This window comes from Amblyomma mixtum, chromosome 2 (assembly GCF_055824585.1).
Source record: "Amblyomma mixtum isolate Tamu chromosome 2, ASM5582458v1, whole genome shotgun sequence".
In the NCBI taxonomy this organism is placed as follows: domain Eukaryota; kingdom Metazoa; phylum Arthropoda; class Arachnida; order Ixodida; family Ixodidae; genus Amblyomma; species Amblyomma mixtum.
In genome coordinates, this window is record NC_143013.1 from 104116553 (window position 1) to 104404910 (window position 288358).

Consider the following 288358-nt stretch of genomic DNA (forward strand, 5'->3'; position numbering starts at 1 on the left):
AATTTACCCGCGCTTTATCGTTTACTGCGTTGCACTGGAAGGGACTTTCTCTGGATTTAAACGGCGTCGTACCATGCCGTGGGCATAAATTCTTGCGGTCACTTCCTGGACAAAACGAAATGATTTGGACAGGAAATGTTTTAAAGCGATAGTGTTATACCACCAGCACTGCATAAAATATGGCGTCACCGTGTCTACGGTGTTGTGAGCGCAAATATCCCCGGAGAAGGAACCCAGTTGGGCGGCCTAGGTTTTGTGACATTGTGGCTTCATCACAAGCTGCCCACTGGATTGTGGTGAAACTGGCTATCGCAGGATGCTGTAAAGCTGCCATCGCGTATTGCGTCTGGGGAGGGCGAACTTCCCGCAAGGTTTCAAAATATAAGGTAGTATTTTTTTTGCTTCCAAGTGAATAGAACTGAGGCGAACGTATAGCTAAAACTAGTGGTGTAATATATATAAGTTGCCACCTAGTTTCTTAATCTCTGTTGAGCTGTCATCACTTAAGCCCCTGCCGCACTGCAGGCATAATTGTGCTCACTTGCATTTCGCCTTGTCAGACTGCAGAAATTGCACCATGAAAGGCACCTGAGGTTCCTGCTGGGCCCCATCTTGATGGAACAACTGATTCACTTCTCGGTACAGTTCAGAGGACCAGCGACTAGCTGACGTCTCAGGGCGGGCCAAAATACCTACACCCAAACTGGTGTCTTTAGTGGGCCTGTACTAAGACATCTACTCACCGATTCTTCTGTAGTCTATCTTGCCACAGAATTGTGAGCGACCTGCCCACCGTGGCAGGTGGCAGTTCAATTAATGATTGGTCGCAAGAGGTTGCTCAGTATGAGCAACCTCAGTCACACAGTCCGGACCGGTAGCAGCACCTGTCTTCGCAGGGCGGTGGCACATCGCTTAACCATTGCACCACTGCGCCAGGAGTGGTTTGAGGACTCCGAGGAACCTATGTATGTAAAGGAGAGGGTCACCAATTTCCCATATAAGAGGCTGGAAAGCGAATGTACTTCTAGATGTGCTGAAAAATATGTGCGACATACCACATGTATGCACCGTTATCTAGTATGCACTTGTATGCATCATTACCATTAAAGAAGTTCCCCAGCATGGGTCATCGTGCACGAAGTACATGTGTCCAAGATTATGTGCCTGCCAATACCCTGCCAATACCTGTAGCCGGCAGGCGCCCGACTACAATCGGGCGGGACGTTCCCTGACTCGTTTGTACCGACAACCCGCAGGAAAGAATTCACTAAATTTGAAATCGCAACGACAACACTAGAGTCAATCACAGATGTCTGCGATGACACCTACTGCGTAGTTTGTCAACAAACAAGCAATAATCCACAGCCCCGCGCTCCGCTTGCTGAGAAATGAGCATGAAATTTTTCACTCGGATGTGGGGCTTAAACAACTTCGTTAGAGCACGATTGCTCGGCGCATGCCTTTCGAGGATCCCTCGAAGCTCTCGTTTGCCCTTGTTGCGTTGCAAGAAACTGCTGGCCTGTGGCCCCTCGAGCTCCAGAGGCTTTGTGCCGCGAGCGTTGCGACCTTTACTCGGCGTCGCAGGGTGCCGGCCTCGTCGCGGACGCGGGGCTCATGTTCTGCGTTCGAAAAGGCGAACGTCCAAGGACGCTGCCTTCCGAGAACGCGCGGCTTGGGCGCGTGGACACAGCGTTCGAGAGCGCGACCGTCAGCGTACAGGAACGCTTCCTTCCGAGAACGCGCAGCTTGATCACGTGGGCACGGCGTTCGAGGGTGCGTCTGTGAACACGCACGAGAGTCGTCCTCCAGCAGCGGAAGAGAGCAGCTGCTCGGGGAGCCAGCCTGTACCTTGCAAGGGCCTGGGGCCCTCTTACCTTTTGGGTCACATTTTCTCCTGGGGCCCTCTTACCTTTTGGGTCACACTTTCTTAATAAAGACCCATTTCCCAGCCTTCACCGAGTCCACAGCCCGTACCTCGCAACACCCTCCAGGACACGAAAAAACGTACCGAAAGTAATACGCTCGCATTGTCGTCGCCGATGTGTACCTGCGTGAACGCGATGAGCAGGGTGTTCTACAGTCTGCAGCTGCCATCGATAATTTTACGCAGTTCCTTTCGTATCCATGCAGCCTACTTCTACCGTACGCGCTCGTTGCAACGAGGCGCAGCTCCTCGCCATGTTGCGTAGAGCGCCCTTCTAAATAAAAGTGGAGGGAGGGAGGGAGGTTGGCGAGGTGGCTTGTACTTGCCTCCTGCCGCCGTGCCCACTGATTGCTGACATTAGGTTTTCTGTTTACGGCGGCGTTTCCAATCTTTAGAAATAGCGTGTCTGATTGGTAGGATTGCAGACTTCAGCGAACTGGCGTCGGGCCAGTTCGTTTGTCGCAGGCGCTTTGAAAGTGGAAGCGTTTCGGGACTTTGCGGTTTCTTCAGAAGCGCAGCCTCCTTTCCGCATTGAAAAGCGAAACGTCTGCTGTGTTCCTAAGGAATACTTACTTTTGTTATCAGCTTACACTGCTCTCACGTTCCTCAGCCTTTATTTCGGCATATTGCCTTGTGCAAGGTCATTTTTTATTTTTAGTTGGCGCTTTGTCTAGTTTCTCAAAATTTTTTTATTTTTCCAGAAGATTTTGAACATGCATTCCTGCACGAAAAACGGCCTCCTTCTTCCCTAATTTCTTTTACTTCTTTGTGGCTTTTGGGCATGCACAACCACAATGCCATATCTGCCGAACCGGCCATCGGGTGTCTCTACGCTTAATTCTTGCAGCAAGGCGTGGCTGTCCCTCCTGAGTGCTTCGCGCTTTTCCTCTGGCACCTGGGCGTCAATCTTGAAGAATTTCATGTAGAAACCTGCGAACGGAAACAGACAGCATTCCTCGTAATGCTCCACAAAATAAATCTTCTATTTATCAGCAACATTTATTCCTGTGTCCTTTCGATTATAAGGTGAAATGGGCGCCGGACATAAAATAATAGTAAACGCATCATTAAGAGATATCGCCACATTTCTTCCATTCTTGCACGTCGATATCTAAGATTTTCACTGTTTTGTTAGCGTAGCTACAAAAAACGGTTACCTATATACATTGTTATCAACAACATTCCCCTGATATCAAATCATGCAGCTGTTTTCATGAGTCGACCGACTAAAATGCCACTTATTTTGCCCCAGGTATCTGTGCTCTTTGCACACGCTTAGTTCACGCACCATACAGGTATTTTTTTATAGACTGATCCTTAAACGTGGCTCTTCTGCACGGCTGTGGTGGCTTAGAATATTTAGGGCTGTTAGTATGCGCAGTAATTTAAAGGCAGACTTTTCTTATTCCCCATAATCGCAATCAACTTTGTACTACAGTGTCCGTAATTCCAAGACAAGCAAAAGCGCAACCTCTACTCGAGTGGTAGTGCTGAGTTTCACTAAATTCATTACTGCAATCACGAATTTCACCCCAACAACTATCAATAGTTGATATTGTTCTGGCATAGCTGTAAACCAGAGAGAGTTATTTAGTATCACACAATAATGAATTAATCATCTTGCATGAACCTCCAAATTTCTCCATAAGAAAGCAGCCGCAGTGCAGGATGACCCTATTTCGCGTCTCCTTAGAGAAATAGGCTCGCAGCCAAGCTATAATTTGCCTGTAGCGTATATAACAGAAAGCATTTTGTAGCGAGAGCTACATTACCCGCAGGCTCGGCGTTTCGCTGTGGGCCTTCGGCGCCACTTGTGCGCATGCGCGAGGAGCCCAGTGACGTCACAGCCGCGCAGCTGGTGCGCCGCCCGCCGCGTCGCGCATGCGCGACACGCAGCTGGCGCGCCGTGCTCTACTGCACATGCGCGGTAAGGAGAGGAGGAGGGTCGCGGTGTATAAATGATGATGCGGTGGTGGAAAAACACACTGTCATGGCGGCCAAGGAGAGCGAGGCCGACGCTGTGCGGCGTAGGAGAGGGGAGAAACTCGAGTCGTCGGACCCCGAGGTTGTAGCACGGCACTTAGCCGTCCTGGCAAGGAAGAACGAGCGGCGCAGGGCCCAGGGAGGTGCAGAGACACCGGAGCAGAAAGAAGAGCGCATCGCCAAGCGCAGACGCCAGGACGTGGGGCGGAATCAGCGGCGCGCCCTGGCCCTACTGGAAGACCGGGGCGAGAAGAAGAGGACGTCAGTAGAAGAAGAGGACGTGAATGGACGGCGCTTGACCGACCACGTGATCAGACTGACTGAAAATTTCAATGCCACACGCGCGTTTGAAGCGGACTTCCCTCGCTACGTATATTCTGGCATGGCTGAGTTAAGCCACGGCCAATTTTTCAAATGATAACCTCCGTTAGACCCTTCAATCTTTCCTGTTTTAATGGCCAGGCTGGACGAAACTTAGACTCGAAAGATCTCCGACCGCGATAAGCCGTGAGTTCAGAAAGTTTTAATTGCAAACTTAATGCATTTATTATCGAATGCTAAGCTCAAAAATTCCCATTTGTAATCAAGGATTAGGCCCTAGGAATTCAGCACGTCTGCCGTCAGCACACGGTTACTGCCTTACCGCACTTAATATCAGCTGGCGTCGGATCAGTGGAGCCGTAAAGAGGATGTCGATTGGTAAAATGACACTGCTAATATCATGCCGTTATTTTTCACACGGTCTTTCTTCGCCGGTGCACATCTCAAGCTATGAGGCAGGAAGCAATGTGGGCTTCTTTGAATTCAAACACTTCAGTTAAGTTCATCTGTAATCACTTGACAACGTGTCTAGGTGTTTCACATCGGTGACACGCGCAAACGTGGTGACTGCTCACGGAAAAAGCAAAGAAAAATAGCACTAATATGTCTACATTGCAAACGGAGGAAAATTCAGGCTGCTAATTGGCGAAGTTGTTACTAATTTATTGTTAAACAGCGCGGAAAGACAGTACAGACGACCAGCTAATGAGGTTTTATAAGCCTTCCACATTCAGAGCAGCATAGACGGTTGCATAAGTGATCCATCGATAACTATTAATGATAAAGTGATCACCTATTTATCCGGCAAAGATCTTTGACGCATGCTTGCAGCAGAGCGAGATGAAGTTTTTCACTGTTATGTATGATGAGTAGCATAGTTTTATTCTTTTGTGTTTAGCAATTTTTTCCTGAAAATGAAAGCTACAAGGGCCGTTTCTACGATTAAATAATCAGTTAAGAGTCAGCGCAAAAGTTGCGTGTTTTTTTCTTCGTCTGTCTTGTCTTCCCGCACTGTTTAACAATAAAACGGGGATAAAAACAGGCCGACCACAAGTATCTGTTCCGCATTTCTAGCTTTTTTTTCTGCATGAGCGGCATAGCCCTCTTGCGGCGAAAATTCGTATTCTGCGCGTGTACATGTGCGTCTGTATGAGTGTGCGTGCGTGTGTGCGCGCGTGAACCCCAACCCTTGCTACCCTAGCGGATTCTAGTAGATCGGGGCACCCTCAGGACCCGAAAGCTGGCTTCTCTTGAGCCCCTTGCGGCGATTGCACCTGAGGATACCCACAAATAAAAATGCATTGCCACCTACGAACCTCACCAACCAAACCCCCACCGGATGCTCCGGAAGCAGCGGTGCGAAAAAGTGGCGGCGAATTGAGCTTGAAAGACTCAGTGGGAAGGCGGTGGAGGCAAAAGCGAAATTTAAAACCGATACTACTGACGCCGATTTGTCGCATCCAGTTGTATGATCGCCCCTTGCCATTTTTCACTTATATAGCTTATACTAAAGTAAACTGTTCCTTCTTTCTTACTTTTACATAGATGACACCTCGAAAAGAAGTGATGTGTAGTACTAACAGCCTAAGCCACTTTCTTGGATGATACAGCCGCAGCATCGCATCTCAGGGTCAGCCCTTCGAACACTGAATAAAAAACTTCGACCAGTACTTACTGAGGTAGGCGTCAGCGTTGCTCACGTCGCGCAGATTGTGGCCTACGTAGCAGCCCACAAAGTCCAGACCAGCTGCCGTCACGGCTTTCCTCTCTGCGGCGACCACGTTCTCTGTCGGCGTGGAGTCGTCAAAAGACAGGCGATCCGAATACAGCTTTCTTGGATCCTGGCAAGAAAGCTTCATTCATGGTGGGTTCTAGCAGTTAGTTCCGAAGGTTGCTTGTATGTGCCACCAAACGCGCAACCATAACTAAAGCGTCAAGAGTTTTACAAAAAGCAAAACAGCTTTTGCTGCTTTAATACTGGTTTAATAGCATTTATATGCCTTTTTATCACTTTGTGTCGCGATACCCCTCGTAAACGAAACCCAACCATAAAATGGTTGGGCTTGGTTTATGAGGATTTAACATCCCAAAGTGATTTAGGCTATGAGGAGGCCGTAGTGAAGGGCTCTGGTAATTCTGACCATCTGTGGTTTTTTAACGTGCACTGACATCGCACAGTACGGCCGCCGCGGTGGCTCAGCGGTTATGGTGCTCGGCTGCTGACCCAAAAGACGCGAGTTCGATCCCGGCCGCGGCGGCTAGAATTTCTTTGGAGGAGAAATTCTAGAGGCCTGTGTACTGTGCGATGTCAGTGCACGTTAAAGAACCCCAGGGGGTCGAAATTTCCGGAGCCCTCCACTGCGGCGTCTCTCATAGCCTTAGTCGCTTTGGGACGTTAAACCCCATAAACCAAACCAAACATCGCACAGTACACGGACTTCTAGAATTCCGCCTCGCCTCCACCGAAATTCGACCGCCGCGACCGTTTTACGATAAAATGAGCTTCAGGGCAATAAGTTATGATAATTTTTTTAACACTTTTGTCTTTATTTTTCATCTGCGGAGAACAAAGTGTGCTTTTTTCACTAATTGAAAAGTATTCCAGTTCTCTGAGTATAACTACCTCCTGTAATGTTTCAGTTGCGGGTCTGAGAGCCCGTCAAATGTAAACAATACGTAGGCTTAATCAGGAGGCATTAAAGCTCATTTTCCCCTATTCTATTCTATCACTTATTCCATGCTGAAATAAAGTTACATTTGTAGTTTATTATTATAAACATGTACGAAATTTTTTACAATCTCTGAAAATACTTGGAATACGTAATCATAAAACCGCCGCATGGACGAAATGAACAGCCTAAGGATTGCAGTATTATTTTGTGTTTCGAAAATGCAGATGACACAAGAAATCGAAAAAAAAATAAATTGAACCTAGTACTGGTGTTAAAATTATTTCAGCATGGCAATGTTGGAAGGCATGCTACCAAACTCAATATTTTGTGAAATATTTTTAGAGGCGTTCCCTTGTTTAAAAAGAAAAAGCGTCGTATTGGTAAGGTTAGGGATAATGAATCTGCATGAAACGAACAAATAATCGCTACTCAGAGCACACCCTGAAAAAAGTTGTAAATTTACCGCCCACCAAGCGCTTCCATAATCAAACTCTAATCTATAATGAAAGATATGTTTTTCCCAGTTGCGACTAGTCATTCTGGTTGAATTATTAGCGGAGATTTTAACATTGATTTGTTGAAAGATAAGAAATGTGACTCTCTTGCTGTTACGGCGTTTTAATCTGATAAATGTTATAGCTGAGCAAACTCGAGTAACTAATCAATCCGCCTCTCTGATTGACCACTTGCTCTGCAACAAAGACATAAATGTGCTTGCTGGTGTCTGCAACATTGCCATTTCAGATCACAATCTTACTTTTGTGCTTAATTCCCGTGACTCTTTGCGCTGTCACTCCACCCAGTCTCGAGAACGCGTAACTCGAGCTTATTACACTCACGTGCGATCCTGGCTTCAGGGAACAGATTTCGAAGGCGTGTCCGATAGCGACATAAATATTGAAAGCAGAATCTGGCGGTTAATATCACTGACGTCATAGATAAATTCACTCGCACATATACTAGACGTAATTACGACCGTGGTATGTGCCCTTAGATCACCAAAGCTATATTTGAAGTCTTGAAATGAAGAATTCTTTCTGCCAAAATGGGCAAAACAATCAGGCTAATAATTAATCCCGCGAGGAGTTTCTGTGCTATCAAAATTACTGTCAACTCAAAGCAGCAATACTAAGTCACTGTAATTAAATATCAGCAAGATAATTCCAAAAAGATATGGGGAATCGTAAGAGGTGTTTGATTAAAGAAAAAGAAATCTACTTGTTCTCGAGGTTATCACTGAGGAAGTCGCTAATATTTTCAATAATCATTTCGTTGATTCCATAAACTTGGTGAATGTAGTCCTTTCAATAAAACCTTGGTTAGGACCACCTACAGTAACAAATAATACCTTTGCTTTCTGGAAGATAACGGAACAACTGAGGTCGGTAATGAAAGCTCTGCAAGAAGTCCAAGCTTTCGGTTAGGACGGAATACCAGCGAAGGTATTAAAAGACAGTGTTGACACTCTTTGAGTCCCCTTGTGCAACATATTTAACCACACAATAATTAGTTGCTAGTCTCCCACAGATTTGAAGATCACGTAAGTTGTGCCTGCCTGCAATACTGGTGATCCCAATGACCCCATAGGCAGAGACAAATATGTGCGCTTAGTGTAATACATTCAATTTTCGAAAAATCAGTAGTGCTACAATTTGATAAGTTTGTTCTTGATAATAATGTAAATTGTACTGAGCAGCATAGCTATCTTTTAGCTAAATGACCTACTGCCGAAATAACACTTTCGCCGCGAATTAACTCTGCTCTTCGCATAAATCACTTTGAAATAGTGACATTCTTCGGCGTAAGAACCCGTTTGAATGCGCCTGTACCTCTGACATGTTGAAAAAATGAGAAGCATGCGGCTATATCAGTAGTTCTCTCCAGTTAATCGCCAGTTACGTGTTCCACAGAAAACAGAAAGTGGTACTGAAAAACACGCATTTCCCATTCCTACCCACAACTTTCGGGGTTCCGCAAAGATATGTATTGGGTCTGGTTTTCTGATCTCCCGCAATCGTTCTATTTTCAGAGGTCTTAATATATGCGGAGGACACTCCTCTTTTGTTCTGAGCAGAATTGCTCTCAGTCCTATAAGACATGATAACAACTAAACTGCATAATATTTCCACTTTGTTTTCTGAAAATAAACTAAGAATAAATTCGGTAAAATTAAATATATACTATTTCACTCTAGCAGAAGAAATACTGACAATGATGCGCTCTATATATCATTAAAACAACCATAGGATTCAGGAGGTGTCTTTTTACAAATGCCTTGGCGTCATCTTTGACCAATACCTACATTGATAAGAGCACATCGAAAAGGTATGTAAAAAGATAGCTTTCAGCTGGTATGTGCTTATTAAGGCAAACAAGTATTTTCCCTACAATGCACTCCATTCCTAGCATTTTTCGTTATTTCACTGTCACATTAGCTAATGCTGCGAATCGTGGGCCCAAGGATAAAAAACCCATTTCCTTCCTATAGAAGGACTGCAGAAAAGACATTGCGGGTAATAGGCTATTCTTCTTCAAATAATGCCTACACTAGTCTATATGAGGAGCATCGCGTACTTTCCTTTCAATCAATGTTTAATTACACAGTATTTGCATTGGCAAATAATAATATTACTACCAATACTGCTATAGCACTAAGTTTTTTCTTGTTTCGATATCCTAACATAAGACATGCATTCAAACAACATTTCAATTTGCCTCTCTATCGCAATACATGCGGGAAGCGCTTTGTTGAATTTTACGTCGCAAAAATCTGAATCACAGTGCCTATTAATGTGAAGCTTGCAAATAACTTCAAGCTCTACTCTAAACTTTTCTCTGCTAGCAACCAGGAAGGGCTCTTACCCCTCACATTTTATCGTTTGTTGACCTTTGTGAACTTTCCTTTCCTGTTCGTTATCATTCGGTAGTTCATTTTGTTCTGTTTTTAATCGTTGTGCTATAAATTGTTGCTTCAAGTCCCTGCTGCTTAATGTTCCGAGCCTTTTTTATTCATGTTTGTTTCTTTTTCCTTTCTTATTTTTTTTCTCATTATGGGTGCGTGGTGCATTTTATTTCATTTTGCGCTGGAGCCTTTCACTAGCCACACGGTGTCAGTTCAAATATTTTTTTACGTACTCTCAAGTACGTTCGATAATAAAGAATTCTTTGACTTTGAATGCACACGATTCTATACAAAGTACTTTAAGGGTTTAGGTTTAGGTTTATGGGGTTTAACATCCCAAAGCGACTCAGGCTATGAGAGACGCCGTAGTGAAGGGCTCCGAAAATTCCGACCGCCTGGGGTTCTTTAACCCCAAGTGGTCGAAAGCTTTCCTTAGTTCGCTTACAAAGACAACCAAGGTAGAGGCAGTATCACTGAGTAAATTTTTGCTCGGCGGCTTTCAGGCTTCTAGCCGAAGTGCCGCTTTTCGCCTTTTAACAAGACGTCCGAAAGGCGTCACTCACAGGAACGTACGCCTTCGACTCGTCCATGCAACTGAGTCGGTACCACAGCTTCGAGATGAGCGTGTCGGTATAGCACACAACCGCGCTTTCACCGCCCTCTGTGAGCATCCGGTAGACGTTGTGCTAAGCGCGCTCCAGGTCCCGGACGCAGTGGAAGGCCATGAATGAGTAGACACGGTCGAACGGCCCGTACTTGCCGAGGAGCGCCTGGGGGTCGCCTGTCTCGATGTCGAGAAGCTCGTAGGCAATGCGAGGGTCACTGTGGTGTTTTCGGGCGTAGTCAGTCATGGCCGCCAACCGATCTATGGCCACAAGCCTATGGCAGGGCTGGACGTGTTCCATGAGAGCCTGTTTTGTGAAGCTCCCCACACCACAGCCTACGTCCAAGTACTGACTACGTTCGCTGCCAGACCGCCGGAACTATATGTGGCTGAGGGCAGCCAGGTTCGCCCGGAAACCACGCTCCTTGGTGCGATCCAGCATATCAGGCTGGATGTAGCATTCCGGAATCGTCACTTGGGACTTCTTTACATGGAATGTGTCCTGGTGTGCCATGCCTTTCTCTGAAACTTTCTGCTCCTGTGCCAAAAGCCACAAATTCATGCGTTAGTTTGGCAAAAAATTAGGTATCCTTTCCTCTGTATGTTTTTTTTAACTGTGAGTTTTTTGCGTTCTAACTCCACTCATTTCACTTACCGACACAGTTAAACCTTGCTTCATGGTAGTTGCAGGGTGCCTACAAAAGAAAAAATAAGGAAATCTGATACTTCGTTACAGTCAGGTAAGATGCCTGTGCCAGAAAATATTTGCGCCAAGATAGAAGCCAGCACCACAAATTATCTATCGAGAGTTCCAATTTCTCAACATCGGTGTGAACATCACCGGCAGGGATGCGTTCTAGATTTCAATGACATTAGGAAAGAAGGAATACCGAAAAACATCAACACGAGCGCCACAAAGCCTTAATGCTCTGCTCTTGTTAATTTTCGCGCTCAGTGTTTCAAGTTGCTTAACGTATATGTCAATTTCTATTTTCATTGCCCTTGAAGCATCTGAAAACTAAAGGGCTAGTTTGTTTTTTTCCACCTGCTTTTCAGTAATTAGAGCACACATGAATATCGCATTGTCGTTACTCAGTACATCTTTCTATACCTTGAATAAATGAAATGAACAGCTAATCTTTGATTTCTCTCTTATTTTACTTTCAAACCTATTTTTGGGGACTGCACATAACACAAAATTACTCTAAGGGTGGACGTGTGAATGTCTGGTATCTTGCATATATCGCATTTCGGATCTCTCACAACATTGTGTCTTTCGTAGCATCTTCCGAACTTTTCCTGAGAAAGTTGAATTTTTAAGTTGTCTAGAACAAATTATCTATACGTTTGTGCCAGAGTAAATTGTTTGTTATTTTTAATCCTTAACAGCTAGAAGTGTCCACATTTCTTAAGTTTTCGCTTCCAATGGCTTAGGAAACAGGCAGCAAACTCTTTTTTTAGTAACATGCATAGAAGTCGACTTAGTATGATCCATTTCCATGCCCCATTTTTTGCACCAAAGGTGCAAGGAATACAAGACACTACTTATCTTGATTTTTTCGTCAGCTTGTGTTATTCGATAATAAATTAATCTATCATAAGCAAAAAAGCTTCAGTTCCACACGAAACTCTACCACCGCGGTGTTGTGAGTAGCTTACACTAATTACAGTAACGGAACTAAAATAGAACCTTGCGGAATGCCACAAAACTTTTCTAAGAGGAAAAGCACTTATCTACACGCCCATGTATTAGTGCATAGCCAGTCATGCATAGATTTTGAGCTGCTATGCACTAATTGTTCCCAAGCATGATTTCACCTGAAGGTTGCGTACTTTCAATCTGCCTTCTCTTTCCTCTCCCAGTGTGCAGTACATTAATGAAATTATGATATCCATCGATATACAAGGTGTGTCCAGAAAGTAATCCAATTTTAGCCGCAGAAAAAAATTTATTTCATATCGTTGTTCAAGGTTTAAAATTCTTCGAAGTAGTCCCCTTTGGCATATACAGATTTCTGCCAGTGTCTCTGCCATGCACTGTATCAATTCAGGAAGACGTCGACAATAACCTCTTTTAGAGCCTTTGTCACGGCGGCTTGGATCGCTTTGATGTTGCCAAAACGGACTGCATTCAGGGCGCTCTTGATTCAAGGGAACGAAATCTGCCGTAGCCAGGTCAGGACTATAGGGGGCTGGGGCAGCTTCGCCAAGTTGTGCTTGGCCAGGAACTCCCGTACGCGCAGAGAAGTGCGGTTGGAAGCGTTGTCGTGGTGCAACTGCACGTTATTGGCCATCTCCTTTCGCGCTTGAAGGACACTTCTCGAGCACATACACGCCTTTACGATGTCGTGAACGGTGGTTTTTGCAATACTGAGAGCCTCTGCTACCATCCGCACTCATTCGACGGTCGATGTTCAAAAGACCACGAACACGAGGCACATTTTTGTCCCATTTGTCTCGTTGATGGGCGTCCAGAGCGGGATTCATCATCGACGTCTTCCCGGCCAGCCTAAACGCCTTCAGCCACTTTGAAACTTGGGAATATGACAAAACAGAACTCCAGTAGGTTTTTCAAACCATATGGTAGGTGTCGGCAAGACTGTTGCCGAGTTTAGCACAGAATTTCACCGCGTACCTCTGTTCGCGTGCGGATGCCGTCGCATGTCGTGACACAAGCACTATAAGTAGGCACACAGAAGCAGCGATCCTGACGCTCCCACAGGATGGAGCAGGCTGCGCTAGGCGGTCATGAAAAGCTGAATGTCGCCCCCTCCTAACCCATACATTTCGAGTGCGGTAAGACCGATAGCAGTGGCAGAAAAAAAAAATAATTGCATTACTTTCCGGACACACCTTGTATAGTCAGGAATGAATCAAAAGCAGAACACTTTCCCAAACCACAATTTATCGTAGAAATTAACCCACTTTTTTTCTTAGCAGCACGACAAGAGTATGCTTCAGCACTGCTCTAGAACCTTGCCGCAAAAGTCTCAATATAGGAGAAGCCAAAGCGAAAGTTGGCACTTACCAGCCACAAATTGTTTCATGCATACACTTCGGGACAGTGCTCAGAACTAGGCGAAGGATACCAATACAGTGAGCGGCTTTTACGCAAACACTCTACAAACAGCTGCATTGCCCCGCAGCCCTCGGCGATCAAGCTAAAAAAAAAAAGGCTCCCGGCTGCAGCTTCAAATCAGACATTTATTTGCCTTGAAAGTGGAAGGTTATCGCCCTTCGGGGGAAAAAAAAAACACCAGTGGAAGGCTGGATCAGAAAAAACAAAGAGCTTACCTTCCCATGCGCTTGCGCATGGGAAGGCAAACTAAAACTGCAACAAAGGGGGAAGGCCGGATAAGAGTGCGGAGGGGGGGGGGGGGGATAAAGCTCATTAAACGTCAACATAAAAGCAGGATGCACTTAAATGTTTTCTTTTATGGTTCCTTTTGTTTAAGAAAAAGCCGTCCATCTAAACGACCTGCTGCCTCAGGCGAATTGCAGTTAAAAACAGACGATGTTTTGAGCGAACTGTCCCTGGATTACCAAAAATAACGCCGGCTCTCTATGAGGTGCGAGCAGAACTGTGCTGCACAAAAGAACAAAAGAGTCTGTACGCTAGCTGCCTCCCCCCTCTCTCCCAACTTCCGGTTCCTGCGTAGGAGAGCTGCAAACAACAGCGCCGGCAGCTGAACATGATTGCAGGCTATGCTTTGTTGCGCTGCTCTGTTTCCAGATGTGGAGCGGATATCTGCTGATCCTAATTCCCAGCGTAGCGAAACACACTAGGCGTGTGCAGCCACTTGGGTCCCTACATATCTGTAGGCACACGAGCGGAAAAGCGGCAGTGAACTGTACGTAGTTTTTAATGGAATTAACGCGCTACACTAGGAACCTCGTAGACATAAAACGGGATTCACAGGACAAATTTTTGTGGCGCGTAAGTTTCTAGTGAAGCGCGTTATTTCCATAAAAAACGTACAACCAACAACGCCGCATTGGTGCCTTGGTTATATGTAGTTCAGCGCCTTATTTATGTTTTCCCACCACTTAAAACTTTCCTTAGCTAGCTTAAATTTTAGGATTGCATTTGTGTTCTGATTCACAGTTCGTTTCACCCAGGACTGTTAATAATTTTCAAAAATATGTTTTTTGAATTAGAAGGGCGATTTCATCAGCAGCGTACTGTCACTAAGTTTCGGCACCAAAACACACTTAAGACATGTTAACTAGCAGGCTGGTTGACTAATATTGTAATCTAGTAGAGTGCGGTGAGGGGCTAATTGCTACGACATTATGAGAACAAATAATAACTGCGCAAAAAGGACGGTACAAGAAAAAGCGAACCACACGGGACAAACGCATTCTGCGTTTGTCCCGTGTGGTTCTCTTTCTCTTGTTCCGCGGAACTCGCGCCAGCACCCAGGGAATACTCGGCCATACTACAAAACTATAGAGGCAGAAGAATGCGATATCCCCCACCGCACAAATCTCTCAGCAGAGAGGAAGCTGTCACTTGGAGACAATTACAAACAGGCTCTTTCCGAAACCTACATATACTAAACAAAATGCACCCTACGATATACACGAAAAAATGTCCCTGGTGCGACGAAAAACCTACACTATACCACATCACATGCGCCTGCCAAAACATAGACGTGGTCCCCAAAATACAAAACCCGAGTGCGGAGCAGTGGGAGACTGCTGTCCAGCGACCGCTGCGAAGACCAACAAGGTCTGGTACAGCGAGCTCAACGGGCGGCAGTGGCCAGCGGAGCCCTGGACTGAGGGCAACCGACCACTGATTAGAGGCGGACGACTTCGACAGAGAAGGCTCCTGGGGGTAGAACCAAGACGTCTCTGAAGATGCCCCCAAACCGCAGGAAATACCATTAGTGTAAATAAAGTTTTCCCTTCCTTCCTTCTTGTTCCGTCCTTTTTGCATAGTTATTATTTGTTCTCATAATGACTAATATTGATCAGCAAAATTCTAAGTATTACAGATAGCTTCCTCATTTATTTAGCGACTTGTAGCTCATCATAAGCTTTATCGATATCAGTTTTTATGATTTCGAAACTGCTGCTCTCGTTCCTGCTGAAGCGAGTGAAATTTCAGGATGCGCACTGACAAAATCCAAAATACGCGGTCCCTCGCAGCGGGTGAGCTCCCCATGCCTGGACAAACAGCCTTTCTAGCCCACGTTCACTATCTGTCTAACCTCCCCAGCCCCCGAATTTCGTTATACTGAGCAAGCGTACTTCTTTAACAAAGTTCTGCACGTCAACGGGTCTAACTGTCTTTAGCACCCAACCTACCTGAACAGCAGATTGTCAAGTTCACGTTTTCTAACCCACCGCCCTTTAGTAAACACATCACAACCTTCACCCTCTCACCGTGGATTCCTTCTCGGAGCGAAGGGCTCACTTAACACCCGCCAATTATGACCGCTTTGCCCGAACGAAGACAAGTCGTCTTGTTGGAACACTCCCCGCTCAACCCTTGTTCACGCATTTATGGAAACATGATTTTACGATGCCAGAGATAAAAAAAAATTCACCTTGAATGTAATAGAAACTACGCTTCAATTAATCCAACAGCAAAACACGTTCATGAAATCAATGCTACAATAAAAGATTGCTTCACCCGGCCCCAATACATGCTGTCCGCAAAACACGCGCTTAAATCCATGTTGCCGGTCTGAGCCTGCGTGTTACGGACATCAGGGATCAGAGTATGGCTTAAAGAAGGTGGCTAAATAATCTGCCACGTTGATAAAGGAAAGAGGGTGATGGATCAGCCCTTCAAAAATGAATGTAGCTGTACAGGGGCTCGTTTACATCATACCTTTCCATGTGTTTTTTCGTGTGAACAGCGGTAATTTACAACACTATTAACTCATTTAAAATACACAAAAGACCATTCACAGCACTGCAGTTGCTCGCTACTTCATCCTTGCGCTACACCAGTTCTCATAGAGTACATGGACAAGCTCTGCGGGTAGCGCATTCCTTTTTTCCCACTGCCGCCGGGTTTGGAAGCTGTACGGCGGCCGCAGTAAAAGAGCATTCCAACATTTGGCGGGAATTTACATACAGCGGCGGCCTCCCAAAGGCTCTGGGCTCTCGTTTAAATCCTGCATAGATGCACAAGGTGCCACCAGGTAAAAAAATTGATTTACGCTTTTTATTAGCTTCTTTGAAGATACCTCTCAAGTTAGCAGCGCCCAGAAATTCAGTTTGTCAAGGCCATCATGTGGCCGTCATGCGTCATTATTGATATTATCTTTGTTTTCATTTTCGTTTGCTCCCATAACGCTACACACGTATGCATATAGATTTATGTACAGATCAACTCCGATCCGGCGCTTTAGCAAGATGTTGTTACTGAGATGGGGCAGTGGATGGGATTGTATTTTCCAAACATTTGGGGAACCGTGACATAGGCCATAAGCCACATTTCGTTACTTAGGAATCCTTAACATACATATGTAATCGCATTTGCTTTACGGTTACCTGGTATGATGTTATGACATGCCGAATGTCCTCTACAATGAAGCTTAATGTTGAAAACATTCCCCTTTTCTAAGCAGAGAAAATGGCTCCAAAATGAACTTTGGCAGCGCTCGCAAAGGCACGAAACTCTACACGCCAATTTTTCAATACCTTGATGGTCATTCCACCTGTAGTGTTAGAGTAATGTAGTTGTTTATTTGCACAAATTCTTATCCGCTGTATCTTTCACGATGTGTACGATTGTTTCCGCCGATGCTTCTTAAGATACAGTCATGTTAGCAGCAGGCTTCACATGGGGCAAAACACGACATTCTGGTGTTTTGCAGTAGAGCACTGCACAGGCTGGGACATGATGTTTCGGGCCTGGGCCGGGATCGGGTGCGTAAATAGACGGCCCGTTCTCACCGGCTTTTCATTGATTATTGCAGGAAAAGTACTTAGAGCACTCCACCACAGATCCAGAGGAAACAGAGCCACGCTGTTGGGGGAAAAAAAGAGATTACTAAGCGCTTGTTCCCCCCCCCCCCCCTTTTTTTTTCTTGCGCGTGATATTGTTGCAGTTTCATCACGGAAGAAAAATTACAAAGAGTGCAAGTTTTTTTTTGTTCGTGCTGCCCGCAACGTCTCGGAAATAAAACAGTCCCGACGATAATATCTCGCCCCAGAGTTTGTTCAGTAGCTATGAGAAAATGCTCAACATCATCACTTGTAATTGAGTTTAATCAGCGTCGCTCTGAGCTGTATGCCTCAATATAATCTGATGCGCATGGCTGACGAAAATGCAGGATGAGAAGTTCAATGGTAGATTTCAGTTATTGAAGAGCAGAAGAGCAGGAGCTAACGAACGCTTTCCTGGGTTTTTGAGTGCAAGCTTCAGCAGCGGGCGGCACTACTCCGAAGTGTTTTGTGCAGAGTTGTAACGCTTGACACGCAGTTTTTTTTATTGTGCCAGTTCATTTGCTTAATGAACTGCAGATCACCGCCGGCCTCGGCTGTTTCATATACCAGCGAGCACACGCCGTCGGCTCTACCAGAATTCGGATCGTAACTTCTAGGTTTCGTTTTATCGCTTGCTAGTCGGCATCTAAAGTCTCCATAGACGCCGCTAGGGTAGGACTTTCATGTGAATGCTCGACAAGCAGCCGTTTGTTGTAAGGTCGTTTTACAATGTGTTCCTTCAGGTGCCCAAAACACATCTTTATGCTATGAGAATTGCTACTGTCAAAGAGCATACTTCATTGGTTTAGTACACTTCAGGTCATTTTAACACACACATGCAATAAATAGGCTGTAGTGGACCTATAGTCTGTAGTGAATAACGAAGAAAAAGCAGCGCCGAGTTCAGTTTCTCTACAGTGTCTGTCAAATGTTGTCTTGACGCGCATGAACCCAACTTCGTGTGCATCCATCGGAAGGATGAGTAATGTGTGGAGTTCGGAAGCGCGTATTATGACATATTTCCCCTTTTTTGTGCTTATTTTGCGCCTCCAGAAAGGGCGAAATACTTAGAGATGAGCGGTTAGTATTTCTTTAGCGCCGTATCGAGTACGAATAATGTAGCCTAACAACCAATCAAATGCGAATCGAATGATAAAACAATTGAATCGAAAACAAACAATCGAAAGCAGAACAAACTGCTGATCAAGCTTACGCATGTATACATAATCCAGCAACGAGAGCGCGACCCTGTGGCCTTTGGTGCGTTGTGTGCTGTCGTGAAGGGCACACGAAGACTTCGAGGGATCTTCAAAAGCGTGCGATAAGCAGTGCAACTCTATGCCTTTCTTTTAATACTACATCTGAGTGAAAAACCGCACATGCGTATGTGATCAAAACTACGCCCTGCGCTGCGATTGTCACGTTTTTGTTGACTGACTACGCACTAGCATGATCGCAGACAACCCTTGTGATAGATTCTGCTGTGTTCGTTGTGATTTCTGCTTTCATCAATTGCTTCCTGTTGGTTCCAAGCGGGTGGAAATCAGGGTACGTTCCGCCCAACTGTAGTCGGCCGCCTGCCGGCTATAGCTGTGCGCTGATAACGCACGCAGAAACATGACGAACGCGCATGAGCTGGCTTAACGTTTTTCACTCGGAAAACCCTGCCTTGTTTACCGGCGCCTGACGTACGGCGCGTAGAATGAGCAACACTGGCAAACTTGGTGCTTTAATGAGCCAAATGGGAGAACATGGTGCATTCATGTGGTACTTATAAGATAATTTCCAGGCCGTCTAAAAGCATACTCACCTCAGTACTGAGCAGAAAACATAGAATACCACTTGCTTCACCCGATTTAACGGCCGAAGTGAGAACTAAACTGCTACAACTGCTGCGTAGCAAGCACACACAGCGTACAGTCTTTGTCAAAAGTAACCAGGCTGCAGGGTTTGCTTCTAGCTTGTATAGTGGAGCCCTTGTGGCTTTCCTAGAGATCAAAAAGTGTTGGAAGGTAAGAGGACTGCCAGTCCTTACCTCTAACGACCATTTCAGCTTAAGGGATGCTGTAAGGGCTCCACTGTACGAGCTAGAAGCAAACCATGCAGCCTGGTTACTTTTGACAAAGACTGTACATAGCGTTGAGGCAAGGCGGTTCTGAATTTGCCGCATGCAATGGCTCCATGCAGCCTCAGTGCACAAAATGCAAGGCTAAAGATTCAGGGTTCGTGTTTGCGACTAAAGTTTCTCTCCGACGTCTCTTTTGACCGGTTAAATTAGCATTGTCTGATTTATGCCCGCAACGCTAGCTTTCCTCTTATTTCGACGTTAATTGACTATTGAGACGGCGAAATAGAGTTCGCTCATGAATACGCCACTCATCGCTGCTGCACTAATCTTGAAGGGCTGGCTCCACGTCTACCTCCTTTTAAAGCGTTTTCCTGGCTTATAAAAGCTTGTTCGCAGTAAAAAAGGAACCATTTGTTATCAGGTGATGCTACACTACGTCTAGCCTTACTTACGACTCCCCTTTAGCGTCCCTTTCAGCTCCACCGAAAGGGTATCACGCGGCAGCGTTAAAAAGTAAATGCCCATGTATGCTGGATTATACCTTCTATGAACTCATATATCTCTGGGAGCCGCCATACCACTAGCAGCGCAGTGGTGCAGCGGTTAAGCGATGCACCACTGCAACGGCAGGCGGCTGTTTTCAACGCGCTAACCTGTGGAGCTTGCGAGACGCAGGTTGGTCTTCCCGAGTAGCTTGTTCTCTCGCAACCAGACATTAATTTAACTGCCACCTGTCAAGATAAGCAGTTTGTTCACAGTTCGGCGGGCAGGTTGTGGTGACCTCAGGTGGTCACGTGCCATGGTGGCATCGCCGCCGACAACAACGCCTGGTTTTCGTCTGAATGACGCCCTTAGCGCTACCGCAGCATAATACAGTGCGGAAATGGCAGGGCTGCCATTGCTTTCATCAGACTCCGGCTCGATGCTGGCGTCCGGTGGACATTTGCTTCAGGGCCAGGAAGGACGGTGCTCAGCCAACCGCGGTTAGAGAATGTCTCGGTGGCTGCGACGGGCCGCCGGCACCGCGATTTCCACTGGCAGCGTGACCATGTCGCAAGACGGCTCACACCGAGCACTTCCTGTCGGCTGCTTGTTCCGTGCTTATTAAGCCTAACCGCTGTGATGCACGCGATGCCACTTGGCGATGAAGCGGCCGGTCATGCGCCGTTCTGTCGCACATGAGTGCATTCGATTGCACTCGGAAAGAAACGGATGGGCTGAGCCCTAAGTAGCCGTGAGGCCCACAATCTATAACTGCCAAGAGGCGCAGCTTTGGTCTCCAATAGAGTATACGCAACAGAACGTAACAAAGTTAACCTGTTGTCGTTATTTCTCTATTTATTTATGTACATACTTCAGATCGTGGTTAGATGCCGGCAGAAAGGGCACATAAATAAGAAGCAAGATCTGGGCAACAAAATAGAAACAGTAATATAAAGTTTGGTTTTGTTTATTGGTAATATAAAGGACATATTATAGCAATATAGTAATATAGCAGTTCAATAGCACAGAAAAAAATATAGAAACATGACACATGCCTAAAAGCGTGAGTTAGGTAGTTTGCTCTTATGGAGGTTCGATTATTGAGTTCCAGTAAGCTGTGGAGAGTGGAAAATATAAAAACCCATACAAAGCGCGGCGGGGAAAAGTACGGCGTTAATAAAGTTTGTGATAGTGGAGCTAAGAAAGGAAACTAATGCCACCTCTGAGTAGATGAGTAGGCCCAGAGCTAGCCAATACATTCGAGATCGGGAATTAAAGCATGCTTTGCTAAACCAGCCAGGGTTCTGCAGCGTACCTTAATCTAGGAGGTCATATATGAGCATAACGAATGCCTCCACGTGAAATAGATTGCGTCGCGCGAGGGAATTTCATGTAGTCCGATCGAGGCACCATGCTGTGCGGCCTCGGAGTGGAGCTTGCTTGTGAAATAGCCGTCGAAGAAAACTGCTTTGTCCGTTATTAGAACTTTGTGGCAATATTCGAAAACTTATGCACCTATTCGATTCTTATTCAAATAATTTTGTATGGTCATTATTTGATTCGTTGGGTGAACCGAATAGGAGGATACTAGATTCGGTATTCTAAATTTTCAAATAGCACACAAGTAAATATGCGAAATTTTGAAGTTCTAAATACAGTTAAATTTTACAATGTTGCCTTCAGCCGGCATCTTAACATTTGGTGGACGTAATGGCAGGACGGCAGGAAAATGATTATCAGCATTAGCTTCTGATATCATATAATATTAACAAGAAGAGGGCGGATTGCAAACCTGTTCCGCGCACGCACTAAGTCCGCTCTTAGTTGGCGACTGGGGAGAAGAGAAGATAGGTGCACGCAACTATGTTTCGACAGCTGTTTGCAATTTTTAGACTTAAAAATAACCCTTAAGGACGAAGGCTTTTGCTGGAAGTACCAACCGCGTGCACAGAAGAAATTGTTGCCTTTCGATTCCAAGCAATCGAAAACTGTTAAACGTGCTATCGCTTTGATGTGCCTTGAGTCATCTCTAAGAAAGTCCTGTTGTCACATGGCGCAGGAAATCTTTCACGATCAGATCGCGAAGTTAAAACAGGCAGGCTTTCCCCAGATAGTAGTGAGTTCAGCTGCTGAAGCTCTTCTCAAGAAGATCAAACAAGAAAGGAATAGGAACCAGACAACGGTTGCTGTAAGGGATCGTTAATGTACGCGGGGCCATCGGAACGCGGCTGGTAGCGCTCAAAGCGAAGCATCTCCTTCCTTGGAACGCGGCCGCTCACGAACGCGCCGGGAACTACGGGTGTCCCCCGCCCCGCGGTACCGTTTCGCGCACGTGCTGGCGCGAAAGTGTGTCTTTGTTTTTCACTTTTATCGTGCAATGGAAAGGGCGTTTTGCCCTACGGAAGCTGGAGGGCTGGCCATGCTCTCGGTAAACCAATCATGCGAGGAGTGTAACATGATTGGTTGCTACGAAATGTGGGCCGGGCCTTTAGGTCTTTAAAACCGGACCCCGGAGCCAGAAGCGGGGTTCTGCGCTAAGGTCAGATGCTACGCATCTTCGGCCACGCCGGGTAGGGGCCTCCCCTAGTTCCAAAAACGAAAGTGAAACCTGTGGTCATCCCATATCAGCATAAAGTGGCTCATAACCTCAAGCGCGTGGCTAACAAGTTTAAGGTACCCGTGGTTTTCTCGGCCCCAAGGAAACTCTCTTCACTGTGTCGTCTAGTTTCGCAAGATGGTAGCCGCAATTCAGATTGCAAAATCAAACATGTTAATAAGTTTGTGAAGTGTGAAAAAGGGGTAGTGTACAGAATTCCGTTGAAGTGTGGGAAGGTGTACATTGGGCAGTCGGGCCGATGTGTTAATGAGCGGCTAAGGGAACACAATTTGTCTGTGAAGAACGGTAATGCCGCCGCGGTGGCTAAGCGGTTATGGTGCTCGGCTGCTGACCGAAAAGACGCGGGTTCGATCCCGGCAGCGGCGGCTAGAATTTCTTTGGAGGAGAAATTCTAGAGGCCCGTGTACTGTGCGATGTCATTGCACGTTAAAGAACCCCAGGTGGTCGAAATTTCCGGAGCCCTCCACTAGGGCGTCTCTCATAGCCTTAGTCGCTTTGGGACGTTAAACCCCATAAACTAAACTAAACTAACTAAACGAAGAACGGTACCGGTTCGCACCTGCCGGCGCACATCAGTGAGTGTGGAAAAGATAAGGATAAAAAACAGACAGCACGAAAACTGTGTGATGCAACGCTCCAAGGCACCAGCATCTTGTGCAGGAGCACTGACACGCTTGCGCGAGAATTGGCTGAGGCCTACCATATAAGGAAAAGCGGTAGTTCATGTGTCAGTGCACCATCTGTGACAATATAAGATAAAGATTTTGCCTTTTTAGATAAATTACATAAGAGGTGAGTCACCTGTGCCCTTCCTATGTGTTTTTCCCGGGTTTTGGCTTGCACGTGGCACTGATGACTATCCATTCTTTTTGGTATAAGTGTCATGTACTTTTTCCGGAATAAAACAGTGTAAAGTTTGCGCTCCGTCCTGTCTACCTTGTCTTATTGTGTCGTCTTTCTGTGCGCATAAAAGAAATCTGAGCATGAACCAACTAACCCCACAACGCATATTACTATATTTCGAAATCTGCATATTTCTAAAATAATGCGTTTACATAGTTCTACGAAGAAACCGGTTCCGGGTGGGGTCCATCTTAATGCAATGAAGCAAATGGATTGAATACAAATTTTCCTTTCCACAAGCACATTTAAAAGTTCGCACGTCCATTAACATCGAGCAAAAGGACATCTTTGAAGAGAACTGGAAACTTTGAAACGCCCTTTCCAGGTTGTAATACTTTTAAAAACGGCATAATGAATGTCTTCTGTGCCGCCAGACATAAGCCACACACGACCTGAATTACCTCAGAATCGATAGGTCAAGGAGTCATTCTACTTATGTTTAAATACATTTAAGGCTTTACCAGCCAGTGGCAAACTAAGATCGCAAAGTAAAGGTGATACGCTGAAAATAAAACTCTTAAAGTTCCAGTGACCTCAGTGTGCTAACAAGAAGGTGTGCGTACCTCGGAGGCAACTTCTCATCAGGAAATGCCCGCTTCGATTGTGCTGTATTGGTCACGAAAGGAAAATACAGGCTAAAATGCTGCCGGTGTGACATTCTCCTGCTGATCGATATAAGAGGCATGCGCTACCAGGCTCAAATATCAACTTACGTACTAAAATGATTAGGATTAAGTAACGTCTCAGATCAATGCCTTTCAAAGCGACAAAATTCAGCAGTAGTTCTTGTTGTGTCTTTTTGTGCCAGCTGAAACTTTTTCCTCTGTGAACGCTCCTTATGTTGTAGGCTGAGAACCAAAAGCAATAACAAATTGTGTCGAGGTCTTCACCATGCAGCCGATCCCACTTGCCTGCAGTAGTCGGCCGCCCACTCTAAACTGCGCGTCCGGAACCTGGTAGAAGCAGCTGTGTTCGGACAACGCATGATGAGCCATGAGATGAATGTCATCAGCTCCAAGATGGAATATAGCATGCATTCGCAGGCAGTCATGATACTTACCTGAGGCCGCATTCTGTACGGGTCCATTGTCTATTTTTCATTTCAAATCTATTTGATCCTCTCGCATTGGTCACTGCTTCGACCTGATTTTCGACCGGATCTCACCATACTGCAACGAATCACGACGTTCGGTCGCCAATGAGTTAATGGTTCGGTCGCCCCCACGGTCACTTGAAAGCTGTGGAAGCATCACCGTAAAACAGTGACGAATAGTGGCGGATCAAATGTATTCGAAATGAAAAATGGATAATGGCTTCGTATATATATAGCCGAGTTTTCGGTCTCCAGCTTTGTCTAAATTGTGCGGTGCGTGTCAGTCATCTGAGTAGCTTGCTGCCTTACGTAAGAAAGCATGCGCGGTTTTTAGCGGTGTTATTGCATCGTGCGAGCCTGTTCCGGACAGCAAGCAATTCTGTTTCAACGAGACATCGCCATGACCAGCAAGAGTGCTTATGCAGCGATCCGGTGACTTTGCTTGCGACACTCCAATACACGCATACCTGTAACTCAATGTGACATTGACGCGATTGGCGCTCTTGGCTACCTGAAATCGAATTTAGCGGCCACTGCCTGGCAAAAGCCGCTCAGTTCTGAGCGGCTGGTGAGTAGCTTTACAAAAGTGTGATCCAGTCGTCGGCTGTGTATGTAATAATTAATGGTTGGTGTAAATAAGACAACCATACAGAATAAACCGCTTAAAAACATATGTAATGAAGTACACATTAACAAAACAAATAATTCAACATGGCTCTACCCTTGACTATCATCACCAGCCTTACTACGTCCACTGCAAGGCAAATGCATCTCCCATGTCTATCGACTAAGCAGGTTCTGTGCCAGCTGGGGCCACCGTACCCCCGCAAAGTTCTCAATCTCATTCGCCCACCTAACATTCTGCCGCCACTTGGTATGCTTACCTCCTCTTGGAATCCACTTCGTTATCCTTGCATACGGTACCCTTCATTACAGTAACCATATACTGCACGCTATTTCAGCAGCACTGCGTGCGGATATCATCCAACACATTTCCCATTTCGATCAATCCCTTTACTGCTCGAACACCAGCGCAGAACGGGCACCGGTGGGACTTCGAGTGGACTTCAAGGTATCCGAAGAGGTGGTTCTATTGCTTCGGTGTTGTCAGCTGACCTCAGGGTGGAGGGATTGAACCGGGGCGCGGCGGCGACATTTCGATGCGGTCGAAATGCAAAAACGCCATTGTTGTGTGACGTCCATGTGCGTGAAAGAACCCAACCAGGCTAAAACTAATGCGTAGCCTCTATTACGTAGTCTCTGATAGTCGAAGTGGCTCTTTGGGTTGACAATCGCCACATGCCATGAGACATGCCGCGCCGTTTAAAATAAGGAGCGCAGTAAAAAAGGCTGGTATGGTTCGCTGTCTGCGCAGAATGAAATAAATAAACTGCTTTGTTTGCTTGCGCTATTTTTTTTTCAATTTTTATTTTTGAGAATATGTGGTGTGTTTGCTGAAATCCCTCGAAATGCCCGAAAATGCCTTTAAGATGTATGAAATAAATTGAAGGCGCAATTTCAGCACTGCAGAACAAAAGATCTAACCGAAAATGGAACAGTAAGCGATAGTAGAACCGCAGGGAGGCCGATTGGCTGTAAGAATTAATATGTGTACTGACTTCGGGGTACCTCCAAAGTGTTAGAGCTGTTTGCTTTCTATTATCTCTCACCTGTTGTTGCAGATGATTGAGTGGGACTGATGCGGAGATATGGCCTTGCGTCTAAAACTTCTTCCGGCCAAGGGAACCACCTTGTCAGCTTGTTTCCACTGTGTGTCGAAGAGTTTAGAGCTGATCACTGTGGAGCACGACTGGGGAACTGGGAATCTGAAGAGAACTCACGATTTCTCCTGATTATTACCCCTAGTATAACAGTCGCCTCTTGATCGATTATTATGTCTGCTACTAACAGTGATAACTTCAGGCAAGTATCAAAATTGCGCGCACTTTAGTCTATTCCAGACGTGTCCGAGCTGCTTCGTATATCATGACTTGATTAAAATCACGGAAGGCCTTGTAGAAGTTAGCGTATGAGCAGAAAGCAACATCAATTGCTCAAGAGTAAAAGGCTCTCGAAAAAATGCAGCTTGTGTTAACAGCTATTAACAGCTGTTAACAGCTAATGGCACGTCACCAGGTTACCGTGGAACCTCAGAGTGTACGCAGGATTACAGACGATGAGCTGCGCCTCGGATGAAAGTTCACTACCGTTGCCAGTAAAACAAAATGTATTATAACTTGAGCGCTCAAAAATACCGGCGCACGTTTTCTCGCATGAAGAGGGAGTATGATGTTCCCCATAATGAAGCTTTGTCTAAATGAGGTAATGAACGAGCTTGCTTCAATTTGTTTAGGCCAGAAATAAAAATCCGGGACCGGCGGGTTTTGGGTCCCTAGTTCCAGGACTGGTTAGTTGAGGCCAACAACCACATTTCTTTCCTTTCCTCTGTTTACTAGGGGGCAGGAATCACGTCTTATGAAGGTAACAACGATCAAGGAAGAGTAACTAAATCTGTTTATTGTCATTTTTTTTTCCAGCAGTGTATGCCACATAGTCTTGGAGTAATCAGAAAGAGCTCCGATATAGGCAGAATTACTGTGTTATTTTTTCTCTTTCTTTAATTGGGCTGTGCCCGTGCTGTGCAGCGCTCGTTGTGCAGGTGTGGGGTTTCTGTGTCATCATACGTGCTTAGCTGTGTAACTTGTAAAAAAACATTTACGATCCTTATCACCGTTAGAAACTAATAGACGGCATTCCTAAATTTTTATTTCTTTCCATCTTAAGCAGAATGATTACCACTGAACGATTCCCCGTGTAATTTGCACCATTACAATCATTTTGCATACATATTAATTTCGCGATGCTTGTGTAAACGTCAATGAATTAAATTTCTTCGTTAATACTGCCTCCAATTAATATTAACTGCAGGTATAAAGCCACTAAGGAAGCCTTAAGAACGAGGCCGACGGGCTAGCTTACTGCTTAGGATTTTTCCCTTATGCAAAGCAAATGTAAATAGCCCTCTTGCTTCATGATTAGGTAACAGACAGGAGGCAAGAAAAGGGGAAGATGAAGAAATAACGAGCAGACTTCCTTCTTTTTACAGTCTCAAGTGATACGGCCAGGGAATATGATTCAGATTAGGTAAGTAATAAGACACATTTGGCGGCTCCTCACGTGGAAAGGTCTGCGAGCCCTAAGAATTCGAGACAGCGAATTACACGGATGGCTCCTTTTTCCCACGTGTTGCGTCTCTAAGCGCCCGTGGTGAAACTATGAGCAATCCCCTTGACAGGACCAACGATGCAATGCCAAGATGCATGTCTGAGTAGGAAGAGGAAACAAAAGCCCGCTAAAGTGACACGCTTCGCTTCTCATCGTTGTGGCATATATAAAATCTGACGAGAAGACGCTCCTGTGTGGTGAGAACCGTTTTTGCACTACCTGCCAAGTCACATAAGATTACATAGAAAAGGCTACAGAGCATCCATTTTCAAAAGCTTTCCATTGCATGACCGTGGGCGCGACGTAAAGAACTTCAACCCAGATCCGGATCTAGGGCACCTTTGGAGAACTTCAACGCGGACGAGGCCTCAGGAACGCAGGGGACTATCCGCCTTCAAGACATCTGCGGCTCGTATTTTTCTTCGTAATTCCACACGTCGCAGAGAGAAGCAGAAGCAACGCAGTTCCTGCACCAAATCCTTGGCGTACGACGACTGCCAACAATTTTGTGCAAGTGAGGGAAGGCTGTTGCTCCTAAAGAGGCAGGTGACATGTCTTCGCTAAAATTGGCCTGGGCTTTCTTATGCATCTTCATGCTCGCTGTGGGCCATCTTCGGGCGGCTCCTGTCCCGGATGACAGCAAGGGGCTTGAAAAGGCAATCGTGTCCGCCCCGCGGAACAGGCGCGACCTCGACGTCATGATACCGGAAACCATCCACTTGAAGATTCCCAGGGCAGGAGGTGGCCCTGACCTGAACATCGACGTCCCGGCCATCTTGGACCTCCATTTGGACCGGACGCGCGTTACAAGCAGTGGAATGCTCCTTGACCTTTTCGGCGCTGGCAACAATCGCACCTATGGTTAGCTGTCCAGCGCGACTGAGTTGGACAATATTAAATATAACAAGACAACTGAAGCGGCAAACAGAAGGCGCTATTACTGGCAAAAAAATACAGCATGTGATAATTACTTTTTAGATATTATCAGTGGCTCACAGTAGGACGTCTTTTTTGGCTCGGTGTTCTTGTAGCAACATTTTTGCCAGCTTAAGAGGCTCAACGAATCTACAACTAGAGCAATGGTCGTGTAACTCTCGTGAATATCATGATGCTTTGGAAATTTTCCGCGCACATTCATGCCTAGGACGATAAACGATCAATCGTATATTCCAATATATTATGAAGCGAGGCGAAGATTACTGTTGTGCTTTCTGTCCTCGGTCATTTACTCAATTTTCTGGCAACTGGTTTCGACCGTTTCTATTATTTTATGTGGCGTTATTGGTTCGCTTATTGTATGCTTGTATATTATTCAATCATAGACGACTATACTGTGTGATTTCTGGCTACTAAACTTAGCTTTGAATAAAGTATATTGTGAAACAGTTACATTGTTCAAGGTCTTGCCTTTCTTTGCTGTTGTTTTTGAAAAGGGCTAACAGTGCCGGTTTTTCTGCCGAAAGTATCATTGCTCAATTCTAGAAACATTATGTTAACGCTGATACCAGAATTGAACGATTACTTTCAAATGTTTATTTCCCTCTCCTTAGCATTAATCTCACTGGATGTTATTACTATCCGAGTCTATTGCTTAATAAACCAGGCCGGAGCCTGCGGGATGTTTTGCATGTGGTTTAACTGAACTCACCGATAAAAAGTTCACGTGAATGCATTCATAGCGGAGAAGCGAAGCGTCGATTCATGTTTGATACATTTTCTGCACCTATAGATTGATTTCACGCATAGTTAATGCATTTATTCTAGAATGGAAACCGTATGTTTTCCTGTACTTTAAACGGGTAAGGGTTGAGCTCTCGCATCAAAACCCTGCCCTCACGCACACCTGTGTGCGCTTGAGTAAGGTGTCATGTCTCGCGCATTTTCTACTTGTACAGCATGCGTCAATGCGTGTGCTCAATGGGTGATTCTCGCAGTCTCCAGTACTCGAGAAGCAAATACACCGTCCTGCATCGATCCCCTGCCGCTACGGGCATTTTGAAATAGGCCCGCAGAAAGAGGCGGCGAAAGCGCCTGGTCTGTTCTTTTGCCCGTCCACCCTTCGGTCCAACTGATTTGAAAAAAAAAAAAAGATGCGCATATAGCAGTAGCATGTTTCGCGACAGCGCCACATCAGTGCCCGAAGCTCCAATGGGGCCTTCGGTCCTGACTCCCGAAACTGAATGCTGCAGCGTTATTTTTCGAGATTCCCTCACTGTCTAGAGATTGTGGCCCCTCTGAGGAATCAATATCTATTGCTGAATTTTTTAGACGCTGTATAAATTGTCATTTAGAATTTTCTTGAGTAATTGTATTCTGCACATCCACATTCAAGAATTTGCCTAATGTTCGCGATTTATACTGTTTCTTTTAAAAACAAAGTGGTATGCTTAAATATTTCTTGAAAAAGAAAAATGCACAGGGGAGAATATGATGTGACACGACGAATATGCTTCAGCAGTATTTATTGCGAATTTCACAGTTATGGCTCACCTTCCCGTAGGGTCTTTGATTCCATTGCAAAACCTTTATTTCATCAGAAAACGAAAAATGCAGATGATCTGTGCTAAGTGGCTATCAGTCCACGGCTAAAAGCGACCTGAGTAGCCCCATTCAATGACACTCGACTGAACGCCCGGGTCTGCGCTGACCGACACGGACTCCCATTGAGAGTAGGAACTTGTATTAGAGATTCCAGTGGCGGCTCCCCTGTACAGTTCCGCAATAAGTGATTTTAAGTGGCTGTTTCGCCAACAGTGTACATTATGGGTCATAACCACCCAGATAGAATTTTGATAGCACGTAAGGAGTCAGGAAGGATGGCGTCTCGGGTCGCCTACAGGTATTCTCCTGCTCCTTTGTCTGGAGGGGGAAGAACCTCCTTTTTAGTTTAAAATCTCTTTTTTGTAGTGCCGGAGACTATCAGTCTGCCTTCCTTGTCCACGGCCGCTGGTGCGAATGCTTGTTTCGGTCGGTATTCCGCGGCATCTATATACACCGCTTGTTCATGCTGGCTGCATGCACACTCTGAGTACAGCTTCTCCCCTTGTTAGGTGCAGGATTCATATTTTTAGGTAGCGGTGCGACTAGTTCCAACTTAGCGATGCATTTAGGTATTTTTGTCTTGGTATCTGGTGGTGATAGATCCATGACTAATGCTTGGCCATCAAGTATGGCCCTTCCTGCTTTAAAGCCGGGCTCGACGCATTGTTAAGTGGGCTTCCTTAAGCTCGTCTAGCCTGTTGTGTATTCCTGGCCGAGGAGACTTTCGATGTAGGTACTGTTCGGTAGCCCTAATGCAACCTTTTATGCATGTCTAATTATACCTGTACTTTGTCTTTTTCAGTGCTGTCTAATATTAGCTTGTGGGAGTGCGTAGACAAGGCTGTTCAGTGAAAATGCTAGCACTATTCTGCAGAGTTCCTTCTCTTTCTCTGCCGTCCTTTCGTTGGCAATTCGTCTGATTAGCATTACTGCCTCCTTGAGGGTTGTCTTGAATCTTTCTAATGTCTCCTTGTTCTTATAGTTTGACTGAAGGAAGAGTCCTGTCATTCTTATAGTTTGAACTTCCTTTACAGAGAGGACTTCCACCCAGATGTTATATGGATACGGAGGTTTATAATCTTTGTCTCGACGGCCTCTTGGTAGGTCTCCAATTATGAATAATTCGGACTTGAAGGGCGTGCAGGTTAGCCCTGCTCTACCCGGCAAGTCTTCAATCATTTCCACGCCTTGCTGCAGGTTACCATTTTTCTGAGCACCGCTGGCAGTTGTAGTCTATAAAGTCATATCATGTGCATATAATGTGTGTTGCAGCCCCGGTAGTGCTGCTAATTGAGGAGGAATTTTGATCAGAGAGAGAATAAAAAGGAAAGGCAACAGTACTGAAACCTCAGGCGTTACTTCACCTCCTAGAGGTATAGGATGTGATTACATCTCTCCCGCTGCTAGCTATAGCGCTCAGTTACTCAAAAACGATTTTATACAATTGAAAGTTCCTTCTCCTGGATTAATATCCGAGCGATTCCTTAAGATATCATAGTGCGCTACGTTATCGAAAGCCTTGCGTAAAGCTAAGCCTAATATGACTTTAATTACGCTGCCACATTCAGGGTCTGTTATATCTGCCTCGAGTCACAGCATAACGTTTTGGCTGAAAATATTTACCGTGAATCCTCGCATGTAGTTTGGAAGTAACTTATTGTCCTCGGCGTACTCTTGCAGGAGGCTGAGAAATACATGCTCCATTAATTTTCCTAAGTAGGATGTCAATGAAATTCTGAGTAGATTCTCTATACACAACTCCTTGCGTGGTTTTACAATGAATGAAATATTTGCATGTTTCCATTCTTGTGGAAGGGTTTATTCTTTCCAGTACTTGTTCATGAGAAAATTGAGAGCTGTCACGGACCCCGCATTCAAGTTTCTCAGAGCTTTGTTACTAACACCGTCGGGCTCGGCTGCGGACGTGGTGCCTAGTTGCCCCATGGCAAACCACACATCTGCCGCCGTGATTTCGGCGTCTAATCCCTCGTTTGATGTCCTGCCATATATAGTGTGGGGTTTTGCTTAAGTATCGATCTCACCATATTACTCCGTCAAGTCAATTTGGTCTTTGTGGGGTCGAGAAGGTATCTCAGAAGGCGTCAGGATTTCTTGTACCACTGCTGACCATTCATGCGGTAAAGAGCTTCTACCATTCATTCTGTTGAAGCTCTAGAGCATAAGTTTCAATTTTTCTCTGTAATTTTTTAACGCGTTTAGAGCATTTTTGAAAGCTCATCACCTTGCTGAGCGCACCGCCTATTTTAGCTCATTTGGCCCGTCAGCCCCTACTGAAGTTCTCGCCGACGCCAGTGGACACGGAATCGGTGCTGTATTAGCCCAGTGGCATCAGGGCCATGGACGCGTCATTGCATATGACAGCCGTCTTCTTTCGGCCGCTGAGCGCAACTACCACATCACTGAGCGTGAATGCCTGGCTCTCGTTTGAGCAGTTGCTAAATTCACACCCTTACCTCTTCGGCCATCCTTTCTTCGTCGTGACCGAACACCACACCCTTTGCTGGCTTTCTTCTCTTAAGGAACCCACGACATGTATAGGTCTCTGGACCTCTAGGCTACAAGAGTCCTCGTTCAACGTTGTGTACAAGTCTGGACGTCTGCACCAGGACGCTGACTGCTTATTTCGTAACCCTGTGGATCCACCTGACTTAAATAAAAACGACACGGCACCTTCTCTGTTCGGCATTTCGGAATGCCTTAACGTTGCTACCGAACAGCAACAGGATCCTCGGTTACGCGCGATAATTCAAGGAGTATCTGCTACCCGCCCCGATTGTTTACTGCGGCATTTTATGCTGCAAGGTGGCATTCGGTACCGGCGCAATCTCCACTTTGACGGGCCTAGCCAACTGCTTGCTCAAGACAGATTAATGCTTTGTTGTCTCAAAGGTGGCAGATGTATTGCAATGGCCTCTACCGGGCGTGTGTCCTGCGTTAGCCCACTTTCGATTTGGTATGTTTTTGACCAGGGTGAGGTCTAGTGAGATCTCTATACATACGCTGTTGTGTAGTCTCGAGTCGTCTTGGGGGTTTTTCAGGACAGTTAGGCGCAAGGTTTTGACTGTTCTGCATACTCTTGTTTTTGGGGCTATCTCTAGTGTATTCCGATTCCGGATGTGGTGCGTTAAAGTCCCCTACTATTAATAGCTGAGCTTTACAGTCGCTAGTTTTAAAGTGTTGATAAGCAACTTCGGTTTACCGGTACCCTTATCTCTGGGTGGGCTGTATACATTAAACACAAATTTATATCTTACCGTTCGTTGGGAATAACCTCAAGGAGTATGTAGTCTTCCTTTGAAGTTTCTATGTTGGAGAGCATCTCGGCTGATTCTCCATGTGGCGCGGCGGCGCACCCTCCTCATTCTAAGGTGTTTGTCTTTTCCGGACCACGAGGCAGTGTTTGAAGTTTCGGCTCTCCGCTGTGGTGTGCCCCGGGGCAGACGATGCGGCCGGGTGTGCATGAGAGTGATTCCCCATCAGGAGATGCAGGATGGTCCGTGCCGCATCGGTGGCAAAGGTTAGCCTTGGGTCGGTAGCGTACGTAGGCTTGATGTCCGACCATTTTAGAGTTGTAGCAGGATTCTAATTGTTCACGGTAAGAGTGAACATGAAAGACGGACCATAAGTAGTAAATCTGGCTGGCTGCTGGCAATTTTCCCTTGAATGGGATGTGGATCATTTTTCATGACCCATTTGACGAACGTCAACGATAATGACAGCCGGGTTGCTCTTTTATGAAGCCTTGTCGGACCTTCTTCGGCGAGCTTCCGTCGTATCCTTGGCAAATTACGCCTCCGACCGAGTCGTCTGGGGCCGCTGCGTACGTCGCCACGTCCTACATCAGACCTTCCAGTTGTAAAGTCTTGCCAACGGCATACGCTGCAGTACGCTGGCGTGCCGAGGTGCTCACGATGAACGTGTTATTGCTGACCGGGGTGTTATTGGAACCTTTGTTATCTCGCGCACCACGATTTGAATATGACGTTGTACAAAGACCTTTAAATTCCAGCTTCGTGGACAGCAGATTATATAATCGTTCTTCAAGGGGGGTTGAGGTAACGGTACTCTCCTTATAGTAGCTAACGGCTGCCGTGTCTTTTTAGCTGAAGCGCCAGAATTAGGCTTGCCGCTGGCTTGCCCTAGATCATCCCTCGCGGTGGCGGCTTGGTTGGCGGCGTCTTGCTTCAGGCACCGGGTGCAGTCTTGTAGCCGAAGAGCAGTTTCCAATTGCCCGGATTTAAGCTCTGCATGCGAAATGTCGTCCCTTTTGTCGGTGTAGTCCATCGTTGGGAGTTGTAGGCTAGCTTGGACGAGCGAGCCCACGGCGTCGACGTCCTTGAAAATCAGAAAAAAAGACGTAACTTTACAAAATTGGTGTCCGCAGGTGCGAGGCACCGCTCTGAAGACTTTCCCAACAACCGCAGGCCCGAAGATGCAGTAAAATTTCCTCCTGTGTGTGTGTGCGCGCCCGCCAGCTTTGACAGCGACAGTATTAACGGAGGGAGTCCAATCTAATGCAGCTGTACACATGACACCAACGTGCCTGACAATCTTTCGTCTCGACCACAGAGTGATTTAAAGTACGGAGTGTCTAGCGTTCCGTCCAGACGGAACATTTGCTGCTGCTGCAATTATGTCCAGACGGAATATTTACTGCAACTAGAGTTCCGTCCATACAATAGACAGTTTTAGTTTCACGTACGTAGAAGCTTCATGAAAGTAGAGCGCTTACGGGTCACCACTGCGCATGCGCAGAACGTGAAGTGTCTGCGTGGGTCGCACAGACGTACGTGAGATTCGGTTCTTTGCGTTCCGGTCTTCACGTTGCTTGCGTACGCGGCGTTGGCAAGATGGCGGCGCCCTGCCCGCCCGCTTCACAACGATAACAGCTTCGTCGCTAAACCCTCGACGTGGTATCATGCTGTATACTGCTGTATTTACCTCCAGTTGGCCCATTCTTACTCTCGCATGAAGTTTTAGGTGAGAACTAGCTTTTGTTTTGCAGATAGAAATCCGTTTAAGCAGCTCCTAAGCCTGACGGAGAAGCGTTTGTGGTCGTCATAGCAACGAGTGTGCCGACGGTCTTGCGAGAGCACGCGTGCTGCGTAGCTCAAAACCTCGCGGGATATTGCGAGAACCTCGGCACAGCCAGCGGGAAAAGCAAAACGGTGCACGTTTTAGATCCATACGCACACGTCGTCAACATGTGTGGGACACCAGCGCGCCTTCGCTTCTCGAAAAGCGATAATTTCAGTATGCTGCGGGACGTGAGGGAATGCAGTCCCTTCGAAGATAACATGCAGCATAGAGTTCGGTGGAACGAAATCGCTCAACGTTTGTCAGAAGAAAGGTGGAAAGTATTTACCGCCCGCACTGTGGGTTGGCCTAGCTCCGCTCCAAGCAGCTCGACTAAACAAAATTAGTTTTCTTTACCTGTACTAGATGGCGCGGCATAACATGCTAGCGCATCTTTTAGGCTCCATGGCAGATCTACGCAGTTTGCGTCCCGTACGCGTAGCTAAAACTGCAGAAAGCGCCACGAGCGTACGCTACGTAGACTGCTCACGTTTACGTGCGTGGAGGTTCGACGCACGTAAAACGAAAACTGTGTAATGTCCGTACTTTCCATACTATACAAAATGGGTGATTTCTACCCACATGAAGCATTTGTTTGCCTCTGGAATAACCAGTTGACAAAGCTGTATCCAGATGTTCTCTCTACGGATGTATACGGCACTAAAATATATGTCCGCGTACTGCGTTTAGTTGCATCCTCGAAGGTATAACTTCCGTGCATGCATGCAGGATCGGGAAAATGACACTGTTAGAAGCAGAGTGCAGAAACTCTTCGCGAAGTGATGTGAAACCCTGTCGATGTTTGTGCCGCAAGATAACGTAGCGCGAAAAAGACTAAGACGTACACAAACGGTCAGCACGCATTATGCAAGCGCACCAACAAACCCAAGCCAAAACTCGCTCTATTGCCCTTTCTCACTGACTGCTTGGAAAATAAAATGATGCAGCAGAATATCCTCTCACGCATTAGGCGGAACAGGATTTCCACTTTTTTAAATGGACATGCAAAAGTCTGCACGCAAACTGGTTTGCCAATCCTTAACGCCAGCTTGAATTCCGTCTTGACATAACTCTTGTGGCAGATAATGCTGGACGGAACTCTATGGTGTCAGATACAGTTACGTCTGGATGGAACCCCATCGCTACATGCAGTTCCGTCCGAACCACGGTGTAGCCAGAGCCTTTAAAGTACACAAGCCGCATACCTTGATTTCCTTACTTTTAAACTGCATGTTGCACCATTTTGTTGCGTTCAGCTCTCACACCAAGCACAAAACCTGTCTAAATAGGACGCCAACGCAATGGCATTACTTGTGTTTGTTACTGGAAGCTACATCACACAGTCATCCGTGTAGAGTCTGAGATAGAGCATGATTCGGTGGGCATATCGTTATCGGAAACTTGAAATAAGAAAGGCCAACGCATCGAGCATAGAGGGGCACCCGATATAAAAACCGTTCAGGGGCGCCCAATAAAACAAACGGATTGCGAAGTGGTGACGTGCACTGGTACAGTATTTGCCAAAAATGACCAGGCCGTATGATTAACGTCTCATTAGGTAGTGGGGTCTCGTATCCCACGAGGATACGAGGCAACATCTCGCTCTATTTGCTGGCGACATCCGGTCCGTGACACTCCTGCAACAGTAGCCTTCTTAGACTTGGTGGACTCGGTATTGGTGGACTCGGCAGTATACTTTTCACCGAAGAAGCCGACCTCGTGGTAATAGTGGATGATGCAACCACGTTTGGACATCGGGGCGGTGTGGCTGTGTCCTTGTTGCACCTCTCCGGGTGCAGTCAGGTGGGAAACCGCGATCCACCACCGACGCTTGGGAGAATTGGCAGCAGCCATTTCCTTTTCTTTGGACCGAACACCTGGTAGAACAGAACGAAGGTTTAGCATTGGGGCTGGTTTTGTGCAGTGATCATGGAGACAATTTGCGTTTTTGCCACAAAAGGCTAGTCTTTTGCAATCACAAAATGAACAAGGGAGTGGAAAACCTCAGGTTGCTTGAGCCAACGTTTCGACAAGAGGACTTGTCTTCGTCTGGGGTCTTTTTGCAAGGAGAAAAAGAAAAAAAATATTTTCGTGCCACAATGGTACATCTCTGCTCGAGGCCCAAAGAACGGACCAATGAATCATTGATTTTCATAAAAACGGATTCATCAAACTGCCCCGAAATCTGTGTAAATAAGCAGCTTCATATTTATGACCTCTCGAAATGAAGAAGCTAAAGCAATATCTGAAAACGCGCTCTCAATAGCCGACGGCGCTCGCCTCTGAGCCAGTGCAGCGTCTGTTATACCGCTGCCCCAATGAATTTTCGAACTTCATCGGCAAGATTCCGATCATATTCAATGGATATCCGGTGTTGCGACATAGCCCAAATAAAAGAAACTGAACACTTCGACAGGTATACCAGTCTGGTTGGGTTTGATAACTTGTTATGAGCTCTAAAATGTCTAGAACCTAAACTTGTCATTTGAAAGCCGTTTCGAAGCTGGTGCGGTTGCTTCTCCAGGGGCGATCGGGGGCTGTGGCTAGCGTCTTAAAGTATACGTGTTGGGGCTGCAAGGGGAGGAAAGGAGGAAAAGGGTAATGGAAAGGGCGCGGGAGGGGGAGATGACGTTGACACTGGGAGTTAAGGCTGTGAGTCACGTTGCCAAGTTGTGCAGTGATGGCCCAGAGAAGAAGAAAAGGCGCCGTCGTCCATCAACGCCCAGCCCGGCACCGTGACTCACAGCCCATCATCCCCAGTATTAGTGTCCTCTTCTTACGGTACCGTTGAATCGCCGCATGGCTTGTTTATGCCCCTTGTGATCCCCAGCATGCTTACTTAAAGGTGCACTGAAGAGGAATCTGAACTTGTCTTTTTGCCGCGGGAACTCGACCTACACGTTCCGAGCTTTCTTAGAAACTGCGATTTACTGCCCTGTGTGGCCGATTTCCCCAATTAAATCGAATTAACGTCCGGCTCCCGCCTTTTTTTTTTTTAATTCCGCCTCGTACGGTGGGCGGAGTCGACCAACGCGTGGAGCGCCTTTCACCCAGTCCCGTGGCGGCTTGCCGCTCTGCCATCGGCGGAGTAATACGTAGTAGTCCGTAGTAGCAAATAGTCCGCGCGTATTTTTATTTATTCGGGCTTATTTTTCGGCTAATGTATCTGCGAATGAAATTATTTATTCATGGAAACCTAAAAAACAAAATAAAGCGAAAGCAAAGCCTCCACGGGACTGGGTGAAAGGCGCTCCACGCTTTGGTCGACTCCGCCCACCGTACGAGGCAGAATTAAAAAAAAAAGGCGGGAGCCGGACATTAATTCGTTTTAATTAGGGAAATAGGCCACACAGGGCAATAAGTCACTGTTTCTAAGAATGCTAGGAACGTGTGGATCGAGTTCCCGCGGCAAAAAGACGAGTTCAGAATCCTCTTTAGTGCACCTTTAAAGACACTAGGAAGGCTGTACAGTTTATTAACAGGCCCAAATAATTGGGGCCGACCGTCCTCGATGCAAAGCCAGGTCTAGACGCGCAATCGCGAATTTATATTCGAATTTCAGCCTGCTACCATTCTGCGCACAAAACATTACATTGAGAGGAACTCATAATAACTTCTGTTTTATCAAATGCGGCTTGACTTTAAGACATATTTTCACACAAAACACATTGCCACCCCAACAGTACGCCAACGTCAACGTCGAACACAGAACCTATGGTGGCCGTAGCGGTTGCTCAGTCCCAATGGTGATTGGCTGGTAACCCCAACGAGCGGGTTCGATGCCGGCCTCGGATGTTACATTTAAACTTAGGAGGGTAGATGTGTAGGCCAGTTGGTGAGACATGAAGGAGCTAGACACCGCAGCGGACACGGGACAGAGAAAGAAGACGACACAGGGCGGTACTTGTGTCACAGCACAGTAAAGTTGCAAGTACCGCCCTGTGTCGTCTTCTTTCTCTGTCCCGTGTCCGCTGCGGCGTCTAGCTCCTTCATGCCTTACATTTCAGGAGATGCAAAATGCTGCAGACCCTTGTACTGTGCGATGTCCGTGCTAGTTAAAGAACCCCAGGTGGTGGAAACTGTCCAGAGCCCAAAACTACGGCGTTCTTCATAGCCTCAGACCCTTGAGAACATTTAACCCCGTAAACAAAACGAAACAAAACATGCTTGCTAAGGCGTACGGATTTGTTTTGCTAGGGTTTACTAAGAAAACTGGTACATCTGTGTCACAGCAAAGGAATTTCTGCTCAAATTACACAACGAAAAAATATGGCCGGGCACTTGAAATTCTCTACTCGCTGCAATACACCCTTAGAGAACTCTGATACATTTATTCCAACTTAATCTCACGCAATACATGCTTATTCCGCTCAGTACACCCTAAAGCAACTGATTTCAACGCAATCCAATATTAATCCGCTGGAATCTGCTATAAATCACCTGTAATCCCTCACAATCTGCCGTAATCCAAAGGAATCTTCGTACTGTAACTTAATTTCAATCCAGACTAAATCAAATTAATCCTACAGAATTAACTGGAAATCTACCAGAACCTAGCTGCCATGAACAGAATCGACCGTCATTCAACTTAAAACGACCTACGGCAACTTAATCCGCTTTAATTCAACTTTAGCCTTTAAACTGCGACCTAATACAATCTAATTTAGTATTAATGCAAAGTCAACGGTTGGGTTGCGTCCCACGGACGCTTGAAAGCTGCGGCAGCATCACCGCAAAACAGTGACCAATGCTGGTGGATCAAATATGTTCGAAATGAAAAGCTGATAAAGGCTTCGTATATATACAGCCCATTTTTCGCTCTCCAGCTTTGACTCAATAGTGAAGTGCGTGCCTGTGATCTTAGTGACTTGCTACCTTACGTAAGAAAGCACGAATGATTTTTAGCGGCGGCATTGCATCGTGCTAGCCCGTTGCGGACCGCAAGCAATTCTACTCTAACGAGACATCGTCCATAGCCAGTAGGAGTGTTTACGTAGCGATCCGGAGTCTTTGCTTGCGACTCTGCAATTCACGCAGGCCTGTATCTCGCTCAGCCGAAACTCCATGCCACATTGACGCGATTGGCACTCTTGGCTACCCGAAGGCGAATCTAACGGCCGCTGCCCGGCAACAGACGCTCAATTCTGAGCGGCTGGTGAGTAGCTCCACAAAAGTGTGATCGAGTCGTCGGCTTTGTATGTAGTAATTAATGGTCAGTGTAATGGAGATATCACCCCCAATAAGACAATAGTACCTAATAAACCTCTTAAAAGACATGTAAATAAACTAAGTACACATTAACAAAAAAAATAATTCAACATTGCTCGACCCTTGACTATCAACATCAGCCTTACTACGTCCACTGCAGGGCAAAGCCGGTCCTGTGCCAGCTAACGCCACCGTATCCCCGCAAAGTCCTTAATCTCATTCGCCCACCTAACTTTATGCTGCCTCTTGGTACGCTTGCCTTCTCTTCGAATCCACTCCGTTATTTTTAGAATATAGTACCCTTCATTATAGTACCCATATACTGCACGCTATTTCAGCAGTACTGCGTACGGATATCATCCTGCACACCACCCCAACACCAGCGCAGAACGGGCACCGGTTGGAATACGAGTGTTTATTGCAAGGTACCCGAGAAGGTGGTTCTGTTGCTTCGGTGTTGGCAGCTGACCTCCGGGTGGAGGGATTGAACCGGGGGGCGGCGGCGACGTTTCGATGGGGCCGAAATGCAAAAAGCCCATGGGCTTTGTGACGTCAGTGCGCGTTAAAAAAAACCAAACTTGGTTAAAAGCAATGTGTAGCCTCTATTGCGTAGTCTCTGACAGTCCAAGTGGCTCTTTGGGATGACAATCCCCACATCTCTTGAGACACGCCACATCATTTAAAACAAGGAGCGCAGTAAAAAAAGGCTTGGTATGCATCGCGGTGTGTGCAGAATAAAACGAATACTTTGCTTTGTTTGCTTGTCAAATTTTTTTTTAGAATTTGCATTTTTGAGACTACTTGATGTGTTTGCGGAAATCCCCCCAAAGTCTTGTACGAAACGCCCACAACTGCCTTTAGGATGTATGAAATAAATTGAAGGTGCAATTCTAGCACAGCAGCACAAAATATCTCACCGAAAATAGAACACTAAGAGATAGCAGAACCGCACGGAAGCCGATTGGCTGTGAGAATAAGTGAACTGACTTCGGGGTACCTCTCAAGTGCTAGCGATGTCTGCCTTCTATTGTCTCTCACCTGCTGTTGCATATGATTGAGTGGGACTGGATACGGAGATCTGGGCTTGCGCCTAAAAGTTTTTCTGGCCAAGGGAACGGCCTTGCCAGCCTGTTTCTACCGTGTGTCGAAGGGTTTAGAGCTGATCACTGTGGAGCACGATTGGGGAACTGGGAATATAAAGAGAACTCATGATTTCTCCTGATTATTAGCCCTGGTATGACGGTCGCCTCTTGATCGGCTGTTATCTATGCCACTAACAGTGATCAGTTCACACAAGTATCAAAATTGTGTGCTCTTAGTCTATTCCAGCGTTCTCCGGAGCTGCTTCGTATATTGTGACGTTTAAAATCACGGAAAGCCTTGTGGAAGTGCGCCCTAATAGCCTGAGTCGCTTTTGGGACGTTAAACCTCTATAAGCCAAACCTTGTGGAGGTTAGTGGATGAGCAGAAAACAACATTTATTGCTCAGTAGTAAAAGGCTCTTAAAAAATGCAGTTTGTGCTACAAGCTTTTAATGGCACATCAGCAGGTTACTGTGGGGCTTCAGAGTGTACTCAGCATTACAGACGGTGAGCTGCTCCTCGGATGAAAGTTCACTATCGTTGCCTCCAAAACAAAATGTATTTAAGTTCAGCGTTGAAGAATACCAGCGCACGGTTTCTCGCATAAAGAGAGAGTATGATGTCCACCACAATGAAGCTTTGTCTGAATCAGGTAATGAACGAGCTTGTTTCAGTTTGCTTCGGTCAGAAAAAACGATCCGAGCGGATCCGATCCGATGCTAATAACGATCAAGGAAGAGTTGTGACTGCAGCAGTTACTAAAACTGTTTACTGTTTTTTTTCTAGTGGTGTATGGGGCACGGTCTTCGGTTAATCAAAAAGAGCTCCGATATGTGCAGAATTGCTGCGTTGTTTTTCTCTTTCTTTCATAATTTTGCCAGTCTCGCATTTCTGTGTCTTCATAGGTGTTGAGCTGTTGAACGTCACTTGTCAAAAAGCATTTATGATCATGCGTATCGCCGATAGAAGGTTATAGACGGCGACTCTAAGCAATGTGTTTATTTGCATCGAATTGGTTTGGTTTGGTTTATGGGGGTTTAACGTCCCAAAGCGACTCAGGCTATGAGGGACGCCGTAGTGAAGGGCTCCGAAAATTTCGGCCACCTGGGGTTCTTTAACGTGCACTGACATCGCACAGTACACGGGCCTCTGGAATTTCGCCTTCATAGAAATTCAGCCGCCACGGTCGGGATCGAACGCGTCTTTCGGGTCAGCAGCCGAACGCCGTAACCACTGAGCCACCGCGGCGGGTTATTTGCATCTGAAGCATATCTGTTACGATTGAACGATTCCCCGCATAATTTGCACCATTACAATTAGGTGGCATATGTATTTATTTCACGATGATTGCATAAACTTCCATGAAATTAAATTTTTGCACTAATATTGCCTCCAATGAATAATAACTGCAGGTATAAAACCATTAAGAAAGCATTAAAACTACGCCGTCGGGGTAGCCTTATGCTTAAGATTTTTCCCTTATGCAAAACAAACGTAATTAACACTCTTGCACCAAGATTAGGTTGCAGCTGGAAGAGGCAAGAAAACGGGAAGATGGAGCAATAACTATCAGACTTCCTGCTTTTTTACAGTCTCTAGTCGTACAGTCAGTGAATATGATTCAGATTAGGCAAGTAATGAGACACACATATTGCAGCTCCTCATGTGGAAAGGTCTGTGAGCGCTAAGAATGCCGAGACCGCGACCTACACGGTTGGTTGGTTCTTCCCACGTGTTGCTACTCTAAGCCCGCGTGATGAAACCATGAGCAATCCCGTTCGAGGATGCCCACCGCTTTGAGAGTTCCAACAACGCCGGGATGCGTGTCTTAGTAGGAAGGCGAAACAAACGCCTGAGAAAGTGACACGCTTCGCTTCTCATCGTTGCGGTATATATAAAATGTGACGAGAAGGCGCTGCTGTGTGGTGAGAACCGTATGTGCACTACCTGCCATGTCGCATAAGATAGCATATAAAAGACTGCGGAGCATCCATCTTCCAAACCTCTCCATTACATGACCGTGGGCGCGCGACGTAAAGAACTTCAACCTGATCCGGATCTCGGGCAGCTTTGTAGAACTTCAACGCGAACGAGATCTCAGGAACGCAGGGGGACCATTCGCCTTCAAGTCCTCTGCGGCTCGTATTATTATTCGTAATTCGATACGACCCAGACAGAAGAAGACGCAACGCTGTTCCTGCACTAAATACTTGAGGTACGACGACTGCCAACAATTTCGTGCAAGTGAGGAAAGGCTGTTGCTCCTAAAGAAGCAGGTGTCATGCCTTCGCTAAAATTGACCTGGGCTTCCTTGTGCATCTTCATGCTCGCTGTGGGCCATCTTCAGGCGGCTCCTGTCCCGGATGACAGCAAGGAGCTGGCAAAGGCAACCGGGTCCACCCTGCGAAAGAGGCGCGACCTCGACGTCATGATACCGGAAACCATCCACTTGAAGATTCCCAGGGCAGGAGGTGGCCCGGACCTGAACATCGACGTCCCGGCCATCTTGGACCGGACGCGCGTTGCAAGCAGTGGAATGCTGCTTGACCTTTTCGGCGCTGCCAGTAAGCGCACCTATCGTTAGTTGTCCAGCCCTACTGGAGCGTACGATATTAAATCTAGCAAGACAACTCAAGCGGCAAACGGAAGGCGCTGTTACTGGCTAAAAAAAAGCAGTATGAGGCAGCCAGCTGTATCGAATCTGATTGTTACATTGTTACGTTTTATCGGTAGCTCACAGTCAGACTTCTTTATTGGCTCGATGTTCTTGTAGCAAACATTTTTGCCAGCTTAAGAGGCTGAACGAATTAACAGCAAGAGTAAAGGTCGTGCTACTGTCGTGAATATCATGATGCTTTGGAAGTTTTCTGCGCACATTCATGTCTAGGACGATAAACAATGAAATGTATTTTCCACTGTATTATCAAGTGAAGTGAGGATTAGTCTTGTAGTTTCTGTTCGCGGCCAATAATTTAATTTTATGGCCCCTGGTTTCGACCGTTTTTATTTTATATGTGGCGTTATTGGCTTGCATATTGTATGCTTGTATATTAATCAATGTTTGTGGACTATACTGCATTATTTCGTGCTACTACACTTGGCTTTGAATAAACTATGTTGTGCAACAGTTTCACCGTTCAAGGTTGTGACTTTCTTCACTGTCTTCTTAGAAAAACGGTTAACTAGTGCCGTTTTTTTTTTTGCCGAAAATATAATTGACCAATTCGAGAAGCGTGACATTAACGCTGAAACAAGAATAGAAAGGTTACTTTCAAATGTTTATTTCCCTTTCGTTCGTATTAAATCTTAATAGATATCATTACTGTCTGAGTGCGTGGCTTAACAGAGCCACGCCTCAGCCTGTCGGATGTTCTGAACGTGGTTTAACTGCATTCACTGATAATTATTTCATTTGAATGCATTCATAGTGCAGTAGGGAAGCGTGAATTTACCTTTCATACAATTTTAACACCTATAAATTGATTTCAAGCAGAGTTAATACATTTAATCTATATTGCACACGGTATGTTTATATGTTTATGTCTATATTGCACACGGTGCGTCTCTTCTTTCACTCTTTCCCCTTATCTTCTAACTCTTCTCTACCTGCACGTGGCAACGGTGGTGGCTGGGCTCGAGCCAGTCGGCTGGCCCCGTGCACATTCCTTTTCATAAGTTTGTACGGCTGTGTGTTTGCATCACTCCCCCCATGTGTATGCTTAGAAGCTTGCACAGGCACCCGGCGAACGCGGTAGCCAAATTTCCGTACCGGCGAAAGCCTGCATGACAAATTTTCTATACGGCAGGAAGTCTTGGTAGTGAATACACTAGATCAGTTGAAACCTTGTAGGCTAAACCAAGCTACGACCTGAAAGACTTTTATTAGTAATGCTTCTGGGATTTTTCGCTCACGGCCAACGCCGCCGACGACTACACCGGCTTTTCGGCGCCACGGGGCCTTTAACGATGTCGTGTTAATAGCCATTGTAAGCGGCATTGCCCTCGCAATAAAGAGTGAATTGATTCACCCCTCTATCACGCCAGGAATTTCAGTTGCCTTGTTTAACACCACGTAAATTTTAGGCTGAGACTGTGTGGGTTCATTGCGACGTAAGTATGTGTGTCTGAGGCAATTATTTTGCTGCTCATTTCTACTCTCGCAATTTCCTGTCCTGATCTGTGGGCACGCTGCATTCGAGAACGATTATTGACAGATTACTGAATACGTTACTAGAAATATAACATGTCTTGATAAGGATAGATTATAAAATAGGTTTACTTTGAGCGCGAAGATTATTAAATTTACTTCGTTCTTAAGCGGGTTCCTATTTCATCAAATTATTGGACCCACAACATTTAGTACAAAAGGGCGTATACCACATCTGATTTGGCACAATTCAAGTTACCCTTGAATTTCTTGGAAGTCAGAGATTTTCTGGCGAGTGTTGTGATGCAGTCTTTGGTGCAGGTCTGACAACGAGTGTGCGTAGTCCTCAGTCAATGCAACGATAATTTTTGACGAAGTTAACATATCAAGAATATCACTGTTTCATGTTCATAGATCCCGCGGTGGCTCCGCAAAAACATATCTGAAATAAACACTTTGGATGAGTGTGTTTTAGCGTAGAGCTAGAACGTGCGAAACACTGAAAGACGAAGCGGAATGTGTTAGAACCAGGTTCTAACACAATCCGCAGTACGCAGTGTGAATTGCTTATATAAAGAACCTAAAGCGGGATTAATGTGATACTTTACGGCTCTCTCGAAGGAATCGCTTTACGTCGATCAACTGTTAGGCACAGTTTGTGGCCGTTGATGGTCACTGGGAAAGGGAGCGATAGCTCAGTTGCCCTTATTTTGGTGATGATGGACTACTTGTCGTTCGTGATGTTGTTGTTGGTCGTGTTAGAATGGCGCATGCCCACGGTACGGGTTTGGCGAGTTTTTAGTGAAGACCAAAACAAAAGACAGAATAGCGGGGTTCACTTCCTTCGACAGAACAATAACGTCGCCTGCCGTGCGAGTAACACTGCCCTTCTGAGTCCGCTTCGAAAGAGTCAGCCAAACCTCACACACCCCATCAGGGTCACACGGCGACGGAGGAAATGGACGCAGTCCTCTTGAACAAAGTTAAAATGTAAGAAGATTTGTAAAGTATTCGTTGCTGAATAAAAATTCGGCACTGTATGGAATCGAGTAGCAAGACGAAATTTTCTTGAAGGAAAAAATTGAGGCTTATGTTTACGGCTGCATGACTGACTGGTCTTTCTGTGAGTAAAGAAAAGAAAATGAGAGAAATAGCATTCTTGTTAATCACAGCCAGAACCCGAGCTAGAACCAGAACTAATTGACCAGCTGCGAGCTTGCATGGTTTTGCAGAAGGAATGTAGCTTCCTTGCAAGCGTATTCGAAATGAAATATGTGCAAGCATCTGTGCAAGATGCTTTGACTAGCCGTTCGAAGTGTTTCTCACTAAGCCTTTAGTCACGGACAAGGGCGATGCAGCTGAGGGCATTAGGTTATCATTGAGGCCCAATACGCGCTTGTACTGGCTTGCATATGCAGGCGTGTGAAATTCGAACCACTATGATACGTTGTAGTGATTAGTGTAGGTTATCAAGGTATATGCGCAAAACAAAGCATGATTTACGAATACAGTTCTGGGCAAGTTTTCTTTTCTTTTATTAGCGGCAGAAAGAATCTGATCCTTTCCTTCCAGTAGCAGTGCTCTAAAGGCGTGCAATCCGTGTGGCTCATTATTTTATTCGCAGGCATCAGTGTAGAGCAACACGCCAGCTCCACACTTCTCGTCGAATGCAGCGCTGCATGCTTTAGGAGGAGCGTGCACTTTCCTTGGTGCGACCCACTGCAAGCAGACTGAAAAAGGAATAAATGAGTACGATATAGAGTTGAAGCGCTATGTGCGTACTAAAGAGATAGCAGATCGTGGCTCTCTCTCGCACTGGGTTCTCCTGCAACTCGTAGCTCCGGCAGGACATCTGCCTGGACCACGTTTGCCGGGAAAGCGTGCCCCGGTAACAATACTATTAATGCTAAAGAATTTCTAGGCTATGTCGGCGGTGTCGTGTCACCAAAACGCGTTCGCAAAACGTGCCCGCAACAGTTGTGACTTTCTCAGAAGAAATAGCATCAAACAATGGTTGTGATCCATAGAAGATGGTGTGGGGCTGCTGCGCAAAAAAAAATTAATGTTGATAGGATGACTAGTTAACTAATTAGAGCCAAAGATGTCGAAAAAATGTCGATATAGTGAGGGGTCGGGAAAACAGCCACAGACGGCAAAGCAGTGGAAAAATAGGCAAACGAGTGAAAATAAAGTTTGAAATCAATTGAAATATACTTATTGAGTGATAATTAATCGAACAAAAATTTTTATCTACATAGAATAATCAGTAAATTAATCATCAGAAAAAACCACTGGACGTTTTAATAAGCTGGACGGGGATTCAGCAAGTGGACGGCAAAGCAGCCACGGCGCCAAATTTGAAAAAAAAACAAAACAAAACAAACTGGTTGATTGAGATAAAAGGCGGCATAATAGGAGGAAATAAATATATCTTTTATGCAATCATAAGATAATTATGATAATTCATAAGTTAAATTGCTTGACAAACGAAAAGAAAATGATAAAGAGAGGCGACGAGTGCCGATAAGGCGTCAATGCTTTGGCACTCTCCCAATGCGGGTCGCCGCAGTGATGTCTAATTTTTACGAGATTAAAAGTACTCTCAGAACTTTTTTCTTTCTTGCATGATCACAGCTTGCGCAATAAGAATTTTTTAGACATTAATGGCGGAAACTTGGAAACTAATGAAAATACTTAAAATTGAGATAAGGAAAGTGCGTATTTTCCTCTCAAGGAGATTAAAACACACTTTTTTTTTTCGAAGGAATTCCCAGCGGCTTCCAAAAGTTGCTTTTCAATGTAAGACGGCTTTAAACTCCTAAAATTGTTATGGCAGAAAAACCTGTGCATGGTTTCTCATATACCTTGTGTCTCTTTAAGCACAGAAATTTTTGCGCCCTCTTGGGAAGCCTGATAGAGAATACCTGCAATCTGGCAAGTTCCTTCGCTGCATGAAATATCGACCGAGGACACGTTGCTCATTGTTCTGGTGCGGAAAAAAGACCATCGGAGAAGGGAATACAGCCCCAGATTTGGCTGTTCTTGGTGACTAATGTTGGAAATAGGAACGTTTCACAAGGCACCTGATTTCAACGGTCCTTCTAACTGCTTGGGACATACTCATGTCATGCGCAAGTTCAAATTAATAACCTGTGCTAGCGTAACCATTCGCCATTTACCCATAACGAAGTTGATAGATTTTTCAAAGCTTCGAGTTCGACAGTGCTTAAAGGGGGTCTTAAGAGGAGCGGCTACATTTTGTCAAATCCTTCGTCTGATGGCACGTAGCCTATTTATTTTAGTTCGGAAATTCTCTGGCAAAAGAAAATGGAGCGGAAACACTGCTATGAATCGATAGTGCAACGTACGGTGTTTGGTAGAGGTATGACGTTCTGCTCATAACTGCTATAACAAAGTGCTTTGTAACCGGCACAGCCCTCAGGACGAATAGTTAGGCGGCACCCTCCCGTATAATGGCTGCTATGTTTGTCACTCCGTATAAAGCCTTGTTCGACGCATTTTTGTTCAGGCTGACTCCGTGTAGGTTCTTTCCGAAATAAGTACGCCGATACCTGGCAGTTCTGTCCTTTTTTCTCGCGTTCGACACCAAAAACTACTAATATGAAAAGACAGCGGCGAAAATAGCATCTTGTGGTAGGTATTGAAGCGTTTCATGTCCTCTGATTCCACTGAATTCTAGTGGTCCCTAGTGCAATTTTCTAAACCCACCACCGGTGTCTCAGTGAGACAATTAAAGATTAGTGTGAATGTAACACAGCACAGAAACAAGTTTCAAGGAACGCCTCCTGACGGGTGCGCAGCGCAGCCAACGTACACTCTCAGCACTGAAGCTTACTTTCCAGGTTTTCATTTTCCTGTGCACCATAGCGCTTTGAAATATTCCAAGGTTGGCACGATGTGCTATCCTTAATACGTTCATGGGGTATGCATCTTGAGCTAACAGCTGCAAGAACCCTACATGATCGACATATGTCCGTTGAATTCACTGTGGTAACTGCAACTGCGCTCACTTCCATGAATGTTCTCTTGAGTTCTGATCAGGTCTGACCGGCGGTAATGTTTGAGCCCTTATCGAAACAGTAAAGAAAACTGTTTTTCAAAATAACACCAGGTTTACTCACGTTCTTGCGAGTTCAAAATTATCTTCAAAATAAAGCAGCTCTTGTAATCGCTGTAAAGTGCCCTTGCCGGGATGGGGTTAGAAAAATCTGAAAAAACAAAATTATCAGCAACGAAGTCTCCGCTGAAAGAAATGATTCGAAATCGAAAGCAGAGACAAAAAAAAGGCCGCAACCGTCTAGAAGACGTTGAAGTAACGAGCGTTAGCTGTTTGGTTTACTGGAATTGATATCAGATTATAGGGAGGTACACCAATGGGAATAAGAATTTGTGCGTTTATTTCGCCATGCTGTAGTAGATGGCGCTACAAGTCTCAATGCGAGATGTGTTGTTTTCTAGTTGCTGTCACAGATGGCGCTGTGATCTCAGGGTGGTAGCACACCCCACGAAATCTCGAAATGTGATGAGTAGTTGTTGCCACAGATGGCGCTTTGATGTCAGGGTGGTAGCAGACCGCATAAAATTTGGAAACGTGATGGGTAAGATCTAACGCTCGTAAAATTGTAAGCTTTGCCACTTTGACGAATAGGCCGGCAATTCATGCGGAGAAAGTATCGTGGTACCACGATACTTTCTCCAGAAGAAATCAACAATGCTGGTGTTTTCTGTTACTTCTGATTCATGTCATAAAGGGGGTGTACGTTTTGAACTGCACATTGAAAAAATTATGTGCGAAAATTTCTCAGGTGGTGAGTAAGTCATAAGTTTCGCAGCATATTTTTCATTTTGGAACGAAATATCTATTGTCCATAAATGAGCTTGCGCCCTTCGACTTGCATTTGCATTATCGTGAAAAGACAGCGTTTCTCTTGCATTGAGACTTGCTAAAAATTTAGGCTATGCGTTTGTCATCCAGCCTGCGTAACCAACGAGCGCCACATATACCTTGCAGGAAAGAAATTTACAATAGTCTTGTTATAACAAGGTGTGCCTTATGACATCAGTGTTGGAGTGCTACTTATTTCTCGGTCAGCGAACTTGCTTGGTTTCAGCAAAATAATTTGGGCGCCCGCCTTGTTGACAGAGCTTTGCAAAGAGTCGATACCAGGAGTCATGTTTAAAATTTTAAAACCTGTTTCTAATATAGGGTCTAACATTACAGCTTTTAGCGTGCCAAAACGACACGTAGGCTTGGACACAGGTAAATGATGGATTGTTCTGGAATAAATTTGGACAACGTAGAGTTCTTTAACGTGCGCTGATGTCGCACAGCACAAGCGACTTTTTCGTCTTCTCCTCTATCGAAATACGGCAGCGATAACAGGGATAGAACACCGGACGTTGGGACCAGCGGTAGAGCGCTAAATTCATCGAGTATGATCGGCAAAAACAAGGGTCTACGCGAATGGGGCAGATAGACTTACTCGCTGTGCAAGTCGAAAGAACTGAGCGAAAGTCGAGGAAAATCCACATATTTAAGAAAACGAAAACGAACTACAGATCGATGTTCAGTTTTTGGCGCACTCATTTTAGCTTCAGTCGAAAGCTTAAATCTAAGCTATGGAAAGACCACTAAACATAGCCATCAACAAGCAGATGCCCGAATCTTCCTTGTTCTCGGCTTTAATGGAGTAGACATGTGCGCTTGATGCATTACTTGAGGCTTTGCAAATTACTGAAGAGCGTGTGCCTTATTTCGGGCCGAGGTTTCCTTAGACTTCTCTGACGCAGGTCTTTACACTGTGTTTAGTCCACAAGTATCGGTTTAGGCCCATAAAACCAAAATTTTTTACCGAATTGTCCCTAAGCGGGAATGTGAATCATGTTTTGTACTTCATGTAGTATTTGGCTGCATTGAAGAGGAGGTCACCGTGTATCCTGTAAGAGACTCCGCATTGCTCCAAGGTATAACTTTTCTGCGATTTATTGAGTAATTATATTGTTACGGGATTAGAGAAACTTAAGCTGACGAAAAGAAGAATCGCACTCAGATGTCCAATCATAGGGAGCGTCTTTGTGGAGCAAGCTCGTGAGCGGGTGAGCGATGTCAGCGAAACGGGGAATAAAGCGGCGAAAATACGAACAAAGTCCGAGGAAGCTGCGAAGTTCCTTTGCAGTCTGAGGTGTTGGAAATGATGCTACAGCCGCGGTCTTCTGCGGGTCAGGGCGGACACCCTCACTGTCGACGAGGTGTCCGAGCACCAACGTCTGACGTTCACCGAAACGACATTTCTTCGAATTAAGCACCAGACCAGCGCGTTTCAGGCAATCCAGCACAAGGGCGAGGCGTTCGTTGTTTTGCATAACTTAAGTATTTCTTCTATGTAGGTCGTGCACGTTTCGCCCGGTAACTGAGCCCTGTGTGCCAGCCAGAAACTGCTCGCGAACTATACCGGTCCCTATGTCATCTTGGAGCGACTCAGTGACCTCACTTATAGGATTGCGCGCGTCACCGCAAGCGGCCGACGTTCTGCCCGCACAGAACTCACCCATGTCGCGCGGCTGAAACTTTGTCATCCACGTGCCGGTGCCTGACTCGCCCAGCGGGCTTCGCCTGCGACGGGGGAAGTGTTACGGGATTGGAGAAACGCAGGAAGGGCAAGGCCGGAGAACAAAAGAAGAAGAGGTTTAGAGTGTTGTGCCCCGCTGGACGCTGATTCCCGCTCGCCGATCGAACCTCTCGCCGCTGGCCTGTTGAACCAACTAGAACACCCCGGCTATAAAGATTATAGCCGTAACAATATATTTCTAAAGCAATTACAGATATAGTCAACAAATTTAGCAATTATAGCTAAATTATATTGCCAAATTAATCGTATTTCATTGGTGATAGCTGCATGTCATGTCAACATGACAGCGGACATTTATAGCTTGTATACATTCGCTCTCATTTAGCGCAATATACAGTCGTGTAAAAAGCAAGTGCTTTAACAAAACTGAATTATGGGCCTATTTAATGCTCCTTGAAAATAATAGGAAAGCAAGCGCTCCATTTTGAAGCGCGAGCAGTTTTTTGCCGACAGCGCAGGTAACGGTTCTTCATATTCTTCATCCGTTTTCTAAGAAACAAGAAATGTACGGAAACACAAAAAAAATTCCCTGAGGATAGCCTTAAACGAAAACGAAAGCGGTTTATTATGGCAGCCCTCCCGCGTGATAAATATGCTAACTTTGCGAAAAGTTCTCACCTTAGCTTGTTGCCAGTGTTATGAACTTAACGACGCGCAGGAACGCCCGTACTGTATTGTGTTCGATCCGCCGTGATGGCTAAGGGACTTCAGTGTTCAGGGGCTGAGCCCAGTAAGGGGGGGGGGGGGGGGTTGATTGTAGCCGTAGCGGCTCACATTTCTACAGTGACAAAACGGCAAAACACTTGTGTGCCGTCGGATGTGACAGCAAGGCAAATCACCGCAGGTGGCCAAAATGATTCCGCATTTCTCCCTTAGGCATCTCTGGTAGGCCTACGTAAAGAAATCGAATGTGAGTCGCGACGTACCCTCCACCAGATTACACTTTCTTTTTTTTTCCTATCTGTTGCCTCTTATGTAGACGCATTGCGTGCAACTAGGTAGCTTCTCAACTCCATCAGTCACGCGCTGGCAATCCTATGCCGTTCCCGTCTGCTCAGAGAGGTCTGCAAGGCTTCGGCGCAAACAAATATTCAGCATGTCTGAGGCTTCAGGCCAGTTTGGGTCGCATGACAGTGTGCTTGCCCTTCCCGAGATTTCGTGCTGCTTTTATGAGAATTATCATCATCAGCAGCATCAGCATCAGCAGCAGCAGCCGCAGCAGCAGCGGCCTGTCTACGCCCACTGCAGGATAAAGGCCTCTCCCATATCCCTCCCGTTAATCATGTTCTGTGCCGGCTGCGGCCACTCAATATCATTTATAGTTTTGACTGGCTTCTCTCTGCTTTTCCAAGCCTGATCCTCTATCAGCGATGCAGCTGTATTACAAATGCAGCTTTAAGTTTTGTTGCTCAAAAGCCAAAATAATGTTGAGCCTCTTACAGCTGTTACGTGTCTATTCTACCTGGTCTATACCCCGAGAATATTGCTTACTGGAATTAATGAAGCCAATTCCCGCCTCAGGATGACGTTCGCTAATGAAAAACTTCAGGGCGATGTCCTGCCTGTAAAAGAAAAGTAGTGGTTTAGCAGTATTTCGCACCTTGCAATGAAATGAGTCATCTTATAAACCTTCGCATCTCCCGTCTTGAGACACCTTAACACATCCCCAGCACTTGGCCGCCATATGAAGATGTTTGCACTTATCTCCAATGGATACTTGTTAATACAGTCAGAAATAAAACATGGTGGCAGTATCACTACTCAGAAGATATCACCAGCATGGTTTCTCATTCCCCCAGCGACCGCCAGCGTTTAAATTAGCTGGTGCATGTTGTCTCCGATATATTCGTTCTTTTTTCGCAAAGCAGCTCGTAGACATTGTGTTCATTCTGAAAGCCGCATGAACATGGAAGTCAACACCGAGCAAAACAGTGGTATGTCCCACGAAGTTCTGCATATATACAAAGCATCGTCTAGTTTTTCATTAATATACCACCAGAAGGTTCCATCTACTTCACTGCACACGGCTTCATCAGTACACACGCCATCCGTGTCAATTCAGCGCTGTTTAAGGATCACTGGACCGTCGTATAGAAGCTGCTGATCCGTAGTGCGCGCTACGCGCGGATGGTATTTACGGCGGCAACAAGGGCCAAAAATAACGGCAGTCCTAGTGGCGCCACCCCTTACAAAAATGCTTCTTGAGACAGTGTTGAAGTTCTCATGAGCAGACTCAACACGGTATGTTGAATTTTTGTTGTGACCAGGATGGGCTAGTGTTGGTGAATTGTTGAGGCCGAGTTGAAACTCATTGGAAAAGTGGCCACTGTGCTAGAGTTGAGCATTCTCAATGAAATTTCTGCTTTGAGTTCATGTTGGAATTACGGGAGTGAATCAACACGCCATTCTGAATCTTGGCTGGGGTAAAAAAGCAAAAAAATCCTGGGAATACATTCGTATTGCGCCAGATGGACCGATTACCAATGCAATTTTCGGCGGTATATTGATATTTATTGCTGCAATTTCTCGCTAACGTGAAGCCGTCATCCCCTGTGATGTAGTGCTCCACACATACGCACAAACAGGTATGTATATCAATATATATATATATACATACATACACCTTAGCATGCCTTAGCCCTACACATCCATCAGATAAAGAGCATGGGACAGTACTGCACACGAGGCTATAGAAAGAACTGAGAGAGTTCATCTTACGATCTTAAGTGCAACCTCGGCTTCGCCCTTATATAGTCCTACTCAGGGGTGTCCGGACCTGCGCAAGTTGTAGACTGCCGATCAGCAAAGTTATGTCAGTTACTACTTATCATATTTATTTATTTTATGTGTAGTAGAAGTAATGAAGTTTATATGCAACGGTCTATTATTTGACAACCTTGATTCATTCATAAACAACTTAAATAAAGCATAAATAAGCGCCCTTTTTTATGAGAGCACATACGAATCATCCAAAGTAGGTATGCCTGAATGAGCATATTGCACTTTTTTCTATGCAAGAAAATGACTTTGAGCGGTTTATGAGAGTTTTAACGGGTGCTGCGTGCGTTCTTAATATGTGTAATGTGATCAGGTTCTGTTTACACGATGCATGTCGAAATGATTTCATTTAGTTAGGCTTAGAAGCGCCTGCCTTGAGATGATTCAACTTAAGTTCAACAGAAATTGCTCAACAGTAAATCTCTTGACTGCGCTCAACAAAAATTCCGTGTATCAGGTGTTGAGTAGGCTCAACATACATTGAGTTCATGTGGGCTTCCAGTTGATTCAACAGGAGCTCAACAAGGCGTCAACTGAAGCTCAAGAGTCATTTTTGTTAGTAAGTTGAGTTAATGAAGAAACCTCGCCCGCACCAATAATTAATCGCGGGTACATGTCGCAGACATAAGTTAGATCGGGCAATAAAAAAGAAAAACAGCACAAAGAGCTCTATGTAAACGGTCTATAATTTACTGATCAACAAAGACGTCCACAACACTTCTTCGCAAGTTATCTAAGATCACCGCACGTTTGAGCAAATGATTTCATCAATGTTTGACGCCTCTTTAATACTACAACCGCCTCGCGTGCAAAAGTAGCGTGGTTCGAATATCGGTGCCGCGCAATTCGTCCAGGGAAGAAAAAATAAACATGAGTGTCGGCAGTACTCCTTAACCAGCGTGGTGGTTTGGCCCGATCTCGGTGACCAGAACCGAAAACGCACACTGTCACCCGAACAAAATTTGGCCACCCTATAGTAACACTTGGTAACAACCTCTTGTATGAATACACCAAATAACCTTCGGTCTTCAAACAACGACGGCTTCGGAGAAACTCAGTAAATGTATTAGTACTAGTTCGCAGGGGGAAATGATTCACGGATCGTGAATACCTTCTTGCGCAAATGGGAGAGCAGGACCTGAAGGAGGAATTGGCTAAAAGGGAAAGTAGTGGAATTCAGGATCTAGCTGCAGAACATATATTTGGCTTTAACTGATGACGACGGCCTTGATGATTAAGCAATGAAAGCCAAATCACACAAATATCACCATGGAGGGCGGAACAGAAGTAGGCGTTGAGATGGTTCGACAGTATACTGGCGAGCTCTCTCAGAAGACGCACGATCTCATTAAGAAGCGCCAAAGCTTGAAAGGTTTAAACCTCACAAAGAGAATACAACTGGCAGAGCTATGAAACTTAATCAATAACCGCAAGGTAACCTACAGGAGGAAATATAAAATGGAGTGAACTGATCATGTTGTGCAGATCCGAAGCAGCCTAAAAGCGGTCAAGAGGAAACTAGGCAGAGGGAAAAATCCAATGTACGCACCAAGAAACAATGAGACCAATGTCATCATCAATGTGAACGAGATAGTTAAAATAGCTGAAGAGTTCTACAAAAATGTGTACAGCAGGCAATGTACTGAGGACATTAATGAGGAAAGCAGTGGGGCACAAGAACTGGACGTCCCATCAGTAACGAAAGAAGAAGAAATCACTAGTAGCAACGCACACAGGGAAATCAGCTGATGAGGATCACGTCATTGCAGGTTTGTTGAAGGATGGTAAGAATTGAGCTAGGAATAGTGGCCACCCCGTATACGAAAAGGCGTATGACCTAGAAGTACAGGAATCTTGGAAGAGCGCTAACATCTTAATTCCTAAGAAAATGAACGTCAAGGACTTAAAAAGTTACTCATTGATCCGCTTGCTGTGGGTTGCCTACAAGATATTTTCTAAGGTAATCGCCAATATAGTCAGGAAAACCTTATACTTTAATCAGCCAGTTAGGCAGTCAGCCTTTCGGTACGGCTTCTCGACAATAGACCATATTCGCATTATCGAGCAGGTGAGAGACAAGTGCGCAGAATACAACTGACGCCATTTATATGTGTACAGCCTTCATAGATTATGAGTAAGGATTTGACTCACTGCACACCTCAGCAGTCATGCAGGCATTACGGAACGGGGGTGTAGATGACCAAACGTAAGAAAACTGGAATATATCTATAACGGTTGCAAAGCCACTTTTGTACTCCACAAACACAACAATAAAATTTTAATACAAAAAATGTCTGTCAGTCAAGGAGATAGGTTCTCTCTAATGCTATTCACCGCTCTGATCATAGGAGGTTTTCAGGAGCCAGAATATACAGCAGTTAGGTACAAGATTAATGTGCAATACTTTAACCATCTACAATTCGCTGATGACACTGCCTTACTAGGTGATGAGTAACTGAGCAGCTCAAGGGATGAGTTGCAAAGCATGATCAATGATTTAGTGAAAGCAGAACGGTGGGTCTGAAAATTTAAGAGCCGAAAATGATAGTGGTCAATGTTCTGGGGAATAAACGAAGCTTTACGATTAGTAGCAAGGTTCTGGAAGTGACTAAGTTATATGCCTACTTAGGTAGAGACCGCAAACGCGAATAATAAGAGTTAAATATCTCTCAGAATTAGATTGCGTTGGAACGCATTATTTGGCAGGTACCCTGAGATCATTAATGGCAGTTTAACAATATTCCTCAAGTTAAAAATATTTAACAGCTGTATCTTACCGGTACTCACCTATGGGAAAAAATGTGGAGGCTGCCGAAAATATTAGACTAAATTGAGGACAACGCAGCGAGCTTGTATAGAGAAATGATACAAGCAACATTAAGAGACCGGAAGAGGGTGGAGTGGATCAGGGAGCAAATGCGGGTAATAACATCCCAGTCGAAATCAGGAGGAAGATATGGGCTTGGACACGTCACTTAAGGCGAAGGCAAGGTGCCGGATTGTCATGACTAAGGGACTGGACCCTAAGAGAAGGCAAGCGTAGCAAGGGGCGGCAAAAATATATCTGGCCGGATGGGACTAAGACGTTTGCGTGGATAAAGTGATCGCCGCTGGTATAGGACATGGTTATTTGGCGAGATATGGGGGAGACCTTTGTCCGGCAGTGGGCGTATCTGAATGACAATGCTGGAGGAGGCCTTTGCCCTGCAGTAGCTGGTACGCTTGCTGCTGGTGATGATATGATGATGAGCGCTGTTAGGATGATGATGATGGCGGTAAGGATATGCATCAGTATTTTAGCAAAGATGCTCCTTTATCGCATACATTACCTTGTGAGTTTCTAGAGTGTTTATGTTGGCTGGGTTGCGAAATGGCCCAGCTGTGCGGTTGATTGGTTCTGTCTGTCCAGGTACATAGCTAAATACACCTATCACCAAATATTTGACAGTGTGGCGTCATGTTTTTTGTTACGTTTTGAAACGTTATGTTGGCGTCAGCTGACGGGGGTGTTGCCTCATCGGCCCAGGATGTCGCATCCCTTATTTCTTGCCGCTCTTTATGATGTTGTGTTAGTTCGGCGAGAGTGAGAGAGAATTGCCAGTGTGTTAAGTTCGCTCAAAGCGAGAGAGGCCTTGTGGAGTCTTGAGTGAAATTCAAGTTTTCCAGTTTTTGTTTCTGTTAGCATTAGATACCGAGCGGTGTGCACGAATCTGCTATACACAGACGCATGATGAGCAGCGCTTCTGGTGCTTTTCTAAGCCCACGCTTTTTGCTAAGGGTCCGTCACATTTATACTGAATGAACACAGACTACTAACATCAACATCTGCACCGACTTCAGCAAATCCATTCGTAATATACAACATAGGCTACTGGAAATCCACCCACATTACGTTCTAGTAGAATCCTGTAACAGCAATCCGAACATTACAATCACCTGCTTTGTATACAAAGCCATGCTGGAATCGGAAGAAATGAGTTGGTTCATGAACGTGCCCGCGAAATTAACATACGGGCGCCTGCGACTCGATGTCGAAATCTAACTTGAGTGGAACACGCCGCAACAAACAACGTGGAAATAGTTGAACATTACCACAACAAGAAAAATTACACAGTATTAACCCAACCTCACCTGTCACTCAGCACGAAACCAGCACACGCCCTTTATAGAGTTCAAACTAACACTCTCCTCACACCGCTCATGCTCTACAACTTTGGATGGCTTGACACAGCTCACTGTCCTAACTGCCCAGAGATCAAGGCAGACACGGAACACATTCTCTCCTCATTTAACGCTGCCGTTACCACTCCTTATCTCCTCCCCCCCTCCCCTCCTCTATCTTTGAGGGCTTGGCTTCACTCGAGCTCAGCAGATTATCAGCGGGCCTTGGCGGAGCAAGCGCCCTTCTTCCCTGGGCCTTAGTGATAGACTCAAACAAAGTATTTATCTTCTTCTCCTCCCCTCCTCTTCCTCCTCCATGAGCCTCAATGAACCTTCTCTTTCTCCTCAGTGATTTTTGTTAACAAGCCGGTAATCTTCCCGTGACTATATCATAAGCAAAGTTAGATAACCACCCTGTAACTGGTAACTCTACCCCTATCCGTCAAAAGCCAAACCCAGTGAGGCCAAGCGAGCTGCAGGTGTGTGAGAAAGTCCGGGACATGCTGGAAAAAGGGGACATAGAAGATTCATTAAGCGCTTGGGCTGCGCCTCTCATTTTGGGCAGAAAAAACAACTGGTTAAGGTTTGTTGTGCCTTTTTTTGTGGTAACTTTTTCATTATTGTGCTGACGAGTATCTTACGTCTAATATGTAATTTTGTAGCGAGAGTTACACTATCCACAGTCTCTCCATTCCGCCGTACGTATGGAAGGTCAGTTGTGCGCATGCCCGAGGAGCCGAGTAATGTCACAGCACGCAGGTAGTGTGCGATAGCAAAACGGCCATCTGTAATTTTGGAATGGGTAGGATATCGCCGGAAGCGGCAAGGCTTCTCGCCAGTAGACGGCTAAACTGAAAGATTAGCCTAACTTGGACTACCGCACACGCGTCCGTTCCTGGCAACGACGCGGCCCACGAGTTAGTCCGAGCTCTCTACTTCCGGGTAACTGTAAAGCAGCCCGACTGCTGGAACATGGAAGAGCGTGTGAAGAGTGGGCGCGGCGGCAGTACCAAGGTGAGGGCTACAAACCCTTTTGTGCCGCCGCGGTGGCTCAGTGGTTATGGTGCTCGGCTGCTGACCCAAAAGACGCGGGTTTGATCCCGGCCGCGGCGGCTGGAATTTCTTTGGAGGAGAAATTCTAGAGGCCCGTGTACTGTGCGATGTCAGTGCACGTTAAAGAACCCCAGGTGGTCGAAATTTCCGGAGCCCTCCACTACGGCGTCTCTCATAGCCTTAGTCGCTTTGGGACGTTAAACCCCATAAACCAAACCAAACCTTTTGTCTTCTTCATCCAGGTTTTTCTTGGATTGCTGCCTTTGCTGGTGGGGCAGCCACCGACGCCCTACTACGCATCTTTATCGGACATTGCGGCTGTTTGCATCGATCCCGTCAACACGTCAAGTCATCCGGCCGTATTCCAAGATTTCTACCACAGCCTTCCCAGCGGCGCCAGTGCTTCGTCGACGGAAGCAGCAGGAGCATCGGCATCAGCAACACCGGACTGTATAAAAGAGGCGTGCCACGAAGCACGCGGCAGTGGGCGCGGCGGCAGTACCAAGATAAGGGCTACAAACCCTTTTGTCTTCTTCATCCAGGTTTTTCTTGGATTGCTGCCTTTGCTGGTGGAGCAGCCACCGACGCACTACTACGCATCTTTATCGGACATTGCGGCTGTTTGCATCGATCCCGTCAACACGTCAAGTCATCCGGCCGTATTCCAAGATTTCTACCACAGCCTTCCCAGCGGCGGCACTGTTTCGTCGACGGAAGCAGCAGGAACATCGGCATCAGCAACATCGGACTGTATAAAAGAGGCGTGCCACGAAGCACGCGGCAGTATCTGTTCGTATCTGTTCTCGCTTCGGCGAGCGCGGCTTCGGCCGCTTATCTGTTTTTTGAGCAGCGTCCGCTCCGGCGGACGCAGTTGTTGCTGCGACGCGCGTCTTTCCTTTCCTCTCTCTCCGTCCTCTGATCTTTTAACTCTCCTCTATCTGCACGTGGCAGCGGTGGTGGCTTGGCTCGAGCCAGTAGCAGGCCCGTGCAATTTTTTTCATCCTTCTCTCAGTCACAACAACAACAACAACAACAAGCACGCGGCAGTGGGCGCGGCGGCGGCACCAAGATGAGGGCTACAAATCCTTTTGTCTTCTTCATCCAGGTGAGGAGACACTACGGAAAATGCCTGAGTAGCAACAATGTTTGCCTTCTTTTGCTGCCGTGCTCACGGCCCGTGCTTGATTTGTTGTGTAGTTTATGTGTTTCACTGCGATTCTTGTTGCTCCTGGGGGGCGACATCGAGGCGAACCCCGGACCAGATAGTTCGATTTCGGAGCAATTGAAGTTGATTGCGGCAGACATACAGGAAATAAAGACGGGAAAAAATGTAACAAACCAGAAGCTCAACGTTATTGAGAAGAAGCTGGAAGAGATGGGAAGCCTTCAGGAAAAAGTCATGGAATGTGTAGAAAAAGTAACTGAATTGGAGCAGCAGCTGTCAGTAATGACAAAAAAAATTGATGATTTAGAAAATAGAAGCCGACAATCAAACCTGATTGTTTTTGGCATAAAGGAGCAAGAAGAAGTCTGACGAACAACTTCAGACAATAGTAACAAAAGATGTTCTTGAAGATAAGCTGAACGTGACGGTATCAGGTATTGAAAGAATACATCGACTCGGTAGACGAAAGTCAGACAATGAAGGCAAAGATAGACCGGTGATCTTTAGGTTACTAGACTATCGTGATAAAGTGAACATTTTAAAGCAGTGTTCTAAACTTAAAGGATCTACCTATTCGATTAGTCAAGATTTTTCACAAAGTGCCCGAGAGGTGAGGAAAAAGCTGTGGAATCGAACCAAAGAAAATCGTGACAGGAAAAAAGAAAGTGAGGTTGACGTATGATAAAGTTCTAATTAATGGTTGTCTTTTCGCCTGGGACAACGATAGCAACGACATCGTTGAACTAGAACCACAAAACGAAGAAAGCGAGGTAGAGCACAGCATGGAACCACGGGCCACTCGGTCAAGGGGCCGCAAACGTTGATCAATCTAGACGTGCGCAGTCTTATCAACGAATACGACGGTCCAGTCTTGCAATCAAGTCATGATGAATGAAGTAAAATGTAACGAAATATTAACAAACACGTCTTTCGTTGTCTCCATGTGAATGCGTGGTCTGCCATGAATAAACCTGCTGAACTTGAGTATCTGTTTAACAAACTAGAGAAGTTTGAAGTGTTTATGATTACGGAAACCTGGTACTCTTGTGATGAAGAAGTAGTTAATATGCCCGGGTACAACTCGTTCTTCATGAACAGATCATAAAATCGTGGTGGCGGTGTTTGTGCTTTAGTAAAAAAGTGTATAAATTGTGACCTAGTGCCAAGATTTTGTTGTGTCACTTCTGACTACGAAATGGTTTCCTTAAATTTTGACCGTACTATTATTGCGGTTTGTTACCGGCCTCCTGATGGCCGCACTGCCGAATTCTTTTCTTTCGTTGACGTATTTTTGAATTTTGTGAACTCTAACAACTTGTGTGTCATTCTAGGCGGCGATTTTAATGTAAACCTACTTTCCGATAGCAACACAGCAAAAGATTTTATTTTGCTGCTCTCCGCAAACGGCTGCATTAACACAATTGGTACGCCTACAAGAGTTACTATGCATACAGAATCACTCATTGACCTTTTTATTACTAATTTTGATGAAAAGAGCGTTGTGTCCGCTGTCTTCCATTATGACCTTAGTGACCATTTCCCAATATTGCTAGGGGTGAAACCAGGTATGAAGAACAAACCAGCGCGTGCTTGCTTTCATCAGAAGGAGGGCAGAAAGTTGGGCAAGTTGGTAAACATTCATGATGGGTTTCAAAGCGCGACAAGACGGAGACGAAGCGCTTGTCGTGTGTGTTTCTTCCTTTCGTCTCCGTCTTGTCGCGCTTTGAAACCCATCATGATTGCTTTCATAAAGCGACTACTGAGAAAAACCTTGCTTCTTTCAGACAGGCTGTTTCAGATGTAGCTTGGTCTGACGTGCTGTCTATGACAGACGTGGAAGCAACTTATGAAAGCTTTCTTGATAAATTTAAAGCACTTTACACCGCACATTTTCCGTACAAGGTGCACGTAAGACCTCGGAAAGGGCGCAAGGAGTGGATGACGTCACAATTGCTCTAGGAGATACAATCCAAAGAAAAATGTACCAAAACTTCATTAATACACGCGACCCCGATCTATTAGCAAGATACAAAGTAATCAGAAATAAGCTAAACAAAAAGTTAAGGCATGCTAGGGATTCGTATTACTGCGGCAAATTCGAATCATGCCACGGTGATTCTCGAAAGTTATGGAACGAGATTAACAACGTTGTTTTACGCACACCCCAGACTAGCCCTCCTCAAGAAGTACTTATTCAAGGACGAAGTGTAAATGGGCAGGAGCTAGCAGAGGCGTTTAATCAATATTTCGTCACGCGAGAATACCTAAGTTCGTCAAACATGCCATATGATGCCCACATAAGTCAAAGTAGCGATCCTATGTATCTATGTCCAACTACATCTTCCGAAGTATTCACTGCATTCATGAACATGAAGAACAGCAGATGCCACGATGCGGATGATTTGCAGATACGGCCTGTGAAGCATGTGTTAGATATTCTAGCACCAATTTTAGCACATATATTTAATTTAACTTTGGAATACGGAGTGTTCCCACAGCGCATGCAAATTGCTAAGGTGACAGCTTTGTATAAGAAAGGTGATAAGCTTTGCGTTTCAAATTATAGGCCAGTTTCCGTGCTGCCAATCTTTTCTAAAGGACTGGAAAAAATTATCCACACGCGAATATCATGCTTTTGTGACGAACACCAAATAATAACAGATTCCCAGTTTGGTTTTATCAAACATAAATCTAGCGAGACAGCATTACTAAGCCAAACAGAGTACCTCTTACAGTGTTTCGAGGAAAAGAAACTTACCCTTGGCGTTTTTATAGATTCCCAGTTTATAGATTTTTCGCAGGCTTTCGACTACATCAGCCGCAATATACTTAAAACAAAACTGTTCGACTACGGTTTCAGGGGTCGTGTTCACGCGCTTCTTACGTCATATCTTGCACATCGCTTTCAGTTTGTTGATATTAATAGCTGTCGATCCTCAGTAAAAAAAGTACATGCTGGCGTACCTCACGGAAGTATCCTTGGACCGCTTCTTTTTAACTTGTATATCAATGACATCGGTAATCAATGCCTGCATGTGAAGAGCGTTATGTATGCAGATGACGTCTCACTGTTTTTCTCATTAAGCGCGTGATAAGATGTGATAAACGAGGCCAATAGGACACTAAGTACGCTCCATCAGTGGTCCCTTAATAATCTGCTGAAAATTAATGTAACTAAAGCTAAGGCAATTATGTTCAAACCAAAAAATAAAAACGTTATTCTACCATGCGATCTTAAGCTAGGTTTGGAAACGATAGAGGCTGTAGATAATATCAAGATATTAGGGGTTCATTTCAACAGCCAGCTAAGCTGGGACAATCATGTTAACGCTGTCATCAGTAAGCTTTCTCGTGTCACAGGTATCATTTACCGGTATCGTCACTTACTTTTATGCAAAGTTAAACTTCTCCTATATAATTCGCTCTTTATGTCCCAAGTGAACTATGCGCATTTAGTTTGGGGAACAACTACAGGTACCAATAAAAATAAGATTTATGTTTTACAGAAGAAGGCTCTGCGTGCAGTACTTAATGTCGGTTCTTATATAAACACATCCGATTTACTCCACCACTTCAATGCCATAAAAGTATCTGAAATGTATAATGTTAGGCTAGCTGAAAGATACAAGAAGGACATAAAACAAAATATGAATTACTTGCGTGACACGGCACACCTTTCACTAAATGTACAAGTTTATCCTAGCAGACACAGCGAACTGTGGCATATTCCAACCTGCCGCACAATATAGGGTACACATAGTCTAGCAAACACGTTGCCCCGTCTTCTAAATAAGTTTCAAACTGCAACAGTTGATCGTTCACGGGCATGCCGCCAAGTTATACACGATGTATGTGCCACTTTATAGATTCATTGCTTCTTTATCCCTTCACTGCTTCTTTATCTCTTTCGTTTCCGTGTTGACCTGATTTGAGTAACTGAATTCCTGTTGTTCGATGACGTGTATTTTTCTGTTTCCTTTTTTTGTTACCATTTTTTGTTGTACACTTCATTCCTTGTCATTTTTCTAATAATATGCAAAACCATTTTTGATAACTATTGTTTGCATTTATAGATACTACTTGTTTAAAACATTTATGTTACCTGCTGCCCTGCAATGTAGGGGCCGAGGGGCACGTCAAGCCAAAATTTCCGGCTTTTTTCCCTCGGCCCTCACCATGTGTACATGGGAAATAAATTGAAATTGTAATTAAAATTGAAAAATTATACGGAGATTGTCGAAAAGTGTAGGTTACAGAGGAGTCTGGTGCCACCACCGGATAAAAGTCAAAACAATAGGGAGGCCATCGCATGGCGGCGCCTTCAGGCTGGGAATTTCGTAAACCCGGTCTGGGCATATCATGTTCAGAGAGATGAGAAAGAAAACGATAAGTGCAAGCACTGTGGGGTGAGAGGGACCCTCGACCACATAATCTGGGATAGCGCTAGCTCCCCAGGGGCTAAAGCAAATATAAATTGTAGAGATGCCTTGGAAGCCCTGCTGCGGAGTGACGCCCCTGCTTCACAGCAACAAGCCATCCGCCTGGCGGAAGAAGCCGCGAGGAGTCAAGGCCTCTTCGCATGCTTCTAATCGCGGAGGTCCTGGTCTCCGTTACCAAGGCCTGCGTGCCGGGGACGGGAGGTAGGGGGCCCCTTCTATGGCGGAACGTGAATTTGATTTCGTGATCATCTGGTGTGCCGCGTCGTGCGCCTCGCAGCTGCGTGACCGCGAAGCAGACGCCGCTCGCCTCTCCAGTTGTGCGTATGTGCGAGGAGCCGAGTGACGTCAGAGCTGGTGCGCCTTCCTGCGTATACGCAAGGGGAGGGGACGCGCTGCGGTGTGAGTATAAGATGGATGTGATGCAGTTGCGGAGAGCCATTGCCATGGCGAAGGCAGCCGTTGAGCTGCTTCGCAAACGGGATAAGCTCAACTCATCGGGCCCTGAAGTTGTGGCCTGGGAGCTGGCTGTCGGCAAAAGGGAGAACGATCGGTGCAAGGCCAAGAGAGCAGCGAAAACGCCTGAGGAGCGAGAAGAGCGCCAAGACAAGAGGTAACGTGAGGACGTGGAGCGGTTGCAGCGTCGCGCATTGGCACTGCTTGGTGAGCCGTGTTCCGAGGACGTGAGGGCTCGCCGCATGGCCTACCACGTGATCAGACTGACTGAATGTAACCATGGGCGAACTACAGCTCTCGCTACGTATATCTTGGCATAGCTGAGCTAAGCCACTGCGAATTTTTTTCTGTGGCGTATGCACAATATTGTGCTTTTTTCATTTATTGAAATATTACGTGGGGATGCCAGCTGTGAATATTACTATGCAGAGCAACAATTTCCCCCAAAACTCCAACTGTTGACAAATTCTTCTCATCGCGGAATTTCGTAACAGCCCTTTTCCAGGAGTGCTGGCCATGGATTGGCTAGGCTACGCAGCTTTCTTTGTAAGCGTCTCGGCGCGCTTTGTTAGCAATTTCTCGTGTCTTAAAAGGGCTCTGAGAGCAATAAATTTTGGCCTGTGCAGATAAGAAATTGAGTCCTAATTCAAAAAGTGTATTTTATCAGAACACGGAGCTTTTTATAAGCTAGAAAAAACTAAAAACGGAACACAGGTGTCGTCATCAACGGCGTAGGTCACAAGTACATTCCAACGTCTACCACAAAACCGGCTCATTTAAGTTTAGTACGTCAGGAGTTTAATTGACAGGAGTAATATATTCGAATCAATCCTCTAGACGACAAATGCGCCTTTCTCGTTTGGACAAAAATCAACATAGCAAGACAGAGCAACATAATATTTACCGGGAATAATGTTTAAATGAATTAGTTCTCAGTATCCTCTTAAAACCTACGCCACGTCGATGGATACTCCTGAACCCACTGGATTAGACTAACACTTCTCTGCGCAATTTTTTTTGATAATCCGTTCAAATGAAGAACACGATAGCAAAATCTAATTGGAGTATAAGTTCTCGACGCCGAAGACTTCGTCTTAGACATGCCCAAGACTCTAGCACATCGTCCGCTCGAGCCGCCTGGCAGCGATGACGAGTACTGTCGTTAAACAGGCTGCATCAGCGAACAGAGTAGCATAGCGGCGAAGTTGCATTTTAAAGCAGCAATAATAATCTTGGCTTTGCTTGTAGTACAGCGCAGCCAGCTTGCGGATACAGCGACGTAATCGTTATTTTGTGCACTTTGGCGAAGTTACTCGCCATTCAGGAACGGCAAAACGCCGCCTCGCAACTAGGGCTGTCATAAAAGAGAATTGTTTCGGCAGTGAATTCGTTTATCTTTTGAGTCGTGGATGTGACGGCCTGGAGATAATGGTATCACTAGAGAATGGTGCTTTTTTTCATTTGCTTGTATGGTTTTGGTGCCTTTTATAAGCTTATATCTCGTGGTAACATGTACGTTTCTGAACAAAAAACGGACTCTTTTAAGACCAAGAAAATTAGTGGTGTATATGCTTACTTTGCCTAACTATTCTTCCCTATATGTGTTGTCCTCAAGTGTAACCAGTACAGCGTGGTTTCCTGTCCACCTAAGAGCCAACCCACTCATTATCTTGACTCTTTACGTAGGTCAGGTAGTTAGCTACGATACCTAATATGCGAGTTTCTCCACGCGCTCTTTCTGGCTGAAGAAGACCGGAATATATTGGAGTTTATGTATTAAAGCCTTCTGCGATGGTTGAAAGGCGCTTAAACATGGTTGTTCTCGCGAAGGTTGCCCTCCTACAGTAGTATGTATCAATGTTACAACACCTCGAAATAAATGACGGAAGCCCACGAAAAAAAAGAAGCGTAGGCGATGTGTTTTTTTCTCATTATTATTTTTGGCTGCAGATCCCACCGGCCGCATGTGGTTGTTTTTTCTTCTCCTTTTTTTAATCTCCAATTGATAAAAACTAAAACATTCATTAATAAAAAAAACTGGGTTTGGGTTTATGGGGGCTTAACGTCCCAAAGTGACTCGGTGCAATGAGGGACGCCGTAGTGAAGGGCTCCGGAAATTTTGACCGCCTGGGGTTCTTCAACGTGCACTGATATCACGCAGTACATGAGCCTCTAGAATTTCGCCTCCATCGAAATTCGCCCGCTGCGGCCGCGATCGAGCCGACGTCTTTTGGTACAGCAGCCGAGCATCATAACCACTGAGCCACAGCGGCGGCGACAAAAATGGTTTCGGTGGCTGTTGGCTTTCGTCCTTTATATCATCAGGAGACGGGGGGGGGGGGGGGGGGGGACGCAAAAGACGACAAATTTTGTCGTCATTTCCATTGTTCGTCTCCCCACCTCTCCTCATTTTTGTCGTCACGAGATAATTTTTAGACTCCCTTCTCCGCTCAAGACTTCGAAATGGCATCGCAAGTGGATTTAAAAAGAAGTAAATAATATACTCATTCGACCACCGCTACAAATGCTGCGTAATCGTATTAGGTAACTTTTGAGAGCACGGCGATTGAAACACTACTACTGTGTCCGGAAGGGTGCTTCATCGCACAGCAGTATGTCGTAAACTTGCTCTTTACTCGTCAGGCACACCTGTTCTTTGTTGGAGTATGTCACCTAAAACGAGACCGCAATATGCTTTCTCACTATTCGTTTGTATTGAGCGAATGCAATTCCGTGTTTGGAAGAAAATGATTTGAACAAAGACCGTTCATTGAAATGCCGTTCCGTCCTGAGCAAACGACCGAATTGTGACGCCAAATGCCATTGTTCCAGACTCTAGGCATGAAGCACACATCAGGTGCGGCCAGTACATATATGACGTTGAGTCATAACCAGCAAGTGCCAGTAGCAGAATTGTTGCCTGGTGTCAGCTTATTAACGGTGCTAAATCAAAGCTGACCATGCTCAGGCGCCAATATTCAGTATTAGAAAAGAGAAGTCATGGATAATTTACACGAGCTCGAAAAGGTGTGCAGCAATATGAACTCACGGTGGTTGCCCATCTTGCCCTTTGACATGCCATGTGTAGGTGAATGTCCTTGCAGAGGCATTGAATTCTGTAAGATTAGCCGTCACACACTCCAGCATTGGTACGTCTGTTTGCGCTGCTAGCAGCACTACATGTGGCACGGATTCAGCGGTCTGTAAAAGAAGACGAAATCTTCAAAACGCTGAAGCAAGTGGCACTTCTCGCATATGAAAGCACTCGAAAACAAAAACGGGGAACAGATCAAAAATCGGCGCGCCTACAGCGTGTGTGACGGAAATAAAATTACTGCAAAAGTTTTTGTTTTTGAACAAATTTGCGCAAAGAATTACATGAGAAGGAAAATTACGACAATATTTGCTACCAGCTAAAAAGAAAACATTTCATATCTGTCAGAAATTCAGTGCTCAAAGACCAGCCCCAAGCTTAAGGGACACGAACATAACCGTGTCCATGCCTGTTTATTCTGCTGGCGCGTGTACAACGATTTCTGCTGTGAACACATCCTGTCGTCCTCATTTTGTCATATCGAGTCGTTCTTGGAGAGGCAAAAGCACCCTAAAATAAAAAAAAATGGACAGAAAAAAGTGAGGCGACTTTGCTTTACTTGAAAAACATGTACCCCCTCCCAGGCTGCTGCAGAACAGAATAACATATGCGTGCTTCGTGATGAGCCATGCTTAACTTTTAGGAAAAGAGAAGGAAAGTCAGTAGGTTCCGCCAGTTTTTCATAGCCGGCGCGTATTAACCACGAAAACGGCCAGAAGCCCATGTACTGCGCGATGTCAATGTACGTTAAAGAGCGCCAGGTGGGTGAAATTTCCGGAGCCCTTTACAGCGGCGGCCCTCAGGCTCAGTCATTTCGAAACAATAAACCCCCCAAAACAAATATTGGTCTCTAAGCAAGCATAAAATAAACGTAACATGCCACTACATCTCACTAACCGAGAATGTGAAAACATAATTAATGTTTTTGGCTGGCAAACACAGCTGATCAACTTCTCCATGGTTCTCGTGGCCACTAAGTGCTATATTACATTGCGCGCATTTCAACATACGCGATTCAGAGTGCTGAGGTACGTAACCTGTAAACGGAAATGGCGTATGAATTAGCTTGCGGAGATGAGAGAAATATCTGACACGGAAGATGAAGAGCTTCCTTGATGAAATACTGAACAGGTGTGACACTAGCGTATCTGCCCTTCCAGCCTCCACTCATGCCTCCCGTGAGACAACCCTCACTTCCGTCTGCTGCTCACTCGTTCCGCGTCACCATCAAGCCCACATTGCGCTTTTATATGACTGCTATCCCTACCCGGTATGTTCAAGCCATAATTGACCACGTTCTTGGCTCTTCGAACTATCGCGGATTTGTCGTTCATCGCCCATCGAACACCATCACGGTAAACTTGTCATCCTTGGTGGACGCACAGAAAGTGTGCGCAGTTACACAGATCACCCTGGACGACTGCAAACATGTCCCGGTGCAAATACATTTTGCATCAGGCCCTGACAGCCTCCGCTGCGTCGTTTATCATGTCGACAGCACAAGTCCTCCTGGAGAGGTGCGCGCAAACATTCGCTGTTCAACTCACGTAGTACTGCAAGCACGGCCTATGGGGCGCCAGATCACATACCTGCTCGTTCTGCAAGGCTCGTTACTTTGCCTGAGTACCTTACCTACTACGGTGCGATCATCAAACGACAGCCCTTTCGACCTCGCCGTGTGTTTTGTTATCATTGCCATAAAGCAGGACACATGGGAAATACCCGCGCTAATCCTGCTGCTGTGATCGACATTGAGTGAACCAACAGTTTTTTGTGCCATGACATTCGCTCCTCCGCCTGCCCAAAGAAGAAGCGAGCGATGAAGTTGCACAAGCCATCTGCAAAAGAGGGCATTCCTACAAGTAATCGCTTTGCTGCTCTCACATGTGACAACGACTTTCCTGAACTTCCTTTACCTGACCCTGCTGCTCACTGCCCGTCTTCTCAACAGCGTCCATACGCACAAGCGGCCCATCTCGTGGATCAAATGGTACACCAACACGAGCAGTACACCCATCACATGTGGAAATCACAGATGAAGACACAGCTTTGAAAAATGCCATCGCAGAGGCCCTCCGTCGTCTAGAAGAACTCACCCAGCGCCGGTGAGAGGTTTCTCACTCCTCTCGAAGAATGCTAATCACTCGGAAGCAATATTCACAGGAATCACCTCCAATAAGCACTGGGCCACAATCGGGTGCCGATCACCCGTTAACCGGGACTACCCCGGCAGTGGATAAAATATTAGCGCTCATGAAGCAGTTCACTTCCCTCGTCGTAGAAGCGCTTCGGCCTCGCCATGGATAGCGCATCATCTATGGTGGTGCATTGCAACTTTCGAAGCTTTGCTAAAAATGCCTCTGAAGTGAACATCTGCCTTCGCGACAGAAAGCTGAAGGCACGGGCGTTCCTGTTGCAAGAGCGTAAATGTCTTCCACGCCTTTCAGGATTCTGCGCATACCATTTACCCTCTGTCACTGACCGCTCTTGCATCGCCTCCTCCCTTAGCCCCGGTAAATCTACAATTTATATTCACAGGTAAGTTCCTCATACGCTACCAGACCTTTCACGGTGGTGCAACACACGTCAAGAGGTCGTCGTACTTTCTGATAAACCTGCAAGTACCCCCCTTATTCTAGTTTCTTTTTACGGCCAGCAAACCTATCGCACTAGAACACGTCCGCCCCATCTCTCTCACATCCTCTCTCGGCAAGCTGTTCAAGCACGGCATCCGGGCCCGCCTGCAGACTTATCTGGATGAACACGACATCTTTCCGGACTCCATGTTCGGCTTTCGTCCACAGTTGTCCACCCGGGATGTCATGTTCCAACTTTCCGAGGGTGTCCTACACCCCTCCCAATACAAACGCACTCGAGCTATCCTGGTGCTGGACCTTACCAAAGCATTCGACAATGTACATCACTGTGCCATTCTGGACGCTCTCTCCTGCTTCCACGTCGGACCCCGAGTTCATGCTTACATCACCGCTTTCCTCGCCCACCGCAAAGCCGAAATCTCATACGGCCCACTTTTTTCTCATTCTCTCTCCCTCTGCAACAAGGCTACCAGCCAAGGTTCTGTCTTGTCGCGGTTCTTTTCAAAATAACTCTCTTCCCGCTGGCATGTGCTCTGCGCACTATTCCATCTCTGTCTCATGCTTCTACACCGATGACATCACCCTCTTGTGACCACCGGCAATCTTGGCGATATGGAGACCCCTCTTCAGGCGGGCGTGGACGCGGTGGTGACTCACGCCCGGGCTATGGGGTTGAGCTGCTCCCCGTTCGAATCGGAGCTTTTGCTTGTTCTGCCTCGGGGGGGGGGGGGGGGGGGGCGCCATGTTGTCTTCTCCTCTCACCGTCTACCTGCACGGCACACCCATTCAACTCGTCTCTACCGTCCGCATCCTTGGACTATTTCTTCAGTCTAATGGCAAACACACTACCCTCATCACTAGACTCACAAACGCTGTACACCAGACCATTCGCCTTGTACGCCGCATTGGCAACCGCCACCACGGCATACGCGAACATGACCTCCGCCTCTTGGTCCAGGCCATTGTTCTAAGCCACTTCATCTATTCTCCTCCTTATCTCTTCCTTTCTCGCACCGAGGAAGGCAAAGTCAACAGCCTCATTCGCCAGGCATATAGTTGGCCCTATCCTTTCCCACGTCTACCTCGACAGCTCGGCTATTCTCTACGGGCGTCCATAACTCCTTTACGGAGCTGACGGAGGCTCATCGTACGGCCCAGCTCCTCCGTCTCTCCCGCACCCGCCCGAGTCGCACGCTTCTCTCCACCCTTAAGCTCTCCCCTCTTATCCCCATCCCACCTAACTGCCCATCCCTCCCTAATTCTCCTCCTTCCTAACCGCTCATCCCCTCCCTAAGATTATGCATCCTGGACGCCACTCCTCCCGCAGCGCAGCGCGAGCCTCAGTGCTCAGGCGTGAGTATGGTCGGAAACCTGCAGTTGCTTATGTGGATGCCCCCCCCCCCCCCCCCTCCCCTACAGCCGCTACCCAGCGCACGCCCTTGCAGTCACTGACAATTCTCTCCAACCCACTCTTACTGCCTCAGTCTACACTTCGACCTCTGTAGACGCCGAGTAGGCAGCTATTGCCCTTGCAATCACGCAGACCTCCACGGAATATATTTTCAGTGACTCCAAGCCTGCGGTCTCCAATTACGCGGTTGGACGGCTGGCGCCCCCGGCCATCGACATCTTACGTTCACACAGCGTCCTCCCTTGCCCCATCCAAATCATCTGGGTGCCCGCTCACGCGGCCCATCCTGGCAACGAGGCGGCTAATTATACCGCTCTCGATTTGACTGTCTGAGCAAGCCCGCCCACGCCGGGAATGGATACGCGCGACGCGCTCCTCACGTACCAAGATATTACTTTACACTACCGCCTCTCTCGTCTCACTTGCCGCTCCGCACAAATCCCTTTTCCACCCCCACCAACGCTTGTGGTGCCACATTCAGGCCCTCACCTTTCTCACCTCCGCGCGCCTCTCCCTCCTCCACCCCGGAGCGTACTCGCCGGCGTGCCGCTTACGTGACAGCACAAGAGCCGACTACGCTCATATCTTCTTCTCCTGCCCAGCACACTTGCCCCCTGCCTCTTGGTAACTAAACAGTCCGGAGCAGTGGGAGGCTGCTTTCTCCAGCACCGAGCCGAATCTCCAACTTCGGCTGGTGACCTGGGCAGAGGACGTCGCGACTAGGCACGGCCTGGACGCCACAACCGGTAGCCTGAAGGCCGCCCGCAATGCTGCTGCATAATTTTCGTTTCCTTAGGCCTTCATAAATAAAGTTTTTCACCACCACCACCTCTGTTTGCGTCCGTCCTCCTTTTGTGCGTGCTTGTTACTGCGCTTCCGTCCTCAGTAAGAAAAGGGCAGTAGATTCAGAGTTCAGTTTCTACCCACCTTTTATTGGAAATAGTAGAGTTTTTACGGGCGGTTGTAAGTGGTACCATCAGCTGACTGTAAAAGACTGAAAAACGACAGTCATCATAATGCATACTAATCACAAAAGGTTCATAGCCGAGGCGCATGTAATAATTTCAAGAATATAGTTTTATTTGCTGATGAAGATTTTGTCTTTTCTTCTAAATTTGAATGCCACAGCTTCCATATTTTTTCTGGAATTTTTAACACAGTGCTGATTTCTTCTACCCTCAGCCAGGTTTTTCGTGCGGCCTTCTCTGCACATTCTTTCTTTGGAGAGTGGAATTCCTCGCCTTGACCGACCTAATAATATTACCTAACAATATTTACCTAACAATATTCCCGAAGTCGCCCTTCTTCCATTCGGCGACGCATCGGTGAGCGCTTCCACTAACCCGTGCTCCAAGTTGACTGTGGCTGATGACGTCGTGATCCCGCCGTGCTCTGCTGTGCTCGTCTCTGTTCATTGCGACTCTGCATCCAACGGCCCTGTCATCTTCATCCCGTCCGACTCCTTCGCTTGTCGTCACTGTCTATCCCTGCCATTCGCCGTCCTTACCGTCTCAGCCGGCTGCAGCGCCTTGCCCCTGTCAAATCCATTCCTGTGCCCCTCTAATCTTCTTCGCGGTGAATGCCTGGGACGTGTCCAGCCTTTCGCCTCCATCGTCGCCTGGGACCCTTATGAGGATGACCCCTGCCGCATGCAAGTGTCTTCACTTACTTCTTCCCCATCGTCTCCTGATCCCGCTCCCGAAGCCGTCTTTGAGCGCCCAATCGACGCGAATCTTTCGCCACCACAGAAGACCCAGCTTGAGGCCCTGCTAAATAAGTTTCGGTCATCGTTTGACTTCTCCAACCACCGTTTGGGCCGCACCTCAGCTGTTACCCATAGGATCGACACTGGCGCCCATACGCCGCTGCGCCAACTCCCATATCGCGTCTCGGCCACCGAACGCCAAGTTATCGACGCCCAGGTAAATGACATGCTACAGAGGGGCGTCATACAACCATCGCACAGTCCTTGGGCTTCCCCCGTGGTCCTTGTCACCAAAAAAGATGGCTCGATCCGCTTTTGCGTTGACTACCGGCGCCTGAACAAAATCACCCGCAAAGACGTCTACCCGCTGCCCCGCATTGATGACGCACTTGACTGCTTGCAGGGAGCTAAATTCTTTTCTTCTTGAGATCTACGTTCGGGTTATTGGCAAATCCCTATGGCCGACGCTGACCGCTCCAAGACAGCCTTTGTGACGCCTGACGGGCTCTATGAATTCAACGTCATGCCCTTCGGACTATGCAATGCCCCTGCCACTTTTGAGCGGATGATGGACACGATACTGCGCGGCCTGAAATGGAAAACATGCTTATGTTACTTGGACGATATCGTTGTTTTCTCCCCAGATTTCCAGACGCACTTCGTTCGCCTGGAGCAAGTTTTGGGATGCCTCGCGGCAGCCGGGCTTCAACTCAATTTAAAGAAATGTCGCTTCGCTGCTCGTCAGTTGACGATTTTGGGCCACGTCGTGTCGAAACAGGGTGTCCTTCCTGACCCAGCAAAGCTTCGTGCTGTCTCTGAGTTTCCGAAGCCCTCTACGATGAAGGAACTTCGCAGTTTCATTGGCTTATGTTCTTACTTCGGCGCTTTATCCGAAATTTCGCTTGTATCATCGCACCTCTGACTGCACTTCTTCGTGGCAGTAGCGACCTATCAAGCTGGAGTCCTGCCTGTGACGACGCGTTCATCACGTTGCGCCGTCTACTTACCTCTCCGCCCATACTGCGCCACTTTGACTCTGCTTCTCCAACTGAAATCCACACAGATGCCAGTGGCGTTGGTATCGGTGCTGTTCTTGCTTAACGCACACCGGGGTATGCGGAGTATGTTGTTGCATACGCGAGCCGCACCCTGACGAAGCCAGAGCAAAACTACTCAGTAACTGAAAAAGAGTGCTTGGCGATCGTTTGGGCGGTCGGGAAATTTCGGCCTTACGTGTACGGCCGGCCTTTCGCGGTCGTCACGGACCACCATTCCCTATGTTGGCTGTCCTCCCTAAAAGACCCAAATGGCCGCCTCGCCCTATGGGCCTTACGCCTTCAAGAGTACGATATTCGTGTGATCTATCGCTCTGGCAGGAAGCATAACGACGCCGACGCTCTCTCTCGTTCACCTCTAGCCAATGAATGTGCCTCTTCTCCCGCCATCGACTGCGCCTCCTTGTCATTGGACGATATGCCCAACGAGCAGTCCAAGGACCCTTGGATCACTTCTCTTGTACGTTATCTTTCAGACCGTTCTGTCGTGCCGGTACCGCGCGCAATCCGCCGTCAGGCTGCCCACTTCACTGTTTATGATGGGATTTTTTACCGCCGAAATTACCTCTCTGATGGGCGCAAATGGCTCCTAGTGATCCCCGGACATTTACGCTCAGAAAAATGCGCAGCCTTTCACAGCGACCCGCAAGCTGGTCATGGCGGTGCTTTTAAGACGTACAACCGGCTTCGCCTCCGCTATTACTGGCGCGGCATGTATAACTACGTACGAAAATTCGTCCGTTCCTGCCCCAATTGCCAGCGCCGCAAGCTCGCTCATCACCATTCGACCGGCCCTATGCAACCTTTGTCTTGCCCATCCAGGCCTTTTGACCGAGTTGGCATTGACCTGTATGGACCACTTCCCAACACTGCTGCAGGAAATCGCTGGGTCATCGTCGCTGTAGACCACCTGACAAGGTACGCCGAAACAGCCGCCCTCCCAGCTGCTACGGCGCGGGATGTTGCAGCCTTCCTCTTGCACCATTTCATACTTCGGCACGGAGCCCCGCGTGAACTGTTGAGCGACCGTGGGCGGGTGTTTCTGTCAGACGTAGTTTCATCTCTTCTGCAGCAATGCAACATTACTCGCCGCACCACTACTGCCTATCATCCCCAGACGAACGGCTTGACAGAACGTTTCAATCGAACATTAGGTGACATGTTGTCAATGTACGTCGCGGCAGACCATTCTAACTGGGACTTCGTCCTCCCCTTCGTCACATATGCCTACAACACCGCTACGCAGAGCACTACTGCTTTCTCACGATTCTTCCTTCTGTACGGCCGTGAACCATCCTCGCCGCTCGACACTATTCTTCCGTACCATCCTGATTCGTCGGAATCCACAACCGTATCTGAAGCCTCCAGACACGCTGAAGAGTGCCGCCAGCTCGCCCGGTCATTCACGTCTGACGACCAAGGGCGCCAGAAATACCGTTTCGACCACTCCCATGGCACAGACACTTTTCAGCCGCAATCCCTTGTTTGGCTCCGTGTGCCTTCTGCTGCCCCAGGTCTCTCTACCAAGTTGCTGCCAAAATACCACGGACCCTACCGTGTCCTTGAGCGCACTTCTCCCGTCACTTACATCGTTGAGCCCGTGACGCCATCACCCGATCTCCGACGACGTGGGCGCGAGACCGTTCACGTTTCGCGTTTGAAGCCGTATTTACGACCCCTGCGTCCTGTTGACTCCCTAAATCGCCAGGATGGCTCTTTTTCCCCCGGGGGCCAATGTAAAGAGGAAGACGCTTAGCAGACGGAGCAACAGAACCGATGCGCGGCGCGAGGCGAGAAGCAGACGATCGGCAGCTGAAGCCGCAGAACCGAGCAGACCGGACCTGCCCTTGCCCGCTCTAACCGGCCTTAACAACCAGTCATCTCTTGCCAATAAAGGCCGCTACAACAAGAATATTTACCTAACAATATTATCGGCGTAAACTGCACTCACTTGCTTAGCGTTAAACCGTATTTCACGTTGGCCATACTAAGGCTAGTATGTTAGCTTACCGAGCATCCAAGACTGTTTGCTGCGTGTATTTTACCCACAGAATCTCAAAAAATGAACTTCATTCTAAACAGCATGGCCATAAATTTTTCAAAGAATTTCATAGTAGTGCGAATTATAGCGCCGCTGTTCACAATACGCAGCAGGAATATTGCCGCGAATCTTTGTACTGTTTGTTTCTTCACTCTCAAAGCCGCCGGTGCTCGCCTTTTCTTCTATTCGTGACGTGAGATCCCAACAGACTTATTTCTAATGATCGCAGCCACGCGAAACTGCATCCAAATTGTTCCAGACTGCTGTAGTTGATTTGGCATCTTCTCTGTGGTGGCGTCTTGCCACCTTTAAATTGACCAAAACCCAAAGGGGCTCGCATTCTGGTCGACGACCCCCTAACACGATTGCTGCTATCGCCTCTGTCGAGTTATTCAGTTCTTTATGGGCGCGAGTAAGCCCTATGAAGAGTTTAATTTGGAAGCCTTTTCGCTGTCTTCTTTAATGACGTCACCCGACTCCCCAACAAGCCGTGCCGCCTGCACTTGTTGTATCTCACAAGAAGTGCGGCTACCAGTTCGCATAGCCAGCCGACGACTACAAGGGCTGCAACCTGATCGGGAGCCTGCCGCAGTGCGCCCGGCCGCAGAAAAATTGGTGACAATCATGTTTCTGCGGTCAGCGCCGGTCGCAGTCATCGTTGCGCAGCAACAGGTATCGTCAACCTTCAACAACACTCCTGGTGAAGACCCTGTAGAATGGCTCAACTGATTCGAGCGTGTGGCAACATTCAATAGTTTGGAGGATGACATGAAGCTCCTATATTTTTCTTTACCGTCGATAGCAATGCTAAAACCAGGTACGAAAACCAGAGTTCCACGGCTAGGTGACATGTGTTCAAGAGAGAAGTAGTGAAGACTTTCACGAGTATCGTACAGCAGGAAAGGTTCTAGGTACTGATGGGATAACGCTTTCTAAAGCCCAACAGTGTATGCCGAGGCATTGAAGCGCCTCTTGCGACGCGCGGACCATGAGAGGACGGAGAAAAAGAACGTAAGGTGATTGGTGCCAGGTGTGAACGAGCGCGTGTTTATTGACCCAGTTCGCAACCCTCCCAAATGAATTGAAGGATCCATTATTGAAGCGCCCACCATAGAAAAGACCCTCAACAAACGACCCGGTAAATACGACCGCGCAGCACAAGTCTGTGTGATCTATCCGGAAACGACTCTTGTAAGCAGCGAGAACTTGCGAGAGATTATAGGTGAAGTCGTCAGCGAAGAACTGCGCGTACTCGTGTCATCGCCAACACAGCCTCAGGTAGCGCCGCTCACGGACGTCATCCAAAAAGAAGTTGTCGCTCAAGCGACGACTCTAACCGAAGAACCTCAGGCCATGAGTTACGCCGGATCCTCTATACAGCCACAGACGTCTCTCGAGGGCCTCTGGTCCACGCCGCCCGCTATGCTTCCACTGCGGTGAACCCAGCCAGATTATACGGCGCTGCCCAAATAGAAGGGCCTCCGAGGTTTCGCCCACGACGCACCACGACCACCAACTGACCAGAGACCACGATAGTTAGAAACATACTTTCGTCTGGCCAATTACACGCACAGCCTTCCATCGCCACCACGCAGCGCATTCCTGAGGGCAGTAGCTCAGCTTCCATAGGGGAAACCAAAGACTACGAACTCTGGAGGTGAGGTAGCTCTCAAGCGAAGCGCTGAAGATCCTCCACTGACCACACCGCATGAAGACGCACGCTCCAAATACGCTGACGCCGCATACAACGAAAACATCGAACACGATGTGACCCCCTTTCAGAGTGAGGCCGCCACCCAAAAAAGCCCCAACGACATGCCCTATCTATGATGCACGCACCTGACAAGTCACGACCCGACGAAGACGGCGATGCGCAGTTCGAGCGCCAGGGCAGCCGATTTATAAATGGCTAGTCTAAAATGGAGCTGTTTATTCGGTGGTCTATGTAATGTTCACTACGCAGCTTAGGAAAGTCACAACCGCTTCGAATGGCGAACAAACTCGCACCGCAGGACGTCACCTTATGCGCCAACGGGACGATGCCCAGCGGCAGTGACCTCCGTATTGCTGCAGTGATGTTGCCGCCTGTCCCAAAATTCGGCGCATTTTTGAAACAAACGAAGAAAAACAGCGCCGCGCGGACGCGTCTCGCCGGCGCTAGCCGAAAGTGGGAGAAGGAAACCCCCGCTGTGCGCCTAGCCTGTGTGCGTGTGCTGCCGCTCCCCTCCACCACCGCTCACCGACACGGCGTGCGCGGAGGGCATGAGTCATCCACACCGATTTCTCTAGAACGTGCGAGTGGTTTCTACTGTTAACCGGGGGAAGAGGGCGTAGCCTTGCGTGCACTATGACACGTCCCCCTCGCCCGTCGGCGGCGGCGCCACGCCAGAACTAGCCAGAACCTTCGCGAAACGTCTCCGGACTTTAACCAATGAGGACGCGCGGCCGGCGAGAGAAAGGAAGGGAAACTACACGGGAGATGCTGCGTGTATGTGCGCGCCTACTTTGGCGCGTAGAACAAACAGACGTGGAAGCGAGCCTATAAAAGAAGGCATTGACCGCTATCAGCCAGTCAGTCCGGACCGCCGTTCACCGAAGCGCGCCCGTTCGACTCGCGGGAAAACACCACTCGGCCAGCATCGGACCAACGAGGCAACGGTCGCCAGTCTGCGGGACGGCATCGTCGTGGAACTCTGGTCGTCGGACTGCCGCAGTGCCCGGTGAACAAATTGTGTTTTGTTTGTTTACCTCTCTCTGTTGTGTTTGAGCACTTTAGGTGGAATATTGCGTTTGTATTGCATTCTCTCTCGAGTTTAACTTTGCACGAGTTGCATTGTTCTGTTAATCACTTTGTATGTGTCTGTACTAGTGATTGTGAAATCCTCTGTATCGTCTCATCGCTGTATAAGCCTTGTTTTGTTTTGTAAACCTTTGGCTCCGACCCATTCTCTGGCTTGCGACCAGCGAAAGCTGGGCACCGAACGCCAAAAAACCTCTTGTCACTTGGTAGCTGGTCTCCGCTGAGTTTGCCACGCTGAGTCGAGGGCATCTCCTTTGAGTCCGAGACCGCTACCCCCACACGCTCTAAGGGTGTCTGGGAACTTCACGTTTAAAAGTGCGCGAAGTGTGGGTGACACCGCCACATAATTCTAGGCATGCATTTTCTAAATGCGCATCAGTTGGTCATCTACTCTCGATCCAAGCTCATCACACTTTCGGCATTCCTTCGGTGACCACCATGGAGTATCGCGCTGCCCTGAGTGCCCTGTATGAACAAAGTGCACGTCCCTTCCCGCTCAAGCATCATTGTCATCGCAGGTGCCACGGAAGCCAAGAATACCGAAGCCACCATCGACGCAAACGTGGAGTTGCTTCTTGACCGAGGAATCCGCATCGCAGGAGGCACCACCCATTTCCGCAATGGCAAACATGAAGTGCTGCTGAAGAACTTCAGCGCAAGTAAACTGAGAAATGGCGGATGCTTTTTTAGACAAATTATCCGACGTTCCCGAAACGCCTTTGCATTCTTTGACCGAATCGCAGAATATTTGCCTAAAGAATATCACACGCCTTTCTTCGACATTAACCCAGTCGTGCCCCGGAATAGACAAGACCAGATCCGCAATCAGTCTAGAAGATAAAGCGAGTGCTTCTCGTCATCACTGATACTCTTAGAACCGCCGATTGTAAAACATCGAATTGTAACTTTCCAGCATGCACACCTCTCTGCCGAAGCCTCTTCCGTTCGCCGCAAGAACATCAAGACATCCGGGACCAAGTGGATGATATGCTGGCCTACGATGTTATCCAACGATCGGAGAGCCCCTGGGAAGCCTTGGTTGTCGTCGTGAAGAACACGGGTGGTTATCTCCGATTCAGCTTCGATTACCGCCGACTGAACGGCGCAGTCAAGAAACGCATCGACGATACTTTAACCTGCCTCTGCGACGTCAAATGCTTCTTGTTCATGCCCCTTAAAAGCGGGCATTAACATAACAGCGTCAGCGAAGGAACCGTGAGAAGACCGCCTTCTTTACGCCCGACGGCATGTACGAATTCAACGGAACGCCAATTGGACGTTCTTCTGCCCTAGCAGTGGTCCAGCATGTAATGAACATATAGTGACGATCCTCAAGTTGCAAATTTGTCTCGTATACTTAGATAACGTTGTCCTCTTCTCTTCGACATTTGGTGATCAACTAAGCAGCGTTTTAACGCTGCTACAGGCAACCAAATCATCAGGGTTCACCCTGAATCCAGATAAGAGCCATTTCGCTTACGAGAAGCTGCTGTTTCAAGCCAACATCGTGAGCAGAGATGGTATACAACCAGACCCGAAGAAAACCGCCGAGGTCGCAAAGTTTCCACTGCCGACGAACAAAAAACTATGCGCCTATTGCTGGCCCTCTGAGCGTATCATCACCTGTTTTGTAAGGAACTGTGCGCTTTGTGTTATGCTGTGCTGTATAGCATATTAAATTATGAGCCAACTACCTCTTAAACAAACGCTACTAAATCTATGTAAAGTACATGCGGCCTACCACGTAAAACAAACAGCTACAGCTGAATCGCCGTTCGAAAGAAAAGAACATGCTTGCAAGTAAGGGAAGGTAACATAAAAATTGCAAATAATAATCTTTCAGGAGTTTTTCTGAAGCACTACAGTTCTATCGCACCCCTGATAGACTTTCATGACTAAGAATAATGTGTTAGGCAAAATTTCTTACTCGGAGGGAGTCCACTGGTTCGTTACCGTTCACTTCATTTTCGCAGGAGTGCGGGCAAGCAAAAGCTCCCAAGAGCCATAAGAGTGCGATCAGGTTCATCTCGTCCAGTCGGTCTTTGTGCAAGCTTTGTTGCAGCGCTTTCTAGTATAGCCTCGAGAGCTGCAAACCACGTGTTTGAAAGCAGGAAAAGGGTATAAAATTCACGTACATTTTCAGTCTAGTTTCCGACGCAAGGCCTCGATTATTCTGACAACAGCGGATACTCGGGGGCAAGGACCTTCAGGAGCCATTATTTACGTCCAGGAAGGAAAACTGAGAACACAACGCTTCAAATGGCTGCCTGCTGTTATGAGAACACAGGTGGTCGAACAGCGAGCTATGAAAAATTGTCAACAGGGCAATGGGCTCAATACATCGAAAACACATTCTGCCATTCTGACGCCCGCTGTCCTTTAGGAAATTTGGTAAGGGGATCTAGTTCAGGGCAGCTGCCGGTTCTCAAAGCACTAGCAAGGTTTAATTAGAACTTTGGATAAGTGCCTGTATGTTAACTTTACCTTTCAATCATACAATGTTCCTACTGCTGTTATTCGGCACCAGTACGGCGAATACAATATTTTGTAGGCGCCTCACTCGACTACTACGTCCACACAATGGTACCAAGCAACTTTTTATTTCACTAATATATAAACCGAAAATCCTATTTGTTATTAAAATAAAAAAATGATTATTTTGAGGGGTCAGGATGTATTTGCATTCTTGGTAGTGTTCATTGTATCTGCGGTAAATTGTATTCAAGAGGCGATTCAAACCGCCGTGATCCGTGCACACAGAACGAGCGTTCGTCCTGAGCGCGTCTGTTCTCTGCCGCATAGTGCTGCTCAGTGCCTTCTTCTAATATCTTATACCAAAAAGCCCAAACCACCACTTTTTAAAGATTCTGTTCTTTGTGTAGGGCCTTCACAGATTTGATGCTGTTTCATCACATTTTGCACATATAGTGCTTTACTTCTGCTTGCGCCTTTGTAAAAAGTTATGCGCTGCAGAGAGAATATGCCTGTATTACAAGTTAGTAATAAACGAATGCACGAAAGAAAACAAAGTGACTACAATAAATAACACGCAGACAGGATTGCCCTCAGTGCAAAGATGAACATTCTTTAGGTCGGTGTCTCTCCATAAAACAAGTAAAAAACACATGCTCTGTAAGCTTCAAATAGAAGCGGAATTATGATTCCATAAATAAGAGAAACAATTAATGCACAAACACGAGACTCCAGGTGTGAGGCATGCATTACTGGTGTACAAAAGCGAAGAGAAGAGGCCGCAGAAACGAGACTCGTAACGTTTCGTGCGATATTCGACGGTTTCTTACTGCTGCGTTTCCATTATATGTGACACACAGGTTACGTGCTCCTCAGTAGGAGCACAAGCAAAAACAATTAGCACAGTAAAGCAGCAAATGAACAACAACTGCTGTTTTTTTTTCACATTAAAAAACAACACAAATAGGTTCTGTTAACTGAGAGGTGACTTTTCACGCAGCAAGCAAGCAAAAAAAGTGAGGACAGGCCATTAAATTAAAGAGTTTAAGTAATGTTGTGCCGGTGGTGTTGGTCCGGGGGTTTGAAGCAATTGGATACACCGCTTGAAGGGCTTCTCGATGAAGTGACTTCAAGACGAAGCGATTTAGGGAGAAAGGAAGAACTTTTATAGAGGCTATTTACAGCTGGGTACAAGAATTAGTAGGGCCACACTATCGCGGCCGGCCTAGCCGACCGCCTGCACAGAGGCGAGGGACACCACCTCCCAACAGTCGAACTGGCGCGCCTTGCACCAGCTCTCAACGGTCGCTACCACCGCGCTCGGCCCGACCGAGCGCCTTCCAGCTAGGAGTAGCCAGAGACAAATGCCCTCGGGCGCGGGTCCTATCGAGATTTGACCACGATCTACCCGCGCCCCTTTCCACACGCAAAAATAAACTGTGCTACAGCTTCCCACCTGACATCAGTTTTAACGAATAGGAAAGCTCTGAACTGATGTCAGGGTCTTTTACCTCACCCCGAAATTCTTCCCTACGCGGTTGCACAATCCTCCGCCAAGTGAACCGGATGCACTCTAGACGTCTGGGGCTAACAGACACTTTTGGTTCCTTACCGTGCTGGCCTAGTACACAGCACGTCGCGTAACGCAAAGAAACCCAGACCTCTCTCGCTTGTTTATGGCTGGCGGCTTCCCCCCCGGGAGACAGGATTCCGGGAAGCCGGGGGACAGGGGCCCAAGGTCGATGCCGGCAGAAAGCCCCGCCGTCTAGAGTGGCAAGGGAAAACTCAAGAACGAACGGGGAAACCAACCGAAGAGCATGGGCGTTCGAGCCGCTCCTCCCCTTCTGACGGCACGCACTAAAACAAAACAAAACAAAACGAAACAAAACGGGACGCGCAGCCTAGACCACGGTGTAAGAAATATTTCAGGTGTAGTAACAGCGCCTCCGCGGCCGCGGAAATCTCGTACCAACTTCGACGCTTCACCGTGAGATGGCGCTACTGTACAGGAGGCTTTCCAATGTGCGCCGCGACGCGTGCCACGGTGTAAGAAATATTGACGCGTGCTATCAGCAATTCTAGCGTTGTCGGTGATGCGTCACCTGTGCGAAATAAACTTACTTGATTTTAATAGTACATTTCAGTGAAACTGGTCAGCTAGATTTCCAGGTTATGACCTGATGTTACTTTAAAAATGCGATGGCATCTGAAACCGCGATAATTTTTGGCGTGTGGTCCGCTTTTCCTCAGGCAACGAACGCCTAACATGGCCTGTTATTGTGTAGATAAAAAGCACAATCGAGCTGCAACAATTATATCACAGCTAGCCATGTCTACCAATGTCCGCTATTTTGATCGCCACTTTTGCTTTCCATGTGTGTGTAGAACAGCTAGACACTGGTGTACATAGCTCCGTAAGAGGTCATCATTCCTACGGAATTTAGAACCAGAGCTATTGGAGCTATTGGATGCAATACTGACGCCCACAAAAGTACTGAAAAGTAGTATGTGTGTATATTTTTTTCTCGTGGCACACAAACGGCTTTTCACTACAGGTAGGTGTTTGTAGAGCTCGGGTTAAAAAGAGGGAAGCAGCTGCAAGAATTTAAAAGGCATATAGAACGCACTTCAATTTATTCTCTGAAAACACAAGCAATGAAATGCACCAATTTATTACGCAGTTATGACGACAACAAACAGGCCCCGTGGCGATACTTTACTCTGTGACAATGCAACGAAAAGAGAGTACTTCAAAATTTCAACGAGGATTTCAACAGTTTTAAACTAGCTTCGATAGCTTGCGCAGCTTTTGTGTTTTGTTTTCAGCATTCTATTTCAGCTGCTTACAATACTGACGCATGCGTAGTGCTACGTAATAATGCACGACTTGTGCCATTATGTCGACTTTATGCTCACCGCATGGAAATGACATCTTATGATTGTCTAGAATGTAGTCGACAGTTATGTCGTAGACATTCTCATCAGAAGCATGCTTCTGAAACTGTTTTTCTATTTCGTTTAAGAGAAAATATGGCAACATTTGCATGTGGCAGCCCGCCTCGTGTTTTCTGCAAAACTAGGCTGCTTCAGGCCTGGTCACTTTTGCAGAAGCCGTTAGCCCAGCCTTGCACGCTGAGATATCGGTGCATTTCAGCAGTTTCCTGCATAGAAACCCGGTCACATAATAAATTATACAATCGGTTACACTACCTGAGTCGGGTTCGTTGTGAATAAAGTCCTCACATTCATTCTCTCTCTACAAGACCATCAAGTTTGGCCTTCAGCTCATTTATACGTGACTCGTTAGGTTCTTTGAAGGCTAGCATCATGTCGGACAGGTTTATCAGACGCGAGTCTTCATCGTCATGCACCGTCTTTGTCAAAAGTAACCAGGCTTTATGGTTTGCGTCTAGCTTGTATAGTTGAGCCCTTGTGGCTTTCCTAAAGACCAAAAGTTGTTGAAAGGTAAGAAGACCCCCAGTTCTTCCTTTTAACAGTCATTTGACCTTCAGGGAAGCTTTAAGGGTTCCACTGTACGAGCTAGAAGCAAACCATGCAGCCTGGTTAATTTTGACAAAGACGGTACCTGGCAGTTACCATATCTTGGAGGTTTCAACAAGCTGTACACAGAAAGCATGCTGTACAGCTGCAAGAAAGTTGGTAGACACGGGTGCTCATTTTGCCCACCTGCTTGGCGGATAATACCGAATAATTTTTCGAGCACATATTGGTTAAACTTCGCAGATAAAACATACTTGAAATTGCATTTCTCCAACAGGTACTTCGAAAGTTGCATGCTTGAGAGAATAGTCACTCTTAAGCCCTCGGCAGTTGAATTTGACAGAACATCTCTGCCTTCACGTTTTTTTCCCATTCATTGAGCCAAATCAGAAAAGATTCCAGAACAACAAAATCTTGACTGTGCAGTTTTAACCCTCCCTTTTGATGTTTCCGATTCAATGCATCGAATAAATTGCTCATTTTCACAGTAAAATCAACACTGCCCTCGACATTATCTAGACCTGGCGTACCTCTTTTGTAATAGAACTCTAGCCCATTGGAAACGCTGAGGCTGAACAGCAGTGTTGCTAGTTTCACCCGCATCTTTTCAGTATTTGTTGGGTTTAGATGTGAGTATGAGAGTTTAGGACAAACCCTCAATTTGCCTTCATGCTTAGTGTCGGCAACGTATAGCGTGTCATAGTGTGACCAGAAAACACGGGCTAACACAAAGCACTTTTTCCCCATTTCTCTTGCCTTCAAAGAGACGACTTGACTACACGCATGAAGGAGATAATACTTGGCAACCAAACACCACCACACAAGTGAAATCATCACGAACAAAGCAAGAGACAAACGTGAAAAGCAAGCGCAAAAGCAGCGCGCTACGAACACAGCGTAAGGCGTAAGCCCCCTCGGCCCTAACGCCATCTGGTGGCGTGGGAGGGAAATGGGTACTCAATTTCTTCTCCGGCCGCCGTGTGGACGGCGCGGTGAGCTGGATCACCTGAAATATTTCTTACACCGTGGCCTAGACCACTGCCGTCTCGCGGAATGTTCGCAACACATGTGCAAAAAGAGGCGGCAGCGTGCCGAACCCTACAGTTGATATGAGCGAATACTTCCCTAGAAAAAAGTGCGCATGTTTATGAACGTCACGATTATGGTGATTTAAGAAAGGCGGGCGACCCAGTACACCCTGCGTAAAAAATTCTCCGCTCACAGTTTACTTCTGCTCCATATTGTATGGTGGCTTTGCATCGCCGTCATTCTCAATTTTTCGAACGTGAGAGGAACCCTCATTCTTACAGTTCTGACTCAGATGAACAGAAATGTCTCAAGAGCCCCACTGCACGGCTTAGAAGCACATCTTTTGTTTTGTTTATTTTTGACAAAGGCTGCACAGTAAGTGACAACGCAGTAACCCGAACGCATTTCAACAGTGAGCATATAGATAGAGTGCTAAGACAAACAACTGTCACTGAAGCAATTTTTTATTCTTTGCGCTTGTTACTTCCAGTGTGAATCAGAAACGTTTCGCAAACCCCTTGTGTTTGCCCATGGGTGGTTTCAAGATGTGGAAATCAATGATTAGAGAAAAGTGTATAACAACTACATCATACCGCTACTCGCGTGTTGTGCAGAAACGGGGAGGGTAACAAAAAGGGTTTAACTTATGTTAACGGCAACGAAGCGAGTATGGGAAAAAAATTATACGTGTAACAGATAGCAATAGGGCAGAATGAGCCAAAGATCAAACGCGGCTTAATGATATCCTAGTCTAAATCAACAGAAAGAAATGGACTTGGCGTTGGCTGCGAATTTAATGCGAAGGAAGACAACCGATGGCCCTTATGTCGACAGACTGGATTCCAAGAGACGGAAAGTGTAGCAGGGACGGCAGAAAGTTAGGTGAGTATAAGAAGTTCACGAGGAAAGGGTAGCTGCAGCTGGCGAAGGACGGGGTTAAATAGAGGGATATGGGCGATATATTTGTCCTCCAGTGGGCGTAGCCAGGATGATTATGATGACCTGAAATTAGAACTTTCGTAAGCTTTATTATTCTGTGGATGCAAAATAATATATATAGCTGTCGGGCTGGATAAAAATCAGTGCTCGTAAGGATGTCCGCACATGCAAGCTTGAGTCATTCGGCTTTCTTCCTGACGGTACAAAAGAATGACATTTTTTTTTGAGCTTGTGCTTTTTCACATCAGAACACAAACAACGCAGCACGGTGTTTTGCACAATCCCGAGATGATGCTCAAGGTCTTCTTACTTTAGAAAGCCGTATACTTCTTGCGCATGCACCGAGATAGCCTTCAGTAGTGAAAATAACGACGAAAACTTTGGGAAAAATCTATGAAAAACCGAACTTCTTTTCAAATTCAGTGATAAACTGGCGGTTGAGCGCCAGTGGCGGCAACCTTGTCGGTACCAGTCTTCCATTTCCTGAAAATGTAACGATTTAAAGGAGAGGCGAGTAAGAAATCGCTTTCTGGATTGTGAAAGGTGCCGGCGTCAAAGCGGGTATTAGAATTTAGTAGCGGTGATATTGTAACGTGGCGGCCAGCCGAAGAATGAGGCGTGATGAACCACTGATAAGAGATGATTTTAATATCCGCTGGCCTAGCGCGAGCGCTCCGTCCCGCGCCACTGCTAGCTTCGTCGTCTTCGTCACACTTCCCGAGGCCACCGAGCGATCGTCCCGATCGGTGACAGAGACGCGCAAAATGGGGATGAGCTTCAGAGGATGGTGGGACGGAAAGGAGAAAGTGGTGAGGTGCTGGCCGCCACAGTGGATGAGATGATCGAATGATGAGTCCCGGTCCACGAAGCATCCGGGCCGGAGGGTGCCAGGAGCTGACGGCCGAGGTCCGTGGACGCACCGGACGGCAGGGGCAGGGGGGCGGTGTCTTCACGTGTGGGTCTTGGGTCGGTCGGGTCTCGGGTCGGTCGAGTCTTGGGTCGTCGTGTCTTGTGGTCCGGGCGGGGGACGGGGCTGGGGTGAGCGGCGAGGTCGGTGCAGGTCGGGCGGGCTGGGGCATGGCCGGGCGGCGTGGACCAGGCACTCACGGCCGACGTCCACGGCAGGCGCAGGACACCGAAGCTCCGGGACCAGGATGGCGATGAAGGGACCCCGGCATCTCCACCAAATGTAACATGGCGGCCAGCCGAAGAATGAGGCGTGATGAACCATGGATAAGAGATGATTTTAATAGCCGCTGGCCTAGCGCGAGCGCTCCGTCCCGCGCCACTGCCAGCTTCGCCGTCTTCGTCACAATATAAACGCTGTAGACTCTATTACAAGATTAAAAAGACAATCGTTTCTACTAGTGCATAACGAAGGCAATGACTTTGCCTGCCACTGAGCTTTTTTTTGTTGTCCATATAGTGGGCTCTTTTGTTTATTTCATTAGCCTTGTTCAACTTTAGGTATGTAGATATCTAATCGCATGCACAGGTGCAAAGCGAGAACAATTACATGGCACTTTCCGCATAGTGTTTTATCGGAGCAGTCAGCTCCGCCTTGCGCTCTGTTCTTGTCCGTAAGCAGTGGATGGAAGGCACGCAGTGAATGTAAAACCGCTGTGAAATAATTATTCAATTTAAATTCTGTTCTGCTTTTATTACTGATAGCTTTTAATTACTGACTTCAGGGACAGCAAGGCCATGGTGAAATAACGAGAGGAACAAGAACTCAATAAAACAGAACTCGAATAAAATAATAATCTGCCTCCACCCTCCTATCCATAGAAGGAAAAGAAAACATCATATCCCCACAAACGCGTGTAGTAATAAGGCCTGCTTTTACAGGGACAGTCATGCATATAGCTTCTCTGCTTGAAATGTGCCCGTTAGTCATGTGCACACAAAGATGTAAGTAAAAAATACACATCGTGTTTATACAGGCCGTTACGGTCAAGCGCAACCAACCGTCTTTTCAAGAACATCGTGTCGCTACCTTATATGAACTGCTCTATGATTGTCCTGAAAATGTACAACTGCAGGAGATAACATCATGTTCCCATGCTATCTCCATATTGCTGGTGCCAGAAAATTCACGCAGTGACACACAGAAGCTCTTGCAACTCTGTAAATGGTAAACGACAGTGGAACAGCTCTCGAAAGTATTTTTACACGAAACCTCTGGCAAACACAATTGAATATGCCTAATGAAACAATCGCAATGCAGCAAAGACGCGATTCCCCTCACCCCGACCGTACTTAGCCTGATTCGCGGTGCCACATCGGCGTGGCATCCTTTTGAATAACGCCGCTAATGCATGACGGCACAATAGCTCACCAAACTTAGAGGAACATAAAAAGGGGACATGGTAGAAATTCAAGTACACAAAAGAGTACGAGTGTAAAGAGTGAAAAAAAGAGGCAGAAAAATAACGTTAAGCGCAGCTCTCGACTCAGCCGAAAGCTGCCTTCCAGCGATAAGCTCGTACCAGGCACCCGGCAGTGCTTGCGGAAACGCTTTCGCGTTACGCTCGACAAGCACTTGCCCGATGCAGCAACGCACACCTGCCACCGTGCCATCTGCGCATTTTAGTTCCTTTTTTTTTGTTTGCTTCTACCGTTACGCAATTCAACAGAACGCTCCGCGCCATTTTTTTCAATTAATATACTGGCGTCGTGTCAACCAGTGATTCGCGACGCGGTTTCATATAAAAACAGCGGCATTTGGCAAAATGACCGCTAAACCTATCGTAGTGTGTGATGAAGAGATAAAATGGAAACGTGGGAAAAAATGGAGAAGGAGGAAGAACTAGGCAAACGATAAATAAAGTGATTAGAACACTGTGACGCCAAACAAAACCAAATATTTTGAACGGGCTTGGCGCAGTACAAAGTTTTCGAGGCCGCCATGTTGCCGCATGGTAAATCACTCTGATGTTATTTGTATTTGGCTGATGCAAGCTAAAGTATATATCAAATGTATGTTATGACGTCATGAAAGAAAAATCAGCGGAAGAACAGAAACAATGAGTCCGCAAGTGAAAATTAACGAATGAAAGTTACGTGCCGTAAGGAGGCCGCGTTTTCACCCGGCGGTGCTGCTGCGTGGCCCCGGTGTAGCTAGGTTATATTGGGACTCCAAGCTTGTTTTTAGGAGTGAACATGGATGTCAGCCTTAGGTTGACAAAACCCTCTGTACACATATCCATACAGTAAACAAGAGAAATAGTCAAAATAAATGAAGAATAGGTTTCGACAACGGTCAAAAGCAATGGGTATAGCGGATTGCTAAGGCTAACAAAGAAGCATACCGAAGTAACACTTGTCGGGCATGGTGGTGGATCTGTAGCTAACTCACGAGCTAATCCTTTTAATGAAGTTCAAGGCTTCTGCTATCTCGCCAGTCGCTTGGTCACTCTGACTAAAAAATATCTTGCGGTTCAGCACTGCTAAGCACAAAATATTGCGCTAAAGCACAGTTTTTAGGCAGATAGATACCACAGCCATTTGAGGAAAACGCGACTGAGAGACAGAGTGAAACAAATAGGAAGAGAGAAGGCAGGAATGTTAACCAGTAGGGTGTCCTGGTTCCCTACCTTGCTCAGGAGAAGACAGATGATATGACTGACACGGGGAAGATAGAAGGGGCGAGGGGCACAGTCACAATTGGTGCCTGAAGCCAGTCGCTCTCAGGAAGCTAAAACAGTGCCCTGTAGCCTTTGAGGGCGGTCGACTGCTGCGGCTGCGGTCCCATTATCTTATCGTCTATTACAGGGCGAGGATCGATGTGGTACAGGCCAGAACGCAGCGTACGAAAGCGCGATTGAGATTTCCTCGGACCGAGGGGCCAGTTATGCACGTCTTCAACTTTGTCATCGTCAACGACAGTTTGCGTAATGTACGCCGGTGACCTATGCTCCAGTGGCGCGTTTCTGCAGCAATGTAGTAAACGCCAAGGTGTATTGTTCTATTGCCGTGTTTATTCCGCAGCATGGCCCACGCCAACACTCGCACCATATATATCTCACTATCACCACATAGCTCAAAGCACGAGTGTTATTTTCAGAGCTGTCTTAGTGTATGAAGATTTGGTTTACGTGTGTTTAACGTCCTAAAGTGACTCAGGCTATGAGAGACGCCGTAGAGAAGGGCTCCGGAAATTTCGACCACCAGGGGTTCTTTAACGTGCACTGACATCGCACAGTACAGGGCGCCTTGAATTTCGCCTCCATCAAGGAGCAAACATAGGAGCAAACCTTTGAGAACTTTCTGGGACCGGAAAACATGACATTGACGTCATATCTGCCTGCCACATTCCTCAGCTCATTGGATGCCCTATGAATGTAATGAGCAACAGCTGACCTGCCAAGTTCCACTGTTTTGCTTTGCCCTTATTCCACAGGAAGTTGTACCCAAAGTGAAATTTTCTTGCGTGCTCTAGACGTATCGTACTATGCCATGGATATACCGCCGCACTAAGCTTCTCTGTCTGTTCAGGTACGTTCAACGCTGTAGTGAGAAAGCAGCCTTAGAACACGACACAGAAATACCGCCTAAAATAAGTTCAGAAAGCGGTGACAAAGTTCAGCAGTGGTTCATAGTATGCAAGGGTGGAAGAGCGGGCTAGTTGGTAGTTCATCTTGAGGAAAAACACACCGCACTCCTAAGACACGGACAAAGAAAGGCAAGACGATACAGCGCTGACTTCAACTGATTATTTTATTGTGGAGCAACATATATATACGTTCGAAAAGTGGGCGGGAAGACATGAGTAACATCTGCTGTGTTTGCACGCAACCGAAAGATAACAAAGTGCAATTGAAAATAACAAGAGGGCAAGGGTGACCCTTGGAGACAACAAAAAATGAAAACTAGACAAGATAAAGAGACAGGTGGAGGGGCGATTAAACGGATCACGCTTAAAAGGATGACGCTTAAAAGGATGACGCAAGCAGGCAGTACAAGAGACAAAAAACACTAGGAGATGACAAGTGAACAAAATGCACTAAAAGGCCAAAAAGACCATTAAAAAATTTTTAAAACCAATAAAAGAACCAAAAGGGACATTAAAAGCAGAAGACAGAAAACAACCTTGTCCAAAAGGTAAAAAGGCTAAAAGACGAATTTCGGAATCCTACACATTAAAATTGCTCTATGCCTGGCTCAAATAATCTAACTCACGTTTCGTTAGCGCTATCGAGGGTGTGCTAACACAATCTTCAGTATGTAGGCGAATAACCAAATATTGTTCGTCAGGTTCTATATGCAGATCCAATTCCAGACAACACTGTTATTTGCCCTCGAGGCTCTTAGTAGTGATTATTAGGCACATAATGCTCTTTTTAAACAGCTTCAGAACATTGGCTACACATTTGTTCAAACTTACGCTCTCAGCGACAGAAAGAAAATCATCTACTTACCTGAATTCTTTGGCAAAAAATTTTTCAATGGTATTAACCGCAATGTTACCACCAACAATGCTTAAAAATGTCACTATGGATGCGCGCTGTACGAAACAATACAAACTCAAGCCTGCTAAAAAAATTCAGTACCATTCCGCCAAATGCCTGTCGACCTCAAGTAAAAGGAACACACCGCATCTACAAGCGAACACAAACTCGTCATCATATTCGGCGGCGGAGGCCCTGATAGACTTTCTTAATTCGCGTTGCGATAGCGAGTGCAGACACTGCTCCACAACTGCACTATATGTACTTACACTTTCCGAGGCAGAGGGTTTTAAAGACTGTCAATTGCCAAGGGAGGCAGGTGATTTGTACTAGCCACAAATTGCTGATTGCCCCTTCTCCTTATCAGACATAGTGTAACCGAAGGGGACGTCGATCTTTTTAGTTTTTGCGAAAAAAAATGCCTCCTGCTGCACAGCTGCCGCCTTCTTCACTAAAGAGCCCAAACACCCTAAATTATGCTGTTGCATAAAAATGACCGCTTGTTCCGTCCCATTGAACAGCACCTGCCTGATATTTCTATCAATAGCTGCGCAGGCTTTTTGTTTAAGCAACCCAATGAGAAGAATAAAAAATGCAGAAATCTTTTTTCTAAGCCCGAAACCTGAAAGTCATGGGAAACAAGGTGAGCGACAACGTGGCGCGTACTTATGCAATATCGGTGCCCACCTCGTGGCTTTCCAAAAACGTCCAGACATTTGTAAGTGCACGTCGTCGCAGCTTTTCACGAACTGACGACAAACGGTTAAGAATATGGGAAGAAGAATATAAGAATATCAGAAGAAGAACATGTACGAGCAAAGAGCGAGAAAGAGCGATGCGCTATGAAGTCATTTTCCGCCTGTGGCGAAATATATGCAGTTGGAAAGTGGTCAAGCCCGTTATAATTTATACGATAAGCTGGACGATAGAGGAGGAGCAATGTTTGCAGACGCTTCGCAGGAGTCATAGAGACGGATAAATCCTTGTTTTCCTCCAGCACCTTCACCGATGGTTTGCTAACGCACTTCTGACTTCGCTGGTGATATATATGTGCTTCTAATATCTCCGTTGCCCGCAGGATTTTCTTTTTTATTTTGAGATGCGTATATTATCCGGGAAACCTGGGCAGATGTTTGAAAAGCAAATTTGTTTTTGAAGGCGAAGAACCACTCGTCTCCGAAAACACACCTACATGTGCCGAGAAATCAACGCATAACAACCAACGCCACCACCAAAATACGTCCTTCTGCCTTATGTCGGAGGCGCCAGTGAAACCATCAACCGAATCCTGAACAAGGTCTCCAGGTTGCGCACAAACCTATAAACACTTGTTGCGCATTGCCTACCTGTTCGCAAAGACCGGGGACGGAGAGAAAGTGCGCAAGGCATCACCTATCGCTTTGCGTCGCTTGCGACGGAATCTACGACGTCGAAACCAAAATATAAAAGAAAGAATTCGGGAACCTAAAAACGAAGTCCGCAACTTCGCAAGAGAGGGCAATCCCGTAGCCGAATTTCTCGAAGACTGAGACCACAAGATCAACTTAGACGAAACCAGCATCCTCGGAACCGAAACATATTACCAGAATAGAACGCCTCTCGCAACTTCAATAACGGATTAATTCACAAGTCAGGGTTGTCATTGCTGACTAAGCATCCACCCAACCAAGTCTCAGTCATCTGGTTCCCCGGTCACCTGGAACTACCAGGAGGAAACGAAGCCGCCCACAGGCATGCCCGAGCTCTTCTATACCGGGCGTCTCCCCCTGATGACCATGAAGCGTGCCGCGACCTGATAGGTTTAGCAGTGTATGCTGACAATCTTGCGCCATACAGAACAGCCAGAAAGGAGTACCCAACACCACACAAATCCCTCAACAAGTTAGAAGAGAACACCCTTAGGAGACTACAAACCAACACATACCCAACACCAGCTAAATTACACCAGTGGTACCCTACACTATACTCTCCGCAGTGTCCACATTGTGGAGCGGTAGCTAACCTCTACCATATGGTGTGGGCATGCCAATATAATCCCTTACTTGACCCCATTCCCAGCCCCTCGGAGGAGCAGTGGGAGGCTATTCTGCTCAGCGATGATCCTGACCGTCAGCACTGGCTGGTGGGGAGGGCCAGCGCAGCAGCAGCAGCCAGTGGACTACCGGACTAGGCGGCCCACCCACATGTTCTGAGAATATTGAAGAAATAAATATGTTTGTAATCAATCAATCAATCTGGCAAATTCAAACTACACTGAACAAATGCATCCGCACAAAAAAAAAACCTGCTCGCCAAATATGTATAGGGACTAATTAGCTCTGGAGGTCTAAAAAGAAAAGTCGCGAATGACCACCTCCGGACAGTTCGACAATGTGCCTCCCCCGTGTTTATCGCATCACCGCTTTCCTTCTTTCTACCTCCTGCTCCATGCCATGCATACTTAAAGACGCAAGCTACTGCCTGCAGTTACCCCTGAAGAAAGAGCAGAGCCAGCTCCGAAACGTTAGGTTTTAAATGGCAGGTTTTGGTCGATGTGTCCGACTTTATTATAACCCAACCAGGCAGAGAAAACTGTCCGCAAGTTTAGTTTTCAACTTTTGCAATTTACGGCCAGTTTGCTTCCTGTGCTTGTTTTTAGCGACCTGACGTGTTCGCTCAGTAGTGTTTAGACTGCGACCCATTTGCCTGGCATACGTTTCCCCACACGACTGCGGCACTTGCTGGACCACACCGCACTTCGTTGGCCTAAAGTGCGGTGAGGCGAAAGCCTTAAGCGCAGTGTTGCTGCTTGTGTCACTGGTGTGTGGTTAAGATGTTAAGCTTCGCCTCTAAGAGCGGAACGCGACAGCGTCTTGCAACGCTGCCAGACAGTCCATAGAACGCCATCGCCCGTTCGGTTCTACGCCTTGCTCGTCGGTAAATTGGTTTTTGAGGAAAGGAAATATGTCTCTGATATCTCAGTGGACACCTAAACCTGGCCGTAACGGGAAGGGAGGAAGATGGGAGTGAACGAAGACACCGTATTCACTAGACGCGCCTTTGTTTATTACAAACCATCGAGCTGGCATTGCGGATAACTGAACCGCAATGCCAGCTCGATGGTTTGTAATGAACAAAGGCGCGTCTAGTGAATACGGTGTCTTCGTTCACTCCCATCTTCCTCCATCCGTAAGGGTGTAGCCCTGGCGTATCGCAACTGCACGACGAGACTGATTGTTAACAAGAGTCTGGGGGCCCCCATTAGCGTGCAGCGTTCGGTGCGTCAGGGCTGCCCCCTTAGCCCTCTCTTGTTTTGTATTTACATCGAAACGCTGTGCATGAAAATCTTAGAAAACAATAGTATTAATGGCTTTAGGTTACAAGCAGCTGAAGTTAAGCTGTTGGCCTATGCAGATGACGTTGCAGTATTTACGGTTGATCAGGGGAGCATAAGTGAAGCTGTCGGGTGTGTACGCGCGTTCAGCGAAGTCACAGGTAGCGGGGTTAATTGGTCCAAGTGCCTTGGGCTCTGGCATGGATGGTGGCCATCCCACCCGGACCATTTCGCCAACGTACCATGGGCGACGACCCCGGGCAAGTATTTGGGAGTTCCGCTCGATGCTTATCGCGATAGCGAGGAGTATTGGAAAGAGCAAACTAAAGACGCATGTGACCGAGCTGGGAAATGGAAATTTTAGCCAGAGCTACAGTCTGCAATCTTTTTTTTATTAGCCAACTCTGGTATGTGATGCAGGTTTTGCATTGCTCGCGTGTGAACGTTCAGAAGCTACACAGGATTTTTGCAGTTTTCATATGGGCGTCCGAATGGGAACGCTGTAGCAGAACGAACCTGTTCCGGCGGGTAAAAGACGGGGGGCTAGGGCTAGGGCACCTCTTTTTAAGGCAGCTGGTGAACCGTTTTTTGTTTTTTCGCGACGTCACAGACCCGTTCTTGCGCACCGTGTGCCAAGTGAAGCTGCGGCGATTGCTGCCGGAGTTTGTGGTATCCACAGAAGAGCTCTCTGGTGGAACTTTTGGTTACTACAAAGAGATTGTAGCAAGCTTTCGGTTTCTGTCGGCACGTTTTTCCACCGATTATTTGTGGAAAAGTAAAAGGAAAAAGTTGTACAATGATCTTTGTGATATTGTTTTCCCAGAGCCCATGTACAGGGCCGTGTACAGTGGAGGCCCGGGAGGGGATGTTTTAAAAAGGGTGAAGAAAATGCAGGTGCCACCAGGAGTAAAGACTTTCTTTTTTAAGTTACACACCGGGACGTTACCAGTTAAAAAGTTTCTAGAGGGAAAAGATTTCTTTTTACCGTGGGGATCGAACTGCTTAATTTGTAAACAGCCTGAAACAATAGACCATGTTTTTTTGCATTGCTGGGAAGGGGTTTATTTTTGGGACGTGTTACAAACGACCATAAAGAAAGAGCTACCACTTGACGCGCACGGAATTCGCTATTTAAGCACTGATAATGAGGATGGGGCACCTTTTGATCTCATAATGCTCTTGGGCCTCCACTGCATATGGCGCTCCCGAATGGCAGGCTACCATTGTGACAAAGACGCACGACCGGCCCGAATTTATTTTCGGGAAAGCATGGACTGGTTTCTTGCAATCCAAAAAGCAACTGCGGAGCCTCCCGAGTGGCTCTCAAGACTAGAGCCGTTGTGTATGTTGCGGGAGTTTTAAGCTGACGAAGCCAGTCTCGTGCTGGCTGACCACGACAGTGTCGTAAGTATATAGCGTTATGTGTATTTTTGTTGTGCAATGTCATGAGCCAAAGCCAGGCAATAATAAAAAGAAAGAGCTGGCATTGCGGAATGGTAGCGTGCTCGTCTCGCACTCCGGAGACCGGGGTTCGATTCCCAAGCTCGACCAATTTCCTACTCGGTTTTATTTTTTTATCTGGTCTGACTAGAAAGGTTAATTAGACTAATTGGTTAAGTAAGCAATTTGGTTAAGTAAGCAATTAACTAAACTCAGTCCCACTTACTTGGAGCATCACTATACGATTCCTTTAATTGGTTGCATGGTTAGTAGCCAAAGTACAATTGGCCCCGTTTGAAATTCGCGCACTGTGACATCACAACCGTTTCGACCAATTGAAAAGCGTGACATTTCTGTCGACAACTGCTGCTTACAACGATGAAGCATTAAAGGCTTCCGCCTTAAAATGCGTTTGACGGACCCTGTAACATAGGTAAAGGGAAAGTCGTAAGGTCGTCCGTTTTTAAATACCTGTCTGTTCGGAGCAGAAAAACCAACACGAATGCAGGGGCGCCCTGCACCCCTGAGCGATGTGACAGTTCGTAAATGTAAGGCATGACTGCTGTTTGAGAGAGTGGGGAACATGACGCTTGGCCTCCTTCGCATTGTGCGCCTCCTTCCGGAAGGACTCCATTACATCCTAGGGCACGAATCTGAGAAAACCTGCATCCTAGAGGCGAAGCATTCACAGGCTTGGTTAGCACTGCTCTGCGGTGCTAAGGTTTTTCTTTAAGGGGCAAAGAAATTAGAGGCGCTACGTTGCCACTGTGGCCCAGCAGACACGTGAGCGAAATTTCGTGAGCCTGAGTATAAATAACAGACAGCAACAATGGGTTAAAACAAAGTCAAACAAGACAAAACAAGTACAGCGCTGTGTTATTCTGTTTTATTTGCCAAACAATAATTCTGCGCATTGCTTCTAGTAGTTGTGCTCTCAACGCGTGAGATCTATATGGTTGATCATTTCACTTGCAGACATCATCTTTGTACAGTACCACGCAACTGCCACACTTCTCGTTCATCGCAGCGTTGCATGATTCAGGAACAGCGTTAACTGTTCCTGGTGTTATCCAGTGCAAGCATACTGAAAAAAAAGAAGAAACCAGACTGCTTTGAGTGGCTTGTCTCTTGAGTGGCGTGTCTCAGTCTGAGCTTGTTTTGGTCAATTCCAAAATAAGTATGTGCGTTTCAAGCAACTATTTTGTTACTTTGTTTATCGTGTTGGTTCTGAACAACGAATGGCATGAGCCAGGGCACTGGCGAAAAAAACATATCTTGTGACAACGAATTAGGCGTTTCCGTGTGCCCTAGTTTCATGAATTCTGAGGGTCCACAATGCATTCATCTAGACCCAGTTAGCTCTGTGTCATTCACACGCATAAGGCGTGTTTGACATACTGCGAATTTCTGTGCCCTATTTCGGGCGGTGAAATTTGCAGAATTTGAAACAGGCCTAATGCTTAGCCCAGATAAATCAACAATTTCCAGGAATTCAGCTCACTAGAGCGCAGTGCAGTGACCGTCAAGTATCAAGTAAAACGGTTTTTTGGGCTAGTTGTTTCATGGTGCAAGTACAGAATACTGTGCAACAACTGGGGACAAAGAACACAGATACGATGAAACCAGCGCCACATACAACTGAGTTTCTTTCGCATCGATCCTGCCGTACCATACAACAAGCTACCCGTTTTACAGTGTGGGGACGCCTTCGTCCCCTGCGTTCGCTTTCCCTCAACGCACCCCACTGTTGTTAGCTGCCCCCCCGAAAAGCACTCCTCTCGGTTCGGTTACTGTAACTAACAAGGGAGGGCGCTCGCGTCGCAGCGACACCAGCGCCACGGATGGCGTTTTGCTGCGCGCTCGCGGGGAGCGACGGGGTCTCTTCTCCCTCGGCACCGGGAAGCAAGCGGACGTTTCGCTCGCGGCTTCGCTCTTCGTCGACGGGCGCCGCTCGGTCGGAACTTACTCCCGCCGAGCCCGTCCCGCTCGACCTCGAAGTTCCCTTTGCCCTACCGTGGGCGGACGTTCGCTCGTAGCCGTGCTGGTGAGTCGGACATCCTAGATTCCTCAGTGTATTTTGTTGCTAGCTGGCGTTATTGTTGCTATAGCAATAAATGCCTTGTTTGTGTCAGCCATTGTGTCGTTCCTTTGTTCCCGTAGAGCACGGCCCGCCGTGGTCGGCGTGCGCTCAGTAGCGTACGCGATCACGGGGTGGGGTCAGCGCGGTTTTGAACCATGTCAGCTGCGCGTAAACGGGGAATACGCATTTATCCCCCCCAGTTTTAACCCCACATTTGGCGCCCAACGTGGGGCCTGCTCTTGGAACATTGGACGACAGTCTGTTCGGTCCGAGGAACGCTCTTTGTCCGGACTTGACAAGTGCTAGGCCTAGAGTGAATTTTGATCGCTAGGACCTGCGGCATGCTTTCTTGAGTGCGAGGTGTATTGCGCTGCAGCATGTTTGAACTTTTCGACATGCTCAGCATGTTTTTTTTGTGAAGTTTTCTTCCTGGAGTTTCTTCAAGAACCACTTGGTCCGCATCGAGGGAGCGCGAGGCCTAGCGCCCGCGGAGTTGCCGAGCCCGAAGCGAGTGAGTACGGAAGCCGCGTGGGTGGTCCGAGTTTTCTGTATATATTTTCTCGCTGTCTCTTTTTCGACTCTGGGAGTCGCGGCTCTGGGAGCCGGGTGGCCTGGGGCCACGGGTGCCTTAACGAGCTCGCTGGTATTGCAGCTCGGCACCGGGCGTTCCGACACCGTCCGATACGGTGGGCGCCGATCGCTCAAGCTGCTTTGTGCAGTGAGCGGGGAGGACCACCCCACAACGCTGATGTCTCCTCGCGGCTGCGCGCACGAAACCCGTTCCGGGTCCTCCTTTTGTTGGGGGTCGTCGACCTTCACAGTGGTAGTGAGGCCTAAGGCTATTCATAGCTGCCTGCGCCATGTCAAAAGTGACACGACCACCGGACCGTGGTGTTGAGAGGGGGCGCACTTTGCTGGCCGCCTGTTTTTTTTTAACCTCGCATGAACTGAGCATTCTCGTTCAACTCAAGAAAGGGCTTTGTTCACTCGAACTTTGCATTGCACAGCCGCCCGACACGTTTTGCTAGCGAGTTGAGCATTGAGCCACCAGGCCTTTGTGTACGCCTTTTCCCCTCCCGTGACCTACGTTAAAGGCATGCGGAGTGTGTTTCGGAAATTTTACAGATCTGGAGCCACTGCGGCTTGCTGTCCTGTGCACATCGTCTCGCCGCCGCCTGCTGCGACGGAGCGGCCTGTATCCTGTTCGCCGCATCCATCCGGGGCAGCCGTGGCGAGACCAGACAGCAGCCACCTCCGGCTGCTGCTGCCCTGGCGACTACTGCGGAATCTTGGCCTGCAGTGGTCAACCGGCCCTCCTCTTCGCGGGCCTGCGGGCACATAGCCCGCGGGCCATGCGAGTCGTCCCAGCGGAGACCTTCACGCCGCCTTCGGAATACCGCGGAAGACTGCGTGCACCCTGTCGGCGTGACCTCCGCTGCACGACCTGCCTCAAGTGCATGAAGACCAGGAGACTCCTCCATAGCATGTAACTTGCAGGCGCGTGGGTCTATTTAAGGTTGGGGGGATGTGGGGACGCCTTCGTCCCCTGCGTTCGCTTTCCCTCAACGCACCCCACTGTTGTTAGCTGCCCCCCCGAAAAGCACTCCTCTCGGTTCGGTTACTGTAACTAACAAGGGAGGGCGCTCGCGTCGCAGCGACACCAGCGCCACGGATGGCGTTTTGCTGCGCGCTCGCGGGGAGCGACGGGGTCTCTTCTCCCTCGGCACCGGGAAGCAAGCGGACGTTTCGCTCGCGGCTTCGCTCTTCGTCGACGGGCGCCGCTCGGTCGGAACTTACTCCCGCCGAGCCCGTCCCGCTCGACCTCGAAGTTCCCTTTGCCCTACCGTGGGCGGACGTTCGCTCGTAGCCGTGCTGGTGAGTCGGACATCCTAGATTCCTCAGTGTATTTTGTTGCTAGCTGGCGTTATTGTTGCTATAGCAATAAATGCCTTGTTTGTGTCAGCCATTGTGTCGTTCCTTTGTTCCCGTAGAGCACGGCCCGCCGTGGTCGGCGTGCGCTCAGTAGCGTACGCGATCACGGGGTGGGGTCAGCGCGGTTTTGAACCATGTCAGCTGCGCGTAAACGGGGAATACGCATTTATCCCCCCCAGTTTTAACCCCACAACAGACACATCAGTACTACAAACATCAATCTATGTCCGTATCCTGCATTATCTGCTGGTCCCATTTCTTGCTGCAATGCTTGACGGTGCACATTGCTTCCTCCGATGTACTGCGTCAGCAGTGATTATAGGGTATGGCTGTAGATTGACGTTTGTAGTTCTGATATATCGGTGATACGGATGGCTTGTCGTACAGAAAGGCAGGCAGGATACGAAATAAACTGGTGTATAGTGCCCCTGCTAACTTCCTTTTTATGTTTTCCTTGTCCATGATGGTCGCGCTGTCTTTATATTACTTAGGTCAAGATAAAGGGCACGCACTTCCTTTCAAAGATTTTAGTGTGTCTCTTTCACACTAGTGCTCCGTAATATTCTGACGTGTATGCAGATAGAGTGTTTTTGATGAATTCGAAGGTTATGCAAGTGTGCGATAATGGCTGTGGGAAGCCTTCATGATCGAATTGTTCCCGTTGAATTCACTGTGACTACTGCACTAACAGACCATGATTCGCGCCAAATTTTTCCATGGTACTAGACGCAGTAAAAAGAAACAGTTTAAAAAATCAATGATAATTCACTCACTTTCCTTCGAGTCCAAAATGATCTTCTCAATCATGCAACTCTTGTAATCGCTCTAAACTATTTGTACCGGTATTGGGTTAGATGCGTCTGGAAAAGAAAAAAAAATGGAGGGGTCACTTGAGCTGCTTCTTAACGGTATCACGCGGTAGCGTAATGGGTTGATTCCCCTATATGCGGTTGGTCATTCTCTAGTTTACATCCATAGAAACCTGGGAGTCATACAACTCCTTGCGCAGTCTTGCAGCGGTTAAGCGATGCGCCACTGCCCTGCGATGGCAGGTGCTGCCAGCGGTGCGCCTTGAGTGCCCCAGGTTGCACTTCGCGAGTGACCAATCATTAATTTAACTGCGAGCGGCAGCAGTTGGCGATTGGCTCATTATCCGGTGGTCAGGTTTTGACGACGCCTCAAGGTCACGTGACCTAGGTGGCCCAACTGCCTCCTAGGTTGCTCTCGGCACACCCTACCACAGCCATGCTTGTGATTTTTCTCTCACAATAACGACACAGACAACGACGACATCCGATTTTCTAGTGAACGGGGCCTTTGACGTTATAGTGGTAACATTAAAGGTAGGATGTCTACCCTGAAAGTGCGCAAGAGAAAGGAATAACAGTAGTTCATGAGCCAGACCTCTTTTACACATCGGCGGATAACCCACAATTGAGCGTAAGCTATATTTGTGTATCCTTTTTCCCGGAGCCAAAAGGCAAACTTGATTTTTTTCAGACACTTATTTCGTATTAAGAACGCAGTGCACATTATGAGCTCATACAGAAATGCTATGCAACTTACCTGCCAATTTTTTTTAGCTGATTAGTAAGTAACGGCTGTCGCTGCATTTTCGTGCAGTTAGTGACAAAGGTTATACGACAAGATACATGTTCGACAAAAATGAGCTTGCTCCCTATGAGCTGCATTTCAAAGATCGTAAAACGAAGGACAGTTTACATCAAGTTGACATTAATTAAAAATGAGCTGTGCTGCTAGTCAGCCAGCCTGGAACATGAATAGAAACAGCGCATAGCTGGTAAGGAAGAAATTTCTATTACCATAGTTACACCTAAAAGCACTTGCTTATTTTTTTCCTTCGAGCGCTCTTCTTGCGGTGTGAACGTGCCTGGTTCTACAAAAATTACGAAGGGCACTTGAGTCTGCTTACCTGCTTTGAATGAGAAAACATTGTCCCAGTGTCAGCTCTGTTGCCAGGTTCATTAAAAAATCCTACCTTTCAAATGACACACATGCACATTTGCAGAAGGTCTAAGGAAAAGGTTCAGGTTGATTCGTCAAGAACTAACGTGATACTGCGGCTTAGGAAGCGCCACGAAACACATAGCTCACGAAAATAGAACATGTTTTCATTGTAATAAACACCATACTAAAAAAGGGCAGCGGTGTTTTCGTGTATTGGTTCCATCCTGGCCTGGAAATCCTAGTGGCCCTGGTTCAATTCCCCACACATTCACAATATTTTTTCTTCTTTGTTCTAAACTTCACTATTTTATGGTCTGCTGCTGACGTCATGCAATAGCATAGTGACGTCACAGAAGAATCTCGTAACATGGACGGTGACGGACGCCGACCTTTGTGCTAATAAGACATGCCAGGTGTTTCAAAGACTTTTAGTAAATATCAAAGCCTGTTTTTTAGGTTAAAATATGCAGTTTTCAAGCACAGTATTACCACTGTCTGCGGACACCAGAAAACCGGTGAATTTTTCAGAGCATTAGGCTGGTTAAGTAATTTTTAATAATTGATTTCTTAATTATTAGAGTTAGGTGCCTAGTTGCAAATAGAGAATTGTAGCCGGACGTTAGTAAAAGCCATATCAGAGTTTATAAATTAGAAAACGCGCTTGCCCTTGGCGCAGTGGCTCGACAAACCTTAACTTTCGATCAGTTACGTGCACTGGAAAGGTTGCTTTGCGAGCAGGTTTTTGGAATGGGCATGTATTTCGGCAGGATGTAGCCAAATTTTCTGGAGCCAGAGCGCCAACCGTAATCGCGTTTTCGAAATTCTAAAAGCTGGTAAGGCTCCTAGTGACAACCGGCTACAAATCTCTAGTTGCAGGCAATTATCTAGCTGTGATAGTTAAAAAGTTAAATTATCAGGGAGCAGTTAACCAGTTTACTAGCTAGGAAAATTCACCAGTTTTCCGTTTCCCGCACACACTGGCAATACTATACCGCAAAAGCCATATTTCTACCCCAAAATATATATTTTGAAATTGCTTAGTCTTCCCTGAAACTCCAGCTGTAATGCTTTGGCATGAAAACATTTGTTCACGAGACCTGCTGAGGAAGATTTACAAATGGTAACAATTGAACATGGAACACGCTTTCCCAACCTACGATTTAAATATATTGGGTTAACGTCTCGAAGCGACCCACGGGCTATGAGAGATGCTGTAGTGAAAGGCTGTGGATTAATTTCGACCACCTGCGTGCGATTATTTTCAGTGCCCAGACATCTCGCAGTACAAGGGTGGTTCTGTACTTTGCACTCATAAATACAACACCCGAGCAGCCCGAATCAGACCCGTGACCTTGGAATCAAAGGCCTAGCACTAAATCGATGGAGCCTTCACTGCGCAAACAAGGCTCTAAGCAGCGGGCACAACGCCCTATCCCAGTTCAAGCCTGAAAAAGTGTGTGGAAAGCGTGAAATATTCGCATGCGACCATACTGTAGTTTCACTTACAGATGTAAAAGGTCATTAAACGCCGCTCTCAGTGGGCAGCTGCGGGATTTTTACTTGCGCTCGCAGTTTTAGAAGTAAAGAGCTGCTATGGACAGCCCTGTTGAGCCCTTGCGAATGCTCGAGAGCATTGATCTCATTTTGGCCAATGTTTTTCTTAACATTTCCGGTACAGATACAGTCACCAGCTGCGTTTAGTCCACAGGGCTCATTTTCTGCAGAAAGAACTATTTTTTCGATTACCTGCACTCGGTACATACAAATGCAATCTACTTTTGATGAGGCTGCCCGCGTGTATTCAGAAAGAAAATACTGTTTATTACCGATGTATAGAATCTCCGGTAAGCAAAGAATTTTATGACCTAATGTTCGGCAAGTGCGTTTTTTGTGTCATGCAGAAGTTGGGAGAAGAGACAGAACAAAAGAAAATGAAAGCTTAGTGGACGATATTCCGGACTCATGCCGGAGGTCATATTTTTCCGAACCGGCCGATGTATCGCCGGCAACGTGGTCAACGTTGCCAAATAGAAACCTACAATGCTTGACTACCGCTCACCAGCGCGAAGTCTAGAGCTAACGCCAGGAACTGTGCACGCGCAAAGTCACTCAGGCCTTTGCAATGAGCTAAAAGGTTGCAGATTGCCTCAGCACACCCTCTATCTCGTTGTTAGCGAGGGAGATTGCTAACCGATATAGCTAGATTAACCACAACCTTTCACTGCGTCCTTTTTCTGCTGCCGGATATCTTTACCGTCTATGTGATTACAGCCCGTCCAATTTGGTGCTCCAGTTCTGGTTTTAGTTGTAGTGAGCCAGCCATGGCGCCAGCCCTCGCCGGCACAACTTACGCGTCCTTCTTCCCTATGCCTCCGGCAACGTGAGGTGGACGCCGTTGCGGTCGAAGTCTGCGGCGTCCCTTCAAAGGAACCCGACCGCACCCCGCGCGCCCCCGCATCTGGCGCGCTCTTTCCTTCTCCTCCCTTTTCCCTCTCGCAGCGGCGGGGCGCGCCTCCCGCGCTCCCCGCCGCAGCTCCGTTACTCAGAGAATAAACGGTTGAACAGAACAGACGTCTTGTCTTCCCTGAGGATCTCCGAGCAGCTTACGCCCTACAATTGGTGACCCGGTTTTCGACGAACCTAAGAAACGTAGAGCCAAGTTTTTGCCCACGCTGAAGACAGGACGTCAACGCAAGCAGCTGAAATGGAACAAAATCAGCCACTTACGCCCAACCTCAACCAGACAACGCCAGATGTGCCCGGCGAAGCCGTCTCTGCAGTCACAGTGCGTCTCCCACCGTACTGGGAACGCAACCCAGCCGTGTGGTTCCTGCAAGTGGAATCTCAATTCCAACTTTCGAGAATTTCATCACAGAAGCAGAAATTTTACTACGTGGTCGGCGCACTGCCATCAACAGCTGCAGAGGAGGTGTCCGACATACTCACCTCCTTCAGCACCAATCCTCCGGCAAATCCATATGATGACCTCAAGGCAGCCCTACTGCAACGAACGGCCGCGTCCGAAAGGACGAAAATACAGCAGCTTCTCTCCGCGGAGGAGCTCGGTGACCGGCGACCCAGTCAGCTCTTGCGGCGGATGACGCAGCTTCTCGGTAGCAGTGCGCAGGCCAAGGACAATGCAGTGCTACGTGAACTTTTTCTACAGCGCCTGCCGTCCAACGTCCAAATGGTGCTTGCCACAGCCACAACCATGGACTTAACATCACTCGCCGCGCTAGCCGACAAGGTGATGGAAGTGGCCACCCCGCACTTGACCGTCGCTGCCGTCAGCCCGCCCACACAGTCGTCGCCGTTGGCCGTCCCCATCACCACTCCTCAGCCGTCGCATATTGCATCCACCACCGCTACGCCTTCCGAAGTTGATCGCCTTTGTCAGCAGCTCGAAAAACTGATTGCGGCAACTAGACACTCAGAGCCGCCTCTACGCCGTGGACGCCAACGTCACCGCTCCTCAACGCCTCGACAGCGCGGACAGAGTGAGCGAAGTCCATCCGCAGGCCCACGCATCTGCTATTACCATCGTCGCTTCGGCGCCAACGCCCGCCACTGCCTCCTGCCTTGCAGCTGGACGGAAAACCGGCCGGCCGACCACTAGCGGCGACGAGCGGTCTGTGCCGAGAAGAGTGTCGCCTTTTCCACGTCTACGACAGAACCACCGGACAGAAATTCCTTATCGACACCGGGGCCCAGGTGAGCGTTCTCCCAGCCACAAAAGCAGAGCGTGCTTCCGCTGCAATTTCGTACCTGCAAGCAGTGAACGGAACGCGCATACCTGTTTACAAACAGCGCTCTGTAACGCTCAACCTCGGGCTTCGAAGGGTCTTCCGGTGGGTATTTCTAGTCGCCGACGTTGGTTCTGCGATAATTGGTGCCGACTTTCTAACGAAGCACGAGCTCCTCATCGACGTCAGGCGGAAGCGCCTCATTGACTCCGCAACGAAACTCTTTATTCACGGCATAGCAGCGCGCGCAACTACCGATGTAGCACCCTCATGCGCTACAGTTGCCAAAGAGCCGTTTGCAGCCCTGATTAATGAATTTCCCAAGCTAACGTCACCCCCGGATTGGACTCAACCCGTCTGCCACGACGTTCAGCACCACATCATAACATCGGGACCACCTGTTTTCTCTCGCCCACGACGCCTGGCTCCGGACAAACTCAAGGTGGCCCGTGCAGAATTCGAGCATATGCTGGAACTTGGTATTATTAGACCTTCATCCAGCAGCTGGGCATCTCCACTCCATCTTGTCCCGAAGAAGTCAGGAGACTGGAGACCATGCGGAGACTATCGTTTTCTGAACACCAAGACCGTCCCGGACCGATACCCATTGCCCAACATACAAGATTTCACGTCTTCTCTGCACGGTGCAACCATCTTTTCAAAAATAGATCTTGTTCGGGCATATCATCAAATCCCTGTAACTGAAGAAGATATCCCCAAAACAGCGATCACGACACCATTCGGACTGTTTGAATTCTTGAGAATGCCATTCGGACTTCGCAACGCTGCGCAGACCTCCCAGCGTTTCATCGACTCCGTCGTACGTGGCCTTCCCTTCGTGTTCGCCTACGTGGATGATATTCTCGTGGCAAGTTCATGTATTGAAGAACACCTGCACCACCTCCGCCAACTTTTCGAGCGTCTTTCGACTAACGGCATTGTTGTCAACACCGAAAAGAGTGAGTTTGGGCAACCAGCTCTCGTATTCCTCAGCCATCACCTGGACAACAACGGCATCCGCCCGCTTCCCGAAAAAGTGAAAGCAATCACCGAGTTTCCCAAGCCCACTTCAAGCACGAAGCTCCGCCAGTTTCTTGGCCTCGTAAATTTTTACCGCCGATTTATCAGAAACTGCGCCACCCTGCTTGAACCACTTGACCGCATGCTGTGCGGCAAGCACTCGGCGAAAACGCTACACTGGGACACCACTGCGGACGATGCCTTCAATGCCATCAAGCGCGCTCTGGCCGACGTCACTCTACTCGCCCACCCAAACCCCGATTATCCGCTGGCACTCATGACAGACGCTTCCAACACAGCGCTCGGAGCTGTCCTTCAGCAGCAGGTCAGTGGCGTGTGGCAACCCCTCGCATTCTTCTCAAAACGCATGACTCCTGCCCAGACACGATACAGTGTTTTTGGCCGCGAACTTCTCGCCATATACCTGGCAGTGCGTCATTTCCGCCACTTGCTTGAGGGCAGAGCATTTACCGTTTTCACGGATCACAAGCCTCTTACTTACTCAATTGGCCGTCCTGCATCCCTATATACGCCACGGGAAGTGAGACAACTTTCCTTCATATCTGAGTTTTCGACTGACATCCGACACATCAGTGGTGCCGACAACACCCCGGCTGACGCCCTCAGTCGCGTCGATGCCGTCACGCGCAGTCGTTCCGAAACATCGACTTCGTCCTCCTTTCCCTTCGACATACATGAACTGTCTGCAGCGCAAGCAAGCGACCCCGAGCTTTCCCGCCTACGTACAGCGCAAACATCCCTGAAGCTCGAGACAGTCCTCATTGAAGATGTGCCAATCGTTTGTGATACCTCCACAGGTACGCCAAGGCCCGTTTTGCCCATCGATTTCCGCAAGAAAATCTTCGAATCCTTGCACACCCTTTCCCATTCTGGAATTCGTGCAACTCAAAAGCTGATCAAATCCCGCTTTGTCTGGACCCGCATGAACACCGACATTCGCGACTGGGTCCGCGCGTGTGCACCCTGCCAACGTGCGAAAGTACACCGGTACCCTGTGCCCCCAACGCAGCGCTTCCTGCAGCCCAACGAACGCTTCGCAGTAGTCCATATCGACATCGTTGGCCCCCTACCCCACTGCCAAGGTTACCGGTATTTATTGACATGCATCGATCGCTTCACCCGATGGCCTGAGGCTACACCAATCGCCGACATCACAGCAGCCACTGTCGCCGCGGCCTTCGTCTCTACTTGGGTAGCGCGGTTCGGCTGCCCCACAACCATTGTCACGGACCGCGGTCGCCAGTTCGAGTCATCGCTTTTCACAGAACTCCTCAAACTGCTCGGAGCAGCACGGCTACGGACTGCATCTTACCATCCACAAACAAACGGACTCGTAGAGCGTTTCCATCGGCACCTCAAAGCAGCACTTACGGCGCACGGACCCCCCGTCAAGTGGCTCGAAGCTCTTCCGCTCACGCTGCTCGGAATCCGATCTGCCTTCAAAGAGGACCTTTCGTGCGCCTGTGCCGAGCTTGTTTATGGAACCTCCCTTCGTCTTCCAGCCGATTTCTTGGAAAGCACGAATCCCGCCGTCCCGTCCACAGCAAGTGAATACGTCGACAGGCTCCGGCATATCCTCCGCCACCTTCAACCACAGCCGACGCGAGAACACCAACGCACTGTGTATGTGACTCCAGACTTAAACACAGCAAGCCATGTTTTCGTGCGTTACGGCCCTGTGCGTGGTTCCCTCCAACCCCATTATCTCGGCCCCTTCCCCGTCCTTGAGCGCCGTCCTTCCACTTTCCTGGTAGACTTGAACGGAACGCGAGATGCAGTGGCCCTCGAACGACTCAAGCCAGCGTACATCGAGGCCCCAGTCTCTTGCGTTTCGGCGCCTGCACTTGCGACAGCCCCATTCATTTCCGACCGACAGCAAGCCCCTCCGGCTCGTCGCGTCCACTGGCATCCCAGCTGCCCAAAGAAGTAAATCGTTCGTCGCCTTGGCTTCCTCTCTCGGGGGGGAGCCGTGTAGTGAGCCAGCCATGGCGCCAGCCCTCGCCGGCACAACTTACGCGTCCTTCTTCCCTATGCCTCCGGCAACGTGAGGTGGACGCCGTTGCGGTCGAAGTCTGCGGCGTCCCTTCAAAGGAACCCGACCGCACCCCGCGCGCCCCCGCATCTGGCGCGCTCTTTCCTTCTCCTCCCTTTTCCCTCTCGCAGCGGCGGGGCGCGCCTCCCGCGCTCCCCGCCGCAGCTCCGTTACTCAGAGAATAAACGGTTGAACAGAACAGACGTCTTGTCTTCCCTGAGGATCTCCGAGCAGCTTACGCCCTACATAGTAAACCTCGTGCTGTCTCCTCAGAATGTCCCGTTTTCGTGGTTAACTTCTGTAACACGCAAAATGTTATCTTTTGAACGTGTGTAGTCCCCGGGCTATATACTGCAATTTATTGTAATTTGTTGGCGCCAACTGCACAACACGCCAATGAAACATCAGCTATTTCATAGCAAGTAGTTACACTCCATTCTGTATGAATTACCTCAATATATACTATAGAGTAAGGTGCAAGCTTTACATGCAAATCTCATATTTCGCCTGTATATGTTTGTTTCTTTTTTATTTCCTAATCCATAAGGACACAGCCAAGAATTTGATAAGGGAGACTTCATGAAAAAAAGCGTGTCGATATAAACCGACGAATCACAAAAATTCATAAAATTTTGTATGAAAGAAAGAATAAATAATATTCTATATCTAATCAAGGTAAAATAATGAACTTGATCGTGACTCGTGAAAAAATAATCCAAGAAATACTACAAGAAATAATTTACAGAAAGTACACTGAGCAGCAAGAGAACAAAGCAAAGTGATTTTTATGAAGCAGGCGAATTCAAGTGGAGCAGTCCACAAACAACATTCTTTTATGGCGTTTAACGGCCCAGAAGAAATCAGGCTATGAGGCACGCCGAAGTGGAGGGCTGCGGATAATTTCGACCACCTGGGGTTCTGTAAGTGCACTTACATTACACCGTGCACGGGCCTGTAGTACCTCGCTCTCATCGAAATACGACTGCCACGGTTGGGATCCAACCATCGTCTTTCGGGCCAGCAACCGAAGATCATAACTAGTGAGTCACCGTGGCAGTCAAAAAATAATTATCAATGAATATGCCAATCTCACAGTTAGAAAGCAAAGAGTTTCTTCCAAAGAAAAAGAAGGCCGCAAAGTATTACAAAGTATTTGAGAAGGAGAGTGACGACGTGGCTCGAACGCTGCTGCTTCTGGACTGTGCTGCTGGACTCTGCTTCTCCTGGTGGTTCCGGATTGCTCTTCACTGGTGAGGCCGTTCTACGTTGGGGGGTTTTTGGCCAAGGCTTAGGTTAAGGTTAGGTTAATGTGAACCTGAGGGGGCGTTTCGCTGTGAGATGTCTTTGACCTCCCCAGGCGGAGGGTCGGCAGCTTGGTTTGCCAGCTTGCCAGCCCAAAGCCTGCCGCTTGAGTGCTTCCAGAAAAAATGGCATTGAGGCAATTCCTGTGGCTCTCGTCCCAATCGGTGAGGGGGCGATCAAAATGAAAACACCCAAAGTTATTCAACAGGAACTACGATCATTGACAGCCAACTATCTTCAGATCTCTGAAGTGCGTCCATTTGGCCGTAGAGGCATTGTCTGCAAATCGTCCGATATCGCTTGCGTGGCTGACTTGCTGCAGTGCAAAATTTTCAGTTCACTACCGGTAAAAGCATTCATTCCAGAGCAACTTGCATGCGTCAAGGACATTGTACGCGGTGTGGACCCAGCATCTTCCCCGCAAGAAATTCTAGAAGAATTTCAGGATGCAGGTGTTGGAGTCCTTTCGGTATATCGGTGCAGTAGAGAAATAAACGGCTCGCGTGTTGCTACTGAATCGGTAATAACAACTTTTGCTGGCACTTCCTGCCCTACTGAACTAAAAATCTGGCCTATTGTATACCGTGTAGACACTCTGCAACCGCGCCCACTTCAATGCACCAACTGTTGGCGGTTCGGGCATAGCGGCAAAGCATGCAAGTCAGAGACCCGCTGCCGTTTGTGTGGCGAAGGTCATGCTGCGGATAACTGCACCTCAGAACAGCCTCATTGTTGCCTCTGCAGTAATAACCACCCAGCAGATGATGCCGACTGCGCAAAACGCAGTGAGGAGCGCAGCTTGTTAGACATAATCAAAGAGAAGCGGTGCTCAAGAGCCGATGCTTACGCTCTTCTTAACAGGAAGAAGGATTCATACGCTAGTCGTGTGCGCGCTTCTGTTGGGGATATTGAGTCCAACTTGACTGCCTCCATCGTCTCCACTGTAGAAAAAGCCCTTAACAATGTTGTTGAGCGTATGCTAAACACATTTTCTGAGGCGTTGGCTCAGTTTATTGCAGTTCAATCTGTGTCACCATCTCCATCCGTTCTGGCAGCGAAGCCTGCGTCTGTTTCAGCTTCTGCCGCTACTGCTAGCAGCTCAGCATCACCTCCTGATGCTTCCCAGGTCCCACCTAACATCTCTCTTCCTAGCAATGCATGTTGTACCGATGTCTGCACAACAGATGTTGAAATGTCGTGTTCTACGCAGAAGCGTCGTGCTTCCTCGTCTCCATCTAAATCTAGTTCTCATCAGATGAAAGCTAGAAAAGGACCACCAAAACTTCTTCCCAATGTTGATATCCTCAAAGAGGCGGTGTCTGCCTCTTCAATTGGTCAGTAATCATGGCAGGCATCAAAGTGTTACAATGGAATTGCCGCTCTGTATTCTCTTCTCTTCCAGATCTAGAACTACTTATTCGGAAACACAACCCTGATATCGTGCTTTTACAAGAAACGTGGTTATCACCTTATAAATCATTTTCAATGAAAAACTTTCGAGTTTTCAGATTAGATCGAAATGCTGGTAGGGGAGGCGGATTGGTAATCATGCTTTCTAAACACATATGTCATCAGGCATCAATCTCTAACAAAATTCTTCTCCCTGACTGTGAGCTTTTAGCGCTCAAAATTTCATTTCCGCAGTGTGCTGATATTACAATTGCTAATACCTACTTTCCTTTAGGTGTACAGAGGACAGACTGCTTAGACAGCTTGGTGGCTGGCGCAAGTAGTGTAGTTATTGCGGGAGATTTTAATTCCCACCACAGTGAATGGGGAAGTCGCACTGATTCCTGCGGCCAGCTTCTCTTGTCGTGGCTGTCTGCAAATGCTGTACGCTGCTGTAATTCAAGAGATATAACATTTATGCGAGGCGGTGCTCGCTCAGCCATTGACTTAACATTATCGGCAGGTAGGCTTGAGGTGAATGACTGGTTGACAGAAGATGCGGGTACTTCTAGTGACCACTTTCCTATAACTTTCACTATCCGGTTATCTCCGCACAAAAATAGTTGTGTAAACCATAAATTTGTCAACCACAATATTTATAAAAGTTTGATGTCCGCCTCACTTGCCTCTATAGTCAGTACTAGCCGGGATGACAGAGCTCAGCAGGCGGTTTCATTTTTGCAAAGTGCAGTAGACCATGCAATATTCACTGTGCCCGCAGCAGTCTCTAATAAACAGCCGTCTCCCTGGTGGACACAAGAATGTGAGAAGGCCTATCGTTGCAGAAAAGCGGCCTGGAAGAGGCTATCCTGCAACCAGAGTCCAGCAAATTGGTTAAATTACAAATTTTTCTCTGCATCTTTCAAAAAAACAATTGCAAAAGCCAAGGAGGACTATAACCAAAATTTGAACACTTATCTTTCAAATCCTCGTAATCGGAAGGCCCTGTATAGATTTATGGAACGTAACAAGAGTTCTCCAGTCCCTCACCTTACTTCTTCAACAGTGTTATCACCCCAACAGGCTCAGGAAACCCTGGATAGTATTGCTCAGGGACTAGCGGTACGTTTCCAGACTCAAAGAAATGTCCCTCTGCGCGCAATCACACCCTCTTCAGATTATACCGAGGTTGATGCGGCAGAGCTCCTCTCAGTCCTGGCAATGATGCACCCTGCAGCTCCCGGGCAAGATGGTGTCACTGTTGGTATGATTAAAATTTTAGCCCAGGATTTCACAAGCAACCTCTTAGATATTATCAATACTTCATTGAACAATGCATGGATTCCAAGCATTTGGAAGATGGCGAAAATTATTTTATTGAGGAAAGATGCTGGTAAAGGGTACGTTTTAGACAATATTCGGCCAATTGCACTAACTTCAAATTTAGTCAAATTAATTGAAAGGGTAGTGCACAGCCGTCTCACAAAACATGTTCAGGATGTTAATGGCCTTAGCCCAGCACAGATTGGCTTTCGTCGCGGATGCTCTATATGGACCGCGCATGTGGATCTTAAAAGTAGAATCCGGCTCTCGATACGCAGAAGAGAAGTTTCAGCTTTGGTGACTCTTGATGTAGCAAAGGCCTATGATAGTGTAGAACATACTATTTTACTTGACAGACTTGCGCAGTTACATCCTCCAACCTACATTTATGCATGGATATCTGAATTTCTAAAGGACAGATACTTTTACTGCGCAGAGGGTACCCTACGTTTTAATACTTACCATCAATCAAGAGGAGTGCCGCAAGGCTCGGTGCTATCACCGCTGCTTTTTCATATTTTGGTCAGTGACATCCCCATCCGTCCTGATATAACAGTTTTTGTGTATGCAGATGACATAGCTTTTTTCGCCTCGGCCACGGATATCCATTCGCTTTACCAGGTTATGCAGGGATATTTGGATGCTCTTGGAGTTTGGTTGCACCGTATTAATTTATCCCTGAATGTTAACAAATGTGGCACACTGGTATTTCCTCCAGACACGCCTTTGTACATTTCATTAGCCCATCACTCTAATCTGATTCCACAAGTGGAATCTGTTACATATCTAGGTGTTACTTACCATCCAACCTTAGATTGGAGCCTTCATATCAAGAACAACGTGCGTAAAGGAGAACGCGCTCTAGGCCGGCTGACACGAATCGCCAATAAAAGGTTTGGGATGCGCCGCGACACATTATTGTTACTTTACAAAGCTTATGTAAGACCTATACTTGAATTTGGTTGCGTTTTGTTCTCTGGTAGCGCAAACTACAAGGTCCAACCCTTAATCTTACTGGAAAGGCGTTATTAAAGATCAGGTAGCATGGTCGTGCCGGAGAGGGGATGAGGAAGGTCGGAGACGAGGTTTGAGGGAAAGACAAGAAGAAGAACTTTATACAAGGGAATTTACATATATACAAACAGCAACTGGGAGAACGTCTCAGTAAGAGAGTCTCAAAACAAGGAGCAAAGCTACAAGACGATGAGCTCAGATGGTCAGGAGCTACTCGGCCGTCCAAGGCGCCGAGTTTTATATCCTTCCTTGTCCCTGGGCTCCCTAGATGGGGGCGGGCTTGTCGGGAAAGGAGGGTCCTGAAAGTTCACTGTGGCACCCACACACACACACACACTCAATAGGGAACACGTCCCCGTCACGTGTTGGGAGAGAAGGATGCACTCTGCGTCGCGCAGATTCTGGAATGCTCTCGAACAGCATTCCTGCGCCTTTCATGTGGTCGCACGTGCTCGGGGTAGGGGAAACGGTCGTTGACCACTTCTCCCTGGAAGACGGTTGCTGCTGTCAACTTGATGTGCCCCTTGGAATGTCTAGTACTGCCGAACCTGGCAGCTAACTTCTTTCTGTACTGCAGAGCTGGCTGGCCAGATGCGGGGTGGATGACCGACGCCGCTTCCGTGGCTAATTCAGGCGTTTACCCCGCATGCCTTTCGCGACTCATCGGCATTCCGCTGCTACCACGCCGATTTTTTTCTCACGAAGGAGGCGAAACGTAACAGACTGCCCCGCCGGGAGAAGGAGAACCCGATGGACAGGGGACTGCATCCGCTGTCTGGAGGGATGTCGCTCGTGGGTGCTTTTAACTGGAGTCGGTCATCTCTCGTTGCTTCTTGAGCCCAGCGCACCTCGAAGGCTTCCTTCGCACGTTCAGGTTCACAAAGGGCACTGCAACGTGACTTCAAAATGACGGGTTCCCTGCTAGCGTTAGAACTACGCCGAAAACCCAACCGGTCAGTCAGCAAGCACGACACAATCCACACTAAGCAATGCCAGGCCCTTTCGCTCTTATTCAGTCATTTAATCCTTTAATCCCTGGGAGTAGTCCAGCAGCACTCAGTGTCCACAAATCCGAACATTACACTGCAAAACCCGTCTCACTTTGAAACAAAAAAGCAAAAACGATATGTTCAAAAGCCTATATCAGGAAAAAAAACACCAGTAAGCAGCAACTTTGATGCTTATTCTTGCGTTAGGGGCCTCGAATTAAGCCATCGGCATTACCTTGGAGACTCCCCTTTTTGTAACGTAGGTCAGTTCGTAATGATCACGACAATTACGAACAAGCTTGTTTCCCTTTCATTCTACATGGCAGCATAGTACCCTAACCTTGCATAACCCTGCAAAGATTCACTCAACACCGCAGCCAAAGTCACATTAATTCCCCTAATGTCATAAAAACAAAGCGACTCCAGGCGCTTATGCTATTGACCCACAATGGCCCATCTTACTAGCACTTCCGCGTGTCAGCGGACGCTACCACAGTTGCATGGTGCAAAACCCATTGCATCAAAGAAACACTATACCGCTGCTGCGAAAACCAACAAAGAGCATTTCAAAGCTATATATGCTCGAAACTTTTTCCTTCTGCAGGAAAACAAAAAAGAAAAAGCAAACAGCATCGACTCATACTTAGACTATGCTGCTAACTACCCACTTCGCGACTCGAAGGGGTTGCCCATTCTTCAGCCGCGCCCTGCGCGGTCGCAGACTGACAGTGGCTTTAGCTGCCGACAACCGACAAAAATCGAGGGGCCTAACTGCGCGTTGACACCTGAGAGCTCCACACGCCCTGCAACAACGATTAGTTCCGTACCCCGCCCGCGCGTCTCCAACGTCCGAGCAGCGCTTGAACAGTTGAATACGAGGGGGTGACGGTCGTGCATAAAAGAAATGCCTGCGTGTTCTGTCTCGATTCCAGAAACTCCCTCGTTTATTTTTTCCACTAGAGCGCGTTCTGCTGCGTTCCCTCGTGAGGTAGAAATGCGTGCTTCTCTCTGGCCCGCTGCGTGTTTCACTCGTCCTGCAACAACTCCTGCAGTGTCTCCACAATCGGGCAGGTGGCTTTCGTTTTGTATTAACTCGCCTAGGCAACCGGGCCTTCGTGCGGTGCCTATCGCATCTAGAGTGTCGCGGTGGCAGTCTCCGACGATTACGTTTTTGACCGGCCTTAACCCTTACAATGTTTTGGGCCCGTCCTTCGTCCTTTTTCTGCGGTCTACCCCTTTGCTTGGCTCTCCTTGAGCGTGGCCGCTTTCCAGAAACTGCCCTGACTGTTTTCTCCTGCGCGCCTCCCTTTCCTGCGGTGACCTCACCCTTCGCCTCTGCTTTTCGACGCAGCACCGAGCCGCATTTCTCTCTTGAATTCCAACTATCGGCTCGTGCTTTCGGTGAGGCACTGCGCATCGCAGCATCCAACTGTTCTGACGGCACCTTACTTTCGTCTGAGCATAACTTGCTCTCCTGAGGCTTACTAATCGACCCTGCGACCCTAACTCCCTGGCCTGCAACTTGATCTAAACCACACTCGATGGCTAACGTTGCGATCTGCCCTTGGGTTTCAGCGGTGCACTCGGGTGATTCGCAGTCGCTCTCCTTACAGCAAAGCGCTGTGTCCAATACTTGGCTACTACTGTTCGGCAGCCGCATCGAAGGAGGGTCTCCCTTGATTCCCTGACTGCTCTGGCCCGCAAGCTCACTAGTCTCTTCCTGAGCAGAAGCATCAACCTCACTTGTCAAAGCAGCTTTTGCCCCAAGGCTAGAGACGGTCGCTTCTCCCGTATTAGCGTTGTCTGTGCTCGCTAACGAAGCAGATTGCTCGGCTCTGTCGTTGACGGGATTGCTGCGACTCACAGCTTGCTCTTGAATCCTATTAGACACGGCCTTCACTAAATTCCCGTGAGGACCTTCCTCACGTGACTCAAGGACTACATTTCCCTGATCACTGAGACCTTCGGCGTTTTTCTCCAGGGTACTAACCCCTTTACCGCAGAAATCCGCCTCCATCCCGGAAAGTGCATGCGCTTCTGAGCTCGCAACTACCGCATTGCACCTTTCCTTGTTCCTAGCACTGGTGCCCAAACTCTCCCTTGAGCCCTTGTGGCTTGCGGATTTGCACCTTTCGCTAGTTTTTCGACCGAGATCCTCGGTCCACGCTGCTGAAGTGGCCTGCCTTTCCTGGACCAAACCTGTCCTATGCCGCCACTTATGAGCAGCAGCCGTGTCCTCCGGCGACTGAGCTGAGCTCGCAACTCGGTCCCTGACACTCTCGCGAGGTAGCTGACCATTGCCAATTTGGCTCGTGAATTCGACCTCTGCGGATAGTCTAAAGTGCCGGAAAAGCTCACTCTTAGCTATCGCATAGTTGTGGGCATCCTCGTCCGACAACCGCGCTAATACGTTGCTGGCTTCACACGGAAGGACTCCCATCAACACAATTGGCCAATCACCCTGATCCAGCTGTTCCTCCTTGCAAATTTTCTCAAAATTTTCCAGAAAAGTACTGAAATTTTCCCCTTTTCTGAACATACTTAACCGAGATCGCGTTCTTATGCTTCTGATCGCGTTAAGTTTATGCTTGATTTCCCGCTGTCGCTCCTGCTCCTCTTTCTCTAGTTTTTCCCTACGTTCAAATTCCTCTTTCTCTTGTTTTGCCAATTCACTCTTTGCCATTTCCCTTTCCTCAATGGTCTCAAGGCATTCCGCGAGCTCGTCATCTTCAGCCTCCAACGCAAGAATAGCCTTTAGCAGTTCTGGTTTTCTGAGTTTGTCTGAGACATCCAGACACAACTCCTTTGCAAGTTCCAGTAACTTCGGTTTGCGTAACGATTTCAGATCCATGGCCGCTCCGAGTGCTGCTTTCTCTACTGCCCCTATTGTCTTGCCGCACTAACCCGGCAGCAACGACAATCCCAATTACCAGCTCTGTTTCTGACACTTAACAAAAGCCTGGCAAAACTTAGTAGAGGAAAGTCCCGCACTCACCAAACCTCGCAGCCAAGAACCCAGCGCAGTCGTTCCGCCGCAGGCAACCAGTCATCACACAGGGCTGTTGCACTGCTCCCGACTCGCCGAACTGCTGCTTAGCAAACCGTTGACCACGTCTCTCCGCTGGCGTCCGTTGACTCGATTCCACCGCTGGCAACCAGTTATTAAAGATCAGGTAGCATGGTCGTGCCGGAGAGGGGATGAGGAAGGTCGGAGACGAGGTTTGAGGGAAAGACAAAAAGAAGAACTTTATACAAGGGAATTTACATATATACAAACAGCAACTGGGAGAACGTCTCAGTAAGAGAGTCTCAAAACAAGGAGCAAAGCTACAAGACGATGAGCTCAGATGGTCAGGAGCTACTCGGCCGTCCAAGGCGCCGAGTTTTATATCCTTCCTTGTCCCTGGGCTCCCTAGATGGGGGCGGGCTTGTCGGGAAAGGAGGGTCCTGAAAGTTCACTGTGGCACCCACACACACACACACACTCAATAGGGAACACGTCCCCGTCACGTGTTGGGAGAGAAGGATGCACTCTGCGTCGCGCAGATTCTGGAATGCTCTCGAACAGCATTCCTGCGCCTTTCATGTGGTCGCACGTGCTCGGGGTAGGGGAAACGGTCGTTGACCACTTCTCCCTGGAAGACGGTTGCTGCTGTCAACTTGATGTGCCCCTTGGAATGTCTAGTACTGCCGAACCTGGCAGCTAACTTCTTTCTGTACTGCAGAGCTGGCTGGCCAGATGCGGGGTGGATGACCGACGCCGCTTCCGTGGCTAATTCAGGCGTTTACCCCGCATGCCTTTCGCGACTCATCGGCATTCCGCTGCTACCACGCCGATTTTTTTCTCACGAAGGAGGCGAAACGTAACAGCGTGCTCTACGTCTCTGCCTTGGTCTGCCAAAATCAGTTTCAAACGCCCTGCTTTATCTCGAAGCCAGTATGCCCGATTTAATTTCCCGCTTTCAAATACTCACGGTGCGAACTTTCCTCAGGTCGTTGAACCCGATGACTAATGTCAGTACTCCTATTTTTGTGTCTCAGCAGGCCTCATTTTTTTACCAACATTGGCCACGATATAAAATGCCACAAATTACCTTAACGCAGAAACTTTTAACCCCGATTGGTGTTGATCTCAGTTCCTTGCAGTGGGTTGACGACACGCCGGCAGCAGTGGAATTCCATTTTGACCACGTTTTCCCATCTCATGCGAAACACATGCCCACAAACATTTTAAACGGCATTCTTTCTGGTCATATAGCGGAATTCCCCCATCATGTGGTGCTTTCTACTGATGCCTCCGTCAGCGGCCAAAAAGCTGCAGTTGGCATCTTTTCGCAGGATTTGGCATGGAGCTATTCTGTCCGCATCCCAGATTATATCCCCATATTCTTTGCGGAATTTTTGGCTCTTGGAATGGCCCTGCACAAAATTCCGTGTCATGTATCTCACGTGATCATCCTGGCTGATTGCTTGTCAGTTTTAGTCTCCCTTGAAACTTCCCAAAAAGATTTTTTGTGCCGCTTCCTGCGATTTTTTGTCCCGTCCACTTTAAAGGAGGTCCGTTTTGTCTGGATTCCTGGTCATGCAGGCATTCATTCCAACGAGGTGGCTGATGATTTAGCAAGGTCAGCTTTTGACGGGCCAGTAACGCATCCCGTCCCGAATTTCAGTCTGCTGGCGATCTCCAGGTTTCAGCGGTTCCAACACATATCAACCAGGTTACGCGATCCCCTACTAAATACTGCTGATTATCAGCACTTAGCGTATAAATGGAACGTCCGTTCGTGTAACACCAGGCAGTGTGAGGTATCAATGACGCGACTGCGGTGCAGGATTCCCAGTTTAAATTTATACCTATGCAGATGTGGCTGGTCTCCAACAAACCTATGTGACTCATGCGGGGTCGTTGAATCTGTGGACCATTTCCTGCTCTACTGTCCAAAGTTCGCACTTCAGAGAAAGATTTACCTGGAGGTCCCTCTCTCCAGGTTAGGGCTCCCGTTATCTCTGCCAGTGTTGTTATCGTTCGGAGCGAGCGCCAAAGGATTTGCTTTGAGTTCAATTTGTGGGAATCTACATGATTACATAATTGCAACTGGTAGGTTGATTTGCTAACTCCTTTAAAAATCTCGGAGTTTTTTTTTGTTTTTTTTTAATTATTATTATTCTCGCCAAAATGTTCTTTGTTATTTCACTTCAATTATTCTTCTGTCGTTTTTCATGAATACATTTTTCAAATTTCACGTTTAATCCTATGAAAATTTTCTTATGTATACCACTACACCTTGGCCAATCCCCCCACGTGGGTATGTGCCATTATAATGAGGTGAAGAAGAAGAAGAAGAAGATTACAAATGGCTTCGGTCGAAAGAGACGTTGATAACGCTGTCTGGAAACAGGGCTGCTTTGTTATTGCCAGGATTGGAGATGACCGAAAATTTGCTTGCAAATGGCTAAAATGAGAGCCGAGTGCTGATACTTATTCATGCGAGCAAACTCTGGGGAGGCTCTATGAGTTTCATCTACAAGAGAACAACAATGGGGAAGTGGTACGATACTGACTTGAGAAAAAGGAATGTCGTGGGATTGTTGGTATGACAAAACGATAAACGACGAAGTTTTCCCCGCGTGGCTGGTGCCTGAAGGTCTATGCTACGCTTCAATGCAGATACCTCTTGGTCACGTTCGTAGGGTGAGGTAATAAACCTTGCTGCTTTGTTTTGGGCTCATTTGAGAAGTTAAGTAAGGTTATCCTGGTGAGGCTTCCTTAAAAGTGAAGAATATTGTCACATAATGGTGACTGCCGTCCGTAGACCAGGAGGACGGCGACAGTCGCTTCTAGACAAGCTCTAAAGAACTGAACTTCTGAATGAGTCGGTGGCGGTGTAGCATCAAGCGTGCTCGGTGGTAGTCGAATCGAGCGCCCGCAGCTCTCTGCCGTGCAGAAGTCAAAGCTGGTAGCGAGCTTTCGAGACAAAGCGTGCACAGAACTTTCTGGAACAGCGTAGAATCCGCTCCGCTTGGATGCGTTCAATCGAGATAAATCTGGTCGCTTCTTGCATCTCAAGCTAAGTGATAAAGGGTTGTGCCGACCAATTTAAAGAATGAAAAAAAAAAACCAAAAACATTCTGCAATATTCTAGTGCAGTTCTGATAAGAGGTCTGTAAGCGCGGTGCCTAGTGTCTTTGTTAGCAAGGACCAAGCCGTGTTTCAGAAGGGCAGTTTCTCAACTCTTTGTTAGTTCCCTGGTCTATTTGTTCTTTCTATGATAGATTTGAGTTCAAGTTGACCTCATTATGTTAAAATAAAACCAGCTGTAATAGCGTTATTATTCAGTAGAGATTAAGGGGCAGTGGACTGTGGTTTAAAATTTTGATACTTAGGTTTATTGATATTATTCGGCCATCGGCGGCATCATTCAATTCATTTAGTTAGATGGTATTGAAGATCGGCAGGTCACTTCTGTTAATTATTTCCTATAAACGAAATATTCTTAAGCAAAACGATGCATTGATGAAGGTAACATAGTCCATGGGAATAACAAAAATTAAAAAATATTGCCCTGAAGGACCCTTGCGAAACACCTGAGGTCACTGTGATACGATTAAAAATGCACGAGTTTCATTCTCTCAGAATGATTAGTCATAAATTGTTCAGTTTAGTGAGTTGTTTTAGGCCGAAGCAAAAGTTGTGAACCATCAATAGGAAATGTTTGAGGAGGACGTGGTTAAAAACTTTAGAAAATCTATGAAAATATCCTTGGTGTTTTTCTACGCAGGCAGCTACCGGTATTGGCATGTAGGTTTTGGAATACGCATTGTTGCATCAATCATATAGAGGAATGGTATCCGCTTTTCTCCAGTCGAGTGGTATGCATCATTTCTCAAGTGAATGCGGATATGATAATACAAAAACAGTGAAGGACGGATTAGATGTGATTAGATTAAAAATTAGAACTAATTGCAAACCAAGCGGCAGGTACTGATGAACTAGCTGTTCTTTGCAAATAACAGAGGCTACGTCTCTCTGGTTTATTTCAGGCATTCTCTGAAAAGGAACAAAATATAACTGAGAGCCGAGCGGTATATTTCAGGAGAGGCTAGCCCGAAAACTAAAGCTACTACTTCTGAATGGGGGGCAGTGTGAAAAATTCACGACCACCGCGAACGTTTATTATGTTCGCTTCTCTCGAGTGTTGTTAATACATCGCTTTAGAGAAGCAGCTGTATTTCACTCTGTCCTACGCGCCAAGGTGTCTACGCAGCCTTAACGTTCAGCAGCTGAAACAAATGTTGAGGGATTGAGAGACCGCTTTTCTGCGATGCGAAGAGCAAAAAACTCACAGGGACACCTAATTCTATTATATGCTGGCAGTGCGATCGCATTCAAAGCTGCTAATGCCTTTACCGGAAGTAACGTCACTTCCGATGTGGTTGTGTCACTTCTGTCCTGCCGATAGGAATGCTCCTGTCCAGTGACACTGCTTCTGTCCAGCCAGTGGGTATGCTTTGGTCTGGTGGTGCAACTTCCGTGCACCGAATGGGCTATTTTCAGGGTCAACGTGGCATTTCGGGCCAATGTGGTATCAGTGCTGCCGAATTAAAACGCTGGAGAGATGTTAGATTTCAGCGAACGATAGAGAAGTCAACTTTTTTAGTCCAGTGACGTACACTTCTGCACCTCTCATAGCCCCGTGTAGTTTCGTGACGTTAATCCATACATCCCCTACAGCACATCTTATTCTGTTCTTCACTGTAGCTGATGCCACTTAGCTGCATTCATTAGACGCAGCAGTGTCTCTGCCCAAGTACTTCGGTAACGCGCCGATGATTCTACGATGTTCCTAGTCCTTCTGAAAGCTCCGAAGACTTCTAATCAAATCATTCCTCATACCTGACAGCTCAGACAGTTCTGGATCAAATGAAAGCAATGCTGGCACCTTCCAAGATTCTGCAACACGTTTTGTGAGCTTAGGTTCGCTCAGTATCGTTTGCAGTTATTGGCTCGGTTCTCTGCCCCTCTGAGCCTGCTTATCTGCTAGCGATGCAGCTAGCTACATGAGAATATGCAGCTTCGATGTTTATGCTTCACGCTCTTACAGCTGCTATTTATTTAGCTATGTTCCAGTTAGACCCGTTGTACACCCTCACTACATTTCTTACCAAAATTTATTAAACCGAAACCTCTGTCAGGATGGTCTTCGCTATTGAAGTATTCGGTGGGGATGTCTTTCCTGTAAAATAAAAGTTTTATCAGTACTTGGTACATGATACGGAAATCAGTAGAAAAATTGTGTTCTTAACTCCCATCAAGTGATTTGTGTTCTAGTTGAGGCACCTAAAACATCCTCAACCCTCGTCAACTATAATAATATAATGCTTGTTCACGCCACTTTTTTATTACTTCTGTTCGGCTCCTTGCGTAATAAAATGATAGGAAAATAATGATGCTCTGTGAAACACCAAGCGCCTTCAGGGATCACACCTTTATCTTTTGTCTATAAAGCTCCGAGTAGCCTCATACATAGATTTCACTATTTCTCAAGCCGGAACTCCGCGCAGATCATTGAAAGCGCCTATATTAAAGAGCCGCCAGTCTACTTTCCTACTTTCTGAGCATATGTGAAAACTTGGGTGAAGTGCATCCAACCAGCCCTGCCACTATTTTCAGACTTCACAGGAAATGTGGAAGCATGAAAAGAGCATGAAATACTCGTAATGTTGAAATACTTCTCATTATTAATAAAAGTATTGTTACGTGGCCCGTTTAGATGTGAACAAATATTCTTATTACACCTTTCAAGGCGCCTGAAATCCTCAGCAATATGTCCGTCAGTACACTTCCGTTTTTATACAATTTTTAATTCAGCTTCAGTCTTGTTTTTCAATTAAGGTAAATCTACTACTGACGATTGTAAGTTTTCCAAGGACTACCTGTTGGCTTTTCCAAAGCTTTAGAGCCCATTCCAAAATACATTGTTAAAGATATATACCGGGTGTCCCAGCTAAAGGTAACCAAACTTTAAAAAAAGGCGAAGTGTCCTAGCCCAGTGAAACCAACTGAGGGTTGTTCATAGTCGCGTGGCCTAGTCTTGAGTATTTTTTCGCTCTTCAATGTGAATTAATTAAATAATTTTAATTAGCTAACTTTTTAATTATTGACTTCGAGAAGAAAGTCTCAATGCAAAAGTTTGAGATCACCTCGAAAAACCGCTAGTAGTCATGTTTCCGTCAAGTTATGATTTACATAGCTTCATTTATTGGCCTTAAAAGAAAGTTGTCACGTGACCAGCTGCTCGCTCACTTCTCTGCCCAATGTGCACCCAAAGTGTAATCGAGGAGAGGACTTCAGAAAAACGGATTTTATTCTTTAAGGCACGTCTTGGGACGTTTTAGTGGCACTGTTGTCATGTGGAAGCTTTTTCTTATTGTGTGGATTATGGTTAAAGGGCGGTAAAAAGACTACTTTACGTAAATAGTACTTTGCTTCAAATGTCTCGGTAAGCTGTTTCTCAAAGCGATCTACAACTTTTCCATTGACACTTTGTTCCTCAAGTCAATAATTGAAAAGTTCGTTAATTAACCTTGACTAATTAGTCAACCTTGAAGAACGAAAAAAATACTCCAGGCTAGGTGACGCGACTTTAAACAACCCTCATTTGGTTTCAGAGGGCTAGGACACCCCGTGTTTTTTAAAAGCTTGGTGACATTTAGCTGGGACACCTGGTATATTTCTGCTGGCGTAGCTCGCCCTGCCTCACTTTATATCTCAACCATTTACGCAGTTCAGAAAAATATTCTTTAGCTCCGACCGTTTTCTGTGCCCTGCAGGCACTTACTGTGTTTGACACTTAGTCCTATACTGTGTATGAATTGTTACGACGCACTTAAATGGTAGCAGAGCACAGAGAGTTGGAGGCTTGAGAATTTGGCTGCAACTGGTCCGACTCTGGTTCTTTTCTGGTTTTCTCTGTTCTCATGTTCATCTTGTAAAGAAATTCATCCATTTCTTCAGGACTTCGAGAAAGTGTGGGGTAGCTGCCCTGGGCCCTCCAAAACCTAGACGCAGCAGTCTTGGCCGCAGTACTTTCTTAGCGAATCTATATGACACGCCTAGACGGACATGTAGCAGACAAGGGAAGAAAAAAGAGGGGTTCGTCGTCCTTGGCGGATATGGTCAGTCTTCCATGTGGCAGTAACAGCCTCAGCCAAAGGCGTTTTTTGGCGGCGCGGATGAGGATCGTGAAGGTTGGTTTAAGCTCTAGCGAAGAGTAAGCAAGTGTAACAGGTGTAACAGGTGGGATCAAACAATGTAGTTGTAAACGTCGTCTTCTTGCTATCGGGCGCAGCATTACTTTGGTTCGAGAGCTGCCAAGACTGCTGCCACTGCGATAGGCGCGCGCTCTTAGGGATGTTTCTAGCATCGTCGAGAGCACTAAACATTATAGCCGCAGACAGCACAATGATTTCTTCACCATGGCGTTTCCCGGAGTTACCCCCGAGCTTCCGATCGCTCCCTCGCTCCTGCGCTTAAAAGAAAATGCCGTTTGCCGTCACTATGCGGGCTCTCGCCTTGGCCTCTCTCGGGAAACGAGCTTGTGCGGTCAGTGGAGAGTGAACGGTGAAGCTTCCAATTTCTTCAGACTCTGACATTTTGAAGACCAAAGTGTTTGTTCGTGTCTATGTTGTAAATAGTCTTGCTGCAGTTGCGACCACGTTTTCAGCGACGAGCTTCCTTGACAAATCTCCTCAAACAAAAACTCTTGCATGTCAGTTCACGCTGTATGGGGGGTGAACATTTACGCCCACTTGGAGACAATTGACATTGCTGTCGAACGGTTCAGGACAGAGTTCACTATTACAGCACAAGCAACGCATGATGTGATTTTAGGTGGTTACTTTCTGCGCGATTGCGGCGCAGCGCTGGACTGCGCAGCTGGCGAAATTCCTCTTCGGCGCAATATTCTAACCTCCTTTGTAGAAAATTCACCCGGCCCTGGTCAGGCGGCATTTTAAGGCACGTATGACATTCTGTTCACGACAATGGGAGCACAGTTTTTGCCTGTAAACCGTCCTACGTGCCGTATAGGCTATAACACGTTTTGCAATGAAGCGGACCTTAAAAAATCCGCAAAAAATACTGCTGCACTGTAGTGCGTATACCTTGAGATTCTCAATGGCTGTGCACACCTTTGGACTGGGCACGTTTCAATGCCGCCCGCTTTTACCCCTTCTGGATTCGAACTCCCCAGATTTGTCCACTGTAAAACCTTTTGCTATTCGATCAAATTCTACTTTTCAGAGCCCCAGTGCTAATCCCGACTATTCTGCACGTATAAAACTATGTGATATGTAGTAAATGGCTTTCATAATCCGAACACCTCCCCTTACATAAGTTCGTGCTCATTACGCATCAGTGTTTCGATTTGCTGAACGATCCGATTGCCCTGTGCCGCCAGACTCTGGTATGCAACATCTCCAGGGCCCGTATTACGGAACTTTGTCAAATATCTGTCGAAAGTTATTGACAGTGACGTCAAAATGACGAAACGATGTGACGTCGACGCCTGACGCAAAATTGACGCAACGAGGAATCAGCCAATTACAGCAGAGCGGCACCCCGAAGCATTTGTCTGCACGACTAGGGACCGTCTGCTAAAAGTTTGCTAAAAGAGTAAAGAAATGCACAACGAAAAAAATAATTATTATTTTATTTTGCGAAAAAATCATGTTTGAAGTTGAAAAATATCAAGGAAAACAAGAAGCGCAAGAAGTTAGGCTATTAAATTTGCTAATGGGCAAATTTTGCTGCCGCGGGGGTGCGCAGACGGCGGTAAAACGTCAACAAGCCGCTTTGCACGGAAACAGCTGTTCCACGCCTTGATACTGTTTTCTTACGCGGCGTCGAAAATCAAGGTACTGTGCGGTTGATCTAAGTGCGCAGGGAAATCGACGAAGCCAACTCGTTAAGGTCTGTATTATTCGGCTCTTACGATTGATGACAAAAGTGTCAGAGCGTGAAGCGTTGCAGTATGTGATGTGTGGTCGTCTGTTTCTTTTTCCTCGACCGGGAAACAGAAAACGACCACGAAGTGCGATTTGCAGGGGAAAATAAAGTTCTTTGCCAGCATAAGCATGTTTTATTTGTGTGTAGCTGTGGCACAGAGGTGACGTCGGCTGCCGAAGCTTGCATGAAAGCCGCCGGTCGCAACAAACCGCTGTGCACACAGCACCCGCCGCTGCACCGACAGCGCGCTCGCACGCACACCTCTCAATTCATCGGCGAGTTCGTCGCACAGCCACACCGCAGTCTGCTTCTCCATTCGAAAAAGGCGTCGGAACAGCTCGTCCGGCAAGTCAAACGCGTCTTCGTGCGCCCTCCTTCGCCGTTGCTCGCGTCGCCGCAGCCGCCTCAGTCTCAGCCTCATACGCGCCGCTGCCGCCGCCGCCATTTTCTGTCAAAAACGCACCGGTCCAATTTTGACCGCCTCGAAGCCGTCAAAAAAAAAACGTCAAAATGCGCCTGCATAATTAGGTGTGCAACGTCACCACTTGTGTCACGTCCGTGACGTAAACGCCAGTCACCCATGACGCAAGAAAGCAACAAGGCCGCCGGCCACGGCCGACCAATAGGAGCGCGGCTACGGCGGGGCTTTTTGACGAGTTTTTGACGCGTTTTTGACAAGTTTTTGATTTGACAGTTCCGTAATACGGCCCCAGATAAACACCGGCAATATGAAGCCCACCCGTGAGATGTCATATCCAGTGTCCCTAGAAGATAACGCGATCAATGGGTAAGCCAGGATATACTGGAAAATGGAGTTATATGCACGTTATCAAATCGTTTGGCGGCCCCTGCCATCTTGGGAGTAAAGAAAGAGGCCTCATTGGGATTTTTTCCCAAATATACTATACGCTTAATGCCGGCACGAATAAAGGCACTAACTGTCGTGCGCGCATCGATGATGCCATGGACAGTGTTCAGGTCCCCTCTTACTTTTCTTCGATGCACTTGTGGTCTAGTTAATGGCAGAACACAACGCGTCCGCCGACTGGTGAAAAGGAAGCATTTGTTAAACCAGAGGAACTTCATCAATTTAGCGTAGCGCCCTTCGGATTGTGCAATGCTTCCTCGACATTGTAATCATTTATCAACCCAATCTTCCATGCCTTGTAGCGGAGTTGTAGGTTTGGTTGGTTTATGGGGTTAAACGTCCCAAAGCGACTAAGGCTATGAGAGACGCCGTAGTGGAGGGCTCCAGAAATTTCGACCACCTGGGGTTCTTTAACGTGCAGTGACATCGCACAGTACACGGGCCTCTAGAATTTCTCCTCCAAAGAAATTCAACCTCCGCGGCCGGGATCGAACCCGCGTCTTTCGGGTGAGCAGCCGAGAGCCGTAACCGCTGAGCCACCGCGGCGGCGAAGCGGGAGTGTAGCATGCGCTACCTGGGGTAACGTAATTGTTTATATAACGGCATTTTGCGAGAGTAGTTAATTCCCAAGCCTGGTGATGGACTGTTTGCAGAAGGATGGTCTAGTATAGAACTGCAAAAAATAACTTTCGGAGCACACCCTCTCGCTGCAATCCTCTGTGATCTCTACTCCTGAACAAACACTGGCGCTCGGTTGGTGCCCCGCAGCAGAACTAATTTTTCTTTTCTTCAACTGCAAACTGTTTTCATGGCTTCACGGCTTTCCACTGTAGCTGTCTCGCTGCACTTTTGTGGCTTTTAATGACTGATTACTCGCGTCTTTCAAGCTCTGTGTCACTTAAGGGGATACTACTGACCACAATGGGCGAGGCTGCCACATCTCTGCACTATTTCCAGGTGCTAATAGTTTAAAGTGAAGCTGTAGAGAGCAGACGGCGTCAGAATCAAACTGCAGCAGTCTTCTACGCCGATAACCGCACCATTTGTGAGCAAAATTAGCAGCGCACTACATATAACGTTGGCGCACAACCGACTACTGCCAGTAGCCGAATTGTTTGCAGAGGTGTTTTGGGAAATTAGCGGTGCTACATTAACGCGGTTTACTCGTCGATTAAGGAAGAAATTTTAAAATTCTGACAAACAATCGAAGGACGACTTACCCAGCATGCAAGCGCAAATTTTCTCTTTTTTCTGAGTCCTGCGGTCTTGATCTATCGTTGAAATGTGACAAGCGGAAAGAGGTGTGGAGAAATTGACACTCACGGCGGTTGCCCGTCCTGCCCTTTGACATGCCATGTGTAGGCTGCTCTTCTAGCAGAGGCATCGACTGCTGTAAGGTCAGCGGTCAAACACTTGAACATTGCGTCATCTGTCGTCCCAGCTAGTAGGACTAGATGCGGCAGCGATTCACAAGCCTGCAAGTGAAACCAAAATATTCAAAGCACTGAAGCAAGTGCCTCTCTTCTTATTCTCGGGCACTCGGAAAGGAAAGAGGGAGTAGGACTAAAATACGTGCGCCCACAGAATGGATGTCTATGGTAAAAAAATGACCCCAGTCGTTTTATTTCAGTATATTTATGCAACAGAATGTCATCAGAAGGACGATTAGGATGGCATTTTCTACCAGCTAAAAAGAAAAACTGTCATATCTCTCCGAGATTCAGTGCATTAAGAACAACTTCGAGCTCCAGAAAACAACAAGAGTCCCGTGCTTGTGCGTTTATAACTCCGGTATGTGTTCATTGATGTCCGTCGTGAATAGCTACCAACTACCACCCTACTCGGCGTGCGGAAAGCGGAACACAACCCATGCATCTGCAGACCTAGAGAACAGAGAGCGTGGTTTGTGCGGCGCCATATTTTCATTGGTAACAAAGACTAGAGAAATCATCAATTTAGCACAAGTTTCTCAAAGAATACTCAGAGCAGAAAGGTTGGTTCTGCTGTGAATCACAGGATAGAAGTTATACTTTTCAAATAAGCCCTTTGCTTTTGTTTATTTTCCAAGTAGAGTTCATACAAACTCCAGAAGCATACACGGGCTCCTAAAGATCAACTCGCCTCTCAACATGGTGGTGGAAAACCTTTTGTACAGATACACTTCAGGAGGTTATGCATAAGCTGACCCAGAGGGGGCGAGCCCTTACAAGTACTAGGTGGTACTATTCTTATTATACGACTTTAATCCCAGCTTTCACAGCTGTTGTGACGTCATATCACGTGGTGCGCCGATGAAGGTCAAGTGGTAGCTACGCGGCCGTGCGCGGCGCAGCAAGGAAGAGCTCGGTTGTGCGGCTAGTATGCTTCGCATAAAAACAAACTCCGCGGTGACAAAAGTGCATTACTGTACATTTAGCCGTGTGCAGCTTCATATTCCATGGAAAGCATGATTTGAAAACGACATCAAGGTCAGCCAGAGGCGCAGTGATATCGTAACCCAAGCACCACACGTAGTTTGCCCAGTATTGCAAATTGATGGTTTCACTCTGGTCCTTTGTAGGACCCGCCTTTGCAATACATTCCCAATGTTGGGCTGATCACCTGCGCTGCTTGGGTAGTTGTTTTTATTAGCCCAATACATGACACAATGATCTGCAAAAAGCCTATCCCATGATTTCAGGTTGTTAGGCCGGTGGTTGATGTACATAGGAAATAAAGGGGGACCAAGCACGGATCCTTGTGCGACATCTGAAGTTACATGAACTGATGATGACAGGTAGCTATTAGCACGAACGATATGGGAGCGATTTAATGCATGTTAGTACGTTTTCTTCGAAATTAAGTTTGCTCGGTTTGAAAAGAAGCCTCTGAGACACTTTATCGAAAGCACGATGACAACCTAAATATATGCGATTACTGTCTTACCCACTGTCAAGTGAAGAATGAATATTATTTGCGAATGCAGCTAACTGTGCTTCTCATGTAAATTGTTTTCTAAAACCATGTTGAAAGGTGAAAAAATGACGCATATTCTAACAAGCTAGCTATGTGAGAAAGTTACGTATTCCTTGACTTCCTAAGTTTTCCACTTCTTTTAGCACTTTGGTATTTTGGAGAGTTTCAATTGGTGGACAGTGGAGAGTGGAGAGTTTCAATTGGTGACTTATACTCAATAATCCATCATAGTTCAGTGTAATGGCATCCATGGGAAATTTGGCAGCACTTTTATAAACATAAAGACGAAACTATGGTCGAGTGAAACGCTTCAGCAAATGTCTGATGAAGAATGTTAGCGAAGTAGCTGGTAGGGATTGGTTTATACTCACGATTAACCAAGCATACTGCCGATTGGTCTTGTTCGTGTGTAATGCTCCAGAACTTTTTCGAATTATTTCACAGAAGGGAAGGCAGTGTACAAAAAAAAAGATATTTTTAAACTTCTTTCAAGGACTTTTTATCAGTTCTGACAGCTTTTTAGGGCTGAGCAAAGTTGCTACGTTTTGGAATGCCTTACTTTGGCAAACTGCCTCCTCTTTTTGTGCACGAGGCGTTTTGGCGTCTGGTTGTGTCGGTTAGTCATAATGCGTGTGGGTTAATCGCAATAGTTTTACGAGAAATATGCAAATGGATTACCTCAAAAAGTTTGGTTTACATAAACACCGAATTCCTATTAACCGACCGTTCTTGAAATTCATTAGTAAGATGGTCCAGAAAAACTTCCACAGTAGGAAAGAAAATATAGAAAGAATTATCGAAAGTAATCAAGGAATTTGTTTTTTAGAATCAGTTTGCTTTCAGTGACCTCCTTACCGCTTTTTACGGATAAAATTGAAGTATTGCAGAAAGATTGCTTACTCTGATGGCATCCACTGGTTCATCGCTATTCGCTTCTTTTCCGGAGGCGGATCTGAACGCAACTGCGCCCAAGAGCCACAGAACGGCGATAACGGTCATCTCATCTAGCCGGTCTTTGTGCGAGCTTTCTCGCAACGTTCTTTATAATATAACCCCGCAGAAATGCGCGCATGCAGACAAGGAGTTTGGATAAAAAAAAAGAGCAAAGCATTATAAAATTTAGGCCTTTCTTTCTGTCAAGTTTCCCAACGTAAGGCATGCAATTCGCTGAAACACGGGGGCGACAGCCTTTAGCAACCACATGCTACCTTCCCGCGAGAAAATATCAGCACAAAACCAAACTAATTGAAGCTTCGTCATTTTTAGAGAAGTAATGTGACTGAACTGCGAAACAAACAACTGGCGCTACAGCTAATGGGCACCGGAGGTAAAGAATACATTGTGCCCCTCTGACGTCCTCCGTCCACTTGGAGCCCTGGTATGTGGTTAAGGGCCCTCTGGATAATTGGCTGGTGATAAAGCGCAAGCAATGCTTAAATAGAACGTTCAATACATGTTTGAGTGTTACCTCTATCTATATATGATAAAGTGGTACTGCAGTACGTGTCTAATCAAAATCAGTGCGGTGAATAGCATTTGCACCAGAAAAACTTCGACGAAAGCCTGTCTGGTTTTGTTTTAAATAAAAGGGCATAAAATTGTTACAGCAAAGTTACTTTCATGCCGCCCAAATAGAAAGCAGAGATGCGCTTTAATAATACAATACGTATTGCGTTTGGTTTAAGAGGTTTAACGTCTCAAAGCAAAGCGACTCCGGTTATAGTTTCTATGACCTGCGATTCAAAATCTTTATTTTGACTTTTACGGAGTAAGAATATCATTAGCGCGCTTGAATGCGTCTGAGCGAAATCTAAAGATAGAGACTATAAAAAAGTGTGATCCGCGCCTATTTCCTCTTAAGGGGCTGCGCGGCTTTGGCGCTTTTCCAGCCCATTTCTCACATCAATTGTGCTTCGATCCTACATGTTCGTTACACGAAAAGTTGTGCATTCCAGAAGGAAGGAACCACTGCTGCAAACAACAATGACGATAATTACTCAAACCCTGACGAGATTGCCACAAGCCAAAGGTGAATGCTCTCATAGGTAGATGTGCGGTTCTTAATCAAGTAGAAAAGGCACTGAGCTTTGAAAACCTAAAATAGAACTGAAATTGCATTCCCCAAGCTAAACAAAACCAGCCAAGCGTAAACAGCTGTCGCTAGGTATGAGTCGCTGTTTACTGATGTACAGACGTGAACAGCAGGGGACCCAAAAGCAAGGTTTGTGACGCTTCGCGCAAAATCCAGCTGCGAAACCTAACCCCTTGGGTACCAGATCTTCCACAAAGTCTATACAGAGGGCGACAGTACAACAGCACAAAAATTCATAAATATCGAACCCACCGACAAAATCTTAACCTTGGACGCCTACAAGTGCCATTGAGAAAAAACTTTTATAATACATAGAGCACAAATTTCTTTCTCTTGCCTTTTCTGCTGTGCGGGAGAACTGCAGATGAAACAAAGAATAAAAGACGAGTTTTCGGGGATGGGTTATCCGAACCGCAGCATAAAACTTGTTCTCTGCAGTGCAGCACCGGAAGTGCTTGAAATAAAGCTTGCGATCCTAATTAAAGTCACTTTGTTCTTTCAGAGAAAAATGAGATACTCTCTTATGGACACGGCTCAATTTTTTATAAAGTGTAATTAGAGCTACTGATTCTATTTTTCCGAAGAATTCATAGCACTCGTGTTCATCTCTCCGAACACCTGTAATATTAATGATAAGTAACCAACTGGATTCATCCTTTGCGTTGACAAGTCAACACCCGCTACCTTCACTTTATGAGGCACAGAGGTGAAAAGAAGCATACCGCAGTTCATAAATAACCCCATTCCTAAGCTGTTATGAACCATGGCGAACAGTGAAGCATTATTTATTTTTATTATTTGAAATACCTTACAGGCCCATTGGACATTGTGTAAGGGGGGCGAAAAAAAAATATAATACAGTGCATTAAAACCAGAGGAAACAAAAGGGAACATATGACCATGATAAAAAGAAATAAATCTATACAGTGCAATAATAACCTAAGGAAACAAAAGAGAAACATACAGTCATGATAAACAATATATCAACAAATTAGTGGAGAAGAAGAAACAACGCGGAAATAACAACAGTAAAAGATAAAAAGAATACGCGACACAAAATAAATCACTACAATAAAGTATAATGGGCTCACCGAACGCGGGAACAAAATAGCGCGATTAAGGCAAACACGGAAACAAGGCAGGCAAACATAAGTAAGAAAACATCCGAATGGCACGAGTGTAGCAGCAAAGGAAAGAACAAAAAAAAAATAATAGACTTGAACGTAGGTGTGCTAAATGACGGTTTCAGTGAAATATGTGATGAGTTGAGAATGGAAAGATTCTAGATTAGACGCGGAAGCGATGTTGTCTGGCAGATCATTCCATAATCTGATGGCTCGTGATAGTGCAGATGAATTGAAAGCCAATGTGTCACCATATATTCTTGCAAAACTAAACTGATTATATAATCTTTTCGACGTGCGGGATGAGACATCGAGTTGAAATGAAGTAGTTCTATTGAAGTGCGCATATTTGTGAAATAGTGTTAGGAGAGCGATGTCACGGCGCGTGCTTAATGATTGTAGAGAAAGATCTGTTTTAATCTGAGTGACGCTTGAACGGTAGTTATAGTTTCGGGAAATGAATCGTGCTGCCCTGTTTTGGATAGATTCTAACGCGATGATCATGTTCTTATGATAGGGAGACCAAATGGGAGAAGCAAATTCAAGTTGTGGACGAACAAAAGTCCAAGGTATTCCCAAACCATGCGTCCTATGCAGGTTGGGAACGTCTCCATTAAACTGTCTCAAAGCAGCGAGTGATCCAGGGAGTATTTCGTACAAACACACCACGAAGAGGGCGCCGTTTAATAAATCTACCTGGCTGGCGCACATGTACAAATCAGATTATGAAACATGAAGTATATAAGATTGCTCATGTCAACACATTAGTTGCATAATGTTTTCCACAAGAATTGTTAGTCACAGTCCATCAACGCTTAAGCCCAGTTTTAAAACGGTTCGGTTTATTGGGGTTTAACGTCCCAAAGGGAGTGAGGCTATGAGAGACGCCGTAGTGAAGGGCTCCGGAAATTTCGACCACCTGGGGTTCTTTAACGTGCACTGACATAGCACAGTACACGGGCCTCTAGAATTTCTCCTTCAAAGAAATTCCAGCCGCCGCGACCGGGATCGAACCCGCGTCTTTTGGGTCAGCAGCCGAGCACCATAACCGTTGAGCCACCGCGGCGGCAGTTTTAGAAAGAATGAATAGATCGGAGACGTTGGGATGTAAAAAAATTGCGAATCATTTTGATGCTTTGCTCGCGCAGCTGCCCTAATAGGCATTCAACGATTTCTCAGGCACTCAAATACTTTTTTACGCAGCGCAGTCAGCGTAAAGGTTCACTTCACCTTCACCTCGTCACCGATCTCTCTCTGTCCCATGCGCCGTTGCTATCCTGCCTTTCCGGAGGAAAACTAACAGCCGCAGTTCCGAAGGCAAGACCTGCGCTTCTATAGAACTGTCGAAGTCCTCCGTCGTCCCCCGCCAATGTTGTCGAGGTGCTTCTCGATGACGTCGCCGTCCTCCCCCTTGTGGACACGGGCGCTGCTGTCTGTGTTATTTTCGCCACATTTTGCCAAAGACTCCGTAAAGTGACGACGCCTGTTCCAAACTTTTGCCTCCGCACTGCCAGCTCGCGCTGCATTCAACCTCTGTCATTGTGAACAGTTCGCCTTGTTATACGGGACGTCTTGTAGATTGCCAAGTTTCTCACGCTCTCCCACGTTTCTCACGATGTGATTCTAGGCTGCGACTTTCTCATCCGTCATCATGCTATCATCAACAGCGCCCGTGCCAGTATTGAACTATCACCGCTTTGTCCCGACCTCCCGTGGGACACCTTTCTTCGTACGGGTAAAAAACTGGTGACTGAAGATACTGCCATTCCGACCTTCTCTGCAACCCTAGTTTCGCGGACTTGCGCAGGACATCAAGATTGCGGAGTGGAATTCCGGCCAATTTTTCAATTCACGTATAAAATCCTTGGACATCGATGTGAAGCTCCGGCTTCCATCTGGCCTACCACGACGTGAAGAAACTTTACTGTGTCGCCTGTGGCTTGGTGCAGCTTTCACCAACGATTACTCTTTCTTGATCGGTATGGCTGATAGCCCTGCAAGTAACATCTGCGGGCATGTCGAGACTATATCCCACATTCTTTGTGACTGCCCTGCCTACAGCGTCGAAAGGCAGTCTCTTAGCCGTGCGCTGGAGCGTCTAGATTCACGCCCGGCCACTGACGGAAATGCATATTCTCGACCACTGGCCGCTGCGAGCGTCGGCGGTGAAAGCCTCAAAGGCACTGCTCCGCTTCTTGCGGACTTCTGGCCTACGTGATAGGCTTTGACTTCACGAATGCTAACTTTCATGTGACTTCAATTTTCTTTAACTCTCCTTTCTCTTTCGCGCCGCCGCGGTGGCTCAGCGGTTATGGTACTCGGCTGCTGACCCAAAAGACGCGGGTTCGATCCCGGCCGCGGCGGCTAGAATTTCTTTGGAGGAGAAATTCTAGAGGCCCGTGTACTGTGCGATGTCAGTGCACGTTAAAGAACCCCAGGTGGTCGAAATTTCCGGAGCCCTCCACTACGGCGTCTCTCATAGACTTAGCCGCTTTGGGACGTTAAACCCCATAAACCAAACCAAACCTTTCTCTTTCATATTTTTTATCTCCTCACCCCCTTCCCGCCGTGTAGGGTGGCAAACCAGTTATTCTCCCAGTTAACTTCCCTGCTTTTCCTGTTATTCCTTCTCCTCCTCCTCCTGCAACCCTGGTGCTCGTCTCGTGCGCACACCTTTCTGATGTAGCTGTTCCCTTCAATCCGACTGATGCTGCTGCCTGCCGCCACTTTTTCCAGCTTCATATCGCTCTTTTGACTATCTAGTATGGCCACAGTGAAATTTTCGTCACAAACCCTTTTTCTTGCCCATCAATGCCGCTCCGTAGCGAATGCCTGGGACAAGTCGGATCAATGGATCATGTTCTTGCATACTCCGTTTCTGACGACGCAGCCGCTCTCCAGATAGATGCTGTCGATTCGCCTGCTGCGGCGCCAAACCAAGAGTCCGTTCCTGCTTTTCCCCGTTCTATCGATGCCCTCCTTTCGCCAGATCAACAGGATCAGCTCGTCGCGTTGCTTCAGCGTTTCTATCCGAATTTCAAATTCCCGCACAGCTCTCTGCGCCTCACATCTGTCGTCACTCACTGCACAGACACCGGTGCCAATGCCCCTTTGCGCCAGCGCCCGTTGCACGTGCCGACCGTTGAACGGAAGGTTATTACCTAAGGAGTGGATAAGTTTCTTCAACGCAGTGTCATCCAGCCTTCCCACAGCCCTTAGGCCTCCCCCGTCGTTGTCGTAAGGAAGATGTACGGCTCCATCCACTTTTGTGTTGATTAAAGTCGACTCAACACGATTACGCGAAAGGATGTGCATCCACTTTCCCCGATTGACGATGCCCTAGACTGCCTGCAAGGCGCGGAATTCTCCTCGCTCAACCTGCGCTCCCGCTACTGGCAGGTGCCCATGGCTGCTCCATACCGGCAGAAAACGGCCTTTGTTACACCCGACAGCCTCTATAAATTTAGCGTGATGCCGTTTGGTTTATGCAACGCTCCGGCCACATTCGAGCGCATGATGGACATAATTTTCAGTGGACTCAGTGGAACACGTGTCTCTGTTACCTAAATGATGCCGTCGTCCTTTCTAGAGACTTTTAGTCCTACCTGGTCCGCCTCGAGCGTGCCCTACAATGTCTGACCGATGCCGGCCTGCGACTGAACCTGATGAAGGTCTGCTTCTCTGCCTGGCGGCTTATCATCTGGGGCCACGTACACTCAAAACAAGGCGTTCTTCCCGATCCGGCCAAGCTGCGTGCAGTCGCCGAGTTCCCTCGACTGACTTCACTGAACGAGCTGCGTAGCTTCATAGGCCAATCCTCCTATTTCTACCTCTTCGTGCGGAATTTCGCCTCCATCCTGTCTCCTTTAACTCAACTGCTTGCTGGCTACGCCAACCTCTCGTATTAGACGCCAGCCTCTGAAGTGGCCCTCGCCCCGCTCCGCCCCCTACTTGTGTCGCCTCCGATTCTCTGCAATTTTACCTCAGCCAACACGCTGAAATTCACGCTGATGCCAGCAGCATGGTCCTCAGCTTGGTCCTGACACAATGCCAACCCGGCTTCGCCGAACAGGTTGTTGCATACGCCAACCGCACTTTGACCAAGGCAGGCGGAAAGAAATTCTAACGAAACAGAAAAAGAGCGCTTGGCGATCATCTGCGTAACTAGCAAGTTGCTACCACACTTATATGGTCGCCCATCTTCTGGCGTAACTGATAACCATGCCCTCTGCTGGTCGTCCTCCCTCAAAACCACGCTGGCCGTCTTGCTCGTTGGGCGCTGCGTTACGAGTACATGACATTGAAGTCTTCTACAGCTCTGGCCGCAAGCATTCTGACGCCGACGCCCTGTCCCGCTCACCTCTGCCCTGTGACCGCGACTCCACATCTCTCGCCAACAAGGAATCCTCTTCCCTCGACATTGCCGACATGCCATCTGGGCAACGCCAGGACCATCTGGAATGCTTCTCTCCTCGGTCTGTTATCTCCGCCATCTCCGCGTCCTGCGGCCCGCCCGCAACTTTGCAATGCGTGGCTTGCATTATGTCCCCAGCTTCCTTTTCGACGCGGGCAAACGGCTCCTAGTCATTCCTTGGCACCCGCGTTCCGACATAATTAAGCGCCTCTTTTCACGCCGACCCCCAGTGTTCTCACGCCGGTGTGGTTAAGACTTACACGTGCTTTCGCCTCCGCTTTTATTGCCCCGATGAATGCACCGCTTCATCCGACAATATGTTCGCTCCTTCCCGGAGTGCCAACGAAAAAAAAAAACTCTTCCTCATCGTTCTACCGCTGCAATGACGCCCTTGCCCTGTTCCATGCGCCCATTCAATCGCTTTGGCACTGATCTCTACGGGCGCCTTCCCATCACTTCAGCTGGACACTGCTGGGCCATAGTGGCAGTGGATCACCTCACCCGTTACGTGGAAACCTTCTCCTTGCCCTCCACGTCTGCACAAGGTGTTACATCTTTCATCTTCCATCATATCATTTTGCTCCATGGTTCACCTAAGCAACTGCTGAGCGTCCAGAGCCGTGTATTTCTTTCTGACACCATCGAATCTCTACTTCACCAATGCCGCAATGTTCACCGCTCTACAGCCGCCTACCACCCTCAAAATACTGGCATGACTAAACGTTTCAACCGCCCATTTACCGACATGGTCGCCATGTACATTGTACCTGACCACTCCAATTGGGACCGCATAATCCCATTTGTCATGTACACTTATAACACTGCCACAAAGAGCACAAATGGCTTCTCTCCCTTCTTCCTTCTTTATGGCCGCGAGCCCAACTGCACCATGGATGCCGTGCTCCCGTATCGCCCTGATGTGTCCGAGTTCTAACCCTTCCTCAAGCAGGCACATATGCTGAAGAATGCCGCCCGCTTGCTAGCTCTCTTACAACGCATGACCAGAATCGACAGAACCACCATCGTGCTCCCACCGGTCCGCTTCCGTCATATACCCGGACGACCCACTTGTATGGCTTTGGGTTCCGTAAACCGGTCCCGGCCTCTCCAACGAAACTCCTTTCCAACTACCAAGGCCCGTACCGTGTCAGCTGCTAGACTTCTCCAGTGGAAAAAACTCAGGTGGCACCTTGGCTCTCTAAAGTGCTGCATGGCGAAAGCTTTTCCTGGCGCAGTGTCTGTTAACTTTTAACTTTTTTATTTTTTATTTCATTTTTATTTTATTATTTTTATTGTTTTTTTTTCATTTTCATATTTCTTTAAAAAATTTTCCTTCTATTTTATTTCTGAAACCCATGCATTCACTAGATGCGCCTTTATTCATGCTCAAACCTTGAGCCTTCGTGGCGGAGTGGTAGCGTCTCCGCTTCAAATGCCAAAGGCCCTAGGTCAATTCCCACCCTCGACACAGTTTCTTTTTAAGCAATGACGCCGAAGCGCGGACAAGTCTGCCTTCGCGGCTGGCGACGCGGCTGCTAACGACAGTATGAGGCATTAAAGGCTTTCGCCTTAATACCTTATTAACCGCTTTTGCCGCCCCCCGATGCGCGCGATCGCGGCAGTGGAACCGTGGTGGTCGAGAGCCTCAAGCCATGATGCGGTCCGCCTTTCGTGCGTGTTCCCAAAGTCATCTGGATGCCCCCTTCTCTGACGGGAGGTAATTGTAGCGTCGCAGCTGCACTCACTCACTGTGGTGAAGTCTGATGCAAAAGAAAGCGACGAACCTGCGGTGTGAAGTTCGTTCGCCGCCCGGACGCTTGGCTCAACCTTTGTTCCATGTTTCGAACTCAGCGTGTTGTAGATTCCGCTAAGCCACAGCCCGCTCGTACAGAGGGCAAAACACATAGAACGATCGAACTGTGTGTTCCGCAGCTTCCATTGCCACTGAGACCAGGAAGGCAAAAAGTTGCAATGAAATCCTACGTTTAAATGCACATGGTTGCATCCAGACTTTTCTAAAGCAAATTTTATGGCTAGATATCGCGTGTTCAGCCGGATACACACTAAGAACGTGTTCTAGGCAAGCATTTTGCCTTCTATACACTGCGTATATATTGGCATCACCCTCTGCAGTGATCTTTCCTGGCGCGCACACGCGGTTAACATCAGTTAAAACAGATCTCTGCAACTGATGAAACTGATCTTCTTCATAACCATAACGCACGTACAATGGCGGGAATACTCAGTTTTAAGATCATAGCTTCAGGGCGTCTACTGCGACGTGAAGTCTTTACTAAACATACGCCACCACGGTTGCTCAGCGGTTTTACGGTGCTCGGCTGCTGACCCGAGCGGTCGGTCGCATTTCGATGGAGGCGAAACTTTAGAGGCGCATGTACTCTGCGGTGTCAGTACACGTAAAAAAGAACGCTAGGTGGTAGAAATTATCCCGAGCCGTCCACTATGCCGTCCCTCATAGCCTTGGTTGCTTTTGGACGTTGAACCCCATAAACAACAATCTTACCAAATAAACCAAATAAATGCGCTTGAAATTATTCGAGAACCACGGCGTTCGTTTGTTTAATTCCGTCATATGCATTAACCATTTGCCTATATCTAAACCGAAATCAGGACCCCACAGCTTCTTATTCTGTCACTAATTTCGAAATTTGCAAATACACCGATAAAACCTGCGCTTATTCCGGGAACAAATGGAATGCTGTGCTGGCGGCAGTGCAAGCATTCCAAATGTTCGCAGGGGAGGCTAACTGTGCACGTGCGATCCATCCAGCTACAAAACAATCCTGTCAGTGTCAAGTGCCGCCTGCCCAATATCCCCATGTTTTCCATAGTTTCTTGTGCAGAGTGCAGTCTGGTCTATATTGGCGAGACGGGGAACTTCGCGCATCAACTCGAAGAACACGAGCGTGTCGACAAAAACATAAAGCATCAAACGCACTTTCCAAGTGCGCGCACAATCCTGGACATCAGATTGACAGGGAGAACATGGCAATGTTACCCAAAGAACGATATCAGACAAGGTCATTTCTGCTTGAATTGTATTTATCCAATCGATGACCGACATAATAAACAAGACGGATGGGTACATGCCACTAATTTTCGCATGGGGAACAGGTCACAAAATGTTCCATTAATTTTCCCCTACTCACCCTCTCAGCCTTCGATCGAGAAACCACTACGGGTTGCAAGAAATCTTATTAGTTGACTTCGTCAGTGTGACATAATTGTGTGTTTCATGCTTCTTAAACAGGCTACTTGTGTGATGTTGCATATTACACGTTTCCTTTTTGGCATACCTTATGGTTATAGAGTGCTTTCTCAGCCTTCGCATATTTTTGCTCTGCTGAAGCCCTTCTCGCGTAAAGCTTACTCCTAAAGCGCACTTGCAGAACGACAAGAATGTTTACTGCACTCCAATCACTGCAAAAGCACGGCTTAGTGCTACATTGAATAAGACAATGAGCGGACAGTGCCGCGGGATGGAGGAGACGGAACTTGAAGACGACGACGCTCTGCAGTGCACAGCGCGAGTGTGATGCATTAAGCTCGAAGACATCATCATCATGTTTAACAAGAGGAGCGTTCGCCTGCGGCGATAGCCTGGTGGCCTCGAGCAGCGGCCTTTGAAGGTGTTCTTTTCTCGCTGTCGCGGACCTGACTCCCAGTCGTGGATATTCATTTGTTTTTCCCTAGTTTTTTCTATGCTGCAGAGATGCACAAATAAGATACACTTTTCCTAGGCTCTGTACCTCTGGATTTGTGCTTCAACACTGTTAAAGGAAGTGTCACTGAAGGTGCGCTCCGGTGCATTGTAAGGCCAGCAACAGACACAGCAACATCGATTGTGAAGCCCCTTTATTTTATAGTCCCAGCGTGGTGGCCACCGTGTTCAGCTGGGGGATGACGGGCGCCTGGGCAGCGGCGGCTTCGGCGGCTGCCTCGGCGGCGGCAGCGTCGCAGGCCTCCTTGCGCGTCACGCTGAGGAAGATCTGCTCCAGCGAGGTGTCGGTGATGAAGAAGTCCTGCAGCTTGAAACGCTGCTTGATGCGCGCCATGCGCGAGAACATCTCGCTCCACAGCATGCGCACCCGGGACATCCGGAACTCCAGCAGCCCCTGGTGGATATAGACATAAAGGAAGTTAATATCGCGGCTGGGTATATTGACCCAATGTTTCTGGTCCGTCCTTAATTTCTTGGTGCCACTGACTTCCGATAATAGCTGGAGCATTGTTGAAAGAGACGACCCAGATGCGCTTCAGATTATGAAGCCTCTCGTTGATTAATTGCTGCTCTTGAAGAACAGTCACAATTAAGTGTGCCTATTGTCGGACCACTGTTTCTAGGGCTTCAAAGCCGCTCGGATTGCGTCGTTTGCGCTGTTCAATATTTTGATACCATTCAATGTAACCATGATCGCTTTCTGCAAGCAACCCGTTTGTGCTTCCACAGAAATGGTAGACACCTATTCTGAGGATGCGCGTCACTTTTAGAGGAGAGAGTCACGCGACCTCAGGCTTAATAAAGAGGACTTGTTGCAGTAATCGATACGCAAAGTGTGTTGCGCTCTTGAATTACCCTGTTCATAGAGGCACAGAACACGCAGGGAGCACTGTGCTCATAACGGCAGAGAAATATTCAGACTCGGCGTATTTACAAGGTTCAATCAGGGTAACTAGCGTTCACTGTCATCAAAGTAATGAGACTCAAAACAGCGATTAAGCGCACCACAAAGTACCACAATGCGCACCTGCCATCCTATCAAACCTCAAAATATTTTTATTAGCGCATCATTTTCCAGGCTAGTCCGTGTTTCTTGCTGTAGCAGCAAAACTGGGCTAGTTGAGATACAGTCAGTTTAGATGATGCGAAGATGCAGTGACATGCTACAGCGAATACTCTGCGAAGGAAAAATAAGCATGAGGTGAAGAACACAGTGACTAGGGGAAGAATTGCGGATATCAGCAGGTTTACTTGCTTTATATGAGAAGAATTTCTGCTTTAAGCATTTATTCTTGCGCCGTATTTAGCAAACAGCTAAGGTTCACAGAAATAAGAGTAACTAAATATATTCGCGAGGTATTGTCGAGCGCCTGAAAAAAACATGAAAGCGAGGAAATGCAAAGCAAAATAAAACCGAAAGACACTATTTTTACGTTTCCGCAGGAAGTGTGTGTGCGATAGCGACATTCACGCAGCCAATATTCCCAGTGAGTATTTGCGAAGTTGCTTTCTTTGAAAACAGGGTGTCTGTAAGGCAGTTTTACGGAGTGCGGACCAGCGGCAGTGCTAGAGTTTCGACAGCGATATTGCAAGGCTGCCGTTTGAGTAGTACAGTGTTGGCAACAAATGTAGACGGCCCATGAACCAACGAGAGAAGCGGCAGTTGGTTTTCATTATGCGCTCGGTGCGGTGCGGATCAATGAGCGATGCGCGGATTCGGCATAGCGTGTACAGTGGTTCGACTAAAAACTCTTGCAGACACAGAGGCAGGATGCCTGCCTCAAGTACTACTGGAAATGGGCAGAGGCGAACTATTATATTATTTTAGCTGTTTTAAATCGTCAGTACTTCAATGAATCGCTTTTTATCGTTGCAAGACAAAGAAGATGGTGGAAAACCAGAAGCAAAGTGGCGAACTTTAGCACAAAGAGCAGCGGAGCGTGCCAACCCTTTGCAACGGTCGCATCACCTTTAAGCCACCAAACAGAAATAAGCCGAAAAAGCCAACGCCAAAAAGCTGTAAAATGAAGTAGTAGTAAAATTTTCATCGAGGCGTTCGCCTTGCTAGTCACTGCTATAGAGAATGGCTTTGCAGCAAAGGGGCGATGAATTCCAAACTCGTGATGGTTGCTCAGTTATACGGCGGGATAAGTCTATTAGGCAAGATTATGAGCGTCTTTTTCAGATTTTCGTTTTTGTTTCGCAGTTCCTCTCCTATTTTTTGCACTACTATATATAAAAAAAGATATAGACAACGGACCTCGTAGGAGTGCACTATTTCAGCCTGCGGAAAGTTCTTGAGCACGTTGTCGGCGACGTCCCGTTGGTATTCGAAGTCCTGCTTCTTGTCCGGGTATGTCTTGACTGTGATGGTATAGCCCTTGCCGAACTTCTCCTTGAGCTGCGCCAGGGATCCGAGGCACTGCAGCCGACCGGCGTCTAATATGGCGATCCGGTTACATAGGAATTCTACGTCGGACATGCTGTGGCGACAGAAAAACAAATAAACCATTGGAATGAGCTTGGACTCGAGACATGTCGGACAGAATAATAGAGCAGAATAATTAATATAATAATTATTCATACAGAAATGATCGATGATAGAAATGATAGAAATAACAGAGCAGATTTCGTACAGAATAAACAGCAGCGCTTACACGCTGCAATAAGGCATGTTCGCGAGGCAAACAAAACAGAACATGGTTTCATGCTCGGTATTTTGAAAGCCTAAACATGCGCACCGTTTTTTTATGGTTCCCTGCATTACCAACATCGTTTTCCCTCTTTTTAATAATGTTCGCATTTTTAGACCTTTCATTTCTTCCGTCTTCTTATCATTTAGGTCTACATAGATAATAAGTGGCGTAAAGGTTGCTTTGCAAAACAAGTAAAAATGTAATTAGTCGCACTGTTTGATTAAAGTAGGCTATAATCTTATTGCAGACTTCCAGTCCTCTGCAGTTACTGCAAAGCGAAGAACGTTAATAACACTGATAGCGTGGATGGTTCGACTAAGGTGTTAAACCGCTATTAAAGCTCGCGTGCTTTAATCGGTTATTTGCTATGAACGGTTCTGTTTGTCTCAGTCACTGCGGAAAAGACGAGCACATTAGAGTAAAGACACATTCATACATTTTTAAAAAGCAACCGACCGTCTTTTCATGCAACGGAGGGCAGATGAAAACATGACTTTTTTTTATGTCAATTTTCAATCGGCCGGCATAAAAAGTTATCTGCGCTAAGGTTGAAGGCTATGTGACACCAACCTGTGTGAGCTAAGAAGAATAGAGACCTTGCTGACTCGCTGTAGAGTGCTGATGTAGTTGACTATTAACTTTCGCGCTGTGGTGGAGATACCAGCGTATGGCTCGTCCAGAAGAATCATACGGGGCAGACCCATCATGGAGATGCACAAAGAGAGCTTGCGCCGGTTGCCGAAACTGCGCAGAGGAAAAACAATGCATGCAGCTTCGCCACAATAATCTGTCCTGCATTGTGTGTAGTACCCCGTTTTCGTATCGAAACCACGATGGCGCATAAACAACGGTGCTAAGCCCTGGCCACATTTGAATTGTGTGTCGTTTACTGATGATTTTTGAAAAAAAAAAACCTATAGGGAACCTCTATTTCCTGTAGTAGCGTTCGGTGATGCAGAGCTGGGGAAGCAAACGACTGCGCCGGCAACAGAGCTAAGCTATATCAAAAACGAATTTTTATACCGACTATGGGAGTAAGATCAGCACTCACGCCACTATTACAGAATTTCTACCAATGCCGGTAGCTACGGACAGTGAGCACTCGTTGCCTAGAATTAGAAGTGTGCGTTTGTAAATAATTTTGGCGACCTTCTGAGCACGGATGCACCGTACGAGCATGCAATAATTCGAATGAGCAGTATCAAACGCCTTCAGTAAAAAATGCAGGCTCCGTCACTGCAACCAAATGTTCGGCCTGAGCTGCATAACCATAAGATGAAAAACGCTTCGGTTATTTAGTGCGTGCCAATCTGTTGCTGATACTCCCTGGTTTTCCGCCTGCTTCTGAAAATACGGTGGTGACCAAAATACGCCCGAAATCCCCTCCGAGGACTTCATTTTCCCAACTTCTACAGAGAGACGGGAAGGATGTAAAGAAAAGTTGCCTCCCGAAAGTACCAGCGGAAGGTTTAGGGCAACTGTGAGGGTTTCGCTAGGCTCGCCGCATTTGAAGAACAAACCAGTAACGAAAAAAGATTTTCGCTAAAGCACCGGGTGGAAAGTGGAATATTGAATTTTCAACGTTTTATACCAAATGTGTACCCGGCGGCACCGACACCTCCTCTGGCGTCAAATACTTTATGAAAGATGGCCCTTTATGTTGCCTACATTATAAGCGCGCTATCGGGCGTTTTAACAAAGACAAGAACAAGCCCAGTGGTCGGATGTCAATTAAGGATCCTGGCGTAAAAAAATAAAGATGCTGCTTGTTCATGGCATTGAGGACGAGACAACCGATTTGTAAAGGCCACTGATATTCCACGAAAATCCTCAAAAAGTGATAACTGGTAAACGCAAATCATGAAGGAGACTTTTTTTCGCACTCACCTGCGAATGCATGCGTCAGATAGTGCACACATTTTATGTATACTCTGCGCCTCTAAGAATGTTTTCGCACTCGTTGTTCATTCCATCCCCTCATGAAGCCAGCATAAATTTGCAGGCATCACGTTGGTTGTAGGAGAAGCAGTAATCACCATGCAGCATAGTGGTTTAATAGCCTACCTTGTGCAGTCGATATTGAGAGTCACATTAGAGGGCGAGCGGAGCTATTCCAACCAGTAGTCTGTAATGCACATGTCTGCCTTCGCACCTGTAAGTGCCGACGAGGTAGTCTGAGATGTTACTCAGGCGGAAGATGCTGAGCAGTGCGTTCAGGTACTGGGGCGTCAGGGGCAAGCCCCGTAGGCGCCCGTAGAGCACCAGCGTCTCGACCCCTGTCAGCATGTCCAGCAGTCCATCCCGCTGCGGGCAGTATCCCAGGTAGCGGCGGCACTGCGCCACGTGAGAAGGCATTCGAGAACAGGGCTCGTCTTTGGAACACTTTAAAGCTTTCGCTTTTCTAAGCACGTTCGCGCCATCCCTGTCGCCGTCCAAAGCGCGGATGTTGGCAGAGTATGTTGGCAGGTGTTAATCTGCCAACGTACATATATGGGACCACATGACAAGTCACACAGACGCGGAAAAGAGCTTCTTATACTGCTTCCACCTCAACTTTCTTTATCAACTCTGGTGTACTTCCAGCTCACAATATCTATAGATATCGCTTAAGCCATGTATATAAACAAGAAATCCACAGGAATATCAACAATGTACGTAACCTATCCCAGTTACAGGACAGAACTCCAAGTTCCCTTACAAGACACTTCGATGAATGGTCAATACCGATGTCACGTTCAAGTTACGGGAAACAGTGCCTTAAGTACACAGTACCAACGCTTTTGAATTATTATAATTCGGTCCGTTTTGACCTATTCACGACAACCTACAAGGACCTCCGCGGATGTGTTTGGTTTCTATGTAATGTTATCTCGCCTTGCTGTTGTTTTCTTTTGGATTTGTAAAAGTGAGTTCCGCTGTTTTCTGTTCCATTTGTTGTTGTTTTCTGTTTTTTTTGTTTACTACGAGTACTATATCCGTATCATATTAAATATATATGTATACGTTTGTATATCAAGAATATGTTATGTGATGCCGCCACTCTGCCAAAATAAGGGATTGTGGACCCGTCAAGCTGTAAAAGGGCAGCTTTTCTTCTACGATCCCCCCACCTGTATTTGATGGCAAATAAAGATTTCATTTCAGTCTTATGACGGGAGCCCCGGTAGTGGCTCTCTCGGCGGGTGCTGTGCGACTAGATGCGCCATTGTATGCTCAGCAGGCTAGCGAGCACTCGACCGTCGGAGAGGAGCGGACCGGAAATTATTTGCTCCCAGAGCAGTTAACGTATAATTTTCTTTCTCTAATGTATAACCTTTTTTTTTTTCTGCAATGGGAACCATGCTGAGGGAAACCACTGGGGTTCTTGAGTAAAATTTTTCGACAGGACTCCCACAGGACAAAGCACCGCAACAGGAGTGCCGTAACAAGAGAAAAACTTCTGTAAAATTCTTTTCCTCGGGTAAAGTTTTCAAGTGAAACTTGTACAATTAATTTTGAGGCCCCCATCGTGCCGGAGTTGCGCCGCACTTTCATTGAATTATCTGCAGTTCGTCGCCACATTCCAGCACAGCTAGCTACCATTGATACAAGCGCAGGAAGCTGTAAACGAAAAAGTATCGTCCTGGGTAACGGCTACAAATACTGCAGTTATTATTGCACGTTGATAGGAACGTAGGTGTTCGTGAAAAAGTATCGCGCCAACAAATGACCATAAATCGGGCAGTTATGATTGCACGTCAATATCTCTAAGCTTAGCTTTCTGGCTAAAGCGACTGTAGCAATGTCCAGAGTCGCTGCTTATAACGTTTCTGGTAATATTACATCATAGTAGGGAAAATGTTTGAGAATTCTCATACGTTGTTCGCTTTCCCAGGTAGTGATTGGTGTAGAAATTTGTGAACGCACCTGGAAACAAGACTGACGACCACAGAAACCGAATAGAAAGCGCCGTCAGTACATTTCGTCATGAGCTATCAAGCGCGATAGAAGGGCCACCTGGCGAAGTTTTGGTACAAAACAGGAATGACGCTACCATTTTTTTTTCTTTATTGCCTGGCTTTGGCTCATGACATTGCACAACAAAAATACACATAGCGCTATATACATACGACACTGTCGTGGTCAGCCAGCACGAGACTGGCTTCGTCAGCTTAAAATTCCCGCAACATACACAACGGCTCTAGTCTTGAGATGACGCTACCATTCCTGTAGCAGAGACATAAATTATGATTAAGAGGTACAAGGTGAAACGACGAGGCAGAACAAAAGAAATGGTAGGATTTTCACGTAGCTCAAGTGCGTGGTCATGCAGAATAATGTGTTTAGCCTGGATGGCTTATGGTTTTGTTTCGCTGGGTCGTCGACACGTCTGGCGACAATATAAACTCTATCGTAGTATTAGTTGATGAATACGACGATGTGCAACGCACACCACGAGAGTGTGTTGCAGTTTAACACCAGGGGTGATCGGCTGCGGCGATAGCATGGTGCTCTCGTGCAGTGGCCAGCGAAGCTGATCTCTGCGCGCCCACGCGGGTTTGAATTCGAGTCGCGGCAATGTTTATTCTATTTATTTCTTTTTTTATAGTTTGGCTAAGGTCGCCCTCAAGGTCAAGCTTCCCGCAATCTTGCTGAGCAGGTTTGACGTCATTAAGTAACACTTTGGCACCAGAAGTGGATAGGACTGCAACTGAACTTCTTACGAGGAACGGGTCTTCCAAAATCACATTGACCAAGTGGCGCGGAAAGAAGGTTGCGACTTAAGCATGGCAAGAGATTTTCTCCTAGACCATAGTCCAAAAAGGCGCTTTCTGCCTTTCAGTTCGTGTTCTTACGTTGTCAAAATGAAAACCCTTTAGCAACCTCAGAGCCGTTGGCTTCTGTTTCTTGGGGGCGAACATGACTGTCCCGAAATTCTTTTCGAGCGCTCCTGTGGCTTTCTTTTGGAACAGGCGATCAAGGAGGGTAACAAACCCACCTTCTTTGTCGCTCTTGCAGTGCCAAAGCGTTCCCTTCTTTAAAACGCACGGCTACGGTCATAATGGGAGGCTTAGTGACTGAGGCCCCACAGCGAAATGTAACGTCATCGCCGTCTCCAATAACACGTACCCTGTTTTCGTCTTCATCGTTAGGAGTTCAGCGCCACTCCCTTCTGCTTTATTGCTCGCCCTCGTCGTTTCGCACTGCACCCCATAATCATGCAACGAGACCAACAATCCCAAACAACTACTCTAGTGCGTATGTCATGTTTGCCTCAATTTAGGTTAGAACAATTGTTGCTTGTGGTTAGAACAATTGTTGGAGCAATGGTGTGCTTTGCATTGCTAAATGCGAGCGACATCAATGATATTCGCTAGCACAGGAGCTAGTTAACCAAATTTTCTTAAGGGAATTGAACGCGGTGCAAGGGTGGAATATAGTTGCTGCTTCTATCACTGTACAGGCAGCGCTTTCCGAGTCTGTATAAGCTAACAAATGGCTGAATTCACTGAGCTCTGGAGACGATCGAAATGACCACTGTGAGCGCCCAGCAGTGCGTTAGTGCCCCAGGAAAGTTAGTAGTGTCGAAAGCGAAGTGCCGACCAGTCACATAGTTGTTCGTGCAACATAATTCTTGTATACCGTATATTGCTAGCCGGCGCCAAATTACGCCCTAACAACGGTGCATATCTAAGTTGAAACGAGGTAGTCAGGTTTATTCGGGCACAGCACGTTTCGCCCTTACGACCACATGCCCTAGGTATACAGCAAAGCGAACAAGCAGTAAACGTGTTTTCCGACAAAAGGTAGAGCAGCTTTTCGCCTGTTTTCACTTTTACAAAAAGCACTGCCATCAGCAATACTTGCGACAATCAAAGGATACTCATCGGTTGGCCGCACAACTGTTCGAGGCACGGCATAAACATGCCCTCATGTTGAGAATTATAATGTGCACTCTGCACATAGATATTTGAGCGCAAGCAAGTACTTAGTTGTATGGGTCACGCTTACAATGCGAAAAGCTCGTTGTGACTGCCTAGTCAGGTACAAAGAGCCTACAGAGGTATAAAGGGCAAACAGTCACTAACAGCTCTGTTAAAACACTGCGTTGCATCTCACAATTATGCAATATTTAGAGACTACGTTGTTTCGTGTGCTGATTCTAAATATCGCACATAATTTCATGTATATCAAGTCCTTGTGCATTTATGCGATGACCTATGTAATTTTTTGAGATAGCTTTTAAGAAAGCTTGCTGCAATAATCTTAGTTCAGCGAATGGAATTACTTTTCCGTGACATCGAAGAATCCAATATCGGTAACATTTTGGCCCTGCCTACCACATAACTTCGGTCATAGGGTTTTTAAATTTGGACACCAAGAACAGAGATGCCAACTTCTTTTCCCGTTTCTGAAGTGGTGACTTCAAAACTTTATAGCTCGACTTCTGTGACAGGCAGAATGATGATTACAACCTTGTTGCACTCCTTGATGTCGACAAAGAAATCGCAAGCATTTCAGCAAGCTCCCTGCATTAAAATTTCTCTCCAAAAGATTTTCATAATATTTTGCATAAGTTAACAAGGATTTTTTTACACTAATTAAATTACATATATTCAGATGAACGTTAATAACGTCAATCGCTGAGCTAGTTGGTACATGATTAATCGAAAACAGCAGCAGAGGGAGACGAAGACCGAAAGTAACATACAAGACGAGGACGATGGTGCTGCTCGCATGGGCCTCATCTTGTGTGTGTTACTTCTTGGTCTTCGTTTCCCTCTGATGCGTTCCTTAATTAATATATTCAGAATCAGCACACAAATATACATGTTACATGAAGATTGCATAGTTGTTAGTTCATTAACAAAAATTGCCAAACAGCAGGGCCCCCTTAACTGGATCTCTCAGGGGAAGGTTCAGCCTTGTTGGCACATCACCACCCCCTTCATCATTATTATTAGCCACTAAAGGATAAATGGATATCTCATTCGTCTCCAACTATATTACCGTTCTGCTCCAGAAGCGAACACGTTATGCCATGAGCATGTGGTTGCTACGGTGAGTTAACGGGTATCACAGCGGGTGGTTCGGCGAAATTCGCTACTTAGCTCTAAAATCATGCTTTTTTTCGCTGACGAATGACAATTGGACATTGTATGACAACATTGCTTGTCATAAGAAAACGTCGACATCTTGTTGTTAATAAGCTGGTTAAAGAAAGTCAAGGTAGATTTTGAATTCTTAAAATTATACGCGTGTTTGTCATTCGACATCTGTATCTGGCTGTTTGTAACAGCCCTATCTATTCTAAAAGCTTTGAACACCTGAGTAGCCTAGGCGCTGTGGCTCAAAAACGTTTGGCCTTCTCGTACGCCATTTGGAAAACGCATGCCTTTGAAGCACGGACAGCAACTCTCGCTAGTATGCGTCTCTCCGCTGCGCACGTTCCACGTTATCTTCCTTGTGCCGCCTGACATGCAGAAGTTATGGAATGCGCATGGGTTTGAGAATACAGACGTTTTCGATGCATGTTCAGATCACTGCCGCGACCCATCATGCAGGCGGATTAGGCTAGCTGTCTTCAGCACACGGGCTACTGAGCACACGATAGCACAGCGTGGCGCTGCAATTGGCTTGCAAAAATTTAACGATGTCAAGTGCGTGGATTTTAAGATTAGGCTACAAAGACCTGAAGCTTGTGATCGGGTTTTTTTCCCTTGGCTATCTTTTTGAAACATAGGATCTTCACGCATCGATCTCTGTGGTAAGATAAAAACACCAACGCAAACGGCGTTACAAAAAAGCAATGACTTAGCACGTTCTCTTACCGGTTAATCTAGAGCTACTGAGCTCCAGTTGTACGTGTGTAGCAAAATTCATTGTTTTAACAGTACAGGTTTACAATACTGCTTCGTGTTTTTAGCCTGTTAATCCGTCTGGAACGTTGCAAGAGAAGATCGTATGTGGTTGGATGAATTAGTTGTCATACACAGCTTTTAGATATGTATGGCATGATGAGAATTTTCTGGAACGGCTAATATCGTAAGGATTCAAAATCTTAAACCTGAGATTGGTCATGGCAAACAGGTGGGTCTTACGACCACCACATTTGCCAAAAATTTCCTGGTCGATTAGCTACCATTGTTGCTGCCACAGTGGCACAGTGCCATACACCTCTGCAGTATTAAGCGTGCGCTAAAATTAAAGATGATTAAGCAAAAACTTCATTTCCGTATGAATTGGTGACGCTATAATCAGTAGCCTAATTAACTGAGTGTTCCTGTAAAGCAGTTCTTTACTGTGCGGTGTGAAGTGCTCACACAAGGCCTCCATTTATCAACTCAACGAACGTTCCTCAGTGGTGTATGGATTGGGGATTCCCTTAAAAAAAAAAGCCAGGCTCTGCACCCTAACGACTGCGTTACCATTTTGGTTGATCACCTCCTTATTTTGAGCGAAATATTTTTTTTAGGTCAATACCCTCTCGATCAATCAGGACTTTGCAGTCACGCCGACACCGAGCTTTCTGCCAACCGGGACCTGTAATGATATCGTGTTAATATCTGGCTGGTTGTCGCGAAAAAAAAACGATGCTTTTACGCAGTGAACGAAACAGCGTCGCATGGTTTCGTTCAAGTGTCCGGTTGCTTTTCGTGGTACCACAGTAGCGCGGCGATCACCAGTCCGGACTTAGAGCATTTCGCTCATTTCGCGACTCTCAGTGCGAACCTGTGGTGTGTTCCGGACGATGGAGAATCCGGCGACAAAGGCGTCCCCCCAGTGCGGCAGCAACTGCCCCGTCAGCAGGCGAAACGTTGTAGTCTTGCCGGCGCCATTGACGCCCAGAAGTCCGAAGCACTCGCCCGCGCGCACCGTGAAGCTCAGCCCCTGCGCGCGATAACGACCTGACTGAGAAAGATGTTTGGTTTGGTTTATTGGGGTTTAACGTCCGAAAGGGACTCAGGCTTTGAGGGACGCCGTAGTGAAGGGCTCCGGAAATTTCGACCACCTGGGGTTCTTTAACGTGCACTGACATTGCACAGTACACGGGCCTCTAGCATTTCGCCTTCATCGAAATTCGGCCGCCACGGCCGGGATCGAAGCCGTGTCTTTCGGGTCAGCAGCGGAGCGCCGTAACAACTTAGCCACCACGGCGGCTCCTGACTGAAAAAGAGGTGGCCGGTTCCCCCGCATGGTCTTCAATTGGAAGCTTCATCTCGCGGACACAACGCGAGAACAAGTAGATGGATCAGTTGGAATAAGTGGGCTTCTCAGTGCGATTTGACTATGGAAGCTAGGAAAGCCAGGAAAGCAAGAACCAGCTCCTCTACCTTCGTACTTCTTCGTTGTTTCGTCGCGGCCTTTATGCGGTAGAAGATTTGCTTATGGTTTATGGGAGTACACAGGTTCATACGCCTACCAGGAAAGTAATCTGATGACTCTGGGTAAAACAGAGTGCTTTTTTTAAAACAGAATAATGATGACTGGCAGAATAATTTATCTAAGATAAGGCCATCATAGAAAGCCACACATATTTCAATTTTAAAAATTTTCTCTGGACAGTATCTTTGTATTCTAAATCCATATCACCATCCTTTGTAAAAGAGGTGGAAAGTAAATCTGAAAGGTTTCTTGTGCCATGTCGTGCGGTTATACCACATAAATTACGCTTGCACAACTCGTGTTGCAATCGGTAGAATTTGTAAAATGAATTAATTATACAAATACCTGCACCATTTACGCGTTCTGGCTTCTGTCGCATATAGAGCACCACTGGCTGCTACCGTTAAGAGACTAACACTCCACTAGAGTTTTGCATTTCACGGGAGTGTTTTTTTACTGGAATTCTAGAATTCCCTTTCATCTTTTTCAGCCTGCCTGCCACCTTAATACTTTTCTGCCACTATTCATTGCACCAAACTCCTTTCCAACAAACTGCTTCAAATTTTTTTCAAAAACGTGGCCCCGTTAGACATATTTCGGCACTAGGCTGTTGTATTTTCCAATAAACCTTTATTTCTGCTTTTGTCCCCACAGCCTACAGCTGATAGCCAGGTTCACAATCTATCAGTTTACTGAGCAACAGGTTATGCCTGCTGGCCACCAAGGAGCTCTGTACTGCCTGTCGGCATGGACGATACAAGCACTAGATGCAATTACTCCGAGCGGACAATAATATTTAGAAATAAGAGCGCCAGAAAAATACTGCCCTCAGATAGCAAGCAACTCTTGCCCTGAGCCCTCATATCAAGCGTGTTGTTGAGTTATATATTGGAAGTAGAGGAATGACATGGGTAGGGAAGAGTTACGTAACGTGTTCCAAGAACCACACATTCTGACAGTCCTATTGAGTGCCCAGCGGTGCTGTTATTTTGCTGCTTCGAAGCATCCACAACTTCCAAGGCATTTAAACCTCTCATTTCTCTCCTATCCATTTGATGCATTGAAGGGTACAGCGAGGACAGGATAGAAAGTCATAGGTCATCAATCCCGCACTCCAGCGAGTTCATGCGAAAACTTGCCTGGAGCACGGAATTGCTCTCAACGTAGCCGTAGGCCTTGTACAGGCGATGTACGACCATGAAAGCAGGCTGGGAATACATGGCGGGCCGCTGACCGTTGACCAGACCCTCCACCAACTGGTCCTCCATCATCACGTCGCTGTCCATTTGCTTCTCAGACTGCAGCGTAAGGAAGGTTTTATTACAAATTTACCGAGCTCTTAGTATAAAAAGAAAAATAATACCAGAACAAAAGGGGCGATGTTCAAAATATTATATGAAATGGAAATGTGTGGTGATTATTTTTGTTTTTGTTTTGTTTTTATTTCTTTTGTGGTATGAAGTATTCTGATTACACTTTTTATCATTTCTCTTGCTCTTATAAAAATGTAACTTCTCTTTGTAATCCTATCCCAGCGATGGTCTATAGGGGTAACGTGAATAAATATGACTGGAGTAAATATGACTGCCGAAGCCGCACTCCACACCAGCCCCGTACATTTAAAAAAAGCCATTAAAAATGTTCTGTCTTAAACCCCATGTCATTCATGTCAGATTCATTTTGTGTATTGTTCCCCCTCATGTAATACCCCTATTCTGGGGCATTTGAGGTGTACAATAAATAAATAAATAAATAAATAAATAAATAAATAAATAAATAAATAAATAAATAAATAAATAAATAAATAAATAAATAAACAAATAAATAAATAAATAAATAAATAAATAAATAAATAAATAAATAAATAAATAAATAAATAAATAAATAAATAAATAAATTTGAGACTAACTCCTGTCTGAAGATCCGAGGTGGTTCCCAGACAACCACCACGAAGAAAAACCCTCGCGTGGCGGCGTAGAGACGATTGTTACATGCACAACTCCTTGACAAATATTTATTCTGTGTTCGGCATGAACAGTCCATAATATTTACACCGGGCGTACCACGCATATCACAGGTCTTTAACACACCTTGCGATAAGAATAATGATTTCGCGCCTTTAATTTCCCTATTAGCCATGTTATGTTACTACACTCGAATTACTACTGTCATAAGGGAGCTGTAGAGAAATCATAGTGCTGACAGTGTTGGATTGGTGAGGTGGAGTAAGCAGTCTTGCGACGGGGGAGGGGGGGGGGGGGGGTGCTCCCATGGAGTTCGAGGTTTGGGTGTGTTATTCACGGATGGTGGCGATAATCACCACGCCGTGATGTCGGCGAACGGGCCAGTTAGATCTGTGTCGTGAAACCCGCAGAGAAAAGCATGTCCTAAAGAAGATTTGCTGCGCAAATCATTGCCTGGATGTTTGCAGAAATACTGGCCTGCTTATTTCCGGCCAGGCCCAGCGCCACGGGGGACGGGGCGGGCTTGGCGGCGAAGACGTCATCCCTGTATGCGGAAGGGTCGAGCGAGCTCAGGGACCGGTCCACCTTGCGGATCCACCGCTCGATGAAGAGCAGCAACGCGAACAGCACTGCCCCCACGACGCCCAGCGTGACGAACTCGTAGTAGGCCGAGTAGGGGTGTACGTCCAGCGGCTGGATGACGAACTGGCTCGGGTCCGCGGACTCAAGGTCTGCGCGCGAGAGGTGAAGCCTCGTCCAGATACAGTCCCTCCACAGTACTGGGCAGCGAACTTGCAACAGATATTTAAATATAGCGTTGCTTTCGTGATCAGCGCGCAGGCGCAATAATTTTCAAGAGTGAACGCACCTGCTTAGTGTGGAAGGTGACACAAATCATTCGGAGGTGCATTCCGAAGTGATGGCATTTTCAACCTCGGTGCGCCTTCCTTAAGACATTTCTTTAGATCGGAACACATGGCCTAGAGCAGCGAAGCGTTTACCAGTGAATGAAACCTCATAGGCGTCAAACAATCAATGATGGCTCGACTGTGGACCACATTTCAACGCCAGCGCACATCGAGTGCGATATGATATGGTACGGAAGGCGTCTTACTGTCCTCAGCTGCCAGTGCCAGGCGACTGCATTTCCTACAACGAGCTCGTGAGACAGGGCCCAAACGCTGCTATACATGGCGTGCCTATCAGGAGTAAATGCTGCGAATTGCGTGATTTTCGACGATCAAATCCGCTGCTCTGAGCGCGACAGCTGTGTTAGTGAAATTCAGCAAGTTGGATGTTATGTGACGCATTCAAAGACGAACACTTTCTCGTGAGGGAGTGTGAGGGACGCGGTTGTTAGTCGCGCAATAAACGTCAGGCGCAGCCAGACGTCTCAGACGGGGTATGACGCAAGTGGCGGCTATTTTGTTAGGAATCGCCAGGAACATTGTTACTGCATTCCTTAACGCTTCGAGTGAGCAGCCCTGTCTGCGTAATGCATTATGCAGACAATCTTCAGTATTCTTTTTGTAAACCTAAGATTACACTTCACGCCATTTGCAATGTTTCTGGCGAGTTAATTAAGTGACGCCTACAACCGTCTTGAGGCGTTTACGCTGGGCCAATGCATCTCTTGCGCACAGGATTTAGCACAGAAGCGCAGACATATGGCCACGGTCTATAATAACGGAGTCGCAAACTGCTCGACAGCACAGTATGCCTTTTCCTTCTATCAGTGCTCTTGCAGCACGCTCAAGAAGGCGATCCTTTTACAGTTAAACATTATAAAAGTCCGGGAGGAGATCCAGGATATCATTGTTATAGCCGTTGTTTCGTTACAGTGGCATGCGACCTTGTTTACAACTCTCCTTTGCAAGCAGCTTTAGATGCCATAATGTATTTTACATTACGATCGTGTAGCCTGTCCCGATGTGCGCTGCGGAGCCTTCAACACCATTATAGGTACTATCCATTATTTTTTATTTGAAAATACTGTTGGCCGTGAGGCCGTTACAGTGGTGGGGCGTGACACTTGGAAAGCAAAAAGGTTTCGACGATTATACAAAAATACAAAGTGAATCTTCATCTATACAATCGTTTCTTACCGCGTAATGTTTCACTTTTTATACAGAAGCAGTGTTAATAAATATTAACTTGAAAAACAGTTATTTCACACAGAAAAGGAAAAAAATAACAACAAAAATTTCTACATTCCCGGCCTTCACCTTAGGTGAGTTGATTAGGCGTATGACACACACACACACACAAAAAAGAAGAAAAAAAAAACTTTTTAGTGCGAAGTTGAGATTGCTTTTTCGAAAGTTGTTAATGTACTGGACTGTAAGAGAGATGCTGGTAAATTATTCCATTCTGCTATCGTCTTCGGAAAATAAGAATTAGCATACACATTAATGCGTAGGTTCGGGGTTTGGTAACAGTATTCATTGCTTGCTCTGAGATGTGTAAGTTGTTTTGGGACCAAGTAATGGGAGCTATTGATATTGAAGGAATTTCTTGAGAGCTGAAATAAAAATTTTAGTCTGGTTACTCGGCGACGTTCGGCTAGAGGTGGTAAACTGAGAACACACAACTCTCTGTTACAGAATCAGTACGTGCATATCTGGACAGTATGAATCGAGCTGCTCTTCTTTGCACACTTTGCACACTTCTTTGCCACTTCTTTGCACACTTCTTTGCCAAGCTAGCTGTACTAGGTACTATCGCTAGTATAGGTACTATCGGAAGCAAAAGTTTACGGGATGTCAGTAAGCGGAAAAAAATTCTTCCAACGCATTCAGCTAAGGCAAGCTCCTCAAATTTATGAAGGTATCACGAAACATACATGTTTCATGCTCTAGTATTAATGCTACGCGATTTGATAGCCAGGTACAGCTAGAATAAACGTTCTTCCGAGAACTCGCGTGCCCATAATTTTGCTACCTATACGCATCAATGGATTGTCAGCGCTGCAAACGCGGGCTCGTGCTCGTCAGGGTAGGTTATGAGCGGCGATTTCACTTTAGACTATCGGACTTGTACGGAATTATGGGTCTCCGTTACAAAGTATTGAACTCAACGCGAATTGTCCGCTGTGGATTTTTACATCTTGCTGTAGAAAAAAAAATTCTCCTGAGAGACCAGATTCCATATTCATAGGCTTCTATGGGAGCCGGCATAAAGAATGACTAATAGCGCGCCAGCCTTACGGTTTCATTTTGGCAGAAAATACGGCGTCAGCATTGTGAGAGAAAAAAGTAGGTGAGCCAAGAGCCACTTTTGCCAGATAACCACCCTGCTACTCACAACAGCTTACATGCCGTGGCAGGTGGCTCTTATTTGTCGCGAGAGTTCACTCGGGAACAGCAACCTGGGCCTTACAAGCACCACTGGTTACAGGCACCTGTTTTTAAACATGCTTTACCTGCGCCTTAAACTTCGCTTTAAACAGGCAGCGAGACAGTGGCGCATCGCTTAACTGCTGCACCGCTGCGCAACGAGTAGAATGAGGACACCTGCGATTTGGCAGAATGACCTTGACTAAAGTAATTCAATGATTCCTGATAGAGATAAGATCACAGATAGGGTAGCTCTGTGAAGTGAAAGGCAAAGAGGAGACCAATCTGCCGAAAGCAGCCGTTAACACTACCACGTTAGTTGTCCCTTCAAGCTGGGCCTTCATTATATCCATTAGTTGGTTATAAACAGTCGACTTATAACGAGGCTTCAATGCATTTTACATACGATTAGTGGCCCCATGCATTAGCACTGTATATTATTGCATAAACATTGACGCTGCCAACTTATTTATCAGAAATGAGAAGTAAAATCAGTCCTGAGAATTTCCTATCCAACACTGAACACTTCTTGCCTATACCGCACGTGTCTGGAAAGACATTTGAAGTGCATTCGCCTATGGCACTGCGATGTCAATACGAGGTCCGGACACTGTTCCGCAATATTTTGGGTTCATAAATCTTAAAGCTTTCTGTGCCTCCTATAAGCTTTCGACCAGATAAAAGTAATCAAGGTGGCGAGTTTTAGCCTTTTTACATCGCGATCTCGGTATCGTCGTCATATACTATGTAGATCTCAGAATGTTGCACTCGAACTTCTTCCGAGTGTATTGCGCAAACATGCGCTTCCATTGCAGTGAAGTATGTTCCCGCCAGTAATACGACTAGCGCTCTATAAGCATTCGGAGAACGCTCTAGCCTGTACTCACAATGCGCATGGAGGCAATAGAAAAATTGCTCGAGTCAGCGAGTTAGAACCCCTTTTAGCCTACAAAAGTGTTCACGCCGTTCTTCCTCATGCAGTGTTTTGAATTCGTGCTTCTTGTCAGATTCCCGCAAGTCTTTCCCGAGGACAGCGGTCATGTCACTCCGATCTTTCCATCTATAGCTCGGTCATTAGGAATGACATGAGAGCTTCTGCAAACAGAAATAACCGAAATTGAAATTAACATTGGCTACTACCCAGTCATCTTCAAAGATCATGGTTTTAACGTTAGAGCGCATTTACTTGGAAGATGTTTCGACAGGCTAGTCTGAATGGCAGTTATTCTCATTTTATTACCTACCCATTAAAACTGACTGACACGAAGCTTCAACGGGAGTGACGAAGGCGCGTAAAACACAGTGAACAGCAATAAGCCTGGCATGAACTTGATTTTTTTCCCGCATGTGGACGGAATTTATTCACGGAACGCCGCTCGGTACTCGTAATCTTCTTTGTCGACTAACGCTGCGTTAAGCTGTCTTCCTCTCGTTCAGAGTATTTCCTAAAACTTCTGCTCTGCGTGTCGCTTGTGGTTATGTATCTGAAGTCACGCAGACCAGATCAGTTCACTAACAATAACAGATCATTCTGCTGGAGACAAGTTAATGAACATCAGGAGCACAGAGGTGACAACATTTGCCTAGAGCGCTCCAGTGGTGCCCTGCCAAGGAAAACAAGTCAAATTCTAAAAGAGGGATTAGGTTCCACGGTAGTACTTCCGGTGTAGCGAAGCTGAGTAGACATGCATTTCGTGCTGGCACCATCACTTCGCCTTTAGTTAAGCACCTTAATATTTTACTTCATTTCCTCCGCAGCACACAGCTCGAACGTTCTGCTCAAGCCTGCTTACCTTCGTGCCTATTTTATACGCTCGTTTCACTACTGCTTCTAGGAAGACGATAGTAATGAATTTTGCCGCGGTATATAGCCCCCAGTGCACTGGCCACACATCTCTCGGGAGACTTACGCTGGCAGCACCGCGCCAGGGAGAGTCTGTTCTCGACTTCCTTGGCATGGCAGCGGCTCTCGAGTTGAAGGCCCCCTGCGCGGCAGAGCGTGTTCTCCCTGGCCAGCTGGATGATCTTCATCATGCCTCGCGAGTACGAGTGCGAGGGCAGAAGCCGCAGTAGCTGTAGCGCCAACTTTACGATCGTCTTGAGCACCGTGCTGTGCTCATCACTGGCGTAGTGCTCCAGGAACACAGAGCCCAGGCAGCCGCCGGACGCTGTCGAGGATGCGAGGACCATGCAAAAGTACCGGTGCAAGTTTGGCCACAGCCTACAGTCCAAGCTCTATCCGTAACGAGAGATTCAAAGGCAGGTAGCCCAAATATCCATGATTCATGTCCACAAAGGGCACAAAACAAAGAACTTGCAAAAAGAACCAAAATATCGTTGAATGGGCAACCTACATTCATTCATAATGCCGATTTGAGCGCCTGGCTACAGCCTAGGGAGAGGAGAAAGCTTTTTTTTTTTTAACGCATTCGCGGTGCTCGTCACACCACTTCCTTGCGCTTAGCGAAATGAGCTTCTGCGCTGTGGTGAAGCCGCATCCATAATACTCCAAGAGCTGGGCAGATCTTCCGAGCCCGAGTGGAGCCAAGCATTGCATGGAGGAGGAGGAAGGTAAGGGAAATAAGGAGAGGTAATGGCATTGTTACATGAGCACAGAATGTGTTCTGTGTCTGCCCTGATCTCTGTGCAGTTAATTAAGATAGTGAGCTGAGTAACGCCACCCGAAGCTGACGAGCATTAGGTGAGGAGAGCGTTGGTATGAGCTTTGTGAGGGACGGATTCTTGTTCCGTGTTGAGATGTAACTAAGGAGCGCTATTTGGCAAGCTCACCCCTTTGATTCTTCAGATTACGGTCACGTGTTTGTTAATACGGCTCGGCTGTCTGATGGCTGCAGTTTTCAGGCGCGGAAAGGAGAATTTTCGGAGCCTTCTCGGCACTGAAGGTTGTCAATTTTGCTATTAAATGTATGCATACATGATGTGGAATTAGAGCAGGACGAACAGTTCGTTCGATGGTTGTACTCCGGCTTAGGCCTTGCTTTACACAATCTTGTCTCCTGCGCCGCGCGGAGTTTCCCAGAGCCGTCTCTACGCGCCGCAGTCTAGCGCCCCCTTGCCGGACCAGTGTAAACTCGAATATGCAGGAAAAGTAGTCAAGAAATGACGCTGGAGACAGTGGTAGGAAAGCGCTTGATTCAATATTTTCGGGTTATTTGACACGCATTGTTAACTGAAGAAGCGAGGTTTGAAAATCGTCGCCTTTAGTTCATTGCTGGCATGGACCCAGCATTTCTTCGATTATTCGTGTCACTTGTGAAACTGTAAATTTGCGCTCCGTTCAGTGAACAAGCTGTGATGTGATAAAATTCGGAGAAGTAAACGAACCATCATGTCAAAGTACCACTATCAGTTAGGAATAGTGACAACAATAATGAAGCAATGCTAAAGAATCGAAAAGTGGGAACTGCGTTGTCATCAATAAACTCTTAAGAACGTAGGATGTTGACATTGTTTTATTAGAATGAACCATAGCAGCAGTGCTGCAAAATACCTTCAATGCCGCTGTTTTCGCAAAAAAGGCGAGCCCAGTTTTTGTTTTCTCTGTTGCGTAACGGATTTCATTTGCTTTGGGTATAGCGATCAACCATATCTAATGTTTATACAGTGTGTAGACCGCCTAGTGCCAAAAGTTCTTCAGGTTTCAGACAATTTCGAACGAGGAGTCTTCTGCTGATCTGCACGAGCGTGAGGAAAACTCCTTTCTCATTTTTCACTAAAGGCATTATAAGCACTTTGATGTTGGATCGAGTATATCGAGAGAGCGGGGATCCATCGGTTTCGATGAAACTGTGCGGCTCAATAACACATTTTCATAAGGCCTCGACAGTGCAATTAATCTCTTAGGCACTTAAGCTCCAGCCACCTATGAGCATGACACTTCTGGTTTTGTTATGTCTCTTTGCATTGGAAAATCGCGATTATTCAAGAGCCTCTAGCAAAAGCACTGTCCAGTTAGGAGCCAGTCTCAGGCACAACAACACAAAACGAACACTACAGTGAGGCGGGCCCCACTTTATGTTCACTTCAATTACATCACCGCAACAATTTCTTCAAGTGCTTAATTAGAAAGCGAAGAAGTTGCGATCGATAAAGATGAGCTATACTGCAGGTTGAAACATTTTTCGGTACTGAACGCAAATGGGATGGAAGAATGGGGAAATGCTACGAGCAAGTATGTTTTGTAAAAATTTCCCACGAAGCGCTGCCGACACACTGGCAATAAAGTCACGCATCTCTCTTAAATGTCTACGGGGACTGAAAATTTTGTGTGCCTTCCAACCTTTATTACGCCGGCACACAACAAAAAACGCGTGCAGGGGAAGCGACATGAAGCCAAGCGAAGACTAAAACAATCAGTCATCGATATCATACTTGAAAAGTTAATTAGTACGCTTGCGTAGTTTCCAAATTTTGCATGACATGACGTCCCAGAGTAGAAGAATTTCTTTACGAGAAAGTAGAAGCCCAGTACCGTTGGAAGGAATCCTAACGTCGTAAATTGTGATTGCAGTTAAATGATCACACCGACATAGGAAGGAAGTCAGCTTGGTTGCTCCCCAATCATCACTTAGTTCTTGTTCCGTTTAGTGGCTTTGTATGAAGGGCACTTATGCTAAAGGTCATTTTAAGAAACAGTATAGGAACATTTGCTTTCGCTCTGAGCCTATCACATTGTGCTCCGCAGGGTGTATTCATAAATGTGAGCCCGGTCGCAGTGTTTGCAATTTGATGAGTGCAGATGTCTCCGTTTAGTTGTAGTTCTTTTACTCGTCGAAGTTTTATTTGTCTTCGTGGAAGTTGCTGTCTATGGCATCCTAGGCTCCTTTAATATCCCAATGTCCAGTGTTTTGTTCCTGGCCTCGGCCTGGGTGCCTCGACTGACCCCCCTGCACACACAACCACTGCATTTTACGTCTCGCTCACCAAAGCTGCCACACATTGTGCTGCTTGCCTCCTCTGTGGCTGGAATTAGGCAGTTTTAGCTGAGCGTTTTTACGGCTAGCGGGGCGGAGCCAGCGAGCGGATACACCAGCGGAGACGCGCGCGAGAAAATAGTTTTAGCCGGGCGGATCGCCCGTCTTGTCGAGCGGACTAGAGTCGAATTGCTCTGCTGCTCCACCTATAGGTCACAATTCGAGTTAGAGTGAAAAGAATATCAATTAAACCAGCTAATAATGCGCTGAAACTATTTAGTAAAGGTATATTCTGAGTTTATAGTTATTCATTGGGTAAATGGTGCGTTTTAGATGCACAAAAGAGGCTGCCATCTTGAATACCCATACAAGACCGCGTGCTCTTACGCACGCTCGCGCGCTACCTATCGCTCCGCTGGAGAGGGCTTCCCAGCGGGCGTAAGCCACGCTCCGCAAAAACGCTGTCCGGCCCAGCGACGTGCGCATGCGCAGTGGCGTCTGCGCGATTAGCCAGTCACTGATATCAAACTTGTACTAGTTTTAATGCAGCTCTGCCAAATGTTTAGTAAGCCTTGTTTTTCAACATGCTTCACCGTCCAGTGAAGGGTCCTGAAACTATTGAGAGGAAATAAAAAATACAAAACATAACATCAAGGCAGAAATCGAGTAAAGGAGAAGCAGTTCTGAAGCATCAGTGACAGATATGGATGATCGTAGCTGGTTCCACTGGGTACGGGGAAAATTGGAAACTATTGGAAGGTGTTTGTACAAGAAAAGTATGCCAGTGATTCTGTGTCTCTATTTCTTGCTGACCTGTATTTAGTTGTGTAAGATACAAACTTATGAGGGAGCAAGAAAAAAACTGACGCTGATCCCCTCAACCGGGGAACGTCAGCGCTAGCTGCTCGCGTGAAATGCATAACTGTTTTTATTGAATCATCTTTTCGAGCCAGCACCTCGGAGTCTTCGCGCACCTCACATCTACCTTACGCCTTGTCGTCAGTGCGCGATCTTCGTAGTGGTGGCGAACGTCGCGTCTCCGACCGGCCCCCCTTCTCACACTGCATGCTTTTGAAGCTTGAGCCACAGATCGATACTTGCGTGGCGTAGCATGAGTGTCGGATATACAAGCCTCACTGGTCGGCTCCGGCAGGAGACGGTGACAGAACAGATTTGCGACCAATCCGGATTTTTCAAACACGCCGACACCGGATTTTCAGCGACACCGGGCACTTACGCTGTCACGTAAAAACTAATATGGTGTTAGGCTGTATCACTTAAAGTCACGAAAACGGTAACGGACGCCGTTGTAGTGGGCCCTCTTCACAGACTTAGAGGCTCTGACCTTTGCGACTCGCTTAGCGCTCCGCTGAGCCGCGCTCCACAACTTTCGGCACGACGCCATTCCTCCTCAAACATAGGTGTGCTTTGGCTGTGCACACCTTTAGATGCCTTGCCTCTATATGCCTTAGATGGACTTTAGATGTCGGCTGAAATGATTTATGGTTTATCGCATTGAACATCCCAAACCGACTCAGGCTATGAGCTGAGGGCTCCGGAAATTTCGGCAACCTTGGAATTTTTTAATGTGCACTGAGATCACACGGTACACGGGCATCTACATTTCGCCGCCCTCGAAATGCGACCGCCGCGGCCGGGATAGAACCCGCATCATCCGGGCCAGCAGCCGAGCGCCACCGCGGCGGCTGCCGGTGAAATGGACGGTCCAGCTATGCCCATAGCTTCACAGGTGTTCTCATTTCACTCAATGGTCGGGTGGCATAAAGGGCAAAAAGCTTTACGCTGAAACTCAGGGGTTAACGGCGGCTCTTATTCTTATTTCAAACTGTCTTATTGACAGTATCGCGTATATTCTTCGTAGTTTTCTTTCACTCTATATTTTTGTTTTTGCAAGATTTCGCGCCAGTCACAATGCATTGCCAGGATTAACATGTTAATGTGGTCACTACAGGATGTTATCGGAAAGGCGAAGTAAGTAAAAAATGTAGAGTACAAAAGCACATTGCTTTGCAAGGCGGGTGTACTTTACTTCACCCGTTTAACATTATTTTGTAGGCGTGACGACTGCGAATGACATTAGGCTCACTTACTATTCCACATGAATAATTCTACCTGACGTTTTCTGCCCGTATATCTCTGATCAGCTAAGTTATTCGTTGACTTTCCATGAAACTGTCACAAAAATGCAGAGATTGGGCCACCTTCAGCAGACAGTGACAATTCGTGCTCTGCTGGGACGTTACGCACCATCACTAAGGCTACTTTCGCCGATTAAAAATTTGGCCACGGCAGAATCGCATAGCCAGAATTGGGCCCTTGTGGCTGTTAACGCCATCATGAGAGATAATAACCTGGCCGCGCTGAATAATTGGGGTCATCGCGTCAATACTTTCGTACAGCCTAGCGCGGCGCCTAGACCCCGTCTGCGGTTACTTTATTCTCCATTCTTATGCACGCTGGCTGAGGTTATTCATAAAATTTCACGGGAGCCTCATATTCAGCAGCACGAGAGAGACACTTTCGAAAAGCTTACAGAAAATAAATGTCAGGATGACGAGCGTTGAATACGCGGAGACGGGATTGTCGAACATGAAGGAGCAGATGTAGATCATCGGAAGCGCCGCGTAGCCATGAAGGAGATTCAGATGGAAGATCAGTTCTGTGAAAGAAATTCAAACACAAAGAACGTGCGTTGAGGGGACGCATTTTTGTGAAAACGGACTTTTGATTCGCGTAATAGACTTCTGCGTTATAGCTATTCGCGAAACAGTGTAAGCCCGTTCAAAAAACTTAGCAGTGAAATGATAGACTTTGCTTTGTCGTAATCCTTCTCTAGAAAGTTTTACTTGGTAAACACTTAAAGAGCACAATTTTTCATTTCGTCATTCGTTATGGAGACATTTAGGTGAAAACTGAGCGGCATAAACTGTGCCAGTCAACAGCGCTCGAAGGATCATCCCTACTGGGAAGACAACATCTGGAGTTAAGGTTGCATCCCTTTACATATACTGAACTTTTTATTTCCCGCGGTCACGTCGGAAGGTTTGAAGCAGTGAAGAAGGTCATCCCATTGCTTGAATCATGGTTACTTAATAGCACGCATAAGGCGGCACAAATCAGCCAGAAATACCTGGTTTATTCTGATTACCAAAGCATTCTGCAAATGTCTACAGGAAAATATTGGTCAGATAAGAACAGAAAATTAAGGAAATCGTTGTGGCAGGCATGATATTAAAGCAGCCAACAGTCATTGAAATTTAGGAAGATATTGAGAAATACTCTTTTAATATGTGATGTTGATTATTAGAAACTTGATACTGCAGTTACTTTACTGGTGAAAAGTAATTAATAAAGAAGAATAGAAAGATCCACATGTCGCCAGTGGTGTCCGAACCCATGATGTAGGTATGTCACATACGGGCTGTACCGAGTGAACTACGGCGGCTATGCGTTCCGATGACACTGGAGGCATCTAGTTTATTTCTATTTTGTAATGAATTTCTTTTCAGCCATAAGTGATTACACAACTAATTTCCATTTAATGAACACCAAAGGTTAAAATCAAAAATTTTCTTTAATGCAAAAGTTAAAATCCAAAACAATCCCTCATGCTTTCCTTGGTTTCGATGATGGCTGGCTCCTTTGTTGCACCCGAAAATATAGGTAGAGGTGGTCAACACAAACAATTAGCGAGAAGTAATGTCCAGCCTACAAGAGACGAACATGCACGACGATCTTTCCGTGGCATGCACAGGCGCAGCGACACATCGGCGTAGCTATGACGGGCGGTTGCACAAGGGACAAAGAGCTCGGAAGCGAGGCCCTCTCTTCAGAGTGTATGCTTCATCTGGGTTTTTTGGCACGACCGTGGCTGCTAACGATTCACAGTGCTTTCGCTCCACCTTATGTTGCCTGTTACAAATTGTATCTGTGATAAAATTCGCCTATTTTGATTTTGTTCGACTTGCCGCTCCTAGGCCTAACAAAAAACGTCGGTTTCATGACAAACATGGTAGTGTTAACAAAAGCGCATGCTGCCACAAACTAATGTTCCTTGAAATAGTTTGCCGTAAAACAGACCCATCGTAAGTTATGGTTTCTTGTCGGCTCATCAAAGCATTTTTTCGCCATCCTATTGATCGACGCTTACATGCTTAAAGCGGTAATAAATGAATTTAAATGCGTTTTAATATCCGGAGCAACCCTGAGGTTTCGTGGTGTTCCAGTGAGCCGTTCACCCATGAGGTTAAGTTATGATTTCTTCAATACCCAATGTGTTTCCGTTATAACGTCATCATGTGCGTTTCTTCTGGCAGCACTACTATTTAGCCCCAGAACACACCCTGTTTGCAGAGAAGCAGCGAAAGCTGGCGCGTCATGTGCACAGCCCCCTTAACAAACAAAGGGCGCAATGCTTTGCTTGCCGCGCTGCCTTATCAAATCTTGCTGGACAGGCGTCGTCCGCACTAGCAAAAATCTTTTCAAACACCGCACCATGGATAACGGAAGCTCTTTGCAGCAGCTAGTATCAGCACCCATGTTTGTTTACAAAAGCCAAAACCGTGCATATCACGCCTGCAATGCATTTCTGTAACATGTGCTGCCTTGCTTTGTCTTTTCTGCGCTATAAGGCCAGTTTTCTTTCGGTATTGTTTTTTTTTTCAATATCAGTGGAAGTGAATGGTGACCAGAGTGACTACAGACTGTTCTTTGAAACTGAAAAATTGGAGACTGTTGCAGAATTATACGCATGGAAGTAACAATGAAGAGAAAGACTAAAAATTAAGGCGAGTTTCAAGTGCATAAAAATGTAGACCAACACCACCGGTGGAGAAATTAACGTATTTAATGTGATTATGAGTACATTTGTTGTGTTGTTACTGCTTTTGTTGCACTTTTACAGTTTTACTAAGTAATTGCGAATTTTAAATCTTTGCGCTGTGGTTTCCCTTTATTGCGCAATCATAAGAATACTTTTCGCTGTTCAAATATGAGAGTACATTTCAAAAGTACTTTTCACAGACACATAAAAGCGCTTTTAGTTTAATTTTCCTGCAATTCAATTATTTGTCACCCAGATGGTGAAGAATGGTCCGAAATGTCTTCATGGCATTATTGCATAGCTATGTTGTTTATGTCGCCTGGGTGAGAAGGCCTTGTAAGGGCCGTTGACTATTAATAAATGACTGAGTGCTACTTGAAGAAGGCCCAATTCTCTGTTAGCAATATCTTGTTTGGCATAAATAACATCTTTTGTAACAGGAGTTAATTGGTTTTAAAGCAAATGCACCAGCTAATTATGAGAGAAGGAAAGTGCGTTATGACTCACGGAAGTCTTCAGTGGCCAGCGGTGTGTAAGGTATAAGGCTTAGGGGAGGGAGCACGAACATGGCTGTTCCCATGTAAAACATGAAGTCAAAAACGAAGTTCGAGATCCAGTATAGCAGTGGCCCCATGCCAGCGATCATGTGCAGGTGCTTTACCTGCATCGCAGTAAGACAAAAAGAGTCAAGTATTCACCTGAATCGTCTGGCAACAAAGCATGAAAAGGAGAGAAAGACAACGTCCATGATGTAGCCCGTCTCCCCATTAATGAGAACACTCAGGCTAGTGGTGCCGTTCAAGGACACGTTCGTAATTCACACTCACCGCAGCTCTTGAAGCAATTCAGTCATAACGATACATCAACTGAGCACAGCTGTTGGCATTAGGGGAGTGTTGTTTAAGTGCCTTTTGTCTTATTAAACATTCGTGCTTTCGTGAGGCGGCAGCCTATGGCGTTTTCGACAGAAACCAGAAGGTGCTTTTCCTTCCAAACAAAGTACCTGGGATGAGTAGCATGGTTCCGGAAGGTGAGCGCTGCTCTTAACTTTCACATCATAACCTTGTTTTTCTCTTACGACGAATGTAGAGCAGTGCTGAATATGTTGGTCTCCTCACAAAGACAGTAAACTGATAGCGGAGTCATAACGAAGTTTCGGAATTATCTTTCCCTTGCTTTCGAGCTTGCGGCAGCATAAGTAGAGGAGACCTGAAACTATGACAACTTTTTCAAGGAAGTTAAGCACCTAGGACTCGTAGAAAGCTTTAGGACAAGAAAAAAATGGCGGACAATTCAGCGTTGTTAGGTAAATGCAAATTAGGTGCAGTAGCCCTTCGGCTTTGACTTCAGTTTCGGTTCGAGGCTCGGTTTGACAGGCCAATTTTGATAGCGGCGTGTTCTGGGATACATTGCGCACGGATGGATTTTAATAATTACGACGACATCCAAACCACAGCGCGAGAAACTGGCAGTGAAACACGCGGGGTGTTCGACTCCGGCGATTAAGTAGTGGTCTAATGTAGATGCCAACAAAGCTGATCTGTTGACGCCACCGCGGGTTCGAAACCCATTCGCGGCCATAAGGTGTTTTGCGGTGGCAGGTGGTCTACCGCTCAGAAGCTTCGGAGGAATAAAAATTGGCAGAATCTGAGATTGGGGTTTTAGTGATAGCGCACTAAAGCTCGCTTCGATGACGCCAAGGTTCGAGCACTGCCTTGGTGAACGCTCAGGCCAGGAAGCGTGACGCGTCAACTGCCTGCCTAGCGGCTTACTCCAGAAATAGCGTTGGAACGCACACCCGCCCCATTCCTGAAGATTAATTTCGCTCAGAAGAAAGGAAGTTCTTTCAAACAAAAATAGATTTCTCGCACGAAGTTCTGTCGTTCCACCGCAAATAATATTCTTTGCGCAAGTGAACGCTTCTACCGGCTTCTCAGTTGAAGTCAATGTCCCTCTTATTGTCTCAGCAGCCATATCGCTCACTGCTATCGCAAAATTCACAAATTTCTGTACGGGCAACATCGCATCAAATGCGACGCAAATCATGTGGCCCTATTAGAGAGGGCGGACACCGTCATTTGTTTGTTTAGGTGCATCCTTTTTCGAAAATATACAGGCTACCCTGTTTGCTTTTGGGTTGTGATAAACTTCAGATATCCTGAAACAGAGAGATGTCGTTCAAAACTATCTTGAGCTGAGCACTTCTGAGCGTGCTAACTTGAGAGCATGGATAGGGAAGCAAACACCTTGGGCTATAATTTAAGCGACAGCTTATGAGTCCCGCGTCGCTGTAAAAGCGATGTCTTCTGCGGGGGCCGTGAGCGAAAGATCTCAGATTGGTCACCTGGCGTGGCGCAAGTGACAGGTGCAGAGGCATCGGCATACGGCGGCCACCAGAATTAAGACGCGCTGCGGAGCGCCGCTGCGCCAAATAATGGCTGCAAGATGCGGCTTGCGCTAGCAATGGAAGGCCGCTAAGTGTTTGCGTCTCCCTAGTGATGTGCAGAGGACATCAGGCCGCTGAAAGGTGCCACTAAAGCTACAGCATCATACCGTTGCGGTGGAACTTAAGTTTCTCCGGAATTCCTGACAAAGAGTGTGCAGGTGCCCCTAAAGTAAATGGAGCACGAGTCTGGAAAATTGCGCTGCTTCGCCAGGTTCGCTAATAAAGCGAACATCGAAAGCGTAGCACCGGTGAGCTGGGCGCGTCAAATGCATCCACGCAATACGCAAAAGCACGGGATGCTAGAGCGCTCCGCTATCCAAGCTGTCTTCCGCTAGTGTGCTCAGCTTTATTTTGGGAGGCACCTATATAATCGCGAAGAATGTCTGCCATGTACTTGTGCATTCAAATATTCGCAATGACAAACTATGCCTACTACAGGATCGGCCTCACATTTTCCCATCGTTATAAAAAATCAATGCATTCTTCCATCTGACAGTCAACGCTAATCCTTTCGAGTTGAATTCTCTGAAGGCATAGGAAATAGTCGGGGTGAAGAACAAGCAAACTTCGTGAGCACCTAGGGCTGCGGAGCTGTCACGCTACAATGGTCTGTGCGCCAAACCTGACCGAATATTTTCGTAAAGTGTTTGTGCGCCTATCAGTGTAAATGTGATTTCTGTAATACCAGGATGTTACAAGCGTAAAAAAAATCGTCCTGCCAGCGCAGAAGGGCAGACATTCCAAGCGACAAAGAGCAGTATCATGTGACCAAAGGCGGCTGATTCTCATCGACCACAGATGAATACAGCCCTGCAGCATTGCATTGGTCAGAACACAACATTTTATCTTCATGTGGGTGACGTTATGCATATTCGGAGGCCACTTGTGCCGTCCTGCTATAGCTACAGCTACACCGCAAACTGTGAAGGCCTCCGACAATGCGGTTGTTCAGGAAAACTGAATGAAAGAAAGGACGCACCCTCAGCGCCCTTTCGGCTGTCGGGAACAGCACGAAGTTGCTGCACATGAGGCTGGACACCAGGGGGAAGAAGATGGAGCGGAGCACCTTGGGCAGCACCGTGCGGTACGTGTTCTGGCTGCTGATCTGCTCCTTCTCCAGGCCCACCTCCTCGCCCTCGCCCAGCAGGTGGCGCTCTTCGGCGCCCCGCGAGGACACCTCGAAGACGAACTCTGCCGTCTTCACGCCGGTGATGTTTCGCAGTCGCGCCGTGTTGTACAGACGCATCACCAGCGGTGCCGTGTGTTGGATCTGCCCGTTGTACCACAGCACATCCCTGCGCGTAGGTGCACAAAAAGTGGGCCACGTAATCACTTACCATGATGGAAGTCCCACACGCTGCTTCTTCAGAAAGGTATGGTAGACACAATGGGAGTGACGATAGCTTTCGTCAAAAATGGCGGTACAGGGTTCCTGCTATTTTCAAAGCTTTACACCAAATGCACCGATGGGACGACATAGCAAATATGCGCCGACCACGAGTCTAACACAGGGCGTCGGCCCTTACTTTGCGTTCAGTATATTCCCAGCAGGCAGTGCATTGCAGTAAAATTTTGTGGAACCCGAGTCAGGAAGCTATATGAAGTAAGTTGCAATGCGCAAGTAACAATGGCAAAAAAAAAATTGCAACATTGAGTTCCAATTTTGGGGAAAATGTTGCCAGTATAACAAAGCTACGTTACCGGGGAAAAAAATGCGTGTGTTGCTGCTTCCTTCGAGATTGCATTTGTCTTTGCGGGAAGCTCGAAAGGTATGTCTGCGAAGAATACCGTGCAGATTTATGGTGTGTTTCGAATGCCCTACAGTACGCACTTAAGCAAGTCCGGGTCTTTTCAGTACCAAATATTAAGACTCAGTGTGGTGAGCAGCTGTTACGTAACATTGATATCGGACTTTGACTTCGAAAACACTTATCATCCACGCGGTGGTTAACAAATTTTTGCGCGGCTCGCGCTCATTGGAAAAAGCGCGCTGCCTTGGTGCGCGGATGCAACAACGGGCATCACTAAGCGTCCTTCAGTTGCAGAAAATACCCGTGGACTAGCTCGCGTATAACCTCGAGCCGCGACGAGAAATGCATAGCGAGCGGCACAGAGAAGATCACGCGATACGGGAAAAAAAGACGGACGCATAGTGGTGGCACCCGCCGCGGTGGCTCAGTGGTTAAGGCGCTCCTCTACTGAGCCGAACTACCTGGGTTTGAACCCTACCGTGGCGACCGCGTTTCAATGGAGGCGAAACGCAAAAGGCGCCCGTGTGCTGTGCGATGAGAGTGCACGTTAAAGATCGCCAGGTCGTCGAAATTATGCCGGAGAGAAACCTCTTTCTCTCTTTTGTCTTTCACTCTCACCTTCCTATTTTCCCTTACGGCATGGTTGACGTGTCCACCATGATATGCGAGACAGATACTGCGCCATTTCCTTTCCTCAAAAACCAATTTTGCAATTTACAACCAATTTACAATTTTAGTGAGAGAGAGAGAAACAACTTTATTGCCATAGAATGGCGGGATTTAAGGCAGGTAGGCTTGGTGTGGCCCCCTAGAGGGGGCGACTTCCTGGGCCCATGAAACAAGTGCCAGTTGGATGCTCTTGTCTGGCCTTCTGAGGAGGGAGCTGGCAGTAAAGTTCGAGGGGTTGGATTTCCCGCGCAATCCGAGAGGATGAGCGCCTGGGTGGCGATTTCTCCCTGGTTACAATTTTGGCAGACGGGGTCGTATTCCCCGTCTTTGATGAGTAAAAGTCTAGAATGTCTAAGGATAGAGTGTGTCTGCAACCTGCGGAGCAAGGTGGCTTGCGCTCAATTTAAGTCGTGGTGGGGAGGCGGGAACTTGCGTCTCATCTCTCTGTGGAGGTTGGTGAAAACGGCAAAGGTCTTAGGAGCCTCGCCAAAAGCGTCTGGGTCCGTGGGGCCGCCCGGTGAACTAGTCCTGGGGCTAGTCGATCGACTCCTTCGTTTCCAGTTTACCGCGTGGGCAGGTACCCAGACCAGGTTGATCTTATGGTCGGGAGAGCAGCCGCGATGAATGCAGTGGGGTGGCAGATAAAACCTGCCGAGTAATTTTGGATCGCTCTTTTGGAGTCGCTTAGGACTGTGCGCGTACGTGGGTCAGGGATGGCGAGTGCGATGGCGGTTTCTTCCGCCGCTGTGGGAGAGTGAGCTCGTTCTGTGGCTGTAGTGACGAGAGTGTAATGCGGCGTGGTTGCAAAAGCCACGTATGTGTTTGCATTTTACCGGGCAGCGCCCACGTATGTTACGTGTTCGTCAGCCAGGTATGTGGCATATAGTGCTCGAGCTTTCAGCTGGCGGCGTGTATCATGGCGGCCAGGTAGCATGTTTTTGTGAATTGGTTTTATGACAAGGTGGCTACGGATTCCTATAAGAATGGAAGCCGTGGGGTGGACGTCGTCTATGGGGTTGATGTTGAGGCGGTCAAGTGTGAGCCGCCCGTGTTTGGTGCGGGTGAGGCGGTGGATTTGGGCGGTCTTGTGTGGCTCTAACTTCTGTGAGCGTGTTGTAGATGCCGAGTTGGAGGAGATGCTGTGTGCTGGTGTACTGGGGTCGCCCCGCTGCCGTTTTGTACTCTAAACGTATAATGCTGTTTACAGCTTCCTCGTCCTTCCGGTGAAGGTGATAGTAGAGGTAGGAGTACACTATCCTGCTAAAGAGAAAAGCTTGCGTCAGCCGACAGAGGTCTTCCTCCTTTTGCGGTGGGTGCCGATGCGGAGGATGAGGCCGTTGATCTTTTTGGCTATGGTGCGCAGGCGCTGAATAGGCTCCGAGTTTTGCGTGTTGTTCTGTGTTACCATACCCAGCACGCGGATGGTCCGGACCGGAAGTATGGGATGTGTGCCAACATTGAGCACAGCAGGTTCTTGCGGGTCAGGGACGGGGAGGCAACTTCGTCTGTCCCTGATGACTAGTAACTGGAACTTGGTGAATGAGCATGTGAGCCCGTTCTCCTGTACAAAGGCGTGTACTTTGTCGATTGCCGTTTGGAGGGAGCGTTGGATTTCCCCGTCAGAGCCGGAGTTGGTCCAGAGGGTAATGTCATCGGCATATATCAAGTGTTTATTGTGAGGTATGCCTTCCAGGAGTGAAGCGAGGCCTCTCATTGTAGTGTTGACAATGAACAGAGATAGGGCTGCTCCTTGTGGGGTTCCTCTGACGCCTAGGGTGATCTCGCTGTGGAGGTGTGCATTGTGAAGTTCTGCTGCACGGTTATGAAGAAAGTAGGCGCACTTCTAAGGGCGAGTGCCTAGATTCATTTGTAAGAGGTTTGTCAGGATGGCAGCCTGTGACACGTTGTCGAAAAGTTTGCTGACGTCTACGCCTAGCATGGTTCGTGTAGCCCGGATGGGGCGCGGATCGAGGATATCGTGTTGGATTTGCCACATAATGTCATGGGTAGAGAGGCCGACCCTGAAGCCGATCATAGTGGGGAGAGGGGGGGGGTGAAGGGGTGAAGGTTCTTTTGGTCTACGTGAGTGTGGCGTCTATTGAGTATGACGTTTTACATTACTTTTCCCAGGCAGGACGTGGGCGATATGGGCCGGAGGTTGCCAAGATCGACTCGTTTGCCTGGCTTAGATATGAAAATCACTTTAGCATGCTTCCAGGTGTCTGGAAGGCGACCCTCATGCCAGTGTTTATTGAAGAGGTCCGTGAGTGCCTCGAAAGAATGATCGTCGAGGTTACGGAGTATCTTGTCGGTTATGTGGTCGTCGCCGGCGGCCACGCTGGTTTTAATCTGGTTGAGGGCGGCGCGGATTTCTGCTGCCGTGATGTCAGCGTCTATGTTGGGGTTCTGAGCACCCGTGTAACCTGAAGAGATGGGGATTTCGGAGGAAGTACTGATGTATTTGTCATTCAAGGTGGCGATGAGTTCCTCATTTGTGCCCTGACAGGCGTGTATGACGCGCGTGAGGTTCTTGTGAGATGTGGATTTGGTGTGAGTTGGGTCCAGTAGACGTCTGAGAAAGAAGCACGAATTTTTGCATCCCAACTGGCCGTTAAGACGGTCGCATTTCTGTGGTGGACGTCGTTTCATGCACGCTCCAAGGATGCCAACTTTCCGAATAGGGCGCGCGGTGACCAAACGTTATCCCTTAGCGCCGTAATCTCTCTACATAGTTTAAGTTTACCACCACCGCCACCATGGGTAATCGCGTTCTCAAAGTTATAATATGCGATACGGTGAGTAGTAACGGCAGGCCACAATCCTCCTAGTAGTTGGGCAGCGAATATTTCTACCTTGCCAATAAATATCACATATTTGGGGTATTCCCAATGGGCAGGAAACTTCATTAAATAAAATGATTACAATGTGTGGTTTCACAGCCCGAAGAAACAGGCTATGAAGGCCGCCGTAGTGGACGGCTCACGAATAAGTAATACCACTCTCAGGTTCCTAACGTGCATTGGCACCGAGCAGCACATGGGCATTCTTGTATTAGCAGTTAACCGCTTCTTGGCATAAGCTTTTCGTTGCACGGAATGTGTAGCTTTGATAAGCAAAGCCTACTTTGGCTTGCAGAAAGTGACGAAATAATATTTTGGCCGACTATACACCTGTGACACCTGAATGCGGGTATTGAGAATGACGTGGCAACAGAACGCAGGACGGAGCGGAGCAAGGAGCAGAAGACTCACCCTTCCTTCTTGGTCATCTGCACTCCGAAGTGTATGCGGAAGACGTATTTGTGCAGCCTGTCCTTCGCCTCGGCGAGAAGACCGGCGGTGATGTTTGTGTCCGCATCCAGGCTTTTGATGTAGAACTCCGCCGGATTACCGATGAGGGGATGCAACCGGTCGTCGATAAAGGCCTGTTCTTTGTCCGCAACGATGAATCCCTGTGCGATATTCCAACAGGAACATTAATCTACTGGCCGCTTGTGCGGGACCTACGAGATTGAATGTCAAAACGAAATCTTTAGTTTCTTTTCTGATTGGTATCCTACCATACAAAAACTAATCGTGGATACATTTTCGCCTCGTTTTGCTGCTACAACTATGCTTGAGGCTTTTTGTGGACAGAGCGCTGAAATCTTCAATGCTACGTCTTTCAAAGCCACACTAACATGTTACCTTCCTTCCTTACTGGCTCTCTAGTATGTCATGAAAGATGTCCTAATCGTAATAGCGCTGTCACATGGTTATATCGACTATAAATCCTATAAAAAGCAGTGGACGGGTAGAAAATCGCCAGCCCGGCTTCCCACAGGAGAAGGAGACCTTCGAGGAGTTGGTCGCCGCTGCTGGTTAAGTAACGTCACGTCTAATTCCATGATATCGCATCTTGTGTGATGGCACTTCACATGAAACGCTCGTCAAGACTCCGCATCACGTGTCATGCATCGTTGAACCCCCCCAAACATGGACCGTGGGTGATCACATGACCTGACACTTTGCTTGAACCCAGATGTGATACCGCACACCGCCAAACGAGCCAATACGTTCCTTTTGCTATCGCATAATAAAGAAGTATATCTGCAGTGACATTTCTGTCAAGCGCGTGACATCTGTGGATTTCATGATTTCGTGGTCACTTCTGCCACTTCTTGACTTGAATACGGCTGATATGCATGCTATTTCCATCCCTTCATAATAGTCTTGTCGCAGGGGTAATCAGCACGACCGAGCCAGAGTCTAATTCCTCAGGTTGCGTTTCTCACTACAGAGGCTCTGCTTTCCGCAAAATTCTCACAGAGATGAAGGAATCTTATTACGGAACTAAGAGACGAAAGGGCACAGACGACTCAGAATGAAAGACGTTAAATTCATTTCAGCATTAGACCAGACGTTCGTTGAGAGAGAAAAAACAAACCAAAAAGCGTACGTGGTGACAAGTTTCCCACTTTTCCGCGGAAATCGATGGGGCCGTTGGTTGGATTCGTCTTTGAAGTTGAATAAAAAACGACATGATAAAAAACTCACATTTTGCCCACTTCTCTGTCTGAGGCTACGGCAATATAAATAATTGGAAAACAAGGAACAGTTATAAAGGACAAAAAGACGTTGCCCCCAATGTCTTTAAATCCGTCTAGCGAAATCTGGACATGGAAATTTTGTAAGATTGGTAACTCAAGCGACATTCCATGAAATTTCAGTTTTTTCGCTGATCGCTGATGTCCGAGATTGTCGGCTGCGAGAAAAAAGTTACATCTTCAATAAACAGGAGCGTGCACATTAATACAGGTATTTCTACGCAAAGCTCAAATGACCTGCAGTGAGTTTTGCGAATGTCTTGACGGGGTCATTTAGAATGTAAATGACTGGTTTTGAGAGGAATTACACTTATTTTGGCCCTTTGCTTTCAAATAGTTCCAAGTGAGTTTATCCGCATCATTCCATAACCATACCGACGGCGTCTCAATCTAGCTTGGCGGCTATACTGACCTAGATAAAAACAAAAGGCGTCGGACAACGGAAGCTACACTGGTCAGATTAGACCACTGATGTTGACTCGGGGTGGCTATTTGATCAGAGTAAATTAATTTTCAGTTGTGCCTACCACGGTAAACAGGGTTAGCAGTAAACGCTTGTCAGCTTTGTCCGCCTTGAAAAAGATATTGCCGAAGTTTATGGCCATGAAAGCAGAGTTCAGCGGCTGCGGATGCGTTACGGCTTCATTTTATCTTTACTCGCACAGTGTATGGAACTGTTTTGTTCGAGTCAATTCTTCATATTAATCGTAGATTTTAGGCTACGTTCCAACTTCTCCATTGCTGGGATTCCATCTATCCAGTATGGATACCTTTCACAGCAGGTTTAGGCACACCACTTGCAGACAGGTCGCTGTTCTTCGGTCTGAGAGTATAGAGATGCGTTTAAAACAGCATATGCCCTTAGGAACTAGTTGCGTTCGATCGCTTCCTCGGATGGCGATGACGGGTAATTGTAGTGCTGGAACTGGCCTTTTTTAACAATATTAATAGTATGGCCAAGCAGTCGAAGTCCACAGGAAACATATTACGCAATAGCACAAGAGGCTCGTCTTGCTCAAAAACCCCGCGTCGGCCGTCGTACTGCGTCAGTAGCCAAAAATCCCAGAAAATAGAAAAATCGCCGTCTAGTAATAAATCTTTAAAAGAAAATAGCCGCCATTGGGGTTCCCACCGAGGTTCTCTCCATGTCAGGCGTGCACGCAAGAATAGTCAACTAAGGGTAACGAAGCGTGCTGGAGGGGCACAGAGTGAATGCATTGCGGTGTGCATGCCTTACTAACGTGCGTTTGGGGTCAGTACAAATGTCATAGTACTAAAAACATAAAACGAAATATAAATATGCTAATTAGCCGTCAGAAATATTGAAGGCCGAATAAAAAGGCGGTGCTATGGTGCTTCATTGTACTGAAACAAATGGTGTGTGCGTGTAAGAGTATATATTTGCGTAGCATGTCGTGCAGTGTAACCAAGATAACGATTGGTGATAGGCAATCAATGGTTGTGATTGGTAGTCGGTAATATGATCGGTAATATTTATTGTAATCAATGACCATGGTCGGTTATGTGATTGTAATGGATGACCGTGATCGGTAATGTGATTGTGGACGGGTAATCGGTAAGAAATCACAAAGAAAAGGAATAAAAAGACAAAAAAAGATGTCACTATCGCGTCTACAATTAAGGTGAAGCTTAAGCGTGCTACTAATTTTTGCACCCGTAATGTCACAGCTCTGCTGAAACCTCCTTTCGGTACACCTATTTTTTTTAAACGTTTGCTCTGGTCCCACAAAACGGTAAGATATGCCAGAAGTGAGGCCTACTAAGGGTGTTGGTAGGGACGCGACAATGGAGACACGCTTATCAACACTGTCGATACGCCCATCTGACCTTTAAGCGTGCACAGGTGCAAGGGTGTTGCATCTCCCTGGGTTGGTTAAGTAATTAGGAGTGCTGTTCTGTATTAAGACATTACACTTGTTCATGAAGCGTGAGTCTAATCCGAAATGAGCTACTGAACTTTCAGTGGAGAGTAATTAAAGCTTGATGCATGCAGGAATGGCAGCGGTCGCCAAAATGTCCGCCACAATTTGAAGACTACGTCACTTAGCTTAACTGCCAAGTCGCATTGATTACTGACAAAAGGGACCATGTAAACCGGGTAATACCCCGCGGACATAGTGGGCGCTTACTGTGCTTGTATGCCGAGGCTCCGGTGGTTCATTTCCCTGTTTCATTCAATCAGATCAGTGGCGTTGTAGGAAGCATTCCAACAACTATTTTCTTGGCAGTGTTTCGCTGGCTTACGCAGAACGCAGAATATGCTAGTATCGCTTTGCTGTGGGAACAGGTTTGGTAGAAGTTGGTCGCCTGAGTGAAACGTTTCCGGATTTTGGGAATGTGCTTCAAACGAAAGCGCGCAATGGACGTCCTGAGGCTATCAGAAATTTGCCCCTGTCTAGACATTAGCAGGCACTCTGTAAAATGCATATCTGGGAAGGAGAACTCCATAAGGAATTAATGAGTAATTACTCATTAGAATTCACCTTATTGCAGCAACACCGCTCCCAAGGAATTTTATGCAGCTTTCATAGCTACTTCTTAGTGGAAGGAAAAACCAACCTTATTTCTAATTGGAGGGCTGCCCTAAAGCATAGAATAATTGTAGTACGGTTTACCATAACTGTCGGCCGCCGCTGTGCCTCAGTAGCTATGGTGCTCGGCTGCTGACCCGAAAGACGCGGGTTCGATCTCGGCCGCGGCGGTCGAATTTCGATGGAGGCGAAATTCTAGAGGCCCGTATATTGTGAGATATCAGTGCACGTTAAAGAACCCCAGGTGGTCGAAATTTCCACAGCCCTTCACTACGGCGTCTCCTAACCTTGAGTCGCTTTGGGACGTTAAACTATAAACCAAAGCAAACCATAACCTTGACTTGCATTCATATCTGTCCTTGGCAGCTTCCGCTTCCCCCGGAGACTATTCAGGTTGCTTGGAAAGAATTCACGCCCATCAAATTATGGACAGCGCCTCCGAAACATTTCGTACTTGTACACTTGTAAAACAATGGATACCAATTCGACTACAAAGCAGTTGGCAAAAATAGTGCAAGTGCGACTTTAAGACCACACTGCATGGGGGCAGCGGCCAGCCTTGCGCCTATTTTTGGAGACGCAAGACTGCAAGCTATAAACACCAAAAAATCTTTAAGAGTGCAATCTTCTTTTAATAGTTCTATAGTAGTATTAGTACAGCCACTAGCACCAGTACTCCTGTGTTTGTATGCTGTATGTGTAAAAACATGGGCGAAGCAGCATCGTGAGTACAGGTATTGAGCTAAGGAGTTCGCGCATCGGTAATGGGACGGCGTGTAAGGTAGCCTGCTATGGACAGTCCTGCACATGTCTCGAGCGAGCAATGGTGCATTAGCATAGCTCGAAAGTTGGCTGTGAACAAAAAAAAAGAAACTGTAGTGTGCGTATGCTTCTCGGTGCTGTAGAACGATAAATCCATAGCAAGCACGTGCATTTTATATGTTATGTACACACCCCGAAAAATGTGTTCGACCATTGCTGAGAAAATTAAGAGCTCTTCAAGCAGTTCCAAGAGGCGCATCTCTATTTCATCATGATCAGCCTGACTACGCCCTCTGCAGAGCAAAGGCCTCGCCCGTGTCTCTCCAATTAACCCTGTCCTTCGCCAGCTGCGGCCACCGTATTTCCGCAGACTTCTTTATCTCATCTGCCCACCTAACTTCCAGCCCCCCCCCCCCCCCCTGCTACGCTTGCCTTCTCTTGGTATCCACTCCGTTACCCTTAAGGGCCAGCGGTTATCTTGCCTTCGCATTACATGTTCTGCCCAAGCCCACTTCTTCCTCTTGATTTCAACTAGGATTTCGTTAAAACGCGTTTTTTCTCTTACCCACTGCCCCCGCTTCAGATCTCTTAACGTTACACCTATCATTTTCCTTTCGATAGCTCGCTGCGCTATCCTTAACTTAAGCTGAACCCTGTTTATTAGCCTCCACGTTTCTGCCCCATAGGTGAGTACAGGTAAGATACAGCTGTTACAGACTTTTCTCATCTGTATTTGGCCCCTGTTAAATGGTGCTAACTCACCTCGGCGCGCCCGACCACCTCTGGGAAGGTGTAGCGGACCTTGTCGCCAAAGTGCTCGACATCGTAGCCGCTGACACGGAGGCCCAGGTACTCGAGGAGGAAGAGCAGGGACAGGAGGAGCGGCGGCAGCATCCAGCTGAACAGGGGCATCTTCTTTTGGCGCCACACATATATGGCGCGCTTCTGCAGCACGGCCCAGGCACGGCCCAGGAACGAGGGGTCGCTGATCGATGCGCTGGCCATCGTCTTCACAATGGACACTTAGCAGAAGGCAGAGGCGAACATGGCGCGTGAGACAATAACAGGCAATTCAGGTCATCCGGTGCATAATGGGTTGATCAAATGAAATTGAACTGAAACTAAAATCGTCATCATCATCAGCCTGACTACACCCACTGCAGGGCAAAGGCCTCTCCCATGTCTCTCCAACTGACCCTGTCCTTTGTCAGTTGCCGCCACTGCATCCCCGCAAACTTCTTAATCTCATCCGCCCGCCTAACTTTCTGCCGTCCCCTGCTACGTTTGCTTTCTCTTTGAAAGCAAAGCATTTGACTGAGTGAAACTAAAATGAATGTGGGTAAATATGTTTCTTTTCTCTGCAGTCCCACTGATGTCAGTCGTCTACCACGCTCTCCGTTAACACAGCCATCTCGACCAACTACTGCTGAATTGATTGTATGTATGATTAACTCTGTCGATCATCACTGGAGCGCTAGTAATATTTCTACTCACGCTCACTATTTTGACGCACGTCTCCTCCATTTTGATACCGTCAAACACAAAGTATGTTTCTGCTAGGCACCCTGTTTTTTTTTCGATAAGGCTTGCCCCGCTGTCTGATCCACTTCCTCTTTTTGCTGTTTCGAGACTCATCGCGACCTGGAAGTCATTAGTTTTCGACTTGCAGGCTGTGTTGCACAGGTAGGGGATACAGTCGCCTGAGATTGCACGACCATTGGGATGGCCTGCTATGGGGACCTGTAGACGTGATCCTTCCCTATAAGGAAATGCCTCGTGCAGCGATTTTTGTAATGATAAAATCGGAAGTTACTTATTAAAACGGTCCTGTACTCAGCGTAGCTGTTGTGCGCATAGCGAAAGGTTCATTGGGCACAGTCACGTGTATTTCACCCTTGTGCTGTGCATTACTGCACTCTGAACAAGAAGTAGCAAAAAGGGAGTGAAATTGTCCTCTAGCGCCCACCCTTTAAAATGTGATGTACGCTAGAGGACACCTTAGTACCTTTTCACTCCAATATAGGTGTATTCGTGTATAGAGTGTGAGCTGGGCTTTCGTATGTAAATCACGCGTCATGGTTGACGGTATGAGCGTGTGCAACAGCTAAGTAATGCAATGTAGAAATAACGAAATAGAGCAACTAGAAAATTTAGGTAGGCTTCCTATTGTCGTGCGCTACCCATAAATCTGCACATAAATTAGAATATACCGTTTACATGCAGTTTTGCAGTGTCAAGGTCCATAGTTATCCAAGGGCATGTGTCCAGTTTTCCATTTAAAAGACAACTCCTGCTACTAAGATGACCCGAATTTGAAAAAAAAATTGATTTCTAAACGCAGGCAGCAATCTTCCAGCGGTGACGCTGAAGTGCAGCAAGCTCATGTCAAGAAGAGCTCGATGTATATGTAAATGGGTGCATCAGGCATGCGACATCTTGAAAGTTTTACTACTAAGCATCTCTTATGTCTTATACACCAAATGACTACAACAATGGTGGCGAATTTTAAGCAATAAACAATTTACAATACGCTATGCTATTCTGTGCAAATTGCACAGCTATACGGGATCTCTAGAGCTTGTGCACGTCTGTCATCTTCGCGCACGATCGCATCAGCACGATCCGAGGGTATATTGTTGTCATATCCCTTGAAAAAAAAAACTTACTCAAACTACGCAATAAATGGGCGGAGCAAACCTGCCGCACGCAAGTTTGCTATGGCTGGCCTGTGGCGACACCGCCAGACGGGCCAGGGGTTGCGCATGAATATCGGAAGAGCACAGCAGACAGATTCTGGAGAGCCGGTCCTGCAAGAACAGTTCTCGCTGGTTTAGCCCTCTGTGCTGTGATAAGGCGATAATAATTCCAATGGTCAATGGTCGCGCTACGCTGGCTGGGCGTCTACCTGATCACAATAATGTAGCGAAGGCTCCAGTTCATGAGCAGCGCCTGCGCTACTTTAATGCACACTGAAAATACACTTAAGTTTTTAAACATGACAGAAAGCGTGTAGTGGCCTCCTCGGTTAAAATTGAAATTGAAAGCTGGACACTGTGTGAAGTGTAACAATTCAGTAGTTATGCCGGCGCCTGCGAGTGGAACATATTGCCACGCGCCTAACGCGCCGCGCGGCCTCCGCGCTGAGTCGAAGACGACGACGAAGCAGCGGTGGGCTCTTGTGGCGCGCTGTTCTGTTCTGTGGCGTGGAAGCTGGCTCGATAATTAAAAGAAGGCTCCCGGTCTTGGGTTCTTTCTGACGTCTACCTTCACGGCTCCTCTGGTCGTGACACTGGTGGAGGTGCGGCCGATGCTCCCTACTCCTGAGGACGACTCGACGCGTCCGCCTCTTGTGACCACCCCTGTCCATCGTGCCAGCCGGAGGATCCGCGGCCTGTCCCCCGAGGCCCTTCCTATTGTCAGCGCGCCTTCAACTACCACTCCACTCATGGCGACACCACTGCCCGCCCTGCCTACGACTGTCCCTGCAGCCAGCCCCACCTATCTCACCCTTCAGACTCCACGCACGCCTAAGCCCTTTCACGGCGACCTGTTTGAAGATGCCGAAGACTGGTTGGCTCACTACGAACGGGTCGCGACCTTTAACTGCTGGGACGACGCTACAAAGCTGCGTAACGTTTACTTCAGCCTTGAAGACTCTGCACGAACGTGGTTCGATAACCATGAGAATACTTTCTCTACGTGGCCGGACTTTCGACGTCAGCTCCTGAGTACGTACGCTAACAGCGACCGCCGGGAGAGCGCAGAGCGTGCACTGTCCTCTCGAATTCAGCTTCCCAATGAGGGTGTTGCCATGTACGTCGAGGATGTGAAGCGTCTTTGCCATCGCGCCGATCCGGCCATGCCTGAAGAAAAAAAGCTGCGGCACCTGATGCGCGGCGTAAAAGACCAGCTCTTTTCCGGCCTCGTGCGGAACCCGCCCAACACCGTCGCGGAGTTCCTGGCCGACGCCGTGCATATGGAGAAATTGCTGCAGCAAAGATCCCATCAGTACGACCGGCAACTGCGCCAAACATCGACTCTATCAACGTTGGACCGGTTCGACCATGATCCCAGGACGAATCCGGACTCCCTTCGCGAACTCATCCGTTCCGTGGTCCGCGAGGAGCTGCAGCACCTTCAAGCCACATTTGCCCCTCGCGTCGATTCCGTCACCAGTGTCATCCGCGAGGAAGTCCGACAGGCACTCAGGGCACAAGACGCTGCAGCTTTGCCGGCGCCGCAACCGACCCCATACGATCCCGCGCCGTACCCGACTTTTGTCCAGCCAGTCACGTACGCGGACGTCGTGCGCCGCGCGGCCCCATCTCCTGGGCCTTCGCCTTACACCGCACCATTGGTCGCGGTGCACTCTGCCCAGCCGACTCCTTACTGGGCGGATCGGCGCCAGGCACCGCGGAAGACTGACCTCTGGCGCACTCCGGATCAACGCCCGCTCTGCTACCACTGTGGTGAGGCCGGCCATCTCTACCGGCGGTGCCCCTATCGCGAAATGGGACTACGCGGTTTTTCTGTCGACAGCCCCCGTCCACGCCCTGGAGAGCGCCCTCAAGACATCGCCGAGTATGTCACCCGCCAGCGTAGTTCACCATCTCCTCCGCGCCGCGAGTCGCGATCGCCCTCTCCACGCCTGTCTTCGCCCTCTGGGTCCCGTTTCGCCTCAGGACAACGTGGTTCCTCGAGCCCTCGTCGGGAAAACTAGCTCCGGCGGCCTTTGGAGGCGAGGCCGCCGAACGCCGTTCCGACGCAAAGCTTCCACCGCCGCAGCAACTGAATCGCCCCGACGTCGCACGCCGCATCGCTGCACAGTTTTCCCCGACGCGCCTTTCGTATCGCCGCGACGCCGCAACCCCAATCGCCGACCCGCTTCCGCCGCCGCACCGACCCAATCGCCCCGACGCCGAACGCCGCATCGCCGAAGAGTTTCCCCCAACGCGCCGCTTGAATCGCTCCGACAGCGCAACCCCAGTCGCCGACCAGGTTCCGCCGCCGCACCGACTGAATCCTCCACAACAGCCATCGACGGGCCGTGCTGAAGGCAGGGTCTCCTTGGATATCCCTGTTCTCGTCGACACAAAGGAGGTCAGCGCGTTGGTTGATACGGGCGCAGATTACTCTATCCTTAGCGGACGGCTTGCGACGGCCCTGAAAAAAGTGACGACACCCTGGGACGGTCCCGACATACGCACGGCAGGCGGACATCTTGTCGCACCACTCGGCATGTGTGCGGCCCGGGTTACGGTTCGAGGCTGCACATTCGTTGCCACTTTTCTCGTTCTCCGCGAATGTTCTCGCGATGTCATCCTTGGCATCGACTTTCTTCGCGAGCACGGTGCGATCATAGACCTCCCGAACCGCTTGGTGACGTTTTCTACCGCAATGGCCACAGAAGAACCTGCGCACCAGGGTTCTCGGTCCGCCCTGCGAGTCGCCGACGATAACGTTATGGTGCCACCACGTGCCAGCATTCTCACGAGAGTTACCTGCGACGAGCCACATAGGGGACTCCGGGTTATCGAGCCTAATGTCTCCCTCGTACTCACTAAGGGGGTTGCGGTGGCACGGGGCCTTGGACCCTTTTATGACGGTTGTACAGAGGTCCTTGTCACCAACTTCTGCAATGAACATCGACATCTGTTCCGTGGCACAGCCATCGCTTACGTTGACCATGTTCAGGAAGTGGCCGAATGCTTTGCTTGTGCGGAGGACACACCTGGAGCTGACGCCGAAGCGGTCACCAGCGTAGACATAAATCCTGGCCTTCCACCCACTTAAAAGAGGCAACTCCAGGACCTCTTGCGGGAGTTTGGTGCGTGTTTCACGTCGTCGTCCAAAGTGCGCCAAACGTCGATAGTTAAACACCGCATTATCACGCATGAAGGAGCCCGACCCATCCATCAGCAGCCCTATCGTGTGTCCCCTCGTGAGCGAGATGCTATTCAAACACAGGTCGAAGAGATGCTCACAGACGGCGTCATCCAACCGTCAAGCAGTCCGTGGTCGTCTCCTGTCGTCCTCGTGAAAAAGAAAGATGGGGCACTACGGTTCTGCGTCGACTACAGGAAGCTGAACAGTGTGACCAAGAAAGACGTGTACCCGCTCCCGCGTATCGACGACTCCCTCGACCGACTTCGTCAAGCCAAGTACTTCTCTTCGGTCGACCTCAGAAGTGGTTATTGGCAGATAGAAGTTGATGAGAGGGACCGTGAGAAAACCGTCTTCATTACACCGGACGGGCTGTACGAATTTCGCGTCCTCCCATTCGGGCTCTGCTGTGCTCCTGCCACGTTCCAAAGAATGATGGACACCGTTCTCACCGGTTTGAAGTGGCAGACCTGTCTTGTTTATCTTGACGATGTCATCATTTTTTCCGCAACGTTCACGGAACATCTGCACCGCCTCAGGACTGTCCTCAAAGCAGTTCGATCCGCCAACCTCTCCCTCAAACCAGAAAAATGCCACTTTGGGTTCACCGAATTGAAGTTCCTCGGGCACGTCATTAGTGCTGACGGCATCCGCGCTGACCCAGAGAAGCTTGCTGCCGTTGCTGCCTTTCCGGTCCCCTCCCACAAAAAAGCAGTCCGTCGTTTTCTAGGCCTGTGCTCCTATTATCGCCACTTCATTAGAAACTTCGCCCAGCTCGCCAGCCCTCTGACGCTCCTAACCCGTGATGACACATCATTTTCCTGGGGCAACGAACAACAGACTGCCTTCGACGAGTTACGACGCCTACTCCAATCACCGCCCATCCTGGCACATTTCGACGAAGATGCCGATACGGAGGTGCACACGGATGCGAGCAACGTCGGTCTTGGCGCCGTTCTAGTTCAGCGGCAAAACGGTGTCGACAAAGTAATTGCCTACGCCAGCCGCGCACTGTCGCGTGCTGAGTTGAACTACTCTACCACGGAAAAAGAATGTTTAGCGGTAGTCTGGGCCGCCGCCAAGTTCCGCCCATACCTCTATGGCAGACCGTTTCGTATCGTCACCGACCACCACTCGCTGTGCTGGCTGAAAAATTTAAAGGACCCTTGCGGCCGCTTAGCACGTTGGGCATTACGCCTGCAGGAATTCGATTTCACCGTCACCTACAAGTCAGGCCGGAAACACACCGACGCTGATACCTTGTTACGCGCTCCCGTCGAACCTCCTCCGCAAGACACCACCGACGATGATAGCTTCCTTGGAGCGGTCAGCACATCTGAGCTCGTTTCCAGACAGCGTGCCGACGCCGAGCTCCGTTTGCTCATCGAACATCTCGAAGGTGGGTGCCCTGAAATACCACGAAACCTAGCTCGTGGACTATCCTCGTTCTGCCTGCGGAGAGGGGTGCTTTATAAAAAGAACTCTACTTCAAGTCCGACAACTTACCTGCTCGTCATACCGTCTGATCTGCGGGATGAAGTCCTCCTTGCCTGCCATGATGAACCGACTTCCGGCCACCTTGGAGTTACCCGCACCTTATCCCGAATCCGGCAGAACTATTACTGGCCCAACCTAACTTCAAGTGTCAAGCATTATGTCCGGACATGCCGGCAATGCCAGCGGCGAAAAAAACCCGCGCTCAAGCCTCCTGGACTGCTTCAGTGCATCGAGCCGCCACAAATACCATTCGACAAAGTCGGCATGGACCTCCTGGGGCCATTTCCTCTCTCGTCTTCCGGCCACAAGTGGATCGTAGTCGCCACAGACTACTTGACCCGCTACGCTGAAACGAAGGCCCTTGCGCGAGGTACTGCCGCCGAAGTTGCCCACTTCTTTATGCACGACATCGTGCTTAGACACGGCGCCCCATCGGCCATCATTACTGACCGCGGCAAGGCGTTTACAGCCCGACTCCTACGTGACATCTTAGCGCTTAGCCATACTGCTCATCGACCAACAACAGCGTATCATCCCCAAACCAATGGTCTAACGGAACGGCTCAACAAAACATTGGCGGACATGATCTCGATGTACGTCGACGTTGAACACAAAACCTGGGATGAGGTCTTGCCGTACGTCACCTTCGCATATAATACCGCGACGCAGGAAACCACCCAGTTCACCCCGTTCCGTCTCGTGTATGGCAGAGAGGTCCGCATGATGCTAGACGCCATGCTGCCGTACGGCGACGCAGAGCTTCCCCCTGAAGCTGGCCACTTCGTGGAGCAAGCAGAGCAGGCCCGTCAGCTGGCCCGCTTGCACATCAAGGACCAGCAATCCGCCGATGCCCGATACTATAACCTTCGGCACAGGGACGTGCACTACGAGCCGGGCGACCACGTGTGGGTGTGGACACCAGTGCGCCGCAAGGGATTGTGCGAAAAGCTTTTAAATAGGTATTTTGGCCCGTGCAGAGTCCTGCGCCGCCTGAACAGCGTCAACTACGAAGTTGTCCCCCATGGAACTGTGGTCGCCGGCCCTCAGCGTCAACGGCCTGAAATCGTGCATGTAGTGCGCTTAAAGCCGTACTTTTCGCGTGCCTGAGCGCTGTGTTCACGCTGTTTCGTACCTTTTCCCCTTACCCCACGTGTGTACTTGACTCTCCCTGCATGTCATCTAGCGCGCACTGTATAGTTCACCTCACCCCCAGTCTTTTCTTTGTTCCTCCTCCCCTCACTGTACATACCCCATTCCACATCGAGACGATGTTTGCTTTCGCGGGGGGGAATAATGCCACGCGCCTAACGCGCCGCGCGGCCTCCGCGCTGAGTCGAAGACGACGACGAAGCGGCGGTGGGCTCTTGTGGCGCGCTGTTCTGTTCTGTGTCGTGGAAGCTGGCTCGATAATTAAAGAAGGCTCCCGGTCTTGGGTTCTTTCTGACGTCTACCTTCACGGCTCCTCTGGTCGTGACAATATAAAGGCAGTGAAAGCGCCCCATTCAGCCAAGGCGTTGCCCATAGACTTGCCATAAACGCGGCCTTTGACAGAACCATACATATGTGCAGAAGCAAAAGGTGCTGGCTTCACTGGCTGCTTACAGTTCAAGGCCATCTTTTTTAAAAAGGCATGACTATATACGACTACTAACTCATTAAGTGGCAGTGCTAATTGTTGGCCAGAGCTTGCCTTGCAGATTTGTTGGGGCTTATTAACAGGAAGTCGGGAAGGGAAAGTGCCGTTAAACCTAGTGGCCTACAGCGCTTCAATGGTGGGCACTGCGTTTTTTCCCTTTCTTAGGCCAACGGGAACGCGCTATTTTTGAATGCTCAAATCCATGCGCCACGTGGTGGCAACCAACGGAGCTGGAAGCACTTGTCCAAAATTAACACTAATGAGAAAAGCGAAGGTACTGCTTAGTATGACAACGACAAGAATTAGCCTTCCAGCAGTGTTACCTATGTTGAGGTAAACTATATTGTGCTGCCTCAAGCTGGTACCAAAATAAAAGTAGATGCCGTGAAAGCACTGCCCCTCAAGCATGGAAACCTCATCTTGGCCACCTCTTTCTGCAACTGGCATGAGGAGACTCACAAAACGACAATAAAAACGTTTTCTGCTTCGCTACTGTGGAAACATATTAAGCGTTTTGCTACTAAATTATGAAAACAACCTTCGGGGATGCCTGGGTGAGAACGTAACACAGAACCATGAGACTACGCTGTTCCGCGCGTGTTCATCTTCCTTTCAGTGGTTCACGGCGCTGCCTCAGTGTTTCATCGATTTCGTTGAAATAGCCAGCTTGCTGTCTTTGACAACATGCCATAATTTTGTGGTTTTGATTCGGGTGCCATTTAAGGTGCGGTCTTGCGAGTCACGAGGGCAAATGGTTGACGCCTCAAGCAGGTTCATAATGAACTCTAGACAGTGTAAACATTTAAACTCATGTCTGAGTATGTGCTATGGGGGTGCCATATCTAACTGTCTATTCGGGATTCTTTCCAACGCTGGCTGAAGTGGTAAGAATCGTTCGCAGGGCGTTGCGGTGGCGGAAGGGGTGCTCCTTAGCTCACTGTTGGCCTCGACGAATTCTCCGCTGCCGATGTCCGGGTTGCGGTGGTGGACGTGTTGCTCCTCGCCCACCTGGATAATGACGTCCTCCAGAGAGGTGACCGTCACGCCCACTGACGCGATCCCCAGCTCTGCGCTCCGCTGCTCGATGTCCTGGAAGACGAAAGACGCATGAAACGGGGCTGCCCGGGCGTTTCTTGCTAAACGAACTCGTCGAGGTCTGCGTGCGCTACTGATCCAAGCCCAGAAAAGCTTGACAAACGCTTCTAGTTTACACAGCTGTCACTAATTGCCACGTAGCGCTGAACAGTCTAAATCTATGCAGAAATTTCGAATCTTAGGCGCATACAAATTATTTTTAGACCCTAAAAATGGTTAGTTTGCGTAGGACGCATTTTATAGGCGAGATTCTGTAGCGACCGCATTGAGTCATCCATGATATATGCCATTTTCATGCAGAAATGCTCTGGACTGTCCAGTTTTGTCAAAACTGAAGTGTAAAATATCCCAACTGAGCTACGCGGTGTACGCTGCTGGTGGCTTTCAGAAGACTAGTTCCTGATGCTAAAGAACGCTTGGTGTGTCTCGGCTTCTGCGGCGTGGGACTAGCGATAACACGCAGGAATATCATAGCTGCGCACACCGAGTCAGTACACGTGCTGTATAGAGAAGAGGTATAGAGAAGAGTCAGCGTTGCCGTGTGCCGTCCCTCATATTGCCAAATATTTGAAAAATGTAAGGAAATGCGTTAAAGCCCAGAAAATGAGCTTCTCACGTCTTCTCGAAACTTTCTCAGAAAGTAGGAACAAATTACCCGTGTCCGCAGGAAGAAAATGCGTGATTGAGATTGAGAGCTCACAGCCATTAAAAACACGAAATCTCTGCCTCAAATCTTTTTTTCCAGCCTACTTTTGCTAATAACCTTTAAATTCTCTCGTCTTTTGTCGTCTCAACAGTAATCGTCGTTTGTCGTCTCAACAGTAAGCCAATCATCTACAAGAAAGACGCGGGCTTGATACCGGCCGCGGCGGTCGAATTTCAATGGAGGTGAAATTCTACACCCCGTGTACTGTGCGGTGACAGTGCACGTTAAAGAACCCTCGGTGGTCGAAATTTCAGGAGCCCTTCACTACGGCGTCCCTCATAGCCTGAGTCGCTTTGGGACGTTAAACCCTCATAAACCATCGTATTCATGTAGTATCAGTTCGATGGCAACTGAACAAAGCACTTCGAAAATCGAGCAGCGGGAACTCTTTCTGCCGATTTCGAATACAAGCACGAACCACAACGCAGAACACAGATTACGTAGGGTTTGGAGAATGCTTTATGCAAGTCTTGCCATCCAGCTTCGAAAGGCACTGACTTCCTCGATATCTCGCACGTCTGCCGACATTGATCTAAGCCACAACTTTTGGCAGCCACATCTTCTGTATAACTCAGTCCGGTATGGCTTCATGTTTTGCTGAGTCTATTAAATTACGCTCAGTGTGGTCCGTCCAGAGTATACCTTGAACATGGTGACGATCTTGCGGGTGGCCACCATTTGACCCAGAATGAACGTCGCCTCGTTGTTCGAGTCGCTCTGGAGCCGAGCCTTGGGCGAGTACTTTTTCAGCAGTAGTTCGATGGCCGCCAGCTTGCACCCGGGCAGCTTGTGTATCTTCATCCGGTACCCTGTGCCAAACCGCTGTTTCAGGAACGTCGGTGAGCCGCCGCACCTGTGTTGAACACGGCCAAGGAAAGCACTCTCACCGGTTTTTATTATGCATGCATATCCAGGTGGATTCTAGTCGACTTAATTATAATCAGGATATTTTGCGAATGCGAACGACCTTGCAAGGATAACTACAAGAAGAATAAGATTTCATACTCTAGGGAAACACAGGGATGAAAATATTAGTATGGGCATCACTATCACTCCTCTGGTTTTGTGCTCGTCTTTGGGTGATGACGCATATGAGATGACCTAAACCAAAATGGCTGAGGTCTGCCCATTGTGAAAATGTTGTGGACGTTCCTACCATAGTCCTTAATAGGATTCTGAGTCGATAACAATTTCGAATCCTCTTCCATGCAGGCTCACTCACTACCTTTCTTTCAGACACATATGCTCCGAATACCCAAATAATACAGCGGCTAAGCGTGCCTGGCTGTTGCCAATCGCATATGGTCGACTACAAGCATAAATTTCGAGACGATCAAGAAGGGTATCTGTGGAGCAATTACAAACTGTGATAGCGGGCAATCCAAATTTTCAACAATACCTGGCACACTCGCTTCAATAGAAACAAAATACTTCTACCAATGGCAGAGGTGGGACAGGAAATATTAGTCCACAGAATGGAGAAGACCAGAGAGCTGTTCATTAAGTGTAAGAGCCATCTTTGCGGCTCTAGATAAGCACAATGTGTCCGTAGACGCGCCTACGAATGCGTACGGACACATACGGTGTAGGCAGCTTCTACACCGCGAAGGTAATTTTCCTTTTATGACCGGATGTAAACTAAAGCTTCAGGCCGCTCCCGTGAACCTGTGTGCACAGGTTATTAATTTTATCATTTCGCTGGCCAAATTTATTACATTATTTCGAACTAAACCACTCCTTTACGTACTGACCGCTGCCTCAAGCGGCTGTTACTATAAAAAGTAATGATGTGAGAGGAGGCAGGTGATCGTGTGTATAGTACGAAACAATTTTAGCTGCCGACTACTGGGTTCCTGGCTGAAGAATATTAGAAACTCCGCGAGGAGTACCAGGAAAACGCGACACAGTTGCACCCACAAAGTGGTGCCGCAAACCAATGACTTTTATTGCCATTAAACGAGGGGAATAATATAGCCCAACTACTGGACAAGAAAAAGCTCAGTCATGACATTACTACGACCTGAATCCTCAAAGGAACTCGAAAAGCACGCAGGCACTGATGTCAGACCTGGTTGAAGACATGTATCGGACCTATACAGTTTTATATGTGCCTGTGCTCGGCTTTATTCTCTTTTCTTAGCGACTTTTCAGCTTGGCTCCTCTGCTAGGTGCAAAAGTCGATCTCCGTGTCGGTGGATCACTGTCATTGACTGACTTGATAAGCCGCTTAGCAACAACCTTAAGTAAGCGTTAGATGTGGAGCCCTCATTCAGCGTGCGCGCTCATTTGCTCTGGGCCCAGTCGAAAAGGGCACCTGCATCTATCCTGCTACGGTCCAAGTTTAAGGTTGCAAGAAATAAAGTAAACGCAATGATTCGTCAGGCTAAAAGAGTACATTTTCGTAACAAGTTCAAGAATGCAGGCTCTGATACTAGAAAAACGTGGTCTTTGATTAACAATCTACGAGGTGTCAAAAGGCGTGGCAATGATGGCAAAGATTTTGTGTCGTATTTCGGCACTGATGAAGAAAAAATAGCTAATGAATTCAACAGGTTCTTCTCGCAAGTTTCGGGCAGTGCGCAACAGAATCCCTTATTTTGTACTCTGAAGAACAGCACAGTTGAATCTGAACACCTACCTTTGCTAAGTGAGGATGACCTCTGTTCAATTATTTTTGGTCTTAAACGCAATAGATCTGTGGGAATAGATGGCATTTCAGTTGATTTGCGAACCTTGTTCGACATACTTAAAGGCGTGTTGCTGTCGCTGTTCAACAGCATTATCTCAAGCGGCATGATCCCGGTGAACATGAAAGCGGCTATAGTTACCCCAATTCACAAAGGTGGTGCACGTAATAGGTATGAGAATTATCGTCCTATTTCAGTCTTGCCCTGTTTGACTCAAATATTAGAAAAACATCTGCTGTTTACAATGACAAGTTTTTTAGATAAGCACAAAATCCTGTCACCGTGTCAATATGGTTTTGTACAAGGTAAAGGGACGGAAATGCTTTTGGAGGATTTTTCTGACATGTTAAATCGATCTTTTGAACGTAACCAAGTGGTGTGCGCACTGTTTCTGGATGTCAGCAAGGCTTTTGACAGCGTGTGTCACAGTGTGTTATTGTATAAACTGTCCAAGTTAGGCTTCCGTGGAGCGTTTCTTTCGCTTTTGGAAAATTTTTTACTGCAGAGAACGCAATATATCTCCATTGGCCGGGCAAAGAGCGCTTCTTTGTTAATTAAAGCTGGCGTCCCGCAAGGTTCTATAATTAGTCCCCTGTTATTTAACGTCTACGTTAATGACCTTTCAAACTTTGTTCCTGTAGGCCTGTACCAGTACGCTGACGATACTGTACTTGTAACCCAGTCACCGAACTACTCTGACTCAATTTCTTCTCTTCAAGCTCCAGCAATAATTTCTATGGACTGGTTCTCAAACAACCTAATTAAAGTTAACAGCTCTAAGACTCAGCTTATATGCTTTCACAGCCCGATGAAGAAGGTAGATTTAAACCATCACCTTTTCTTGCACGGATCTGATTGTTCCCAATGCCAATGTGTACCCTTGAGCTATACAAATACAGTGAAATACCTAGGATTATACTTTGACAGTGCTCTTTCATGGAATGATCACTTGTCCCACGTTTGTAAAAAGCTCCGAACCGTCTCCTGTGTGCTTTACAACATCAGGTACTACATGCCGCTTTCAATACGCAAAGTTATCGTAAACGCCTCGGTTATAGCATACTGCGCTATGGCATAACGATTTATGGTCACTGTGCAGTTCGCTGGAAGTGCAGGATTAATTCTCTCCTACGATCTTTATTAAAAAATATCGGCTATGATTTAGGCCTTCCCTCCAATTCTGATCTCTTTAAGGTATTTTCTCTACCTGATTTTGATCGCCTTTTGATGGAAACGATCGTCCTGAAACATTTTTGGCTTAGTGACTATAAGATTCCGTATGTTCCCACACGGTCTCTTCGACCGAAGGAACCTTTTTGTATTCCCCGACGTTCTACAAGATGGAAGGCGTGTAAGAGATTATTACGTTCCCTTTAACTTTAACAGGTTACCTCCAAGTGTTCTCCGGGCAAAAACTAAATACAAAATAAAAAAGATGCTGCGATACATTAATTAGAGGGTTTACGACATCATGCATGGGCTTTACCACCTGTCAAGTAAATCTTGTGATTTCATTGGTTACTGCTGTATTTATTGCACTGATCTGAGGTATTGTCATGCCACTTTGGTTTTTCTTCCTTGCGATTTAATCTGATGAGGATTTTTTTTTCCTTCATGTAACATGAGTCTTGTGTCTATTTTGTTCTCACCGTCATACTAATTTGATGTCCGTTATTTTGAATGTGTTTTTTTTTTGCCTGTGTGTATGTCTGCGTGGTTCCGCTGCCTGTCGGGCTCTGCCGCTCAAGCCCTATGAGGCTTTGGCAGGCCGGATTTCTGTACATTTTTTAAAATATTTGGCGCAATAAAGTATTATTAGTATTATTATTAAACGATGATGACCTCCAAATTTGACTCCGGCCACCCTCAAATTTGGACTTGGCCGATTTGCACCAAACTCGGTGTCCAACCATAATTGTGCGTGCCCGACACGATGGGGACATCCAAATTTAGCTGGGGTCATTGCCAAAATTTGACTTTGGCTATTTGGGAATGCTTCGCACTATACTTGGCTTAACCATGTTAAAGCCCTATGGTGTAATATGCCTACCAAAAGGTACACAATGGTGCCGAATGTCCACCATGGCGGCTTGTTCCTTGACCCTTGACGTTTGTTCCTTGGCCTTTTACCTTGACCTGTGACTTTTTACGTTTGATTTTTCGCCTTTAATAAGTTTTGAGTGGATGCTACTGTCAGGTCACGTGACGTAACGACGACGTATGGCGCGTTTATAAACACCGCCTAGCCGGCATTGCTTCGTTAGCCTGGAAGAAGAAGATTCTGTACTAGCGGTCTAGCCATGCCGGAGCTATCGGCCGACCTTTGGGTACAGCCTTGGTTAACCCCTGCCGATTTTTTTTTGTTATTCCGCCCTCATGTATTCCCGCCCTGAGTCCAGTCATGTGCCGCTGTCATAGAAGGTTATGCGACGCGTACCTGATCTGTCCGTTGGCCATGATGACGATGCGGTCACCGAGGACGTCAGCCTCGTCCAGGTGCTGCGTGGTCAAGAATATGGAGCAGCTGCGGCGGATCTTCAGCAGCAGCTCCCACATCTCGCGACGAGCTTCCGGGTCCATGTTCGCCGTCGGCTCGTCCATTACGATCACCTGGCCGCAGAAAGGAGCCAGGAAGCAAGGAAATCATGGCACAGGTTAGCTAAAGTATGCGAGCGACTGTACGTTGGTTGTGTCTTATAGGCCACTTCTTTGACTGAGATCTGAAGTCTTCATTACCGCTGAGCGCACTATAGTTCGCCCCTGTTCTGGGTGCAGCACGTGAAATGAAGGCTGTCACGTGCTTCCGATAGCCCTTATGCGGTGTGAAAGGGAGAGCACCAGAATTTATACAGAGTTCTCATTACGTGACTCACATGATTGATGATAACTGGGTTTTATGGATAAGGTTTTAAGCTTTAACTCTCATTTAATCTCATTTAAGCATAAATCTCATTTAAATCTCGTCTCCGATGGAAAAGCAGTAAGCCGCCACGCGGCTGGCTGAAAGGCACTACACGCGTTGGCTGGCTCCTCTTTTCTGAGGTGGGCTGAAAAAAAAGGCGGGAACAAGGACGTTTAATCCGATTTAAGAGGGACATCAGCTGCAAATTATAATAATTCGGAGTTTATAAGAATGCTCGGAGCGTGCAGACCAAGCTCTTGCGCCTCTCTTGGACAAACGTGATCATAAGGTTGAATGGCACCCATGCTATGCGAAGAAGCCCACACCTTTGCATCGCTTAGCACCAGACGGTTGCTGAATGTAAATTCGTGCACCTACTATTCTCGTGCTTAATGTTATTTTTTTTTCGGTCTCAAAGCCCATGTTGCGTGAAAACAATGTGTTCTTATCAATAAGAAGCAATTTTATCGCAAAGATTCGCCAACAGCTAAAAAAATAGTACTTGTGACTTCGTTTACAATAGATGGCGCCACCCATCCACGTGGCGAGTGTTTTGTACGTAACTCGTTGAGATAAGCCTCGGTGCAGCTGATGCTTCACTGAAAAGCTGCGCCATTCTATGCAAGAAATATTTGTCTAAAATAGAGCAAGTTCAACAGCCAGAAACGAGCGGATTGGGCTTGCACTCGCTCTAATCACTGCACAAAGTCCGCCTCCTGCATGCAACAATTGTGGCTTTCCCTCAAAATTTCGATGCTTCCTGCGGCAACTCGGCAGGCCGGTGCGCAACTATAGGTACTTATACAGTGACTCAAGGTGTACTCTACCGCAGACGATTCGGAAACATTTTTTTGTGTCACAGGGCTAGGCAACGAAGATAAGCGTGGTGTGAGCGATTCAGACCAAAAGAACTATCAAATATAGACGGCTGATGATTTTCCTCAAATGTGTGCGTTGTCACTGCGTTCAATTTTCTGAAATATATTCTGGAGACTTCAACTACGGCGCCGCCGCGGTGGCTCAGTGGTAACGGCGCTCGGCTGCTGTCCCGAAGGATGCTGGCTCGATTCCGGCCGCGGCGGCCGAATTTCAATGGAGGCTAAATTCTAGAGGCCCGTGTGCTGTACGATATCAGTGCACGTTAAAGAACACCATGTGAGGGAAATATCCGGAGCCCTTCACTACGGCGTCCCTCATAGCCTGAGTCGCTTTGGGACGTTAAACGCTAATAACCAAACTAAACTAATCTTTAGAGCCATGTCAAGAGGTACAGTGAATAGCCTTACTTCCGTGTGCAGTGCAATCTAAGTTCGTTTGAACGCGTCTCTAAACGATACTGCCAAGATGCTTTCCCACTGATATTAAAAATGACGCTACTCGCTCATCCCAAAGCTCCCGCTAAAGTGTCTGCAACTGGACCTTGGGAATGGCGAATAGACAAATTTACCTAATGCCTGCCGCTTTCATAGAATTTTGCAATTTTGACCGGGTAGCACTGGAGACTGGAAAAACAATGTCGGTTATTATTCAAGGTCTACAATCTTCACTCGGCTAACTGCGTGCGTACCTTTGGCGTTCCCACGATCGCTATGGCGGTGCACAGTCGTCGCTGCTGCCCCAGGGAGAGGTCAACGGCAAGCACTCCGCGGTGGTGAGAGAGGCCGACGTCGTGCAGCAGGTTCGCCAGCTCGAGGCGTGTCTTGTCCATCGGGACTCCCTTGATCTGGGGAGAAGGCAGTGCAATTTTATGCTGTAAATGGCACTGCAAAGCTGCAGAGGCAGTTTAAAAAGTACAGGAACAGTGCACAGGAGGTGAAAGTAAGAGACAAAATTGCAAAGAAGTCATATCGATTAGAATGATAGGGAACATGATGACTATAGACGAGCTAGAGATAACGCAGCCGGCCACTTGAAATTCTATAGTATTAGCGAGAGTGTGGCAGCTATCTTGATTAGGCTTAATAAGAGGTACAAGCTGAAGGTGGTGCATGATTACGCGCCTACATCAAGCCATGATGACCACATCGTTGAAAGCTTCTGTTAAGACCTGGAATCGGCAATGAATAATGTAATATTACAGTGCACTGTACTGATGGGCGGCACTTCAGTGAAAAGTGTACCGTACCACTTCCGAAAAAAAAAAGAAAACTGGTTCCCAAAATCCGGTTCAATTACGGTAAACAGACACTTAGCTACGAAGTTTCTACAACCATAAATAATTTGCCGCTACCCCTTGACTTCAATTCTTCCACATCGTGGTCCAATAAGAACGTTAAGCATTACTTAATAAGCAGTAACATTCGATTTCCATAATACATAACTCGAGATTTCCTTACACTTACTGTGTGTATTCTGTGAATCATACTATTTTGTTTGATGGTTATGTATTCTGATGACTAAATCTTGGTTGTGTTGCCTGCTCTGTGGATTTATGAAGAAAAGTGTGTGTTGCAAATTGTTTTTTGTGTATTACTGTGTTACAACCTGCATATGCGTCTTCTTTTTTTTCCCAACTTGTATTACAAGTAAGATTTTTCAAATGTTTTATTTTTTGTCAACCGTGTATGGGTGCTGAGGCCTTCGTCAGGAAAGTCAGCCTTTTGCCTCAGGTCCTGTTTCCATGTAAAGAAACAAATTAAATTGAAATTGAATTGAAAAAGGTCCGCAAGAAGCGGGTCGGAGACCAGGCGATAGGTGACGATGGCATAGGCTCCAGGAGTAGCAGGGGGGAGTACAGTTCGCAGAGGGAAATAATTTGCGAATCATAAACACCTTCATCTGGCAACGAGAGAACAGGAAGTGGACGTAGAAGAGCCTCAATGGTGAGGCTAAAAACGAAATAGACTTCATACTATGCTCTCAACCTGGCGTCGTGAAGGATGTGGAGGTTCTCCGAAAGGTGCATTGTAGCCACCACAGAATGGCAAGGCAAGGTCTCTAATTAGCTTAGACTTGAAGTGGGAACGGAAGAAGGTAGTGATGCCGAAACCCGTTGTCGAGTTAGCGGTAAGAAGGAAAGTAGAGGAATTCAGCATATCGCTGCAGAACAGAAATTCGGCTTTAGCTGAGGAAGAATCCTGATGCTCAACCAATCAATGGTAGTTTCAAAGCTTATCATTACGGAGTGCGCAGTAGAAGCAGACGCTATAATGGTTCGACAGGATACCAGCAACTATCTCAGGAGACAAAATATCTGATTAACAAACGCCGAAGCATGAACGGGTCTTATCCTAAAGACAGAATATAACTGACAGAGCTATCAAATTTATTAAATAACTGCATGGTCGCCGACATAAGGAAGTTTAATATAGGGAGAATCGAGCATGCTCTAAAGAACGGAAGTTGCTTAAAAGCACAGAAGAGGAGATTAGGAATAGGTGAAAACAAGGTGTGTGAGTTTAGACAGAGGTCAGTGTAATAGCAAGTTGGATAAGATGAGGTAGCTGAAGAGTTCAACACAAATCTACACAGTAGCATATGTAATCAGAACATGAACGAGAAAGACAGTAGCGCACAGCAATGGGACATCCCAGCAGTGATGGAAGACGGAGTAAGGAAAGCCTTAGGAGCAATGCAAAGGGGAAAAACAGTTGATGAGCACCAGATAACACGAGACCTTTTGAAGGACAGAGGGGAGATTGTGCTAGAAAAACTAGCCACCCTAAATACGCAATACCCTATGACCTCGAGCGTACGAAAAGTTTGGAAGGACACTAACATTATCTCTATTCATAAGAAAGGAGACGTCACGGGCTTGAAAAAATAGTTCAGCCTATATTTCCTTTTCTAAAAGGTAGTTGGTCAGGTAACCGCTAATAGAATCAGGAAGACCTTAGACTTCAATTAACCAGATGACCGGTGAGACTTTCGTAAAGGATGGTCGACTATAGACCATATTCACAATATCAGTCAGCCGACATACGAATGCGCAGGATATAACAAACCTCTATATTCTGTCTTCATTGATCACGAGAAAGCATTTAACTCAGTGGACTCAGTAACTCTTGCATGCATGACTCTGTCATGACTCAGTCATGCAGACATTGCGGAATCAGGGTGTAGAAGAGTCTATTAAGAAAATATTGTAAGATATCCATAACGACTGCACAGCTACCATAGTAATTGGTAACGTCAGCAATAAAATTCCCATGTCAAACGGCTTCAGGCAGGGAGACACTATCTAGCCAATTGTATTCACCGCATGTCACAGGAGGTGCTCCTAGGCCTGAATTGCGAAAGGCTGGGGTATGAGTTATTGAAGAATAAGTAACCTGCCATTCGCTGAAGACATTGCCCTGCTGAGTCTCTCAAGAGATGAACTGCAAAGCGGGATCAATGAGTTAGGCAGAGCAGAACGGTGGGTCTAAAATAGCATGTAGAAAATCAAAGTAATCTTTAATATACTCGCGAGAGAATAGCAGTTCACAGCTGGTAGCGAGGTGCTGGAAGTGGTAAGGAGATACTTCTCCTTAGGGCAGATAGTCACAGCTGAATAAGACAGGGGTGGATCGATTATGGCAGGTTCTCTCAGACCATGAATGCCAGTTTACAAACATCCCTCGGGAGAAAACTATACAGCAGATGTATAATACCGGTACTCACTGATGGGGCAGAAAGATGGAAGCTAACGAAAAGAGTTCTGCTTAAGGTAAAGACAGCGCAGCTAGCTATAGAAAGAAAAAAATGGAAGGGACACTTCAACTGCGCCTTAAGGGTATTAAGCGGTAGCTAGTGGTTAATTCCCTTATATGTAGAATTAAGCACATACTGCTTAACATTCACAGATCCCTTGGAGTTCGATACAACACTCCTGTCTCAGTGGTGCATCGTTAAGTTATGCGCCAGATTGTTTTTCACAGCAACCTCTCGCGACAACCTGCCAAGGTAGGCAGTTTGCTCACAATCCGCTGGGCATGTTGTGATGACGCCACATGGTCACATGACCTTAAGAATGATAGTTTTAACGTGAAGAGACCGGAAGCGTGCAGAATTGGTCACGAAATGACTGGTGTTTAATAACATCCTAGTCGAAATAAAGAGGAAGAAACAAGCTTGGGCGGGGAAGTTAATGCGAAGGCAAGATAACCGCTGCTCGTTAAGCTTAGCAGAGGGCAGCAGAAAGTTAGGTGGGCGGATGAGAAATCTGCGGGGATACGGTGGCTGCAGCTGCCAAAGGTCGGAGCTAGTTAAAGGGGAGAGGCACTTGTCCTGCAGTGGGCGTAATCAGGCTGATGATGATGATAATAGCAAGCCTACGCTAACCTAGAAATAGGACGGATTGAATGACGAGGCCTACGCAATACTGGTACCTGCGGCTCTGGATCGGCGATGGAATGTTTTATTTCAAAGCAAAATCGTGTGAGCGTGTCAGAGGTGTCCACGCTAGCTAGGTACCTGTTCGGCAATATATGTTCTGTGCACTGAAACTAAATTTCGTCACAGTAGAGTATGTGGGGTATCTCAAAATAGTGTTTATACAAAGCGGCCGTCCTCAAGAATTTCATCTGAGCGGCGCAAGCATAGCTCCACACAAGCGGAATGTTATAACCGATTGGAAAATCAGTAAGTAGCAGATGAGGTCTAGGATAGAGCCCACCACCTCGCGCATACGAAGGGGGTGCTGCTGCCGTAAAGCCACCAGTCCATTTTATTTAATTTATTTCCAAGAGCGGGGGGGGGGATACAAGTATAAAAAAGTGGCACAGGCCCTTGAAATAAAACAAATAATGCATGCAATAGCGAAGTATGAAATAAAGCTAGTAAAGTACACAAATAAAACAACAAACAACGCAAAATAAAATACTCAGTAAAAGTATAATGCACATAATACAACAAAAATACAAAATCTGCTACTCCATGGTTTGCTTTAACGAATGCTGAAAGGATTGTAAGTTAACCTCAGTAGCTATGTGTGCTGGCAGGCTGTTCCAGTCTATTATGGCGCGAGGAATAAATGATTTCGCGTAAAATGATGAACGGCATGTTATCCGTTTTATTTTGTTATCGGGGTCACGGCGAGGAAAGACTGCAGGGGGTCATAGTGGAGGGTTTGATGATAATACAATTTGTGAAGTAAGGCTAGGCAAGCGAAATGGTGTCGATATGACCGTGCTTCCAGCTCGGCGCGTTGTTTCAATGCTGGGACACTGGTGAAGCGTGAATAATCTTAAAAGATGAAGTGAACAGCCTGGTTTTGCAGGGATTCAATGTTTTTTATGACGTATCCTTGTTGAGGATCCCATATGGCAGAAGCGTACTGAACTTTGGGCGGATTAGCGCGATGAAGCAAGCATTTTTAAATTTGAAGGCGCGTATTTGAGTTTTGTGTATTACAAGAAAAACGTGTGCGCTCCTACATTATATGGCTAAATGACTCCATATACTCCATACACTCCATAGACTCCAAAGAGTCTTCCCCATGCAGATACTTCTTCACAAGCGCTGGCTATGCAGTTGCAGGCAAGCAAATTTTATGGCCCGAAGAATTGATCGGGGTGAGTTCTTTTGCACGAAACGCTTATTCGTCGTTTAATGTCTCGGTCTGTCGAATACGGCAAGCGACAGTCTTCGCCGGCGGTTCAAACATGAGATATGTCCCGTGTGTCGGAAATCAAACTGTGCCCCAATGGACGTTGTATTTCGTGTTACATTTTGGTACTCGTGGCGTAATTTGCCGACGTGTCCCACTTAATTTGCACCACCAGATATGCGGTGCATGGGCAGAAGAGTATTTTGAGGAAATTGAGAACTCCACTGCGAGCTGACTGTCGGATAGAAGACATGAGATGAGGGCCGTTCATGCTTCGCATAAATTCTCACAAATAGATTACAGCAGCACAGCCAAGTTCCACAAGAAACAGTGCCAGCTTGAAGCTACAGAAATGGTGCGGTCTGGGCTGAAGAACGCGTTACATAAGTGAAACAAAGACGAGAAAACAGGCTTGGGCAGGATATGACATGTGGACAATATATGCTAGGCGGTCTACCAGGACAAAGCAGTGGACACTGAAGTGACACGTAGCCGCGGATGGCATAGAATCGGAGAGCGCGACGAAATCAAGAAACTTCTGTAAATGAGGTGCACATGGTTCGGTATCGAAGTAAATAGGGCAGGGTGGGGGCATCGGCTTCTAGTGGACGTTTCCGCTGCAACAGTGCGACAACGACGGTGCGCAGGGGACAGGAAGGAGGAGGTGTTGGTGCTTTCATTTCTTTTACAACGCATGCACTGAAAACTGGGAAAGAATCTATGTGTAAGCACATCCCCGAACCATACTAGAAATAAACCTTGACTGAGAGCATCATTTCCTGTTATACGCAACATTTTCATTGAATTCACTCCTTAAACACTCCGAGGTGCGAATTTTCTCATTTCAATAACTGTGAGGAACGTTCCCTTCCATTTCGCATATACTTAGAGGTAGTCAGGATCAGGCAATCGCTTTTACATTTTCCGGTTCATGGTATTTTACTCTATTTAGGAACATAGATTAGTGCATTTACAATTAGAAAAACATGTTCCTGGATCATTTTTTGGCCAAGGGACTAAAAATTCCACGGTTCGAAGGGCTTCTTTCCGTTCCTTTTAAATCTGTAGTGAATTTTCGCCCATCTTGCTTGGCTCAAGTTTGGCAAGTCCTAAACTTTCGAATAGAGCGATGTTTTTGCGCACCTATTTGTCGCCAGTATATACACACGACAGCTCTGAAAGATCTCATTTTGTTCACCATGATTTCTTTAATGCGATGAGAACAAAGATTGCCAACTATAAAATTTCTATTTTTTTCAAAAATAATACTCTAGAATGCCTCTCTCTGATAGGACTACGATGATTGCAACAATTGTGAGTCCCATTGGGTGCCATAAACTCCAATAAAATAGCTTCGTTGAATTCTGAATATTGTGACGCATAATCATTCTAAATTTAATTTTAAACTGCAATTAATCATGCACAAGCAGTAAGGTTGCATGAAAATGATAAAGAAAGAAAAACGCTTCAAAAACGATTTAAAGAGACAGTGGTGACGAAGCTCCTGAGTAACTAAAAAAACGGTCGTTTTAAATTTATTGGGCTAACGAAGTGCCGGATAATGCGTAAAAAAGGTTTCCTTTGCCTGCCTCCAGCACCGTAATGGGGGTTAACGTCGCTACTTAAACTTGTCGCCGTCGTAAAATTAGTTCAACTGTGGTTCTTTTCCCGGTCATTTGGCGTGTTTACTTTGCAGTTTCTCGGCGTCTCTATTCCCGCCTATATTCGGCGCTGGTATCGTTGGACATGAATGAGAAAGACTTGCACTCAATAAAACAAACAAAATCCAAATGTGATATTTCAAGAAAGTCGTTTTCACATCCGTGTGTCTCCTTAAGGCTAATTTCTTAGATATTTTCCGCAATATTTGTGAAATTGTTAAGCTACTGCGGCACAGATTACGAACAGTTTGATATATGAGCGTATAAAAGTAAAAGTAGTCATTTTATTCAAACGAAACATTTCAAGCTCGCATGTGAGATGACGCACCGGTATTTCTCGGTGCAACAGCGTGGCCCAACGCGAATCGCTGTTTGATGAACAAGGGCTTCAAAATTCGTAATTTTTATCCGCTTGTTTATAATATGAGGACAATCGACGACCACAGCGATTTCTTACATAGATCATAGCACAGAATTGCATTCGCGCCATCGCATCTTTGTATTTTTAAGCTATATCTATGAAATTCAATATGAAATGTTTGCAAAGACAGTATTACGAAAATAAGGTTGGAAAAAGAACTAGACATATTCCGCAACAATGTGCTATTATCGAGACACTCCGAACACGGAGCGAACCAGCGCATAACAGAAACTGTCACGAAAGCCGCGTACAATAGCGAAGAACATGAGGTGTTCTTCGACTGTGAGGTCGTCGATGAGGATGTTGTATTGCGCGCAGTAGCCGAGGCTGTCGCGCGCGTCCCTGGTGCACGTCCTGACGTCGTAGCCTCCGACGAGAACGACCCCCGATGTGCAGTCCAGGAAGCCTGATGGAGAAAAAGAAAAAAATTACAACATATTGAGGGCGCAGGAAGAAAAGGAAGCACGAGGCATGTCACATGCAGCCTTGTGCACTTTCTGGCTAAAGATAGCTGCTGCATACTTTTGGCGCAAAGGACATGCTGACTCATCAGTGCCGCCATGCAAACATTCTCAACCTGCCCGTGTGATAACTACGTACTCAATTTCTGAAGCACCCGGGAGAATAATTCCCTCCGTCGGTTCAAATAAACATGCAAAATATGAAGAAAAGCAATGATGCCCTCGGAGACACGGTATTCTGTCTAGGAGTATACTAACCAAGAAAATTGCCTCGAGGTGGAAAATTATATTTATCGCAATTACGATTCAACGGTTCAAGAACAGCACAGTTGATAAAGACGTGTATGTTTCGAAAACCTACAACTCACGGCTTGACAGAAAGGATATGTATGATGAATATTCAGTGATGGTTTCCACTTAATCTTCATCCGTATGAGTTCCTAATATGAAGTCCTCTGAAAGTGTCGGTTTAAACATACCTAGAGCAGCTTTTGCACCCAGCTTGGTTCACGTAATTGTCTCGAAACCTTTTCTTCTCTATTCTCCAACCACACGCTTATAAAGCATTATAAGGCGATGAATGAAAACGCTGTGAGCAAAGTTAGCGGATTTAATTTCCTCTTAACGCTGCTGTTTTTGCTGTATAGTCAAATACAACTTAAGAACGAAGCCCGCAATGACGTTGAAGTGAAGCCTATCAGCCAATGACGTCAATCGATTGTTGTGCACTGTTTGGCCTCATGTTTGCTGCATAATTTTGAATAATATGTCTCAAACTCAATTCTAACAAGCTTTAATGCTGGGGCGATTAAGCTCTTTATACATACTTTTGGCTCCTGCGTTCACTGTAAAGTAAACACTTCTACCCAGAGGACTTGGTCAAATTCTTTATTCGCACCAAGAATCAGTTCGTACCTCCTCCCCTTAACAAAAAAAACATAAAAAATAGAAGTGGTAGGCTGCATGCCTCACCAGTAATCATGTTCAGCAGCGTCGTCTTCCCAGCACCGTTGTGGCCAAGCAACACAGTGATCTGGTTCTCGAAGACTCTCAAGCTGACGTTCTGCACAGCCACCACGCCGTCGTAATCCTGCAGGCACATTTTAACTCCGAATTTTAGGGTTCCATGGGAAGTTTCCACAGTGGTAATATAATGGTTTTAGTTCTTAATTAGCTGCTCAAGATCGGATACACTAGGACATCCACAGATCGTGTGATTGCCTGAGTAGCTTGTGCTGTAGCCCTCTTTACTGCTTCTTTCCGCTCGCCGCGTGAACTCCTCAGTCGCGTTATTCAGGTTGGTGCTAACGCCTGCCCTACCGAGGTGGCAGGCTGCACAAGATGGATGCCCTGCGTGGCAGGCAGAGGTGGGAGACCTGTCTGAAGACACCGTACAGAAGCGCCCGAGAATGGGATGGACCACAGATGAAGCGAATGAAAGGTTGCTTCTCGAAGTGCATGGCGCCAAGTGCATTGCAGACACAAGGACATAGCTCCCAAAGCGGGAACAGGGCACCAGCTACGTCTCCGTTGCGACCAGGACAAAAAGCGCGGACTGCAATGCCCATAGGCTTTGTTGAGGCGGCATAAGGACGCTCATGTCTCCAGTTTTCAGCGCTGTAATATTCACAATAAGAAAATAAAGAGCATTATTACAGCGGGCGTTGTGAGATTGCGTGCTTAGCGAAATAGGGGGTCCAAATTGCGCATGCACAGAACAGTACTGGGAAATAGAGCTAGGGTACGTAAGCTATTTCCAGAAGTTTGCGTTGCGGCTTTTGCGCACTTAGCGTGAAAACATGGCGGCGTTCTTCCAATCAAGAGCCGCTCGCCTCAGCCAATTGAACATTCCTTGCGGTTTCGGTCGGCCCGTTTACCCATAACTACTGGTGGAGTTGCGTTTGCTATGACTGACCTTGCTTCGACGACAAAGGTTAAGCCGCAATTCAGCCCAGGTTTCGAGATACGCCCTCGATTCTGGCGTGCTGAATCCTAACGGCGCCTACCGCTTTGTTGTGACCGTCTGCAGCTGCTCGAAACGCGAGAAATAGGTTTCGAGCTTCGCCATGCATTTCAGAAATATAACATGGCAAATATCATTAAGAAGGCATTCTTGCTCGAGCGGCTTGTACTTAGTATTTCCCTAACTCTAAGGCGCCACAATGTTTGCATCTTATTTTGCATATTTTAATCGCCGAGACTTTTCTTTTGCATTTTGGCGGCGGAAATGCGCGTTGCTGTATCCGAGCTGTAGAAGAGTCCGATATAATTTTTGAAAGTTAGTGGCTGTGGAGACTATTTAAAAAACTCATTCCACTCCCTGTAATGTGGATTGTGTTTAAAGTTCCCGGAGCGGTATAACAAAATTCTGTTGCTTACGGCACGCTAAGGCCGCTATCATGCTAACATTGCACTATATCTCTGTAATGGGCTTGCCGTAACATATCGCTGCCCCTGCCCGATATTTACGTCTCGAAGACAGGTTCACAGACCAGTCTGACTACTTCAAAACTTGTTAGTCTTTACCAAATTCCAGTTCCCGGAAACTGGAGAAAACTTGCCAGTTGCCATCACTGTCGTGTTTCGGTTGGATCGGACAGAGGGCAGACGACGCGATATGCGCTACTTATGGCTACAGTAAGAAAATCGCGGCATGAATAGACCTTGCGGGATAAATAATTTGCTTTTCGAATGATACCAGGCTACCGTGGTGATTGAAATAAAAGAAATTTAAAAGCAAATCCTGCTATTGACGCGCATTTCGGGCCTCCAAGGCCATGAAATTCGTAATCACTTCGTAAATTCGTAATCGCAGGAAAGCGAAGAATGTTTTGCAGTGGGCGCTGGTGCTGAGATAATTTACTTCTCGTCGGCAACAGCGGAAGTAGTAAGGCACATGTACTGAGTAAGGCACGTGTAGTCGACGGAGTAACTGTCACTCAATCTCGCGCGATAGTGACAGCCACAGTGACAGTGCACCACAGAGGAAAGCTCAGCGACTTTCAACCAGATGACACTGATGAGCATGTCCCCGATTTACAACTCGTATGCGGGATCCTGAATTCCTCGAAGGCAACCTGGAACTACCTCTGCAACTCACTCGTGTTTTTATTTCTAGTCCGAAAGCAGTGCAGAGTTTCCCGGGCATAGGTCTGGACTAGCGTATCGCGTGGACTGGAACCACTATCACAACGCTGTGCCTAAAAATATTGCTCAGACCTTCCATGCGAGAACAGGTGGTAAACTTTGTCCTTGGCAACCCTTAACATTTAAAAAGGGCTATTGGGAATGAAAAGGACGTATAATATCGAGGTAATTGCATGCCATTCAAGTGGTTCGCACGAGTTTGCAATTTCACCAGGCACTTCTCTTTTTGCATGGAGACTGCAATACTTATCCCGTGACCTTCCTAACAAGTTATCAGTTTACGTCTCCATTTCCTGATGGCATGTTTCTGCTGTATTTATGCTCGCTTTGTTGCTCTGCGGCAACAAGATTGGTAGTTTTCTAATGCAGCCTTCCGATCGGGTGCCGCCAGATGAGTGCTTATATCGTCTTGTTAAAAACCCCCTCAGTAATATCACATAAGGGTGGAGGGTGGACTCAAGTGGCACATTTACAGCGAACAAAAAACTCAAAGCGACAACAGTATATTACCATGAAGAGCACACAGTGCATGCAGGCCCTTTATTAACGCTACACCACTTGGCTGCCATCAAAATCAAGAGAAAAATGGTGGCGGCGTTCACAAGACAGATTTCCAATCAAAAGTTTGCCGGCTATTGCTGTTCTTAGGCAAAGTAAGTTTGTACAAGAATGTCCGTGCAATCAGCGTGGAAAATGGTCCGAAACTAAACCTCATTGAAACGTTCAGAAGCAAACGTAAGCGAAGTCATGCAGTTGAAAAAAAAAACGTTATCTTCCTTTCATAAATCACTTCAGATTCCAAATTTTTCCTTGCTGGCCCGAAGCAAGGAACACTGCCTGTCACGGGCAGTTCGCCCACCGACTAAGAAAAGCAGGATGACAGTGCATTGACTCTTGAGCAATCTAGCAGCGGTTATGGTAGTGCTAACTGCAAATTGTGTATTCTTTGATATTTAGCTTGTCTTGATAAAAGGAGCGAAAGCATATGCCTGGCACAGCTTTCGTTTTCAGTCGTTCATGTAGAATGCGTCACACTGCCAGCTGGTATTGCCGCTGGTTAGTCTTATAACCACCCCTCAAGACTTCCGCTGGTATCGAATTCAAGCAGCGTGCCAGAACGAATTTCTCTTCACATGCTGACAACGTAAGGAGCTTAAAACTTCCATTTCCTTGTGTGTGGGTGTCATCTGCAGTTATTCGCATTTTTTAGGGAACCTGTATGAGCCACCGAAGTTTCGAACTTCATTTTTTTTGTGTGCAACGTACATTTTGGGAAAATTTGGATGGGAAATAAGAAAAAGAGATGGGATGCCGGAAACGTTATTATGATCTCTGTAATATGACATTTAAGTTGCAGTCGGCTTACCGAATAAATTCCTGAAGGCACCAGTCGCGGTACCTGAAAAGCTATTGGGGCACATTTCAACTGCGAGCTGCCGCCGCGGTGGCTCAGTGGTTATGGTGCTCGGCTGCTGACCCGAAAGACGCGGGTTCGATCGCGGCCGCGGCGGTCGAATTTCTTCGGAGGAGAAATTCTAGAGGCCCGTGTACTGTGCGATGTCAGTGCACGTTAAAGAACCCCAGGTGGTCGAAATTTCCGGAGCCCTCCACTACGGCGTCTCTCATAACCTTAGTCGCTTTGGGACGTTAAACCCCAGTAAACCAACCAACCAACGGCGAGCTCAGCTTTTCTTGCAGAACGCACCTTGCTGGCATTGATGATTTCGATCGCGACAAGCTGGTCCCTTGGCTCTGGTTCGAAGTTTTGGAGCTCCCCGACGGTCTTTAGCGGCACCCGGGCAAACGTCATGCTTGGAATCCAGTATTTCGTCTGAAACAAGGAATTAAAACAAATGCAAAAATATGAACATAAGCAATCGCCTCCACTTCGCTGAGATTATAACAGACCTAAGTTTTTGAGTAACGTGAGAAGAATTGTGCGCCATGCATCTGCAATTTATTATTCTAATGATGTCTTAACTAGCTGCTTTCGAACACCACCTGCTGCTCGAGACCCCAACCCCTAAACCCCGCCCCATTTTGCGGAATAAAGTATTATACTACTACTACTCGAGTCCTCTAGAGCACGTAAAATAAGTTCTGGGGAGTCTTAGGTCACTTTAAGAGTGCAATGCGGCAGCATGAAAGCCATTGTGGTAGAAGTACTTGCGAGCGAGTTTGCACTCAACGTGGCTGCAGAGATTGTAAACTGACACGGAGGCTGCCAAAAACATGTCCCACTCTGCCTATACCGTACTGTCACGGTTGCGCACTCCCCCTTTGTTTTTGAGCTTTGAATTTTTGCGCCGCAATTAAGTGACGTTCGGACACCTTCGAACTCTCGCCATGGTCACGTGACGCTCCGTTGTTTTCACCCTTTCAACGTGACCACGTGAACTTGTGACGCCATCGTCTTCTCGACAAATAATAATTTTGTGAGTGACGGAGGACGTAAAATCACATGCTACTATGTCTGACGCTGTTGCATTAATAGCATCTGGACTTCGGTACTGTGCTATATACCGAGTACTTTAATTTTATCCTCAGGTACTTTTATTATGTCGGCCTCGTGTTTCAGGATCTATCAGTCGTTCTTAACGAGAAGTCAGAGCAGCTGGCGCACGTACGCCGGCGATGTGAAGCGGCGTGATCGCACGGTGCAAGCTTATGGGCGACAGAACGTTGGAAATATTCTCGACGGGTACCAAAGAGGTTTAAGCCGACCAAGGGAGCCAGGAAGCGCCAGCGTCTTGGAACGTTTTTTTGCATTGCGTAGAAGAAGAGTTCTAAGCATACTCTATGTCTGCAGCTGCACCACCCGAAAGCGCCGAAAAGGCCTTCCATAGATTCTAATTGCGGCATTTTTGCGCAAGCGCTTATGATTAAAGATATATGTGGTTCAGTTCTAGTAGTGCATAAAAGTACTGCGGTCATTACTACGCATGTTAAGACCAACCTGTGTGCGCTGCGCGGAAGAGCAATGTTTTTGTAGTCTACGACGACAGTGTCACACGACGACCTTATCGAGATACTACGACGTCGACTAAGCTGGAAGACAGATATACGGAGAGTATCAGAGCGGTGACTTGAGTACTCGATAAAAGTTTTCCTCACAGAGAAGCCTAAACGGCGCTCACTAAGCGGTCGCGCCCTATGGAATGCGCAACGCAGCACACGCAGAGGTTGGCGTTCTTTTGCTTGTGTGTGCGTGTTATATATATATATATATATATATATTGTTATGCCGAGACAGCAAACATGAAGTAGAGATGAAAGAAGCGGGCGGAAGAAGACGAGGAAGGGGGATGAAAGAAAGGCTAGGCAATCGAGCGGACGCTCAGCTCAGCGCGTCTGAGTGTCAGTCTTTACAATATATATATATATATATATATATATATATATATATATATACAAATAACCTAGATATTAACCTAGGTTAGGTTATTTGTAAACATAAATACCCCCGAAAGCAGAAGGTTTGACAGCCGTCGCCGTAGCTCAGCGGTAGAGCACCGGACACGTAATTCGGAGGTCATGGGTTCGGATCCCATCGGCGGCATGTGGTTGTTTTTTCTTCTGCTTTTCTAATCAATTAGCTTTAAGCGATAACATATTTAGTAATATTATAAATTGATGAACACCACAAAATCAATAAATAAAATTTAAAAAAATCCCCTGTGCCCCTTGGTTTCTGTGGCTGTTGGCTTCTCTCATATATATATATATATATATATAGAGAGAGAGAGAGAGGAAGACGGAAGGCAGGCATCATAACCAGAAGAGTGTTCCGGTTGACTACCCTGCATTAGAAAAGAGGGAAACAGCGACCCAGATAAAGACCACGATTCGGACCGTGGCCAAGGTATCCAGGTGATTGCGGTGCTCACATCCTTTACGAATGTCCTGCGTGCTATGCTTTCTAGCATGCCCACGCCAGCAGCACACGACGCGCTACAAGTACAAGGACGCGGTGCATCCAGTTCTTGCAGCTCAACTCGCCTGAAGCCCGAAGGGCTGTAGTTGAGTTCGTCAACCAAGAATCGAGGATGTATAGAACTCACAAAAGCAACAGCCTCATCCTTTCAGAGGCGATTCTTCACTTTACTTTCTGAGGTGATCTGCAAAGGCGTGCGTTACCTGCGCTTCAAACTTACTACAGTTTTTCTAATGCGATCCATGACGTGCCGTTTCATCCCTATTGCCGCGATGTTATTCCTGCCAGGCGAACGGACTAATAAGGCATACAGCGCAGTTAAGAAAAGTTGCACAGGAAATACGACACGCACTGCGCGCCGATAGAAGGCCAACAAATTCAAAGGCGGAAGTTAGTATTCGCTTTCACAGAAGATATCCTGGAGCGCAGGCGCCAGCAGCTGGGTTCTAGTCCAGCGGATGACACAGTATACTGGTTTACTGGTTGGGAGTTAACGTTTGCAACCGCACAAGACAAACGCGTGTCGTGCCACTCAGCTCTAATTGATGGGCAAAATGTACCCGGAGACCGAGGAGAGGCACCTGTTGTCGCCACGACCGCCATGACACAACTATGTGATTTGATTACGGCGAATAGCTCCCAGGACGGCACTAAAACTTTACTAAACAAACTCGCTTTTATCGCATGGAAAAGAGGCGAATGTCCGAACGGCAGTGTAACTGATCCTGACATCCCATTCATAACGGACACTCACAAATGCGCACTCGTTTTATTGCTTAACTAAACTCTTCTTGAAACCCTTGGAATCATTGAGGCAAATGGCTGCTGAAAAAAAGGCTGCGTATTTTTTGAGCTGCCACTGATGATCGTTATTCGTTTTAAGCCCTGCTCTTTGCTTGATATGCCTTCAATGCAGAAACATTGCCTGATGGCATCAGACCGTGCCCAAAAACCTGGCTGAGCGTCCATAACAGCGCCGTTCTAAGCTGTTATTTCTTATCCTGTCACGACCTGCTGGCAAAGCATAAACGTGAAAAAAGAGGCACTTCCAGTTGTCAGTTACACCCACCCTGCCGTATCCAAAGAAGAGGACGCATAGAAGTACAGTCGGGGACAGAAGTCTCCGGCCCACGTGTTCCTCTAACGAAGCCGCTAGGTCTGCTATTAGTCGGCGGCTGGAGACCACACTTGTGGAGGTAAAAGGTAATTTTTTGTTCTTTCATCTCCACAAGTGCGGTCTCCAGCCGCTGTCTGATAGTAGAGCTATAAGCTTCGTTTGAGGAACACGTGGTCCGGAGACTTTTGTCCCCGACTGTACTAGCAGCTGGGCTTGTCGGTGCGTGTTCCTGAAAGACATGGGAGCGCAGAATGGCAACACGGACGAGTAAGCAGCGCTCGTCCTGTTCCTTTACTCGTCCGTGTTGCCATTTTGCGCTCTTATGTCCTTCACAAAGAGGACGCAAACTGGCAGCTGCACCCACCGTGAAGGGGAAGAAGAAGGGCTTGGAGATACCCGGTCCGACGGGCAGGACGTTGTCCAGGTACCAGACGATGATGACAATGCAGCAGTCGCAAAGGAAGCCAACAAACACGATCTCGGCCAGCGTGACGTTGTCGGGAGTCGCGGCGCGGTCGTAGAAGTTGGTCCAGTTCGCCCCTTGCTCGACTGCGAGACCGGTTCGATAGACGGCTCGTTATCGCGACGAATAGTACGAATCGCCCTCAAACGCACTATTCTCTAGAAATGACACTCGAAGCCGCCGAAGGTCTTGATTGAGCGCACTTTTTCCAACTAGTATTATAGGTAGGTTGTATTCAAATGTAGCCTTTGAAGGGAGCAACAGTATACAATTGGTAGCGAGGTGCTGGAAGTGACAAGGAAAATTGGTAGTTGTTTAGCTATGGTTAAATCTGGAGGATTGCGAAAGCAACGAAGCAACGAGGAGAGAGAGAGAGAGGCGATGGAGAGCGCGCGGCAGCGGCGGCGGCCCCGGCAAGCTAGCTGTGCGCCGCTACTGAGCAAGCGCAACTGGCGAGCGCGGCGGCGGCACCTCTCGCTCTGTTATACCCCGACGTTGTCGGCGCGCGCAAGCGCGGCGGTTGTGGTCAGACAAGTCACGTTGGCGACGCTGCGCCAGGCTTAAATTCGCCCCACTATACTAAAGCCGCGTCGACGCGAGACAGCGCTGAGCGACAAGCGGTGAACATGCGCAAAAATCCATTCGTCCGGCCTGCTGCCTCCGAGTAGCCACTGCGCGCTCCGCAGCCAACGCGCGCGGTGCATTCTGGGTTCGCGGCTTCGACGCGCCCGGCGCAGAATAGGCACAAGTTCCGTTTCCACGCCAGCACCGTCAGAGCGCGCCGAAGCCGCCGAAGACGTCGGTAGTCAAGTGGCGTCGGAGTATGGAGGGTCTCGCTTTGGCCAACGGGGCGAGGCAGTGACGCGCGCGCGCGCATTACGTCGGAGTATACCAGAGCCCTGAGTCACCCGCGCAGTGACGGCGGCGTGCGCCAGCTATGCGCCGTCATTGCGCATGCGCAGTATAGCCTTGCGTCAGCTCCGCGAAATGGCTCTGTGACTCGCGTAGTGTTGCTTTCGCAACAAAATACGTCTAGTAAAGGAAGGTAGTGACCGCAGATCCGAATCATGAGAGTGAATTAACTGGAAGTATAAGAATGAGGTTGATCGAGTTTGCCAGTTTCTCTTAGATCATGAATGGAAGTTTACCCACCAATGGGGCAGCAACGTAGAGGCTAAGGAAAAGGGTTCTATTTAGGCTAAGCAAAAGTATATCATAGCTGTATCTTAGTGGTACCCACCTATGGGACAGCGACGTGGAGGCTAAGGAAAAGAGTTCAGTTTAGGTTAAGCACAGCTGAAGTAACTATGTAAAGAAAAATGTTAGGTGTAAGGCTGATGGACAGGAAGAAGGCAGGGTGTGTCAGGGGTCAAAGGCTGGTTATCCCAGTAGAAGCCATTCGTGAGAAATGGGCTTGGGCAGGGCATGTAATGCGAAGGCAAGATAACCGCTGGTCCTTAAGGGTAACGGAGTGGATACCAAGAGAAGGCAAGCGTAGCAGAGGGCGGCAGAAAGTTAGGCGGGTGGATAAGTTTGCGGGGTAGGGTGGCCGCAGCTGGCACAAGACAGGGTTAACTGGAGATATATAGAAGAGGCTTTTGGCCTGCAGTGTGCGCAGCCAGGCTGCTGATGATGTATGCATGCGGTCAGGTATTTTATCGTAACGAGGTATTATGTTCGAAGCTATCTTTATGGCTTTGGTGGCGAATCGTCAGCGAAATTATGAAAGAAATACAGTGTCCGTAACCCAATTTATGATCACTGTAAGCTTAATGAAAGTGCTCTGCGGTCTGCACGATATGATCTGCCAAAAAAACCTCCAATGAAAACGCTGTCACCGGTTTCAAAATGTTTGTTTGTTTAGTTTGTTTATGGGGTTTAACGTCCCAAAGCGACTAAGGCTATGAGAGACGCCGTAGTGGAGGGCTCCGGAAATTTCGACCACCTGGGGTTCTTTAACGTGCACTGACATCGCACAGTACAAAATCAGTGAGAATTCTTGACTGCTTGGATAACAGACATATTTAAATAGCTCGCACTGCTCAGCCTATCAGAAAATTTAAAGAAGCTGCTATTTTGCAAGCGATGGTTTCGCTTCACCACTGTCGCTAGTCAATGAATACAGCTCTAGATGAAGCACTCTTTCGTCTGTGACTCAAGGAAGAGCTAAGTAACAGATTGAACAAAAGTGACGACTCACGAGCGCTGGCCAAGTGTGCGAGTTATTTTCCGGGTAGCGTAAGCCTCTTTCTCTGTGGGGTTAGGTTGAAAAAATGAAACCCGATTCAGTGAGATATCAGATAGCGTTAAAGGTACCGTTCCGCGAAGAAACCGCAGTAGTTGGCGTTGGCGTGTGTAAAATTAAAAAGAGGGGGGGGGGGGGGGGTCGGTTGAGACAGTCGTCACATCACAACTACAAGACCTTCGTGCCGGTATTTCAAACACCACACAAAGATCACACAGCAAAACAGTGATTGCGCCACTACACGTATCCTCCATTGTCTAGAGGGTTGTAACGTAACACGATTATTGCGCAGTGCCTCTAAGCTGAGCAAAGAAAAGCATTTTCCCTGCAAGCAAAAATGTTCAAGCTGGGACTCGAACCGCCGCCCCTTTTGTGGTGAAGCGACGGCGCTGTCTCTGGTTTCAACGAGGTCAGGTCGTTGGCAAAGGATTTGGCAAGCTCTTTTCTCAACGCCTTCGTGTATTCCCTCATGCAACCGAGTGACTGTCGTCCGGCCTGAATGTTATACCAGCAATCTAAGGTTTCTCACATACTTAGCGCTTGCTCTAATAGACCACTTCCCCTTTTCTGAGATTCGACCATCAGAAGAGATTGGAGGCCGTACTGCACCGCGCACAGCTGTAAGTACAGCTACGTATAATAACTTGGGCCAGAGAGGACTCTAAGGCTCACGTTCTCCTGGCCACCTAGCACGACCGCAAAGACCCACCTGCCTCCCGCAAACCCCCATATCCCTACACGACCCTGAGTGGCTTCTTGCTAAAGGCTGCACAATAATTCAGTTGCCACCACCACTACTGAGTAATGTTCGTTCGGCTTGTTTAAAGGAAGGGTTTGCGTGTCTTGTGGTAAATAAAAAAAGTGCAGTATCCCTGTCGGTGATGTAATATTAAAAAGCAGACTCTACCACTGAAGGGATCCATTAACACTGTCGTGTCATACCCTTTAAGGTGGAGCTTATGTGCGCCCAGAATTACAGATACAGAAAAGTTCGGTATTTAGCTTATTTTACTGCGGTCATTTGTAGGGTCTCTAAAGAGGCCACAAGAGCAGAGATAACTCTGGCATGGCGTTTTTCACAGTAATGTGCGGCGTCTACGTGCCAACAAAGCGCAGCGACAAAAGAGTAGAGTACGGAAGCCTTTAGTGTAAAACGCTTTAATTACGAAATTGGCCTACTTTAGAATTCATAATCTGGCAGACTTTTCATCAAGCATACGGTTCAGGCCTCCTTCAGAGCCGTGAAACGATCTCATCGCGTCAACTCGTCCTAAGTGCCTTCAAATACCTCTATATTTTGGTTGTTTGTACGGAATTGGGCTGAAAGTCTAATAACAGGCTGCACTTTGTCGGGCACTAACTCAAGCAATATAAGAAAGTACATTTATTTTCCGAGCTCTAACACAAGTGGAGCCGTATCCCTGGAATTGCTGTGGCAACTGGGACTTATGACAGTCAAAATTTTGCTTTGAGTATGATGCACGTTGTATGGGCAAAAACTCAGTAAGCAACTGCAGCATTTATACTATGTCGTCCACTTAAAATTTCGCGCATTATTTAGGAACCAACAACAGGGAGCTCAAAAATAATCGTCAGATTTTAAAAAATCAGGCATGGAGAGAAATGCGATGTCCAGCACTGCACATAGGTTTTTCAGCCAGTGGGACACAGGATAGAGGCAACAGTGTTCAGTACCGAATTACCAAAAATTCAATAAAGTTGTTTAGCTACTGTGGCTTGCGTGGACTTTTATATTGGAAACACATACAGGACAGCAATTTAAGAGTACTCCGCTGGTAAAATATTTTTTGACCACGCGTGTTCAGAGATGCTCGCCCTCTAAGTACCCACTAATTTCGCGTAATTACGCATGAAAGGTAGTGGCAATCGACGCGAAACTCCATCGAATGCGACGCAGCTGTTGACTTCGGCATTTTTTCCATTTCGGCAGTTGAAACAGAAATGGCAACGGTCATCAGCTTCACCGGTCGCTCTACGTTGTTGGGAGGCGGAACGTCGGATCACGCTGGGAGGTGTTTCGTTCGGACGTTCATTGACTTTCACGTGGAATTACAAGGATCGAGCTGAAAGTCCGGGCGTGAGTACCGTCGAACACACTCGTGGTAAAGAGTTCTACGGAATAGAATTGTGTAGGAATAACGCTGCCACTTAATATCTAATAGAAACATGGCCGCTTACTGCCGCCACTTAAGGGTCCATTAAACCGATTTGTAAATAACTAGGTGCCTGATGATGAAGGTTATCTCACTTCGTCCTTCGGCTGCATAACATAGGTGCGCAGGTAAATTTCACATATCTCTGGTAACAAATCTGGTTTGGTTTGGATTATTGGGGTTTAACGTCCCAAGGCAACTCAGGCTATGAGGGCGCCGTAGTGAAGGGCTCCGGAAATTTCGACCACCTGGGGTTCATTAACGTGCACTGACATCGCACAGTACACGAGCCTCTGGAATATCGCCTCCATCAAAATTCGGCCGCCGCGGCCGTAATCAAACCTGCGTCTTTCGGGCCAGCATCTGAGCGTCATAACTACTGATCCACCGCGCAATCTGTAAAGGTTAACTTTGATCACGCTGTACATGTTGCTTCATATTAAGCTACAAGGTAAATGGCTGGTGAAAAGTAGAGTGGCATGGATAAAAATGCAAATAATACCAAAAGGGGAATAGCCAAAAATAAACTTTAATTGGTAATATTCGAATTAAAATCGATAAGTTGTTATGATGAGCTATGTAGCGTTCATTGTCGCGATGGTTTACTGTCAACTAAAGTGTTCTGACGATTCAACTGCTGGACTATAATCCAACTTTTGAGTAACACACTGCGGCCACAGGGCCAATAAATCGGGCTCCATCTCGTGCCCTCCCTGAAGCAGTCTCGTACCGAACTTCTCGAAGCGTTCCAGGACACGGAAGCTCCAGTGGAGGCTCATTCCAGGGAAGATGGACGTCCAGAGCTTGTGCTGGCGCTGTATGTAGTAGTAGCCGAGGCCACCCGCCTGCTCCAGCGTCAGGAAGGGCATGACGCAACTGAAGGTCCAATAGAGCATTGCGCCGGCGACCGCGTACTGGGCTGCAAAGGGCGGCGCTATATGTGTTGCGAGGCTCAGTGGTATCGTGAGCTTTGTCGCAGCGCTAAAGAGCCCGTAAAAGAAGATGCAATTAAGCATGCCAGCCAGGGTGCAGTATGGGTAGCACTTTTATAACTGAAAATTAGCGGCACTTCCAGCAGGTCTTTCCTCGAAACTGCAGCAGCACCTAAGCACCGCAAGAGCCTAACAAAACGGGGCGAGGAGATGCACTTGTCATTTCCTGTCTCCGAGTAAATATATATGCTGAATTTTTCGTTGATCTCTGATCTGGAAGGATGAATATACCCTTAAAGGGGCATAGGCGACAAACTCAAGATGGGCTGCATTAATAACCCGCCCCACTCTGAAAAAAACATGGCGAGTTTAAACGGAAACGAAGCTATATAAGCCAGATAATCCCAAAAGCTTAAACAGAGGAATTGTCGCAGCTTCCAGCCGTTCTCAAAATGAGCTGAAGTGACGCCAAGACTGGTTGACCTGAGATCTCAGAGGGCAGCCCACATCGCCATTCGCTTCCATAGTTTGTTCGCGGAGTTCTTTTTGGTCCTGTAGTCGCGAGTTTGATTCGAGTGCCGGAAAAAAGTACTGGTAAAGGTAATTTTATCTATGCGGTAGATGTTGATTTTTCATTTTCGCTATAAAATATTCAATTTTAGGCTTAATATGGGAAGCCTTCTCTATTTACTTAGATGATCTAAGTTGTGCAAAATTTTCTCAGTAACACTTTCAACATGCACTAGCCCTACTGCATGAGCCCATAAGAAAAACAAGGCAACAGGAAAGGAACAGTTCTTCGAAAACATAGCGCAAAAAAGGACACGGACGACACAGAAGTGGACGGGACCGGCGCTAACTTGCAACTTTGTTGAAAAGCTTGAAAAGCGCATTTTTGCAGTAATTAAGTTTCAGTACGCGATTTCTCTTTTCTATTCGTTTGTTTCCCCGGCACCGTGTTCTTCTTTTTGTTTTTATTTTTGTTTATTTTATCGTAATTTTTGTTTGCTTATTTTCCACACGCTGTAATCTTGATTGTTCTCTTTGCGCATGCTCATTGCTTGATGGTAGTGATCTGCTCCTATATATTAGACTTGGTGGCATTTCGAAAATAAAGTTGCAAGTTGGCGCCTGTCCCGTCCACTTCTATGTCGTCCGTGTCCTTTTTTGCGCTATGCTTTCGAAGAACAGAAAAGTGATCGTTTAAGCGGCAATGAGCAGTGGCGTTTGGTGGGAAGACTCACGGCTTCCGAAGAACATGGAGAGAAGTATTGCGTGCATCTGACAGTTGCTGCAGAAGCACATGAGGATCCAGAATAGCAGCAGGGGGTCGCTGAACTGGATGAACGCGCGGCCCTCGTCGTTCCTCTTGACGCACACGAAGAGCATCATGAGGGTGACGATGATCAGGTGCATGAAGAAGCCACTCAGGTAGTGGCTGGCCCAGTAGATCCAGTCCCCAAGGCCTGTCACCCGAAGCATCTCCTTCATGCCTGCGGACACAGAAGGAACCAACCGCCGCGCATATATTTTACGGTTGAAGAAACCCAGCTGATGCCGTTTGGAAATGCTGTACTCCAGGCTTAGTTGAACGCTTATAATGCAGCCTTCTTGTAGAGGAATTTCTGTAACTCACCGATATTTAATAAAGCTATGTTTCGAAGCTTGAATCAAAGGAAACATTCGCGTGTGCAATGTGTGAAAATTCGTGCGTAATGTTGGTAATGGCGTCACCAAAACTGAGGCAATGGCAAACGGTAGGGAAAAAAAAAACAAGCAAGCGAAGAGAAAAACACAGAAAGGATAAATGCTGGTAATATATAAGTGGTATGGAACATACACTGAAGGCAAACCAATTCTGTTCAGTAAATCGTACCAATAACTGTATATCAGGGTCAGACGCCCAAGCAACTACGCAATGATCTCCTTCTCGGTCCGCGGGGGCAAGATTTTTTTCTACCACGAAGTACATGCGAAATGTGCATAGCTTGTCTTCGTAGTATTATGGCTGCGCTTGGGTCAATGAGAAATAATTACTTCACTTTCTGAAACCTTGCTTCAACCTGAAGGGCTGCCTTAAACACATTAAACCTCGTCCAGCGATGTTAATGCACGTCAAAGATCCCCAGGTAGTCTAAATTTATGTGCACTTAATTACGGCGCCTCTTTCTCCTTTCACTTCCATCTCCCTCCCTTCCCTAATTGCGTGGTTCAGGGGCCGAATTACGAGTCGCTCTCAATCCAAAACAGTCTCAAAAACAGCCTCATTTGCCCCGTTCCTATTGGTCGGCCGTGACCAGCGGCCATATCTATTTTTCGCGTCACCGGCTGACGTCATAAACGTGAAGTGTGGACGTTGCTTACCTAATTATGCGAGGCGAATGAGACAAGTTTTTCAGAGCCAGAAAAAAATTGGCTGTGGTTTGACCAATAGCCATCACGAGCAGAATTGCGGAAGCAATGGCGCGACAATAGCAGCAGCGGCGGGATCTCAAGGGGCACTGACTGTCTAAAGTGCGTAGAGGCGAAAGCGTTTTCCGTACCACTTTGACTACCTCTGGGGCACTGGTGACGTGACCACTGGATGACGCATAATAAAGTACTAATTATAATTAATGTATAATTACTGATTAATGACTAAATGCTAATTAACTACTAATTAATTATGCTTTGACTTCGGATATAGGAGTGGAACGTGACAGCATGTTGTAGTGCTGCCAGGGAGTCGACCGAACCCCACTACCGTTCGGCACGATGTCTTGCCTTTTGAACGCAACGCTTTTTGAGAAAAGGAAATGGCGCAGTAATTCTTTTAATGAAATCGTTTAGGAGCTTGTAGCGGCGGGTGGAGATCTCTGTCCGGAACCCCATTGGCGTAGGCTGCTGTACGGGCTCTTTCGATGAGTCGCTTTGGACTCTTTCGTCCGAGCTGGTCAGAGCTGCCTCCCATCCCTCCTGCGTTGGCTGGTTAGTGACAGTGACCGCCTGATTTCGTTGGTAGGCCCATACCATATGGTACAGGTCCGCCTTCTCCCCGCAGAATTTGCAGTGTCAGTCAAATGACTCCGGGTCTATTGCGTGTAGTCATCGTGGGTTGCTTTAAGTGTTGGTCTGTAGCTTTCGGAGGTGTAGTTCCTCCCCTTTGTCCAGTGTCTTAGCCGGCGGAGGGTAGACCAGACGGGATAATCTTAATCTTAAGTGCTGAAGTATGTCGTTTAAGTTAGTAATGGGGTAGGAGGTTCCACGGCATCCGCACTGGGAGCCCGGGGGAGAAATGCTTGGGCTGAGGCATGTGCGCTCTCGTCCCTGGGATGTGTGAGCCTGATGTATTGGGCCTGTCGGTGGGCCTCCACCAGTTCCTGGACTCCCTCGGAATCAGAATACCGGCCAACGACACAACCCTCCTCGCCATCCCACGACCCCTTCACCGAGAGCTCCTCATCAGGCCGCTCCCGAGGAATACGCACCCGTCCCACCATGAGCAGCGCCGTAGAGCCCGTGCGAAGGCACTCCATCGAGCGTACGGCTCCGAGCCGGACGCCCTATGGGTGGACGCTGCCTGCAGGGGTGATGAAGCGACAGCAGCTGTGGCGGACTCCTCTTTATCCGCCCTCCTCACACTACCTCTTCCTCCAGACACCTCCCCAGAGGCTGCAGAGGAAGCCGCCATTGAACTTGCTATCACCCGCACGGAAACCCCGGTACATTTTAAGTGACACGAAAACTGCGATTATAAATTTTGCTCGAGGCCGAGCCCATGTCCCTGCTTTTGGCATACTGGACTCGCCCGATGCCCCCCCGCCCCGCCAAGTGGAGCTGATATGGGTGCCTGCGCACTCCGGGAATCCCGGAAACGAGGCCGCCAACCTTTTAGCCCGTGGTTCTTTAAACCGGGCTCATGTGGCCTCGGATCGGGGATTCACGAAGGAGCGCATGCACACATACAGCGAGCTGACGCAGACCTACAGAGCCTCACGCCAGCTCTACCCCCCACCCCACTCCTCCCTAGATAACAAACAAGCAACACTCTGGCGCAGACTACAGACACACACTCTCCCCTCACCCCTTACCCTAGCCCGCTATCATCCCTCCTTCCCTACTCCTGCTTGCGCCCTATGCCCAGAACCATTCGCTTCTTCCCTCCACATCCTTTCCCTCTGCCCGGCGGACCCTCCCCTGTGGGACCTAGAGAAACTCAAGACCTGGGAGGACTGGGAGACCCTGCTGCGCTCGGAGGACCCGGCCATGCAGACCACCGCCACCGGCCGGGCTGCCAGTGTTATGGACCTTGGGAACATAAACACTTGAGTGCAGTGGGGTCGTGCGGGGACTCTGGGGCGTGCCCTGAATTCCTCTTCCAATAAAGTGTTCCTCTCTCTCTCTCTCCCTGGGTTGCCTTGGTGACCTGGTACCCATATTAAGTGTTTGTGTGTGGCTTGCTAGCCGCGGGTGTAGCTATCTTACAGGTGGACACCTGAACCGCACCGTACTGGAAGGTGTGAAATAAGAGAGGCCATAATGAAGAAAATCAATATTGTATCTGAGGAAATGAAATTGCGCAGTAACTCTCACATATCTCGGTGGACAGCCGTCATCCGTTTGTAGAGGCCGAGAGGAGGTGAAAGAAGAAAGAGAAAAAGGGGCCGTAATCAAGAAAATGAAGATTGTATTTGAGGAAAGGAAATTACGCAGTAACTATCTCACACTCGCTTCTCGTGCATGCCCAGTTGGGGCTCTCCGGGGCTCCACGAATTAAAGGAGGATGTCCTCACCGAAATACCAAGAAGCGGCGAACACATAGTGCTAGCACTCGACATAAAGGGAGCCTTCGATAACGTGGGACATACGGCCATCATAGAAGGTCTCGATAACATAAACTGTGGGAGCAGAGCCTTCCGTTATGTCAAAGCCTTTCTCAAGGAACGAACAGCTACGATAGGCATCGGAGATACAAGAACGGAGAGCTTCACGGTGCCAAACAAGGGTACCCTGCAAGGCTCAGTAATATCACCGCTACTATTCAACATAGCGATGATAGGACTCACGAAAGTACTGGACGAAATAGAAAACATCAGCTACGCAATGTGTGCAGAGGACATAACAATATGGACAACCACAGGCTCCCTAGCAGCTAAACAAGAGCGGCTACAAAGAGCGATCGACCATACTGAACAATACGCCAGGGCCAGAGGATTATCGTGCTCAGCAGAAAAATCAGAATACGTCAGAATCAAAAAAGGTACACGAAAATAAGACTCCCAAATCACCCTGAAACTCGGAAACGAGACAATACCTGAGAAAACGGAAGTCAGCTTGGAATGGGGCTGCAAAACACAGGACGATGTAGCAAAACCATTGCCTCTATTAAGAATACAACAGAGCAAGTCGCCAGAATCGTGTGAAGAGTCAGCAGTAGAAAGAAGGGGATGAGAGAACAGGACACCCTAAGACTCATAGACAGCCTCGTCACGAGCAGGGTTACGTACAGCCTCCCCTACCAAACAATTAAACAACGAACTAAACAACGAACTAAGCTAAACCTACGAACTAAACAAGCAAGAGACTACAGATCGACACCATACTACGCAAAGCGTACAAAACGGCGCTCAAACTTTCAATGTCCACACTAACCGAAAAACTAATGGCCCTGCGAGTATCAAACACCTTCGACGAACTACGAGAAGCGCAACGTAGTGCGCAATGAGACATACTCACTCAAACCACAGCGGGAAGACACCTACTGGAGAAATTGCGGTTACCTTTAGGTACACAAAGAGACAAGGAACAGATTAATAATGAAGACAGAAACAAAATTCGGGTAAGACCAATACCCCGACACATGGATCCGAATTTACATCATGAAAAACGACAAGCCGGAGTCCGAGCACTCACCAGGGAACTCAGCGACAATCCCAACGTAGTCTACGTGGACGAAGCAAAGTACCGATACCAACGCAAAACGATCGCCGTTATAACAGACGAAGGTGGGCAAGAAATAACCAGCGCCACGAAAAACAACCCAAACATAGAAGCAGCTCAATAAGCCGCCATTGCTCTGGCAATATCACACAGCAACGCAACAGGACACAACCTCACTATAGTGACGGACTCCAAACAAGCATGTAGAAACTACACAAGAGGCAGGATCGACAGCATCTCCAATCATATTCTACACACGACGAGAAGACACAAAACACTAAACATAGTATAGTGCGGGTTCCGGGACATGAGGGGATGAGGGGCAACGTGGCAGCAGACGAGTTAGCTCGAGGATACGTCAACCGAGCAGACTCAGCACTTTGCACCACAGGTACCTTTGACCCAGTTACCCCCACGTACTCAGATATACTCGATCATTACAGGGGTCAGCGGAAACGCTACCCAGCCCCACACAAAAGGCTCACCAAAGAGGAGGCGGTAGACTGGCGCAGACTACAAACCGGTACCTACCCACACCTGCACAAACTACACAAGATTTTCCCTACACAATGTGCAGACGAATGTCCGTGGTGTCATGGTAAACCTACACTAGAAAATATCACATGGACCAGCAAGGCAGACTTAGAGCCAAGAATAAACCCGAGTGTGATGCAGTGGGAGCACTTGATGGCCAGCGAGGACGAGGAAGCGCAACGATCCCTTGTGCGCTGAGCCACGATGGCAGCAGTCAAGTGCGGCATCCTGGACCAAGGATTGACCACGGCGCCCAGTGACCCGTAAGGGTCAAGAACACCAATTTATTGACAATAAAGTTTTTTCCATCCATCCATCCATCCACGAAATCGTTCATACCTAAAACAAAAAGTGGTCTCAATGCGAAAGTAGTGGCTGTTACAACGCCATATATGCGGCTGGCCGTGCATGCAATGGTGTAGGAGGGTGCATGAAGACGGTTTTGATGCGCGGGACGAGTTTTTCGACGTTTTGACATAAGAAACAGACTGCACAATGGCTGTGTGACGAACTCGCCATTAAAACTGGGAGGTGTGCGGGTGAGTGCGCTGTCAGTGGAGGAGGAGGAGGAGGAAAACATTTATTCTCTATTTACAGTAAGAGTTCGTTGGGGCGAGCCGGAAGGGCCCGCCCCTTCCTAACACTAGGAGGGATCCCTAGTCCGGGATCCCTGTAGCTTCCGCAGCGGCCCGGGCTCTAGCTACCAATGCCTGTTGGGCTTGGAGTTCGGAGCAGCTGCGCAGGGCAGCTTCCCAGTCCTCTTGGGTGGGGTGGGCAGGTAAGATTAGAAGGGCATGCCCACACCATGTGGTAGGTGTCCGAAAACTCCTCCTCACAGTGTGGGCACGCGCCCGAGAAAGAAGAATTGAAGTGCTTAAGTATACTGCCGGGCACAGTACAGTATTGGTATAGAGGCGGAGAAGCCAGCGCTCCTCCACCCTGGTGAGGCCTTTACAGGGAGGGGGATAGAGACCATGAAAATTTTGATAAAGAGAGGTGATCTCTTTAAAGGTGATGGCCGGATTGAAATTGAATTCCGGAACTGGGTGCGGATGACGCGATGCCCGGTGAGTAAGCGCGCTGGCGGCAGCGTCGGCTGCCTCGTTGTCCTCAAGACCCGCATGAGCCGGAGCCCACACGATGGTACGACAGGTAGGAAACCCCGTGTTCTCGCATGCGTGGAGGATTTTGAAGGCATGGTCTGGAATATACCATTGCTCAATATTGCGGCAGGCGCCCCTGTAGTCCGTGATAACGACTCGGGACTCTGGATCCGCAGCGGCCAGATCAGTGGCGATCTCTTCTGCAAATGTGATGTTTGGGGCACGGACCGTGAACTGAAGTGTTTTGGTGGATGACGGCCGCCGCGTACCAACCTCCATGGTGTGGGCCGGCCGCATCCACGTAGAAGACATCTGGCTTATGTCCATATTGTTGAGAAATAGCTCGGCCCGCGCGAGACGGCAATCATCATGGATGTCTGTAGTCATGTTGTTCGGAAGGGATCGCACCTGGAGTGCAAAACTCCAGGCTTCAGGGATGTGGACCCTTTCTGCTGTCTGTGTTGCGTAGGATATCTGTAATCGGGTCAAAAGGCGGCTCCCCTCAGGTGTTTTGCTCACGCGCAAATATTGATTATTAAGATCAGATTCTCCCAACTCCCCAAAGGTGTTGGTCATCCACACACCGAGGAGGCGCTTGATGGACATCGTTATAGCGCTCTCTTGGAAATCTTGCGGAGACCTACTAAGACGTTGTCATCGCGTTTGCGTATTTGGAGGTAGAGAGCCGAATATAAAACCCAGCTCGTTACGAATGCATTTGCCAGCCTCAGGGCATCTTGGCATCGTATTCCTTTTATTGGATACCCGGCGGAGCATCCGTCCCACCTGGTCCCCCACCTTACGTAGCTTGTGTAGGGTAGTGTCTATCTTGCACTTATAATGAATGAAAAGCCCTAGTACCCGGATCTCCTCGTGTTCTGGTAGCGGTCCGCTAAGTAAGGAAAGGGTAATTTTGGATGTCCACGTTGATGTGGGGCGTATGTGCACAAATACCGATTTGCCCGGGGAGCATTTAATACCACAGCGACGAGCTTATTCGTCCACAATAGCTGCCGCTTGTTGCAGGTTGGTCTCGATATCTCCAACCGATTGTTATGTTGCCCAGAGGGTGATGCTGTCCGCATACAGAGCGTGCTGTACACCGGCGACCTCAACCAACAAGGTGGAGAGTTTCTTGGCAAGATTAACTAGTAATGTTCATTTTTATGAGAACCTGTCTGAACACATTGATTTGAAAACATAAATATGAGGTAGCGGCGTAGCCACTGTTTTCAATAGTGTTTGTCCAACACATAAGGTGAGAAATACTAGTGTGATTTATATATGCACATTTGTGCAAAGAGTAGGTGAAACTCAATCTTCGCTGACAAAGAATAGATAGAACTTTTATTCATGTCAGTTGTCAGACAACATAAATCAGGCCTACCAAAGCCTCAAAGGGCTTGAGTGGCAGCGCCTGGCAGACAGCGAACATTGTCAAAACAAAGGAAAATAGAGACGTTGCAATGAACTTTGCAAAAAAAAAAGGTCAACAAACGTAGTGAAACAAACATGTAACTATTAATCACACAAATCAAAGCAGTGAAAATTCGAGATAGGTACCTGAATATTATTCCCTTCTACAGTAACATTTGGAGTTTTTAATCAGTCATGCTTCTACACGAGACTTCACCATCTTACGTTTGGAGCTTATCTTGTGTCATGCACCTAATGGCACGCAGCGTGTACCTACGTTGCTCGAATCGCTGTGAAGAAAGTAAAAGAAAAAATCCAGAGGTGTGATTGCTTCAGAAACACTTGAGAGGAAGCATTAATTATTAGCCGGCGTTTTTATTAGATTTCTGATTAGAGGAAAACCTAGACCTGCGTTAATATGCGGCTGAGAGTGCGACTTAAGAGAAAAATGTTTGGTTGGGTTTATGGGGTTTAACGTCCCAAAGCTCCTCAGGCTATGAGGGAAGCCGTAGTGAAGGGCTCCGGAAATTTCTACCACCTGGGGTTAATATGTATTAATACATTCTTCTCCTCCTTTCAAATACAGTAAATGAAATCGTTGTAAATGATTTTTTAAATGACCTAGCCACGTCAATACGCAGAAGAACTCCGTGTTTACAGTTTTCGAATCTTATTGCTATGGTTTGTCCGGCGGTACTGCACAGTGTAGCACGGTGCTTTTTTTAATCAATTACGTACAGGCGATGCATTTCCTTTTTAACTGCCTCCCTTAGGCTTTAGAAGTGCTAACACCTAATTTGCATTGTAAGTGTAAACTTGCGTGTCGTGTGTACATGAATACTGTGTAATTGCTCCTGCGTGGGCCCGAAGAGGGAATGGAATTCGTTTAAATGAAACAAACAAACACTATTTCTCGTGTTCGTTCTGTAATGTTCGCCTGCAGCGCTTGCGTGTACGTTCGCGTTACACCGTGCTTATCCGCCTTTGCAGAGGAGAACACCCGTTTAATGCCTAACACAGATCTACTCTACCCGCAAAACACGAACACGCATGGGATTTTCTAGGAAGCGTCCACACCAAAAACGACCAGCCAGTAGGCGAATGCAAGAGGCTTGGTTTGGTTTCCTTTATAGGGTTTAACGTCCCAGAGCAACTAGGGCTATGAGCGACGCCGTAGTGAAGGGCTCCGGAAATTTCGACCACCTGGGGTTCTTTAACGTGCACTGACATCGCACAGTACACGGGAATGCAGGAGGGGAATGCTCGGAGGTGAATAAACTACGGCATGCTGTGACGCCCAGCCCGTTTGTGGCCGGTCCATTTCCTGCTATTAAGAGAGCACTATGTGGCTTAAGGCAATCAGAGTGCGGTTTACAAAACTTGAGGTTGTGGAAAGTGTATAGAGTCGCTTTCTTGAGGTAGTGGAAAGTGTATAGCGTATAGTGGACCCACCGGTCGCCTTCTCGTCGGTGAGGCGGGCGACGAACACGGAGAAGGGAATTAGCATGCCGATGCAGAACCGAGTGAGCACCAGGGCGTAGTTCTTGGTGTCCTTGTACTCGAGGTGCGCCGGGAACGGGAAGCGCTGAAGCGTCACCTCTGGCACCGGGTGCGGGTACTTGAAGCGCTCGGCCTGGAAGAGCAGGTGGCGCTGCTGCAGCGCACCCATTACCGGAAGCAGGGTGTTCATTTCGGGGAAGCGCTCCTCGACCACTGGACCCTCGGGCTGAGCGATGAGCCGTTGCGGGTAGCGCACCTGTGCGGGAGGACCACTTGGTTGTGTAGTAGGTGAAGGTCGCTTACCTGAACTTCATGGTGCCCGGCGCCCTTTACTGATGGGCATGCTATTCCTGGGCTACCAATAAAATCTCCAGGACCCCGTTCTGCTGCCGCTGTGCATCGTTTGCAAGCAGAGAACATAAACATTATATTACAACTATTAGCATAGTAGCCTGCGACAGGCTACTATGCTAATAGTTGTAATATAATGTTTATGTTTATGTTTATGTTGTATATGTGGTAGAATTCTGAAGAGACAGTGACGTATGTATATGTGCAAGCTTGAAGGAAAATTTATTTGCGTAAATCAGGGTGGTCAAGTTCAGAGAAGAGAGAAGTGCCTCCTCGTTCTGGCGCGAACCTCGAAAGCACCATATCAAAACGCCACTCAACGGGCGCTAGTGTCTGGGTGCAGGCCTAGATCAGGAACAGGGGCTCTTGATATCTAGCCACAAGCAATGCATAGAAGAGAGGAAAATAAGAGCATGGGAGATAGAGAGAGAGAGAGAGTATAAAGAAAAAGGAGCGACGAAGCAACAAAAGCAGCCCATCGTAATTAAGGAGCAACCGCTACATATCCCCTTTCCAATTTTGCAGCGCTGTGCTCAAGCTAGATGCGCGACGAGGTATAGACAACAGGCCCACACCCTCGCTCAATGGACCTCCATTGTATCGTTCACGAATAAATTTCACACAAAAGCGATGTGCCAGGAATTGGCAGCCTGATGATGGTGGGTTTCATAGCCAATTAACACAAGAGGTAAGGTACTGAGATATAGAGTTTGCTGGTGCGGGCGAAAGGAGACAGAAAAAAAATGAAGCCGAAAATATTTTGTAGCATAACTTGCTGCCAAGATCATGTTCAAATATGAAGTGAATTGCAGGAACAGAGCAGCAAAATCTGACACATCTCAGATGATGACAGCTGCACGTGGCCATTGGTCGAGTCCTCTGCCTACTAAACGTGCCGCTCTCTTCGACCGCATTTAGTGGGCGACCAAGGAAGTGCGTATTGTCTTCCTGGTTGCTTTAGATATTTCCAGAAGCCCCCCAATCAGTCGCTACTTTTCCACTTGAACATAGTGCCCGGCCACGTTCATCGTTTTCCGTACTTCCTAAACGGGAACGCATTCAGCAGCTTGTCTTTTTTCTTGTGTTTTGCTTCCCGCGCGGAATCACTCGGTGCTTGAGCTATCACAGCCCTTGCTCACTGTCTTTCACCCATAACGATGCTCTTTACAGTCAGTGCAGCATTCTCACCATCGTGTGCGGCTACAAACAGCTCCTGTTGGTTACATAAGCTGTGTCTACATGAATGCGATGACTGGGGAATCGACTCGCATCGCATCGCACAGCAATGCGCTGTGAAAGTGCGCCGCGTTATTGCGTCAAACAGGGAGGATGGAGACCAGTAAGTCGACTTCCATACTGCTTGTAGACATGGTCGTATCGCATTAGGAATTATGGGAAGAGAATTTGCTGCGAGTCTTGTCCGCTCGCAGGCCTGTGGGGTCAATGTCACGGCGGCCATTGCAGCACCACTGCTGCTGCGTACTTCAAAGCGCAGTAATGATGCACGAATAACGACAAAGACGACTTAGTGATGCAGTTGCGAGGGAAAACTCCAGCTGGAGCACGCAGCGCGAGAAGATGCGGTGATGGTCGAATTTAGGAATAGGGAATCCAGAATGGTACTGCTTCACCAGCCGATGTTTTAATCGTTCTCGAGGCTGGAGTGTTTTTAGCACAAAATGCCTGTAGCTTCCATTCTCGGTGAACTCTCCCGAACACATCTGGTAACCACGGTGAATATAAATCAAAACTTCGCAACGTTTTCCGTTACTATGGTATTTAGCAGAAAGAATAGCCACGAGTGGAATTAACCAGCGCCGGCGCCAACAGAGTAGTTTCGTGTTTCTGAGCGTGCCCATCGCAACAACCTCCTTCGCAGTTAGTTCAAATTGGGGGCCCATCGCGCTTCGTGGGCCATGGTTATCGTCTTTCACACCTTTCCTTCGCCAGCTTTGCTCTCCCAAATTTCGGTAGTGCTGCCGTGGTAGCTGCGCAGTTTAGGCGCTTTATTCAAGAGATACAAGTCGACCAATGCGGGCAAACGCATCGCCACGGACATGGAACGGCTCAGCTCTATGGCACGACAAACCGCAATACGAGCTAGGGACGCTAAGCGTGCTAATAATTCCAAAAAGCAGAAGGCGCCGAATGAACCCAGTGACATATAAAAGACAAAAAAAATTGGCTGTGGTTTGACCAATGGCCATACCGAGTAGGATTGCGGAAGCAACGGCGCGCCAATCGCAGCGGCGGCGGCATCCATGGGGGCACTTTGACTGTCTAAAGTGCGCAGAGGCAAAAGCGTTTTCAGCACCACTTTGACTGCCTCTGTGGCACTGCTGACGTCACCACTGGATACGTCACACATACGTCACACATACTGGATACGTCACCACTGCTGACGTCACACATAATTTATGACTATTTACTAAGTACGGCCTAAATACTGATTGATGACTAAATACTAATTAAGGGCTAATAAATTACGCTTCACCTTCGCCTTCAGGAGTGGAACGCGACAGCGTCTTGTAGCGCTGCCAGGGAGTCCACGGAACGCCACCACCCGTTCGGCGCGATGCCTTGCCCTTTGAACGCAACGCTTTTTGAGGAAAGGAAATGGCGCAGTAATTGTGTGTCATCTTGGTGGACACCTGAACCGCACCGTACAGTAAGGGAAGAAGTCGGAGTGGAAGAAGAAGAGAAAGAAGGGCCATAACGAAGAAATGAAAATTGTACTTGAGGAAAAGAATTGTATTTGAGGAAATGACACTTCGCGCTAAAGATGCCCACGTGGTCGAAAATCATTCCGTATAGGCCTCCACTATGGCAACTCTTTCTCCTTTCCTTCTTTCATTCCTACTTTCCTTCCCTCCCTCACGGCGCAGTTAATGTGTTACTAAGAATTTAGACACTGCGCACTATACCTCCGTCAAAAAAGAATCTATTCTTCACGTTTTCCTGTTATTTACCGAACAGACAGAAAATTTCGGAATATTTCGGAAATGTCTTGTCATTTTGAGCCTCAGTGAGCTTAATGGTCGGCTTCAGGTTCGCCACTCTCTCATACCAATCCTAGTCTGAATTTCTTTGGAATGGAATATCAAAGCATTCTGTCCTACAGTTAAACGGTAGTGTGCACAATACGACAGCTAGTTGGGACGACGTGCACTGATGAAGCGGCAAAATGCATTCTACAGTTTATGTGATAAGAATAAACGATAATTCACCTCTGAGAACCTGTGCTGCATCCGGAAGGCCAAACGTTGCATGTACAAAAACCAAATTTTTCACACGCGCTGAAACAAATTTCTAACTGATCGAGTCATACCACTCGCGCTCAAGAGAAATAAATGACCTGCCATTCTCTTGAATTAACATGTAGTGCAATGTAGACCCTCTTCCTCTTGAGCTCCTAACCTCGAGCGCACAAAACAAAAACAACACTATGAACACCGCAATAATAGCGGCTTTTACACATGCATTAACAGTTCCCAGTTTAGAGTGACGTGCTCGCTAACGGTTTGCGACCAAGGAACGACTGGAGAGTCACATATCGAAGCCCGCTCTAAGGGTTGTCTTCCAGAGTACTCTAGTTCAGAACAAGAAATGTCGAGGTTGACAGCGCCGCTATGCACAGGCTTCACGTCACTACGTTAAGTTACCTGACTTGTTTAGCGGCTATGTGACTAAGTATGCAGGGCTAGAAAATAGACCAGCACTCGAGCGTCCTGCGACTCTCACACTTCGATAAAAGCGAGCATTTGCAGGCTGTTTCCACCTGGACGGCGGAGCAACGGCGCCGACTGGCAAGTGGGAATGCGCGCCTCAAAGGATTGGGTTGTGCCCACCTGCAGGTCGAATGGAAGGCGTCCCGCGAAGAGAGTCACGCGCAGGCTGACCGGAGGCGTGTCACCCTCCAGGTTGTCGGTAAAGAGGAGAGCCACCGCAGTCGCAGGCAACGAGGCGTTGGCTTGCTTGCGCACAAATCCCAGAAGCTGCTGCTCCGTGGCCACCGCGATGACTTTCTTCACGCCCAGGTCTTCGAAGGCGGCACGGGTGAGCAGTGACAGGTACTTGTGTTCCGGCGCGAAGTACGCCTGCGTGCATGAAAGACGAAGCCCTCTGGTCACTTGCCGTGTCGGGGCCGCCGAGAATAAGCCACTACTGAAGCCGTTCTTTGCGCGGAAGAGTCCAGACTACAATCGGCGTTTTTTCGAAGAAAGCCTCAAGCGGGTACTATTGCGAGTTAAAATAAGGTTTACTTCTTCCGATTGCTCAACACTCTTCTCCGAGGTGACGTCAATGCGGTATCATATTTGAAAACGGTGTTGACAAAACCTGGGATTGGTTAGCCCACTTTGATCATGCGCGACGACGTGTTGTGTTCAATGACAAACGAGCAACTCAGGCTATTATGCGCCGAGCGTTTGTGCGATATTTCTATGGTGTGCGCAGGAACATGCACACAATATGACCGCATGGGGCAGTAGAACCTGCCTGCGTCAGCTTAGGTATGATTTTCCTCTCGAAGAGAAATTTGCGTATGTCTATGAGGTGAGGAGCGCTCAGTAAAAGCAGTCACAAACTATTAACTTCGGCCCTTCTGGGTGAATTTAGCCTGGTGGCGTAAATGACGCATACCAAAAGGACACGAACGTTCACGAACCGGCGCTAAGTTTTTTTCTACTAACCCCCCTTCCCGCCGTGGCTCGACTTTGGCCACCATCGCAGTCTTGAAGACAGCGCTGCTAGAACAGCCACAAGTCGTTTTCGCAAGAAAACTGCATAAACGTCACCATATGACATCAGATCGTTGAGGCTATGCTACACAGCCACTGACTTCGAAGCGCTGATCACGGAGTTCTGATCGACAGTAATGTCATTAGTTATAATCAAGTGTCAGGAAAAAGAAGTTCCATTTCTATGTTCAATTTTGTCGCTTTTTGCTGTGTAAGAAGATTAACGTAGCCAGAAAGACAGTTTAACTAATTTTTGCCCACAACAAATACTGGATAGCGTTCTCTTTGCAGTCGCTTTACAGCAATGCGTCGTGCGAGCATGAATTGTACAATTTCTTCCTAGTATGAAAGGCTTCAAAGTGGCTTGCTTCCTTTGGTTCTGTACGGGGGAGGGGTGACAAGTGGTTACAATCTATTGAAAGAATTCACGGTCTTCACACACGTGAAAAACGCCTTGAGTTACGTGGGATGTAAAACTGTGTTTGCGGCACACTTATTTTTGACATTTCAGCAAGCAGTGCGCGAATCAACAGTTCATTTTATTTCATAAGCAATACCGCACCAGGTTTCGAGCCGTCGCGTAGCTCCGGGCGGTGGCCACGGTTGACCTTCAGCCGCAGCGAGGTCAAAGAGATGGAGAGCGCCGTTGCATAGCAACCGTTTCAACCGCGCTCCACCAGGCTCCACGCTGCTTACGCAACTTGCCCAGTTTAACCACAGCTAAACCTCAGCTAATTTTTTAAACCACAACCTCGAGAGAACGCATTTTTCCAGCATGTTTTCCAGCACTTTTTCACCAGCATTCGTAGGGCATATAGTTGTATTTCTCATGTACTAAATAAACCGTCGGTACCATTGGTCGCCTTGTCGGCCATAGGAATAGGAGGTATCCATGCAAAAATATTTGCCAGCAACATGATCTGGAATGCTTTTTCGCAGTTTGCACTGCTAGCGCTGTACTGTGCCCACAAATGCCTTTGTGCTCAAATCTATTTTTCTTACAAATCGAAAAGCTATTCACTGACATCGCTATTCACTGTAATACCTAATAGGATATTGGTCGCACTGAACAAATTTTCGATGCTCATGCTTCCTTCGTACTATTTAAATCTTGTGATGTTCAGTTCTGCTGAACTACAATACCTTTGCCTTATCTACTCCCTCTTGGAGCGTACTGGCAAATAATTTACGTGATATACACAAAACGAAGGTCATTGTAAAGCAGGATGCCATGAGGATGCAGAAATTGCCTTGGCTGATAAAGACCCACTGTAAAAGCTACGTTTTCGAAGCTCACTTTCTGAAATATCGGAATTAGTTCACCACCTAAAGAAGGTGTCGTGTAAGGCTAAGTTCTAAGGCGCGATTGATTTCTTTAAAAGCTAAGGACGAATTTGCAAAATAAGTTTAGTTTTGCTGCTAATTAAATTTGAACACTTTAATCTGTTCCTACATGTCAGAATGCAGTAAAATTGTTTATTAGCAAATTTTTATAGAATATTGTAGGGGTCTGGGCTCGGAAACAGAGCACTTGCCGTTGCTCTGACGGCCAAACATTCCTCGTGGGTTCTTAACAGCCGACGGATCCTAAGCATGCAGCCGGTTGATAGGGGGTGAATTTGTAGTAGCAAACTTTGCCTCGATCTTTTCTCTGTGAGCAGGGTTACAAAAGTAATTCGTCTCTTTCTTGGTCTGCCCCAACGCTAGTCTCAATAGAATTTTCTACAGTGCAAGTAAATTTTCGCGGAGAATCACTGCGCCACCGTACGCGAAATTTCGCGGCATAAATTTTTTGGTAAGGCGAAACCTTCTTGTACACGGCACGATGCGCCATTACCAATGGCCCGTGAGGCAGTAAAATGATAAGCATAAACGGAAAGTGCTAGTCGTGTTCAATACGAAATCTGCACCACCATGTTTCCCTCGCCGACTTCAACTAAGCTGACGTCTAAACACTACAATTCTTTCGTGATGTATGGTATGTTTAGTTTGTATCCGTGGTCTAACGTTCTGACTGTGGGCATCGGCAGCAAGAGCATACGTAGTAGAGTGGTCCGTAATAATGCCACCCATACTTTTTTTAGATGGGAAAGGCGAGTAATAGGAAATGAGTGGAACGGGATCACGTGCGCTCAGTGGTGCCCATAGTTACGAGTTCTCGGAAAGCGGTATTTCCTGAAAAAGATCACTCTTCCATCTGCCACAGTCTGGATTCTGTGACAGAAAACATGCCCACATGTTCCCCTCGCAGTATCATAGCACGCGGTATTCGCTGCGCCCTATTATGTCAGTGCCAGCAGCTAATGTCAACCATTGAATACCTCTTTCCGATTACTCGCCTATTCTTTCTGCTCGGGCTACACTCACGACGGGAGCACATAGCTAATGCCGGGAGCTTAGCGACACGTATTCAAACATAGGCCGCCTGACCTTGTGCGCAAGTCTCTAGTTCACAATCGGAGCCTTTCCTTGGTATGCAGAGGAGCAGCTCACCGTGTCGATGCGTGCCATGTCTGGGTTCGCGTTCCAGAAGGCCTTGGGGTGGATTGGCGTGTAGGTAGCGTCTCCACGTCGCACCAGCGGTTCCCGTACGACAGAGTCCTCCTGGATGCCTAGCAGGAGAGCCACGATGAGGGCGATCTCAAGCACTGTGGTCGGGTAGTGGCGCGAGATGCGCTTTATGTAGATGTTCTTCCACAGGATGATGTACAGCTGCCGGGCCCACAGCAAGGTGGTGGAGCGCACTATCCGTCCACCGCGGATGATGTCTTGGACTGCGCACGCATAAATGCGCCACATTGGAACAGAAGGCAATGCCCGATTTCTTCAACATGCTCTTTTATTTAAACATTGCTTTCGTTGCACTTATATCGTTTTGAACTATGTCGTGCATTAAATAGAGTGTGTCGCACTCCGGTCACGGCGTGTAGACAGTAGCATGGGATCCCATCATTGCCCCAGTGAACATCGCTTTCATGGTTGCTCTGCTCCGTGCTCAGTCAAGTTCCAAAAATTTTACAGCTTTATTATTGTGCATCACTCGATACTCGTCAGGAGCAACTGCTGATCGAAGCAAAAAGTGTCGGCTATGTTTCTTTTAAATGCTTTATTTTAAGCTTGAATTAATCATTCAGACCAAAGTTGGTTTGGTCTGGTTTGATTTATAGGCGTTTAACGTTTCAAGGCGACTCAGGCTATGGGGACGCCGTAGTGAAGGGCTCCGGAAATTTTGACCACCTGGGGTTCTTAAACTGAGGAGACACTGCGTTGTTTTGGTAGTAAGGGGAAGGTTTTTACCAGCGGTTAGTCAAACTGCCGAATAATGAAAAAGAGATAGAGAGAAAGCAACTTTTCTTGCTAGTCCGATGGCCGGAGTCAGGCACTATTGGACCCACGAACCTGCAGCATATAGTGTTGTAGTAGCAGCTAAAGCTTAGGCTACATTTAAGAAGTAGACTCACAGCGATGCATCACCTTCGCGGCAGGTGGTACGCATGAAGTTGTCAGCAAGCACTCGCTGTGAATCTGCGTAAACAATCGCCCGCTAGCCAGACGTACCGCGTGCCCAGAAAGTATCCTGCATCTACAGCGCTTGCTTTAGCTGGTTGTATTTGCGAACTCAAAACGTATGGGTGTCTCTGGGAAAAATTAAAACATTGATTAAAGGCTCGCACGTATGCACCCATCGGGGCCACCAGGAAATTTCAGCTCATTAGTCCATCAGCCGTGGTCCTACCTGACATGCAGCACTGTAGCTATGTTTGAAGCGACTGCGGGAAGCTTTCCTTAACTGAATTTTTTGAAACGGGTGTGACAGGCTGAGACACTGGGGTCGCTGGAAGGTCGGTGAGCCGCTCAGTAGAGCGCAACCAAACAAGATACGTCCTTTAGGCATCTCATTAACTGCGTGGATTCTGACGGAGGCATCTCAACTCATCCGTGGAACGACATCAGTTTAGCAGAGGCTCTCAAGCGGCTATTAACACGCGTTGCTGTTGTTCGTGATCGCGCCGCTAGAATAGCCTTCCTAAAAAAAAAGAACAGAATAGCCCTCATGCATGCGTGAGTTAACGCGGTCTTCGAAATACCTGCCACTTGCGGTTAGTAGTAACAGGTGTTCCAAGGCGACGCTGCACCTGCGGAGTAAGCCTAACTGCTGAAGCACTGCGACGAGCACCGAGCCGAGCAGCGACGAGCAAAGCGCTGCCTGAAGTGCGCGCCCTGAGAGCAATGATAAGGGAACAGCCACTCACGTCGCTGCATGTCCGAGCTTCTGTGGCCTGTGGTGTTGAGAAGAACCGAAGAGCGGGCAGGTCTGCGCTGGGTGCGAAGAACGATCTGGAAGCCGGTCTCGCGGGCTGCCTCTTTTTCTTCTCTCGTGACTGGCACGAGAGCCACGAGCAATGATAGGCCATTATTTCCCCTGCTCAATGCCTCGAACACAATTCTCAATAAACGATTCATTGATTAAATAGCACACAGATGACTGCCAAGTGAACTGCTCATTACTTTTCCTAAGCTTGTTTATTTTGAACCCTAACTACCGATAGTGGCAGCAGTAGGCGACTGCACCGTTAGTTCTAGTATTCTTAGGGCACCCTAGTTTCAGACGCTGCTGTTTGGTAGGCAATCAATTATTCACGACTTGATTTCTGGGGATAAAGAGTTAGACAATGCTCCTATGTACTTAGCAGGCGTCCTCAGGTGAAGACGAGCAGGCGCCATGCCGTGACTACGCCTTGCAATATTGAATATCCGCCTGATAATTGTATTTTTTTATTGCGAAAAACTTTTCAGCGAAAGAAAAATATTGCGAATGAAATGAGGACAACGCAGCGGTGATATGGAATGGAAAACGATAGAGGTGATGTAGCCGCGCGTTATCATCATCATCATCATCACTTGAAAGAAAACATCTTCGACGGAAGTCCGTCTGGTTGGGTTCTTGAGGTAGTTGAGAGAAAACTGATGCCAACCAATATTTTTGTTTTTTGCCCAACCTTTCGAGGCCTACTCGGTCCCTTCTTCAGGGATGACTAAAAAATTGATTGACCGGATGTCATTTTTGTGTGGCCTCATTATTTGGCGGAGGTTTTTTGCTTCGCCGACTCATTTAGCCGGGCACTTGGGGCATGGCATTTTGTACACGACACCTGATTGTTTTTCTCCGGGGACGCGGTCTTTCGGTCGTGCTAAGAAGCGGTTTATTGTCGAATCAGGTTTGTGAGCCGTGTAGACTCCATGTTTTCCCAGAATGCGTGCAAGTGCCGCGCTGGTTCCCATCACGTATGGAAGCACCACGCGCGCGCATATCGTTTTTTCCTTGTTGGCTGTTCCCCCTGTCCTCCGAGCCTGGTCGCCGTCAGGCGGAGACTATACAACATTTTACTAAAGTCTAGCTGGAGGAGAGGAAAATAATTTCTAACCCCATACAGTGGACATCGACAGCTATTTCCATTCCCTCCGTCCCACTGTTGCCAGTAACGAGTCGGATGTACAGTTGCTAGCTTTATGCATTGCAGAGCACGCTTTTCCGCCAGACTTTTGCCCTTTTAAATATTTATATCCTTGATCAATAGCGTTCTCTGTTGCAAGTCATCAGGACAGCGCTGCGTGACGATAAACGGCACAATATCCGAAGCGAATCGCCGAAAGCGCTTGCGGGAAGCTTGCGAAGATAGTCCCAATGCGGTTGCGACATTTTCCGGTTACACCGCTTTCCTGCCAACCAGGAATTAAATTACCAGTGGGCGCATTGCGTAAACGGCAACGCCTTCTTACGACTTGCGAACTCTCGAATATGTTTACCACATTTCAGGGATGATAAGTGCACAGAAGAAAGATCGGTACTGATGCTAACTGAATCTGAGGAAGAAGCGCAGCGAAAGTGATTTTTCTACTTTTATCGATGCGCGCATTATTTAACAAGTGTTTTCGTTAGCCTGCAACTACGGAGACCGTGTCGTAAGAGCGATGGTGAATTTACCTCATTTGTTTTGTTAAATCTGACGTAGTTATCAGTGGTATAATCGCGGTGCCGCCCCAAGACTTCAACGCATTGTTGGCAAGTCCGAAAACGCGAACTCGGTTTGAACGTTACAAATGAAATACGCGCACCACAAATTTCTGGCCACTGCTTGATGTTATCCGCCAATTGGCGCTACTAGGACCGCCGCCATTAAGACCTCCTGAAACACGGTCTAAATATTGCGCAGCTTGTGTTGCATATTATGTGCTGTTTACGCCGGTAGATTTAATGGAGGGTGTACGGTCATCTCGTGGATGCTGTCCGCTTTCGGCGTGCGGCGCAGTGTTGGAGAAGGAAAGACGATATAAAAATAATATCTGTCCCGGCACGTCGGAGACTCTAAATGTAATGGAATAAAAAAAAGAAACATGAAGGAGGGCCTCGCTGCTCGCGCAGTGGTGCGCGCAATAAAAAAATGAAAAATAACGCTTTACTCAGCGCACGGCAGGGGATTGTGCTTTTATCGCATCTTGGAAAACCTGTTTGAGTTATTTCTATTATATTTTATCCCTTTCCAGTATCTGTTCTGCAGTGATATACAGGGGCTTTCTCTTTGCTTTTACAGGTCAACCCAATCAGTCCTACCATGCCACTTGTCGCAGCTGCTCATACGCGGAAAAAACCTTTCAAGCCCACGTTCTCAGTCACTCCAACCAAGCTCATCGCACAGGTTACTTTCTTCTGAGTTGTAAATTTATTTGTTACAGTTTGCTAGGTCAACCGGTCAATCCGCTTCAGCATCCATCGCGCTGCCTAACAAATTTCAACTTCTCGCTCCCTATTCCACCGCTCTTCCCTCATTAAACCCTCCTTCCTCTCCCAAACTTCCTCCTCGGAGTGAAAGATATCTGAACGCAACAGCATTAGAGCGGACGTTTGGAAAGATCAAGGTGTCGCAACGAAATTCCTGCTCACAGCGAAAATCCTACCTAGTTCACAGCGAAATTCCTTGTCAAAACGAAAATCTTGACTGGTCTACACGGCCTCGCTAGGGTAACTCAAGCATCCCACAACGCTCACAAAGTAAAATCTTTGTCTCGTCACTACACAATTCCTCATTGGTCTACAGGGCTGTGATGCCATTCCACAACACAACCAATAAATATTGTCCCTGAAGAAAGAATAGCATTCGCGCTAAAGGTATCGCATGCAATTAGAGGTTCCGTTTGCGATTTTTGATACCGTGGCAACTTTGGTGCATAAAGTGTAATTTGTTGAAAGCGTCAAGAAATTCTCAAGTAGCACTGTTAGCAGTCTTTTGGTCCAATGCATTCCCACTTGACAACCATTAAGTGAATGAAACAATCCTACCGGTCAAATTTTATTGAAGCACCATTTAATTTGAAGTTTGCTGCCAATGTGAAGGTTCAGGCTGGGCAACGCATCTTGGTAAGCTGATGCAGCACGGCTGAGGCATCTATAAAGTGCTGCGTTGTGATGTTCTACAGAGAACTGATTAGTCATATTGGAACTAATCACAGGACTCCTATCGCAAGACAACTGGTGCAACACATAAAACAAATTCTCGCCCCTTTTTTTGCGCGACGACCTCGAAATGTGTAGAAGATGGAAAGCGATGCACAATGTGAACGGCAGCGTAAGTGTGGTTATGGCTGGAAACAGAATAATTTGTACATAATGCTAAAAGGGGCTATGAAAGGCTGTCGCAATAAAGTTGCGGTACTCCTGGTATGTTAAAGAGCGCCGCTTCACAAATATATTCCACCTAGAACGTTTTACTGCGTTCTTCGGAAGCGGAGTCAGCTGCAATCAAAATATGAATTTCCGCGTGTTCGTTCCTATACCTTTCCTCCCGCATACACTTCGGCACTCATCCGCCAGCCCCACACACTCGACCCCTTCGCTACCTCCGCCGGTTGCTAACGCGCGCGGGAATTCCCCGGAAGGCGGAGCTTCCTGACCGCCCTAGTGGCGACGGCAATGGTAGCTGCGTGAAGTCTGAAAGATTTGGCGCAACGAATCAGTGATAACCTAGATTATCGGCAGCTCGGGTTCCGTAGGGGGTTGTCTACTGCAACTGAGCTAGGGGACACAGTTCACGGCCTCGCAACAGTTCTAGATAGACGAGGACAAGTAGACAAATTATTCTTAGCATGTGAAAGCAATTTGATACTCGGCTCAAATGGATACAGGCAAATCTTTAATGAAACAGCGTTCCATCGATTGTTTGCAGTTGCCTGCATACTCTATTACAAAGTTAATAGTCCAAATGATCAGGCCCTTTCAAATTCTTCGCTCACCGCTGTAGAAACATGGCGCTCGGCATGTCAAACGAATATAACCACAAATACAACAGCAGCAATGACCCCGACAAGAAAGTGGCAACCATGAAATTGTCAATGCTCTATAAAAGGACACGTTCTCTCTTCTGTAACAACCTACAAATACTTACAAGCAGTACTAAGAAATTCAACCGCCGCGGCCGGGATCGAACCCGGGAAAGACGCGGGTTCGATCCCGGCCGCGGCGGTTTAATTTCTTTGGAGGAGAAATTCTAGAGGCCCGTGTACTGTGCGATGTCAGTGCACGTTAAAGAACCCCAGGTGGTCGAAATTTCCGGAGCCCTCCACTACGGTGTCTCATAACCTTAGTCGCTTTGGGACGTTAAATCCCACAAACCAAACCAAACCTAACATACGACATCAGATGGAATGAACACAAAACTCATATTAAAAAAGGGCGTGCAGAGCTAGGTTATTTGAGATCTCTGTGTCAGTAAACTAAACAAATTAACCTCTTAGCATATAAAATGTTCATTAGGCCCATTCTTGAATATTGCCCTATTATATGGGATCCAAACAGGCCATTCAACATCAACAAGCTAGAAAGAATTCAGAAAAAATAGGTAAGATCCTAGAGATGGCACACATCTCCAAACCGGCATGTCAAGCAGGCGAACTTAGAATCATTACAGATCAGACGCGACATATTGAGAGAGGTTTATGTTCATTTATTTACCCAAATTAATTAGGAATAGGCAAGAATGTGTACGTTCATTGAATAAGGCATGAGATTGCCAATACAATCGTACCATCAAAAAAATTAAAGGAATTGAGTTGCAGATTCCATTCTTTCAAAAATTTGTATTTCTAGCTAGCGGTTTTTGAATATTGCCCTATTATATGGGATCCAAACAGGCCAATCAACATCAACAAGCTAGAAAGAATTCAGAAAAAATAGGTAAGATCCTAGAGATGGCACACATCTCCAAACCGGCATGTCAAGCAGGCGAACTTAGAATCATTACAGATCAGACGCTACATATTGAGAGAGGTTTATGTTCATTTATTTACCCAAATTAATTAGGAATAGGCAAGAATGTGTACGTACATTGAATAAGGCATGAGATTGCAAATACAATCGTACCATCAAAAAATTAAAGGAATTGAGTTGCAGATTCCATTCTTTCAAAAATTTGTATTTCTAGCTAGCGGTCCGAGGTTGGGGCTCGCTAAATCCAGACACCGTGGTAAGCTCCTCGGTGGAGTCATTTTGCAGCATACTTAGGAAGAACTCGAATATTTAAAATAAATTTGTGCGGTGGTTAAGCAGTGCCATATTGTAATCTTTGCTTTTATAGCCGTGGTGCGCAAGTAGGTCTGATTTCTTTCCATTTTTGGAGGCGCAATATGATTTGAGAATGTCTGACTACGCATTTCTACTGCGTTCTGTTTAAATCTTTTCGTATCGCACTCTCCTGCCTAAGGTTTTAAATTAAGACTGGCGGTATCTTTGAAATAAAATTATAAATAACTGCTTTTATCGATAACGAAGCATTTATAATCTAGAAACGGGCAAAAAAACGAAATACAAAAGGTATATTCTGCGTGTAAAATACGTACGTCGACACCGATTATTTTTACACCGATCCAGGAGGCTACTCTACAGCCCAATTCAAAGCGAAACGTTGCCAACCCGTATTTTCCGATGAGGACGTAACGACCTTGAATCGACACAGAGAACATTTTTGAATCCATTTCAGTTTCGGTTTGAGTTTCAGTTTTCAGTTTATTCACTTTGAATGAAGGTTATACAAACAGGGTGATAAAAGTATCTGGGCCCTTAGCAAGCTGCTAGTTGTCTTGGCGATGACGCGTATTTTGCAGCCAGACATTGTCAGGCTGTCATTATAGGCCGAAAGAACTGGACAATGTATTTTCATTGGAAACTAATTGGATAAATTTAGCCAAAGGGTTCCTTAAAAGTGTGCCGTCATCTGAGAGTTAAAGCAACGCTATTACGTTTGCATGGCTTCCCGTATTGTTTCCAGCAATTACTGGGGCATGGGGCGTGTGCACTCTCAATTTCTTCGCTACAGCTGTGGTGAAAATTTCATTTTTGAAAGGTCAGAAACATACATGGCCACTACTAATGGGGAGCTCATAGTTTAATTGCAATGAACGGCCTACCAGCAAAACTTTTTTCATCGTAGTCACAGGGCTAATTAACAGGTGTTATCTTTTTTCCGATGTCCGATAGCTGTGATAATACTATGCCCTTTTAACTCAAGGAATTCTATGTATGTTGCGGCGAGGCATGCTTATTATCCTCCGATCTCATTGTTCGAAGGCCTTTTTAGCAATGAGGCTTTTTTTTATGAAACCAGCAAAGCAATCAGATACGACGCCGCAGCACTCTGCAACTAAAACCGTCGTTGAACTTCCAGCACCCTTCATGGCGCATAGACAGTCAGAAGTGAAGATCTCAAAATTGGAGCGCCGGTTGTATTCATTCGTTGTACCTTGAAATCTATTTCATTTTATTTCACCTAAAAAAATGTACAGCAAGGTTTTTTGGGTAGCAGCAGGTTGCAGCAGTGCTTCTTCTTTACCTTCCTGGCCACCATGAACACTGTTTTGTTGCGAGATGTTTACTGCCGCTTTGTAATTATTTGATGTTATTGAAAGTTGCCATTTGCTTACGTGTTCTCTTGTTCTTTTATAATCATTAGCACAAGGTGGCACGGGGATTGTAGCTCCTCTTAGGATGCTCGTCTAGGCCCGGAAGGTCTTCGGCAGCTGCATAAGTCCACAAGCCCCTCTCAGCGAAGAAACGACACTTACATCATGTAGCTGCATCCCACGCACTTTCAAACAAAAGGATGGGATTCTCAATAGACTTTCAGATTGCAGTCCTGGTAGTGGCAGTAAAAAAAAATTGGCAGTGGTTTAGCTTTGGTTAAACCTGGAGGATTGCGAAAGCAGCGAGGAGAGAGAGAGAGAGGCCATGGAGAGCGCGTGGCAGCGGCGGCGGCCCCGGCACGCTAGCTATGCGCCACTACTGCGCACGCGCAACTGGCGAGCGCGGCGGCGGCACTTCTGAGTCACCCGCGCAGCGACGGCGGCGGCGCGCCAGATGTGCGCCCTGTGACGTCACTGCTCCACGCGCATGAGAAGTATGACCTTTCCTCGGGTCCGTGAAATGGCTCGACAACTAGCGTAGTGTTGCTTTCGCAACAAAAATATGAGTGGAGTCAATTGCTCTTGATTCCCCACAATAAAAGAAAGACCAGTGGGCCTTTATAGCGGGGTTCCCAGCCTTGGCAACCCCCATCACCCGCAAGAGCGAGTGGTAATGCTGCCGCACAGTCGCTTCTCCTATGACGTCGGTGTGTGATGGGGAGAAATCGGATTTTAAGATGAGAAGGATGGGCCATGGTGTGACTGGGCGGAGAGAATAAACGAACTAAAATATTGTCAGCCTTTTCGAATCGCCTAAGGCACAATGGCCGCCGAAACATGTGCAGTGGTATCACAGAAATAAACAAATCAAGAAGTACTGATCTGGTGACCAAGCCATACGATGACCTTTCGGCAAGCTCGGCAACAATACTTCCGTCTTTTCGATCTACTTCGTAATAAAGAGACGGGGAATAAACGGGTCTATTCGCCGGATGCCTGGTGTGAGTATTCTCTATAAGCAAACTGAAGGCGTGACCTCCGCGATCGAAGCGCGCTGCAATGGGGCGTCGCCGGAGCAGATCGCGGCGGCTACGCTGAAGAAATGTGTATCAGTATGAAAGCCCTATTCTGATAGGTAAACCCCGAGCAAGATCTTGAGATGTTTTTGGGTTTGCTGTGTTTAAGCGTTTGTGCCAATTGAAATAAATAAAGATAAATGCAATAAATATTCGCGACTGGGTTTTAACACGCGGCGGCGTGAACAGATCAGCTTCGCCGGACTCTGCGCAACAGCATAAGACTACCGCCTCAACCTAACGCGCCTAGTATTAAACTGCAAACGCCCTCGCTCTGTGCATTACACTTCGTCATCTTGGACAACTAAAACTATCAAACTAATATTCGCGCTTTGAGCTATGTGGTGGCAGTGACAGAGAGATGTGTGCTGCACGCGTTGGGGCGGGCATTGTTGTGGCAGAAACACAACACTAGAGCAATACTCGTTGGCACTGACAACATTGCTATCGAAAAGCGGTACTGGAGCATAGGTTGCCAGCATACGTTGTGTAAATTGGCATAGGCGATGAAAAGGTGACGCGCATAACTGGCATCCAGGTTCAGTGGACACCTCTATCGTGTTTTCATGTACGTGGCAGTGGTTTCTACCTCGACAAAAACTGTCCTTTAGCACAACATTTCTTGCTTAGCAGTGACAAACCACTAGCCATTCTTTTTTGGAGAATTTCTCTGTTGTTGCATCTGTTAGTCAAAAATAGAGTGGCCAAAAAAAAAGCGTCTGCTATTAAAAGGTACAAAAATGCGCCGTCACTGCCGTACATCAGTAGCATGCACGATTAGGAGTTATGAGCCGTGTAATGAACAAGTCTGAGCGTTGCTTGTCAATAAGTAAACGAGAGTTGCGCAATGTCCACAGCTAATGAGCGTTCGAACCCGTTGTCGTTAACATAATAGGCACTGAACGCAAACTAAGGTGAAGAAAGCACATTACTCGAGTGGTGGTTGTTACGTCAGATGCAGATATTTTGTTGCGGACAACGCCGCAGTAACCGCGCTATTATCGTACGACGGTACAGCCCGGGGCACCGGGGCCGCTTTTATAGAGATGCCACAAAGTTGCAGCTCTGGGAACTTTGTGTAACTCATATGTGGGCAAGTAACATCATATAAATACCAGCGCAAACCAGCAAGACACACGACGAAGAACGAGGGCACACCAGTCACAGTCTGCAAACTGAAATCAAACTCCGTCGAAAGGTTATTTTATTCTATAGCACCAGGATAAACGCTGCAGGTATATAATTACAGTGTTAGCCTACTTAGCGAAAAAACGCACAGTTCCGGATCTCTGACAACATCGTTTTCGCGGAAGAGTGTCTGTGGAAGAATGAATCCCCAAGAGGCAGCGAGAGCCGCGCCCTCAAGGAATGCCACGTAGCCCGACGAACGGCATTGTTCCAAACGGCTGCTGACTGGCGGGGGGTGGAGGCGATTGGGGATAATACCATAGCACCGTCCCGTAAGCCCGTCATGCCCTCCGCTGCCTTGACAGGGGAGAATACGCCGCTCCGCTGTTCCGTGACACTCCTGCAACAGCAGCCTTCGTGGACAGGGAGGAGTCTGTCTCCGTGGCAGCATTTTTCGTCGATGAAGCCGATCTCGGGGTAGTTGTGGTCGAAGAAACCACGTGTTGACTTCGAGGTGGCGAGGCTGTGGCCAAGCTGTTCCTGTCCGGGTGCAGTCTGGTGGGAAAGCGCGATCCGTCGCCCACGCTTGTGAAAACTGGTAGAAGCCATTTTCTCTTCTTTGGGCCGAACACCTGGTAGAACAGAACGAATATTCAGTATTGCCACAAGTTCTGTGGAGTCAGCACGTAAAGAATTGCCGTTTTTCGCACACAAAAAAAATAGTTCTTTTGCTACGAGCAAAAAGAAATAAAACTGTTACAAAGTTACATCTCTATTTTAGGCACACAGAACGGAACAATGGCTCATTTACTTTCATCATGAGAGTTTCTTTTAACTCCTCCAGTATGTCAATACGATAGCAGCTTCATACTTGCGTTCTATCGAAATGAGGCAGCTGCGGAAATAGCTGAAAACGCGTCATGAGTAGCCGATCGCAATGGCCCCTGAGCCGTTGCCGCGTCTGTTATACCACTGTCTCAATCAATTTGCAAACTTGATCGACAAGAATCGGATCGCATTCAATGAATATCTGGTGCTGCGAGACTGCCCAAAATCAGTCGCAATTGAGGACAGCTCTCCTAGACTCGAAGCCATTCCAGACGCGCGACCGGAACTTTTGATTCGGATTTAGGGCTGCTACCATCCTGCTCAGGCAATATTCAAGTAAGAAAAACTCGTAAATTTGTAAATAATTTACGTTTATTTACGTGGATTTAATTTAGCACATACGTTCACATAAAACACATTGCCACCCCGGTAGTACAGCGACAAACACAAAATCCTAGTAGGTCGCCTAGGTGGCTGAGTGGTTATGGTGCTAGGCTGCTGGCCCAAAAGACGCGGGTTCGATCCCGGTCACGCCGGTCGCATTTCAATGCAGGCAAAATGCTAGACGCCCATGAACTGTGCGGTATCAGCGCGCGTTAAAGAATACCAGATGATTGAAATTATCCACAGCCTTCAACCACGCTGCCCTTCCCACGCTGAGTCCTTGTTAGGATGTTAAACCCCACAAACCAAGTACAACAGAACATACTTGCGGAGGCGTATAGATGTGTTTTGCTAGGGTTCACTATGAGAACTGCTATGTGTGTGTCGTAGCAGTGATATATTTCGAGAAAAATTTTTTCTCTTTAATTTACACAGTGACTTATTCCTTTGTTTGCTACAGGTATGCGTGGGTGGAAGATAAGAGCGTCCTCTATGATGCTGGGCTTATTGGGTCTGCATGATGATGTGTGAAACAAGGCGCTATATTTACTCACAAAAATACAGGGCGATAAGCACAGGCACAAAGTTCCAACTGCTTATTACGTCATAGGAGCACATGTATTTGTGACAGCCAGGCAAGCCCACATTCACGGCTTTGTGCTCAGCAGTTCATTATAATCATCATTTATTGCATCTTAGGGGTCTTTAGGTGGAGTATTACACGTTAAAGGTCGTTGGTACCCACGTTCATAGACTGGGCCGTACAAACCACGCCTGTGAAACTGGCACTCGGCGCGCACATCGCGGGTAGCTAACTGAGCGTGTGCTGTTATTATTATTATTATTATTATTATTATTATTATTATTATTATTATTATTATTATTATTATTAATTTGTTGCGTCACATATAGACAAAATGCGCAGATATGCGGTCTGCCAAAGCCTCATAGGGCTTGAGCGACAGCGCCTAACAGGCAGCGGAACCGGGCATACATGCAGAGTGCATGTTGAGGCAAATTAAACATGACAAGGCATTAGATTAGGGCTGTGATCAAACATGTTTAAATGAAGGTGCATAGAAAAAAATCGCGTTCTGTATTGGATAACACTGCTCTCAAAGGTAATGCGGAAGTGAAGAATAGCTTCCGACAAACACAAGGTGCCGTAGGGCATATACAGAGCGCCTCCGGAGAACCGGGGGAATCTTTCACGCAAAACAACGGCTCAAAGCAAGACGTGAATGTCTGCAGCCAGAAATTTGAAACCGAAGCAGGAGTCAGGTTAACTGCTTCTGATGGAGTTAAAAATTTTCGCAGTGAATTAAGAATTATGTAGGCGTGGCGACCAGTCGAGATGAATGCACAAGAGAGGTGTATTTTTGTGCTTTCTATAGGGGCTGCGGTGTTAATATTGCATCATAGTTTAGAGTTGATGGCTCTATTTTTTCCATAATGGTAAGAAATATGTGCGTGTGTGCGCATGAAAAAGAAGCAAGAAAAATAGCGCAGGCAGACTACTCATGCATGGCCGACGCTCTCGAATTATATTATCAGCCAGTTATTTCACACGCCAAGTCCCAGATTCTGAACATTACGACCAAATTAAAAACACTGATGCATCTGGCAAATAAGTGACGCTCCGCCGTAGACGCTCCGCCGTAGAGCACACGCCGTAGATCTACTGTACGGCATCGCGAGGTTAGCGGCTGGCGCACTTACCTCGACGACATTTCTATAGACGCCAATATTGAAGGAATCGCCCCTCTCCTTGAAGGCGGCAGGCCGCGTGGACTCCAGCGTGGTGCAGTTCGCCATCACAAAGGACGCGTGCATGCACAGGAAGCAGCCGATAAAGAGGAACATGGCCACCGCCAAGACCAGCACGAAAAAGGGGTGCAGCAGCTGGTAAGAGATACTGCGTTCGTTGGGAACCCTGTGCGACATGTACAGAGACATGCTGGCAGCGACATAGGCACACAGCAGCAGGAGGTAGAAAAGCGTGAGCAGAAAGAACTTGTACGTGCTGAAGCCGATGCAGTTGTTGAACCAGGGGCAGTGGTGGTCCATCTTCAGAATGCACCTGCGAGCAACCACAGGAACAACTCCAGGTTTAAGAATCGAAGGTAAAATGAGTTTTGTAGTGTTAAAATTTTATTCAGGCCACCGCGGAAAGGTAGCAGCCAAGAATAAAATAGCTACAAGACGTCAAGTCCCGCTCTCCTAGGGCCGAAGAAGGGGCAAGGTCCAAAGGTCAGATCCTCTCCGAAACAGGACTGCCCATATCTATGGAATAAATGCCGTCACCAAGTTACAGGCTTGGTAACCACACGCAACCATGATTTGTATCGCGAAGGCTGGGAAATTAACACCGACACATATACTCAGAATTTGTAAAGAAATACATATACAGCTAGTCCCGCCCCGCTGCGGTGGCTCAGTGGTTACGGCGCTCGGCTGCTGACCCGAAAGACGCGGGTTCGATCCCGGCAGCGGCAGCTGAATACCGATGAAGGCGAAATTCTAGAGGCCCGTGTACTGTGCGATGTCAATGCGTTAAAGAACCCCAGGTGGTCGAAATTTCCGGAGCCCTTCACTGCGGCATCCCCCATAGCCTGAGTCGCTTTGGGACGTTAAACCCGAATAAACCAAACCAAACAGCTAGTCCCACCTGTCCGTTTACACCACACGCACGAACCGGAACGCAAGTAAGGAGTTTTCTTCCGACTCACTTTTCGCAGCTCGAGCAGTGGTGGCACCGGTCGGGCTTGATGCGCTGGCAAGCTTCGCAGTAATTGACTTTGCCATCGGTGCAACGGGTGAGCACGCCGCGCTTGGTCGCCATGGCTTCCAGCAGAGCATCCCTGCGGGCCGGGCTCTTGGTAGCATCGGCCAGCTGCCGGCGCTCGTCGCCGCTGATCTGGAAATGGCGGGGCACAGGCGTCGGAGAAGTCAACGTGGTCTTTGTGAACGACCAGAGGCAGAATAGCAGCAGTATGTGGAACACCCCGGCCAGCACAACCCCCAGCACTGTCTCCGTCACGAAGGCGCCGCAGAAGACGAACACGTAGGCGTAATACGCCTCGGCGAAAAGGGCAGCGGCAAACACGACGGGAATCCAGCCGCAGACGCACTTCACGGCGCGGAAAACAGCTCTGAAGATCGGGCTGAGCATTCTTCTTCCTCTTCATCACTAGGCCAAGTGACGAGTGCCGTTGTACTTGAGAAAAGGTATGTTCAAGGGACCACTGCGCAAGCGCTGCCTCCGTTTGAGCAGTTTCATTATTGTGTTAATCAGCGCCACCATGTCAAGCTACAGCCACAGGAATATTTTTTACGCCATTGAAATTTCATCGGCTCTCATTTTAAACCTTGGAGTATTACACTCCCTGTTTTTATAGAATTCAGCCTACTCAAAATCATTTAATGGACCCGCGTGCTGATGCGCTACCGCGCGAATTATGACTACTCTTGCTTTTTCCCATTTATTTTTATTTTTTCATCACCAACACTAACTAGCTTTTTTACGCCTCTTCTTTCTTGGCCGATCAACAATGTGGGTTCGTGCCATTAAAAGCTTGAACAAGGACAGGGACGAGTCATGCTCATGTGCGATCCCTGGCCAATCCGCCTCATGCGTATGTGCCAAATCTGAAGAGACGAACGACAACTTGTCGTAGCGCAGTACAGTTTAACGAATACTGGACACCGGAACGCATCTTTGAAAATTTATCTAATATAGAGGTGGCGCTGTAGAGCTGAGCAGTCTTCTTCGCTGCAGAACATGGTGCTCGTACCAGGTGCGACAATACAGAAACCATATTATCGCGATGGAGCGGTTCCCGTAGTTGGCTCCTCGAGGCCGATACGAGTGCAAACCATAAAAAAAACGAGCCATCATGACGGACTGAGGGTAACCGGATATTTTACCCTTGGTATTTGTTTTAAAATAATTGAGTGGATATTTCGCGAATTGCGTCTTTGGTTACATTTTACGCGGAGTAGGTCTCGCCGTACGGCCGCCCCGGCCGATACTACATTAACGATGAAGATGAGACTGATCAAACGCAGTTTAAGTCCCGAACGTAATCGGACAAAATCAATTGTCCACAGTGAAAGCGGCTCTTGCCGTAGTTTGAATGAAGCTTCTGATATGTACTGTGATTAGTAGTTCGTGAAACGTTTCTTCCAGTGCCGATTTTAGCTTTTCTACGTCGTTTCGTAGTGTCCCAGGACGCTCTTGAGGAAGTCACTAGCACTAAGAATGCCCGGCGGATGCCAAAGTTCTGAGTTTTATCTACTACACTTTAATATCATCGAATTTCGGGGGTGACATTTCTGACGAGTGAAAGGAACTGTTTCGACGAGATTTTCACTTATGACTTTGAAGAAGTTGGCGTCTACCATAAATGCGTCGTATATAGCAGGCGGAAGACAAGGAAACAGCAAATAGGATAGAATAGCTTTTCTCAAAGCGATGACGGAAAGTGTTTTCACTCGTCATTTGAAAAAAAAAAATGGTTGTATTCATTGCAAAAGCACAGAAGCGTGTGGCGCTATTTGCTTGATTGTGCAGTTGAGCCCTACAGCGTGATAGAGGGATACTACGTCGTATATTTGGGAGAGAGACGCTTGCCCCCCCCCCCCCCCCCCCCCCCCATTGTGGCTTGAACCTCGGGGAGGCCGAGCAGCTATATTGAAAGTTGACTGGCTTGAAGCTCGAGGAGGTCGAGTAGCCACATTAAACGTCAGTGACTGTAGCAAGAGGCAGGCGCCTGACCTCTCATATTGACTTGGTACTCGGGGCGGCCGAGTAGCCATACTATTTCATGCGTCATCGATTGCTACGATCAGTGCTTACTTGAGTGACGAAGAATGACCAAGAAAGAAGAATAAAAAATTTTTTAGAATATTTGACTTCGAATAATACAAATTTTGGGAACTTGTCGGCAGAAATGGCACTGCCCACATCGTCTTTTACGTGTGTGCGTTCGCCAGAACCCTTTCTTCAAAGGTGTGGTGACCTGCAAGTTCCATGGGCACAATGGGTAACGACTTTTGAACTGTATTCGAGTGTTTCCGGTGGAGCATCGGCATCAGCTGAAAGTAAAAAATCGCTGTTGATTTAAAACTTGGGAGATGCAGGCCGCAGAATCTACTCCAACCGAATTGCATCGTATGGACAGGCAAGTGCGTCACAGCCTTCCACTGGTGGTGCGACGTCAGATGCCTCTAAGCAAACAGCTACTGTCATTTTTTAACAGCGCAAAACAACGACGACGTTTACACACACAACAATACGAGGGCAGTGTGCTGTTGTTGCGTGTTGTTAAAAAATTGAATAACAACCAACTCGCCTAGCTTTCTGTTCTTCTTAAGTTACTCTCCTAGACAGAGAGTTTGCTATTGAATATCACTTGGTCGTAGAAAGGCATCAATGAATCTGTCGTTGAGTACGTAGCTCCTCTCAGAGGTTTCGTTAATATATGCACCTATCCTTCCACAGAATTCGTGTTGTGCGATCGTTACGTTACTGGACTCTTCCCAACGTGTCCGGTAACGCTTGCTAGGGAAGGCCCCGACGTACCTTTTTCGACGGCATCCAAAATTGCTCTCCAATGGGTTAGGAAGGATGCCCAGGAACTTGCAACGCCCGTATTAGTAATCAGAAGAACAACGCCAACCTCGTCTGCTGACCGACTTTCGCTGCAAGCTGTTATTGTACGCCTGGGACCGAGCTTCGTCCATAGCAGTACGCTCCTTCACAATGGCTAAACGCTGCTCAGTAGGAATGACCACAGAAATAATAGTTAAAAAGTTAAGTTTTCGATATTAGTAAAGCAGCCTGCTAGTTAGCACATATTAACTGTTTTGCGATGCATTACAACACTCAAAATGCTATGCCGAAAGAATCGCTCTTCCAACTCAAGAAAACAATTTTTTAAACTTGTATATATGTATCAGGCTGCCTCAAGCCTTTTAGGCTTGTGGCAGCCTGATAAATATATACAAATTAATTTAACATCAATTAAGCATAACAAGGCTTTACTGACACTTCGACTGGAGACGAGTCGTCATGATAAGGGCGAATGATTACAAGAGAGGCATTAAGAAGTGAAACTCTATCAATTTTTTTTGTCCGCAAAAAACGATAGCGGAGCATTTCGTGCTTTTCTTCTCAATTATCCGATGCTGAAAAATGCATTTATTGCTGACAGATTTGAAAATACGATGGAAAGCTTTTTCTTTCTGCCCTGAATCAAACTCTTTACTCTCTGATGACGAAATACCCTAAAACTGACGTAAACGAGGACTCCGTAAATGCTAACAGCGAGTGGTGTTGCCTACAGCAAAACTAAAACTTGGCGCCGGCCGGACGTTGAAGGCTTCCATAAGCCATCGCTAGCGTCGCTTCGTTTGCACCAGCGCTACGATGCATCCCGTTTTAGATCGGGACAACGAAGTCAGGAGCGTCGGCAGCAAGCCAAGCTACTGGTGAGGCAGCTGTCGCCGACGAGCCACCGGCCGCCCCGCCTGATGAGTAGGGAGTGGTACTTAAGGATGTATACAAATTCTGTAATCCCAGTCTTTGTAGCGGTGGTTATGCAGCCCAGCTTCCCGGTGCGATGATGAAGCGAACATAAGCTAGCCACAGGTGTGTTTATCGTCGCAGGTGCGTGCCACGACATGAACTCTGTCGGAGGAGCATTCAAAGGGCATTTGGAGTTCCTCTGCTGCTCCGCAGTTGTAAATCGAGGCTCTTAAAAAACGAGTTCACATGGGGACGCAAGAAAGCGAAATTCATCTGGCCATCTCTTTCGCCTTCAACTACAGGTTATCTTATGCCTCCAACATTCACATTGCCTTCTTCCTTCTTACCCTTGTGACAGAAGTGCACTAGTGGGTTCAGAACACATATGTACTTCAATATCGGAATGTGTAGCCTTCATGCAGGTTTGTCAGCCCCAAAGATCCATGTTGGTTTTCGCCTATTTCGTCATCGCGCTTCTATTTGAGAGATTGGCCACTGACCCCAATAACTATATATTAGTTCCTGCTCTGTTGCACCATACAGCAACACCGTAAGTAAGAGTGGTCTTTTTGTGGTTAAGAGGTGGTACTCTGTTCATACAAGACAACTTCAATTTCTCCTCAGTGTCCTTTAAAGGAGTTGCAAAGAGGCTGCAAGAATGCATCGGAGTTAGGATACAAAGATGAGAGGAGGATTCGAAAATAAACGTGGTACAAAACTGAAACAAAGGTGCGTACGCTAGGCGCGTGAATTGTGACAGTTCAGAATCCTGTCCAGCGGCCTCATTTGGAGTGGAGCACCGAAAGGTTGGAACGCACATATAACCTTTTCGGCACAGTTCATCCTCCATGGCGCGTCGCTCCTTTATTGCTATATGTTTCTTGATCTCAAAGATATTTTCTTTCATTAAAAGAGAGACAAACGTCACACAGATATCGCGAATACGCGTAATTAGGTGCCTCCAGTAAAGAGGTTGGGGGTCACCAGACTAGCTCTCCTTGAAAGATAGTTGCTCTGATCGACTGATCTCAGGTGATTTTAAACGAATTTTGAAATTCTAAGACGACAGAAGGGCATACAAATCTACTAGACTGGAATGACGGTTGGGCCCTCTGAATGACGTGAACCAATGGTATACGTATGTGTGCGTGCGTGTGTGTGTGTGTGTGTGTGTGTGTGTGTGTGTGTGTGTGTGTGTGTGTGTGTGTGTGTGTGTGTGTGTGTGTGTGTGTGTGTGTGTGTGTGTGCACGCGCGCGCGCGTGCGTGCGTGCGTGCATGTCGGATCGCAAGTATGGGCAGGTTAACGCCCCTAGATCAGATTTGCTAAGTAGCGACAAGTCCCTCCTCTCCTACCGCCGCTTTCCCCTGCGGCTAGCGTCGTCCGCCATGTTCTTCCTAACGCGCTTCGGCGGCGCGGTTGTATGCACTGGAACGGCGGACCTTGCAGAGTCGCGGCTTTGCTGTATACTATGCCGCCGCACTCGCCGTCTCCGGCAAAACTCAACGCAAATCACATCCGGAGCGCATTACTGGCACGTTTTCCCTATTTTTGGTCGACAACTCAGTTGCCACATTCTTTACAGCCCCTTACAGCAAAGCTGCGTATGTTCTCTCGCGAACTACAGTCCCTACTGAGAATTAGGCCGCCGCCGCGCGATGAACATTAAACTTTATTGTAAGGCGTGTCGCTATTTGGCCGATATATTAGATCTGAAACGTTGAGCACTAAAGGAAGTATACCACATTTGAGCTATCACAATTGATGTTACCTTCAATTTAATGGAAACGTCGGAAGGTAAGCTGTTGCGGAATTTGATATGGTCATTTGTGGCTCAGATCTGGCAAACTGGCTTATTACAGAGTCTACAGCCAGAGGTCAGATTAATGATGATTTATGACGAAGTTAATAGATAAAAAAACTCGCTATTTCTTCGGTACATAACAAGCGAGGTCTCAGAAAAAAAAACAAATTTGCCGCATGCACGTTTGACGTGTACACTCGGTGTCCAGTTCTTATGTTGGAGACATTTATAAACAAGGCAGAATGTCGTATCAGAACTAGGTTTTAAGGCACTTCATAGTATGCAGGATTCAGAAGAACTAGTGTCCCTAGAACGTACCTAGTTGCAACACAATCCGCCTCTGTCGAATGAATTGCATTACATCTATGAACTATAGGGCAGAGTATGCCAATGATGGTCGTTGGGAAATGGAACAATGGCTAAATTGTACTTGTGCTACTGCTGGATGACTAGTTGATTATGTTGATGTTGGCCTGTGTTTAAATGGCGCATACCTACTGCATGAGATTGGCCAGGCATCGATGAAGACTGAAGAAAAGACGTGGTAGCGATGCTCAATTCTGATGTCAGAACAAACACATCTTCAGCCATGCGAGAAATGCATGTCTTCTTCGTCGGCCTTAATTTAGTCGACCAATCTTAATGTCCTTGATGATCCACAAGGCAGCAGTGGAAATGCACGCATCACGTCATAACAGGGTTAAAATATGCGCAGATTTGCAAAGGTTTTGCTAACGAAGAAACATTCGCCGCTCTCTGAAATTCAGGCGCAAGACGAAATTATCGTCAAGGGCAGAGGCTTCCGAAAACTGCTGGTTACATTCGAGTTACATGGGTGCGCACGGGGATTGTTAATTACTAACTGCTGTATTTGTATGCAACAAAATCAGAGAGAGAGAATTTGCCGTTATTGTTCATCGTGACCATATAAACCGGGATAGAACCTGAAGTAATCCAGTACCTGATTGGGAACGTGAGATCGCAGAAAGCTTGTAGCTTCAATTTAAGCTTAATCAGGGGTCACATCTGCGATATCGGTGCAAGATGCTTTGCGCCTGAAATTAACCATACAAAATTTTTCAATCAGCTGTTAGCGGCGGACAGGAGTTCACAACCCCCGACAATCCAAACTTTAACATTTCTCAACATCAAGCATGGGCAGCATGGCCCAACTGCGGAAAGCTTTTTTTATGCAACGCTAAGCAACTGGAGCTGCCAGCTTCTCAGTAAGGACCAACACCACCCTGTACTAGCTTGCCTGGCCAATCATATAAATAGCGATATGCTATGTTATGTTCATGCTCTTTAGTACTTTATTGAGGGTATACCCAAAAATAAAAGAAATGAAACCAGTCTTTTGTATACACAGCAGAGTTACCTTCTGTTTTATTTCTTACAAAATGAATCTGATACATTGCTTGCCATTAGTCTCCTCTGAAGGCATTAATGCTATGTGATTCATTATTTCATTCGCAGACATCATCCTTGTACAACAATACGCCACCACCACCACACTTCTCGTTGAATGCAGCGCTGCATGCTTCGGGGACCGCGTTTACTTTTCCTGGTGCCACCCAATGCAAGCATACTAGAAGGAACAGAAATCAGTACCATTTTTATTATAATAATATCATGCTACTACAGCACTGTTACATAAAGCAGTATTCTGAGCTCTTTTTTGTTTTAGTAGGTAATCGTATGGTCACGCTTTGAGCAATTATATTTTTCAAATATTCCTGACGGAAACTTATACACTAACGAAAATACTTAAATTTAAGAAGCGGACAACGCATATTTTTCGCTCAATGTATTTTAAACAAACATTGATTAGGATGCATTCACTGAGGCTTTCAAATGCCAGGTTTAAAAATAACGCTGGTTAAAATTCCTAGAATAATTGACAAAACTGCTCAACACTATTTCATATGCCTCAGATAACTTGAAGTATAAGGGTTCTTCTTCTACGCTTACTTGGTAAGCGCTAGTAAGGAACGCTTATTTTCCAGCTAGGCACCGCCCTGCACAGAAGATCAACCCTAGACACGTTGCGCCTACTACTGAGGAGGACAGAAAAGAATGTTTGGTTATCCGGAAACAAAAAACGCAATAACTGTCTCGCTTCTTGATTGATCTCTGAACAGCACCTTAAGAGGAGAGAGGAAGGTCAGAGTGAGAAAAGAAATAGAGAAGGATATGCCTTTTCTCCTGTGTATTTTAACCTCCACTGGCATCGCACACCACACGGGCGCCTTTTGCATTTCGCCTCCATCGAAGCACGGCCGACGCGGCTCGGTTTGAACTGTGGTATATCGACTCGATAACCGAGCGATCTGACCACCGAGCCACCGCGGCAGGTGATGCGGATAGAAAAACCAGAGGGGTCGGAAGTGTCTCCCTAGATTAGGAGGGGGGTAATGGCAAGAAATTCCGGAAACAGATTCTTCTCCAGGCACCGGATTTCACGGCGTCTTCTATGCTGCCATTACAAAAGACATGTCATGGCGAGGTTGAAATTATGTCCCTGTGCTAATCTAAACATCTGTGGTTTACCAGTAACGCCCCGGATATATTTTCAAAGATTTCAGTTCAACAGCAGTTAACGGCGGATACAAGAGGAAGGGCTCCTTTTAGAACGCTGTCTTAGGCGCCCGTTCTCAGCGTGCGCGTCGTCGTCGTTGTGGGTGTAACCGGAAAAGCTATAGCAAAGCGAAGAGCACGTCGAAAGATGAAAGTAGGATGATAGTGAAGGAAGAGCAAGAATGAAAAGACAGGAGATATGGTAGTGTGGAAGAGAGTAAAGACGAAAATGGAAGGTTTAAAACGAGATGCTCAATTTCCGTGGGTTGTTGAATGATGACTTCCTAAACGCGTTTACAGACAGCCGTCACGCTTAGAACGTGCACAGCAACAATGTGCGCATAAGCCACTGCCGTCGATGCAAAAGCAGACAGATGCTCCCGCAACCCCTCCATATCAGGCGGCACAAAATGGAAGGTTTACGGAAAACGCCGCACTGCCTTGCCCAAGTGTGCCGATTCTTTTGCGTAAGATTGTCGGCCCCTAAATTTCCGCACAGGTGCTTGGCTGATTATAATCCAATGAACGTTAGATGCACCGCAATACTGCAGATCGTCACTCGAGTCAGCTTTGAATGGGGATTCGAACCGTCAACCAGCACATACATAGGTGTCTATGGGGACCGGTGTAGAGTCCATGCTGTTCACCGTGGGAACGGGCACGGAAATTGGTTGTTAATGAAAGGAAATGGAGCAGTAATTGTCTCGCATCTCAGAGGACACCGGATCCGCGCCATGAGGGAAGGGAGGAAGGTTGGAGTGAAAGAAGAAAGAAGTGCTGCAGTGGAGGGCTCCGGATTAATTTCGACCACCTGGGGACCTTAAACGCGCACTGACATCGCACAGCACCTGGACGCCCTTTGTGTTTCGCCTCCATCGAAACGCGGCCGCCGCGGGCGGGTTTCATCCCTGACTCTCCGGCTCAGTACCCGTGCCCTCTAACCACTCAGCCACCACACCACCCAACGGGCACGCGGAACACTGAATGTGCGGTGCACGTGCCTGGTAGCCTGCTTGAAACAAGAACGCGTACTTTGTGCCCTTAGCTTACCTGATTGAAGCAATAATAAAAGCACGAAGAAACGCGTTTTCGCAGGAAGCAACTGTTAGCAAGAAGTGGCCGGATTCTTTTCGAATAAAGAAAACTGATTTATTTTAAGACTTAAGTATACAGGAATGAGATAACTGGATTATTGATACGTCGGAGGTTCGGCGGATCTGCAGAGTTGGGAGGGCCTTGCCGACGCGTCTCGTATCGTCGGCGCCTCTCGGTCATCATCTCTTTCCAAGCTGCAGCGTTGGGGCTTTTATAGCCTGAGGAACGGTGGCCCCTCAGAACTCGCCAATCCAAAGGCAGCACTCGACGGCAGTCCGAAAGGACCAACCAGCGACCGCGCGGCCAACCGCTTCAAATTTTGCCGCGCGCGGTGGCGTCCGGGAGAGGAGGAAACGGCGTCTCGCTGTCTGGCCTCTTGCGACAAGTCCAGGCGTGTTGCTTGAAGATGCTTCTCCTTAGGACTCCGCAGCCGTAAGGCGCAGCATCGTGGCTTGTCAAGGGGGACGCTCGTAGGAGAAAGTTAGGATGCGGGGCGCCTCGTGGTCGCTGAGCAGGAGCGTTAAATGTCGTGTGCTGGCGTGTTGGGACCGCGTGGCTCGTAAGAAATGTGAATGCTGACACAACAAATTTCGGTGAGGACGCCGCAACCGGGCAAGGGTTGCAGCGCACTGTTATACACCACTGTGGAGCGTTGGTAGAGTGAGATATTGTCCAGGTCCTGTTCGACAAATCGACAGGAATTTTCATTGTACCCTTTTATAGCAGCTTAAGCGTTGTCCAAATTTTCTTCCTCAATACATACAAAATTCAAGCTGTGCCCAAAATTCGCATTAGGCAGTACCGTAACCACCTCTGGATTTTTATGTCAAGTTATGTGTCTGATACGGCGTACACCAGTTCAGTACGTAACATCTCTGGTAAAAGGAAATAAAGCGGAGCGCTACTACAAATCGGTCATCCGGTATGATGTGCTCAACATAGATGCGATGTTTTGCTCACGACGTTTAGAAAAAGAACTAAAGGCCTTCTGGCGCTAATCCCCCCCCCCCCTCACCTCCACAGGAATCATAGTATTGGCGAGAACTATGAACAAGGGCTGGGATTTGCAAAATTACAGTGGCAGCATTCACCAGCGCGCCTACCTCAGTCGCCTCTGCCGCATTCGCAACACTATTCAGAGCTACGATGATGACACATGCACTCTGTGCGTTATAGAAAAGGTCACAAGTTTATTATGGGTAGCAGCAGCAATGACGGGGAGGACGGCAGCAAAACCGAGTGAAAGTGAGTTAGCGGCAAAGAAAGTATGAAGTGGATGAGAGCAGATAGGCCCGCAAAAAAAGCTAGTTCCAAAGTGGACACATTGCCTAGAAAGCGAGGGGTGCGCAAAGGCGAGATGTATTTCTACTGCCCAAAAAGCAACCCACACCTGTCAGGCCAAGAATGCCTTTCACAATTTTGACTATGAATGCAGACCTTCCGGTCGGTATCCCACTTAGCTCGAAATAGTTCCGTAAAATCGACTAAATCCCAAGAATCGCGAATTATCTACACATTGATTTCAGAAGCATCAGCAGCGCAAGCTAATATTTCATTGCTACTAGCTAAGTAGTTAGGTGCAAGCTAATATCTGCGCGAAGTGTTCTTGATCGAAATGTTTCAGGTGGATTCATGCGACGAGTTCTCTAATTGTTATGATTTTCATGAGCGTTCTTCTGAGTTTTCAAGAAGTCTGGCTGGTGGTTTCGCCAGCCTTCTGGATGCCCTGACAAGAAAATATTTTTTTAAAGTATGGCAGGTTTACTCACGTTCCTGAGAATTGACAGGCAGCTTCAAAATAATGCAACTCTTGTAATCGCTGTAAAGTGTCTGGGACGGGATTGGGTTAGACAGATCTGAAACACAAGATTTAAAGGGACGATGAAATTGCAGTTGGTTTGTGAGGAAATGAAATGGGGCAGCAACTGGGAAGGGATAAAGGAAGGAGTGAAAGAAGAACAAGGTGCCGTAATGGAGGTCTCCGGAACAATTTCGGCCACCTGGGTATCTTTAAAGAGCACTCATATCGCACAGCACACAGCGGCCTTTTGCGTTTCACGGCCATCAAAACGCGGCCGCCGCGGACGGGTTCGTACCCAACTCCGGCTCATTAGCCAAGCGCCCTAAGCACAGAGCCACCGCGGCGAGTAGGGAGGATGTCTGTGCTGAAATTAATGGATGCGCAAACAGAAGCCGAGATGTAAATTTCTAAGCTTCGCCTCTTTGGTGCAATGGCCGACAATTTACATGCAAAAACTATCGTTGCCTATTTTGAGCCCAGGAGGAGGAGCAAGACAAAATATTTATTGTAGCACTGTACTGAATTGGGAAAGGGAGCAGTGAATGGCCGTTGAACTGGGTGGCAGTCCCTATTCCGGCACGCCATCTAACGTCGCCGCGCTCACGTTCGAGGGGCGCACAGCGCCTTTCAACGTGTTCTACGGGGGTGAAGCTATTCCGGTCCGTCTCTACCGGAAGACAACCCCGGCCTGCACCCGATGCGGCGTCGTCGGACACAGAGTAGACGTTTGCCCAAAACCAAAACAAAACTGCTGCCATGCCTGCGGAAAGAACGACCCAGAAGATGGACACGAATGCAAGCCTGAGTGCCTTATGTGCGGGGAATCCAACCTCACGGGCTCCAAGGGGTGCACTGGGAAATACAGACACCCCAACTCCAACGCTGCCGCCGGAGCCAATGTAGGAGGATGCCAGTTTAATGCAAACAGCACCAACCAGTTAAACAAGACCACCCCACCCGGTGGACCGAGAGGAGGCGGCGGAGGCAATCGCCCAGCAGCCATGACCAAAAATAACCACGGGACGCCGGCTACTGCTGCCGCCACATCCAGCGCCACCATCAACAATACCGAGGTGAGCTGGAGCAGCGTCGCTATGTCCCCCCCCCCCCCCCCCCCTCGTTGGCTGATCAAAAGCTTAGGGCAGAAAATTTAGGACTAAAACTGGAATTGGAAAAGCTAGAGGAAGCACTGAACGCCATGACGAGCCAGTGCCGTACACTCGCGATGACCATCTCCCCCTCTTCTTCGGAGGAGAAGATGGAAGAGGAAGATTCGAGCCTTTCCTAGGCGGGAGCGGAAAACAAGACGAACGCATTGGCGAACTTTGGTTTTCTAACCGAGCAAGAGGTCAGAGAAATTGTTCGAGATGAAAACAAGCAACTAGAAGCGAGACTGAAGCAGAAATTTGAAGCGCGGTTGGCTCTAATCGAGCAAAACCTAGAAAAAAAGATGAGGCGCGGATCACTCAGTTAATGTGTCTCCCTGGTGTCCTAACCCTTTAGCGCAGTTAAATCTTTATTTCAGATCACTCAGATAGATCTAAATCTCGAACAAAAGATTGAGCGGAAAATAGAGGATCAATTTGCGGAATTGAAAGTAAACGTAGAACAATATATTCAGGAGGCGATAAAAAAGACTATTCAAGCTTCAGTTGAACCAATTCTCTACAAGGTCAAGTCCTGCGAAATGAAAATTGACAGGAAATTGCAGAAAATCGCCGTAGGGCCTAGATCAAGAATCATTAAAATTTCCAGCAAGAAGAGCAGTAAACGCATAGTAGGGGTAGTGGTCGTGGTGTGACACTTTTTATTAACAGCCTTTATGTTAGGCGTTCAATAGGTCCTGGGCCAAGGTGACGAGGGCGCGTTGCAGTGTTAGATCCAGGGAGCCAAGCCAGATGAGCCACGGTGGGGGTGGCGGGAAAGGATAGGCGGGGGTCTGGAAGGCTACGTGGCACTGTGTAAGGCAGTGTTCTATGTCTGCATATGTGTGTGGACAGTTTGGGCACTGAGGTGTGGAAGTGTGCCGGCACAGATAAAGTTTGGCTGGTGTACGCAGGAGATTAAACTGTATTCGGCGAAGAATGCGAGCTTCACGGATCAATGAGGATCGGTGTGGCGGTGGTAAATCATCTAAGTCCAATTTTTGTTGCCTGTAGTATTCATCGACAGTGTGTCTGTAAGCCTTGGCTGCCTGCTCCGTCGGTGGGCTCGTCCATGGGATCCCCGGCGCCTTGTGTATAGTATCGCAGGCAAGCTGGTGAGCCAGCTCATTGCCGGCGATGACCTTGTGACCAGAGATCTACCGAAGAGTCACCGGTCGTGGCCTTAATGCTAAGAGGGCGGCATCTAAGGCCACCGGGTAGGAAAAGGGAGGGCTCTTTCATGGAAGGCACGCAGAGCTGCCTGCGAGTCTGTATAGACAACGTATTGGGGGGCGGAGCATAGGGTGGCAAAGTGTGCGATCGCATCGGCGATCCCGTGTATTTCTAGGGCGCGCTTGGAGGGTGGGGAGGTGTATGGGCCAGTTGTGTGAGTGCTGGTTGTAGAGAGGCAAAGGTGGAGGAACAAGGCTGCTGTGGAGCCCACGGTTTCCACGAGACAGGCGTCTGTGTAGGCCACCGCCGCAGCGTACAAGGGTGGCTTATGGTTGTATGCGTATGCCTTACGACGGCCTGCGTGTGTGTGGGCGGACATGTTGCGTGGAATGGTTGCGAGGCGGAGGTTAGGGGAGTAGATCGGAGACTGCGATGGGTCTGGGAAAGAGATGGGTTCGTAGGGAGTCTCTGATAGTATCCACCGCCCCGCTGATCAACTGGACAGGCGGAGGATTTGTCTCTCCCGGTGCAGATTAAGGAGGGCTGGAAGGGAATGGAAAAGGCCTGCCCTGTACAGGGTGTCTGTAGAAGCCTGAGAGAGGAGTCGTAGTGTTGCTTTGTATAGTGTATTAAGGGCCCGGATTAGTTTGTCTTGTTGTGTACTTGTAAGGGGGCAGTAAGGGCTATAGTATAGGAATTTGTTCAGGGCCAGCGCTTGAGCAAGGCGGCTGGCATGTGTCTCGGAGAGGCCGGCATGTTTTAAGACTACGCGGCGGAGTAAGTGTGTGATTGAGTGGTATGTTCGTATGGACTGATTGGTGACAGAGGTGAAAGTGTTGGAGGTCAGTGGCATACCCAGGATGCGACAAGAGTCAACACGGGGGATGCGTTGTCCGGCTAGGGTGAGGGAGATGGACGGGTTCATCATACGTTGATATTTACTGCGTGCATAGTAGAGGAGGACACCCAAGAAGGGGACGTCTGCAAAACGCCGGCCGCATAACTTATTCAATATGGCTAAACGCGAGAAAGAGAAATTACAAATCGTACATTGTAATTGCAGGGGGTCCATAAAGAAACGCTTCAACAATGCGTTGAGATGTTGGAACGTCAGAAGTAATAGCTTTACAAGACGTAAGTACAGACGCCAAACTCACGTCATACAGTACCCACCAAACGAGTCTACCTGCATCCGCGTGCATAAAAAATGCACGGCTGTAACGATAGATTTGGATTTGAGAGAAGAAATCTAGTACATTGTATTCCAGCTCCCACCGAACAAACGGTCCTGCAAAGGTGCGTTCGTTCTGAACATCTATAGCAGACCGCAACTACGCAAAGCCACGTTCGACGAAATATTTCACAAAGCGAAGCGAATAGCGAGCGCATCGCCTTTAGCGATGGTAGGTGATTTCAACGCGTACAGCTAGCAATGGGGATATCATAAAGAGGACGGAACAGGCAGGAAGTTAGCCGCAGCCATAGCCGACGCAGCACTAACCACCCTCACGAACCCGCTGTACCCGACTAGAATAGGAAATAGCGCCTCTCGAGACACGTGTCCAGACCTCTCGCTAGTCCGGAACGCTAAAATTACCAATGGCGCACTACAGAAGAAAACTCTTGGCAGTGACCGCTGCATCCTACAAATCGCATTAGAATCAAATAAATTACTGAAAAGGAGAGGAGAGGCTTGCCTGACCGATTGGACGAAGTTCACGGAAGTAGAAACCCCAGCACTATGAGGATTGGGCCAGAACCCTAATTGAAACCAAAAATCATTTCACGCGCGATTTTCAGACTTCTGACGGCACTTCGGCAGTAGACAGCCACCTATTACACTTGTGGGAAGCCAGGAGATCTCTAAGAGATGGAAAAAACAAAAACATAACCGTAAGCTTAAAATAAGAATTGCCCAGCTAACAAAACAAGAAGAAGAGTAGGCGTTGTCTTTAGCCAAAACCAACCGGATATCTAAATGTGATTCTCTACAAGGCACCCTTAGCACGAAAGGTACATGGAGCTGCCTCAGGTGTCTCATTGAGCCTAATAAAACCAAATTCGAACAGAGCAGAAATTAAGGAGGGCACTCCGCGACTTTTGGAGGAACAGACGAACAACTTACCGACTAACTGAGAGCAAGGTACTTATGTACGACTGTAGATGATGAGGAGATAAGGACATACACCGGAGAGGAAAATTCAAAGTTGGGCGCAAAATTTACCGTCGAGGAAATCAAAGCCGCTCTGATGAAGATGAGGCAAGGGACGGCACCGGGAGATGGCAAGCTAACGGCCAACCTAAACTATTAAGCTCTAGAAGATTTTACGCACTACATCAAGGAATGCTGGGACTTGGAGGAGTTACCGAACGACTGGAAAACATCCATAGTGACGTTGATCCCCAAGCGCGGTAAAAAGATAAGCATAAAGAAGTTGAGACCAATACCGCTCACGTCCTGCGCCGGTAAGCTCATGGAGGCGGAAGTGAGGCAAAGGCTATCCAATTATTTGGAACAGCACGAGCTTCTGCCGCCCTCAATGTACGGCTTCCGGCCACATTTATCAGCGCTGGACGTGCTGCTCCAAATCAATAGGGAAGTCATCGACCCCCCTTCGAGAATCCGGTGGACAGGGCTAGTTTGGCCCTGGACCTGAAGGGGGCTTTTGACAACGTTAAACATGGCAAAATTCTTGAGCCCAGAAAAAAAAATTACCAAGCCTCGTCTTTTCAGTTGCTGGTTATTCCACATAGATAAAGCGGTAATACTTTATAAACTGCGCACAGAAATACTCCATTACGTACACGCAAAAATTTATGCGGTTATGAATGATTAAAAAATTGCACAAAATTTTCCTTCCTTTTCGAACCAATTAAATATTGCACGTATATGAGCTTGCTCTCCTTGATTTTAATTTGCACGATCGCACAACGACAGAGTTTTCCTTGCAGTGAGACTAGTTAAATTTTCGCTGTACTGTTTTCATTCCAGCTCGGGAAACCATTCAGCGCCGCAGATAGCTTTCAGGGAATAAATTTCAACCAGCGCGGTAATGATAAATTTTGCCCTCCGACGTCAGTGCTGGAGTGTGTTTTTTCTCTTAAGTGATCATGCATGGCCCCTTGAAAATAATTTGGGAGTGTGCCCTGCTGACAGAATAAAAGTCAATGCCAACTTTCAGAATTAAATTAAGAAACCTTTTACTACACAAAGATCTAACAGTATTACGTTCAACTACCCGAAGCAACACATTTCCTATGAGGGACGTCGTATGGTGGAGGGTTCATGATTCCTGTGGACCTCCTTACATTCTTTATCGTCCGATGTCGCACATCACAGCAGAGATTTTCTACAAAGACTTTATCGAAATACTGCTGCCACGGCTAAGATCGAACACGTGGCGTTGTGATCAGCGGCAGAGAGTGAAATCTACGACACTCCCTGCTTCGCAAACAAGCGTCTGCCCCAGTGGGCCACACAAGTAGTGCTGCGGAGGCGCGCGCATAATCATACGACGTTTCTTAGTGTTCTGGAAGCTGTGGGAGCCTCAGAAGCTAGTAAAAATTCCCCATGCTGTAGGCCTCAGGCGAGTCTATATCAGCTGATAGCTGTGCTAGCCTTGTGGGCATAGGTTCACTGAATATCGTTTCCAATACAGGGCGGTTTGCTGCTGTGTTCTTCTCTGCCAGCTTTTCTGCCAAAGATACAGCCATAGCTAATATGCAGCTTCGATGCTTGCTCTTCAAATGAAAAGTTATGCTCTCGCACAGCTGTGACGTTGCGCCATTTGTGCAGACTCAGAATATTGCTTACCGGAATTCATAAAACAAATACCCTTGTCAGGATGTTCTTCGCTAGCGAAGTATTGCACGACGACGTCTGCCCTGCAAAAGAAAAGTAGTTATTTAGCCGTATTTTGTGCTTTAAAGAGAACTAAGGGATTATAATTGTCTTCGCTAGCCCATCCTGAGATTCGTGTTCGACTTGACATATCTTAATACAACCCCAACACTTGGTCACCAGAAAATTTTATAATATCAACGTGTTCGCACTAATTGCAACAACAAGATACTTTTTAATTCAGTTTGCAAAAAAATGGCGTCGATAGTACAACACTCCAGTACCATGTGTTTCACCTGAAATGTGCTGCAATTTGTGAAATTAGAAGGCCGCTCTATCCGTTATAGACTTCCAGATAGAAAAATCAAACTGGAGCACAAGTCTTCGACTTTGGTAACCCTGCCCTTAATAAGCAGACCTCATCAGCGTACAACACATCCAAGGTTGGGTTGTAAACAACAAGTGCCAGTAGCACCACTGTGGCTGGCTGTGATGCGGGCATATTAGCCGCGCTAAATTCCAGCAGCTTAATCATCCTTAGTCACTTTCTAACACAGCAGTCGAACATTTCGAACAGAGTATTCGAAGATTAATTGATTAATTACACGCCATATCAGTGCACATTCCCTCTTCAATTTCGTCCCTGCAGAGTGGTTGTACTGCCGAAGTTTCTAACCGACAAAAAGGTGCGCAGAACTACACACTCACTGCGGTTCTCCATCTTGTCTTTTGTAATGCCACGTGAAGGTGAATGTCCTAGCAGAGGCATTGATTGCTGTAAGATCAGCCGCCACACACTCTAGCATTGGTAGTTTCGTGTTCGCTTCAAGTAGCACTACATGTGGCACTGCTTCAGCAATCTGCAAAAGAAAACGAAATCTGTAAAGCGCCGAAGCAAGTGCCACTCCTTGCATTCGCAAATACTTGAAAAGGAAATAGGAAACAGGGCTAAGGTGAAATGCCTACAGCGAGACTGCATTAAATAAAAGGCTGCAGCTGGTTTTCTTTGTGAACGACTCGAGACGCAAGATACGAATAGCATTCTCGCAAGATAAGACGAAAAATTTCACAACTCTCAGAAATTCAGGGCACAAAATCCAGCTCTAAGCTCGTGAAACACGAACACAGTCGAGTGATTTTGTGTTGATTCTCCTAAATTCTGGGCACTGATGTCACCATGACCCTCCACCAACACGTATAGAATACTAACCTGGACGCAGTTCAAACCCGACCGCAACGGCAGCGTTTCGATAGATGGTGGCGGTGGAAAACATTTCGTACGGATACATTTAAGGAGGTTATGCATGATCTCACCCAATGGGGGCCAGCCCTTACAAGTACAAGATGGGGGACCCTAGTTCGGGACCCCAGTGGCGTCGGCCGTCGCCGGGCTCGCCCGATTAAGGCCCGTTGGGCCTGCAGGTCAGAGCAGCTGAGCAGGGTCGCCTGCCAGTCCTCCCGGGTTGGGTTGGGGTCAGGCGAGTTAGCAAGGCTGGGGGGGGGGGGGGGGGGGGGGGGGGGGCAAGCCCACACCATTTGGTAGATGTGCGAAGAGTTCTCCGCACAGTGCGGACAGCTACCCGAGAAAGTAGGGTCGGAGAGCTGCCGGGCACATCAAAGTATTAGTACACAGGCGAAGCAGAAGCCGCCCCTCCGCCTTTGAGAGAAATTTACACGGGCGGGCATTAATACCGTGGCGAGATTGATAAAACAAAACAATGTCTTTGAAGGAGTAAGCTGGAATGAATTCGAGTTCGTGATCGTCGGGATCGCAGGGGAATGTCCGGGGAGAGAGTGCGCGGGCGGCGGCGTAAGCTGCCTCATTTTTCTCAAGGCCCCTGTGGGTAGGAGCCCCGACGATATGCCGGTGAGCGGGATTCCCGGCGTAGACGCTGTTTTGTAGAAGGCGGTAGGCTAGGTACGGTACCCAGCCCTGCTCGACATTCCGACAGGCTCCTCGCGAGTCAGAAATTATTGTTTTCGAAGTGGGATCAGGTGCACCCAACGCAATGGCGACCTCCTCCGCGTGTGTTATGTCACGGTCTCACGGGCGGTACGATATAAGGACGCCTTGCGGTTGGCGTATGCCTTTGTAACCAGTCGAATTCTATATTCGACTCCGTACCTCCACCTGCGGAAGCGAGACGAAGATGCACTCGATGTCATCCTCCGCAAAATTATGAAGCGGGCTCTGGACCGCCCCGCGAACACCTCCAACAAGTGCCTCATGGGGCTGAGCATAGTGAACACAAACTTCGGGAGCTCCGGGAAGCCCACTTGACTAACCAATACACACGTCTCTCGAAGACATAGTCGGGCCGCCTCCTTGGCCGACTATCTATGCAACACACCACTCTCATAGAAGAGTGCGTACGTATTCCATCCCAGTGTGGATGCGCCCTCCACGTGTGCCTTCTCCCCGCGAACATGAACCGTGAGGACGATAATGGCCGGCACCTGGCGCGGGCGGAAGCCCTGGCCCGCCACTATGGATCGAAACCCGGCTTATTCTGCATGAATGCCTCCGGCTCCCAGCATGGCGAATGCTACGCGACCGCAGTCGTCCACCAATCCAAAACATTGAACGGCCTTACTTTCGATGGAAGCGAAATACAAAATTGGCTGTGGTTTGTCCAATGGCTATCCCGAGTAGAATTGAGAAAGCTACGGCGCGGCAATCGCCGCGGTGGTGGTGAAAACTTTGATACTCAAAGAGAATTTGAGGGTCAGAAAACCCCCCTGCATGGTCGGTATCCTTAGTCCGGGACACCTCACGACGAGGCCTCGTCTCGCGCCCGCTTTACTAGAGCTCTTTGGGACTCCAGCGTAGAGCAGGTGAGGAGGGCAGCCTACCATGCGTCTCAGGTCGGGGTGAGGGAAGGTGAGGATTCTGAGTATATGTTCACACCATGTGAAAGATATCGCAGTTCTCTCCACAGAGCGGGAAGCGCCCATCTGTGTTCGGATCAAAGTGTTTTGCTATGACAGGACAGAGAAGAGTTCCTGTCTGCAGGCGCCGCAGAGTTCGCTGCTCCGCCTTACTCAGTCCCTTGGCAGGTGCCCGATAGAGACGGCGGCTGTCGCAATAATGAATTGGGATTTCGTGGAACCGCAGAAGCGGTTTATGAGCTTCTGAGCCAGGAGAGATAGGATGAGGAGCCTGGTGTGTGAGCGCTTGGGCGGCCGCATCAGTGGCCTCATTGCTTTGTGGACCCTGGTGGCCAGGAGCCCAGATCACGTTTGTGCGAGTTGGATCGGTGGGAGCGCGTCTTAGAATTTGGGAGGCAAGAGGTGATATTTCCCCGCAAGACAATGTTCGCAGGCCCGGTGAGAGTCTGTGATAACAATTCTCCATTCCAGTTCTCGATTACAGTTCTGTGATAACAGTTCTCGCCCAGGAACCGTCTGCGAGAGCGGCGCATTTTGGTTCGCAGCGGCGGCGGCATCTCAGGAGGCACTTTGACTGTCGGAAGTGCGCAGAGGCGAAAGCGTTTTCAGCACCACTATGACTTCCTCTGTGGAACTGGTGACGTCACGCATAGTTAAGTACTAATTACTAAGTAAAAAAAATTGCTAATTAGCGATTAATTACTAAATAACAATTAACTGCTAATTAATGACGCTTAAGCTTCGCTTTTAGGAGTGGAACGCCACGGAACGCCACCACCCGTTCGGCGCGATGCCTTGCCCTTTGAACGCAAAGTTTTGGAGGAAAGAAAATGGCGCAGTAACTCTTTGTCATCTCAGAGGACACCTGAACCGCACCGTAGAGGAAGGGAGGAAGTCGGAGTGAAAGAAGAGAGAGAAAGAGCGGCCACAATGAAGAAAATGAAAATTGTATTTGAGGAAAGGAAATTACGCAGTAACTGTCTCACACTCGCTCTTCGCGCATGCACAGTGGGGCTCTCCGGGGCTCCGCGAAATCGCTCACACCTAGGTAGTGTTGCTTTTCAACAATAGGCGCACGTGTGCTGTGCGATGTCAGTGCACGTTAAAGATCTGCAGGTGGTCGAAATTACTCCGGAGCCCTCTACTGCGGTACCTCTTTCCTTTCTTCTCAGTCGCTCCTTTATCTCTTCCCTTACGACGTGTCTCAGGCGTCCAGAGATATATGCGAGACAGATACTGAGCAATTTTCTTTCCGAAAAAACTAATTAATATTATTAATTGGGAGACGGATAATCTCCCGGGCTACTTCACAGCGAAACAACAGTATAAGTACATGGTTCGTTACGCGCCATGTTTTCACCTTCAGCCAAAGAACAGAGAATCTAGCTACACTGGGCGAGGTGGTCTTTGTCAGTACTTAGGACAAAATAATGTCCTGTGTTGTGAATCATCGGGTCGAAATCACTCTTGAAGCATTTTACGGTGATTTTTACGTTACGGCGGGTTACGAGAGAAGGACGACAATGTACAGCTCGCATGAGAAATATACCTCCCAGAAACCTTTGCTTCGGCTCGATGTTGTGCAGATAATTTTGCATCGTCATCGTTACAAATCTCTTACGTGTGACAGGCGCTGACTCCCTCACAGTTCTGACCTGCACAGCTTAGAAGTACACCCCTTCGAGCGTGCGTCTACTTTTGATAAAGTTTGAACTTCAAGCGACGACAAAGCAACACAAAAACGTTGGAGCGTAAAGCGCACAGACGAATCAATGAGGGCGGAATCAATGCCTGCAGCCTGGTCAGCCAGCCAATGCTAGCACCTTATACTGGGTGTTTTTTTAATTGTTTACAGATCATTATTTTAAGAACTACGGGAGATACAGCGGTGTGGTTTCTTCAGGGGAATGATTCAGCAAGGCTGACATAATGTACGTGCAAGATGTCGGGGATTATGCGATTAATTCACTAAAATTAACTAATCAACTTTATTACTTTTAATTCAGGGGTCAACGTTAGCTTCAGAAATATAAGGCCGTGAACATAGAAACTAAGCAGAGTAACGGCAATGCCTTCCGAAATATTTAACGTCGAAAATATGCATTCTTTAGCTTATGAAGTTTGCTTCGCGCAGTGCATTTTGAAAAGGCCTCGCTTGGCGTAGCATTGTCGCGGAAATCACATTATCGGCTTCTACGGCATAAAATAGACAAACGGCTTCCCTGTTTATCTCATCAAAAAAATGCTATCAATGTAATTTTAAAATTGTGCATTGCGGGAAGCTAACATTACAGGCTAGAAGGTGTATGTTTTTGACGTTAAATATTTATCGGCAATGCATTTGCATTGCCGATGAAGAAAGTTTACAAATTGTACTCAGGATTTATGTTAATTGCCTTAAATTTCTTAATATAATGTTCGTCCAGAAAATTTAAAGTAAAAGAGATGATTAGTTAACTTTAGTTAGTTAATCGTTTAATCACTTAGTTCTATCCCGTACTAATGTCCGCCCTGCTGTTAGTGATGCAAAACTATCCACAGTACTATCGATAGTTGAGTCACTATAGAGCTATCGATGGCAAAAGAGACTATCAATAGTGCTATCGATAGCACACTATCGATAGCACTATCGAAGTACTTTCGATGGTTCTATTGGTTCTATCGATAGCCGTATTGATACTACTTGTTATAAATAGTACTATCGATTCTACAAAATCAACCACGCGTAACCACCACACCCTAAACTTGGTTTCCCAAGGGTGTGGTATGGAGGTGATGGTATGAGTAACTGACTGACAGGACTCGCCCGTTTTCGCGGCCTGCGCGTCACCGAGCTCTGCAGATGTTGCCTCCGTAAAGTTTCTGGATAAAACCTTAGCGCGCGAATATCCTAGTTGCGAAGCACGTGTGCGAAAAGCATTTCTGCAGGTTTACGTCAGCAAGACGACGTCTGCAGTGCAAGATTGTGTCATGTGAGCCAGCTCAACTTGTGCTGTTTGTTCTTTCATCTGGTGCTGTTCCAGGCATGTTTACGAACTGTCCGAGTGCACGTTAAAAAACCACAGCTGGTCGAAATTTACCCGGAGACCTCCACTCCGGCATCCCTCATAGCTGGAGTCTCTTTGGGACGTTAAGTCTCATGAGACCATGAAACCAATCAGGTATCGCAGATGTTTTGGTTATATCGCTGGCCAACAAATGCATAATAACAATATTGCTACTATCAATAGTTTTACCATAGACAGTTTCACTATCGATAGCCCCAGCCACAGCGATAGTCATACATAGTCATAGCGCATAGCCTCAGTCGCTTTGGGGCGTTAAACCACCATAAACTCAACTAACTATCGATAGTGTTGCTACCGTTAGCGGTACTATCGCTAGTAATACTATCGATGGCAACACTATCGATAGTAGGCTAGCGATAATACTATCGATAGTCTATCGCTAGTATCACTATCGATAGTTTTTCTACAGTATCTGCTGAACAATTCACCTGAACCGACCGGACCGACGTATCTCACGCAGGGTTTAAAATAACTATCTGCAACAAGTTAAAAAAGCGCCTAGTATGTGTTTGCTCAAGGACATCTGCCCTACATCCTCCCCACCGCCAAGCCTAAAGAGAACTAGCGTAAAGCTGACTTAATAGCAGAAAACTACAATCGGGCAGAATTACCGCTCTCAATTGTACCACGGCCGCTCAATGGAGAGCGCACTGGGTGCGGCCCGTCGCGTCGCCCGAAAGAGCAGTATTGCGCCTAGTTCTCATCGCCACCGCTGCAGCGCCACCGCTCCGGGACGAGTCCGAGCGGAGAGCTGTGCGCAGCGTCCGAGGCAGTGCTTTCGTTGAGGCGTCCGCGCGGTAGGCGCTTTATAATTTTAGCCTTTCTGAGCTGCGTTGCACGTGTGCAAGTTTGCTATTGATAGCGTGATAGCGGCATGTCACCATCACTGCGCTTTTCCAAATCGCACGTGCTTTTACAGTGAGAATCGAGGCAGAAGTGCGCTTCGCCGAGCGGTCACCCATTCAGTGACGGGCGTTTCAACCACTGTAATAACTTATTACATATTACAATCTTGAACTTGGGACAAGGTTTCGGGCCACTTATTCAACATACACTTTTTGTAAACTTACGTTTGAGGTCGTAACGTTCAGCATTATAGTTCAGCCTGTTGCTCCGTTTTCGCTGGAAATAGTTTCAAGTGGGTACCACCCCGTACGAGGGTCATCCCAAAATTAAGGACTGCAGTTTTTTTATAAATCGAAAGATATCTTTATTTTAAGCAAATTACAAATCACTTAAAAGGGACACCATTATTCTACTTTTCCACATAATCGCCGTTGGGGTCTATGCATTTTTACAGACGCTGGGGCAGTTTTTGTATGCCCATGTCATACCAGCTCGCCGCTATGCCGTTGAAGAAGCGTTTGACCGCATCTTTCACTTCGTCATCATCAGTGAAGCGCCTTACAGCGTGGTGTTCTTTTAGCTTTGGAAAGAAGTGGTAGTCAATTAGTGCCAAGTCCGGACTGTAGGGTGAGTGGCTGATGACGTCCTATACAAACTGTTCTAGGACAGCGATGCTTTGACAGACAACGTGGGGGCGAGCGTTGTTCCTCTTCTGCGATTTTGAATCGCCCCTCTGAGTTTTTTAAGGGTCTCACAATAACTGTCCGCGTTTACTGTGGTGCCAGGAGCCAAGAAGTCTATACCAACAATACCCATTTTCGATCCCAAAACACAGTTGCCATGACTTTGCCGGCAGACTGTGTTGGCTTGAATTTTCGCGGCTTGGGCGACGATGAGTGCCGCCGCTCACGTGGTTCTTGTTTGGTCTCAGGCATGAAGTGGAATGTCTAGGTTTCATCACCGGTAACAATAAAATGCAAATATCTCCGTTTCATCTCCAGAACGCGGAAGAAATTCGCGGGAGGAGTCAACGCATTGTTGTTGATGGTCGTCTGTGAGCATTCGCGCAACCTGTCTTTCGCACAGCTTCCGATATTTCAACTTTGCTGACAAACTCCTATGAATAGTGCTTCTAGAAACGCCAGGAACCAAAATGCACAGTTCATCGAGTGTGATCCTCCGTTATTGCTGCATCATTTCTTCGACCTTCGCGACTATTTCATCAAAAATTGACGGCCTCCCGCTTCTTTCTTCGTCGTAAATTTAAGTGCGGCCAGCTGCGAACTTCCTACACCACTTGGGGAAGTTTTTAACATCCATGCAAGACTCTCCGTACACTTCCGTCATCAGGCGATAATTTTCGATTGGTTGCACGCCATTTGCGTGAACTTCGCTCCTGGCGGTAGTGACAAACGGGAGCTCCATTTCAAATGGTTGCCGGGCCAGTCCCTTTCGCGCGGAGTCATGGCTTGTTTGGAAGACGGGGAACAATGAACACAGCAGTATAGCGAGCAGCCACGCATATAGTTTCCCTGCGGCCGCAGCCCCTTGGAGACCTCAATTTTGGGATTACCCTCGTAAATATACTGCTGACACAAACAGTTGCAAAAGAAACAACAAGACAGCCAGTTCAACCAGACGACAGCAGGCTCAGCCAATGTTTTTCGTTTTATTTTGAAGCCACGTGATGCACCGAAGGAATTCAAGCCTATTTTACAAGCGAAGAACTTTCCTCGAAAGCGGTTTATGAGCAAGTATGATTTTTTCCACCGTAAATTGATGTTTTCTACCAAATCGGTCAGCAGTGGTCGCATTAGTTTGGTTAGAAAGGCTTTGCAGAGGTCCTCGGTGTGACTGCGGTCTTCTCTCTCGCAAATCAACTCCAGACATTGCTCAATATAGGGATGAAGGGCTGAAATCACTATGTTGCATAGCTTGCTGCTTCTGCGGGAACTCATGGTAACTTATCTTCGGATCTTTTCTTGCGTTTGTGGTGCACAGCGGCACGCAGCAGTTGCGTGGAATGGTGTCGCATGCGCTTAGGACGCTATCGACACAGGCACCGATGAAAAGCACGCAGAACTAGCAGAACCACGCGGTCATGCAGAGCAGTTACAGCGAAAACACACACGCCAACACAGCCAGCGCACTCCTTCCGCGTCGGCGGCTTGTCACGGAGTGGTGGCGCCCCCGCGGAGAATAGCGGCGGAAACTTCAACTTCTCCCAATACGCGCTTCCCCAGCCATTGAGGCGCGACGCGGCGGGCCGCACCAAGTGCGCCTCCATTGAGCGGCCGTGATTGTACATTGCCTTACAGTACATTACAAAAATCATCATAAAATTACCAACTAAAAAAAAAGGAACAGAAAGGTAATATCCTGTTATGTTACATTTAATATACACACATTAGAAATCGTTTTGAAGCATGCACCACTAAAGTAAATGCCACGACTGGTTGGTTGGTTGGTTTATGGGGTTTAACGTCCCAAAGCGACTAAGGCTATGAGAGACGCCGTAATGGAGGGCTCCGGAAATTTCGACCACCTGGGGTTCTTTAACGTGCACTGACATCGCACAGTACACGGGCCTCGAATTTCTCCTCCAAAGAAATTCAGCCGCCGCGGCCGGGATCGAACCCGCGTCTTTCGGGCCAGCAGCCGAGCACCATAGCCACTGAGCCACCGCGGCGGCCCACGACTGGAGGAAAGCAGAAATGAAAACATGGACATGGATATAACTCATATTCAGATAGTGCGTAGAAATACCGCTTGAGGAGGCTTAATATTAGCCATCACCTAGGCATATATTTCAAATCACCACTCACCTTATTTTCATTACTCTAAATACCGTAACGGAGATATCACAGTAACTTCCAGAGGGAACACAATTTTATTGTCAATGTATTTTGGAACCCTTGTATATCCTGGGCATAATATAAGTTTTTTGCATGTATGTTTCAGCAACTTAAATGATATATTAGGATAATGTGTGCAGGTTACGTAGGCAGGTAGCTTTTCCAAAGTAAAACTCTTTCTGGTGTAGATCCAGACCGCCGAAGTAGCACATGAAGCTGAACATTGCAAATGATTGATTTACATTTTAATTAACGGGGCTCACGCTGAAGTTATCCGCGCGCCGTGATTGAAAGCGCGCGCACCAGTGTTCTCAAGTTGTCAAAATGCAGAAGGCACATGGGGTTAGAGCGGTAGCGCGTAACTCGAGCTGCGGGCACCGCCGAGGCACCGGGAAGCCGAGGCACCGGGAAGGCCCACGTACAGATGTCGGCCACCTTACTTTACCTGTGTCCATTTAGCTAAAACTTTCACCTCTGTAACCGTGAAAGCCATGCTAAGAGGTATAGGGAAGAAAGGGACGCGCCCCGAAATACCAGCTTATTTAAAAAAGTTCGACAGATCACCTTAAACGATGCTTCTTCTTCGCGGTAATGAAAAAATTGTGCATCCAACTGTAGGAGTCCTCCAGGGGTACCCCTCTTTCCCATGTCTGTCTGATAACGTGCTCTATGAGCGGCATTTATCCAACAACAGGGCAATCGAGTTTGACAGCGGGCCCTGCAGCCTCGATACTGCCTCTACCGCTAAGCTCTTTGCCACAGGCCTCTTCCATCCTCTCTGTTCTCTTCTCAGTCTCCATCGTGACTCGTGGCTTGCCCGGCTTTTCCTTTTCCTTACCCGTTAGGGTCAGTGGTTATTTCTTTCTTTCTTTCTTTCTTTATTGAATACTGCAAACCTTATACAGGTCCAAGCAGGGTGGGTAAAATGACAAACAAAACAATATTAATATAGTTAGTAAACATCAAAGTGTGGCGAGAGGCAATAAAGAATCATTCCAGTCCGTTACTGTGCGAGGAAAAAATGAAAACTTGAATAAATCTGTTCGTGAAAAATGCGGCGTCAGAGAATTAGGATGATGATGGCGTGTATACCTCGACGTTGAAAGCGACAGATATGGGGCAGGGTTAATAGCTAATTCTTGTTTCCAAAGCAAGTAAAGAAATTCCAAACGTAAATTTTTTCTTCGTTGTGCAAGATATTGAATACCATTAACCTGCATTATTTCAGAGGGTTAGTCATACGGGGAAAATTTAGAGTAAATAAACCTTACAGCTTTTCTCTGTACCTTTTCTAGGCGAGTGATATTGTTTTTAGTAAACGGGTCCCAGACAACACATGCGTATTCGAGTTTCGGTCTAATCAGTGAATTGTAAGCAAGTAATTTTACGCTAGGGGGAGAAGTTTTAAGCTTATGTCTTAAGAAGTATAGTTTGCGGAGTGCGGAAGAGCAGATGTTATCTATATATAAATTCCATGATAAAGTGTTAGTAAGTGTGACACCCAAATACTTATATTTAGTCTCTTCCAGCAAAGGCGACGAACCTAGCTGTAGTTAAAAGAAAGAGGAGCTTTTTTGCGAGAGAAGCGAAGAAAGACAGTCTTATCAGTGTTAAGTTGCATGTCCCACGTTTCACACCATTCAAAAATCTTAGCAAGAGAGGAGCTAAGATGAATTTGGTCGTCAATTGAAGTTATTTCATGAAAGAGCACACAATCATCCGCAAACAACCTGATTTGCACATTCGGATCAAGTTCAGTGGTAATGTCATTAATATACAATAAAAATAATAATGGCCCCAGCACACTTCCTTGAGGCACGCCAGAGCCGACTGGAAGGCAACCTGATTGTTGCTCATTAACTGCGACAAATTGGTAGCGATTGGTTAAATAATTTGATATCCATATGATCAAAATTTCCGGGAGGCCAATGCGTCTGAGTTTTAATATCAGTTTGTCATGGGCAACTCTATCGAGAGCTTTGCTGAAGTCAAGAAATATTGCATCAATCTGGCCGTTGTTATCAAGACATGAAGCGAGTGAATGTATAACTGTCACTAGTTGTGTAATTGTTGAGTATCCTTTTCTAAACCCGTGCTGGAAATTAGAGAGGACTGCGTGCGCATCTCAAAATTCATTAATCTGGTTGGCAATAATATGTTCGATTAGTTTACAACATGATGATGTAAGTGATATTGGACGGTAATTTTGTAATAATGCACGGTCACCTTTCTTGTGTATTGGCACAACCCTGGCTATCTTCCAGTCGCTCGGTAGGCGTCCATGAAGTAATGAAATACGAAATATAATAACTAGAAACTTAGCAACAGATTCAGCATATCGCTTCAGGAAGACGTTAGGAAGGTTGTTGGGACCACATGATGATTTAGTTTTTAAATTCAGGAGCATTGAAACTACGCCAGGGTATAAAACAAAATTTACATCACAGAGGTCAAACACTGCGTCACTGGATGTACAAGCACCGGAATTTGAAAACACACTGTGAAAGAAGTCATTGAAGTGGTGCGCAATATCCCCGTGATCGGTAACTACAGAACCACCAACCAAAATTTGCGACACTGGTTTCTTTTTTCGCTTACATAATTCCAAAACTTTTTTGGTTCCTCTACAATGAAATTTGGAAGCACTGTATTAAAATAGTGTTCTTTCGAAGAGTGTACTGCGCGTGCAAGCCCTTCCTTTAAGTCCTTTAAATGATCTAAATGCAAGCGCCGTTTCTTTCACCTTTTTATCTTTCGCTTTAAGTGGATTATTTCACGCGTCATCCACGGCGTTTTTCTATGAACAAGTTTACGTTTGCTCGACACAAACTTATCTATACAGTAGTGGCACATATCTTTAAAGCGGCGCCAAAGTGCGTTCAAATCAGTATCATTAAAATTGATCAGGCATGTTTCCAAATGTTCTATAATGGATGCATCATCTGCACGTGAGTAGTCTTTGAAAGAACGTTTCACAGGGTTATTAGATTGAGTGCAAGCGACAATGAGCAAGGAACACTGACAAGCAGGTGGTCAGAGATGCCTTCCACAACTTCAACAGTGTATTCAGGTAACCCTCTAGCCAAAAATACCAAATCCAATACAGATTTTCTAGTTCCTTGCACACGTGTCGGTTCCTGGACTATTTGAATTAGGTCATGCGTTAACATCATGTTAAGTACATTGTTTAAGTTATTGCTGTTTTGAGGAAGGGATTCAAAACGCTCCCAATTAACGCCTGCTAGGTTTAGGTCACCAATAAGTAGCAATTTGCTTCTTTGGAACCGAGACATATGCTCTTCCAGTTTGAACAGATAATGAGCTGAGGCATCAGGAGGTCTATAAATGGCAATCAGAATGATGTTATGGCCCCAGCATGAGATATTTAAGCACAAACATTCAAGGCCGGGAATTTCCTCCAAGAGAACAGCCTGTATGTGGCCTTTAATTAGGACTGCAACGCCACCTCCCCTGAAAGGCCGATCCCTACGAAAAACTTGGTAACAATTAGGAAAGACATCCTCGTCGGCTATTTCAGTCCGCAGCCACGTCTCGGTTATGACGGCAATGTGTGGGTCATGTTCTAGTAAAGAAACCTCGAGAGGTTCGGTTTTGTTTACTACGCTGCGAGCATTTAAGTTGATTATACGCAAGTCCTCAAGTGGTCGCTGGACACTTAGAAAACTAATTTCCTTGCTGCTCTTTTTCCTTTTTTCCCCCTTTGTTCCTCAGGGTAGCCAACTGGACATCACCTGGTTAACCTACCTGCCTATCCGTCCTTTTCTCTCTCTCTCTCTCTCACTCCTGCTCGGAATCTTCGTATCCTCCCCCTCCCGACCATCATGTCCCCCTTCCTGCACGCCGACCGTCGTCATGCGGCCGCGCAGCACCATTCCCCTCTCTTTGATACCCAGGGTGCCGCCTACACGGATGCCTCCTTCATGGCTTCTCGAGGTACATGCGGCTACGCCCTGTACCATCCCACCTCCCCGCTCCTGAAACTCACACCAGCCGGCCGTATCTATGCCCTCCGGAC

General features: G+C 47.1%; 4 protein-coding genes and 1 pseudogene across 5 annotated transcripts in view; 1 reads left to right on the top strand and 4 right to left on the bottom strand.

The window, feature by feature from the left end:
- Nucleotides 1–100329: 100329 nt before the first annotated feature.
- LOC149360366 (uncharacterized) lies at nt 100330–135006 on the bottom strand (annotated as a pseudogene).
- LOC149360367 (uncharacterized) lies at nt 108049–109788 on the top strand. Its single transcript, XM_089575310.1, has one exon. It carries the CDS (start codon nt 108049–108051, stop codon nt 108958–108960), a length of 912 nt encoding a protein of 303 aa, XP_089431436.1. The 3' UTR covers nt 108961–109788.
- Nucleotides 135007–145518: 10512 nt separating the features above from the next.
- On the bottom strand, nt 145519–226265 carry LOC149360368 (phospholipid-transporting ATPase ABCA3-like). The gene is made up of 26 exons (XM_089572301.1): nt 226017–226265; nt 224571–224759; nt 219323–219507; nt 215613–215738; nt 211733–211850; nt 210551–210705; nt 203256–203411; nt 201224–201396; nt 196742–196952; nt 195279–195387; nt 194926–194952; nt 194691–194717; nt 186045–186304; nt 180635–180834; nt 175943–176258; nt 173025–173178; nt 170229–170354; nt 164651–164908; nt 159879–160136; nt 158954–158955; nt 158581–158730; nt 156788–156946; nt 150228–150409; nt 148646–148819; nt 147640–147862; nt 145519–145773 (listed from the first exon to the last, which is right to left on the bottom strand). The coding sequence occupies exons 1-26, from the start codon at nt 226261–226263 to the stop codon at nt 145519–145521; spliced, it is 4440 nt and encodes a 1479-aa protein (XP_089428427.1). The 5' UTR covers nt 226264–226265.
- Nucleotides 226266–257425: 31160 nt separating this feature from the next.
- LOC149360369 (palmitoyltransferase ZDHHC15B-like) lies at nt 257426–257872 on the bottom strand. The gene has a single exon (XM_089567845.1). It carries the CDS (start codon nt 257870–257872, stop codon nt 257426–257428), a length of 447 nt encoding a protein of 148 aa, XP_089423971.1.
- Nucleotides 257873–264428: 6556 nt separating this feature from the next.
- The window catches only part of LOC149360370 (uncharacterized), a 26015-nt gene continuing 2085 nt past the window's right edge, over nt 264429–288358 (bottom strand). Inside the window, exons 2-5 of one of the 2 annotated variants that reach the window (XM_089572302.1) lie at nt 275373–275524; nt 274638–274708; nt 268474–268560; nt 264429–264620 (exon numbers count right to left, since the gene is read on the bottom strand). In XM_089572302.1, the coding sequence (XP_089428428.1) occupies nt 264499–264620; nt 268474–268560; nt 274638–274708; nt 275373–275524 (432 nt within the window). In that variant the 3' untranslated portion in view covers nt 264429–264498. The remainder of the gene's footprint in view (nt 264621–268473; nt 268561–274637; nt 274709–275372; nt 275525–288358) is intronic. The other variant, XM_089572303.1, reaches the window with a different exon arrangement.

Bases quoted from the DNA above. Each gene is read 5' to 3' on its own strand.
- LOC149360369 (XM_089567845.1), bottom strand. From the start codon at position 257,872: ATGCTCAGCCCGATCTTCAGAGCTGTTTTCCGCGCCGTGAAGTGCGTC.
- LOC149360367 (XM_089575310.1), top strand. From the start codon at position 108,049: ATGGAACAAAATCAGCCACTTACGCCCAACCTCAACCAGACAACGCCA.
- LOC149360368 (XM_089572301.1), bottom strand. From the start codon at position 226,263: ATGAAGGAGATGCTTCGGGTGACAGGCCTTGGGGACTGGATCTACTGG. The intron at 194,953-195,278 runs GCAACCCGGACA...CTGGCTATTTCA, and splicing joins GGAGCAACACGTCCACCACC to ACGAAATCGATGAAACACTG. The intron at 180,835-186,044 runs GTGAGTTAGCAC...AATATCGCACAG, and splicing joins AGGTGGTCGGGCGCGCCGAG to GGATTCATCGTTGCGGACAA.